Below are 288,358 nucleotides of genomic sequence, written 5' to 3'. Positions count from 1 at the left end.
AGTGACACCACACAGCACATTTTCCTTCCTGTACTTAATCATGAGCTTTTGTAGGAAAAGTTGGTTCTCTCTGCTGGATGGCAGTTTGGGACTCTCACGCCTCAGGGGCTGGTTTTCTGGAGTTTGATCCACTCCCATGACATATCTGTCCCACCCAATCAGAACATCCTAATGGTTCCCACATCTTGCCAGAGGCATTTGGGTTGGTAATCTTGCTATAAACCTAGAATCGCCCCCCCCCCCACTCCCAGTCTAGAATTCCCCAGAAGGAACCACCCTCTACAACTGCAGAAATGTGCCCAGATTCTTCTTTCGTTTCAGCCCCCATACACATCTCTACCCTCTGAGATAATTGATGAGGAAGTCAGCACCTCAGAGAGGTGAGGTCACTTGGTGAGGTCACACAGCCTTGAAAGGGTCAGATCCTGGACTCAAACCCCAATTGGCCTAACTCCAAACCCCAGGCTCTTGTCACCTCTCCACATGGCTCCCCTGGGCATCCAGGCCCAGGCGTGAACAATCCTCTTCCAGCGGGGAGGAAGCTGGACTTTTTCCAAAGGAAACGCTGGGAAACAGAAAACCCCAAACAGCAAACAGGGCAGGTTGGTTTCCCAGGCCCCAGCGGCCTAACCTTGGGTAGTGCAAGGCTGATGAGGCTGGTTTGGTCTGGACTGGCCCAGTCTCCCTAGATGCTGTGTGTCACCAGTGGCATTGTGCCACTCACTGAGCATGCCAGTACCTCATTCTTGAAAGTCAGCTACTCATTCCCACCTCACAGATGAGAAAACTGAGGCACAGAGAGTCCATCTTGCCTCAACCCAGCAGTTTCTCCGAGCCTGAACTGGGTTGCAGCGTCACCAAGGACTGCCCTGTTCATCCCTGCCTAATCTTACCTTGAACAAGTCTTGTCTTTGACTCTCTTATCTGATCCACTCTTGGTGTTCTGTGATGCTTGAAGTGTGGCCCTAAGATTCTGGAGTCTGGGTGGGGGGTAGAGGGGGACTGAGCAGCAAAAGAGAGTCCTTGGTTGTTCTCCTGGCCTCGCATTTAGAAAACAAGAGTGATTTCACAACTTCACACTACTGCTGGGAGTTTAACAAGGTCTCTGGTCATTTTGTATGTATGTATGTGGGCACATGCACATGGGAATGTGTATCCGTGTGTGTGTGTGTGTGTGTGTGTGTGTGTGTGTGTGTGTGTGTGTAGTGTCTTAATCACTCTCTCCTGAGGCTGGATCTCACGCTAAACCTGGAGCTGGAGATTCTGGTTCAGCTTGCTAGCCGTTTGCCACAGGGACTCCCTGATTCTGTCTCCAGAGTGCTGGGATTATAGCCACTTGTCTGGTTTTTGTTTTTTGTTTTTGTTTGTTTGTTTTTTATAGGGGCTCTGAGGACCTAAACTACGGAACCTTCTCCCCAGCCTCTCTGTGGTCTTTAGAATCTGTAGCAATTCAGAATATCAGTTTCTCCCATTAGAGGAGCCAGGGGAATGTGCAAAGGCCCTGAAGGAGGAAGGCGCTGGAGCAATGGGACAGACGCCTCTGTGGCTGATCACAGCAAGGCTCTGGGCTACTTCTGGGGAGAAGCAGACTACGGCCCTCTGGGTCATGGTGAGGAGCGTGGACTTGCACTTGAGAAATAGGAAGCAAGGAAAGGTTCCACCAGCCATGCCACGGTCAAGTGTGTTGCTTAGGACAATCCCTCTGGCTTCAGTGAGGGGCAAGCCCATAGGCCAGAGGCCAAGTGACCAGGCATTGGGTTTCAATATCCCCTTTGTATGCAATGAGGCTGGGCAGTTTGCAGAACAGGCCTTATCCTCCAATTTCCCATAGAGGTTATGTTTCCAGAGTCAGGGTTTCATGTTACACAGAGCTGTTCTTTCTGGAATGTGGCCCCCAAGCAACCCCTGCCGGACCCTCCACAGAAGGAGGGGCTCTGTGAGTACAAGATACAGAAGGTGCAGCAGCGTCTGGTGCTGGTCTTGCTTCTAAGCACTGCGGGTGGCTCGCTCAATGGTCCCAGGGAAGCTCCTGGCATCAGTGACCTCACGGAAGTCTAAAGTGACCCTGTGAGCTAGCTGTCACATTTGCCTGGAGAACCCACCAGGAAGGTGAGGCTCACAGGGTGAAGCGCCTTGCCCAGGGTCACTGCCTCCACACTGACATCTCTGGGTACCAAGCAGCATTCTCTGTGTGCGTGTGTGTATGCGTGTGTGTGTGTGTGTGTGTGTGTGTGCGCGCGCACGCCTGGTATGTCTTTGAGCTTGCCGAGATCTAGAAAGCCCTGTAACTATTCCACAGTGTGGGGAAAAGCCACAGAATTGCATCTGTGCATCCTAGCCCCACCTCTGCGCCAGCCCACACGGTATGCCCGGCAGAGTTCTCCTCCCTGGGAAGGGCTTGGCAACTCAGGCTTTTCTAAGCCCAGGACAAGCCTCCAAGTCCAGACACCTTTCGATGGCCTCTCACTGGCCTGGTCTCTGCCTCCCGCCCCTCTGCTCTCAGCTTGGCTCACCGTGCCAAGACTCTTGGCTTTATTTCAACTCCTCAGACTTGGCCAGGCTGCTCTGACAGCCTGCATAACTGGATTCCATCCCATTTTTAACTCACTCCTATGCGTCTTCTGGATGTCCCTGTAAATGTCACCTCCTCCCGGAAGCCTTCCTTCACATTCTGACAGGTCAGACTACCTTGGCTGTGGTTCTCACTGTTCTCTCTCCTTCATTGTGTAAGTACGCCTCCCTCACCCCCTCTCTGTTCCTTTATAGCTTCCAGAGAAACCCAGAAAGGACAGGGAAGGGCTGATGGGGAGCGGATGGGCACTATAAATTTTGGTCATTTGATAGACACACACTCCCTGTGTTGCCCTGTCTCAGCCTCACCCCTAGTCCACAGATGAGGAAACCAAGGTCCAGGCATGAAAGGACACATGCCCACACCCCACAGACAGTAGCTACGAGACCTGAGATTTGAACCTGTGTTTCTCAGAGCCTGAGATCATACTTCCGCATCACGCCGAGGACATCTTTTAAACCAGATTCTGTGGGCTTCCCAGCACTGCACCTGCCCCAGAGGAAGCCTTCCGGTAGGTGGGCTCACTGCCACTGCCTGGTGCCTGCCATTGTTGGCTACTAGACTGGGTTTCCTCTGCCTGGTAGCTGGCTGGCAGTCTCCCCCAGAAGGAAGACTGGCATGGGGATGGGTACCAGGTGTCTGGGGCCACCTAGAGATACTCTGAAAGCAGAGGCATTCGGTAAAGAATTCCCCCCAGCAACTTCATCCTGGACCATGACAGAGCGAGGGTAAAACCGGAGATACTCAGTAGGACTCTGCTTTTGTTTTGAGAAAGTAATGTCAAAACTTTTATTGATTGATAGATAGATTTTTCCCTGAATTTTATTTATTTATTTTATTTTACATGCATTGATGTTTTGCCTGCATGCATGTCTGTGTGAGGGTGCTTGGAGTTAGTTATAGATAGTTGTTAGCTGCCATGTGGGTGTTAACCCAGTCGGTGCCTTAATCGCTGAGCCCATCCCCCCTCGTTTTTTGAGACAGGGTTTCTCTATGTAGCCCTGGCTGTCCTGGAACTCACTTTATAGATCATGTTAGCCTCAAACTCAGCTATCTACCTGCCTCTGCCTCCCAAGTGTTGGGATTAAAGGTGTACATCACCAAGCCTGGCTCCCAAACCTTTTATTTTTGGTAAACTTTTTGTTTATTTGTTCATAGACAGAGTCTGGTTTATAGCCCTGGATGGCCTGGTAGTCATTATGTAGGCTAGACTGGCCTTAAACTTTCAGCAATCCTCCTGCCTCAGTCTCTCAAGTGCTGGGAATAAAGGCATATATTGCCACAGTCAGCAACTTCTTTTGTATTATGAAAAATTTCAAATGTATAGAAAAGTAGAATAACATTCCCATTACCCAGGTTCAGTTCCTATAACACACATGCAATCCTGTTTCATTTTTACCCCACCCCAATTTCTTCATCCCAGCTTGTTTTCCTTTGCATGTCTGCATATGCATGATACATACATATGGGTATTCATGTGGAGGTCAGAGGAAGCCTTATGGAGTCAGCTCTCCCCTTTTATCTTTATGTGGGCTTCACAGACCAAACCAGGCTTGTATGGAAAGTGCCTCTCCTGCTGAGACATCTCACTGGCCCATTCAAAACCAAAATATCTCTATTTTATTATTCCTTTGGATTATTTCAAAGCAGATTCTAAACTCTGTATTGTATCACACATCACTATTGGAGCACGTGAAAAAATATTTTTGAGACTGGGTTTTCTATGTATCCCAGGCTAGCCTTGAGCTCACCATAAAGCCAAGGCTGGTCTCAAACTTACGGCAATCCTCTTGTGTCAACCTCGTAAGGGCTAGAATTGCAAGGGGGGAGGTGGGGATACCAGCATACTCAACTTGGTATATATTTCTAAAAGAAAGAGAATCATTTTATCTTTTTCTTTTATTTATTTTTGAAATTTATGCTGATGTGTGTTTTGTCTCTGTGTGGGCTAAGTGCATCATGTGTGTACAGTACCCACAAAGGCCAGAAGAGGGCGTCAGATTCCCCTGGAACTTCAGTAACAAATAGCTGTGAACTGCTATGTGGGGGCTGGGCATTGAACCCATGTCCTCGGCAACTGCAGCAAGTACTCTTAACTCTGAGCCATCTCAACAGCCCAAGAAAGGGGATCTTTAAAAAAATTATATTTATTGATTTCTTTGTGCGTGTGGGGGGTGTGGGGGTGGTGAAGGGCGCCTATTTACCATGGGCCACGCATAGGGGTAGAGGACAACTTGTGGTATTGCTTCTCTCCACCACGTGGGGCCTAGGGATTGAAGTCTCTTTAAAATTGTGCTCATACCATTCACTGTACCAGTGAGTTTTCTGCTGTGGTTGTGGTGTCCAAATGCCAGACAAAGGCAACGTAAGAAAAGAAAGTTAATTTCGTTCACAGTTTAAGGGTGCCGTTCATCGTGGTGGGCGAAGAAGCATGGTGGCAGCAGATTGAGGTAGCTGGAGCTCAGGAAGTGGAGAGAGATGGGGCTGGTGTTCAGCGGGCTTTCTCCTCCCCTCCCTTTTTATCAAGTCTGGGACCTCAGCCCCTGGGATGGTGACACGCATCTTCAGGGTGGGTCCTCTCTCTTCAGCCAGTCCTCTGGGAATGCGCTGTCACAGGCACCCCCAGAGCTCAGATATTTGTTAAGCCAATCAACTTGACAACTGAAATTAATGATCACAGTCTGGAGGATTTATCACCCAAACTTACCCAGTGATTGTTTCAGCCCCGGGACATCTCAGACTTGCCCTTCTTATAGGAAGACCCAGAAGCCATTTCCCCAGTTTCTGAAGCTGTGTCAGGCTCCTTTCTCAACCTGTCCGGCTCCCCAGCCCTTACCATTGTCCTTCAGCCTTAGTTCAGGTCTGGAGCCCACTGCCTGTATTCCTGTGGGACCCTTAAACATGTTCCTCTGTCCTTTGTAATTCCTATAATTAGATCTGGAGACTCGCTCAGATTCAGGTTCAATTTTTGGCAGCCTGCCTCAAAGGAAGTGTGGTGTCCTCCTGCCAGGAGTCTGCGGCATCTCTCTCTCTCTCTCCCCCCGCCCCGTGTGTGTGTGTGTGTGTGTGTGTGTGTGTGTGTGTGTGTGTGTGTGTGTGTGAAGTTAGCTATCATTGGTGTTCACCACCTAGATGCGTCTCTGTAACATGACTTGCAGAAGGATGCTTTTCTGTGGCCAGTTTTCTTCTTTGTCTGTTAGCTGGGATCTATGAGGACGGCAGTGTCTCTTTAGCTGCACCGAGCACCATATGATCCCCTTCAGAGTGTGCGAGAGACAGTGAGGACTTACTTGCCTCTTGACTGTTATTTTTTAACACTAGGAATAGAACTCAGAACTTCACTCATGTTGGGCAAGTACTTTACTCCTAAACCACACTCTTAGCTCCTGTCCTTTTTTATTTTTATCTTTTTGCCTTTTAAATTTTATTTTGAAATAGTCATGGAAAACTGCCTAGGCTGACTGGGACTCATTACAGTCCTCCTGACTTATCCTCCCCAAAGAGGGCAATACAGGTGTGGCCACTGTGCCTGACAGCTCTAGCCCTTTACTAGTTCTCGAATCATTCCTCCCTCCCTTCCCTCTCCTTCTCTCTCTTCCTCCCTCCCTTCCCTCCCTCCCTCATTTCCCTCTCCTTTCCTGTCTTCCTCCCTCCCTCTCTCTCCTTCCCTCTCTCCCTCTTTCCCTCCCTTCCTTTCTTCCTTCCTTTCCTTCTTTTTTTTCTTTCCCAGGATGTCACTTAACCCAGCTGACCTGGAATATTTTAGGTATTCAGTTCAAGAATGACCTTGAACTTCAAGAATGACCTTGAACTTCCTATTCTCCTGCTTGCCGGTGTGACCTCTGTGCCTGGTTTATGCCATTCTGAGGCTCGAATCCAGGGCTTTGTTCTTGCTAAGAAAGCACTCAGTAACTGAGTTGCATGCCCAGACCATTTTTTTTAAATATTTATTTTTTATGTACGTTGGAGTTTTGCCATGAGTGTTGGGTCTCCTGGAAGTAGAATTACAGACAGTTGTGAGCTGCCATGTGGTTGCTGGGAATTGAACCCGGGTCCTCTGGAAGAGCAGTCAGTGCTCTTAACCACTGAGCCATCTCCCCAGCCCCGCCCAGACCATTTTTACATTTGTTTTCAGTACTGGGGGATAGAAACCAGGACCTCGGGTGTGCTACGCAGGTGTTCTACTGCTGAGCTACACACCCAGACTGGCGTTACCTTAAAATTATTTTTACCCTCGTTTGTTTGTTTATTTATTTATTTATTTTGTATACCTGTATGTGAGCATATGATACATACATGCCACAGTACACAGGTGGGCTATGGGAATTGAGCTTGTATTGTCAAGCTTGGAGGCAAGCCCTTACCTGCTGAGCCATCTCATTGGCCCAGAGTTTATTTCTCTACTATCCTCGTGACTATAGGGATTTAATGTACTGCAACCCCCGGAATTCCGATTCATGCCCCATTCTTTCCTTTGGTCAGAGGGGCCCTCTTTGGTTGACCCCTGAAGCCTGTGACCCCAGGAGGCTCTGGAGGCCCCTTTGCATTCTGGAAGATCAGGGTGCTCCAGATGGACCTTGAAAACGCGCTGCTACACATCAGAAATCATTATTAAGGAGCCCCCATTTCTTTGCAGGAATCATGCTTAGAGATCACAGTCTAGATTTAAGTAATATGCATTGCTATTGGACTGGTCATTGTCTCTGGGCATTTCCAGTGGATGAACTAGGAAACACGCCCCCCCCCCCCCCACACATGTGGAGTGGGCATGGCTGGCAGATCTTGGAATTAACCCACATGTTCTCTAGGAGAATGGGTTAGCAGACTGGTATGACCATTCAGTGGACATTACTTAGGTGCTTACCCATAAGTGCATATTGCTATATGACGGAAGCCCGTCTTTCTGATTCTAATTACATGGCATTGTGGAAAAGATGAAGCTATGGAGACCGTAGAAAGATGGGTGATTGACAGGTGTGGGAGGAGAGAAAGCGTATTTCACCTCTCTAGTGGAGCACAGGGGTTTTAGTTCAGTGAAATGACTCTGCTTGGCTCTCTGGTAATCAGAGTGATCTCCGCCTACAGTGTACTTCCCAGTTTCAGTTATCCATGGTCAACAGTGGTCCAAACATAGCAAATGGAAAATTCCCTGTGGTGCTTCACCGCAAACAGCAGGATAAAATCTCCAATGGCTCCACCTTGCCCCTCCTGGGGTATGGATCAGCCCTTGGTCCAGTGTGTCCATGCTGTGACCCACCTGGTGGTCACTTGGTTACCATCTTGGTCATTATAGGAACTTTTGGAGTATTGCAAGTGCTTTCATTTTTTGACTTGTCTATTTTTGTTTGTTTATTTGTTTGTTTGAGACAAGGTTCCTCTGTAGCTTTTAGAACCTGTGCTGTAACTTGCTCTGTAGACCAGGCCGGCCTTGAACTCACAGAGATCCACCTGTCTCTGTCTCCCGAGTGCTGGGATTAAAGGTGTGCGCCACCACCGCCTGGCTGTCTATTTTTATTTTTAAAGTGCTGTTTATCTGCTTACTTATTAGATGACTTACTGGTAGGGAGTGGGTAGCATATGCGTATGTGATGTGTGTGGGTGTGCTCATGGGTGAGTGTGTCTCGAGACCAGAGGCTGACGTCATCTGTCTTCCTCTGTACTCTCTACTTTATTATTGGTGGCTTGATTGATTGATTTACTATGTGCATGTGTGTGTTGGATGGAGTGTGTGCCCCATGGTATGTGGAGATCAGAGACCAACTTTGTGGAGCCAGTCTCCTCCTATCTTATATGGGTTCCCAGGACACACTGCAGGTTCTCTTGCTTGTGTGTGGCGATAGCTTTGGCTTGCTGAACCACCTCATCGGTCAGTCCTTCTGCCTTAGTTTTGAGCCAAGTTTTTTACTGGGACCTGGGGCTCACCAGTTATGCAAGGTGAACCCCAGGGGTCTACCAGTTTCTATTTCCCCAGTGCTGGGATTAAAAGGCAATCATGCCTCACCGTCTCCCTACCCTCATCCCATGTGGGTTCTGTGTATCAAATTCATGCCTTCACTGATAGAGCTATTTCATTAGCCCCATTTCATTTATTATTTTGAGACAGGGCCTCACACTATGTGGTCCAGGATGACCTTGAGCCTTCTGCCTTTACTTCCCAACTGTAGAAATTGCAGGTATGTATAACCACGCCCTTTTTTTTTCTTTTTTCAGTGTTAGGGATCAATCCCGGGGCTTTATGCATGCTAGGTAAGCCTGATACCAATTGAGCTATGCCCCCAGGCCATAACTTTTCTATTTGTTATTGATTATTTTAACCTCTTTCTGTGTCTGCTAGTAGATAGCTGTGGACTCATGTCACACATCCGCCACAGGGTGCCCACTGGGAAGAAGGAGCCGATAGAGACGCTCTTTAGCTGGGATGCACTGATGTTAGCTTAGAAATCACAGCAAAGGTCGCCGATCAGCGCAGGGTGGTCAGAAACTCTGCGTGGCGCTGATCAGCGCAGGGTGGACAGAAACTTTGCGCATGTGCTCAAGGTTTATATCAAACACTGCTGAAAATAAAGTTGTTCTTTGTTTGTTTGTTTGCTTCTTTTGTTTTTTCAAGACAGAGTTTCTCTGTATAGCGGCCCTTGGCTGTCCTGGAACTAGCTCTGTAGACCAGGTTGGCCTCGAACTCACAGAGATCCTCCTGCCTCTGCCTCCCGAGTGCTGGGATTAAAGACATGTGCCACTGCCTGGCAGTTTTTTGTTGTTTTTTAAAAAATATTTATTTATTTATTATGTATACAATGTTCTGCCTGCATGTGTCCCTGCAGGCCAAAGTTGGCACCAGATTCTATTACATGTGGTTATGAGCCACAATGTGGTTGCTGGGAATTGAACTCAGGACCTCTGGAAGAACAATCAATGCTCTTAACCACTGAGCCATCTCTACAGCCCCCAGTTTTGTTTTTTTTTAAAACTGAGTTGATGTTAATATTTCAAACTTAAGTTCTGGACTATAGTGGGTTGTTTAGTTTTGCTTTAAGTTAGAGTTTCATGTAGCACAGGTGCCTCCAACCATATATAGCTGAGAATAACCCTGAATTTCCGATCCTCCTGCCTCCACCCCCAGAATTCTGGATTACAGGCAAGCATTACCACTCTGGGTTTTTGTGGTGCTGGTGCTGGGTGGGACCCAGGCCTTGGTGCGCGGTGGCAGAACACTCTCAGCTGAGCCACATTCTAACCCCATATCATTTTTTTTTCCAGACAGGATTTACTGTGTAGCCCAGGCTAGTCTAAAATTCACAGCAATCCTTCTGCCTCAGCCTCAGAAGTGCTAGGGTTACAGATGTGAGCCGCCACACCCTACCACCATGAATTTAAGTCACACCAATAAGATTAGACATTTTTCAGGAATGTTTATGTGTTTGTTTTTCTTTGCCTTCTGGGGACATCGTAGTGATGTGTAGTTAAGATTCTCACACTTTGACTATGGAACTACGTCACCAACTTGACATAAGCTGGCTCCTTCTTCTTCTTTTGTTTCCCTTTTGATATTTTGAAATTCTTTTCAAATATTTAATATTTAGTAACTCTGTGGTACAGAAAATGTGTGCTTGATTTTCCAGTCAAGTCAGGCTTTGTCCGTCCTCACAGCCCTCCTGTCTGCCTCCAGCCATCTCTGGCCATTGCTGACATTCCAGTCCACTCCCCGGACGTTCTAAGAATGGCGCTCGGCGTGCTCACCGAGCCCTCCATGCTCACTGAGCCCTCCACCACCCCATGCAAGGGACCCATCTCTGTCCCGGACAGGACAGGATGCTGGCCTCTGTCCCGGCACTTGGTCCTTAGTGTGTCACCTGAGTGCCTAACCTTTTTCCTGATCCCTCCTCGGGCTCTCAGGTACAGAGAAGGCAGGAGCATGGTCCTGTCCATGCAGGTTTAATGTTAAGTGGGGCCAGTCATGCTGCACTTGTACCTGACTGTAATGTCGGACTGTCTGTCTGTCTGTCCACGGCACCCCGAACGGTGTTCAGTGCAGCAGACATCAGTGTAAGTTTGTTGAATGAAGGAGAAAAGGAAAACAAAACTTGTGGTCATTACAGACAGCCTCAGCCTCTTGGACTGAGAAACTCTGGTACAAAATTGAAAAAAAAATCTTTAAATTATAAATATAACGCACTTCAGTAAAGACTCCTTGGAAAGTGCAGTAAATGAGATAATAAAATTAACCACGATGTCAGTTTACATCTGTAGTTGGCCCCCTATAAAGATAGCCTTTTATAAATCGTTAGAATCTTTACGTGCGCACATCTATGTACATATATTTATGCATGTATACACAGTTCTGTTTGCATTTTAGAAAACTGCCGCTCACAGCCCACCAGGACGTTTTTCCTCCCTGAACATCCCTTTACGCCTCACCATCTACTTAGGGCTTGGATTTATTTTCATAGTGATGACATCCTTTACCACATAAAATAATTATCAAGGGGAGTCGAAGGGTGCAGTTATAGGAAGACGACTATCTAGCAGCTTGGGAGGCCGCACACACTTTCCCAGCTGATTGCGTAACCTTTCCCATGATTGCCAGGGAAATGCAGCAAGGACGGTATCCAAAGGCACCTGCCTGCCTTGGTCTCTTTTGCCTTGGGTGTTCTGTCCCAGCACATTGACTGTCTGCAGTTCTGGGCCCTGCAGGCTGTAGAGAGTAGGACTGTAGAGAGTGTGACAGCCACCTATCTTTGGGCTGGAAGTACCGGTCAGAGAATATTTGGCATGGTATGACCCCGCCACAGCTTAGACAACTTCATCTATCACTTTAAAAGTTTTTTAAATTGTGCACACCTTTAATTCCAGCCCCCAGGAGTCTCTGGAGAGACAGGTAGATCTCTGAGAGCAGGAGAATTTCTAAAATCAAGGCCAGCCTGGTCTACAGAGTGAATTCTAGGACAGCCAGAGCTACACAGAAAAACCTTGTCTTGAAAAAAATCAAAACCAAAATAATTTTTTTCCTATAGGGTTTGATGTAACCTAGACTGACCTCAAATTCTCTATGTAGTTTAGAATGGCTTGGGATTCCTGATCCTCCTGCCTCCAGCACCCAAGTTCTGGGACTATGGGCAAGCATAGCTATGCCTGCTTTATGTGGTGGTAAGATGGAACCCAGGGTCCTAAACTAGCACCCTTGGGATCAAATCATACCCCCAGTCTACCACAGTTCGTTAACAGGAATTCATGATTATATTATGCCGTTCCATACCCACCACCCCAACTTTGTCTTTCTTTAGAATGATTTCATCCTCTGACGCCCTCAATAGACCACGTGATCCAGGTTTAAGCCAATCAAAATGAATCCATCACTGTGGCATGGAGCGTAACCCGGATGGTCAGTGGCCCGAGCTGAGCTTACAGGGTGATGCTCCAGGTCTTTGTTTGAAGTGCCTCTTTGCTATGACTTGGCAATTTTGGGTGCAGTTGCTTCAGGGCCACCTGGCTCCCAAGAGGGATTGGTTGCCTGAGAATGAAGCCGCCCCCAGGAGGCGAGGCCAGGAGAAACCTCCGGCAGATAGTAGTCCCGAGCCCCAGAGGACCTGTGAGTAGGATGCTCTTGGGGTTATCTTTTTCTTTGCTTAACCTGGATTCGGTTGAGTATTCAGTCTGGTTGGACTCTGACCATCATGAGAAAGGAGACTGCATAGGGACGGCTCAGGAGGATGGCACTTGTCACACAAGCCTAGCCACCAAGGTTGACCCTGGCACCCACAGCAAGGTGGGTGTGGAGAAGTGAGTTTACAGTCATTCTCTGGTCCCCCACTCATGTTTTGGTGAGCAGCATTTTACCTACTGAGTATCTTCTCAGTTCCAAGCTGTGGAATTTGAATCATTTCAGAGTTCAGTTTTAGATTAGATATCTCCAACCCCCAGTACATGTATCTGTGAACTGCTGTAGACTGCACCAGGGCAACACAGAACTTTTGGTGTGATGTTTGACACCCAGCAAATGCTCAATAAATGGAAGTTATTTATATTTTTATGAGTTTAAATAAAGATTAGATAGATTGGAAAATGGGCACTTTAAAATCTCATCTTTTAAGCCTAGGCTAATGTTTTGAAATATTTACCTTTCAGACATTTTCAGATGCACATAAATTTGTTCGTGTGTGTGTGCGTGTGTGCCAAAATGAAATCATAGTGCCACAAATCAAACAAGTTGGGCTACTGAGATGGCTTAGCAGCTAAAGGAGCTCGCTGTCGTGGTCAGGGACCTGAGTTCAATTTCGGGAACTCACATGGCAGAAGGAAAGAAGTGACTCTTGTAAGCCACCCTCTGACCTCTACACATATGCAGAAATATGCATGTGTGTGTCCCCCAAATAAATAACCTTAAAAAGCAAAAATCAAGCATGCTTTGAAGATATGTGCAGTCCTTCAAAGTAGCCATGAGGCAAGTCTCTTGCTGGATATTTAGACACACTTGTACAAATTGTACAAATAGCATTCTGTATCAGGTAGCCATTGGCTGATCTGCACTGTTAAAAAGAAGAGTTGTGTGTCGCCCAGGGTGATTCTAGCTTCTGATTTTCCCGCCTCCACTTCCCCAGTGTGAACACTTCAAGTTCATTGAGAAATTTGGTCTCAAAAAATAAAATAGAGAGATATGCAGGACTATACCCAGTGTTGACCTCTGCCTTCCAAATATGCACACACATGCACATGGACTTGTATGCACACGTGTACATATGAACAGGCATACACATCCACTAAACACACACACATGACTAAAAAATGGAAAAAGTATTGGTAGGATGGATCAGTGGGTTAAAAGATTGCTGCTAAGCCAGAGAGTCGGTGTTCAAGCCCTGGGATCCACATGGAAGGAGAGAAAAGACTCCCATAAGTTGTCCCCTGACTCCACATATACAATGAGATACACGAATGTGGGAACAAGAATCATGGAGCCAGCCTCTCTCCCCGAGCATGGAGACACGGGAAGCCAAAAAGCAGACTTTTCAGTATTCAATTCACGGTAGTTTTTTTTTGTTGTTGTTATTATTTTTTTATGTTTTATTTATTTATTTGCAGGGGGCCAGTGTGGTCAATAGGCTACAACACTGGCTCTGAGGTTCTGTGGGGACTGTCTCCCACCCCAGGTGAGTCTTGGTGGCTGTTTTGTTTTGAAAGAAAAAAGAAAGTACAGATCCGGCAAATAGCTCAGTGTTTAAAGGTACTTGCTGCCAAGTCTGATGATCTGAGTTCGATGCTTGGGACCTACATAGTGGAAAAAGACCTGAGCCCTGCAAGTTATCTTCTGGCCTCTGTACACATGCCAAGGCATGTCTGCTCACACACACATGCAAATAAGTGAATACATGTTTTTAAAGGTACAGTTGCATTTAGTTGTAGATGACTGGTCCAGCTGATTGGAAAATCCAATGCAACCCACAAGGAAACTTACAAGAGGTGAGGAGCCAGGCCTAGCATGGCCACTGGTGAGCTCAGTGCTTGGGAAATGCTGCAGGGGGGGGGGGAATCAGAAGTTCAAGGTCATCTTCTGCTAAGCCAGCACGGGCTAAACAAGACACTGTCTCAATCCAACCAAGCAAGCAAACTAACTACTAACTTTAGTAAGATTGTAAAAGGTAAGGGCGAAATAAGAAAACCAGTTGCATTCCCAGTTCCTTCCACCTGAACAGCGTGAGCGGAATCCTTTGAAAGGGGTGCTGGGCTCTCAGTCACATTTGCCCTTGGACACTCCTCCGTCTCATTCTGCCATTGCATTTTTGGGACACAGTTCACCACCAAGGCCCCTGGGGTGGGAAAAGAGATGCAGGCTGGGGTCCGGCTGCTGCTCTACCGGGTCCTGTTCCTGCTCGGCCTGTGGGCTTCCTTCACTCTGCACACTAGGTTTGGTTGTGGGGGCCCCTCCCAGGATTATTAGCACCGTAGGGAGGGCTGGGCTCTTTCTCTTCCTCCTCAGCAGACCTTTGCCCACTGTCACTCAGCAGCCCCTCTGCCCTCCATCCCTGGCTTGGTGTGGCTCATGGTTACTCCTGGGGAAGATTCTTGGGGTCACCACCCTTCCCACAATCCCTACTCCCACCACCTCCCTGGCTCCCAGGCTGCGGCAAGAGTGTTGGCTCACCTCTCCCTGCCTCGCTCCCCACCCCGTCATTCTAATGAACCCAAAGAGCAACTGGCTAGAGACACTGTGTTTACTTGGGGTGTCACTGCCCTATCCCGCGGTCCATGCCATGAGGGAGGCAGGACAGGGCTCAGGGGAGCCCACACACTCCCAAGAGTTCTTAGTTATGATAGACTCAAAATTTGAATTTATCCCTCTTAGGCACCGAGTCGTGTGAGTTTTGGTGTGTCCTTCGGGGATGTCCCATTTTCCATCAGCTTGGAGAGCTCGAAGCCAGTGGGTGAAGTGGGTGAGGGAAGAGACAAGTGTAACACCTGTGACGGTCCCACCGGTAGCCACGATGGGAGCCTTCCCAAACCCTGCACTAGAGCCAGCTGTTCCCTGCAGGCTGTTTACCTGTCTGGGTGCTGAGATGGGACTGGAGGGAGAGAGGCAGGGAGGGAGGGAGGGTGGGAAGGGAGGCCGGGAGGCAGGCTTGGGTTTGACTGACAGCTGAGCTCACTGTTTTGGGCCTGCCCCCCACCCCACCCCCATCCCAGCTGGCCGCAGAAGCGAATGGGGGGGGGGGGAGTCAAGCTCACAGGGAAACGTTTGTTCTTGTCTCGAACAGACATGGGCTGGGGACCGAGCTTCCCTTTGGCTGCCGCGGAGACTGGGGCCACTTGAGTTCATGTTTATTTTCACAGCGTGGATTCCATGGAGATTATCACGCCAGACAGGGAAACCCTGGGAAGAGGGCTCCGGCCTCCATGGAGTACCTACTACGTGCGAAGATAAAGACAGACGTGAGTCAGTGGGATTCCCAACACACACATGAGGATCAGACTCCTCTGACCGAGGGTTCAGAGAGGGCAAACCTCTCACCTGTGGTCACACAGCAGGCGAGCAGAGAGCTGGAGGTGGGGGGGGGGGTCACCACACTCAGGCTCTTTCTATTGTGTCTGAACGAAGCCTTGTCCAGAAAGCAGTTCTAAGCCAACATGAGATCTCGGCCAAGCAATGGCTCCCTGACCTTCAGTTTCTCTCTCCGCCTCATCCAAGGGTCGGGACATTTGAGGAAGAGCTTGGTGTGTGGTAAGAGCACAGTGCGGATCTTATTGTTGTGGCCGTTTTCCTGTCTCATCTGGTCCTAGACCTTTGGGTGAGCCATGGGCCCAGGGTGTCTTCCTGAGTAGAAGCCTGGAACCATGCTGTATGGAAGAAGGGCTGAGTGTGGCAAGAAGCCTCATGTTCACTGTCCCCCAAAGAATGGGCTAAGAGTCCTACAGCCCTGGGACAGGAGACCTGAGTCTGACCCCGTCACCCTGGCCCTTCCCCCAAATCCATGCTGTATGTAACTTATTGCTTTTCTGATTCCCTTTTCCCATCAGTTGATGTCAGTGCCGAAATCCACCTTGAAGCTGGCTGGACCCTCTCACCCAGCTTGAATGGACAGCAGCCCTCACCATCCTCCTGCTTAGACTGAATATCCAAAGCCAGAGGACTCAAGGAAGCAGCCGGATCTAAACCAAACATGGAACCAATCAGATCCTTAACCTGACACTACAAACTTCCCACAGACTTCAGAGAAATACCTCCAGAAGGGCCCGACCTTTCGATTCTCCCCAAGGCTACCTCCTCCTCCAGCCCAGACTTTCTAAAACACAGCCCTGACCTTGCCACTTCCGGGCCTCAAGCCCCTTCAACTTGCTCCGTGTTATTTATTATTCTTATCCGTGACTATCTGTCGAGGTCCCCTGCTTGCCAGGTCCTGTGTCAAGTGTCTTTTCAGGCATTTGTTCCCATGGGGCAGGGACAGTTGCCACCCTCATGTTGTGCGGGGGACCAGGAGGTCCTCTGCAGCTCCATACGACGGGAGCATGGGGTTTCACAAAGCTAGTTCTGGTCAGAATCCAAAGTCCATGGCCCCCCTCCCATGTGCCTGCTGGCCTACCAGAGGCCTCAGTCCGTCTTTGGGTGACCCTTATAGGTCATCACTATGTCTTATCTTCCTCTAGACAACTGTCAGCTCCTGTATGTTGCGTTTGTAACTCACAGTAGCTCAAGCCTCTGTTTTGAAATCCCAGTCCTTCTGGCCCCTCCAAACCACCATCTCCAGTGCTGTTTGCATTTCTCGCCACACTGTTCAGAGCCAGGTGGTCGAGTGCTATGCCGTTTATCTCTTCAGCTTCCATCTGTCTCCTGATGAGCGCTGGCTGCAGTCAATGGGGCCACACATGTCTGCTGCGCTGACCTGTTTATGTCTTTGCTTTCCATCCTTGTCAATTCACCTTCTGTGTGACTAGCTGTCTGAATCCCCCCACCTGTTCTAAGACAGCCCAGGGCTGACCCACTGCCCACTCCAGGGACCACAGCCAAGCCTACCTCCTAGCCTAGCTTCTCCTCTGACTCAGCACCCCAGAGGCCCCATGGAACTCCTCCTTAGCCTTTTCTGGTGTGTTGCTATCATGCCAGGTGGGAAGGGGTACTGCTGCCAGCCCCAGTGAGCCGTGCAGAGGATCATCCTGTGCGGTTCCTCCTCACTCTGTACCCACTCCTCTGCCAACTTGGCACCGGGCCTGTTCTTCCTACCTTTCTTGGTGTCTTCTCTGCCCAGCATTCCCGGGGCCACCGCACTCATCACAGTCTCCTTCATTTTGTTTTATTACGCGTTTGATGTTTAGACAGAGTCTCACTGTGTAGCCCCGGCTGGCCTGGAGCTCGCTCTGTAGACCAGGCTGGCCTCAATCTCTTAAGATATCCACCTGCCTCTGTCTCCCAAGTGCTGGGATTAAAGGCATGCACCACCAAACTCACCTATAACCATCGACAGATTCTCATGTATTCCAAGCTTGAACTTCTGATCTCCTCAATGCTGGGGTTAAAGCTGTGCTCCACCACACCCTGGTGCCGCGGATGGACCCCAGGGTTTCCTGATGCTAGGCCAGTGCTCCAGAACTTGAGCTGCGTCACCAGCCCTCCGGTCTCCTTCGCCTGTCCCTCAGTAGCTTCATCACTAGCAACTCCAAACCCTGTTCTCCAGTACACAGAGATGTTTCTCAGGGCTTGTTCCTGGCCAGTGGTTCAGCCCCACATCCTCCCCCCAGGACTCAGGTCAGTTACTTATCCTCTCCTGAGGATCTGCTGACACTGAGAATCAAAACTGCCTGGACTAAGCACCGTTGCCCCATGTGCATGGATTTACACGAGCCTTGCTCTGAATCCAGATGAGCCACTTCTCTGATGCCAAAGTCGGTTCCCTTCCATCCCCTGGAAATCCTGTATGTTCCTTCTTCCGTGTGTCTGTATTTATGGGACAGTCATGTGGGGCAACCAAAATGAAGTCATGTCTTTCTCTCCCCTTCCCTGCGCTTACTGAGAACTTTCTAGAAGCAGAGCTTTGCAAGAATGTGATTCTGGATCTTCGTTAAACCCTTGCTGTGCCTTCAGTTCGGTTCTGGGAGTTCAAGCCACCCTCAGCTACATACTGAACTCTGGGCTAACCTGGAGCCTGGGGATCCGAGAGTTAGAAACTATTCAGTGGACACACTGAGTCAAACATGAGGACTCTTGAGATGCATACTCCACCACCCTCCATCCCAGAATGTTCCAGCTTCCTGGAGGTCAGGTTTAAAATCCCATCCCTTCCTTATTCTAGGCTGTGTGACCTCAGACAGGACCCTCCACCTCCTGGAGCCTCCTTGGCTTCACCATATCGTTGTTTCAGGACTGCTTGGATTCCATGAAGCAGTTGGGCGAGTACTGGGTGCTTACGGGTATTCAGTCGGTCACATAGCCACAGCAGGACCCAGCCCCCACTCCTCCCCACTGTGGAGCCCTGACTGGGCAGAGTGCTGATTGCCTGTACTCACTGCCTGGTACCTACATTGTCCATGCTACCTCCTCCTATAATTTACCAAGAGAGAAGAGGTTCAGAGAGGTCAGGCTGTCTGCCTAAGTTCGCACAGTGAGCTTGGATCTGAAGTCAGTCCAAGATCTTCAACACAGGGCCTGTCTGCGTGTCCTTCCCAGGTTCATCTATGGGTTCTTAGAGAGCCAAACAGCAGGCAGCCCCAGGCCAGGAAGGATTCCCTGCCTTCCCTCTGCCCTCTGCAAGGTCTGTTTAAACTAGCTGAGCAGGGTGAGGTGGGGAGGCCACAGAGAAGGTACGGAGATGTTTGTTTTCCTTGGGGGTTTATATCAACATTGGTCTTGACATTTCGCCTGTTATTATGTGTGGTTCTCTTTAGAGGGTGAAATAATATTTTCTTTTGCTTGAGAAAAGGACAAAGTTCAGACAGCTCTTGGCCCCGAATGGATTTCCCTTCTCTGCTTTTGCATGGGCCAGAGCTACAGACTTCCTCCAAGGACTGTGCTGTGGACACCAACCCGGGGCTGCAGGGACCCAGCTTGGGTGGCAGGTTCAGCCTGGTGTCGCCTCATTCTTGACTGGAGCAGTGCTACTGGTGGGTCTCAATGCCTCCCACCCCAGGCTTCTCTGGGAGTGCAAGCAAGTGCAAGCTTGCCATGTTCTGCCTGCTCCAGGTACTGTGGAGTCCACAGTGACTTCTTAGTTTGGGGAGTGGAATGTTTCTGGTCCCTGTGCTGTGCACACGCTGGAGGTGGGTTTTTGGGACATGCTATGATGATGCATGCCTGTACTACAGGTGGATTCTGGAATTAATTTGCCTGGTAACAGACAGTTCTCTGTGGTCTGTGGGTGAGAACTGAGCTTCAGACACCGGTTCCCACCATGTGTCCCCGCCGGGTACCCCCTCACACAGTGCTAAGGATACAGAACAGGAGGGCTGGGGATCTGAACTCAGGTCATCATGGTTGCACAGCAGGCTCTTTGTTGACAGAGCTGCCCCCTTCCTGGTCTCCCTTAATTCATTAATCCCTTTCTAGCTAAGGTATTGTTGATAGGTAAGGCTTACTCCCCCCACCCCGCCACCATTTTGTTAGCTGTTTGCTGCTTACTCTGTAGGTCCACCTCCTCTCTCTCTCCATCCTCCCGCTTTGTGAACACAGGGTCTTCTTCTGCATCACAGACCATATAACCCAGTTAGTCCCTAAATCAGACTCAAGGGAATCCTGTTTCTGCCTCCCAAGTGCTGAGATTGCAGGTGTGAGACACACCAGGCTTAGTGTTCTTTATTGCTAACTTTCTCTTTATGGTTTGTGCTGTACTGATGTGGGATTCCCCTCTGTATGCTGTGAATATTGTTGGTTAACAAAGGAACTGCTTTGGGCCTATAGCAGAGCTATAGGGGAACAGCTAAACTGAATGCTGGGAGCAAGGAGGCGGAGTCAGAGACAAGCCATGTAACCCCGCCAGAGACAGATGCCATTTGAAATCTTGCCGGTAAGCCACAACCATGTGGCAATACACAGATTACTAAAAAAAGGGTTAAATTAAGATGTAAGAGTTAGCCAACAAGAAGTTAGAGCTAATGGGCCAAGCAGTGTTTTAAATAATATAGTATCTGTGTGATTATTTTGGTTCTGGGCGACTGGGACGAATAAGCAGCCTCCTTACTACACTGTACTGTTCTGACCTCAGGGAAGCTTAGACAGAACATCAGATAGGTAGAGTAGAGCATTTTATACCTTTATTTCATACCCAAACTTAGCACTTTTGTATTCCCCAACAGTTTCTAATTTTGGTACCATGGTTTACATCTTTTTTATATTAAGGTATTTAACAGCTTATTTTATTTGTTTTAAAAAGATTTGTTTATTTTTTTAAAAAAACTTATTTAAAATTTATTTTAAAAAATTTTAAATTTTTAAAAAATTGTGTGTATATGTTTCTGTGTGTGGGTATGTGCACATGAGTGCAAGTGCCCTCAGTGGCCAGAAGAGGGCGTCAGATTCCCTGGAGCTGGAGTTGGCTGTCAGTTGTCTGACCTTGGTGTGGGAACTGAGCTAGAAACCTCTGCAGGAGCAGCAAGTGCTGCTAATTTCTGAGCCATTTCTCCAGTCTAGTTTTTTTTTTTTAAACTGTTTTGACTTTGACTTTCATACTAAGGATATCTGATTTACCTAGTACCCTAGCAGTGTTGGAATATTCTAAGTTTAATTCTATATTTACCTTTTCCTGTTGTGCTGGGTAGTTTGATGTCAGCTTGACCCAGGCTAGAGTCATCTGAGAGGAGGGGACTTCATTTGACAAAATGCTTCTGTAAGATCTGGCTGTACTCCCTTGGAATATCTGTATGATGATTTCTCAGAAAATTAGGAAATAATCTTCAAGACCCAGCAATACCACTTTTGGGTATAGATCCAAAGGATGCTCAATCATGCCACAAGGACATGTGCTCAACTGTGTTCATAGCAGCATTGTTTGTCATAGCCAGAACCTGGAAACAACCTAAATGCCCCTCAACTGAAGAACGGATAAGGAAAATGTGGTACATTTACACAATGGAGTACTACACAGCAGAAAAAAATAAAAATGTCTTGAATTTTGCAGGCAAATAGATGGAGCTAGAAAACATCATATTGAGTGAGGTAACCCAGACCCAGAAAGACAATTATCATATATACTCCCTCATAAGTGGTTTTTAAACATACAGTAAAGAAAACCAGCCTACAAATCACAACTGCAGAGAACCTAGACAACAATGAGAACCCTAAGAGAGACATACATATATCTAATCTGCATGGGAAGTAGAAAAAGACAAGATTTCCTGAGTAAATCAGGAGAATGGGGACCATGAGAGAAGGTTGAAGTGGAGGGATAAGTAGGGAGGGGAGCAGAGAAAAATGTACAGCTCAATAAAATCAATAAAAATAAATAAATATATATATAAAGAAAAGAAACAAGAAAAAAAGATCTGGCTGTAGGCAAGCCTTTCTTAATTAGTGATTGATGGGGGAGGACCCAGCCCACTGTGGGTGAGGCCACCCCTGGGCTGGTGGTCCTGGGTTCTATAAGAAAGCAGACTGAAAAAAACATGGGGAGCAAGCCAGTAAGTAGTTCCCCTCCATGGCTTGTGCATCAGCTCCTGCCTCCAGGTTCCTGCTCTGTTTGAGTTTCTGTCCTGTCTTCCTTCAGTGATGAACAGTGATGGGGAAATGTAAGTCAAACAAACCCTTTCTTTTTTTATATATTTATTTGTTTATTATGTTTGCAATATTCTGTCTGTGTGTATGCCTGCAGGCCAGAAGAGGGACCAGACCCCATTACAGATGGTTGTGAGCTACCATGTGATTGCTGGGAATTGAACTCAGGACCTTTGGAAGAGCAGGCAATGCTCTTAACCTCTGAGCCATCTCTCCAGCTCCCAAACAAACACTTTCCTCCCCAAATTACTTTTGGTCATTGTGTTTCATCACAACAATGATGAAAACTCTAACTAAGACACCAGTAAATCTTACATGTTCATGTGGGTTTTTTGTTTGTTTGTTTGTTTGTTTTGTTCTAACATTCCTGGCTGTCCTGGAACTTTCTTGGTAGACCACACTGGCCTTGAACTCACAGAGATCTGCCTGCCTTTGCCTCCCAAGCACTGGGATTAAAGGTGTGCATCAATATCTCCTGGCACGTTCATGTGTTTTACATTAATAATTCCCAAATGTTACACCATGTCCATTGTGTACCATGAGGAAAGAGAGAGAGAATACCCATGGGCTTGTGAAACAATTATATTAGTTACTGTTTTCTTTGCTGCCACAAAAATAACCAACAAAAAACAACTTATCTTCTTGGAACTTGGGCTACAGGCTTTTTAGGGAAGCCTAGCTTCTTGTGTGAGTGCTGGGATCTGAACTCTGGTCCTTTTGATTGTGCAGCAAGCTCTCTTCACTCACTGAGCCATCTTGTCAGCCCTTTTAGTATGTATGTATGTGTGTTATACCACACACGTTTGTTACAACGCTGTCCATGGAGTAGAGAGCCCACCATCTCCATGAGACCAGCTGTGCCCCAACTGGGCTTGTTGACTGTTGACATTCACTCCTAGAAGGAGGGGTGGGAAGGTCACGGGGCCCTCACCTGAGGATCCAGTCACTCCAGCATCTCATCCACTTGTATACAATCCTGCCAATTGCACATGACCTTGGGCTCTCAGGGAGGAAGAAGAACATATAGGTTAGGGGAGACTAGGGGTTGGGCTCTGTTTGTATATCTGTGGGGAAGCCATCATCCATGCTGGGTGGAGTCTTTCCAGGGAAGCTGATTTGGTTTCCCCCATATTCCTATAAACAGCTTGTCACCCATCCTCTGTAAGTAAGCCCCCAATAAATTCATTGACTACTCAGGTTCGGGGTTTTAGTAGAGTCAAACTTTAGTTTGTCTCTGAGACCTTAGAGGGACAAACATTGTCTAGTACCTCCCTCTGAGGAGAAAATTATTAGAATGTGTGGAAGTCATAGGATGACTTTCAAGAGTCGGGTCTCTCCTGTTAGATGAACTCAGGTTGTCAGCCTTGGTGGCAGGCAGTTTTGCCTTCTAAGCCATCTTACCATCTTCCTCCTTTTTTCCTTTTTTTTTTTTTTTTAAAAAAAAGCAAACTATGTAGCCCAGGCTGGCCTGGAACTCATTGTCCTTCATGATCCTCCCACTCCAACCTCCCAAGTGCTAGGATTACAGATTTGCACCCCACGATGAGTTATGGTCTCTCGTGAGGGCTTTGGGTTGGGTTCAATCTTTTTGGGGCCTTTTGAGTTTCACAACTCACAATGCCCACATCTCTCCTTGGCTTGGGAAGTTTTCAGTCATTGTTTTACTAAAGAAGCTTTCTCATTCGACCTTCAGCTTGTCTCTTGGAATTTACAATGTGAAAGCTTGGTCACTTAGTGACACCTGCCTGTCCTGTTGGCTGTTTCTGCCTGTCTATCTATCTATCTATCTATCTATCTATCTATCTATCATCTATCTACCCATCATCTATCTATTTATCTATATGTCTGTCTGTCTCTCTGTCTATTTTTTGACGAGGTCATTTTAAAAGACCTGCCTTCCGATTCAGAGGCTCTCTTTTGCTTGTTCTAGTCTGCTGTTAGAGTACTCGATGGCATTTTTAGGTTGATCACTAAATTCTTTAGCTCTAAGATTTGTGTTTGCTTCTTTTGGGGGAGAGGGAGAGGAAGGGTCTCACACAGCTCAGGTTACCCTCAAACTCACTATATAGATGAGGCTGGCCATGAACGTCTGAGCCTTCTGCTTGCTTTTTCCATGCACTGAGCAGCAGATTCACTGTTCAGCCCAGCTTCATTTGGGTCTTTTGTATGGTATGCATTTGTTTGCTTCCTATTCTAATCCTGAATTAATTCCTCTGATTTGGTCGAACTTTGTGTTTTCGCCTGTTTTTCAGAGTTCCCTTAGAATTGTTACTTTGAACGTCTTTTGTGACAATTTGTAGGTTTTCTTTTTGGGTCAGTTCCTAAAGAGTCCCCGGGATAGAGGGCTGCCTCAGAGGTTAAGAGCACTTTTTGCTCTTGCCGAGGACCCACGTTCAATTCCCAGTAAAGGTGACTCACAACCATCTGTAACTCCAGTTGCAGGGGATCCCTGGGTACCAGGTATGTATGTGGTGTGCATACATACACATAGGCAAAATACTCATACATATAAAAAAATAATAAAAAAAATTTAGAAGTTACTGTGTACTGACTGGTTTTGTGTGTCGCCTTGACACAAGCTAGGGTCATCAGAGGAAGGAGCCTCGGTTGAGGCAGTGCCTCCATGAGACCCAGCTGTTGCTGCAGAGCTTTGCATTGCTATGGATCTTGGTCTTTTGATATAAATTTAAGGTGGTAGCCTCTTCCAGACTTCACACTATGGCTGGCCCTGGAAAGCAGGGTGCAGCTCCAGTTTGAATGTGAAAGAAGGGTCCAGGCATCATGCAGGGGTGACAGTGGGAGATGGCAGCATCTCAGAGTCTACAAAAGCAAGAGCAGAGGCAACGACTTTGGAGTGACAGACCACAGCTGTCGCCTGAGGCCTGGGCTGTATGTACAGTGATGGCCCCCCTTTCCAGCAGCTCAGACTGCAGGGGCCCTCACCCAGTGCTAGGGGAGCTGGAACATTGCATGGAGATGTGGCCTGGCCCATAGGACAGAGCATCCCAGCTCAGTCAACACTGGGTTTGGGAGCTATGTCAGCTCAGCCCTGGGATACACTGATCCATCAGTCAAGGCAGAGCCTCTGGGAGGTGATGGTGGGTCCCAGGGAAGCACAGTTACTCTGGGTCATGGCTCTGCCAAATGTTGTTCCAGAAGGAAGGACATCACTTCATCTGAGACACAGGGACAGAGGCTGCTCTGGGTGATCAAGGCTCCACCTTGCCTGGAAGCAGTGTGAAGATTCAGCTTAGTCACAGACGAGCAGGCCCGGAAGGAACGGGAGCAAATGACTCGTCAAGGCACTGTCGTGGCTAATCTTGATTGTCAGCCTGATTCAGTCTGGAGTCATTTACAAGACAAGTCTCTGGTGTGCCAGTTAGAGTGTTTCCAGGAAGGATTAATCTCGGAGAGAAGACCCTCACCAGGAGTGGGTGGCACCTTTGTACTAGGCCTAGATATCAGGGGATCTGAGGGAGAGGCAGTTTGCTTGCCTACCTTTGCTTCTTGCTGGTAAGAACATCTACTCTACTGTTCCTTTGCTGCCACTGCCATCCTTCACCCCCACTGGAACCCAGCTTCATCAAGCTTTCAAGGTGTGTTAAAGACTATAGCTCAGCAGGAACCCTCCAGGTTCAGCCTCAGATCAAGGTTGCTGAGGTACCCATCCTTGTAGACGGCCATTGTTGAACTTCCTAACCCATGTGTATAAGGTAGTGTAATAAATTCTCTTTTGTAATATATGTGTGTGTGTATATCAAAATATGTTAATAATAAAATATTAATAATATATTGTAATATATATTTATTGCATTGGCTCTTTTAGAGAACCCTGACTAATATGGGATTCCTCTTCCTAGGAGGCAGGGTGTAACCTCAGTGTGTGGTACCCATGGAGGCTGCATTTCAGTTTGGCCATTAGTGTAGGGTGCTTGCATAGCTGGACTCGGGAATGGCAGGCCACAGGGCAGGGTGGTTCAGCAGTAGTTGAGCCTCAGGGTCAGAGCAACGATGTCCTCACTTGTCCTTGGAGCAGGGCACGGGACAGCAGTGGCTCCATCTTCAAGATGTTGTTCCTTAGTGCAGTAACAACATGGCCAGCAGAGGTGAGCCTAGCTCCGTGGACTTGGGACCAGAGGTGAGCTTAGCTCTGTGGACTCGGGACAGACAGCCTCCTTCCCACCATCTTCATCAGTTTTCTATTGCTCTGAAGAGACACCATGACCATGGCAGCTCTTTTAAAAGAGAGCATTTAATTGGGTCTTACTTACAGTTCCAGAGGTCTAGTTCACTATCTCTGCAGGGATCATTCTAGCATGCAGGCAGACGTGGTGCTGGAGAAGTAGCTGAGAGTTCTACATCTGGATCTGCAAACAGCAGGAAGAGAGAGACTTAACGAGGCCACGCCTTCTAATCCTTTTAAATAGTGCCATTCCCTGGTGACCAGGCACTCAGATCTGTGAGCCTGTGGGGACCACTCTTACTCAGACCAGTACAGGCAGAGAGAACTGCAGGTGCCCAGCATGATGGCCGGTCCACTGCTCTCTCCTTAGGCAGAACCCTTCCCGGTTCCCAGCTGGTCCCTGCTTCTCCTCTGCGACTTCAGCGTCCCCTTCAGTTGTTTACTGACATGGCTGTTGTGTTTGTCTTGTAGGAAGGAATGAACGCTTGGGGCTGGCACTAGTCACTTTTCTGTTGCTTGATGGAACACCGCGGCCAAGGCAACTGAGAGAAGAGTGGATTTGGGCTTCTGGTGCCAGAGGGATGAGGGTCCGTCACAGGGTGGCCACAAGCGGCGGGCGTGGTGGCAGGAAGCTGAGAAGTCACATCTCTGTCCACAAGCGGAAAGCAGAGAGAGCAAACCGGAGGTGGTATCTCCTTTCCAGCTGGGCCAACAGAAAATGCCACCAGGTGTTGTCAGATGTGTGTTAGGGGTGGCACATGGCTGCAGCAGCTCCAGACACTGCTCCAGGCCTGCTCCTCTGTGGTCTGCGCGGGAGGACCAGCGTGTGCCTCCTTGGGCTTATGATGAAGGTTAGAGCTGGAGGGGGAACAAGTGATGGTGGTGATAACAACATTTGGGTCAGCGTCCAAAAGTGGCCTCTATGTGATTTCTTTTTTATTTATTTATTTATTTATTTATTTATTTATTTATTTATTATGTATACAATATTCTGTCTGTGTGTATGCCTGCAGGCCAGAAGAGGGCACCAGACCCCATTACAGATGGCTGTGAGCCACCATGTGGTTGCTGGGAATTGAACTCAGAACCTTTGGAAGAGCAGGCAATGCTCTTAACCTCTGAGCCATCTCTCCAGCCCCCTCTATGTGATTTCCATCCCAGGTGTCTCCAGTGTGTGCAGGTGGGTGAGGGGGGCAGGGCACGGCTGTTCAGCACCTGTGTTTTCACTCTGCAAAAGAAAGCTTTGTCATGGGCTCGCTCACCTGTTCTATGTGGCTGTGGATTCTTCTGGTCGGGGACAAGGGCAAGTCAAGCCTGAGAGTGGAGAAAGGTCCATCCCCAAAACTGCCAGAATGCCCATCTATATCACCTCGAAGGGCAAAGTGGGTTGGAGGGGGATCAAGAGGTGACAGACTAGCTTGGCAAAAGTTGGTGTCTTCTTTCCCAAATAAAGGCCCAGTACTGACTAGATAGCTTGTTCTCAGTAGAGCTGACCTCTGCGGATAAATAGAGTTTGGGGTTCTCGGTCTACTATTCTGGGAGGAGCAGGCCAGCTGGGTCAGACCCTACACCAAAGTTCTTTATTAAGAATAATACTATTTATTAGACACCTAATAACTATCCAGTCTTCACTGCTTCTCCCTTTCCCTCTCATCCCTCCCTTTCCTCCTCCCTCCCCTCTCTTTCCTTCTTCCTTCTTCCCCTCCCTCTTCCTCTCCTTTCCATTCCTCCTCCCCCTTCTCCTCTTTCTCCCTCCCTCTTTCTGACTGTCTGTCTCAGACAGGAGCTCACTACGTAGCCTTGGCTAGCCTTGCATTTTTATCGCTAGGCCCACACTTTGATGGGGGAGCTATTTACCGAGCCCTGAGCATTTACCTGCCTGGTTCCAGTGTAGTAGGTATGGGAGAGGGGGAGATGTGAGGAGGAAGCAGGATAGTGGTATGTGACAGAACAGATTAATAGAAATGGGTTAAGTTCCAAGAGCTAGTTTAAAACAAGCCTAAGCTAAGGCCAAGCTTTCGTGTCTCTATTTGTGAGTAGATGGCCCAAAGAAAAACCTGACTATATTCTGAAGCGTAAAAGATGCATGTGGTGGGGGTGGTGGTGGTGCTGAGCCAGGTGCTGAGATGGGGGAGCCTGGGACTGCAGGGGTGTCAGGGCCACAGAAAACAGTGCACAGGGCTATCTTAGCCTGGACTTCCTAGAAAGCTGGGTCCTAACTGAAGGTAGTTTCTTATCTTGAGACTCTGAGAGGAGCGGACTGAGGTGGGACAGCCAGGATGAGGGTGTGTCACTGAGCTGGACTGGCATCTGGGGCTGGTCACTTGTCCTGTGAGTCCCACAGGACAGGGCTGCTATGTTGAAGCCCTCCTGGAGGAGACACGTGCCCCACGGTGTTGGTTCCCACTGCCTGGAGGCTGCTTTTCCAGAGTGTCCTAGTCAGAGTTTCTATTGCTCTGAGGAAACGCCAGGGCCAAAGCAACTGGAGGGAGGAAAGGGTTCACTCAGCTTAAGCCTCCATGTCACTGTTCATCCCTGAAGGAAGTCAGGACAGGAACTCAGGCAGGACTGGAACCTGGGGCAGGAGCTGATGAAGAGGCCATGGAGAAATGCTGCTTACTGGCTTGTTCATATGACTTTCTCAGCCTGCTTTCCTTTTTCTTTTAAACATAACTTTTTATTGATTCTTTGGTAATTTCACACCATGCACCCCAATTCTACTCATCTTCCTATCCCTGCATATCTGCCCCTCACCCTTGTAGCATTCCCCTGCCCCAAAGGAGAACTTAAAAAGGAATCACAAAAAATTAAAAAATAAGAATATTAATTAAAAACAAACAAACAAACAAAGCCCACTTGGCTCCTCCATCTCCCCGCCTCCCCATCACCCCTCCATTGGTCTCAGTGCCCTGTGTGCCATGCCGTGTACTCTTGTGTCTAAACAACTTTTCTTGCAAATGTTCATTGTGTGGTGTTGTTATTGCTCTGGCTCATGGCGTCTGGCTCTGGCATACCGTCAGTGCCGGAGCCTCACCAAATCTGCTCTCAGGTATCCTGCTGTTGCCCAGAGTCAAGGAGATCCTGCTTGTGGCTATGGTTCCACAGGACTTGGAACCCTATGGATGCTCCAGCAGATCACAGAAGGGGTAGATGCAGGGGAGGGGTAGATGAGGGGGAGGAGGAGGTGTGGGGGAGGGGTAGACGAGGGGGTGGAGTGCCAGCTCAAAGCTCTGGATGTGTCTGGGTGGTGGCTGGTCAGTCTGGGCTGCTGGAACCAGTCCCCTCAGATGAAGGTTGGAGACAACTCTCCCATACCTGTGGTGAGGAGTGGGGACAGCTTTCCCAAGTACAAGGGCCAGCTCTCCTACGAGGGGTGGGGCCTTGGGAAGTGGGGTCAGCTCTCTGGTGAGAGGGGTGGCTCTCCCCGGGACAGCGAGGGGAGGGACCAGTTCATCAGGGCCCTTTCTATTTCAACACACGGTTCAACACATAGTTTGCATGGGCCCCTGTGGTAACAAAACAGTGGACATCAACACAGACCCCAGCTGCATCAGGATGGCCAACAGCAGCACTTTGGGCCCAGTTGTCACCATGGCCGCAGATGACCCTTTCAGGTCAGAAGGGGTCTAGCAGTAGTGAGGTCCTTGGACTACAACATGGCCCCTGGTGGTGACCCAGACCCCAGGCATGGCCTTAGATGATAACAGGAACCATAGACATCAACACAGACCCTGGCTGCTGTAGGCCCCAGACCCAGACATCTTCCCCCACCCCAGCCACAGCTGAGGCCCAGAGGACAACCTGTCCCCAGGGGGCAGCACAGGTCATTCAGATTCATCTGGCCCCAGCAGTAGCACATTCCTCAGACTTCAACATGGCCAGAGGTGGCAGCCCAAAACCTGGGCATCCTTGTGGCCTTTGGTGGCGACATGGGCTATGGACATCAACATAGACCCTACCAGCAGAGGGACCAAGGACCCAGACATGATCCTTTGGCAGCACCCCAGCCCAGATGTCACCATGGCTCTGAGTGACAGCAGAGGCCACTCAGATGGGCCTCACCCTAGCTTCATGGTGGCTCTCGGATATCAACATGGCCCAAGGTGGCAGCCCAGACCCGGGGCATTTGTATAGCCCTCAGTGGCCGTACACACTGTGAATATCAACATGAACCATGGCTGCAGTAAGGCCATGGACACAGACATGGTCCTAGACAGTAGCTTGGGTCCAGATGCCTCCGTGGCCCCCGGTGGTACACAGGCCACTCAGATAGGGGTGGCCCCTGTGGTGGCATGGCCCTCGGGCACTAACATGGCACATGTGGCTGCCCAGACCCTGAGTATCCTCAAGGCCTTTGGTGATGACGGGAGCCACAGACATCAACACAGACCACGGCTGAGGCAGGGTCACAGACCCAGGCATGGCCTTTGGCAGCAGCTCAGGCCTGGATGTCACCATGACCCTCAGTGGCATGCAGGCCTCCCACATCAACCCATTCTTTGCTGCTTTCGCCTCTTCAGATCTGCCTCTCACCACAAGGTGTGCACCATTCTGCCCCCTCCTGCTCTCCCATACCCACCACATATTAACTCACCATACCAGTACCTAGCTGCCCAGTGAGTGTCCTTCATCCACAGGGTCCTAATGGCACCTGGCAGGCCTGTGGTTTCTCCTCCCCATGTCCCTAGGCAGGCATGTGATGTCCTTCATCCGCTGGGCTCTGACCTCATCCTGCTTTCTTACAGAACCCAGGACCACCAACCCAGGGGTGGCCTCACCAACAATGGGCTTGGCCCTCCTCCATCAATCACTAATTAAGAAAATGTCCTACAGTCAGACCTTATGGAGGCATCGTCTCAATCAGGCTCCCTCCTTTCGGATAATTCTAGCTTGTGTCAGGTTGACATGTAAGTAACCAGCACACAGAACATGTAGGATACTCACAGTGTGTACATGTGGCTACTCACAGTGGATTTCCACTGGGCATAGGCACAGGTCCTACGACCCCTGCTGGAACTCTCTGGAGCTGACAGAATCAGGCAACACCTCTGAGAGGGGCTGAACTGGACTGAAGATTCACCAGCTTCTGAGAAGTGTTAAAGTGTCCTATCCAGCATCCCAGGAGGCCACCTGTGGACTGGGACCTATGCCCAGAGCGAATGAGTCTGAGTCCTGTGACTCTTCTGAGGCACATGAAGACTTCTGGGGAGAATGTGCTCTGTGGCTTCTATCATGAGGTGAGTCTAGCTGGTCCCCAAAGCCCACACACAACTGTGTTTTAAAGAGTAGTTGGGAAGGTCCTTGGGGAATCAGATAAAGACCCTGGTGCATCCATTCGGATCCCTAATGGTTTAATGCTAATCATGGGCAGGTATTAGCAAGCAATGTCAGCCAATGGGAACAGAGATGGAAAGTCATTTAAAGCTTTCTATGAGCTGCAGAGAAGACTTGGTGGTTAAGACAGCTCGCTGCTGCTCAGGAGTTCCCGACCACCACACGGCAGCTCACAACCATCTGCAACTCCAGTTCCAGAAGGATCTTACACCCTCTTCTGGCCTCCATGGGCACAACATGGCGCACAGACAAATGCAAGCCAAACACCCATATACATAAAAAAAAACCCCAGTAAATTCTAAAACAAAATTCTAAAGCTGTGTTAAAAAAAAAGAAAAGGTGAGAAGCTGGAAAGTTGTCTTGGTGGTTAAGATCTCTGTCACTCTTCCAGAGGATCCAGGTTCAGTTACCCACATGGCGGCTCATGACTGCCTGCTTCTCCAGTTCTAGGAGATCCAACACCCTCTTCTGGCCTCCTTGGGCACCATGCCCACACACGGTCACAGACATACATGCAGACAACACACACACACACACACACACACACACACACACACACAAACTTAATTTAAAAAGAAACAGGTGACATTAATTTTAATAACTCGGGAGGCAGAGGCAGGCAGATCTCTGTGAGTTCGAGACCAGCCTGGTCTACAAAAGCTAGTTCCAGAACAGGCTCCAAAGCTACAGAGAAATCCTGTCTCAAAAAAACAAATAAACAAAACTATATTTTTTAACTCAATGTATCTAGAAATCATCTCCATACACAGTTGATATAAAATGTCTATTTTACATCCTTTCGTCTAGACTGTGTATTTGAGGCCTGGCCACCTTTCACCAGCAGCGCCTGTCAGGGCGCCTTGAATTTTGTGTCACTAATGTGACTTGTGACTGTTTGGTTGGACAATACAGTACAGCTCTGGGGCCAAAGGTATAATTTTTGTCATGTATTTTAATTATGTGTTTCTCCTCCCACCTCAACTCTCTCTTTTTCCTTCTAAGACATGGTCTCATATAGTTCATGCTGGCTTCAAACTCTGTGTAGCTTAATACTGCCTCTGCCTTCCGAGTTCTGGAAGTACACCACCATGCCTGCCTTATGCACTGCTGTAAATGAAGCCCAGAGTCTCGTGCGAACTGGTAAGTGCCCTCCCAACTGAGCCAGCTCACCAGCCGTCAATGACATGCTTGTATTGTGACAACGTAGGAGAATCTGAGTGGACAATGAGCCCAGCAAGCCATTGCCCAGAATTCTGCTGTTATTAACAGTTGAGGCAACTTTTGTTTTGTTTTGGTTTTGGTTTTTTATGCTAAGCCTTTTAATTTTAGGTAACAGTAGCAATAAACAATATAGAGAGATGTCACTGTTACCATCTTCCCTCCAATGATAACATTGTATAAAACTGTGAGGAAAACAGAATGACCCCAACCCTCAGGGTCCTTTCAAACCCTCTGCTTTAGCTGTGCACCTGTGTGGATGCACACAAGTGTGCATGGGTTTAGTTCCATACCCTGTAGGGATGGACTCACATATATGATAATGGGATCAGGAAGCAGAATTGATCTAAGAGTAGTCTTAGGGGAACAAGATCTTAAGGATAAATTGTCTGAGTTGGTTCTGAAGTTCCTGAAATTTGCTCTTTGGTCTGATGAGATTTTAAAATTTTTTATTTTATGTGCATTGGTGTTTTGTCTGAATGTATGTCTGTGTGAGGGTGTCAGATCTTAGAGTTACAGACAGTTGTTAACCACCATATGGGTGCTGGAAATTGAACCCAAGTCCTCTGGAAGAACAGTTAGTGCTCTTAACTGCTGAGTCATCTCTCCACCCCCCCCCCTTTTTTTTTAAACTGATTTGTAGTCAGAGACTGCTCTTTCATTTCGTGGATGCCCAGAACCAAATAATCACACAGAAACTGTATTATTTACAACACTATTTGGCCATTGACTTAGGCATATTTCTAGCTAGCTCTCACATCTTGAATTAACCCATTTCTATTAATATGTGCACCACCACAAGGCTATTGCCTATTGGTAAGGTTCTGGCATGTCCTTCTCTTTCGGCAGCCACATTGTATGTCTTTGACTCCATCTACTCTCTCTCTATATATATATCTGTTCAGATTTCCCACCTGGCTTTACTCTGCTAAGTCATTGCCTGAAACAGTTATTTCATTAACCAATGGTAATAAAACACTCATAGCATACAGAGGGGAATCCCACATCATCTCCCCTTTTCTGTCTAAATAAAAAGGAAGGCTTTAACTTTAACATAGTAAATTACTTATAAAAAAAAACAGGTATCAAGCAAGAATTACAGTTACAATATTTAGTCTATTTATATCTGGAAAGTTTCATATCTAATTTATCTTTAATCATAACTAATAAAAACTATAATTATAACTATCTAGACTTAACTCCATCAAAGACCCCAGAAAAATATAATATTACCTAATAAATAGGAAGTGCATCATACACAACTTTTAAAACTCTAGAATTGACAGAGACATCTCGCTGCCTGGACAGTTGGGGCATCCCTCTTCAGACCCATAGTATCCAGCAGACTTTTCCATAGAGCAGGAAATTTGAAACACTCTTTTACCTATATTGGCAAAGCTCATCAGTTGCTTTCTTCTGTGTCCTGCAGAATGTCTGGCAGTTTCTTTCATGAAGCAGGACCATGAAGGACTACCTCACCTTCTGTAGGCAAATTCAGCAGTCATTTCTGTGGGTCCTACGTGTCCAGATCATACAGCATACCATCAAGCAGTCCAGGAAAGAGCAGTTTCTTGTCCAATGGCTAGCAAACTCCGTAAGAAGACTCTTTGATGCCCATCTTCTTCTTGAAGTAATTGGTGCTGTCAGGAGCAGACATGTCTCGCTGTTGAGAAAAGTCTAAGTTCTTAAAACATTTTAAATACCATATTCTATAGGTCTTTAAAATGTTGAAAATTATCTAACTGAAATATATCTCTGTATATATAGAAAACCTAACTAACATGACAATAAATTTGGCTATTATAAATGACTATCTATTAATCTGAAATTTTAAATTGTGCATTATATTTTTAAACAAGCTGCATAAACAATACCTTAAATAAGAGTAGAAATACACATATAACAAAACTGACCTTAAATTTGTAACAATAAACCAAAATCCATACTAGTGTATTCATTTCTTTATCATATCCCTTTATTTTTTTTCCAGAAATTGACTATGACCATTAAACATTTATAACCAACCCCTTCTAAATGAAAATGAGCATTCATAAACAGTCATTTAGGGAATTTGGGTGTTGTTCTCTTCAAAATGCTTCCTGCTGTTTGTTGGGTGAAGTATTTTCAGGGTTCATGGAGACCTTTTGGGAGGGTCTTGGTCCATCAAACCACATTAGCCTGAAAGGAATCCACAGGTTCTCCTCTTCTGTGGAAAAAAAAGCAGAACCTCTCTTCCAAAGCAACATATCTTATCCTTAGATTCAATACATTTATGTTGGTTTAACTTAGCAGCCCCCAGAATTTTGTCTCTCTGCAGTTAAAAAAATTAAAAGAAAATACAACAATATACATAATCCAGACTCTCTCTCTATTTTCCATCTTTACATGGCTTATTCTTTTTAACTTTATGACTTTTTATATTATTTTATTATCTTAACTCCTTTAATCTATGACTGTCTGTATTCTTGCCTATACTCTTTTTCCTCTCTCTTCCAAGTCTACATATATTTTTCAGATACTCTGTGACCTGTTTAGAGGTTTATTTTTGTCTGAATCTGTCTTTATTGCATATCTGTAATCATTTTCTGACCAGAAATACTCTTTTTTTTTAAAAAAAAAATGCTAATCAGGAGTGGCTAGGATCAACTCTGTGGCCCTGCCTGTTGACTCCACCCCATCCAACATGGGTGAAGTATATTCACTGCCTCTGCTAGTCACACCCACCACCCCAGGTCCAGAGACCAGCAGTTCTATGTCACCATAAGGCCACTAGTAGCACACTGCTCACAAACCCCATTTAAGCGTGCAACCTCTCAGAAGGGTCAGAGCTTGTGCTGCCAGCACAAACCAGGAAGCTGTCCAGTTTTGTTGCTAATTCTGAGTCAAGAAGCCTTCTCTTAAAGGAATCGTGCCTCTGCTTGCCTCTAGCAAACAGAGTCCACCCAAGAAAATGCTGCTACCATGATGCTGTGCTTAACTCTGTTCTTTTGTATCTAGAATTCCTTTCCAAGCTCTCTCAGGTTTTATGTGGATGTAGTTGGCCCCTGTTGGCCCCATTTTGTAATTGGAGATGGCTCTTTCATTTTCTGGCTGCCCAGACCCAAATAATCACACAGAAACTGTATTAATTACAACACTATTTGGTCAATGACTTAGACATATTTCTCTTACATCTTGAATTAACCCATTTCTATTAATATGTGTATCATCACAAGGCTATTGCCTACTGGTAAGGGTCCAGTGTGTCCTTCTCCTTCGGCAACTACATGGGGTGTCTTTGACTCCATCTTCTCTCTTTATTTATCTCTGTTCAGAGTTCCTACCTGGCTTTCCTCTGCTAAGTCATTGCCTGAAACAGTTTCTTTATTAACCAATGATAATAAAACACTCACAGCGTCCAGAGGGGAATCCCACATCCCTGGTTAGATTTTAAAACTATTTATTTATTCATTTATTTATTGAAGTATGTACGTGTGTGTGTGTATGTATGTATGTATGTATGTATGTATGGCACAGCATGTGTGTGGAGATCAGAAGACAGCCTGCCAGAGTCCTCTCTATCCTTCCATTATTTGGGATCTGGGGATCAGATCCCACAAGCACCTTTGCCCACTGAGTCATTTGTCAGTCCTGTTCTGGAGTCTTTATACCTGCAGGCCTTGACGTCTTCATCCCAGCAGAAGGATGATGCCCCTAGTGGGTCCAGCAAGGGTACCATTGAACTGAAAGTCACAATGCCCACCTAGCCACGTTGGACTCCTCTTGCCTTTGAATCAGCAGCCAAAGAAGGGAGTTGCAGCATTTACTGGGATGTTAGATCCTGATATCAGAGGAGAACAGGACCTCCACTTCCCAAGGGAGGTGAGGGGAGTAAGACTGGAGGCACATTAGAACAGCTCTTCACAGTATGGATTCCGTGGTTTAGGTTGGAGAAACCACAGTAACGAAAGCCAAGTGGGGCTTATGGTCCGGCCCTGTTCCAGGCTATTGCTGCAGCAAAGAACCTGATCCTGGCAACTTCATAAAGAAAAGGGGTTATGTAGTTCCAGCCTGAGAGGCTGAAAGTCCAAGGCTGGTCGTATTAACCTCTGAGGAGGGTCCCTTGCTGCATCGTAGTATGGTGGCTCATGGTGACAGACAACAGAGGACGGGAGGAAACAAGGTCCTCCCTCCGGTGCCCTTCAATTCCTTCCTGTTGAAGTGCAAGGGGTCAGGCTATAATGGGTCTACCTGTAGCCAATCCAGCCAGGTGGGCTTCTGACTTGCTTTCTCCTGCATAGGGACACCTCTCAGAGTCAGGCAAGACCACTCGGTGAGGCAGGGGCATGGATGAGGAGACACAGGGCTTAGTAACAGGCATGTGCACTGGACAGTCAGGGACATGGTGGAATGCGACTAAAGGCCAAGGCTGGGCAGTGGCTAGTGACCGCAGGACAGGCCCGGAGATAGAATGAGACAATGTTGGGGAGCGAACAGGAAAGGCCCTGGGGAAGCCTGACCTGGAGCTGTCCCTGGTCCCTCCTGGGGTCTCTCTGCCCCCAGCCCCAGCAGCAGGCTGCTCCTTGCGGCTCAGGCACTGCTTGGGCCTTTGAAATCTTATCTCCCACCATGTTCTCTGCTTCCTGCCTGTCCAGACCTCATCTGTCTCCCGGCTCCTCACCCCACCTGTCGCTCATCTGAAGCTCCTCCCCCGCTGTCTGTTGCTCACTGCCAGCCTGGCTCCTGTCTTTCCCTGTTCCTCCAGAGAGAGTTCAGGGTGGAACAGTTTAGGGCCCTGCCTGCATGCTCTGCATCCCATACCCCCAACCTGCTGCCCCGGTCTTCCCTCCTAGCTTTTTAGACTGCAGCCGAAGGGATGCCCTGTGCCAGCCCCTACGTCCCGGAGGGCTGGATTCCCCTTGTCCTTCCTCCAGGCAGCCTTCCTGACTCTCCCAAGAAAAGCTGTCTCCCTGTCATCCTGGCTTCTATCCCTTGACTTTGCCGGGTCATACCAGGCTCCTAGCTGCGTGGGATTAACATAACAGGTCTCTAGTTAGGTTGCAAGCCCCGGCAGCAGAGGATCAACCAACCTGGTTCTACTCAAGTGGGGAAACTGAGACCCTACAGAGAGAACCAGGCTCTGTGGGCAGGCGCCCCATCTCTGTGTGGAGCTCTTGGCAGGTCCTTGACAGTCTTCTTAGTTCAGGACTCGGCAGTGTGGCTTCTTAAGCAAGGAGTGGAAGACCGCCCCGATCCTGCATCTCCACAGGTCAGCTCCTCTGGGCCCTCACCTCTTACCTCACAGGTCAGATGGGAATGGGCTCATCTTCCCAGGGGTCAAGATAAACTAGGAGTGGGTCAGCTTCGAGACTGAGAATAGTTCAGCTAGGAAGCCCAGAGTCCTGGGCCCTGTCTTTACCCTCCCCAGGGGTCCAGCTGCCCCCACAGTTTTCCCTACTGGGGAATCAAACTCCCATTCAAATTGAGCTGACTTCAAACCATCTCTTCCATTTAGCAGTTGGGTGCCCCTCAGTGGTACTGACTCTGTGTCCACCTGGAAGCCCTTAACAGTAAAGAGGTTCTACCCAATTTATTACATATTTAGTATAATTATTTTTTTATTCTGTTAGTGTATATGTGTCTGGTTGTGCTTGTGCATGTGCGTGTATGCATCTGTGCATGCATGCATGCATGTGTGCACACACGCCCGTGTTTGTGTGTGCTCGTGGTGGCCAGAGGACAGCCTTGGGTGTTGCTACTTGGTAACACCATGCATCTTATTTTCGAGACAGGGTCTCTCATTGGCCCGGAGTCTTCCATTAGGCAAGGATATCAGCCAGTGAGCCCTGGGAAACTGGTTATTTGTGCCTCCGCAGCCCTGAGAGTACAAGTACCCGCCACCATACATACCCATGTCATTTGTGTTATGTGAATCAAGCTCAGGTCCCTGTGTTTACACACTTGCCACTCCCCTGCTGTGGGGGCTGCACATTCAGTCCCTCCCCAGGTGTGAAGTCTGTCTACTGTCCAGGTGAGCCATGCAGATCATGGCAGCAGCATGCAGACAGGCCTGGGTGGGGAGACCAGCCTGTCACTTGAGGGCTGTAGAGTCTTGGGTGTGATCTGTCTCAGGGACTTCCCACTGGTGGGAAGCCTGGACAAGGCTTGGTCCCTCTCTTTCAGCCTTCGCTCAGATAGCTATGGAAAATGGGGGAAAGGGGCCTGACTCACTGAGTCACAGTGAGAAGTCAGTGTGTCATGTGTGCCTCGCTGACCAGTAAGGGCTGACAGCGGAAGCTCCAGGCTGGCCTTTGTTACAGTCCTGTCTGCCCCAAAGTCCAAGGTTTCAACTTCATGGCTGCTGTGGACTGTCTCCTGAGGCCCCCATGTTAAAAAGCTTGCTCCCCAGGGTGCTGCTATGGGAGGCAGTAGGACCTTTCGGGGGTTGAGACCAGCAGAAGGCCTCCCTGCCACTGGGGCTGTGCCCACAGATGGGATTGTGGGAACAAGTGATGTGGGATTTTCCTCTGTTTGCTGTGATTACCACTGATAAATAAAGAAACTGCTTTGGGCCTACAGAGGGACCTGCAGAGCTGTAGGGGAACAGAGCTAGGTGGGGAAAACTAAGCTGAATGCTGGGAGAAAGGAGGCAGAGTCAGAGAGAAGCCATGGAGCCCCACCAGAGACAGATGCCAGAACTTTATCCGGTAAGCCACAGCCTTGTGGCGATATACAGATTACTAGAAATGGGTTAAATTAATATGTAAGAGTTAGCCAATAAGAAGCTAGAGCTAATGGGCCAAGCAGTGATTTAAATAATATAGTTTCTGTGTGTTTATTTTGGGGCTGAGTGACCAGGAATCAATAAGCAGCCTTCTTACTACCAACAAGCCTCTTCTTTATAAGCTGACTTGTCTCAGGCAGAGTAGGAAGGGTCATCTGGGAAAACCGCGGCCCCCGCTTCCCCAGCCATGGATCCTCAGGTCACAAAAATCAACCAGAGGTGCTGAGGGGAATCCAGAGCTCCCGACCCCCTCACACATAGAGCAAATCCATGGGATCTGAGTGTTCAGGGCCTTTAACCCCGGTTGAATTTATCTCTTCATCTGCACCTGAAAGACACAGTTGAATGAGGGAGGATCCCCGGGGGCTGGGTAGGTTTCCGTTTGCTTGATTGTTGTCCTTTGAGTGGCAACACAGTCACTAGCTCAATGGTGCACTGCACAGGCTTGCTGGGTGGACAGTGAGACCTAGACGTAAGCCAACTATGTCTTGAACCTTTTATGACTCCCACTGTCCAGACGGACCAGTCAGGTACCTTAGCTGGGCCAGTTCTGCAGCCCACACACCTGCCTTCCATGGTGAGGGGGCCTGGGCATGTGCGTCTCTTCTGAGCCTCTGCTTCTTTCCTGGAGAATGGAGAGAATGTCTTCTTCCAGGCTCGCCTGGAGCTAAGGGAATCCCCCACTGCTGTGGGGCTGTGGGTACTGTTAGCTCCTCCCCCTGTTGTTACGATACAACCCCTGCCAAAAGCAACTTAAGGGAGAAAGGGTTTATTTTGGCTCACAGTGTGAGGTTACGGGTCCGACAGGTCAGCCGCCGTCACAGTGGCAGGGTCTTGGGACAGCTAGCCACATTGTGCCCACAGCCAAGGAACAGAGCATTGAATGCCACCTTTTTATACAGACCAGGATGCCACCCACAATGGGCATAGCTTCCTACAGCAGTTACTCTCGTCAGGGTGACTTCCTCCGGCTGCCAGGTGATTCTGGATTTCATCAAGTCGACAATGGAGGACAACTGAGATTAACCTTCACATGGGCAAAGGTCCAGGCAACCTGGGATGAGCAGAAAGTCAGATTCGGTATGAGTGAGTGGATTCGGCATAAAAGCCAGGCTCAGCATGAGGGATCAGCATCAGAGCCGGATTCAGTATGTGGGAGCCAGGCTCAGCATGAGGAAGGATCGGTATGAGAGAGCTGAGCTCACCATAAAAGTAGGGTTCATCAAGAGAGTTGGGCTCAGTATGAGGGAGCAAGACTCAGCACCAGGGAGCAGGGCTCAGTAGACACGCTGGCCTATGATGGGAACCCTGGGTCTGCTCACCACCAGGGAAGTCCTTGACGCTATTCTCGCCACCACATGGTGAAGCCTGGAGGGTGGATGGAGGTGACGTGGGGTGAGAAAGTAGACAGGCATGCTGTGGGCCTGGGGGAGGTTGGACCCATTGCCCTCTGCTGCCCAGCTCTGCCACTGCTGGAGTGTGTCCTTGGATAAGTAAGGACTTACTTACTTCTGGGGTCTCAGTTTCCCTGAGCATAGGAAAGTGGGGAGCAAGCCTAGCAGGGTGCCAACTCTAGGGGTTCAGTGGATGACCCCTCGGCAGTGCTTACCAGTTTCTAGAGCAAGCATTAGTGAGCCATCCCCAGCTTGGGATGATGGGTCAGAGACCCTCCCCATCTAGGACCCAGCACATCCTCATAACTGCACTAGTTTGAGAAGCAGCTCTTACCGTCCCCATTTTCCAGATGAGGAAATTGAGGTTCAGGTAAAGGAAGGAAGTTCCCCAACGTTGTCACGAGGAGTTAGGGTGGGGTTTGTAAGGTAGGCTAAGGGGACCACATATTTGTCCCTCCCCCAGGGAGCTTTTCAGCTGGTACCCCTGGTCCTGCTTCCAGACCGCTTTGTCTTTTCCCCTCTGGCTCAGTTCCCTGCCCTCTGGTCCCCGCTTGCTGTATTTATTTGCTACTCACTTACTCATTCATTCATTCATTTATATTTTGTAAATATTGACATTTTGCACGTGCCTGCCTAGTGCCCACAAAGGACAACAAAAGACGGCCCTCTGGCACCGTAGCTGCAGACAAGTGTGAGCCTCCATGTGGGTTCTGAGGACTGAACCCAGGTCCTCTGCAAGAGCAGTCAGCGCCCTTAACCGCAGAACCACCTCTCCAGCCCGCCTCACGGAATTCTTCATTGTACTTACCATTGGCGATGATCAGTTTAGCTTTCCTGTTTCTCACTCACGTTTCCCCACATGAACAACAGCTTTAAGAGAGAGAGATGTTTGTTTTCTGCATTCACTGGGGAGTCCTCAATGCTAGGACCAGGATTTTAGAAAGTCCTCGTGCCGTGAATCCATCATTTTCCAATTATCAGGAAAAAAAAGTATTTGCTGTTGTCTCAACTCCAGCTGTGATGCAGTGCTCCGTTCCAGCCAGAAGATGGCAGCAGAGAACAAGGCACCTGCCGGGTGGAGCTCAGGTGAAGACCCAGGTTTGACTCTCCAGGTTGATCAGAGGGCCACTGTGTGTGTGTGTGTGTGTGTGTGTGTGTGTGTGTGTGTGGTGTGTCTGTGTGTGTGTGGTGTGTCTGTGTATGTCTCTCTGTGTGTCTGTCTGTCTATCTTTCCTCTTAAGCCCCCCAAAGCCTGTCTGAATTGGCCACTGTCCTTGAGTAGGCTCAGAGACACTGCTGGGTTGAGATGGCACGGAGATCTGCCCTGTGTTTGGCCTCCTTATGAGAGGTTTTGAGGGTCTGAGGCATGCTTTGGACCCTCAGAGGTGGTCCGGAGAGGAAGTGGGCGCTTGTTAGAGGTGTGCATATAGCACCCTGAGAGGGTGCGGGGCCATCGTGATGCCCAGAGTCAGCGAGGTGCGGGGTTCTCTGCGAAAGCTACTGAGAATTGAGCCAGGCCTGCTGCCACCTTAGTATTCAAAAAGCTGAGGCAGGAAGGTTTGTGAAAGGTTGAGGCCAACCTGGGCTATATAGTCAGCTCCAGGCCAGCCTGGGCGACAGAGTGAGCGCTTGTGTTAAAAACAAAACAAAACAAACAAAAAAAAAAGCCAAAACAAAATTTTTAAAAAAGAGCTGTAAGATGGTACCAGCAGAGCCAGCAGGGCAGTGAGCTCTTCTGAGCTCCAGGCTCGATGCAGGTTAGGAACAGGAGGCTCATTTGCGCTGAGGAACCCATGTTGGGGCTGTCCCAAGTTCTGCACAGTGCGAAGGGCTGAAGGCATGGGTTTAGACAGTATGTGGAACCAAGCCTGAGAGATGGCCTGGAGGTCGCGCTTGGTGTGAACCAAGAAGGCCAACTCTGCTGGAGTCCCGGAAGAGGCCTCAGCCCCTCTCTCTTCCTCAGATGGCTCCTTGCCTGCGCCTTTCATCCCTGCTGATTTATCTCCGCATGCAGGACCGCGCAGCCTTGAAGGCAGAGGTGCTTCTGACAGGCTGTGAACCTCTCCCTGGCAGACCCTCCAGCTGCTCACCAAGGGGCCAGGCTGACCCGCACTTCCTCTCTGCCCAGTGAGGATTAGGGAACCATAAAGCAAGGACTCCTAAAACCCTGGCCGGAGAGCCCACAGATGGACCTTAGGTGCTGAGGCCATGAAGGATGGGGACCTCTGGGGCTTGAGACCTGGAGGGGACTCTTTCCTTAGAATCCCATTTTTGGCTCCTGCTTTATGGAGGAGGGGGGCTTCCTGGTTCAGCTTGGAGCCAAAGATGGTCAGGGTCACCCCCAAAATAAGGAACCCCAGATGAAGCCAGGGCTTAAAGTGCTCACTTGTGTGGCCAGGGAGCAAGGGAGCCAAGGTTAGACTGAGAATAAAGACAGCCCTGAGCGTCTTAATTATGGTAGGAGGAGTCTTGCACCCCCATGGGCTCAACACAGAGGACACAAGCTGGCCGTATTACTCTCAGATAAAGAACCCAGGAGTGGGCGTGGAGGTGGGGTGGGGGAGGGAGCTGCTTACCAGCTAGGAAGTGATGACATCTGGTAAATGGATAATAAAGAGAAAATTTTTACATTTTACCATTTGAAAACTGTCGATTTCTCAAGTGTTCCCTTTCTCCCTTTGAGACAGGTTCTCAGATACACTGATATGTTGATAAACTTGATGTACAGCTGAGGACAGCCTGTAGTTGTGATCCTCCTGCCTGCAGCCTCTGCTGATGGGATTACAGGGGTGCAGCACCACCCGGGTTTATATGATGTTGGGGATCAAAGTCAGAGCTTTGTGCACCCTAGCAAGCACTCTACCCACCGAGATACCTCCCCAGCCCTCCTTTAAGTGTTAGATTTATTTGAATACAGATTCTTATTATGTTATCCAGGCATCCGGCATTAAACCCCTGGGCTCAAGCAAGCCTCCTACTTCAGCCTCCCAAGTATGTGTATAGAGTTCGGGAGTTCAGGGGACTTTACCCACGTCAGTTTCCCCAGCTCTGTGTGAAAGGAGGGGTTCACTCAATTGAATGAATGTATCAACTGAATGAATGTATCAACTGAATGAATGTATCAACTGAATAAATGTATCAACTGAATGAATGTATCATCATTCAAATGGATGAACCAGTGGAAACACAGGGAAATTAAACAAGAGAAATGAACCCCAGAAAAGATAGTAGTGCGGGCTAGGGAGGTGGTTCAGTGGTTAAGAGCCCTTCCTGCTTTTGCAGAGGATTTGCTTTCTGGTTCTCAGCACCCTTGCAGCTCACAGTCCCCCTAAGTCCTGGAGATTCAGTGTCCTCTTCTGGCCTCTGAAACTGCACTCCTGTGTGCAACTCCTCAGCCCCCTCCCACACAGACACACACACACACACACACACACACACACACTCATGTGCACACACATTTTTAAGAGAAAATAATACTCAAATACATGTTACTTCATGTTCTAAAAAATTAATTAGAATTAATCAATGTGTTTGTGTATATATGTGCATGTCAAACATGATATCTTTTTGTTTGTTTATTTGTTTTTTAGAGATAGCCTGTGTAGCCTGGCTGTCCTGTAGAACTCACTCTGTAGACCAGGCTGGCCTCGAACTCACAGAGATCCACCTACCTCCCAAAACAGTCCTGTTCAATAAAAGAACTTCTGGAGACATCACAATCCCTGACTGCAAACTCTACTACAGAGCTACAGTACTGAAAACAGCCTGGTATTGGCATAAGAACAGACAGGAGGACCAATGGAACTGAATTAAAGACCCGGAGATCAATCCACACATCTTTGAATACCTGATCTTTGATAAAGAAGCAAAAAATACCAAATGAAAAAAGAAAGCATATTTAACAAGTGGTGCTGGCATAACTGGATATCATCATGTAGAAAAATGAAAATAGACCCATATCTATCACCATGCACAAAACTCAAGTCCAGATGGATCAAAGACCTCAACATAAAGTCAGCCACACTGAACATTATAGAAGTGGGAAATACACTTGAACATATTAGCACTGGAGACCACTTCCTAAATATAACCCCAGTAGCACAGACACTGAGAGAAACAATTAATAAATGGGACCTCCTGAAACTGAAAAGCTTCTGTAAAGCAAAGGGCACGGTCAACAAAACAAAACGACAGCCTACAGAATGGGAAAAGATCTTCACTAACCCCACATCAGACAGAGGTCTGATCTCCAAAATATACAAAGAACTCAAGAAATTGGTCACAAAAAGAACACATAATCTAATAAAAAAAAATGGAGTACAGACCTAAACAGAGAACTCCCAACATAGGAATCTAAAATGACTGAAAGACACTTAAAGAAATGTTCAACATCCTTAGTCATCAGAGAAATGCAAATCAAAACAACTCTGAGATTCCATCTTACACCTGTAAGAATGGCCAAGATCAAAAACACTGATGACAACTTATGCTGGGGAGGTTGTGGGGAAAAGTGAACACTTCTGCATTGCTGGTGGGAATGCAAGCTGGTACAACCCGTTTGGATGTCAGTGTGGTGATTTCTCAGAAAATTAGGAAACAACCTTCCTCAAGACTCTGTACTATCACTTTTGGGTATATATCCAAAGGATGCTTAACCGTGCCACAAACACATGCGCTCAACTATGTTCATAGCAGCATTGTTTGTCATAGCCAGAACCTGGAAACAACCTAAATGCCCCTCAACTGAAGAATGGATAAGGAAAATGTGGTACATTTGCACAATGGAGTACTACCCAGCAGAAAAAAATAATGACAGCTTGAATTTTTCAGGAAAATGGATGGAACTAAAAATCATTATTTTGAGTGAGGTAACCCAGACATAGAGAGACAATTATCACATGTACTCACTCATAGGTAGTTTTTAAACATAAAGCAAAGAAAATCAGCCTACAAACCACAATCCCAGAGAACTTAGACAACAATGAGGATGTTAAGAGAGACTTACATAGATCTAATCTACACGAGAATAAAGTAGTAAAAGACAAGATCTCCTGAGTAAATTAGGAGCATGGGGACCTTGCGGGAGGATTGAAAGGGGAAAGGGAAAGGCAGGGAGAGGAGCAGAGAAAAATGTAGAGCTCAATAAAAATCAATTTTAAAAAGGTAGGGAAAAAAAGAACTCACTCTGTAGACCAGGCTGGCCTCAAACTCACAGAGATTCACCTGCCTCAGCCTCTCAAGTGCTGGGATTAAAGGTGTGTCACCATCGCCTGGCCAAAAATGGTATCTTAAGGAGAGAACGAGAGATTTTGGGGTGTACAGTGGAGAGGAATGGGAGCTTCTGGGGTATCTAGGTGTGGGGGTGTCAAAGAGGAACACACAGAAACTGTGGGGACAGTACCTCAGTGGCCCCACGTAGAGCACGGGGATAACAAGGCCCAGGTACTTCAATGGCAGTGCTGGAGAAGTACAGTCACCAAACAGTAGTGACACATCCTATGATCCCAGCTCTTGAAAAGGAGATGGAGGCTGGTCAGAAGTTCAAGGTCATGTAACCACCGGGGCTACAGGAGACCCTGTCCCTGGAAAAGTGGTGTCGGTTACTGAAACTCGTACCACACCGTGGGTGTCTTATTTGATGCCTCTACATCCCCAAGTGAGGCACATTGTCTTTATTCTCCAGGTAGAGAAACTGAGGTGATGATCCTTTCAAATCCCAGTTTGCCACAGTCAAATTGTATAGTCCTTGGCAAGTCATTTCTGAGCCTCAGTTTCCCCATCTAGAAGGCAGGGATGGCAGAGTCCTTCCTTCACACATAGTGGAGCACTTATTTTTCAGATAGGCTGGCATCTGAATCCTGTTCTAGGGTCACATGCCACACAAATGGCCAGCCACCATCCTGCCTAGGCTGCCTCTGGCTTCCGGAGTAGGAGAGTGCTTCTGATTCAGCAAAGGTGCTGGGTGGCAGAAGCCTGGCACACAGTAGGTCTGGAAATGAGGGTGCCTTGCTTGGAGTCTTGACTTGGTGAGAAGTATGGCCAGGGCCAGGGCAGGATGCTGGAGGAAGGGCTCAGGGCACAGGCGCCCAACGAGACCAGTGGTTTCCTAGCAGCTAACTCTGTGCTCAGGAGCTGTGTGACCAGATTTAATTAACACATGTCCCTGCTGCAGGCTGGCTGCGACCAGGGCATGGACCTGCAATTAAAACTTAGCTTTATAAAGTCAGCACACAGGCTTGGGTGCAGGAGCCGCTGGCTTTCTTGAGAAGAGCATGCCCTCAGTGCCCATGTTATTTATTGAGTTAATTTTGTCTTCTGCAAAGTGAAACCAATCTGGGACCATGAGTCCTAACCCTGGCTCGGAGAGGGCCATGTGCTGTCTCCTTTGGGAGAGGAGAGAGGTCCCTGTGCCTGCTCCTTCCTCAGAGGACCTCAGTGAGGCTCTCATGGCCTTAGTGAAAAGGCCACACCTCTGGGGTCTTTAATCATGCCATCTAGATATAACTGCTCCCGACTGAGTAAGGCCCCAAAGAGACACCAAGGGAAGGACTCACACCCAGCATCTACTTAGAGTGCAGTGGCTTTTGTGACCCCTAGTGAGACAGCTGGGCAGAGCCTGGGGCAGCCAGGACAGCTGGGGAGCCCAGGCAGGCACTCAGAGTAGCGTCTGCAGGAATTAGTGTAGAGGCTTGACAGAAAGATTCAGGTTCGAGTCTTGACTCTGCTACTTAGTGGTCATGTGGGTGTCTTCTCATCTGCAGAGAGGGACAATGGTACAGCCCCCCTTATCTGGTGCCTTGAGAGAGCTAAAAGGTGTGGCCTCCTGACCGGTGACTCTGAAGGCTGAAAGTAGGGTCTTGGGGGAGAAGGGCTTTGCGCCCATCTCTGGGCAGAGTTTCCCAGGAGGCCATCAAGTCCACACTCTGCTGTCGGGGAAACCACCGCCTGCACATTTACCCCCAGGTGCCTACTGCTATCTGGCAAAGGCGGAGGCGGGGTGGGGGGGGTGCGGGCGGTGTATAGGCAACAGCCTCATGGCCAGATAGTGGTCCGATAGCAGGGCCTTCGGGACAAAGCTATCGGGGCGACGACAGGATACCGAATGGGCTTCTCGGAGCGGGTTCAGAATTGCATTCGGCTTGGATTTAATTAAAAAGACTCAAATCTTTCTGATAATCCTCCCCGCAACGGCTGAAGCGGGGCCTGCAAGCAGGCTCCCTGGCAACGGCGCATCCTGCCGATAAAGAACTTTCCGGGGAGGAGATTGCGAGCCCCCTCGACTGCCGCCGCCCGTTATCAGCCTGCCCATCGCTGTACAAGGCCAGGGTAGCAGCTGTGGCCCCCACCTCTACTGTGATCTTGGAGCCCTTTGTGCCCACGCTCCTACAATGCCCCACTGGGGATCCCTTTGTTTATGGCTGAATCCTCTGCCTGGCATTCACACTCTGTCCCTGCGACTCTGGGCTCTTGCCTCCTCCTGATGGGGCTATAGGCAACTGAAGACCCCATGTCTCTGTGTCCTGGAATAATAGCTCACCCGCCCGGCTCCAGGTCTATGTGCGCTGGAGGAGAACGAGGTCAGGCACCGTCTCTGATAGCACTGCCTCTCCCCACCTTCTGCCTGCTGGCCTCTGTCCTTAGTTCCAGGCTCAGGAGTCCCAGACCCAACTCTGATTTGCAGGTGAGTGTCCTCTTTGGAGACAGAGCCCGGCAGGGAGTGGGGCTCAGGGATAGCTGATGATGGAATGAATGAGGCTGGGCCTCCCACTGTCTCAGGACTCCTGAGTCAGTTCCGTGTTCATTCTCTCAAGAAGTGACTTGCTTCCAGGCCAAAGGCCTCCACATCTCCATCACCGTGTGTGTCTCTACTGACCCTTGGGGTGACTACAGAGACTCAGACTGTGTCTAGAAGATGTCACCAGGGGCACACTTGCCATGCCTGCTGGCAGGCAGGGATCCTGCTGGCTGGGCACCGGTTCTAAAGTCAGACTGCCAGGATTTGATTCCGATCATCGTGGCCCCTGAGTTCTACGATCAGAGACGTCTCTGTGCTTTCTCATCTCAAGAGTGGGGTCACTAGGCTTTCCATGGGACCCGCTTCCAGGCTGGCAGGGAATGCAGCAAGCAGAGCCTGTGGGTGACAGCTGGTGGCCCATGCTTAGTCCTTGTGAAAAAACAAAGGGCATGGAGGCCGAGCTGTGTCTGAAGCCAGGCTGGTACCCTACACCAGCATCTGCCTCCTATTGATACCTGCTGCTAGTGATGCCATCTCTGCCCATCGCCATGGTCCGTGTTACCCACCTCGCCTCCCAGAGGTGAAGCCCTGGCACTGAGGATAGGCAGCAGAATTCTGTCTCAGAGACTGCACCCCCTGTGTTAGTTCCTCCTTGGCATCCACACAGTGCTCTGAGAGTCCTTCCTGTCTCCAGGGTCCAGTGCCAGGGACAGCTCCATCCCACACTGTTCTGGAACATGGTGGGTTTCAGAGACAGCACCTACCACTGGTTCTATGAGGAAGACATGATGCCTGGAGGTGTGGGAGGGAGAAGAGGACGGGGTAAGTGGGGCAGAGCCGGGCACTCCCGCACTCTGAGCCAGGACGGGGATAAAAATGAAGAAGCGTCATTGAATCCATTTGACAACTCGGTGACAAGCCTGACTATCATGCCTACCTAACAGAAGAGACCGGAGTCCAGAGAGCTCGGGACTTTTCTTGAGGCTACACAGCTCACAAGCCAGTCCTCAGTAAGGGCCTTGGGCAGACGACTGCATCCAAAGCAGAATCAAAAGCATCCTCCTCCCAAAAGACCCCAGGCCCTCTGCATCATCTGAGCTGACACTTAAATCATTTGTCCTTGTGTGCAGCTGGGATGAGCACGCAGTGAATCAGATGGCAAGTCTCCCCCAGGGAAACGGGGCCAATGCATTCGCACACCTGTGAAGGGAGCCTTCGACACTTCCCTGGACTGTGTCCCTGTCCAGGCCAGGCCCGGTGCCATCAGAGGGACAGACAGAGGAGCCTTGAGGCTCCAGAGTCAGAGCAGTGACATGATTTACCTCGTACCCAGTATCCGTCCCTGAGTCCCTCCATTCAGAGGGAAAGTCTAGGTAATGATAAAGGGAGAGAGGGTGGAGGGTGATGCCATATGTTTGTGGGTGGAGGACATGCAAGCAGACATGTCCAGCATAGCCAGCGGGTCCCGCGGGACCCTCTGTTACTCCTTCCCAGCATCAGGTCATCAGGGCTTGGCTGTCACCTGCTGGGAGCCTGAGGCAGTGAGGAGTGTGCTGGAGGCTGCCCAGGGTTGGGGGAGGTTGTGTGCGCCTACTGCCATGGGAAATCACCATTTTAAAGCATTCACATAGAACAGATGCTCCGAACCTGTAGATCACGACCTCTTTTGACAAACCTCTATCTCCAAAACTATTTACATTATGATTCATAACAGTAGCAAAATTACATTATGAAGTCGCAATGCAATAATTTTTTGTTGGGGGTTACCACAACATGAAGATCTGTATTAAAGGGTCATAGCATTAGGAAGGATGAGAACCACTGATCTAGAACATCCTGTCTCTAGGAAGCACATACAGTCACCAACAGGGGAGTTGAGACAGAAGGGGTGATGGGAGGGGAGGCCAAGGCAGATAGGAGCTGGTGTGGAGACCCTAGGACTACGTGCAGGTCAGCTGTCTCCAGACTCACTTGATAGAGGGGGCTCAGACAGGAGTTATGGGGGGAACATCTCAGACCAGAACTGTGTGTGAAGGTGGCAGGGTGGGGTCAGTTCCAGGGACTGAGAGATGTTTGGTGGGGTGGAGGTGGGGGTGGGGGCAGGCCTTGCGTTCCAGGCCACAGTTCCCTAGGCTAATCTCCAGAGAGCCTGGCAGGGGACCCACAATGAGGGTTTCTAATGTGCTTCTGGGGACCGTGACACCTGCACAGGATGAAAGCACAATAGTGGGGAAGGATGCTGGGTAAGGAGAGCCAGTGGGAGACTGCATCCTGCAGGCTGCACCATGGGACATCTGCCCTTGACCAAGAGGCATTCAGCTCCAAGGTATCACCTGGAGTCAGTTTCCTGGCCCATTCGTCAGACCATTATCTGTGCGTTTTTAGGGAAATGAAATACACAAAACACCTACTAGGGCAGGGGCTCTCGACCTTCCTAATGCTGCGACCCAACAATACTCATGTTGTAGTGACCCCCAACCATAAAATCATTTTTGTTGTTACTTCATAACTGTAATTTTGCTACTGTTATGAATCATAATATAAATATATGTGTTTTCTGATGGTCTTATGTGACCTCTGTGAAGAAGCCAGTGGACCCCAGGGGGGTCCCAACCCACAAGTTGATCACTGCTCTAGAGAAATCTTAAAGGAAGAAGGGTAATAAAATAAATATAAGAAAACAAAAACATGAAACCCCATCACCCACTAGCATATTACCACATGAGTGTTTACCCTCTAAGAATATGCATTATCTATGCAATGAATATTCATGAGTATTCAACTTTGTGTGTGAGGGTGAGAAGACGTGTTGGGTCAGCCGGCACAGACAACACACACAGAGATACTGGTGCTCACACACACGTACTCATATGCACACACACAGACAACACACACAGAGATGCAGGTGCTCACTCACATGAGCTCATATGCACACACAAAACACAAGCAGAGATGTAGGTGCTTACACACATGTGCTCATATGCATACACACAGGCAACACACACAGAGATGCCGGTGTTCACACACATGTGCTCATATGCGCGCACACACAGACAACACACGGAGATGCAGGTGCTCACACACATGTGCTCATATGCACACACATAGACAACACACATATGTCCTTGTGGCACGATTGAACATCCTTTGGATATATACCCAAAAGTGGTATTGCTGGGTCCTGAGGGAGATTGTTTCCTAATTTTCTGAGAAACCACCACACTGATTTCCAAAGTACCTGTACCACTTTGCATTCCCACCAGCAATGCAGAAGTGTTCCCCTTACCCCACAACCTCTCCAGCATAAGTTGTCATCAGTGATTTTGATCTTGGTCATTCTGACAGGTGTAAGATGGAATCCCAGAGTTGTTTTGATTTGCATTTCTCTGATGTCTAAGGATGTTGAGCATTTTCTTAGGTTTTGTCAGCTGACCACCCAACGTTGGATGCCATTTGTCGGGGGCACTATATTTCTAAATTCCCATGCCTCTACCCTGGCAAGAGGTTTTTTGTTGAGGCTGGTCCCCCGACACTTAGGTGTCTTTCAGTCATTTGAGATTCACCTGTTGCAAGTTCTCTGTTTAGGTCTACACCCCAATTTTTATTGGATTATTTGTTCTTTTGATGTCAAGTTTCTTAAGTTCTTTGTATATTTTGGAAACCAGTCCTCTGTCCAATGTGGGGTTGGTGAAAACCTTTTCCCATTCTGTAGGCTGCCATTTTGTCTTGTTGATCATGTCCTTTGCTTTACAGAAGCTTCTCAGTTTCAGGAGGTCCCATTTATTTAAAGAAAACGTGGTACATTTACACAATGGAGTACTACTCAGAGGCAAAAAACAATGACATCTTGAAATTTGCAGGCAATGGATGGATCTAGAAAAAAAAAAACACATTGAAAGAGGCAACACAAACCAGAAAGACAAATATTATATGTACTCACTCATAAGTGACTTTAGACATAAAGCAAAGAAAAACCATCCTAATTCACACTCGGAGAACCTAGACAACAAAGAGGATCCTAAGAAAGACACACATGGATCTACATAGGAAGGAGGAAAAGACAAAATCTCCTGGTAAATTGGGAGCATGGGTATCACAGGAGGGGGTAGAAGGGGAGAGGGGAGGAAGGAAGAGAAGAAGGGAGAGAGGAGGAAGGGAGAGGAGAGGAAGGGAGAGGGCAGAAGGGGAGAGGGGAGGGAGGGGAGAGGAGGAAGGGGAAATGTATAGCTCAATAAAAACAATAAAAATGAAAAAGAAAAAAAGAGTATGTAAGTATCTATCAATATTTTCTCCTGTAATTAAAACAATTTCCTTCTGAAGCCTTAAATCTTTAATCAATCTGGAGTTTATCTTCCCATCAAAGCAGAGATCTAATGCTATCTGCCCCTCTGTCCTCCTTTCCATTTTTCCTATTTTTTTTTAAGTACTGGGGATGGAACCCAGGGTGCCATCACTGACCTATGCCTCCAGTCCTCCCTTTCCTTTTGTACTGAGGCAGTCTCACGAAATTGCTTGAGTTGGCCTTCAACCTATGATTCTCCTGCCTCAGCTTCTCGAGTAGCCAGAATTACACCTGTGCCAGCACAAACAGCTTCATTTTTTTAAAAAAATTGATTTTGATTTATGTGTATGTGTGTCTGTGCTGGGATGGCTATTCTTGGTTGTCAACTTGACTATATATGGAATTAACTAAAACCCAAGTTGCTAGGTATACCTGTGAGGGATTTTTCTTGATTGACTTGTCTGAAGTGGATAGACCCACCCTAAATTCTGCATATGTGTGTGTGTGTGTGTGCGCATGTGTGTGTGTGTGTGTACACGTATGTGAATGGATGAGCCATGGCACCTGGGTAGGTCAGAGGACAATTTGGCAGAAATCCATTCTCCCCTTCTAGTTCACAGGTCCCAGGGATACACTTGGTGGCACCTGCCTGCACACACTGAGAGCCATTTTGCTGGCCTATCGTGGATTGCACATATAGTATTCTTGACTCTCTCTGATAACATCAGGTTTTGTGTGTTTTCATCAGCATTTACCAATAAAATTTATTTGTAGGGTTTATGTTGGGCTTTGGGATTCAGTGTGTGTGTGTGTGTGTGTGGCCAGAGGCAAGTATTAGGTGCCTTACTCTCTCATTCATCACCTTAGTTCCTTGAGACAAGGTCTGTCATTGAACCTGGAGCTAGGCAGCAGAAGCCCGAAAGATCACCCTGTCTCCATCTGCCACAGTGCCAGGGTTAGAGATGTGCAGGCCATGCCCCGCTGTTTACACGAGGACTGGGGAGTCTAACTCAGGTCCTGTGCCTGCACCACGGCTGTTCCTACCCAGTGAACTGTCTCCCCAGGCCCCGATTTGTACTGATCTAAAAGCACAAGTGAAATGCCTCCATCTTCCCAGTTCCTTGGGAAAATATATTCTCTGCTCTTTTTACAACTCAGACGGCCATCAGGGCCTGGGACCATTTTAGGGTCATCACTTTGGAGCTGAACTCTGGCTGAATTCAGTTGCTATTCACTGTCCACAGATGACAAAGTTCCTGCAGAGCCAGCCCACAGCTCTTCCTATCCTCCTCTGCCCTCCTCCACCCCCGCCACACCTGGCTTCTCAAATTCCTAGACCCTAGTCTGGTGCCTACAGATCTAGAGGTCACAACGTCATGGTCATTGCCTAACTTAGTAGTAGCCTCTGTGCCAGTGATCTCCGCAACGCCTGGAAAGACTCAAGCCACGTGCAATTCTGGGCAGCGAGAGAAGCTGCCCACTCACAGAAGGACATGAGGGAGGCAGGAGCTAGGCTGGTGGGGGCAGATGGGGGCTGCTGTACTGGGCAGAGCCAGGGATGGAACAGGGGTGCCAAAGCCCTTCTTTAGAGTTGAGAATGACCAGCAAAAGGTCGGAACTCTGCATGGGGATGGGCACATTGCCATCTAAAGGAGGGTGGACCAGAGGTAGAGGGAGGGTGCTAATGGCAAGGACTCAGGTGCAGAAAGGCTGAAGCTGGGACTGCAGGGACAAGGAGGAAGACTGAGGTCCAGCCCTGGCCATGGGGATGGAGAAGCTGCACTCCCTAGCCTGGGCGCCTGCTGTGGAACATTCTCTTCGTACACTATGAATATGTATTATTCTCAATGTTAATTAAAGGCTGAATGGCTGATGGCTAGGCAGGATTTCCAGGGCAGAGCGAATGCTGGGGAGAAGAAAGGTGGAATCAGACGAGTCACCAGCCCGACGCAGAGGAGGACATGTACAAAATGAGGTAACAAGCCATGAGCCATGTGGCAGCGCGAATAGAAATGGGTTAATTTAAGCTAGAAGGCAGCTAAAGACAAGCCTACGCGATCGGCCTCACATTTATAATTAATATGCAGCCTCTTTGTGGTTATTTGGAAGCAACTGCTGGGATACAGAGGAACTCTGATTACAGGTGACTTTGAGGGGGTGGTTCTCCCTGGGACATGCCAGGCCCTGGGAACCTAGGAGAAATCCGGGAAGCTGGGTAAGGCCTGGTACCAGAAAGTAGTCTTGGGGTAGGAGCATAGGAACTGAGTTGTGATCATCTCCACCAGAGCAACCCATAACTAATGGGGTTGGAGAGATGGGTCAGTGGTTAAAACACTGCCTTCTCTTCCAGAGGACCGGGGTTCAGTTCCCAGCACCCACATGGCAGCTCACTGCTGTCTGTAACTCTAGTCCCAGAAGATCTGGTGCCCTCTTCTGGCCCTGTGGGTCAGACACCCCTACAGCACACAGATATTCAGGTAGGTAAAACACCCATACACCTAAAAATGATGAAAGAAACGATATTTTATCACATCTATCTATCTATCTATCTACCTACCTACCTATCCATCTATTTATTTGTGTGTGCATATTGCAACATCCATATGGCAGTTAGGGGACAGCTTTTAAGAATCAGTTTTCTCCTGTCATGAGGGTCCTGGAGGTGGCACTCAGGTTGCTCATTTGGCAGCAAGCTCCTTTACTAGCACAATAACAAAATTCCTTTTTTTTTTTTTTTAAATCAAGTGCCCAGTGCCTGACAGACGTTGTGCACAGAGCTCTGATTTTCCTATTGCTGCATCTCTAGATCTCACCATTGCTTTCCAAACAGAACGGCCTTGATGGGTGGAGTGCGGTTTCCATGGTGTAGACACTCCTGAGGAGGGGAGCTGATGTCCAGCTGCAAGCAGGACCTGACTGAACAGGGAAGGGGTCCGTGAAGGGTGGAGTCTAGCTGGAGCTCTTTTCCTCCATTTCTTTGAGGGAATTTTTCATTTCCTCTTTAAAGGCCTCAAACACTCTCCTAAAGTTATTTTTTAAGGTCATTTTCTCCTGCTCGATCTGTATTGGGGTGTTCAAGTCTTGCTGTTGTAGAGCCGTTATTTTTCGATGGTGCCGTGTTGCTCTTTGTGGTGTTAGTGTGTGTGTTCTTTCCTTGTCTGCCCATCTTTTCCTCTGATTGGTGTAACTGGGGCCGTGTCTCTGGTGATCACTCTGTCAGGTGCCAGTGGACCCAAGGCTCACATGGTTGTTCCTCGTGGTGGAGCCAGGGCCATGGTTCCAGGCACCCCAGAAGTTGCTTGATGCTCCCCAGAGGTCACTCTGCAATCCCAAAGGTTGTTGTTCCCACAGAGGTGGCTGGCTGGGGCTGAAACTACCCTCTTAAGCTATTATCTAGCCTTTACCTTTGCACTGTGGCACAGATACAAACAGACAGACACACACACACACTGAACAATTATCGTAATTATCATAATGACAATAGCAATTTCTCATCTTATCATTTTATAGAAACTGAACAACCATCTTGATTTCAGTAAATGTGTGAATTTGAGCAGTGCTTTTACAAGAATTTCATCCCGTGGTTTTGAAAACTCTTGGTGGGAAGAACTGCCTTTAAAACTGGCGAGATAACTTTTGTACTGGATGCTGACATGGAGTCTATGATCAGATTCAGAGGCCCCTAAGCAATGCAGAAGGAGGCATCGTGTTCCATTCTCTCATCCACCAGTAGCAGGAAAATTCCAAAGCACAGGGATGGTTATGTCTCTGAGTCCTCAGACCAAAGGGGCTTCAGCTCTTGAGATCACTGTGTAGTCAAAGAGATTGTGGGACATTGGTCTTTTCTTCTTTCTTTCTTTTTTAAAAGGTTCTTTATTTATTTTAGGGTACCTCTATGTCTGATTTCTGACCTCTCTCTCTCTTTCTCTCTCTCTCTCTCTCTCTCTCTCTCTCTCTCTCTCTCTCTCTCTCTCTCTCTCCCCTCTGTAGCTTTTGGAGCCTGTCCTGGAACTAATTCTATAGACCAGACTGGCCTTGAACTTACAGAGATTCACTTGTCTCTGCCTCGAGTGCTGGGATTAAAGGCGTGTGCCACCACCGCCTGGCCTCCCGACTGGTCTTAAACTCACAGAGATCCTCCTGTCTCTGCCTGCCAAGTGCTGGGACTAAGGTGTATGACAGCACACCTGGCTCCTTTTCTTTTAAAATATTTCACTTATTGTGTGTGTATGCGTGCATGTATGCACGTGGTGTGCATCCATGTGCGTGAGCATGCAGGTGACTGTGGTGGCCAGAGGAGGGCTTTGGATCTCCTGAGCTGGAGTTACAGGCAGTTGTGACCCACCTGGCATGCTGGGAACTGAACTCTGGACCTGCAAGAGCACCCAGAGTCCTCAAGGCCGAGCCGTCTCTCCAGTCCCTCTGTCTCATCTTTGCTTTCTTTGCTGTGCAAGAGGCAGCCTTGCTGAGCTTCTGCAGAGGCACGTCTTGCACACTTTGCACACCTGTCACAGGCCTAAAGCAATGGGGCCCAGAGATGGTGGACCAAACTCCCCAAGTCAAAGTCAATTAAACTCTCGATGAGTCCATTACCTAAGGACAGAGTTCCCCACTACATGTCACCCCAGCGCTCACACCGTAACCAGAGGCAACACTGCAAGGGTTAGGAGGCAGCAAAGCAACAAGCTGGGAGGTCTGAATATCACTTACTTAATTGCAAGTTTAGATCATTTGTGTATGTGTGTATATGGGTGAGTGTGCACACTTACGGTCATAGGTGTGGAAGTCAAAGGACAACCTCTGAGGGTGTCTCAGGCACTATTCACCTTCTTAAAATTTATTTATTTTTATTTTATGTGTGTTAGTATTTCATTTGCATGTATGCATAAGCAACATGTGTGTACAGTGCCTAAGGAAGCCACAAGAGGGCATTATATCCGCTGGGACTGGAGTTACAGATGGTTGTGAGCTGCCCTGGGGTACTGGGAACGGAATCCAGGCCCCCTAGAAACAGGAAGAGCTTTTGACTGCTCAGACATCTCTCCAGCCTCTATCTTTTTGGTTTCTGAGTCAGGGTCTCTCACTGGTCCACAACTCACTAATTTGGCTGGCCAGCGAGAGAATCTCCTGTCTCCACAATTACAAGAGTACATCATCACACTTGCCTTATTACACACGACTTCTGAGGACTGAGTTCCAGTCCTCAGACTAGCAGGGTGGGTACTTACAGACCCAGCCTTCTCCCACTGCCAAGTTTGTATAATTAAAACATCTAAGCATACTCTCAGTTCACACTATTTCCTAGCCATCTAACAAGACCTCACAAATTGGCATGAACCGCTTCCACCACGTAGAACATCCCCAGCTGGAGATGCTGCTATTGGGGAGACAAAGCAAGTCACCCAGACAGTAGATGGTACAGTTGGGTATCTTTCAACAAGCAAGGTCCTGTCTCTGAGCCTCAGTTTTCTCATCTGTGAAATGGAGATAAGAAAATGTACCTCCCAGGGTGTTGTAGGAGACTGAGCTATTTCCAGAACAATCAGCAAACAGGAAATGTTTGATAAGTAGGGACCAGACCACTGTTGATATTGTTGTCTATTTTTATAATTTATTTATTTGGTATGTGCATGTACATGCATACATGCGCATGCATGCTAGTGTGTGTGCATGCAGCTTTCAGCAGTCAGTCCTCTCCTTCCACCATAATTCTTGGGGATGGGACTCATGTCTTCACGCATGCCTCACCAACTGCCTTACTCCACAAAGGCTCTCCTTACCAATTAAACCATCTTGCCGGCCCTCACTATTTTAATAATAGCAAACGTGGATCATGCCCCTAAGATATCTGCCTTTAATCCCAGCACTTAAGAGGCAGAGGCAGGTGAATCTTGGTGAGAGGCTAGCCTGGTCTACATAGTGAGTTCCAGGGCTACACAGAGGGACCCTGTCTTAAAAGAAAACATTCACATTCATGCTCCAGAGAAAGGAGATGAATGACAATACACACACACACACACACACACACACACACACATGTATGTATATATATACACACACACATATGTATGTATATATATACACAAACATATATACACACATACACACATATAGTCATAGGATATTCGTGCTCCAGAGAAGGGAGGTGGACGGCAGCATACACACACACACACACAACACACACACACACACACACACACATATAGTCATAGGACTCTTTTTAAAGTCAAGATTTCATGTACCCCAGGCTAGCCTCAAGCTCAGTATATAGCCAAGGATGACCTTGAGGTTTGATCTCTCTGGTTTTTCCTCCTCTTTATGGGAAATGCAGGCATGCACTACCATATCTGGTTAGACAGTCCTGGTGACTGATCCGAGGCCCTTGTGCATGCTAGGCAAGCGCTCCACCACCTGAGCCACAGTCTTAGGCCTTCCTAGGATTCTGACTGAGGAGAAAATCCAGGTTTCCTGGGCGAGGCTGCATTAACCTGGGCCCAGCTGTAGGGAGACGAGCCCTTAGTGTGAGCTGGCACTCCTGGGTGAAAGGGAGCCATGGCAGGCTGCTCAGCAAGGGGCTATGCAGCCCGATTGGCCTTTTGGAGGCTCCCTGTGACGGCAGTGAGGAGCAAGGCCAGGAGGGAGCAGGATGGCGGCCGCAATCAGAGGTGCCCTTGACCCCTCCTCCTCTGCAGCGGGAGTCCCTCCCCCTCAGCCCTTACTCTAGCCCAGGCCACTAATCCTGGTGACACTGGGTCCGAAGACTGGGGTGGGGCAAGCTGGGCAGCTGGCCTCAATTAGCTCGGGAGGCGGGTCTGGACATTGTCATTAGGAAAGGACCAGAGCCCAGCCATAAACTCTAATGAATGCATTAATGGAAGGCTTGTGCGCCTCAAAGGGGGGAAAAAGCAGGTCTAAATAAAGTCATTAACACGGCCCACCTGTGCTCGGCCCTCGGCCGCTGTTGTTCAAATAGCCCATTAGTTTCCCCGAGCAGCCTGGCTTGGAAGGCAGCCCTGCCTCTCTGAAGCGGCCGTTTAACTGCGTTCATATAATTCAATTAGATTCCTCAGCCCCGTCTCGAGGCATGGCCGGGGCTTTCATCTCAGTAATGACCTGCAGGCCAGAGTGGGGAGCACGGGGTTAAGAAAGGCTTGGACCCTGCCTGTGGTTCCAGTCACCAGCGCCAGAGGACCCTCAAATGAGTTTCCCGGGGTAGCACCCTCCAGTTGTCAGCCGTCAGGCTTGGGATTTGCACTCAGATTTGTGCATGTTACCCACCTGGTGTCCACCCCTACACCTCTGGTTCCCTCCCAATCTCCCTTGTCTGAGAGTCTAGCCCATCTCTCCTCCCTCCACGCAGTCAACCCTATTAATAAAAGAGTTAAGAAAATTCATTAGGAGTGAGCCTTTTATAGATTCCGCTAACGCTGTCTTCCTACTTCTGTCACTGAGAAAGGGATAAAACCCCCTTTATCACCCCACAACTTGTTAATGCCCCACCCCGGGAGCACTTCATCTGTAATAAACATCTTCGCAAAATATGCGTCTCCAGGGAGGAGCCGCTAATTTCCTCGAGGCCTCACACATGTGAGGGTTTTTATTGCCTGCAGGTGCTCCTGCGGTATTGCGGGAGCCTCTAATAAACCGCCAGTAATCTGCAGGTAACCATGGCAGACCAATGGGGCTGTGCACCTGTCTGCCAAGGCCCGCACTGCCTGCCTCTCCCTCCTGAGGCCCAGCCCAAGTCTGGTCCTCTCCCACGAATCCAATCTGCCCCCAACCTGCCCCTGGAGACATCAGACAGGTAAGTTCTGCTGCTTCTAACCTCCTTGGTCCACTTACAGAGCCTTGGGAGGGGCCAGGGCTCTGCTGTTATCGGAAAATTCTGCCCCTGAAATCTGCGCACTTTAGCAGGGATTCCCCACACACAATGCCATGGACGCCCTTTTCTTTGTCATCTTCTTTCCCTGACCCCGTTTGCCTGTTTGTGGCCAGTCCCTCTTATTGTGGGAGCTAAGGAACTGTGATTAAGGACACACTTAGCTTCCCATTTTCTTAGTGATCACTATGGAGGGGAGAGAGCACACTTCTCTCTCAAGTGGGGTTCCTGCAAAGTGTGGCTTGCGTATCTTAAGGGCAATTTCTCGAATGTTACCAGTATTACTAGAAACCTACTTTGTAGCTCCGTCAGTAGGAAAAACCCGATCACTAAAGGACTAAGTAGAAGTTCGCATTCAGTCAGTGCCTCTTTGCTCTTGCGTTCATCCCACTTTCCCATCTCTGAACAGATTGTGAGGTCCGTGCTGGGGTTCTGGTTGGGGTAGCAGGGCTGTTGCGGATGCACTGTGGGCTCTCCTCTGCCAGCAGATGTGAGCTGGGGACCAGTCCCAGAGTCCCGGGGCTTCACAGAGAGAGACAGAGGGCTGACTGTCCAGGTCGTGAGCTGTCCAGGTCACTAGATGACCTGCGCAGCCTTTTCTAGGACAAGGTAGCTCTAAGCACAGGGACTCAGGATGCTTTGGCCGCTCTTAGTCAAAGGCAGCGTGTGCTGTTTCTGGATTGAGTTCCTTGGTGTTTGCTGGGCACCTCCGTAGGGGTGGGGCTCAGAGGCCATGTGAGATCTGGATGGTGGCTGCATCCACAGGGCTTGCCAGGGGAGGCTTGGGGCCTGTACCTGGGAAACCACACAGCCGAGGACAGCGGAGAGATCCATGGATTTAGCCCCTTACTGTGACTAGAGACTCGTTAAGAAAGAGGTGCTTAATAAGGTTCTTCTAGGCTTTGTTTGCAGTCAGGGACTCTGGAAAGTTCCAGCAGGCACAGAATCCAGTCAAGCCTGGCAGGTGTACTCACTGTTGGCTTTGGGATGGAAATATCGGCATGGAATGTGGTCACTAGGGTCAGTCCCCACTCCGCCCAGCACACCTCTTTGAAGGTGAGGAGGGAAGGGTGGCCTGGAGCACAGGCTAAGGGCTCCACCTGAGCCACCTCTGGGCTCCTCTGGCCAACAATCTCAGCAGGTCACAGAGACGCTCACCTTGGCCGTGGGGGAGCCTGGCCCTCCATCTGCCCCCTTTCCTGAGGCATGGTTGCCCTCTCCCCCCCTCCCTGGTCAGCAGGGGAGAAAGGTCACTCACCCCTGCCCCACTCCTGCCGGCCAGCCTGGCCTGGCGCAGCCAAGACATAGGAGGGCCAGGCACCCCTGGAGTGGCTTCAGAGGCACACTGGCCATGATGAAAGCCTGGGAGCCTGGGGCCCAGCCCAAAGGTTAGAGGAAACAGGATTATTCTGCCCAGGGAGCGGAAGGCCCAGGGGGCAGGGGCCCTAGCTAATGGAGCGCACCAGATGCTGGCCAGCTGTTCTCTTTCTCCCTGGAGGCCAAGCAGGACGAAAGGGGTTGTCCTACAGCAGGATGGAGTTAGGGAGGATAGGAGAAGGAACTGGGTGAGTGAACGGATGGAGCTGAGGGTATAAGAGGTGAATGCCAGCTCCTGGCTGAGTCCTGGGCACTGAGAAAGGCTTAGGCCCAGAACCCTAACCCTGGTCAATGTGCCCTCTACAGATGACAAGGGGAGGACACTTAGATGACCCTGGAGAGCCTACACCCTCTTTTTCTAGCAATGTGATATAAATCAGACTGTCCCCATGTCCCTGCCATGGAGACCAAGATGGCCCCCTGGCTGCCCAAGATCTCGCTCTTCCCACAGTGCCCTCTGCAATCTCTTTCCTAGGTTCAGTGTAGTAAGAGAGATGTTTGAGAGACCTCAAGTTTCGAGGTGCTGAACCTGCTACTCACAGGACCACTAAGTCAAAGCCTTTGGCATGTAGCTCCTCTGGAAGGTCCCAGTGCCCACGTGCCCCGCCACACCTCCCCCCAGAGGCCATCCAGGCCGTCAGTGATAGGACAGCCTCCAAGGCCTGGTTCTTCACCCGGGAATCCATAGGTACCTTAAGAAGCTTATAGGTTCCAGGGTTTGCTGGTAGGATACAGGGTTGTTTAGTGGGCAACCCAAGCCAGCACTGCCTCCTTAGAGCCTTTGTCCCTTGACACGGAAGCCCTGGAAGATCGGCTGAACCAGATACAGAAACCTGCCCTGGCCGGCTCCCTCCCTCCATCCTTACCTACTCTGACTGTCAAGAAAGGACACCAGGGCAAAGGAGTCCCTGTCTAATCAGATCATTGGCCGCCACGGATCATCTGCCTGAACAGAGCGCTGTTTCCTGGCTGGCCCCAATTCTGTCTCTAGATGATAGATAGATAGGTAGATAGATAGATAGATAGACAGACAAACAGACAGATAGATAAAAATATATAAAAAATATTATAAAAAATAGATAAAAATAGAGCTGTTCTCACTCAGCCTTAATCAGCCCATTTAGAACCCAGGGGTCAGGCCACAGGAAGAAACAGAGGGCCACCCCTCCATGACAGCGGCCCACAGACACGTGGGGAGTGGCTTTCGGGGCTAGTCTGTGTAGAACTTTTCTTCTGGGCTCTTTGGGGCATACTTAGATGCAGGGAAAAAAATCATTCCTATTTGAAATGCATATGATGTGGGATATCCTAATTTTTACTTGCTAAATTTGTCAGCCCTATACAGGGTTTCTTCCCTGGTGGATGGTTCCATCCCCTCACAAGGGATACCTTTCTGGCCTCTTCTGTGGTGACAGAAACTGCAGCCAGATAGAGGTGCCTGCTCTCAGCCTACAATGGCATCAGAAGATTGAAACTGCCCCTTTCCTGTTGCAAAGAGCAGAAAAATGCTATATATATATTTGGGGCACTCCCTCTCCAGGGAATGAGTAAGGAAACAAGGTGCTTTTGAATTTGTTCTTGGTGGACCTCAGTGCAGTGGTGTGTGTGTGTGTGTGTGTGTGTGTGTGTGTGTGTGCGCGTGCGTGCGCGCGCATGTGTACACGTGTGTGTCTGTGATTTCGGTAACATTGCAATTTAAAAAATAAACAACAGCAAAAAACAAAACAAAACAAAAAACAGAGCCCAGGGCATAAAAGTGCATTTCCCCACTAAACGTCCAGGCTCTTAGTGCCTTGATTTACTGCTTGCTGGGACATAGGTGGATTTTTCAGTGTTAAAAAATGGAAAGAAAGAAAAATTCAAAAGTATTAGTTGAACAGTCTGCCGAATGGCCCTGGGCACACATAGTTCCTCGCAGCAATGTGATTTCCTTTTTTAAATTGTTGAGGATTTTTTTTAAAAGATTATTTCCAAAAAAGGCTGTTCTGTTTGCTCAAGAAGGCTTTTCCTTTCTCTCTTTGGACCTCTCTCTTTCTTTTAAGCAAAGACAAAGATGTTGAAGACAGATTATTTGAACTAAGCAAACAGGAAGAAAGCTAACCATTTTATAAGATGGACAAATAGCAGTTGGGCTATTCAGCTGGAAGTGGGCACAGCACACAGCAGCAGCAGCAAAAGGCTTCCTACCAGGTTCTTAAGAATATTTTAATGTTGGAGCTTCACTTTGATGCACCACCAGCCATACATGTAGATGCCGTGACTGACATTTCCAGCCCAGGTCTGGGCTACTTTCTCACAAATTCTTTCTAAAGATTTGATGGCTTAAAACAACAAACAAACAAACAAACAAAAAACCCCTTTTGGTCCTAGGAGAAATATTGCAGTGTGGGAAGCTGGTATAGCCGGGTATTTCCTCTTTAGCATGGTCTCCAAGAGCAGCCAAACTCGAATCTTAAGATATTAAGTTTTGTAAAACCCTAGCTGCGGCTCACACCGACAGCACTCACTCCTCCACCCATGCAGCAGTGGATGGAGGCAAAGCGTGTGCTGCCGAGCACAGACTTGACTCACTCAGGTCCTGTGGCAGGCCTGGACCCCCTTTCTCATCCTTGCTCACTGCTCCGAGCTCAGATCTCTGATGGCAACCTTGGTAGGGCCGGGAGCCGGGAAGACCGCTTGAGGGTGTGTACAGCCCAGTACCTACAGTGTCACCAAAGAGTTAACTAGGATGTCCCAGTGCGCAAATGTGGGATAATTGGGAAACAAATTCTACAAACATCTTGAAAGAGGTAGAAGACCTTTGATCTCACCATAGAGAGGCAGACATCACCTTGAAGCCAGGCTTTTGAGGCAGGCACACATCCCATACCAGGCTCGAGGATGGCATCTTTCTGAGAAATCAGCGACACCTAATCCCACAGTCCCTTAATTATCCTAACTGGTTTCGCATGGCCCGAGGCATTTTCCCCCAAGATTAGAGCTGGAGGAGAACTGACACAATAATTAAATATGCAATTTGCCAAGCGTGGGCAATATGGCTTTGAAATCACCTTTGCAGGAAGCTTTACTGCTTGTTCACTGACATGTATATTGCAGGCTTCAGACTTTTATCTAAGCTGTTTTGATTGCCTTAATGGATTAATACGAAGCACCATCAGCGAGGGGACAAAGACTCGGGGGCTGTTTCTAATTTCAAAAATATTGCGCCTGCTTCCTCTGGTGTTAGGGCAAAAACAAGTTGTGTGGGACTTAAAGCAACAGGCGGGTCCCGCAAATAATGGCCCGCCGTAAGAATGTGCGCCTCCCGTGTGGTGTTCCGGGAAGCTTCCACCACGCCAGGGCAGGGATGTAGGCAGGCCTGGGTTGCGGGCTTGTGGCACTTGGCTCCATTTGGGTGGCATTCTTGAAATGAGCCCATTGTCTGTGGGGAGCGGGATGCCTTTCACATCAGGGCTTGGCAGCATCCAGGAATGTGGAGGACGGTTACTGTCCTTGCTTCTAACTCCCGGACATTCCTCAGGGGTGGGCCAGGGGAGCCTACTCAGTCCGTGCTGCTGGCATCTGTGGGAGGCTTCTGGAAACCCGAGCCCAGAGCAACTAGTTTGTATCATGTGCTCAGATGTGCCGGGGAATCTGAGTTCAGGACAGAAAGTCCGCGCTGGGGAGGGAGATTGCGCACTGCTGGTCTTCTCTCCAGGCTGGGTGCTGAAGTGTCCTGGAGTCTCCCGCCAGAAGGGACCTGCTAGGAGAGGAGGCAGCACCTCCAGAAGGTTCTCCTTGTGGGCAGAAGGCTTACGGGCTTGCGGGAGATTGGGGTCGGGTTAAAGGACTGGCTGATGAGGGAGAAGCTGGGAAAAGAATCATCAAGAAACATAAACATCAAAGAGCTGTAGCTGCCCCCACCTGTGGTCCTAGCACTCTGGAAGACCATCTTGAGTTTGAGGCTAGTCTGGTCTACATAGTGAGTTCCAAGCCAGCCTGGACGACCGTGGGAGAGCCTGTCCCAAAAAATACAAAGCACAAAAGAGAGGAGAGAGAGCCTCATATAGATAGATGTGATCACAAGCTCCTGCCTCATGCAAGCAGAGACAGTGGGCTCTTCACCTTTGAAGGAGAGACAAGGCCTAATTGTCCCCGGGATGTGCACAGCAGCTTGGCTTTTTCATCCTTTCCGAATGCCCTAATGAGGCTGTGGCCTCTCGCGGTGGGAACTTCACTCCCTGAAACCGGCTTTGATAAAGTGGACAGACCGTCTGGGACGAGTTACCGGGTCCCACTCCTTTCCCTTTTGAACCTTGTGGTGATTTTGTTCTTTCATGGCCAGCAGAGTGGGGAAAAAGCGTCTGGCTTCTGGCCTCAGTTGGCAGAGGCCATCCTACCTCCCAGGACACCCCAGTGTTGGGGGATAAGGAGAACATGGTCATTAGCGGTGGGTGAAAAGGGGACTTGGGGTAACTGCATATTCCAATGTCTTTGTCGATCAAGCAGGGGCTGCCGACACTGGTGTAGGCAGCTTAAGAAATCACAGCAGCCCTCGGGCCGGCTGGGGTGCAATCACAGGCCTGAGCCACCACAGTACTGATGCACCAACTACCGTCTGTGGGTCTCTATGTATCAGGCTTGAAGTCAGCGACCTGACAAGGACCATCGATTTCGGCTGCCAAGCAATCATGCCCTTTGGTAGAGGAGAAACAGATTTAGGGAATTAGATGGACTATTGGGTAGAGGAAGGAGGTGATGGCCCCTCAGTTAGAGCCCCAAGTGGTTTTCAGACCCCTGAACACCCCCAGTTTTGTGACTGTGCATTGCTCTTGCCTGTATTTGTTTCTTATTAACATCAAGACCATGTCTGTGCCTGTCCTCGCCTCTCCCTACCTTATGATAGAATACAGCATCCAGACCCCTCTGAGCCCTCACTGGCCCGTGAGGCTCTGGAAGAGGTGACTGCTGAGCCAGCCACACATGGACAGGCAGAAGGCAAGGGAAGGAAGGGCCTGCTGCATGCTGCAGCTGTCCCCTGGAGGAATGGCAGCCCAGTGGGCCTTGGCTTTGATCTCTGGTGATTAAAACCAACTCCCTCTGGGTGGGCGGCTCCTCCTTTGAGGATACCCTCCTTCCTGATCAGCAGACATCCAACAGATTGTGGCTGGTATATCCAGTCTGGCCTTGATTCCAAGAGAGCTGTGAATTGCCCAGCACTGGTCATAGCAGCCCTGACTGCAGCACAGGAGGCTGTATCTCCTCTGCTGACCGCCCTGGACAGCAGCCGGTCCTATAGCCCTTTCCAGCGGGGTTCCACATCCTTTTCATGGGCAATGCAGAGCCTGCCTGTATAGCATTGCTGCTGCCCAAGAAGGCAGGTGGCAGGGTGTCTGGTCCCCTGCCCCTGCTGGCCACTCACCCCTTCTCTCTACGACCACTGCTCTGTGAGGAATAACCTTGACTTTCTTGTTACTTGTGAGAAGCAGGACGCTGGATGAGAGCTGTAACTGCTCTCTGGAGCATCGCTCTTGTCCAGAGCCGGTGGGCGTCAGGGGATGGGGTAGGTGTAGTTCCTGCATCAGGGTCTCCTCTGAGCAGCAGCTTGGGGTACACTAGAGTGGGGTCACACCGTGCAGAGGGAGCCAAGGGCCTTCTGGCTTGGTGTCTGGTAGCTGCCCCTACTGATCCCGGGGCCGAAGGTTGTGAAGATCTCACACTGGGTGTTTCATGCTTCCATCTTGGTGGGCCCACAGCAGCTCACAGGCCGACCTCGGGATATCTCCGTGAGGAGCAGGAAACCTGGGCACACCTATGAGCACCACTAGGTTTCTCTATGGGTAGAGACTACAGAGAGAGATGTGAAAAGGGGAGGGGCCCGGTGAGAGGGAAGAAACCCCCCTTACATTTTTTCTTTATTTCTGAGGACTTCCTATATGTACACAATGCAATATGGTTCTTCCTTCACCCCCATTCCTGCCTTTCTCATTTCGTTCATATTGCTCCCCAACATGCCTTCCTCCTAACTTCATCTTTAAAAAGAGTCCACTAGATTTTTAATACGAAAGTATCCAAATATGGAAAAGGGAAGCTTAAAGAGCATGACGGACCTCGCTTCCCTCGCCAGCCATCCTGCTCTCTGCTGTTAGTCTCTCGTAAAAAACCTAAGTTCCAAAACATAAATACTTGTTACAACTCACCTGAAAGAAAGACCATGTTCATGTAACTTTTATTTATTTTTAAGGACTAAATTCATTTGTTTATTTAGTGTAAGTGTCTGTGCATGCACACATGTGTGGAGGTCAGAGGATCGCTCACAGAGATTGGCTCCTCCCTTCCATCATGTGGCTTCCAGAGATGGAGCATAGGTCACCTTTACCTGCTGAACCATTATATTATTATTATTATTATTATTATATTATATTGTCATGTTATTTTATTATAAGATTTTATTATTGCACATAGCTTATAAAATAAGCTCATCATAGGGGCATGCATAATATATGTGTGTATAAACATCTGTACATAATACATACATGAATCGTGATCCCAGGCATGAGATAAGGGCCTTCGTGTGCATCTTTGGTGGACAAGGGGGTGACTGTACCATGAGTACTCACACATGATACATACATGAATCGGGATCTCAGGCATGAGATGAGGGAGGGTCTTCATGTGTATCTTTGGTGGATAAGGGGCGACTGTATCACGCGTACTCATATGTTGTAGGGAGTCATCCTCCAAGCCTGCTAGGCACCATCTTCATCAGAACTGCAGTGACCACCTAAAATGACCTAAAAGATTGGGCCTCTTTACTGCTGATGCCCCGCGCAGCAGGATGTGTGGGAAGGGCCATGGCATGCTTATCTCAGCAGCTCCCTTCTGCACACCACAGCTACGTGTGTAATTCAGTTCTCACTGCACATATGCTTGCAGGGCCGTTAGAGCGTGCATGTGTGAAGGGTTATCTGAAGGGGACGGGGATCTTTGCAGCCCTGGGGAAGTTACCACCTGTGCTGGAGTAAGACTTTTGGTGGGAGTGGCATGCATGCTCTGTGACCAAGCTCAAGACTCCCACTGGTACCCGGTAGGCCTTTGGTAGAATAACAGTTTCATTTGTCTTTGGCTGTTCTGCAAGGAGGGGCAGATGTATACCTACATATTCATAGAGAAAGAGTCCCAGTAATGCATGCTCTCCCTGCCCGCCATACACGTAAAGCCTTGGCTGCCCCTGCTGTGTATACACATATCTACATTGTTTAGAAGTAAGCTGCAGACGCCATCCTTAAAGGCTTCAGTGTACTTTTCTGTGGGTAAGGGTATTCTCTTAACCGCAAACATTTGAAGAAAATGAACAGCAATCAGAGAGGAAGGGACCTTGGGTTGCTGAGACATCAGTACAGTATCGCAGTTTGATACCCTAGGCTTTACAGAGTACTATTCCGTGGAAGCGTCCCTTTGGTTTCGGTCCCCTACTGGGTAGCAGGGGGAAGATAAACAGATGCTTGGGTTATAGAAGTCCGAGCTGGAGAGGCTCCCAAGAGCCGAGGCTGGCTGGCACGCTTCAGACGCTCAGCTGTGCTCCTCAACTGTGAAGAGAAAGGGAAATTCTCCCCTACAGAGCCCGGCCTCCGGATTGTTGTTTTACCTCTGCCCTGTGAGAGGAGAGGGGCTGGTGGGAGAGCGGAGCCTTGCAGGGCCTGGAACTGGGTTTGATTTCCTGTGAGACTTAGGCTGACTGGGGTCCTAGCTCTCCTGGGACCGCGAAAGCTGAGTTTAGACAATGGAGCAATGACCCCTTCTTTGACCCCTGAGGTGAGAACCTGAAGACGGGACACATAGAACAAGGCCAGGGTTCAAGTATCCAAATGCCCCCTCTCTCATTTCTCAGTGTGGAGATAGGTCCTTGGAGCCTTCCAGCTATGATAGCCAAGAGTCTGCAGAATCTCCCACAGCCCCTTCCTACCTGGGCCAATGTGGCAGGGTTGTTCACCTGGCCCTCCATGGGCACCCCCGGCAAGGTGTCAGCATATGGAGACCTACAGGTATGTCTTCATTGGTGTGTGACTGTGCTTCTTACAGTTCTATTATTGCACATACAGGAACGGCCTATACGTATCCTCATTTGTTCCCATGTGTAAGAAAATGGAGTTTGAGAGTGTTGTATCGTAGTGTGTATCTATTTATGTGACTATTTGGGGTTCGTGTCTGAGTGGATCTTCATAGAAGAACACAGACCTGTATTCCTGTGTGCTACAGGACCCGAGTCAATGGGAAATATTTTGTCCTTTAAAAGGGAGGGATTAGAAAGTTGTATGTAGGGGTGCACGCCTGCAATCTCAGCACCTGGGAGTTAGAACCAGGAGGAGAAGAAGTTGAAGTTCATCCTGTGCTACACAGGCAGTTTGAAGCTAGCCTGGGATATATGAGACCTTGGTTTTTGCTTTTAGAAAGGAAAAAAAAAAGCAAAAAAGAAATTTTGACTGAGGTTGTGGCATAGGTGGGCCTAGGAAACTTTATGCTAAGTGAAAGATATCAGTCACGAATGGAGGTGTGGCAGCTGAAGCCAGCCCTGGGAGGAGGGAGGGTTTGCTTTCTTAAGATGAGCTCTGAAGTTGGATGCCGGCAAAGGCTGCGCGGCCCTGGGTGTGCATCCGGTGTTATGAATTGCAGTTAAAGACTTGGAGGGAAATTTTGTTACATGCATTGAAGCACAAAAAAAAAAAAAAAAAACCAAACCAAAACAAAACAGGTGAGGCTTCGGTGTTGTGGCCACTGCTCTTCCAGGCTTCCGAGTTCAGAAGGCCCATGGTACCATCTCCCGCCCCCACCCCCACAGGTGACAGGATGGCTCCCCTATTGTTCTCCAGGAAGGCCGGAACACTATCAATCACTGCGACACTGCCCTGGAATCAGAGGCAAGCTTTGAGGGGTCTGTGGGTACCAGGCCTGAGACCCATCACTTTTGCCTTTGGAAGCTCGTCCCTCCAGCCAGCAGCATCACAGGCATTTTGTCAAAGGCAAGAACCTTGATGAAACCTGAATTCTGGCGTGTTTGCACGTTCCAGTTTGTCAGAATGCAGGGCCATAAATGTTAAACATGTTGTTTATTATTGTGAGCAGCGGATTTCTTTATGATGACAGTCTTATTTAAAAGTTCATCACAGAGTGGCTGCAGGGCCGTGTGTGTGTGTGTGTGTGTTGGGGGTTTTAGAAGAATTCTAGAAGGGGAGCAATGTGTTAAATAACCATGGGGGGAAACAGCTTTGATTTAAAAACTAAAAAGGAAGTGGGCTGCTGAGGCCCAGCCCCTCTTTCGTCAGGGGTCTGTGTGCTGCCCTTCTGGGGTTCCTGGCCATGGAACTTCAACTGGTGGTTACTAGAGCCAGAGGAAGTCACATATCACTAGCCACAGGCTGATGCCTCGGTGACATATGCTCTCACCACCTGCTCCTTGTTTGGGTGACCACTGTCCACTGGCATCTTTCCCTTTGCGACTCCCCAACGAGGGTCGGGCTCAGTCTGGCTTTCAGTGTGCTGAGGTCCGTGGGACCTGCCAGAGGGGCTTCCTGCCAGCCCGTTCTGGGCTGAGCTCGGTGGGACTAGGAAAGCATCTCTGTCGCAATACTCCTGTCTGGGGCTGCCGCCTCCACTTTCCCGCCTCCTCCACTTCTGCATGTAATGTGTCCTTTCCCCGCACCAACCTCAGGCACCACTTTTCTTCTGTGTGCAAGAGGAACTAAGGAGGACGGCCAGGAGTTCTTTTGGGTCCTTTTGCCCCACACAGTCCAGAATCACATCTAGCCAACTGTGCAGGACCCCTGTGCCCCTGAGCCGCCACTCTGCTGCAGAAAATGCTTTCAAGAAAGACAAGGCGGTGAGGGGGGTGGGGGGGGGCGACATCGGATAGAGAGAGCCTGGTGTCCCAGCCCCCGCCTGGCTCCTGTCACTTCTGTCCTGAAGTTCCCCCAGCCCCTGCCCCCACCACAGCCCAAGCTCCACAGCTGAGCTTCTGTAAAGGATAAAGAAGTACGTTCTTCACTTTTTAAGTTGCACAAAAGCTGTATGCATAATTAATGTGCAATAAACGTGAGCGGCTGGAAATTAACTAAATGAAAAAATGAATATACTTAACTGTGAAAATGTAATTTTGCCTTCTCTCTGTGCCCTCTCTCTCTCTCTCTCTCTCTCTCTCTGTGCCTCCCCCCTCTCTGCCTTCCCCCCTCTGCCTTCCCCCCCCCGCCTTCCCCCCTCTCTGCCTTCTCTCTCTCTCTCTCTCTCTCTCTCTCTCCCTCTGCCTCCCCCCTCTCTGTCTTCCCCCCCCGCTGCCTCCCCCCCCCCCCGCCTTCCTCCCTCTCTGCCTTCTCTCTCTCTCTCTCTCTCTCTGCCTTTCCCCTCTCTGCCCTCCCTCTCTCTCTGCCTTCTCTCTCTCTCTCTCTCTCTCTCTCTCTCTCTCTCTCTCTCTCTCTCTCTTTCTCTCTCTCTCTGCCTTCCCTCTCTCTCTTTGCCTTCCTTCCCTCGCCCTCCTTTAACATGACACATCCCTCCTGGAGCCCACTCAGATCTTGCTGGGGACCATACTGTGAAAGCCTCGCCTGCCGACCTCTTGCCAGGGAGCCTTGGCCAAGATTAGTTTCAAGCTATAGCCTCAGTTAGTGACTTGTGGCCCAGGGTCCAAGGGCACCCATGAGCCAATGCTGGGGGAGGGACTTTCGGGGGTTTAGCCTGTCCCATAGCTGGGGTTCTTCTTGAGGGACCTCGATGTCTGATTGTTTAAGGCTTTGGTGTATACAATTTTGGAAAAATTGAACAATAAATCCATCATGGTATTTAAAATTCCTAAAATGAATTTGGTACTTAAAAGGCCAGAGGACTAAATAAATATGTTTACACTTGTTCAAACACAATGTATCATAAACAATAAATCTACCATGCCTTTATTTTTCTAATTTTTTAAAATAGAGGATAAGGCCTTTCTAGGTGGTGAGGTTGACACTGCAGCAGGCAGAGAAAGAACACGGCGACATGTTCTCATTACCAAGTGAACACGCCTAGTAACACATTTGACTTTAAGAGATAACCATGCACGTGAAAGAAAATTTGAAAAGATTTTTTTTTTTAAAAAAGAGAGGGAGTAAGACTCTACCAATAGTTATTTAAAAGTCTGATTTATTACACACATGTAACAATAAGTGAAAATATCAAATCCTTGAAATCCCTGTCGGTCCAGTCTCCCATTCATGCCGGCTTCTGCTGCCATTCGGCCCCAGTTGTATCTGCAGATAATTATCGAACCAGTAGTTCGGCTGCTTGGCAAGACCGGTGCTTTCTAAGTGTTCTGGTTCTGTCCCCCATCCACGCTCAGCTACCTTGTCTTTCTTAAGTCTTTGCAGGGGTGGACTCGGGTTACTCTGTTGTTAGATTCACAATAAGAAAAGGTGTATTCCATACAGCCTCATGCACTTGCTGCCAGCTCTGCCCAGGTAACTGGTCCTGCAGCTGCCTGATTGCTGGGGAACACAGCAAACTTTAAATAGCCAGGTCTGTGGCTGTGGACACCACTGGCTGGTCAGCCATGCCAGCACCACCAAAGGCAGCTGGCAAATTCGGCTGCCTCTGTGAACAGGTGGCTTGCAGGAAGCCGAGGGCAGGCAGTGGCAGGCAGGTTCGGCAGCCTTCAGAGAGCTGTGTGGTTCCTGCCCATGCTGCACGAGTACATGGCTGGATTCCACACACACACACACACACACCTCTGTACTAGACAGTTTCTGAAACCATGTCCCTGAGTCTGCTGGCATTGTTGAAGCAATGCAACACCATCCTCAGGTCCCCTTAACTGCAAACAGGGCTCATGGCTGTTCCCCGATAGATTTCTGTTCCATTTGTAATGCTCACAAGGATGTCTCATTTCCTGGGTGACAAGTATGGTCAACTGGGGACTAGCGAGCACTGACAGAAAGGCATTTGTTTGCACAGTAATCTGGGGGACCCCGAGCTACAGCTATGGTGACAGTTTTGAGGCTGAGACAGGAAAGCTGTAGCTAGGATGCAAGGTTTCAGACCATGGCCAAGGACACAGCCTTGACCTACACAAGAGTTAGCAGTGTTTCTAGTTTATTCTGCAGGTGGTGGAGGAAGTACTCACATCAGAACTTCTGAGAAGGGCATCAAAGGATGGAGCTGCTTCCGCGTCCATCACTGAAGATGGACCTAGGAAGAGGGGATCGGGTCGTTAATGGTAAATTACCGTTTTTGCTAGTAGACAGCGGCTGAATGTTGGTCACATATGAGCCTATTTCTAACACATCTATCGAGTGAAATGGCTCACAGTCTTAGCAGAGAGATGGAGATGCCACCCCAAGATGTGTTGTTAAATAAGAAGGCAAGCTACAGAGTTGTGTACCAAGTGTGCTCCAAAAGGCACACGCCTGTTTGCTGATCTCCACCTTCTAGATATGGAGGGGCAGGAGAAAGCACCCACGGCTTACCTGGAGGCTGGAAGAGGAGGCTGAGGGCAGGGTGACAACGGAGTGGACTCTGTGTGTGCACGTGATAGCTTTTGAGCTGTGTGCACGTGGTAGCAAACAGGTCAACATTTGAAACAAAGATCCAAATGTCCCCAAGCTCTTCTTTCGAGGTACTAAGGGCTGAGCACGCTCTGTGGGTGGACAATCCTGGGGTTCGGGGTCTTCACCTCTTGATTTCAGTTTCCTCATCCATCAAAAGGAGTCACACCGCAACAAACGCATTCACATCCTCACGACACACGCGTAGTCCAGGGACGTCACGAAGCGCTGCATGTTCTACAAACGACGCGTAAATCAACGTGCACATGTTAATCCGTATACTGACTGGTGTGTCACTTTGGTCTTTCTGGAAGAGACCTGAAAAACAGCTGCGCGTGTTCCAAGTCCAAAGCCGAGGTGTCCATCTGGGGGACCGTTTCACTGTGTGGTCCATGCTGGGTTTGTGGAGTGGGGCTGACATTTTTTTTCTGAACTGGTAAATGTTCTTCCATGTCTCTGTATACACAGGCAGATGACCTAACAGAATTAAGCTTATTGGTTCAATTCCTCTGGGCCCTCTTGGCAAGGGGAGAGCAGCTGGGTGAATATTTTAATTAAGCTCTGACACCCAGAAGTCAAAGTCTTGGGTGGTTCCATTGGGCAATGGCTCACAGTTTAGGGTTTTAATCAAGTGTGCCTTCAGAGTTCAAAATTCTTCCTGGACAGAAATATGTCATTAGGCATCCAAGATTTCCATTGGAGAAAGGAAAAAACAAAACAAAACAAACTAAAAAACTAAAAAAAAAATACAACTTGACTGTATTTTCTCTAGAGAATGACACCATGATTCGATTAGCCCTTTTCCTTGACATTTTGCCCACTTTATTAACTTCTGCTCTGCGTTTAGGCAAGCAACTACTGTTTTACTTCCCTGAAGAAGCCCATAATATTATAATTCAAGTGTCAGGACAGATTAGGTTAAACGAACTGTGTAATTCCCAAAGGAAAACAAACTTCAAAACGGACGCGGTTAGCCTTGTAACATACCATGGATTGCATTAGCGTCCAGCCGGCGAGCCCGTCACCTAATGTGCTAAAGTTGGCTCTGATGTCCCCTTCGCTCTGCAAGGTGAGAAATTACTTAGCTAACAAAATATTCCACCCCCCCACTCCTCTTTGCATTCTTTCTTTATGAGATCCCGAATTGTGACATTCACACTGAAAAAAAATCTCTGCGCTTATTTGTGAAAAATGTATATTAAAACCAAAACCCATCACATGGAGAGAAATCCCAGATGGTTTTATTCACAAGCAGTAGAATTAATGGCCTCTCCTCTCTTTATAAATATTAGAAGCAGATGAGTTCATTAGGATTGTGCCGTAATAAAGAAAACCTGCTTATTCTGACAAGACAGCCACTTATCTAATCTATCTACCAAGTAACAAAGCTCCTTCCGGCCTGTAAAACACAGCCCGAGTCAGCGGCGTTACCTGGGCTGTTCTGAAATTAATGAAAACCATGCCAATTCACAATCTGCAAAAGAGGGAAATTCGTGGGGTGGTGGCAGAGGGAAAATCGTGGGGTGGTGGTGGTGGTGGAGGGGAGATGGAATTCAAGGGATTTTTTTTTTTTTGAAAATGTGAGGGATTTTGAAAAGCAAGGGTTTTGAGAAGCTTACTTTGTGGGGGTTTGAAATTTTTACATCTTTCAACAAAGAGGCCAGAGAAGTGAAAACACGTGAAGACTTTCTGAAAAGCACGATTCAGCAGAAGTTGGGTGAAGCCGCCGAGGGTCCTTTATCTGGGGCAATCTGTGCATGTCATGGGGCGGGAAGGCCCGGAGCTCAGCCCCACTGGCCCACCCGAGCCCGAGGCCTCGGCTCCAGCTTCAAAGTGCAGTTAGTGGAGCGTCTTGGGAGGGAATCGGACACCTCACTCTGGGGACCTTTATCCCCAAGCACTGTTGCCTGATGTGGTCATCTCGTTAGTCATGGGAAACCCGGGGAATTTCGGTTTGTGTCTCCTTCCACACTTATTAAGCAAGAAGTGGGAGGCTGACGTGAAAAACCAAAAGATGTTTGCTGTCCCCTGGGCTGCAGCACTTGGGACCACAGCCTATCCGTCACTGCAAAGGCCTTGTGGAGAAATGGAAAGAGTCAGTCCTGCCCAGAGCGGGAGAAAGTGAGCACGCAGGGGCTCCTTGTCTGCCCTATCTTGGCTGAGCTCCCATGGAAGGGTGTGGGCTCACATAGTCTGAGAAGGGAATGCCTTTGGGGGAGCCAAGCCGCAGCTTAGGAAGAGCAGCATGTCACCAGGTTCTGCTGTCCCATTATGCAGACCTTTCCCTCACTTTCCCCAGTCAGGGACCAACAAGGAGCTGCCATACAGAGCTCAGGCACCTGCCCAGGCCTGTCTCTGCTGTGGAAGAGGGCCAAGACAGAAGCCCTTGCCTCGCCTCTCCTGTCCTCTCCTGTCCTCTCCTCTCTCCTCCCCTTCCCTCTTCTCCCCTCCCCACCTCTCCCCTCCTCTCCTCTCCAGGGTTTCCTGGAGCAAGTGCTCCTCCACTGAGCTGTGCCCAGCACAGCCCAGAAACCCTGCTTCTAAGCATCCTTTAGGCCACCCAGTCCCAGTACCTCGATGGCGTTCCAGAGCCTCCTGCTTTCTTTGGCCATCTTGTCTTGTGTTCTCTTCTTCCCAGTGTGGGCGGTGGCACTCCCACAGGCCCAGGTGGAATTCTGTTGCGAGCTCATCAGAGTGCCCCCCATGCCCCAGTCACACAGCATCAAACTTCTGGGCAGAATTTTTGAGGAAGCAACAAGTTTGAGCCAAGACCCCATGATTGAAATTCTCCAATAAATCCCTCCCAGCTGAGCCCTTAGGGTCTGCAGCTAGCCTCAGCAAGCAGGGGTGGTGGGAGGGCTTTTTTTCCCCTTTCTTTTTTCTTTTCTTTTCTTTCTTTTTTTTTCAAACTTCAAACAGGACCTGGGGTGGGGGCTGTGCTGAGAGAGGAGGCCACCGACCGACCGAGGGATCAGAATTAATGAAAGAGACTGTGCCTTCCACCTATAAACTTGGCCCTCTGTACATTAAAGCCCACGCTTGCTTTCTTGCAGGGCCACCGCTCACGGGGAGCCTGGAAGGGTGAGGGTACTCCAGCACACTGAGGAGGGTTTGCAGCCCCTGGAAGGCTCCAGCCAGGGCATCTTGCCCTTCCCCTAGGAGCTAAGACTGTGTTTAATGGCTGTATTAACCACTGAGGATCGAGAATCTCACAGAACAGGCCTGGTCTCATCCTCCAGGATGCGTGGGCCACCACCTCCCCCGTTTGTTAGACAACAAAAGTGAGGTTCAGAGAGGCCAAGTGACCAACTCAAGAGCATAGTGTGGTACTGGGGAAGTCAGGACTAGAAGACCAATTTTTATGTCAAGGCTGGGTGAGGACCAGCAAGGGACAAGCTGCTCTCACCCCGGCCCTACCCCCTTGCACTGCCTGTGACATTCAATCGGGTGCTGGTGATGCCTGGCCCAGCAGTCCGGGCAGGGTCTCCTTAACCTCCCAACGACAAATGGTTCTCGTTTGAAACGGAGGTTATAAAAACACATGCCCAGAGACACTGTCAGGGAATGGAGGATTAATCTCACTTCAGTCAAAAGACCATTCCAAATATTTTTCTGGGGGTGGGAGGGGGTGGGGGTGGGAAGGCAGTCAGGTTCCTGGGGTGCTCCTCAGGCTGAGCTCCAGGAGGCATGCTGTGGTACAGACCACCGGGTCCAGAGGTTACTTGTATGTACCTGGCGAGGCTGGGCCCAGCCAAGCCCATGGCTTTGAGGCACGGGTCCCCACGGCTCACTGTGCAGGAGGCCTCCACGCTGGCTCTCACGCTCATACCATGTCCCACGGCTTGGCTGTGTTTCAGAGCCGTTTAAGTTGCCGGAGGGAAGGATTAGATGTCTGGGACATTTTCATTTTCTGGATGGTGTCAAAGGCTGAGTGTTTTTTCCTGGCCTCTGAAGCAGAGAGGGTCCTGAAGACCAGCCATGGGAGGGCACTACCCTGTGCCCTATACATAGATGCATGGGCCACACATCAAATCACCTAGAAGCACTGGCTTTTCAGCTCCCAGACTCAGGGAATCTAGGTCCTTATAAGACTTTGGGATTCTAGGCATAGTCTCTTGGGGTGCAGGCTCTTGGCTGTGGCCAGGCCTCTCTGTCTGAGGTTTTCTCACAGCCCTTTTATTGAGGGCATAGATGGCTACAGTGGTATGTTACAGGTTTATCCATAGCCTGGAAGATAAAACCCTGGAAAGGCTTTGGTTGAGCCCACTTTTCAGCAGGGCAAATCGAGGCTCAGGGATGTGCAGGTGGCTCGCCTAAGCCCCGGAAACTGGGAAACAGTGACACATTTCCTTAACCTTTTAAACATCTTAAAGTAGGGACTGTTAACTTGCTGTGCTACCGATGCAGAAGTTGAGGTTCAAGACTGTGACTTATCCAAGCCCCGCCCTGCTGGCAATAGTGGGACTCCCAAGCAGTGAGGACAGGGACCCCACTGTGGGTTGGCACCTTTCCAGACACACGTCAGCAGCATGCAGACAGTAGATTTGTCTTCCATCTGTTCAAGGGTCCCGTGTAGCTCTGCTTTCCCATGAGAGGGTCTCAGGGCCCTAGATCCATGGCAGCATGTGTGAGGTCAGAACCATCCCATGGGGCCCAGTGAGGACTGGAACCAGGCCACATGTGCTTAGTCCAGCAGTCCAGTGTGGCACAAGGCACAAGCCAGCTGTCCAGGGCCAGGCTAGGGCCAGGGGCACAGTGGGTCCCCATTCAGGCTACCCCGCATCCTGCAGGAAAGGTGCTAGATCGGCCCTCACTTTATAGAAAAGGGCCAGAGACACACCCCATAGCCACTCATGGGACCAGGTAGCTGTGAAGTGCCTGTTCTCTGGGGACCTGGCACTGCAGAGACCCACCATGAAGCCCCCGTTAGGCAGTGGAGCCCTGTGTTGAGATCTTGCAGCTTATGGTAAGTCTTTTGGATTTTGGTTTAGCTTGAAAGTAGATTTCAGACAGGATCTGGGACTGTCTGGCAGACGGGGTGGTAAACAAGAGGAAGGTGCCTGTGTGTTTTACAGGTGTGGGGGGGGAGTCACAGACCGTATACCCTCAGACCCCTTCCTGCCCACAGTGGAGGGGTCTTTAGGGACCACCTCAGTGGTTGGTGTCTTTTTCTGGGCACCCCCATTCCAGCACTGTGCTCACTGTCCAAGAAGACGGTGGGATCTGACCTCACATCCTCCATCAGAAAGTCCTAGAGTGGGTGATGGCTGCTTACCCGGAACTCCTGGATCATATGAGGGGGAGGTGGTAGGCCTGAACTGCCTGACTTCAGAAGCCATCCTGTCCCCAGAGCCTCTACAACAAAACATTTCCCTTCAGATGACACCTTCTGGGCTATGTTCAGGCACTGGAGCTAGGGGTGTGTGGGATACTATTCTTTGTTTGACGGAACCTTCCGGGCATCACCTGGGCCTCAGTTGCCTCATTTGCTAAGTCTAGGAGTCCCTGGCAGCAAGGCTATGCTGATAACACCCACTAGAACACTGACATCGCTCAGCATCTCCTCACCCCTGACATTTGCTCACCCCGGGACTGCTGCCATCTTGGGACAGCCCCCAAGCTCAGGGCACACCTCCATCCTCCAGGGAGCTTCCCCACCCATCTCCCACCTGTCTCAGAAGAAACAAATTGTCAGGATAACATTCATTTTAAATCTGGAGCATGGGGATCACAGATGCCTGGCATAGAAGACTCTAAGCACAAAGGAAAAGATGGATCGATGACTCAGATTTATTAGTATATGCTCACAGGAAGAACTTCCAGGGAGGAAAGTGAGTCACAGGATGGGACTGGTGTCAGCACACAAATACAACAAAGGGAAGTCCCTCTGGATGTGTAAATGATACAAGCCAGGTGTGGCGGCATTTACTTTGGGCCTCAGCTACTTGGGTGGCTGAGGCAGGAGGATCACTTGAGCTGAGAAGTTTTAGGCCAACATGGGCAACACAGAGGGACCCTGTGCCCTAAAGAAGCAGAGTAAAGAAGAGAGGGACAAGTTCCGCACCCCCTCCCCCACAAAAGAGGGAAAGACTAATGACCTATAAACATATGGACATGAGTTCAGTTCCATTTGTCAACAGAGAAACACACATCTCAACCACAGCGAGCTGCAGCTTCACACTGGCTGAGCCTGAAAGGCTTAGGACTTAGTTAAGGAAATAGGGCCACGGGGACGTCCCTGCCCCTCCACTCTCACTCACGGAGCCTCTACTTCAAGGTCACACTGCTTTAAACCCTGAAGCACATTTTAGGACAGTTTCAACTATGGAAGAAGCACAATTTCCAGAGTCCTCGTGGAGCCTTTGCTTCTTACTACTGTCCCCCAGGAGTGCGGTGATAGTCTGTAGCTCTAAGAGTGGGTTTCATTATTGTCAGTTAGGTGTGAGTCTGCATCTGCGCAAGGCTCACGGAGGCCAACGGCATCGAGACCCCGAAGCTGCCTGCAGTGGGTGCTGGAAACTAAACCCAGGTCCTCTGAAAGAGTAGCGAGCACTCTCCATCCATGAGCATCCCTTGTCCTCAACACAGCGCTGTCATTAGCTGTGCCTGGAAGAATGAATCCCTTTTTGAAATGTTTATGGCTGGGGGTACAGCTCAGAAAAAGTGCACATACCTGGGTGACACATATCTACACACCAAAAGAGTTTACCCTTGGGTGAGTGAGCTGACTGGGTGGGTGAAGATGTGTGCTGTCAAGCTGATGGCTTGCTTCTGATTGGTCCCCAGGCCCCACATGGAGGAAACACAGAACCCACTGCTGGAAGCTGTCCTTTGACCCCTACATGCACACCCTTGTACTAATGTGTTTCCACATACATGCAAATAAACATAAAAACATTTTTGGAAAAGCTTAATGTAGACTTTTATTCTTCATTAAGCACTTAAGCATTTTAGAATAACTGTCAAATGCTAGCAGGATTCTTGCATGAATTTTTTCCTTTTAGAAATTTTATGATTTTTAAAGTTGTATAATTTTCTGCTACCTTGAACATATTAGTTGGAAAAGGCAGCATTTTCATATTAATTCAATAAACAAATAATTATCAAGGACCTATTTTATGCTGAACATGGCCCTGGTCATTGGGCTCTAAGCTAAGACTAATTCATAATTCTTGCTTTTATGATGTATAAAATGGTTTTAGATGGCTTTATAATGTTAAGGTAACAGAATATTTTCAGGGATTGAGAGATGGTTTTGCAGTTAAGAGCACTAACTGCTTTTCCAAAGGATCTGGGTCCAATTCCCAGCACCCACATGACAGCTCAGAACCACCTATAACTTTAGTTCTAGGGGATCCAATGCCCTCTTCTGGCCTCCATGGGTACCAGGCATGCAAGTAGTGCACAAACATACATGCAAGCAAAACACCCATCCATATACATCATCATCATCATCATCATCATCATCATCATCATCATCATAATAAATAGGACCTTTCTGCTGATTTCAATGTCCTTTGCTTTCATATGTTCAGAAGTCTGCACAGACAACTTTCACCTTGTTAATTCTTCCACATATGTATGCTTATTTGAAAGACTTTTTATTTATTTTTTGGTTGGTCACCATTTATACAGAGAGGAGCACAGTTCATTTCTGATCATCATTTTATATCTGACACCCTTGCCACCTCTTTCTTTACTCTAACCATTTGTTGGTTCCTTTGATTTTTCTATGCAGATGATTATATACCAGGCCAAGAGTGGCAGCTTTGCCTCCCCCTTTCCCATCTGTGCCTGCCTCTCCTTTGTCTTGTCTTACAGCATTGGTTTACATCTCCAGTGCACAGCGAGGGAATGGTGGTAGCTGGCCTCACCCTGACTTGCCCTTATCCCTAGGGTAAGGTTGGTACCCACAGAGGCTCCTAAGTTAAGGCATTTATTAAATGCAATTTCTGCAGTGGGTGAGAGGACTGTGGCTGTATATCCTTAGCTCATTAAGTAAATTGCCCAGGCCTCCTTCCCAGTACTGAACATTCTTGAATTTAAAACATTTATTTTTATGTATTTGAGTGTTTTGTCTGCATGCATGTGTACGCATATTTGTGCCTGGTACCTGCAGAGGTCAGAAAGCACTGGATTCTCTGGAACTGGAGTTACGGATGGTCGTGAGCCACCATATGGATGCTGGGAACTGAACCTAGGTCTTCTACAGGAGCAGCCAGTGCTCCTGACTGCTGAGCAGCTATCCAACTTCCATTGGAAATGGTATTTAAAATTCATTTTATGTGTACGATTATATTGCTTGCAAGTATGTGTGTGTACCACATATGTACCTGGTAACCTTGAGGGGTCACAAGAAGACATCAGATCCCATAGAAATAGACTCATGGGTGCTTGCGAATGACAGTGTGGGTGCTGAGAATAGACCTGGGTCTTCTGTAAAAGTAACAACTGTTCTGAACTGCTGCAGCACCTCTTCAGCTCCTCTTACATTCTTGAGATGATCTCTACTTGCCATAGTTAGTTTTGAGTATGCAGGAGAATTCAGCTGTATACAATATTTCATGGAAAATTTTGTACTCAGACTCCAGATCCAAACAGGCCTCTGATTTCTGTGTCGTTCCTTGTTTGGTTTAGAATCAATCTGAGATAAACCGAGCCGCCTCCTCCTTCCCCAGTGTTCTCAAGTCCGGCTGTGTCAGGAGAGCTGTTTCTCCAGCAGCCACTGCCACAGCCGCCTGAGCTCTCAACCACACGAGAAACAGTTCTTGGCTCATGTTTTCAGGGGTGTGCTGCTTTGAGTTTGCGCTAGACACCTCTACAGAAACACGAGGGAGGGCAGAGCCTCTCACCTCAAGAATGGGAGCACTTGGCAGTGACCCGAAGACCTCCTCCTACGCCTCATCTCGGAACAGACTGCCGCCTCCCAAGAATGTGACCCAGTGAGCAAGCCTGAAGGATGTGGGCATTTGGATGACACTCGGGACCTACACGGCAGCAGAAAGAGTGAGCTCAGCTTTCGGGACCTTGGTCTGTACTTTGAGGGTGTGGAAAGAGATCTTTAACAAGTGTTTATTTTTCTTATATTTATTTGAATTTCTTGTGTGTGTGTGTGTGTGTGTGTGTGTGTGTGAGAGAGAGAGAGAGAGAGAGAGAGAGAGAGAGAGAGAGAGAGAGAGAGAGAAAGAAAGAATATGTGTACATCTGGGCAGACGCCCTTAATGACCAGAAGCATGTGTCAAATCCCCTGGAAATGGAGTTACACGTAGTTGTGAGCTGACATGGCTATTGAGGACCAAACTCAGGTTTTCTGCAAGAGATTAGGTGCTCTTAACCTCTAAGTCATCTCTCCAGCCTCATGTTTATTTTTCCTTTATTATTTTTAATATTACTTGTGGTACTGGAGTTTTATTATTATTATTATTACTATTACTGTTGTACTGGAGGTTGGACCCATGGCCTCACCCATACTAGGCAAGCACTCTCACTGACTTACATCCTCAGCTCCAGTGCTTTAAAGATTTTTTTTTGTGTGTGTATGTGTATACATGAGTGTGTGTCTGTGTGTGTGTGTACGCACGCGTGTGCGTGTGTGCATGTGTCTGCGTGGAGGTATGTGTGCACATGGGTGTGCCCATACAGGAACCTGAAGAGGCTTAGCTCCCTTGGAGCTGGAGCTACGGCATTAGCTCCCTTGGAGCTGGAGCTACAGGTGACTGTGAGATACTTACGCAGGTGCCTCCTCCTGTTCATTTTTTTGAGACAAGGTCTCACCAAATACCCCAAGCAGTCTAGAAATTACTATAGCTCAGGTTGGTTTCAAACTCTTGAATCTCCTGCCTTGGTCCTCTTGCTTGGATCTTGTTATGAGAGGAGACGTCTGGGGCAGAGGAAATCTGTTCGCCTCACAAGAACCAAAAAATCGGAAGAGATGGCAGGGGGGTGGGGGGTGGGGGAGTAGGGGAGAATGGGAGGCTCAGTTTCCTCAGGGGCACATCCCTGATGACCTTGCTTCCTCTGACTTCCTGAAGGTCCTACATAGGCTGTCAACCAAGGCTTCCGAGGGCTTGGAAGATCCAAACCACAACGCTGGGGAAGGGCTGCAAGCCTGGCTTTAGACATTCATCTGAACTGCAGATGAGCTTACCTGGAGGGGGGCACTCTGGGAGGACTCCTGGGACTCTGCCCCCCTCTGCAGAGGTTCTTTTTGATCTCCTGGGGTGGGTCTGGTGCAGGAGTTTGAGGGGCTCTCAAGACTCCCAAAGGTGGCTAGGGTTGAATGTCTCATGACCCCGCCTATGGACAAGGAGAGTGGGAGATGGGCACACGTCTTAGGCCGTTTAACTTGTGCAGATTCTCAGTCAGGAGGTCCAGAACTTCAGAACCCTCTAGGTCTCTGGCCCAGTCCTACCATTCCCAAGGGCTGCTGTCTGGCCACAGCTCCTGAGCCTGACGTGTGGGAGCGGGGAAGTGGGAGCATCAGGTCCAGCCTGGGAAGGTTGCTGGTTGATGCCCTTCTTCCACAGCTCTATGTTTTCCCACACTCTGCAAGACTAAGAGTTTCCACCCAGAGCTAAGCAGGAAATAACAGAGCCAGACACCGAGTCCCTAGGAGGCTTAGGTTAGGTTCTGTGGTACATTAGCCTTCTGTTGTCTTTTTCCCTAGAACCTGCTTCCAGGAGTGTCTGCAGCCAAGGCCAGTCACCACTACCACCACCAAAGCCTGCCAAGCCTGGCAAGCCTGGAGCCAAGCCTATGCCAGGGCAAACCTGTCAAGGTCCATCTCTGGTTTCTTTGGGACACATGGCACTGCTGGAGTCCATCTCTTCCTGACTTCTCACATCTCTTTACCGGTACTATTGGCCCCGTCCACTCCGGTAGCAGGGGAGGAAGTGATCAACTGGGCATGGCCCCCTCCTCGTGGGACACACCGCTGAATGAGAGCATCCAGTGGTTGCAGTTCAGTGATATGTGGGTACTTATGGTAGGCTCAGGTGGCTGGGGACGGAGAATCAATACCTTTGCTGTAGATGGGGCAAGGATGAAGTGCATTCATGGTAGAATGCATTCTTGGTAGAAGGAACAGACTAGGCAAAGACAAGGAGGCATCTCAGACAGGTGGGGAGTTGCAGGTCACTTAGCATGGCTATCAGCAGAAGCAAGTTGGATCTGGGACTCTGGAGGACGCTGGCTTCCTTCTTAGGGTATAGTGAGAGTGGAGGGTCCTGCTGGGGTGGCTGCACTCCAGGGAGGGGTTAGGCCGCCAGTGCTGAGGCCAGAGAAGGAGCAAATTGGCTTTAGATAAGGATTGCCCCCCAGCTGACCTTCCGGGCCCTGGGACTCTGGATTTGGGATGAGATTGGGGCTTCAGCCGTTTCTGAGCTGAGACTGTAAGGGAGGCCATGGCAGTTTTCGGTTGCTACGCTAACACATTGGAGAAGCTCTGCTTTAATGCACAGCGGTCTGTCGACCCTCAGAGGTTTCAGGTTATGGTCTTCGGCTCTGTTGCTTTGGGCTGAAGGGACTGAGGAGCCAGGAAGCAGGGAGGAGATGGGGAAGAGGGGGACAGGACACATACCAAGGGGCCCCACGGGTGGAGTCCCGTCAATTGGGTGTCACTCCCTTCCGACTGCCTCTAATGGCCCACCAGATTATAAGCACACAGGCAGCCACTGCTACTGTCAAAGCCTGATGACCTAAGCCCTTCTGAGAAGCCTGTTAATCAGCAACTATGACTTTATCACTTGGCCTTTGGAAGACATTTGAAATCCAAATTATAACCATGCTTATCTGCTTGTGGGTGTCATGTACACTATTGTGGGGGGGGGCTTCCAGGTACCTTGGTGGTGACTGATGAGGCCCATCAGTGGTGGCTTGGGCTCCCACAGTAAGCTCTTGGCTTGGGCACCTCACCAACTTTGATCTAGGTTGGAGGGCATGGGTAAACATGGGCATACAGGCCCTGGGCACCGGGGCTCATTCTGTCTTTCCCAAGTAGTGCAGAGGACTCCTATTTGTATTTACTTCCCAGGCATTTCAGATATAGGGCACAGGAAGGGCTTTGTGCTCTGCAGCTAACCGGCTAACTGTCCAGACCCGAGCCTCCATGTCACTCAGCCTCTGCCACGTGCTCGACACGCTTGCCCTCGCTCCACCATCTTCCCGAGGGAGCTCCCGAGGGAGGGAAACCTGCCTCTGCCAGATGAGTGCTGTTGGGACCAGATGAAGGAAGCCACAGAGTCAGAACCAGAACTCAGACCTGGTTCCCCTCAAAGATGTGGGGGATGGACTCAAGACAGGAGGCTGGGTTTGGGGAGTGGAGCGTACAGGTATAGAGGTACCCCTAAGTCTTGGAGAGCCCAGGAGTCAGGCTGTGGGGCAGATCCTAGAGAAGCAGAAGTCACAGCCAGGAGATGGGGCGGCAGAGCACTGCTAATGACCTCACAAGGAACCTCAAATGTGTGTGCGACCCTCAGCTGTCTCTGCAGGTGGCATCCTGCGCAGGTGAGCAGTTAGGACAGGCCCAAATCAAGGAAGATGTATTCCAACACTCTGATAGCCAGACCAGCCCTGAGGCCCAGAGAGAAGATGCAGTGGCAGATCAAAGAGCCCTCTGCAGTCTTCTGGGGCCTTGTGTCCACAGTAACAGATTTCTCTCAGAAGCTTCCCACGGTCAAGGATGTCTGCGGTCCTGAAACCCTCAAGTCACCTTCAGCTCTTTTTAGAAATCTGAAAAGCGAAGGGAGTGACCACCTGGCCCTCGGGAGCCTAGAAATCAGGAGGGATAGCGTGCAGCTGGGCAGAGGCCTCCCCTGAGGGACACTGACCTCTGCTGGCTTTAAAAATAACAGCAAACTGGGGAAAAGAGGTTAAAACAAACATTTATTTAACAAATTATATTAAGAATACAATCACACAGTGAAACCTCCCTTTGCCAAGCAGTCACCTTGAATAAATACACAGGAAGGCAGCTATGCCTAGGTCCTTGTCCCAGCGCCACACAGTGGCCCAGCAGCTAACGTGTATTTGAAGGGCAACAGAGCCTGGACTTGTGCTGATGCTGCAGCTGCTCTGCTGGGCCGCCCTGATGTGCTGCATCCCCTGAGAGGGAGCCGGGCGCAGGAATGAGGGCCCAGGTTCTTCATCAGGCTCCGGGGTCAGGAGGATGCAAACGAACTTCGTGAGCCCAGCACTTCACGGCCTGGCCTTTCCAATGAATGCAGCAGGAGAGATGCTCACGGTCACAGGAGGCACAGGGCAGGCTCCCAGCCTGACCCATGCCCAGAACCCAGTACCATGGTGAGGTGACTTCCTAGCAATCACAAGTCCATCACAGGGATGGGCACCAAGGCCAGGTGGTTGTCCCCAAGGCCTTCTGCCTCAGGCTTTTCAAGTGACGGGGTAAAGAGCACCCAATGCTGGGCTTGTTTGGGGGAATGGCAGGAAATGTGCTTAAGATTGCCAAGGCAGTGCCCAGGGCAGGGAGGGGTGTGCTCAGTATCCCGGGCCCCATATGTGTGTCCTTCTGACATGGGCTTCGGCTCCTTCCTGCAGATTGACCACAGCTGCAGGTGGCCACCCAGGAAGAACACTCACGGCTCTGACCTATCATTTTCTAGAGGTGAGTAGGGCTGGCATGTATTCTTTATGATAAATTTGTAAGTGAGCCTGGAGTCACCCTGCCCCGCTTACACCCGTGTGCCATTTTTCCAAGGCCCTTAGGAGGAGCCAACTTTTCAGTGTGGGGTGATGGGGGTGAGGTGCTGTGCTCTGGTTAGCCTTTTTGAGAGAGATGTGTGCTTGGCAGGAACAGCAGCAGTTGTGGACATGCTGGTGGGGGAGGAGGAGACCCAAGGGAGCGGCTGCCGTTCTTCGCGTCTCCCAGCAAGTCTGTGTGCTCATCTCGCAGTGGCCAGGGGTGCTGCAGCCAAGTGTTCCACACCACACACAAAAGGCCGCTCAGCTCTGCTGGGAGCCACAGCCCCACCTCCCAGGTCTGGGATGTGCCAGGTCCACACAAGGTGGACACAGGCACGCATACCCCACTACTACCACTGCCAAAGACAAGAAACCAGGGCTTGGTGCAACCTAAAACCTACCACAGACACCAAGTTGTTCTCAAGACTTCAGAAGCTAGAAGCCATGGACGCTACAACATTCACAGAAAGGCTATTCTGACACTAAGTCTGCAGTGTCCCGAGATTGCGCAAGCTCGACCATGTGCTGGCCCTCTTCCCAGTGGCTGAGTCCCGTGCATGAGTGGGCTGCAGAGCCCTGCCCTTTCTGCAGGGACCTCTTCACTCGGCCTTTCTGATCCCTGACAAAGGGTCTACTGTCTTCACCTTTGACCTTCCAGGCTGTCAGTGTGGCAGGAAGCCACATTCTCCATTACGGAAAGTGGGGAGGGTCACCTGACATCACCTGATGGGGACCATGTCACAGCTGCGGAAGGGAAGAGGTGGTAAGACAATGTGCACAAGCTTAAAGAAGTGGCCAGCAGACCCTCGGGCTTTGTCCTGCAGCCTTCCAAGGTAACTCAGACCATGAGTGGCTGCCCCATTTCTGTTGGCCCTCAGGCCACACAAGACATTTGGTGTTACACCAGCAGCAGTAGACACAGGTCCTCAGGGTCCCCAGCTTGTGTAGTCAGCTGGGGGACAGTTCATCAGCTCTGTTGAGCACCAGTGTGGCACTAGGTCTGACTCCATGTGCCTCTGGGGCACAGGCAGATGAGTTAACCACCCCTTCATGGCCTGTGCTGCCTGGAGGCTGAGGGGCCCAGAGGCAGGGGGATGATGGGTACACACATGGAAATGAAGTACCATCAAGTGGAGAAGGCTGAGGAGGGAGGGAGGGCCACAGGCCCTGAGGAGCTGGAGCTGAGGGGCTGATGGAGGCTGGTGAGGTATTTTCGGCCCTGCCCTGGCTCACGCCATCTTGTTGGCTGGTTCTTGCTCCTGATCCTCTTGCACCTTGGCCACTCAGCTGCCTGCGACTGTCTCTGGAGCTGTAACTGGAGAGCTAAGTGTGGAGTTGCCTATGGCTACTGGCCACTGTGCATACCTTCATATCCACAGACACTGTGGGGACCAATGCCAGACAAACCCCAATAGCCAATTATGGCAAAGCAGCGCATCATGGTGAGAGTTGAGAGCTGGGGCAGCAGTGACCACTGTTTCATGGCAACGAATGTAGAGTTGAACTTGGCACCTCAGATGGACACCTGTGAATTGCTCTAGCCCAAATTCAGATGTCTGGAACAGACGGTCTTTTCAAAATAGCAGATCCCTGGAAGGAGATGCCTTCTAGACTGTGAGTGGGCTGGCTGAGAGGAGGAGGTGCCCTTGTACTGTGTCCTTGCAGGGCTGGGTACCATGCCTCTCAGAGCATGCTCTGTGTCAGTCACCACCAGGTCAGGGCACCAGGCAGAGGCATATGGAGCTGTTGCTGGCAGGTGAATGCTCTACAGATGAGCCCTTTGTGAGGGTTGGAGCTTGTGGCCAGGCACAGCACCCTAGCAGCCAAGTATCCATCCAGGTAGGCACCCAGTCACCTCCACAGACAGCGGGGTCCCATCTGTGCTCTCTGGAATCCAGTGTGTGCATTGGGGAAAGAGTCCACAGGTGTCTGGAGTGAAGCAGGGTCCTATTTTCTCAATGCCATCATGAAGTACAGGGCCTACTTGAGCCTGCTGACCACATAGCCTGGCTCAGAGATGATGGGTGCATCTCACATGATCCTGTGTGAAGCAGTCAACCCTGGAGCCTTCCAGGAGGGAGACAGTGGCTCTGTGGGATTCTTGTAGTGGGTGATGGTCAGTTGAAAGGAGTCAGTGGGCATCACTGGGCCGCTGGAGCATGCGCCTGGGCCCTCAAGGGTGACTCCAGGTAGGGAAGAATTTTCCTTTCTTTGTGGGGTTAGTGGTTATCACACAGGTGTGCTAGGAGCCTCTGGTCACTAACAGCACATACATTAGTCACAATTATGAACAACGTTCCCAAGGGAGGCAGGGGAGTCTCGTCAGGCAAGCTGATGACCATATATGACCATGCAGCTGCCCAGAGTCTCTTGGTCAGTGGGGAGGGCAAGCAGAATGGGCAGGTGGGGGAGGCAGTAACTCTCACCCCAGCCACCCCATCAGTAGTCTGGGCACCGGGTAGGAGACGTCTTCTCCCCCAGGAGGCTGTGGGCTCCTCAGGACTGGGGAATCTGCTGGCACCGGGTCGGGCTGGGCGGGAGCCGTGCTGCTGCGCTCTGCTCTGTGCGGAAGCTGTACTCATACTGCAGGAGGAAGGAACGAGAGGCACAGTCAGGCCAGAGGGGGATATGTCACCATGCATGAGTGTGTGTGCATGCGTGTGCATGTGTGTGCCAGGCTCAGGAGGGGCCGTGGGTAGGAGCCTTCACAGTCTCTGCCTCTGCGGGGTGAGACTTTGGCACTGGCAGTGTGCACATCTGGTGCCACTGGCAAGCTCCCATGAGCACCTTGTGCTGAAAGGCTGAAAGGCAAGTACCTCCCTGCTCATACCTCAAGGAGGGGCCACTGCAGGCTGTGGGGACAGACCTGTGAGTGGACTCCATGACTGACCAGAGGCCTTCCTCGGCCCCCAGGTCCTGGGACTCCTCGCCACCAGGCATACTGTGCATTGCCCAGGACAGCACCTTTGTTGCTGGCAGCTGCTGGGGGGTGGGGTATGCCCATCCCTGGTAGCAAGCAGTTTCCACCAAATATCTGGTGGCTATGAAGAGCACATTAGAGCAGCCCACAGCATTCCCCTTCCCAACTTTCCTACCCTCTAATGACCCTCGAAGGCATACCATCCCATCAGGCTAACCCATCCTGGCAGGCTTTAGGCAATGGTCGGCACAACACTGCCACCTGGTGGCTGCTCATATGTGTGCATGTCATTGAACAGCAACATGTTAGAGCCTGTTGGCTTTGTCAGCACCTACAGGTCTTATTCTGCTGGGGATTGGGGGAGTGGTGGTGGGTGGGAGACGGAACATTTTGGGGGTGGGGGTCAGGACTGCAAAGGCATAGGCCCTATGAAATCCTTTGTGCCTATGGCTCAAGGGTGGTGGCAGAGGGGTCCAGGAACTTTCCACACAGCCCAGGACTCAAGCAGGGGCACTTCTTGGGACCTGGGCCTTTCACAGGGGTGAGTAAGACATGGTAGGCAGAGGTGCAGAGGGGCTTAATGGTACAGGCTTGAGGGTGGAGGGCCCAGGTGCCACTCCCAACTGTACAAAGGCCGGGGGCAGCAGGATACCAGAGGAAGTGCAGGTTGGGGAGTGAACAGGAATTTGGGTTCACTGGTGGTGGCTGGGAGAGGGTCCCTAGGAGTGTCCAGGGGAAGAGGCAGTCTGTATGTGTGGGGGTGGGGTATGGAGGGACGGGGTTGAGAGACAGCTGGGGCCACAGTGACAAGAGCATACATCCAGAAAACAAGAAGGCAGGCCTGCACCCTTAGGGTGGGGACCGGCAGCCCTTGGGGCAACACCCTGGTGTGAACCACAGAGCCTCACCTGGGAGCCCGTCAGTCCCGGGCTTGACTGGTGGTGGGGTTTGAGCGGATCTGAAATGTGTATTTTCAAGTGACGTTCTAGGAGGCTGGAATGTTGGGTCAGTTCTGAGAGCCAGCCCGACCAACCTTGTGACTAACACGATCTGGGAGTGACGTGGGGATAGTAGGAGTGGGAGAGGCAAGAGGCTAAAACATGGTGTTTGAGTTGGGCCCAGGGACAAGGAGGGTAGGGTACCCGCTTTGGCACCCTGAACTGTCTCTGCTGTGCTCAGCTCCCAGGGCAGCAGGAAGCCATCGGCAAGAGCGTCCTTCATTTGATACTGTCTGTCTGGTCCTCAGCGCCTGGTCTGAGAATGGGGCTGGGCACTTGCATGTGGATGGAGCTACAGTTTTCTGGGCAGTGGGTGGGGGAGCAACTGGCTGACCAGGTAGTGGGGACTCAGTAGGTGAGGTCATGTGGTCCAGGCCTGTGGTGGCTGGGAATAAAAGGAGATCTCTGGAGGGGGCAAGAACCTGCCTTCCAGTTCACCATCTGGATTCCCGTTTCTCTTGCACCCTGGCTTGGAGTGTAGGGTGGGGGCATTGCCAGTACACACTTGCCCTGTCCTGCCCAGGCACATGGAGAGCCTGGGGGCCGACACAACACACAGATCCCTTGGTCCCCTGCCCTCTCCCTGGAGGTTTTCCTAAGGTTATCCTGACTGGAAGAGTCACTACCCCCACTCGTTTTCCCTAATTCCCCAAATGAAATTTCAACATATGTCCCCCGACATAATCCCCCTTAGGCTGCGGATAACCTTCCCACAGACGATGTCCTCCGCCTGGGATTCCTCGTCCCCAAAATGTTTGCCCAAGAGACTAGGGCGGCTTCTGGAAGCCCTTTTACTCCCTTGGGCAAACAGACAGTACCTTTGAAGGCGGATTTGAGCCCGGATCTGTTTACTCAAGACATTAGTCTCCTGCATAAGGAAAACCTGCACTTGAGTACAAACAGCAAATCCTTTTTGAATTAAAAAAATTTTTCAATTAAAAAGCATTTGGTGTGCAGAGTCCAGCTCAGCTGAGCTGTGCAGGGCAGTGCACCCTCTGGTGGGCGCAGCCTGTCATGGCAACTGTTCCACTGGCCTGGCCTAGAAAAGAGATGTCACTGTCAGGGGCTCTGTAGGGGACTTTCCCCAGGCCCCCAGCACCTTTAACAGATAGTCCGAGGCCTCTCATGCAGACTTGGGTCACAGTTTCCACAAGCCCTGCCTCACCATGAGACCAGTGTTCGGCTAGTAGGAGGCACAGCATCACCAAGGCTGACCATTGCAGCCTCAAGGAAAAGGGCTGACTAGATGTCTCCTGTCACTCACAGGGGAGCAGTGGGAACACTGGGGTGATCTGTGCAAACACACCCAGCAGTGCCTGTGCCCAAGAGGCAGAGATGGGGACAGCAGTGGCATTTATCAAAGTCCCTGGCCTGTTTTAATGGTTGGTAAGGGAGGCACGGCCTGAAACAGAAGTGCTACCTACCCAGGGAGGGTTGGTGAGCACAAGCCATACCGCCCCTGGCCCTCTTGGCCCTCCTCCCCTGAGCCAGTACCAGTCCTATCCACCAGAGGGCTCTAGACAAGGAAAGTAGGAAGGTCTCTATCCAGCACCACACTCACCTAGGGTTGGGTTTGACTTCCTGAGACCCCAGAGTGAGCCAGAGTGGTACTGACCCAGGTCCAGAGGGGCACTGGGAGCGAATACTGAGCTGGCCAGGTGTCCGTGCCCACCCCTTGATGGGCTGCAGTTGGGATGTGGGGCCAGAACAAAGGCAGGTTATACTGCAACAGGTCACAGAAGGTTCTGCAAGGGTATGGACAAGGGCAAGTTTGGGGGGGTCCAGGTAAGGCCCCTAATGTAGGGAACTAAAGACTAGGACTCAAGCATAGGGGTGCTTCAGGGATGGAGAACAGTGGAGGGGGGCCTGGGCTGTCGCAGATGACCTAGCACCAGGGCAGAAGGAGCAGACGAGGCTAGACCAGGCAGTCCAGGATAGCTCTGAATGCAGCCTAAAACAAAATAAGCAATTTACTTAAAACATCATGAGATAGTTTTTAAGTTTGTTTTTGTTTTCAAAGTCAGGGTTTCTTTGTGTAGTTCTGGCTGGCCTGGAATTCTCTAAAGTACTGCGATTAATGGCATGCACCTGCATACCTAGCTCAAGTTTTTGTAAAATTTTTGGAACTCAATCATACTGTTCTTGAGGATGAGCTTTGTGAATGACTGTATGGTTCAGAAAAGCTGAAAGGCTAGACACAGTAGCCCACATGCCTGCTCTCCAGGCCTCCCTTGGGCCACACCACCATCCCCCACCTTTCAGGCACTGCCGTAGACTGGGCTCAAACCTGTCTTCCATTTGTAAGAGAGTTCTTAGGCTGCAGCCCTTCCTCCCCACAACTCAGCCTCCAGAGAACCCTCTCTATTCTGGAAGGTCCTCTACTACTCAGGGGCTCTATTCTCTCCAAACTGTGTCTTGGCTCTTGGGTTCAACCCTGGGGAAGGACTGGGGAGGACCTGCTGTGTGTGGGGGGCCTGGCCTGCTGTGGGGCGTGCCTGCTGCTTTCCTGGGATGAGCTGAGACTTTGCATCTGCCCTCTGAGAAGGACCCCACTTAACAGCCAGGGCTGGGAACTCCGAGATACATCCAGTCCTTCAGGCAACTGAAGGGCAAGGCTGAGGGATGAAGTAGGAAGGACCTCTGTGATTCATGATCTTGTCAACTTTTCCGACAGCCATCTGTTCTCTGCTTGGGTAATGGCTCCTTAGACACGGGCAGACAGGGCGAAAGCAAGGTCCGGCAAGAGGGTCCCAAGCAAACTGGGGGAGGGTGCTCCTTGTGGGGCAGGGTGACTGGTGACATGACAGCCGGCACACCGGTCCTGTACCCCTCTCCACATGGACACACACCACCTGACTCTCACAGAGCGACCACCAGCCTTCATGTTTCTCCTGGAGAGGCATACACTTCCCAGCTAGGCAGAGGATGGAGGCCGCCACAGCAATAGCACTGTCAGCAGGGACACGTCATGAGGGGGTGAAAAGTCCGTGCTCATGACTATTAAAATCTGAGAGTGAAAGACGGGCAGAGAAGTCACACAGTTGAGAAAATGGGAGCAAGCTTTCTCTACAGACACAAAACACAGCCTTACCTTGCTGTGGTCTCCCAGGGCAGTGTGTGTGTGTGTGCGCGCGCTCCAGTATGTATAAAGGCCTTTGGCACTGAATGGAAACCACAGCTGTGCTATAGACAGCTCTAGGCTGCCCAGCATTGAGATGGCATTTCAGAATTCACTTGGACATCTGCAAAAATAGCTGTTTGTAATGCCCCTCTTCTCTAGGTCACAGCGGGGAGGCAGACTGTGCGCATGTCCTGGGGCCCCGTCCACTCCAGTTTGACTGTAATGCTCACTTCTTGTCACCGGTGCCTGGCAGCTTCTCCTAGCTCAGTCTGGGGATTGCTTTATTTTAACATTTTAGATAAAAGTCCCATAAACCCTCCCTAAATGACTGGCAAAACCAAGCATTCACCTGACTCTGGTTTTGTACAGGTTGTACGGCTGACGATAGTCACCCTGACAGATATGCTGCTCTGGTTTTGTACAGGTTGTACGGCTGACGATAGTCACCCTGACAGATAATGCTGCTCTGAAGCCATCTCTGCTGCAACCATAATTCAGCGGCTCTCTGTCTGCATGCTGGGTGCCTCAGGCCTCTATGGCAGCCACTCTCAGGAATGCTGCCTTCGAGAAAACCAGAAGATTGAGCAGTAGTTCCCAACTTGGGGGACACAGCCCCTTTGACAAAATTCTATAGCTAAAAATATTTACAACTCATAACAGTAGCAAGTCACAGTCACAAAGAGCAGTGAAATAATCTTATGGCTGGGGTTACCACAGCGTGAGGAGCTGTATTAAAAGATCACACCACTGGGAAGACTGAGAACCACTGAACAGAGGCTCAGCCATTACTTACTTCTCTTCCAGGGGAGCTGAGTTTGGTTCCAGCACCCACTCTGGGGAGCTCACAGCTGTGTGGGATCTGATTCCTTCTTCTGGCCCGTGAGTGTAACTCTATATACGGCATCCACATACGCAGATACACGTGAAGCAAAACACAAAACCCAAAGACAGCGAGGAGGCGGGGCCCGGGGCTCTGTTAACACAGTCTACCACGTTAATATGCAGAAAGGAAAACAGCCATCTCCATAGATGACCAAAAGCTGCTGCTGAGAAGCTGCCACCCGTCCCGATGACAACCTATAGGAGAGAGACACATGGCCAACTCTTTAGCAGAAGAAAGGATGAAAACCCAGGAGAACATGTGGATGCTGAGAGTAGAAACTGCCACTAAAGCGGCTCAGGGACCGAGAAGCTCCTGCTGAGGAGACAAGTCCACCAGGAAGGGGGATGGCTGCTACGTAAGAGACCGGGACAGTGTCTGGCTGCTTGTCTGTGGCCAGGGTGACAAGGAGAGCAGCATTACTGCTGTTTCAAGTCAGCAGCAGTGGGCTCTGGAGTTACTGCTGAGGCTGGGAACGTTCTCTATCCATGTGACTGATGAGAAGGAACAAGCAAGGATCCTGATGACAGGAGCCACAAAGACACACAACACCCAGGCATGTCTTAAAAGGAAACAGGAGGGGGCCGGGGATGTGGCTCAGTTGGCACAGCGCTGGCCCAGCACACATAAAGGCTGGGGCTTCATCTCCAGCACTGTAAAAACCTGGCATGGTGGTGCATGCTTGTAATCTCAGCACTGGGAAGTAAAGACAGGAGGACCACAAGTTGAAGGTCATGCTCAGCTACACACAGAATTCAAGGTCAGCCTTGGTTGCTTGAGACCCCATCTCAAAAGAACAACAAAAAGAAACACATGAGAACTCTTCAAAGAAAACACTTTGGTTTCCCATTGGCCAATATGCAAAGACCTGGGTAAGCCAGCACACTGGTCCCCAGGTGGACATGCCATGTCAAATGTCAACCATGAGTTCAGTGCAGTTCCAACAAAACCAGGATGGGGTCAGTGAGACAGCTCAGCAGGTAAAGGTGGTGGCTGCTGTCAAGACCCGAGCTCCACCTCTGGAACCTACATGGTGGTACAGAAGAAACAGTCCCACAAGCCCTCTGACTTCCATATGCATGCACCCACAATAAACCAAATGTACCCAAACAAACAAAGGGGGCTGGAGTGGTGGCATAAGTCTGTAATTCCGGTTCTTGTGAGGCCAAGGCAGGTGATTCCCGAGCCAAGCTCATCCTGGGGTGTACATGGAGACCAGTAGACCCTTTCTCAGGATAAGGCCGTTTACTCACTGTCCCTCCTAGAAAGGCTGTGGGTCAGATGGAATGATTGCACCTCTAATTAGGAAAATCAACAGGATCACAGAGGGCCCCAAACTAACCCTTCGGTGAGAGCAATCACAAAGCAAGGGTCAGAACAGCGGCCACAGGAAGAGCCTTATGGTGCACACAGGAAGGTTAGAATTAAAGTGCAGAAGAAAACGACCTGGAGACTGCCTAAAACATTAGGAATAAGCCAGCTCTAGAGATTCTTTATAAGACATGCCAAACAGAATAAATAGTTGATTTTTAGTATTTTAAAATATAAAAAAGAAAATATTGTTGGTGCAGGAGAATTGTCTGTATTCTGTCAATCATGTTTTAAATAAACGCTGATTGGCCAGGCAGGAAGTATAGGTAGGTCAACCAGACAGGAAGTAGAGGCGGGACGATGAGAACAGGAGTATTCTGGGAAGCAGGAAGCTCCCTCTGCAGTTCTGCCCAGATCATGGAAGAAGCAACATGTGACCTGCCCCACTGTGAAAGGTACCAAGCCATATGGCTAACATAGATAAGTTGATGTAAGCTACAAGAGCTAATATGAAGACTGGGCTAATGGGCCAATCAGTTTATAATCTTATGGAGTCCTCTGTGTGATTTTCTTTGGGGCTTGCCAGCTGTGGGGTACTAGATGGGACAGAAACCCCAACAAGAAGACCCCCTCATGTTATATATTGTGGTTTTTATTGTAAGAATGATGCAAAAACAAAACCCAAAGCATCTCCCCAGGCCTAAGGTAGCCATCTTTAAAGCAAAGAGGGCTCTTAAAAATGAGAGGGGCCAACCTGGTCTACAAGAGCTAGTTCCAGGACAGGCTCAAAAGCTACAGAGAAACCCTGTCTCAAAAAACCAAAAAGAGAGGGGGGGGCAGGTGGTGGTGACGCACACCTTTAATCCTAGCTCTCAGGAGGCAGAGGCAGGCAGATCTCTGTGAGTTCAAGGCCTCCCTGGTTTACAGAGCAAGTTCTAGGACAGCCACATACAAGGCTACACAGAAAAATGCTGTCTCAAAAAAAAAAAAAAGAGAAAAAGTGGGGGGGGGAGAGTCTGACTGAGGGGGGGGAGCCCAACTGAGGGGGGAGGAACCCAACTGAGGGGGGAGGAGCCCAACTGCGAGGGGAGGAGCCCAACTGAGGGGGAAGGGGTCCAACACCCATATCAGGGAGGTTTCTCTTTGTAGCAGATGGCAATGACTGCCATGCAGTCAACATGCAGAGAGTAAGAGACTGTGGAGCCTGGCTCTAAAAGGGACATTTGTCTCACATCCTTCCTCCAAGGCTCTGGGTCTTCAGGAAGAGGGGACTGAAAGATTTATAAGAACCAGCAGTAGGGGCTGGAGAGATGCCCAGCAGGGAAAGTGCATTCTGCTCTCCTCTCACAGAGAACCTGAGTTCTGTTCCCAGCACTTAAGTTGGGAAGTTCACAGTGCCTGTAACTCCAGCTCCAGGGCAGGGGGATCTGATGCCTCCAGCTCTCCTAGGAGCACTAATGTGCACATACCCATATCTGTGCCACTGGTGTGCAATTAAAATAAATAAGCCAGGCGGTGGTGCACACCTTTAATCCCAGCACTCGGGAGGCAGAAGCAGGTGGATCTTTGAGTTCAAGACCAGCATGGTCTACAGAATGAACTCCAGGACTGCAAGGGCTACAGAGAAACATTGTCTCAAAAGAAACTAATGATAGACAGACGGACAGACAGATAGATTGGGCCAAAGATGCTTGATGTTTGATAATAGCAATCAAGAACAGTGTTTCCCACACCACAGGACAGATGCACATACGAACACACAGTAGCTGTGACAGTATGTTAAGAACAGCACATGCTGAGGCCACACAGAGCCCTGTATGGGGGGGTGGATATGAAATTCCACCTCTAGCTGAGAACCCTACTGACATTTGACAGCTGCTGGGAGAGGGAGAGTTTTAACAATGTGACCCCTCACAGGATCACCACATACCAGGGCAGACCCCACTCCCATCCAAGATTAGCTGGGCAGCACAGACAGTACTCAGTGGAAAAGAAAATTAGAGAAATCTCAAAGTTGAGTGAGAAGGGTTGGGGTGGGGTAGAAATGGGAGGAGTTGGGGGGTGAACATATTTAAAATACATTGTATGAAATTTTCCAAGAATTAATAAGGGTTGGGAAGATGGCCTAGAGTAGCAATTCTCAACCTGTGGGTCACAGGTAGTGATATCAGATATTTACATTATGATTCATAACAGTAGCAAAATTAAAGTTATAAAGTATCAATGAAAAGAATTTTATGGTTAGGGGTTACCACACATGTATTAAGGAGTCGCAGCATTAGGAAGGGTGAGAACTGCTGGCTTAGAGGGTGAAGTGCTTGCTGTGTGAGTATGAGAACCTGTCTTTGGAGCTCCAGAACTCACAGTCAGGTTTAACAGCTTCATCCTGTAATCCCCAAGCTGGGAGAGAGCAACAAGAGGGTCCCTGGGGCTCACAAGTCAGCCAAGTTAGAGAGAAACAGCCCCAGGTTCAGGGAGAGACCTTGTCTCAGAACTTTAGGGAAAGACCTGATACTAAGCTCTGGACTCTGCACACAAGCCTGCATGGGCGAGTGGACCACATACACATGCTTCCCAGTGTACCACACACACATGCTCCCCAGTGTACCGCACACACATGCTCCCCAGTGTACCCACACACACACGCTCCTCAGCATACCCAAACACACATGCTTCCCAGTGTACTCACACACACATGCTCCCCAGTGTACTGCACACACATGCTCCCCAGTGTACCCACACACACATGCTCCCCAGCATACCCAAACACACATGCTTCCCAGTGTACCCACACACACATGCTCCCCAGTGTACTGCACACACATGCTCCCCAGTGTACCCACACACACACATGCTCCCCAGCATACCCAAACACACATGCTTCCCAGTGTACCCACACACACATGCTCCCCAGTGTACCGCACACACATGCTCCCCAGTGTACCCACACACACATGCTCCCCAGCATACCCAAACACACATGCTTCCCAGTGTACCCACACACACATGCTCCCCAGTGTACCCACACACACACATGCCCCCCAGTGTACCCCCACACACACATGCTCCCTGAAGAGGGGAATAAACATTAAGTAAGCTGGAGGGAACCCACCATGCCAAGAGCACCAACAGGAGAGATTCCCAAGAGAAATGCAAATGGTGGACAGCCAATGACCACAGACCCACGTGGTACATGGAGGCCTGCAGCTCTGCGGTAGGTGACAGTGCCAGATACTAAAAGCACAGTGTTGCTGGGCTGGGGTTGGGATGTGGTGAAAGCCAGCCTTGTGCTCCTTTGGTGGCTTAAGTGGATTCACCTCCATCTAGAAAGCAAAGAACTAGCATTTCCCCTTCTAAAGAAGGCCCCGCCCAGGGAAACTACACACAGAGAATCAAGTTACATACACTGATAGCCACAGGGATGACTCCGACATCAGGCAGCATGCGACCGGCTAAGTATAGCAGAGCATAATCACTGAAGGGTACGGCATGGGGGTGAGGGTGTACCCCACAAAGTCACAGACAACAACCCCCCAGTGCCACGCAAGAGGAGCCTCTAGGCTGTTGGTCAGAGGGGACCAGAGCCGACCTGGAAGCCTCCTCAGGAGCAGCCTCAAGCAGAAAAAGGTGCTGCGAGGCTACCAAGGGAGAAGAACAACTAAAAGTCCTACTCAGCTGTAAGGTGATGAGCCACGAGGACCAGCATGATGAACCGGAGGGCAATAGTGGCACCTGCATTTTGGAGGTAACCACAGCCTCCTACTTGGACATAAGGTTTAGTCAGCACGAAAAATTCATGCCTGATAATGCAAACCCAGGCAACTGCCTGCAGCTGGTGACCATGGAGCCTAGAGATCCTACTACTGCTGCTTTCTTAAACCAGTGTAATTCCCAACAGCATTCCAAATACTCCCCTCAGAAGCACAGGGAAGTGCAGCTTTCACTCCATCCGAGAAGCTTCTTTTGCAGAAGCCAAGATCATTGTAGAAACCACAACTGCACAAATGCAAAGACCATCTGACTGTGAGGTGCACATTCTCAGTGATAAATACACACAAGCTCTACCCCTAGGCTCAAGGAACACTGCAGACGGTGGTGGCGGGAGGGATGGAGGAGACAGTACAAGGGCCAGAGAGCCAGGATGCCAGCCACAAGACAGTCTCTAGGGAGGTTGTTCAAATAAGACCTAAATAGTGACACAATTAGCTGATGCCCCAACATGGACAGGGAAAAATGTCACATGGCCCCAACACTAGAGGAAGAGCTAGACAATAAATGGCTGCTGAGAGGGAGAACCAGCCTTCTTGAGAGATGAGTCCCTCTGCTAGGTTATCTGATCTCACGTGGTCAGCCCTAAACACAAAATGTACTAGCAACACTAAATGGATGCAGCGGGTTGTGTGTGTGTGTGTGTGTGTGTGTGTGTGTGTGTGTGTGAGAGAACAATAACTGAAGAGGTCATGAAGTTGAAAGGAAGTGGGAGAAAGACAAGAGAAGCTGGAGGGAAGAATGAAGTGATACAAATACAGTATTCATGTATAAAATTCTCAAAAAAGTGTTTTTTAAAAAGGCAGAGAATGTGGCCACTCGAAGGAATGAGCTGCAAACTGCATTCTGGCCCAAGCTGTGGCTTCTGTAATCATCTCCATCTGCCGCGGAAGAAGCTGCTCTGATGGAGAGCCCCACTTAACTGTGAGCACAGGGGGATGCATTTAGAATGAGTGGGAGTAGGAGTAGGTTACAGAACTGTGATTGCAGGTGAGTTAGTCTAATGTGTGTGTGTGTGTGTGTACGCGCGTGTGCGTGCGTGTGTCCAGGGTGGGCAGCAGGAATTATTCACTCTTTACTCCATCTTTTTCTAAGTACATTTTTCTGCATGTACAATAGTTGTCTACAGGGAAAACACAAAATATTGAAAAGGTTGATGCCTGGGCCAGAAGAGACGGCTCCGCTGGGAAAGTGCCAGTTACGCAAACACGAGGGACTGAGTTCAGACCACAAGCATCCATGTAAAAGCCAGTATAACCCCTGGTGAAGGATGGAGACAGACAGATACCTGGGGCTCTCTGGCCAAGCTAACTTAACTGAATCAATGAGTACAGGTTTAGTGCAAGATGCTGCCTTAAAGCTGGGGTAGATGATCAAGGAATATACCCATGTTGACCCCTGGTTTCTGCATGCATACACACACATGCACATGTGTGCACACAATCTATTCCAACTGACAAGCTGCTCCAAATGATATCATACCAGCAAGGTTAATGCTGGTCTGTGGCCTGAATTGTGGTTTTAGAGTTGTGGTCAGCAGAATGTGTCAGGGTGAACCAAACTCCTCCCATATTTCGGAAGACATTTTGTGCCTTCAGAGAAGCACTTAGTCCACCCATTAGGTTCTTTAATTTTTTAAAAAAAATTTTCGTCACAACTGGCAATTATCACATGCATGCTGACAGCTCGGTGTGGGGCACACTATAAACTGGTGCAGTCAGCTGAGTGGCACACCCCCACCTCACCAGCGTACCATCTTTTGGGGTTTCTTTGTTTTGAGCTGGAATGGTCTCAAGTCACTGTGAGCTCTGTAAAAATTTGGGTCTTTGAAGACTATACAGGAGGAAATAGGAGTCCACTGGCTAATTACACTTAATGCATGAAGTGGGCAGATTTATTTTCCCAAATACTCCATCTTTCTGGTTGAAAACAAAGGATGAAAGGATGCTGGGTTGAGAACCTTGCATCTCACCTAGCAGAGAGGTGGCCATGAGATTTGTTGCAATTCAAGACCTGACCACTAGATGGTGGAAAGGGACCACAAATTTCTGCCGCTGCAGCTCAGCCCTTCAAATCAGTTCACACTCATAAGCACGAGGAAAGCTTTCCAACCGCAGAAAAGGAACAAATACACTGGATATGAACACTTTGTGGCGATAAAATTGGGACTCTGCCATTTCATTATGGGTGCAAAACCCTGCCTGGTTTTCCTCCGGCAGATGTAGCTCTCCAGCCCACCCTAACCTCGTTCATTCGAAGAGGCCCCAGAAAAGTGGACATCCAGAAGTTGAACTTAAAAATTCTTTAAACCTCATGCTGCCAAATGTGTTTCCATTAATTTCACCTTTGAGTCGTGACGTAAATGCTAGTGGAATCAGCCCCAAGCTAAATAAGCAATAAGCCCCATTTTTCAACACGCAAACACATAAAGATGTCAGCTCAAACTGTTTACTAATTAACACTTAAAAAGACACAAATTAGATATGCGTGGCTAAGAGCAATTATAATCAAGACGAATTCCTCTAGTCATTTGGGAACTGGAAAAAAAGGCCTAATTGCTGGAACCAATGTTTTAGAAACTGAAATCACGCCAGTTAGCAAATATGTTCATTTAAAGAGTATCTCACGTGACTACACTCCTGAGGCCCGACTACAAACCCGAGAACAAGGATAATATTTAGGGATAAAATTAAAATTTTAAGCTCTCTTAGATTTATAACTTCTTCATTAAATATGTCTGCAAACAGCAGCCCATAAAAACCTGTAGCAATTAAGTGGTTAAATGAACTGCCTCCCTTGTCAATTTTAAGGGGGTGATTAATATCAGATGGTCCCTCTGCTAAGGAGACTCCCCCTCTTTGAGCTTTCAGGTCCTCTGACAATGGAGGCTGGCTGTTCCACCAGCATGAGAGGTAAGCTAATGAGAGAATCCCTAGCTCGGTCCCATGTGCCCCACCAAGGGTTTTGGGTGAGCAGGCTCACGCGGAGCTTGGAGAGACCGGCTTCCCAGTTGCCTATGCACTTTCATACGGAGATCCATTACTTCTGATTTAAAAGGTTTGTGCAGGATGTGCTCTCAAGGCGCTGTCTCTTGGCCCGGGAGACCTGCGATGGAGAGGGGAGTGAGGTTGATCCGGTTGGGGTGGAGGCAAACAGAGGATGCAGGGCGCCAGGGCGGGAATGGTTTCAGAGGAGGTGGCTGGAGAGAGTGTGGGCACGCCCACCCTGACTGCGACAGGAAATCCATCAGATGGAGAAATGGGGCAACTGCTTACAAGGGAAATAAAGAGCCACGGAGACGGGGAATATTTATATGCCCATCTACTCACTCAGAGGGAAGACGCTCCATCATGGACCACTGTGGAATTGCATTTCCTCGCTCCTAACAGAGCAGCTTTTCCTGGGGGGGGGGCGGACAGTGGCTTTGTGGGGACAGTAGCCGCACACCATCCTCCCACAGAGGCAAAAAAACAAGACGGAAGACATGCTGGGACAGGCCAGAAAACCTTGTTGTGACTCCTTGGTCACCTCCCATGGGAAAAGGAGACAGCAAAATTCACTCTTTTGCCTTGACCTAATTGACAGGAACCCTGCCGAGGCCTCTGTGAGGAGCGGTAGACAGGAGTGCGTGCCAAGTCTCTGAGAGCTGCGAGAGTGCTGGCCTTCCAGGATGAGTTACTGTATTAATCACGGCTTCATTCATTCTCCACCACCCACATCTCCGTGTACGCCTGAATGGTGAGGTTTTTGTCTTTTCGAGACTCCTCCCCCTGCTGCAATGCTGCTTGATGGCATGGATTTCGACTCTGACTTTTAAATACCACCTTTCTTGGGTGTCTTCCTGAAATTTAAGGGCTGTGTGTGCCAGGAGGCTCTGGGAACTTGACAGTGGAGGCGCCGGAAGGTCTCTGCCAGCTGTGAGGTGCCCGGCAGTGACACTCCACTGTGAGGCTGCAGTGGCAAAGGGATCTGTCTGAGGTCTGAGCATGGAGGTGCACTATCCTATCAGCTCTGGAGGCAGAAGCAAGCAGATCTCTGTGAGTTCAAGACCAGCAAGAGTTACATACTGAGACTGCCCCCTCCACCGTCTCAAACAAACAAATAACCAAAAACAAAACAAAACAAAACAAAACCCAACTATGGGTAGATTTGGCATCTAACACAGGTAGACTTGGACCTACATTCTGCCCACGATACCATATCTCCTCTGCCAACACATGACATTCCACCACAGACACGCACGCTGCTCACCTGTGTCCGACCTGTAAAAATATCCTGTCACTTTCACCATCAACGCACAACACCTGACCAGACACAGAGATTCCCTAGTGTCCTGTGCATCATACCATGTCACCTCCACCATCAGCACATCCACAGGGACCCTGCGGACACCTGGACTCTGAGTGCTGACGGTCTCGCCATGCGGCTAGTCAGGCATGCTGCTGTGTTCCCGGTGTTCCAGGATGAGCCTGTACTCTCTTGAGCTCGTGCTCCGCCTAGACACCACCAGGTGCCTGTCTCTTTCCAGCTGTGCACCACTCACTGTCAGTCCAGGCTGTGGCAGGACCAGGGCAGGTCCCCTTGGCTGGCAGCAGGTACGGGTTTTTGTGCTGGCATTTACCCGAGGTTCTCTTGCTTCACTCCTCATTGTTCTGAGGCTGGCGGGTCCGGCAGCTCTAGGGCTGCTTAAGAAGGTGAGTGGCAGACAGTGCTGGGCAGGGTGGCAGGAGGGTTTGCTCAGGAAGTGGTTTGAGTGACAATGGCCACCACAGACTCATCTATTTGAATATTTGGTGGGACAGTTAGGGAAGGATTTGGAGGTGTGGCCTTGTTGGAGGAGATGTGTCACTGGGGTTCAAAAGCCCGTGCCAGGCCTAGTTTTGCTCATTCTGCCATGACCTTGTGAATCAGATGTGAGTTCTCAGCTTCTGCACTAGTGCTGTGCCTGCCTGCCTGCCTCCCTGCCTGCCTGCCTGCCTGCCACTGTGCTGCCTGCCTGCCTGCCTGCCTGCCTGCCACTGTGTTCCCTGCCCGCCAGAAACTGAAAGCTGCCCTCAGAAACTGAAAGCAAGCACCGAATCTCATGCACTCTTCTGTAAGCTTCCTTGGTCATGGTGTCTCTTCACAGTGACTAAGATTCTCAGCCCGATGTTGGCTGGACAGACTGACCAGCTGCCTTCAGGAATGGACACTATTTCTTCAAGCTGTGCCCCCCCCCAGGAGAGGGGACAGGGATATACTTATTAAGCCACACTTGGTCCTCTTGTCTTCACTGGAGCCACTGCTGACCGCCTAGTCACTGCCAGGGGCTCAGTCCAGGTTTCTCTTGCAGGGTGGCTAGACACGGAGGCAGAGCTTCTCAGACACTTTGCTCTACTGTGTGTGTGGCGGGGAGCTAGGGGCAAGATCCTAGATGTTCAGGTCTTTAGCCTGTGCTCCAAAGTCAAAGATGCTCATCCGGGCCAGCGAGATGGCTCACTGGGGAAAGAGGCTGCCAAGCCCGATAACACGAGTTCTACCTGTGGAGCTCACGTGACGGAGGAGAGCACAGTTAAGCAAGCTGTCTTCTGACCCCACACTGTGCATCGCTGCCATGAAATAAATAAATGACAAAAACTTTAAAGGTGATCGCCTGCCTTCAGCACCCTATGTTTTGTTTACGTAGAGGTGGGGTTCAACAAGGTATAACACAGAACTGGCAGCCAGTGAACACACCTACAGACCCTGGGCTCCTGCACCGGGGGCAGCCGGGCCAGCGGGGAACCAAGGGTCCTGACCCAGACAACACAATGCCAGCTCCTGGGGACACCACGCCTGTTCTAAGGGACTCCCAACACTGGATGAGGCCACGATGGAGGTCTGTGTGACAGAAGCCACACTGCAATCAGGGTTAGAAGAGGCAACACCAAGCCTCTCCCAGGAAACCCACCGAGTGTTGCAGAGGACGCTCTGTCCTTCAGAATGTGGGTGGCGACGCCCTAAACACGCGGATGGCAAGTCCTCAGTGACAGACGCTGTGCCACTCCACTCGTGGTGACCCTCACTATGCTTCCACACCCCACTCCCACTCGTGGTGACCGTCACTATGCTTCCACACCCCACTCCCACTCGTGGTGACCCTCACTACGCTTCCACACCCCACTCCCACTCGTGGTGACCCTCACTACGCTTCCACACCCCACGTCCACTTGCTGTTCTCCCACCTTTCTGCAACTTCCCTAAGGCAACTTTAACATATTCAGCCACAACTACAAGCCTGTCTTCTTACCGAGACTCACAGTGAGAAACAAAACAAGATGGTATCCCTCAGCTGCTAACCAGGACAGGCAGACTGCCTCCTGCCCCTGCCCCATGGAAAGGGAGGACGTAGTGATGGGCAGTGGTGATGGCGATGCTACCAGCTCTGCAGGTTCCAAACCCAACAGCCTCAGCAAAGCCCCCAAACCCCAGTCTCAGCAGAGCCCCCAAACCCCAGTCTCAACAGACCCTCCCACCCCACAGTCTCAGCAGAGTCCCCCAAACCCCACAGCCTCAGCAGAGCCCCCCAAACCCCACAGTCTCAGCAGAGCTCCCAAACTCTGCAGTTTCAGCAGAGCCCCCAAGCCCAACAGTCTCAGCAGAGCCCCCAAAACCCCACAGTCTCAGCAGAGTCCCCCAAACCCAACAGTTTCAGCAGAGCCCCATTAAGCACGGCTGGTATTTCCTTTACTGCCCCACCTGACAGAAGAGGAAACAGACTCAGAGAAGTTGATGAGAAGAGATGGGATCAGGCCCACAAGCTCCTTCCAGAGCTGTCCTCACTATCCAGTGCTGTGTCTTGAGGGAAGCCACACCCCAACTCAGTACTGAGGTGAAGGACATACATCATAAGAACATGTCTGCCCAGGTGTCCAGCCCTTAGAAGAGGGAGAACCCAGACATTTGGTGTGGATATCACATGCCCTAGCCTGACAACTGGGTCTTAGGACCCAGACAAGCCCCTACTGTCCCCACCAGCTCAGACAGGCCCCTTCAAGGGACTTCCAGCCACAGGACAAAACTAGGCTTCAATCTTGCCTCATACAAAGGAGGAAGGAGGTCACTTGGTCACTCAGGGTGACAACAAGATAGCCCCAAATACAAGGACTGTGCCCATGTGAGTGCTTAGGAAAAAGACGCTACTGGCAAGGCCCACTGGCAAGGGCAGGGTGGTCAGGAGGGGAGGAAGTTTGGATGCCCCTTTCTGTAGCACCCAACCCCAGCACTGGGTACCTGTCTGCACCCGAGTTTTCCACCTGTGCACACAGCACTGGCTGATACTCTGAGGCTGGTTCTCCTGTTACCCCTGCACAGGCGGAAAGAAGCCCTGCCAGTCAGGCAGCCAGGATGCTCCAAATCTGTCTATGTGACCTTGGTCTATCTTGTTCTCCAGTGCAGCTCTCAAAGCCTCCCCTGGGTACCACAGACTCCATCCCATGGGGAGGTCTGCCTTATGCTGGAGCTCCGGCAAAGGCTGTTCACAGCGGATGTGAAATTCTATCTACACCTAGATTTCTAGCATTGTGGCCAGCCATTCCTCCTGTTGCCAGCCAGCAAGCAAACAAAACTATAGGTGACAATCATGTTTTTATGATTTACTGAGAATCAAAGACAAAGGGGGAGTTTTTTGTCTTGTTTTTGCTTTGACGGGTTTAGGAATTTGTTGTACTGCATTGATTCAATTTTCCTTGATTCCAGCCATCTTTCAATAATGCAGCCTGCTTCTGCTGGCTGGGTACATACAAGAAAACCCCAAGGAACCAAGGATATTGAAATGGTTCAGGCACTTCCATCTGTGAGACAAATGCTCCTCTCTGAGGAGCTCTGGTGGCAGCACGTGACCGCGGCATAGCGGATGTGCACACTGATGCTGGCCACCTAACGGGCAACCCCAGCAGGCCTGGCCTTTTGTGGAACCCTACAGTTTTGGGTCTGTCTCCTTGGAACTTTCCTTTGGACCCTGTTCCTGGTGTTTTTCTTATGATGCTCAGGTGCCATCAAAGCAGCCGGGAAGGGGGGACCTGGCTAAGTATGAGGGGCCTAGGACATTCCTCTGGATCAAGAGTTGGTCCAATCTGAGATGGTCCTGGTGAAAAATGACGAGAGACAGGACAAGACACTGGTCATGGTCTATGGCAAGTGATGGGTGCGCTCAAAATGACTGACTTTTTCCTCAGGAGGGCTCTTGCACCCACCTTTTCTGGAACCCAGCCCTGATGGAGGAACAGGGACGCTAGAGTCAGCAGTGTCGCAAGCCCAGCATACTTACCTCCTTTTCAATTTCTGCCAGGGACTTGATGGTGATTCCCAAGAGATCAAATGGCTGCATCTGAAAATACAGACGAAGTCACCCTTTTGATGGCTGGAGAAAGCCCATCGCTCTTATGACAACTGTGATGGTCAAGCCACCCTAGATTTTCAGACCCACCACAGGAGTAGACATTGTGACACTCAGCCCTTACAGGTCCAGTGGTGAGCCGAGCCTTCCGAACCACAAGACAACTTGGTCACATATCCACAGCACTGGGGGTGGGGGTAGGAGCCATGGCCTCCCAGAAGGTGTGCCTATGGTCAATTAGCTTATCTTTTTTCCTGACACCAAAGGAGAAAGTGAGCTTTTGTGATGGGATTCGAGGCTGGAAGTGTCTGAAGCAGTTACCAGAGGCCACACTGCCTGGTGTCTCTACAGAGCGGTGGGAGTTCCAAGGGTCTGCAGTATCTAGGGAAGGACCAGGTCTTTGATAGAGACGGAAGAAGGAAATGGGTACCGTCAGCTAATGCTTTGCTGATCGGGGTGGTGAAAGTGAGAGGCCGCACTTTAACAGGGCTCTGCAATTCCGTGGACAGTGGAACATTTCTCGGCAAAAACACAGACTAGGAAAGTCAGTGCAGGTGAGCGGCTGGACTGTGAGCTTCTCCCGTGAGGGCAGTTGCTAGTGCAGAATACAGGTACCTCTTGCAGCCTCGCCCGCAGGTAGAACCTGAGATCCACACAGAAGCCAGGACTTGTCAGTTTAGACTCAGAGTCCTGCAGTGGGCTGGGGGTTAGCACCTGCACTGGGCTACCTGGATGTCAAGCATGGTGAGAGCCAGTGGTTGGCTCCTGAGTCTAAGGCTCTGGATCCCAACTGGCTGCCTTGTGGTGCAGGAAGAATTAATCTTCTCTATTTGTTTATTCAGCAGATTTTTAGAGTGTGAGTGTGGACACACACATGTGGAGGTCAGAGGACAACTCTGAGGAGTGGGTTCTCTTTCCACCTTGCTGCGGTAGGGTCTCTTGTTTCTGCTGTCCTCTGTACTCCAGGCCAGCTGGCTCATGACTGCCATCTCTTAGGGGTGCTAGGATTACACATGCACGTCACCGTATCTGGCTTTTTTAATGTGGGTTCTTGGGATTGAACTCCAGTGATTGGACTTTTGCCGCAAGCCCTTTTACCTGCTGAGGCATCTGGATGCCACCCCCACTACTTACTTTGAAGGCCACATTTAAAAGCCTGTTAAAAGTGGCATGGGTGGGCCCTTCTGGTCCGGCTGCAGGGGGATTAAACAGAGAAGTACTTGGAAGGGCTTAACACCGGGCTTGGCCTGCATCTGTGGCCCTGAGCACTTGCTGAATTGGCAGTAGCACATTGTGAGGGCAAACTTGGGATAGGGCCACCAAATTAGACCCCGAGCTCCTGGGGTTGCTCTTCCAGTAGCCACAAAACAGTTTGGCTCTGCTGAGGATGCCAGCCTTCATGTTGTGAGGACGGGGCCGCCTGCCCGCCTGGCCCAGGAGCCAGCAGAGGTCCAGCTGTTGCATCATTAGGCCCTAACTAGTCCACTAAACTTTCCCGACTGGAGCTGGTGAGCAGGGCAGAGCTGCCTCTCCCAGGGAGCATGCGGGAGAGGTGCCAGTGTCTCCATGGCAACGCAGCCAAGTGGAGTCTGCGGAAGTTCCTCAGGCTCCCCATGTCACGTCAGGAGCATTTTTCACGATTAAGCTGCTTACCAGAGGGCTCAGAGGAGGCCTATTATATTTCATAAAAATGGAAACGACAGAGCAGGTCGGATCGCCAGGCGGGTGGTTTTAAACTGGGTCCAAGAAAAACACTTGAGGGGTCTTTTGCTGGGCCAAACTAGGGCCTTGGTGCTTAGTGATGCCTCAAAGCAATCTTCTACAGGAAGAATAAAAGCCAGAAACAAGTTTACTGACCCAGCGTGGCCCAGGCTTGTACAGCTGAGTGAGGGCAGAGGCTGTCCTGAGGATCAGGCACTATCGGAGGGGTGTCTCCAGGAGGGAACGGAGCCCGGTACAGGGTCCTGGCTGTGGCCTCTCCTGGTCTAGATACTGGCCTCTGCTCTTGGTTGGCTTGCCTAGTTCCTCTCCCACTCAAGAGGGCTCAGGGCTCAACCTAAACAGAGACCAGAGCCAGAGGCACTTGACTCTCGGCACCATGGCAGAGCATGCAGGACACACAGAACGCAGCAATGACAGTGGGGAACTAGGCCAGCTCCATCACCGTGAAGTGAAAAACCAAGGCCATGTGTGGAGGAGCAGCACTAGGAAGGAAGAGGCGGGTGGGTCTGAGTTTGACGACAGCCTGATCGATGAAGCGAGTTTCAGGCTAGCCAGTGCTATATGTCTCAAAAACAAAACAAAACAAAACAAAAACAAAATCAAAAACAAAAACAAACAAACAAAAAACACGTTAAGGCTGGTTGTGGTAGTGCATGTTTTAATCTTAGCACTCAGGAGGCAGAAGCAGGTGGCTCTCTGTAAGTGCAAGGCCAGCTGGTGTATAGAGCTAGTTCTGAGACAGTCGGGACCGCACAGCGACAGCCAGTCTCAAACAAACAGCTAGACGAGGAAGCCAAACTTGGGAAACCCTGCGACCTGTGAGACAAGGCTCAAATGCAAAAGCGTGGCCGTACACACTCTGCTTAGTGTCTCTAGAATCCTGGACTCTAGCTGCTCTTTTCTTCCACTTCTCAGGCATCTGCTAGGTGCAGGCCCCGGCTGAAGGGCCCAAGACGAGCAGAACGTACCCCAGCTCTCACAAGTTGTGCCTTCTGGTTTTAGGGTTCAGCACACAGGCAGAGACGCTTCCCCAGGCCCAGGGTCCCAGGGTGCTAAGAGCAGCTTGTGACTAGACATCGAGGGACTTCAGGTTAAGGTAGGGGAGGGGAGGCGAGCATGCATAAAACTTACACTTTCTGGAATGCAGGAAAACTTCTCTGAAATCATAAATGGCACACCATCCATTGCTGCAAGAGAGGAAAGGAGAGGAACGCATTGAAGACACCACTGCTGTCCAGGAACCTAAGATGTCAGTACAGGGAGGACCAATCACTCCCTGGCTGGAGGCAGATGCTGCCCAGCTCTAGTGAGTGAAGCTGCAGAGTGGGACACTACCCTCCATGCCCAGGGATGCAGATGCCTTGAGAGGCCCCCTGAGTGTAGCCGATGCAGAGAGAAGTAGCACAGGGCCGGTATGGAAGCTCTCTCCTCACCCAGGGCTCTGGCCTATGTCATAAGTAGTTGGGGCTTGACAGCAGGAAGAAAGTGATGTATGGCTGCGAGGGGACAGAGATGCATTCTGGGAGGAAGCTGGCAGTAGCATGTCCACTGTACATTCTGTAGGCTGACCCGTCTCTCTTTGGTGGTGTTGGGTATTCATCAGAGTTTCCGTGGAAAGACAAGTAGTTTGGTGGTCAGGATTGTGCTTGAGCCCTGGGCTGGACTTGCTGTGAAGTCACATGAAAAAGAAGCTTGGCTAATGGCTGTGAGGTGTGCTATGTGTCTACAGTGAAGCAGGCCAGGAACTTGCTCAGGGCCTGGCAGAGCAGAGTGGGTGCAGTGTATGTGGGGAAGAGAGAACACATGGTTACTGATTCCTTGTCACGGCTTCAGGGCTGAGTCAAGACTTGCCCTGAGTGTTTAATTCCAGCTGGACATGTGGGAAGGGTGTGGAATGAGCAGCCTGTGAATGAGGAATTCAGGGACCTGGAAACTCAGTTCCTTTCTGTACCATAGCCTCTGCAATCGACTTGTGTCTAGGTCTCCACCCCTAAACTGGTGGCAGTCTTGCCACAGAGGAGCGTGTGATGCAGGGCCCTCACAGTGTGACCCATGCACAGAGAGCTGGGCTGCTGACTGAGACGGTGCCCTGCAGAATCAGGACAGAGCTGAGGCAAAGTTCAGCCTACACATCTGGCCTTTAGCGTAGGAACCTGCAGCCTGCAGTGAGAGGGTGGTTTGTGGTAGATCACGGATTCAGCATGGACACTGGGCCTCCCCTCTGCCCATTTCCTAAAATGAAGACTTCCTTGGCATTCAAACGCTGGGACCACCTTCCAGGGCTGGGGCAGGAGAGGAAAGGAAAACGCAGGAGGGAAGGAACGGAATCCGTTCCGGCGTCTGGTCTGCAGGATGTGCCACACAGTGAGCAGTCAGCTGTGGCCGTAATACTGCAGGGAGGGAGGGAATGAAGAGCAGGGCTGGCCTGTACTGGGAGCCCCCTTCTGCAGGGGCCATCTCCCACTGCAGATGGGCCCTACAACCCGGGAGAGAAGGGCTGAATGCTGGCATGGTGCATGTGACTAGCAGAGCAAGGAGGGACAAAGTCCCAAGTGGTTCACACACCCACTGCAAATGCCCCACTACCACCTGTGAGCATGTCACAGCAGACAGTGCTGCGAAGGGAGGATCCTTGGAAAGCCACAAGCTTCTCAGGGGTGGAGGCAAGTCCCATCAACACCCTGAAAGGCCACAATGGCTCCTGCCACTCACCACCCAATGTGAGCTTTAAGTTCCTGTTCACCCCACACACGCTCTTGTGTGCTCTGCCCTCGAATGCTTGCTGGTTTCAGGGCCCTCAGATCACTTCTGATGCTTTTGAGATGACAAAACAGAGGCTCAGAGGTGGAGCCGACACCAAGGTCACACAGGCTGGAGGCAGGAACCTGGAAGCCCTGGCTTACGATGCTTGGACACAGGTAACTATCGTATTTTACTTCTCACAGAAAAGGGTGCATTGCATGTGCACAGCACTGCTCCCGCCACCGTGCAGGGGCTAATAAGGTTCCTCACCCACTTCTACAGTGACGTCCTCACCTGGAGTCTATTAGACAGCAGCGGGAAGAAGAACGTTTCACACTGTGAGAAGTATGAGGCTGCACGATGATGTGGCCACCAGGATGGTGGTGGCAGATACACCCCTGCCTATACTGGCAACAGAGATGGAAGCCCCTTGTACTCAGTCCTGACTGCAAGGAGCCATTTGGTAAAGAGACTGAGGTGACATTTGGTAAAGGGGACTCACAACAGGAGGCTGGGCAGTCAGACACTCTTCTCATAGAGAACAGATCTTAGCCCATCTGGTAGAACCAGTAGGGCAGAGCTCAAGATGAACCGCCCAGATAGGGCTCGCAGCACACAGGACACACCTAAGCAGACATGACCTCCAGGTCATACTTAACGGACAAAATTGCATTTAAAGAATCTAGTGTATGTGGTGGCAAGGCACTGGAGAGATGGCTCAGTACTTAGAATCTTGCAGAGGACACTGGGTTCTATTCCCAGCATCCACATGGCAGCTCACAGCCATCTGTGACTCCAGCTCCAGAGGGATCTTACACCCTCTTCTGGCCTCCATGAGCACTGGATGTGGTGCAGACAGGCATGCAGGCGTGCACATTTATACACAGTATGGCTGTTGAGACGGCTCAGTGGGTGAAGGTGCTTGATGCACGAGACTGAGTTTGAGCCCTGGGATCACACAAAGGTAGAAGGAGGGAATCGGCACCACGAAATTGTCATCTGGCTTCCACGAATGGCACTCACATCCCCCTTCTACATGACACAGCCTAGGTACTGAGAGGCAGGTTAACCACCTGCTCTGAAGGGGGTCAGGACAGGACATCACTAGCTAGCTAAGAAGAAACACGGGATGTTTTTTAAGTGAAATATGGCTGATAGGGACCTAGTAGGAATGCTTGTTAATGGCTAATAGTGGAATCTGATGAAGGGTGCAGAATGCTGACATTTGGGCTACATCAGAGCATGGATTTTACCAGGCTCAATCTAACACCTTATAGTTTAGGTGTAATTATGCAGGACAAAGGGAAGACATGCACAGTAACAACAGTAACAAATGGCTCCGTGTTGGTAGGACACATCAATGTGAGTTGCTCACTGAACGTGGAAGGTGCCCTTCTCAAGTTCATAGTGCCACAGCATGGCCACAGGATCCAGGCACCACTTGGTCTGCTCTGAGCTTGCATGATATTCTCACATGATTGTCCTGAGAGCCTTGAAGAGAGTGAGGACATTGTGGGACTCTTAGCTAACTCCATACGGAAATGGAGAGGCAGACTCTGGCCCGCTACCCCAGGGAGGTGGGACTCTGCCTAGCAACCCACACTGCATTTGACACATGGGAGCAGGCAGAGTGGGGATGGATAAGAGAAGGCTTGAGGAGGGCACAAGCCCCTGTCTGCTAGGAAGCCACAGCCACAGGGAGAAGGGCTGGCTGGACCAATTACAGTTGGGGGCCTCACTTTCCTCTTGGAAGACACACTGCACAGATACTTGTGGGAGTTGGGTAGGGTCTGTGCGCTGCAGAGTTTAGCACTAGGATCCTGGGAAGCCCCTTCTGATTCAACAGCATCCATTCCTAGGAGCCTTACCTGGACAGCCTTCCATATTTGAAAATACTCAGAGGTTTGGCAAACATAATCCTTAGAATGATGGCACGCATTTTTCATGTGATCCCCAAGACTGGCCATAAATCATCTCTGTCCCCCTCTCCCAGGGAGCCCTGTCCCCCTCCTTCCTCTCTCCTTCCCCAGCCAGGGCTGGTGTGTTCTCACCCTGACTGTTCAAGAGTGGAAGCACATCCTAGCTGCCAGCGTCTCACTGACTCACTCAGGGCCACACATCGCTGGGGGACATGGTTCACAGGGTCTCCGTGCCCTGCCAACCAGCAAGGACTAGGGCAGGGCTTCTTCCTGATCCCCTGACCTGTGTGCATGGTCATGTCACAGAATCAGGGATGACACCAGAGCAGGTCCTGGTCCTCTGTCCAGCTGGGTTCCCAGGGTGACATTACAAAGGCTCCTCCAAGCCTGGGAGGTAACGCGAGAGCAAAGGTAAAAGGCCTGTGGTCCTCCCAAGGTCTCTTCCGCAAAGTCAAGGAAGGACCCTTGTTACTTTCCTCGTACAAGGGGGTGAACCTTCAGCCTTCCCACTTGCAGCCTCTTCCGTAAGTCATGCGCCCAGGAGTTCCAGGGCTGGGACAGGCTCCCGGCATGGCCTGTGGTGGAAAGATGGCTATGTCCATACAGGGACACCACACCTTTGAGCCTGTCTTGTAAAATGGGCCTCACGCTCCTTGCCAACAGACGCATCTGACACGAGTAGTCAGGGGTCTGATGTGGGCAGAGTGTCCTGGACTGTGGCTCCGATATCTGACTGGAAGCGGTGTCCCTTTAGTGTCAGGCCACTGCTTTCTTCTTTTTACTTAAAAAACCCTGTGGCAGTTTTAACAAATGCTGCTCCATGGATCGGAGCAACAAGGAGCAGATGAAAGTGAGGATGTACCGCGGCTCCGTAGCGCAATTAGCATTCTCCTAAACAAACGAGCTTCAACAGAGCTGTAATTAAGCAGGCCTGTAATTAAGTATATGCCCTTTATCATAACGATCATGCTTAAAAATGGCACGAAGCACGGAACTGTGTTATTAATGCTGTAATCCCAGACTGAAGCACGAGTACATAGAAATCTGCATGTCAGGCCTGTCACTGCGCGTGTTTGTAAAATACATTAAAGAAAGGAGCCCCAAACAATGAGCTCGTTCAACTGTTCTTTTTACAACCAGGCAGCACAAGTCAAGAGGACTGTGAATGCTTACAGATGCCGAGGTTTAAACAAATAAAGCTGTAATCTGCTGCGTGCCCCACCCCCGCTGGAAGGAGGCAGCCAAGCTGGTGGCCCAGAGTCTAGAGCTGTGTTTTCTCCTCTTCAGCTGACCCAGACCCTGCCTCGCTGTTCTCAGGGAAGCTGTCCAATTTGCATGCTGCATCTGGTTGGGCATCAGATTGAATTTCTGCTCCCACAGATTACGCTATGAACCTGTAAGAAAGTCTGCCTGGCAAACGGCCCCCACCACAGTTCCCACCTCCTCCTTTCATTTTACAAAGGAATCCCTAGAGCTAGCTTTTGATCCCCATCTTGACACATGCCTCAGGCTTCTTCAGACTCAACACAAACCACCCACTGACCAGCTCCTGAGGGTTCCAGACCCTGGGCCCTCCACCATTTCCCAGAGCAGTCAACCCCATCCCTCCTGACATCTCCACAAGCAGCAGGGACAAGGACACTTAGATTCAACTCAACATGCTTGATAAAGAGTCATAAAATAGGGTAGTGAAAATGCAGACTTCAAAACAGGGCCCCACTTTCAGCCCCTCTGTTATATCTACAGTCACCACACAGGGTTAGGGAGCCCAGGTAACGGTGCCTGGGTGTCCTTGAGGCTTACTGGCAGGTAGTAGTTTTTGAAATGATATTAAATGCAGTTGGAACGGTGGGAGGCCTTTACTCTCCTGACCTGTTGGAGCTCTGAGCAGTAAGCAGTTGGTACCCTGTTCCTTCCTCTCCTTTTCCTGCGGCATTCCCAAAGTCCTTTGCAATTGGGATGGGAAAAGTGCCAACAGCTCAAGACCTCAGGGCCATTTCTCAAAACTCATTTGCAAACCAAAACACGGGGGCGTCCTGCTTTCTGGGTGACTCACTTTGGAGATATCTTTGGAAGATATTTGTAGACGCCTCCGGAGCTGTCTGCTCGGTGACATTCCAATATAGTTTACACAAGGCCAACAACTTCCTTCTAGGTCCCCAAAGTAATTTGTTTTGCCATGTTATTCATAAGCCAAGAGGAGCAATTTATCAGTCACAGCCAGAGATTCCGGAGTCCCACGCTCAAGAGGAAGAAGAAGTGTGGGCACCGGTGTCAATCAAACATGCAACGGTGCCATCTTGTTAGCCATGGGGTTCTGGGTAAGTCACTTAAGTCTGAGTCAGAGTTTCATCTGCCAGGGTAAATGCCCCTCATCGGCAATACTGGGGTGGGGACGAGACAGCAAACATGAAGGAGCTGAGCACAGCAGTCCTACGGTCACTTGATGTATGATTCCCAGAGCATCGGCCAGAGGACAAGTCACTATCTGAGCCTTTCTTTCAACTGTAAAAGAAAATGACAATATCTGGGCCATTCCTGTTGCAATGAGATAAAAACACAAAGCCCATGTACAAAGAAGCTTCTCGGTTGGCTAGGGATGATGACATTATTGCTGCACAGAGGAAAAGGCCCTTCACGAACTCCATGCATCCATATTAAACCATCTTACCCATGAGTCCCAGAGGCAGAGATGCAATGTTTGTACTGCACCATGGTATGATGCACGGGGTACCCAACAGTGCCCTCCCTGGCATGTTCTCTCGGCAGCTACAAGTGAAGCTTGATCCAGAAAGGAGGTCCCGGTACGGTCTGGTACCACATAGGTAAGGAGGGAGACGTGAGGTGACTGAAGAAAGCCAAGGCTGCATCTTAGCCAGGTCTCCCAGCGGCCAGAACGCCATTGTGGTTAAATGTCCTTGCAGCTGCTGCTAGGCTCATGCTACACCCTCCATACAGACTAATGAACGGTCTGCAGCCTCACAAGACCTGGCACTATTAAAATACTGTGTGCATTGTGGTTTTGATCTGAAGCCTAGTCCCATGGGAAGAAATACCATGAAAGGAAAATATGGTCCATCATGAGTTGGGAGGAAAAAATGGTCACCTTACCCCATCAATATGTCACCTCATAAATATTCCTAAAACTTTAAAATCCACATTACAGAATGCACTAGGCTGCACCCACCTTGGGGGTAGCCCGCGCCATTTCTCTTTGCTGGCTTTGCTCTGCTAAATGAACTTCTGCTGAAAAATCTGCATCTTGACTGAATTCTTTCATTCAAAAAAACAAGAACCAAGGACCCCAACCCCATAATAAGTCCAGTTATTTGATGTACCCCAGAAAGGAGTCTTCAAGGGCTGGGAGCACAGCTCAGTGATGGAGGCCTTGTTTAAAGCATGTGCAAGGCCCTGGGTTCCACCCCCAGCACCACAGGTAGAAAAAAATCAGAAAACTGAAGTGAAGAAGTTGGAGACTAATAAACTACAGGTGTCTCGCACTAACGGCCACTCCCCAGGGTCTGCTGGGCACAGACAACCCAGATCTCACAATCATATCCAGACCCCATCTGTACACAAAATGTCCAACACTGCCACTTCAACTGATGGGTGACTTCTCTCCACACCCCTAGTACCAGGAGAGGAGTGAGGCCTTAGCCCCTCCTCTGGTGCAAACACCTTGTTAGGTGAGGGAGGTCCCTGGAGAGCTCTAGAACAGGAAGGGCAGGAGGACACGTCCTCCACCCAGGAGAGACCAGAAATCCAGCTAGGACATCTGTGGTCCTCTGAGGAAAGTCTTTTAACTTGATAACTCTGGAATGGCTTTGCTCCAAGACCATGTGCACTTGGCTTAAGGTGAAGACAGTTGTCTCAGGATCACATCCATGGGATTAACAGGAGGCCTCTGTGGTCAGGAGGCTTGTGAGTCTGTGCTCACACCTGCCATTCCAAGGCGGAAACTCCGAAGCCTGTTGAGGAGCAGAAGAGGAAGCACTGTGGGTGTGGCTGTGCAGAACGTCAGGCAGGATCTGGGCTGGAGGAAGGCCTGTTCCTGAGGACTCACTGCATCCTCGGGGAGACAAGTGTGGCACAGAATGAGGGCCATTCCCATACAGCCACTTCACCATTACTGGAAGCAAGCTTGGTGGCCTGCTGGCTGAGCATCACACAGTCACCTTCATGTGGGTAAACACCCTGGAAGGGAGATGCACCTTCCCACAGGGTCTCTTTTCACCTTAACACCAACACGAACAATTCTGAATTGTATTTTTTTTTCTTTTCTTCGAGACAGGGTTTCTCTGTGTTGCCCTGGCTGTCCTGGAACTCACTCTATATACCAGGCTGGCCTCAAACTCAAGAGACCTGCCCGCCTCTGCCTCCTGAGTGCTGGAATTAAAGGTGTATGTAACCACCACCAGACTAAATTGTATTATTTGAATGTCTCAATATACGAATCTGTTTTCCAAGGAATCCATCCCCAAAGGCCAGCTAAGTTAAGACACCCAGAACCCCAGGCCAGGGGTCTATGTGGGCCTTTGGTGTAAGCAGAGACTGCAGTTTGCTTTCTGGCTGCCAAGACTCAAACAATCACCCAGAAACTATGTTAGTTACAACACTGTTTGGACAATGGCTCAGGTTTCTTATTAACTAACTCTTACATCTTAAACTGACCTATTTCTATTAATCTGTGGATTGCCACTAGATTGCGGTTTACTGGTAAGGTTCTGGCATTTTTCTCCTTTGGCAGTTACATGGTGTCTCCCTGACTCTGCCTACTCTCTCTATATCTCTGTCTTCAGATTTCCTGCCTGGCTTTACTCTGCTAAGCCATCGGCCAAAACAGGTTTATCAACCAATAAAAACAACACATATACATAAGGACATCCCACATCACTTGGGCCCCTAGCTGTGTTCTGTGCATCTATGCATATCTGCATGTGTAAAGAAATACATTTTGTGTGTGTGCATGCTTGTGTGCATGTGCTTTAACAAAGCCAGTATCACAGTTTAACTGTTCTGTACTTTTTCACTCAGCCATGGAATTTTACACATCAGGTGATGCTCTAACTTGGGCTTTTAACAATTGCACAAGAGTACGGTGCAGAGACCATGGCTGGTGCCTGGGCTGTCATCCCAAATGGCTTCTAGGTGAGTCATACAAAGGCCTGTGGACTGGAAAGACTAGGGAGAGCTAACTTCAGGATGGCACCTTTGAAGATGGGGCCGTTCCCAGCCACCCAGTCTAGCTAGGGTGACCAGATCAGAAGAACCACCTTGGGGGATCATGCTGTGGTGTGGGAAGTCCTTTTATATATGTGTTGTTTTTATTGGGTAAAGAATAAAACTGCTTTTACCTATGGCATGGCAGAATAGAGTAGGGCAGAAATTCAAGCAGAGATAGAGGAGAAAAGCAAGTGGAGTCAGAGAGATGCCATGTAGCTGCTGAACGAGACAGATGCTGGACAGAACCTTAACAGTAAACCATGAGCCTAATGGTGTGCACAGAATAATAGAAATGGGCTAATTTAAGATGTAAGAGTTAGTTAATAAAAAGCCCAAGCTAATAGGTCAAGCAGTGTTGCAATTAATATAATTTCTGCATGATGATTTGGGGTCTGGGCAACTGGGAAACGAACAAGCAGTCTCACCTATAAGTTGATACCCAACCTTGGGCTAACTACATCCACATAAAACCTGAGAGAGCTTCAAAGGAAATTCTAGACACACAAAAAAGCAGACTTTAGCACAGCTTCTTGGTAGCCACATTTTTTTTTTTCAGATGGGTTCTGTTTGCTGGCAGTTAACAGGGGTACCACAGCTCCTTTAAGAGAGGTCTTCCTGATTCAGCATAAGAAATGGTGGCTTCCTAATTCATGCTGGAAGCAGGAACTCTGGCTCTTTCAGGAGGCCGAGAACTTGAGTGGGGTTTATGGGCAGCGTGCTGCAAGTTACTTGGTAGCAGTACAGGCCAACTGCTTACCAGAATTGAGGTGGTGAGTACAGCTCCCTACCTGCAGTCCCAGAGCTGGCCGTGAATTACCTCCACCACATTAAAAGGCCGAGAGAGGCAGAGTCAGTATTCAGGGCCCCACTGACTACACTGCTTACCATTTTAAAATGCTTCTAATACAAGACTCAGACTTCTTAGGACAGAATAACTATTAAAATATTTACCATATGTATCTTGCTTGATATTGTTTATGCTGGTTGTAATTCTAATTTTTATACTTGATATTTGTTTTTATTGTATATAGTTTTGTATTAGGCTTAGAACTTTCTTATTTAGACAAAAGGGGGAGGTGCTGTGGGAACTCCTTCAGTCAATAGCCTTTAAGATACCAGCCCACTTGGGTGTGGTCTCTTGTACTATAAATATAGGCATAAAGCTTGGGCACCCTCCCCCCCCCCCCCTCTCTCTCTCTCTCTGTCTCTTTCTCTCTCTGTCTCAGCTGCTGAATTTTGTTCCTGTTCCCTGCTCATGCAGAGGAACTCTATGAGTTCACCCCTAAATAAAGAACCCTTTTATTACACTCATTTCTGAGCTAGTATGGGACTACATATAGCGTCTGTCATAAACATAGCTAGTTTTCTTCTTGTCAACTTGACACAAGTTAGAGTCACATGGGAAAAAGAACCTCCATTAGAACAATGCTTCTATCACATGGCCTGTAGGCAAGTCTAGGAAGTCTATGAAGTCTTTTTTAATTAAAAAATAATTTCCACATAATATATTTTGATCACATTTTTTATCCCTATGGAGTACTTTCTTAATTAATGACGAGGGAGGACCAGATCACTGTGGACAGTGCTACCTCTGGGTACATCGACTTGGATTGTATAAGGAAGCAGGCTGAGCAAGCCGTGGGTAGCAAACCAGTAAGCAGCAGCTCTCCATGACCTCCACTTCAGTTCCTGCCTCTGGGTTACTGCCTGACTTTTGACCATGGACTGTAATATAGAAAGATAAGATTCCCCAAGTTGTTTTGGCCATGGGGTTTTATTATTACAATAGAAACCCTAAGAGAGACATATTGGTACCAGGTTTGTGGGGTCTTATGACAGACATGGCCATGCTTGGGAGGACTGAGGAGTCACTTGAACTTTGGGCTGGAAAAGGCATTGATTGTTCAGAGCTTACTGAACTGTTGTGGGAACTTAGAACACAATGCTGAGAGCAGCACAGATGGTAGAGACCCAGCTTGTGCAGTTTCTGAGGGAAGTCAAGACTCTATCCTGTGCTATCCTGGAACAAGCCTATGCAGTTCTGGTCAGTTGGAGCTGAAGAATCAGCTGTGATTAGCAAGACACTAGAACCATTAAAGTAGAGCCTTTGCTCTGCTGGACAATTAATACTGGTCATCTTGGGCTGAAGAATAAGCTGTGATTAAGAAAATACCAGCATCACTGAGACAAAATCTTCTGGGGAGTGGTTTCTCAGCACACAGACCTTATGGTCTAGAGGGGGCCAAGGCTGCACCTCTGCCAGCAGCAGAGTTTGGTACAAGGAAGCAAGAGTAAGAGTCTTGTAAGTGTTCCAGGTGCTACTGGCATGGTGTTCCGAAGGCATGAAAAGGCCATGGAGAGCAGCTGAGGCTTGGCATCATGAGAGCCTAGGCACAGCCTCAGTTGCGACGGAGGCCAACTAACCCCAGTGCTGAGTTGTGACAGCCCATGGATGCCCCAGTGTCCACCCTAAGGAAGAAGACAGAACTACTCTGGTGCTGTCCCTGTGGGTATGTACAACATACACCTATGCCAACGGAAGCTGAACACAAGTTCAGTCTGGGGGCAGAGTCCAGCCTAAGACCTCCAGGCACAAGGCACTGAAGTGCAAGACAGGACTCTTTTCCGATTCTACTCGTCAACTGAGGAAAGATGATGTTGCGTCAATCAAACCTGATTTCCTGTCAAGTCAGCAACACACACACAAGGCTATTATGTCTACCCCAGGGCTGATATCCAATTTTTAATAGTAACTATCTCAAACACTACATTTCTTAATTATAAAGTACATATCTCTGAGGCATCACAGAAAGTACCCTAAAGTAGATGCAAAGAAAGTTAATACTGGGATCCTTTCTTTTTCCCTAGTGACCCCGCATCAGCCAGAGGAAGCCCTGTGGCTAGGACAGAGGCATCTGAGAGTGGATCGGGTTGACAGGCTGTAAAAATGCCACATGGACCGAATCCAGCACACGTCCCTCTGCAGAGCACTTTTGACATGGACGCCACCATAAAGTGTGATCTGCTTTCCCTCTCCTCCATCAGGGCTTCACAGTGTGACTTGCTTTGGCTAATGGTGTCACAATGGCTATGTGATACCAGTTTGTACACCTGGGAGTGTGGCCCACTGCTGTGTCCCAGCTGGGCTGCCTGTGTGGAGTGAAGGCCAATGGTCCTGGTTCTGCTCTTTCCACACCAATGGAGTTGTCCCCTGCCATATGTGTGGACGGCTCCATTCATGACCATCTAGTCTTAACCACCTGTTGGCCCACAGAACCCTGAGTGACTATAACTGTTGGCTATCTCAAGTCCTAAGTATTAGGGGAGGTAATGAGGCAAAGAAATTGACAGGGGCTGCATCTCTGAGGACAAAATTCACATAGATTTTCAGATGCTTTGGTATCCTTATATCGCTCACCAGGCCTCTGTACATGGGTCTGTTTATTCCGGGTGAGATGCAAGGATTCAGGAGAACGTGTGATGTGAACATCTGAAGTGCTGGCTGTGACTCTCATCTCTACAGAAGGGTGAAGCTCAGGGAGGCTTCTGGACTGGCTGCTTGGAGGAACCGTCTCAATGCCCCTCTTACCCCAGCTCCACCAATGTGGCTCCATGACAGCTGTCTCACAAGCTCCTAGACAGTGCCTGGCACATGGCAGGCACCTGCTGTTGAGTAGGCAACAGCGAACAGTGGCCTGACCACTGCGGTGGGGCTCGTGTCCCAGTGTGTGAGTGGCAGAGCTGACTGGCTGACTGGATCACTAACTGGCCCCTAGCTGCTCATGTAGTGAGTTTTACATGAGCTCCCCCAGCCTGGGATCAGATGAGAGGGTGTCTCTGGCACCAGCATTTTCACAGTTCCTGTGTAACTGTAGTGCAGCAGGGCTTGAGAAGGTGTGAGCGCCACCCAGAATGCCGCAGTTTGTGACAGCAAGTGATGCCATGAAGAGCAAACACATATGGGTGCCAGTCTCTCAGCTCCCACTCATAGGCTTCTCAAAACTGGACGGCAAGTGACGGAAACGGAAGGTCTCAGACTTGGTGCCCTTCTCTTATCTTCTGCAATTAAAGGGCAGAGAGGGACCTGTGGTAAAAGACATACTCATCTATATCAACACAGCCCTGGGCATTTGGGGGAGCATCCTGCCTATCCTCGGGGGTATAGGACTTGCTAGGATCACAGTGCTGCTGAGCGGCCTCAGTCCACTGGACCACGGTGCTGCTGAGTGGCCTTATAGTCTACCGCTTGGATGATAGAAGGGTTAGGAGCATTTTCCCAGATGACATCAAAAGACTCACGGAGAGCTAAGAGCTGAAAATGTCTGAGAAGGGTTAGGAGGGCCATGGCAGCATACCATGGGCTCTCTCCGGGAGACATCCTTCATGGCCACCAGAATCTCAAGTGCAGGCCTCACTGTTCTATTCCTTTACCTGAAGACTTCAGCTCTTTCCTAAAGCTCACAGAACCTTGGCATATGGATCTATCCGACTTGTATACTCTGGGTTCCCCCACCCCCTAGTACCCAGGCACCCCAACCTGCTCAGCATTCCTTACTGTTGAGTTTCCTAAGTGCTGTGTGCTCTCTCACCTGTTTGTGCACCCCTGAAACCAACAGAACAACGCCTGTCTGGGCCACCTCCTGCCTTGCACACACCAGACTCAACAGTCCCCACTCTACACACCGCATCCTGACTGCAGTCCTTTGAGTTGCGGGAGGACTGCGGGGTGGGGCATGCAAAGGAAGCCACAGTACAGAAATCAGGTCTATGACCAAGGGACACTCGTATCCCTTTATCTGTGCATCTGTGATGTACGCCTGTGTGTGAAGAGGCCAAATGTCAGCCCTCAAGTGCTAGCTGCCTGGTTTTTGACAGTGTCTTTCATTGGTTGGCTGGGCACACCCCACGCACCCCCCGTCTCCATCTCCCCAACTCTAGGGTTACATGCTCACACCACCACGTTTGGCTCTTACACTTACATGGTTTCTGGGCTTGAACTCGGGTCCTCATTCTTGTAGGATAAGCACTTTACTGATAGAGCCATCTCCCCAATCCAAGCGAATGCCCTTTACTTTGCTTACATGACTGATTCCTATCTTCTCAAGTATTTCAGCAATAACAACAAGACTGTGAACAGCACACACTAGAAAGGTATAGTGTCCCAAATTTTATTTAAAATTGAAGAGACTACTCACAGATCACAGATCAAAACACAACATCCCTCCATAAAACAAAACAAAACAGATCAAAAAACTACCCTGCCAAGCCAAACCCAGACCCCTAAGGTGACAATTCTACCACCAAGATCATCTTCCTCTCTGACAGTGGAGTCAAGTCCTGTTCTTTCTGTCCCCTGCTGACCACCCGCAGGACGAGGGTGTGGAAGGATGAAGACCTGAACATTACCATGGCCGGGACCTCATGCCAGAGAAGGGGCACTCATCCACACAGAAGCCTGTGTCCTGATAGTACAGTGCACCACGGCACTTCCCACACAGCGTCTGAGCAGGTAAGCGCTCTAGGTTTTGGTGACAGGGGATGAAAGGGTAGCTTGGGACTGAACCAACAACTAAAGCAGCATCCACTGTGATCTGCAAATGTCATGGGGTGTGCTGCGTCTGTCAAGTCTCTGTCAGGTACAAAGCCTGGAGCTACCCAAGTTTAACATTAACCGTTAGAGGGCATATGGGAACCACGCACATACACGTACCACACACACACATATACATGTACACATACGCCACACACATACATGTACATGCACACATACACCACACACGTACATACATGTACACATATACCACACACACACACGTACATGCACACATATACCACATACACATGTACCTGCACGCATACATCCCCCCACCCCCTCTAAATATTGGCAGCCAGTTCACTTTGTAGATCTTCCAGAGAAAATAAGTGTGAGGCCACCTTCTGTTTCTGACTGTACCTGTCACACATATTCCCTGTCATCTGACAGCAATTCCAAGGCATCACGATCATCTCCTCAGACACCACCCCCATCCCGGGCAAACAATCCCACCAGCCACTCCAGGCAGTGGCCCGACCTCAGCCTCGAGGTTTAACAACAGCGCCATGGAATGACTCTAATTTCCACAACTGATGAACTTTCCCAGGCTACACGAGTTGAAATAATGAGCACAGAGATGACAAAGAATTTTCACCCAAGGTTCTTTGAACTCTCCAGGATAATAAGCACTTGTTCCTTTCTACAATGGGCATATAAAAGAGAAATCTAAATAATAATTGCTGTAATTATCTTGCAAAATATGCAGAGATTAATGGTGATTATGAAAATCTGTCTAATTGTTCTCTGAAGTCATCGCTGATCAAGTGGTATCTTGAAACGGCCGCTGCCAAGGAACTTTTGACACTGCACCGCAGGTGGGCAAGGGAATGTCGCTGTGCCTTTCTCCCCGCAGAATCTCACCCTCCGCTTACCACACGGCTTCATCACTCCCAACCCCCAGCGCACATTTTAACTCTTCTGAAGAGGCTTCCAGGACACCCTTAACGGGCTGCTTGGTGTCACTGTGGTTCAAAGCCCCAAGTTCAACTTGTTATTTATTCAAATAATTAATTACTCTTGTATCCATCGAGCAGTTTGTCATGACACATTAATGACTTGATGGACTTCCATGAACTGGTGAACACAGAACAGCAGAGCATTTTTATCGTCATTTAATTTTAAAACGATCCTGTGTGAAATTATCTCGTTGTGAGTGATGGGCGCATAAAGAACCGACTCAGCAAAGCCCCTTTTGGATCATTGCTTTATTAATGGGTAACGTCAGGGGGATGAAAAATGCTAGCATTGTCATATTCTGCTGCTGGGTGGAGACGAATGGCGGGAGAGGGGCGAGGGCTCTGCGTGCTCACTGCCACGAGTGGGCCTCCCCTGCTCACGACGCAGCCACGGCACCCACTTATCCACCTGGCTGTTCACAAGCCCAGGCACCCGGTTTTGGAGTTTATGGCTATCGACATTTGTGTGTGTGGTCTTTTTTCTTAAACTTGGGTTTTCCATGAGTGATATAAAAGCATTCCACTTTATTGCTTTGAACATTAAACGTTATTAATCCAATAGAAGAACGTTAAAGATATTGCTGTCACCTTTAAATATGAAATAATATTAGGAGCTTAAAAATGCTGGGTTAGGAGAAAAGATGTTCTTGGTTGCTTTCAAGTTTTCAGATGCCCATGCTGGGCTGCTGGTAAAACCCCATCTATACAGCTCCCGCACAGCGTCTGTTTAAGAGAGATGCCTGCTCAGCTCAGCTCCTTCTCTCTCATATCCTGAAAACCCTTCTTACTTGTTTTAATTGCAAACTTGGGAGCCTTTACAATGCCTTCCCTTAGTGCCACCCAAAGCCAGCAGACATGGCTGGCGATCTCTGCAGAGCCAGCACTAGCTGGTGGAATTACCAAGCTGCAGGCTGCATGCTGGGATCACGGCAAGGGAATGGGGAGTCAGGTGCCTTCCTAGCCTTCTAGATGAAGGGGGACACCAGGTCTGTTTTATAAGTTTCCTATTTCTGCTTTCGCTTAGCCAGGAATAGCTTCACCACTTGCTTGGATGTCCTTCCTCCTATCCATCACACTAGTTGCCAGAGCTTAGACTCCCAAGAGGATGGCAGCAGAGATGGAGCTGACTGTCTCTGTGCTTCCTGTACACTAGCTGCTGTTTGCCGAGAGTCCTGTGAGGCATGCATTAAGATACGGTTCTGCTGTGCTCGGTAAAGAGCACAGAGGTAATGTGTGGAGGCTTGGGCATTAGATGGCAAATGCAGACTGGCTGGGACAGTGTTTGGGCAGAGGGAACACAACAACACACATGGGCACTGGCAGAGACTGGGCTGTCAGAACCTGAGGGCACAGGCCAAGGCGGGTGTGTAAGGTGGAGCCAGAGGCTGGGTGGGCCTCTGGAATACCTTAATCCTCCCAGAGATGTCTAATAAGGAGGTAGCAAAACTGCCTCATATGGTAGGTGCATCCCAGTGGAGACTCACTCATCTGTGGGTGAATAGAACAGAGTCACAGCTGGTAGAAAAAAGGAGTACTTAGTCCAAAGTCCAAGGCATGTGCCCCATTTGCAGAAGGCACAGCCTCTCAGCAAGGCCAGCCCACGCAGCAGCCAGTCTGGAATACGCTGGGCCTGCCACAGATACCTTGGGAGAGCAGCTTCACTTTTCCATGGTGGTAGGGAGCTAGTGACTTCAGCCCTCAGAAAAAGTGACATCCCTTTGTCAGAGGCAGCAGCCCAGACAAGAGCACTCAGGGCTGGGGACAGGTGAAATTGGCCAGTCTTGGTCCTTCGAAGATGGAGTCTTTATAGCGAGCCCCAAATCCATGCATGGTTTCTTCTGAAGTGTGTCAGAAGGTGCAGCCCCTTGGATGCTCCTTAAACATACAATTCCCAGTCCTGGACCTTAGACTTCACTAGAAGCCTCCATCTGTGCCTGTGCCAGGGTTCTCAGGGGTAGGTCCTTGAACCTACCCTCTGCACACACAGGCATTGGTCAGGCTGGGCCACAGCTGGTGCCTGAAGACACTGTGGTCTCTGTGCCAGGCACACAGCCCTTAGTGAAAAGCCAGGTTCAGCCAGGCTCTGGACATCCCTAACAAATACAAGCCAAGAGATCTTAGAGACCTTAGAGATCCTGGCTCCTGAGTACAGCCAATAGATGACCTTGGGGTTCCAGAACTCTCAGGGACTGCTCCTCTGAAACTTGCAGTATGAGAAGACTCCAGAAAGAACCCAGGCTCACACTTGCACACTGTGTTTTTAGTTCCAGGGGTTTCTACGGCTTATTACTCTCCACAGTGGGGAAAAACACTAATAAGTACGGACACCTCATGAATGACTCTCCTGGAATCCAGACGGGGTTTTTGTTTTTTTCCTCCTTCTCTGCACAATTCCAACTGAGCTCTTCATAGTCTGGAGCTGAGGAACGTGATGCTTCCAACTGGGACTGGAGCCTTTGGTTTCCTCTCTCTGCTTCTGTGGGAAATCACTTACAGCCACTTGAAAACCTGCCCTGATGTTTTTAAAGAGGCTCTTTGGTCAGAACAAAGTGAAAAAACACATCTCTGCACAGCCTCCCAGCTTAGAAGGTTCCATAGAGGCGACTCCCCACTGCGAGGTTTCCAAAGCCCACAGGAGCCAAGAAGGATCAGCCCTGTTAACAGGAAAGTAAGGCCTGATGGGAGACAGGCAAGACCCTGTGGGAAAACACAGAAACCCCAGTGGGAGATGGGACTGTGATCCAAAACACTTAAAGCCTCAGGGGAGGCAGAACATGATGTCAATCAAGTAGGAGGAACCCCGCAGGGACCAGAACTGAAGAAGAGTCAGAGGTGATGGGGATTTCCCAGACACCATACACTTGGCACCTCTGGAGACGCTAGGGATTCAGCTGCAGGAGTCTGCTGGTTCTCGCCATTTCCCTGGGCTCCTGTGAGGCTGACCCTCCCTGTCCCAGTTTTACCATAAGGACAGTTGCCACAGAGAAGCTTACAGACTTGCTCCGTGCACCCAGTGGGTAGTAGGAGAGCCAGGTGCAGAATGGGGCTCTCCTGACGGCTACATAACCATTTATTGGGCCAGCAGAAAAACTGTCTCAGCTCAGACTTGGCAGGGACTCCAGAGCACAAAGTCAAGGCTCTGACTTGGAAGGGGACAACAGCCATTCACTTTCTGCTCCATCTTTCTTGTGAACTGTCCCCAACTGTCTCCTGACAGGCACTCCCGGAAAGCAGCAGTTTTTGCTTGTCCTGTGAGCCCTGGTGGAGTGGGGGCCAGCTTGGGTCTGCACCTCTCAGTCTGATTCCATAAAGGGTATTGGACAAGCACCAAACTGGTTTCATTTGTGTCTAAAGTGAAGAAAATACAGGTGGTCATTAAGTATTCTGCCTGTAAAACCCCAAATGGCCAGGCGACGGTGCTGCTCCACCCGCACACCTTTTCTCTTAGGAGAGAGATGCTGGGACAAGATGCTTCCACAGTGGTTTGAGGTCTCAGCTGTATGAACATGACACAATGTAGGAAAGACCAAAGGACAGGGTGCTCTGTCCTTACGTCTAACACGTGACTGTTAGGATCTGAGATTGTAACATTCACGGTAGAACATCCTGCCAATGGCAATCCAGAAGGTGGAGACGCAAACTAACTGGTCACCCGGCAAAGGTGCCCTGGGTTTCTGCAGGCAGGATGCTCTTGTGGGGTGTTCACCAACCAGTGACTGAGCCCTTCCGATCCTTCATCCCAGAACCCACACAAAAGCCAGCTATCCTGGTGTACTCGGTGTCTGGAAAATAACAAAGAGATCCTGTCCCAAAATAAGGTGGAAGGTAAGGTCCCATACTTGAGGTTGCCCTCTGACTCCACACATGCATGCACACACCTGCATTCACACATGACTGTTTGCACACCCACATATGTATACACATGCCCCCCCATGCACGTGCGCGCGCACACACACACACACACACAATCTGATACTGTCAGAGGGCTGACAGCTAATGCTACTAATGAACTTCTGTGAGGGACAGGAGCTTGTGGTGAGGACGCCACAGAGAGCACAGCATTCTCAGAGGGCACAGGAAAAGGAGGTACAAGGAGCTCCAAGTAGACAGTGGCTTTAGAATGTGAAAGTCTTGAGGGCTACGGGCAGAGTCTGCCACGGGTGAAGCAGTTTCTGTCCTTAGAAGTGACTGCTGTGGCTGGAGAGAAGCTGCTGGACCCGTGTCGCGGCAGAGGCACTCAGCCGTGCTTCCAAGTTCGAGATGGCTACAGCTTGGTTCAGCAGCAGTCCTGTCTACCCGGCCAGGCCTACATTTTGAACACCCCAGACAGGAAGCAGGAGGGGGCTAAGTTAGTAAAAATTCCAGCCAAGTATACTGTCAGCTTGTTAAAAAAATTCAATTCATTTTTATATATAGAGATCTCACAGTTAAAATTATTAACAATGATGTCACCTCTCAAGGAATTCATTTTAGTGAAAATTTATTTAAATAACTTGATAAATGACGTCATCTTTTACTTACTGAATCATTCATTTTCAAAGTTCACCAACATCTGTCTTGTTTCTGCATTGCTGAGTTTTGTGAGAGACACCTGTACTAAAGAGTTGTTTTGTTTTTTAAATTTTTATTTATTTTGATTTCATATGCATTGGTGTGTTTTCCTGCATGTATGTCTGTGTGAGGCATCCCCTGGGACTGGAGTTATGGACAGTTGTGAGCTGCCATGTGGGTGCTGGGAACTGAACCCAAGTCTTCCAGAAAAGCAGCCAGTGCTATCCGCTGAGGTATCTCCCCAGCCCCAAGACTTTTTTTTTTTTTTTTTTTAATGTGGAGATCTGGGGACATTTTAAGAAGTATCCTATGAACATTTGCTATTTGAGATCACCTATTATTGTACTTTGTCTTCAATTACAAGCAGTATTTGGGGCTCAGGACATCACATGGGGTTAAGGCCCACGTCCCATCACAAGGATGAGTCCTTACCCTTTTTTGAGACAAGGTTGAACTCTGTAGTACAGGTTGGCTTTAAATTTGAGGCAATTCTCCTGCCTCAGCTTCTTAAGTGTTGGGTTCATAGGTGTGGTCCATTATGCATGGCTTTGTCTTCACTCTTTAAAAAAATTATGGGGCTGGAGAGATGGCTCAGAGGGTAAGAGAACTGACTGCTGTTCCAGAGGTCCTGAGTTCAATTCCCAGCAACCACATGATGGCTCACACCCATCTGTAATGAGATCTGGTGCCCAGAATACTATATATATTATAGTATATAAATTATGTATATATAATTTTATATATAAAATAATTTAAAATAAATTTAAAAAAATTAAAAAATATGTAAAAACTTATGTGTATGTGGTGTGTGTATGCAAGTGCCTGAAGAGGCCAGAAGGGGGCACTGGATTCCCCACAGCTGAAGAGAGAGATGGGGGATTCTGAGTCTCCTGACAAGGGTATTGGTAACTGAACTCCAGTCCTCTGCAAGATCAGCAAGCATTCTTAACTGTTCCCTGTCCTCACTCTTAACTGACATGGCCTTTGGTGAAGACTAGGAACCTCCTTTTGTTTTCTGGGCCACTGCGGCACCCACTCTGAGAAGGCCTCACTGGGACGGCCGAAGGGAGGTGAAGAGTGCCAAGACAGAAATGAATTCCCAGGAAAAAGGCTCCAGCCTCATTCATCTCTAGCTGAGCAAAAATGACCACCTGAAGGCAAGAGGTGACAAGGACCCACCACAGGGTAAGTGCCTGGCACAGCCTCTGAGCACTGGGCTGGAGGCAGCCTCCAGGCAGACTTGGCCTCAGATGTGTGGAAAGCCTTTGGAATCTCACTGGAAAATGCTTTATTTCCAGCGTGATGTTTGAAGAGTGAAAATGGAACCAGAAAGGCTGCTTCTCAGTCTGGAAAGCTGGGCTAAAGCTACTGGAGAGACCAAGGAAGCACTGTGGGGTAAGGGGCCGCCCATCCCTGTCCTTGCTAGGTTCCCAATTGCTCTGTGGACCCCTTCCTTTCCCTGTATATCAGGGCCAGAGTGTCCTTCCTGGACCGGGAAGGAAAGTTGGCTGGTGTGGGACAATCACACGGTGGGGTGCATGGGCATGTAGCATGTGCACTGTGTATGTGTGCATGTGAAGGGAGTAGTTCTGAGATGAGCCTGGCAGTGAGCAGAGGTCACATGTGTGGTCAACACCCATTCCTCAGAGCCCCTGACAGGGGCTGGACTACAGAAACAGACTCATCAAGAACATAGACAGGATACCATCTGTGAAATTTCTAATTTCAGAAGTTAAAATGAAACTCCAAACTTTAGCCAGGCCTGGGAAGCAGAGGCAGAGCATCTCTGTGAGTTCGAGGGCAGCCTGGTCTACACAGTGAGTTCCAGGTCAGCCTGGTCTACACAGTGAGTTCCAGGCCAGCCTGGTCTACACAATGAGTTCGAGACCCTATCTCAAAAGCAAGTAAACAAAATCCCCCAAACTAAAGCAAACTCAAACTGCAGACTTGAGAACAGAAGCAGGACAGTGATGACGGCATCTCTAAGCGCCTGTGCAGGCCCTGGCTCACTGCCGCCCTCTGAAGCCTCTCTGGCCACATCAATCCTTCCTGCAGGATTGGCCCAGGTCTGTGAGGAGACACTGCAGCAGGCCCAGGTGCTCACAGAGAGACAGCACCTACCTAAGGGTGACACGGCAGAGACAGCAGGGAGGGAGCTCTCCCTGTGACCGTCACAGCCAGCAGTACTTCAGTGCGTCACCTAACGCTGGCAGCAAGCGCAGATGGTGTGGGTGACATCTTTATCCTACCTGAAAGGGATGACCAGAAGCTTCCGACAGTGGCTTGTCTTGGGTGGAGCTCAGCCCCCACTGTTCTAGGGCAGCACTCTAAGGCTCTGAGCAGGTCCCTTGTCCCTGTGAAGGGTTTTGTTGCAGGATGGCTGGTAAGAAAGCCTTGAAGCTGCCAAGCCTTTCATAGGGTTTTCATGTCTTGCAGCAGTTAGCAATTAGCCTTAAACTCTCTTCCTGAGACTGCATTACTTCAGCCCTAACTCCCCCAAACTCTCAGGACGCCCCACCCCATCTGTCGGTGAGATCAAAGGCAGCCGTTCTAAGCTGCAAGGACACTTGGCTTAACTGAGAGCAGAAGCTGGGCACCTGCCTTGCCCTTTCCATGTCTGGGTACTGGACAACTCACCAATCTCCAGGCCCTACAACGCAGGCTCTGCTACCCAAGAGCACAGTGCTTTGACTAGGACCAGAGATCTGCTTGCAGGCCAAGGCGGGCTGCTGTCACCCAGCTGTGCACCTGGAGCCAAGCACTGGCAGCCCTAGCTCAAGCTGAAGCAGGGACAGGGTCCCCAGAGCAGTGCTGTGTTTCTTTGCTTTTTATGTCCCAGAATACAGCAGTAACCTGTGGATAGCAGAGTCTCTGGTTTAATAAAGTCTCTATCAAAACATAGCAACTACACTGGGTCCACTAGTCAATGGGAAAATTATGTGTGCCTACACACATATGTGCCTGCCTGCATGTATGTATATGCCTACATGCACATGCATATAAACATACGTGTGCAGCCTGTAGCCTCAGGTGTGTGCATTTCATCATTCTGACGTTTCCCCTTCTCTTGTCTGTAGGAGAGGGCAGGTGCTCTATCACTGTCCCTTCAGACTTGCCTAGGGGTTCCCACTCTGACCCTTGTCTCCCCTGGGCCCTAGGCTACGCTAGTGGGTTTACCATACTGTACTGCTGGTTCATACCTGGTAGAGAGGCCAAAACAGTGTGGTGTTCAGAACAGTGAGGTCACTGTGTCTGAGGTGTTCTCGATTCCCCACCCACATGGAATTTATACAGGATCTGGCAAACAGTATGGCACAGCCCCATGGTCACCCTAACCGGCTCTTCACAGTCTGCCTGGCTGTCCAGAATTTACCTGTGATGTAGGTTGTGAGCTCTGAGCACCTTTAGGCCAATTAGGAGAGAGCAAGTGCTTTGCAGAGAATGTGTATCCTGGCTCTAGGCCTGCGGTTCTCTTGTATTTGGGAGGTAGGGGAGGCTGGTATCCAGTTCCCTGCCCTAGCAGGGTGAAACGTTCACACCATAGCTCCTGGATCTTTCTCTTGATGGCAACCTGACCTTGTCCCGGGGGACAGCCATTGGCCACATTACTCCGTCCACACTCCTTCAGGAAGAATGGCTGTAGCCTGGCTCTCCACTCCTTGGATAAGTAGGTGTCTCTAGACAAGAAAACACAGCTGCACTGGGAGAGGGTCTGATTCCCATCAAGGACAGTTGGTACCAATCCCCACCCCAGCAGAGTCCCATCTCAGGGGAATGAGAAAGGGTTTCACCATAGGGCTTGCTACCCCAAACAGGGGCATACAGGACAGAGACTGTTTTCTCTGGAGTTGGACAGCACGGAAGGTCTTCACCTGAGGATCTGGAGGACATGACTGAAATTCAAAGGTTGTTCAGCCGACCTCTTTGACTCTGGGCCTGAAGGAGGGGCAAGTGCTCTCTGAGTCACCACACCACGCCGGGCAATGGGGTCTGTGTAGTTATAGAAACTGGGCTAGCATGGAAGGCTCTGACCACATGGAAACTAGCCAAACTATGAGCCTTAGCCTACCCACTGCAGATTGGGATTGATGATGCTCCTCGTCTGCAGGATGGGGGTAACAGGTTTGGAGGAATAAGGGAGTCCACCCATGAAAGTAACTTCATTCTGTAAACAAGAACAAGTCTCTTGCTTTTCTACAGAAAGGCTAACCAGGATGACAAAAGCCAGATTCATGACCAATAGTACAGAGATGCTGGGTGCTTATTGGGCCTAGGCGAGCCCTATCCAGGTTCAGAAACACACAGAGGCCAGTGGCAGGAGGTGGAGCAGGTGACTCCATTAGCCCAGATTGCAGGCTACCCTTTAGAGACTCGGCAAGGAGGTGCTGTGGCCTTACTGCCATGCTAATGACAGGAAGTCAGGTGGCCATGCCTGCTGATGAACCCAGAGGAAGCACTAAGGGATAAGGACTAGGGTGCTCTGCAGATATCTGGGCTGTGGTCTCTGGCCGGCGAGACTGCTCTATGGCTTGGCTGGAGCAGTGCAGAGCATACCCAATCCCGGAGCTCACGCATCTATGGGGGCTGGCCCACGTGACTCTGTGCTAGGTTCAGGGGTGCCTCAGTCATTGTGGTGTGAATAGAAGTCTGTGTATCATCAGGCAATGAGGGGCTTCCAAGACTGAAGTCCTGGGAGCCTGAAGCGGCTGGTGAGTCACAAGAACCTCAGGGGCAGAGCTGTCTAGCAATGCAGCAACCGAAAGGCAGAGCCCTCAGGGTTAGACACGTAGCATCACTCTGTCCTACTGCGGCTTGGGAAGGAGGGGCAGCTGTGGCAGCCTTCTGAGGTCTTCCTGCCCTGGGTAGTCAAGGGGATGCACATTTGGAGCATGGCCTGAGGATACCAGTTCCCTGGGGGACTGGACTACCCAGGGAGAATGGGAGCCTACCTAGGCTAGAGGCCTCCAGAATGAGGGCAAGGACTGGAAGGGTCCCCGGGACCAAGGGACAACCAGAGGGAAGGCTTGGAGTAGAGGGAGAGGATCAGGGCTCACAACAGCCTGGTCCTTTACAAAGTCTCCCAAACCAAGACTGTCACAGAACCCAAGGCCACTAATGCCACCCGGACCCAAGGGATACTTCTATCTGGACAGAGGAAAGCTGCAGAGGGTCCGCCACAGGCACAAACTTCATAGCCTAGATCACCCTGCCCAGTGTTGACCTTAGAGTAATAAACAGAGGCATAGTGTTATAATCCTGTCATTCTCAGTACCTGAGGACAGCCTGGGCTATACAGTCATGGTGTTATAATCCTGTCATTCTCAGTACCTGAGGACAGCCTGGGCTATACAGTCAGACTCCATTTTCCACTCCATTCCTCCCAAAAGAATTCTACAAAACATACATGAGAAAAGGAAAAAATAGCCTAAAAATACAATAATTGTGAAAGAAATTGAAATTAATGTCCCTCCCCCCAAAATACTCCAGCTGGGCCCCACATGCTTCCAGGACCAGTTAATGCTTAGAGGGAAATTTTCCTCATTCCCAACCCCCGAGGAATAGATATTACAATATTTTAGAAATATGCCCATATTTGAAAGAAACAGTCCTGACCCTTCAGTCAATCAGAAATGGTATTTTGATAAGCATCAAGCCCAAATCATTTCCACAAATGCTAGGGTCACAGCGCAGACAACAGCAGCCCAGAGTCGTGTGCTCTTGGAGAACGGCGTGCCGCGCTAAGGCAGGGTCTTCTTCAGAACACAGCAGCAGCTCTCCCAGTGCAGAGCCATCAGGACACAGCGACGCGCCCCATGAGCGAAATGAGAAGAAAACCCGACACTGCTTCAATATGAAATTCAAATTAGTGCCTGAATTTAAGGGAAGAATCCTGAGCAAGGGAAGGCCAGCTCTCCCTTGTCACAGCTCTGCACTGGCCTGCACAGGACGTTCTAGAAATGACCTCCTGAAGCCAAGAGTCACAGAGAGGGAGCACGCTGTTACCACTGCCATTTGCTGCTCTGGAAGCTCTGCCCAAGAGTGTGAAGCAAGAAAGAGTGTCAAGTTGTCAGAGACAAAACCATCTGTGTCTACAGAGGACGCTGTAACCTACCAGGAAACAGAAACAGACCAACAACAAGCAGAGAGGTGGCCAGTTACAAAGTAAGTATTGAGACTCAATACTGTATATACATGTACATGTATGCATTGAGTGTGCAGTGTATGTGTGCATGCACATGTAAGCATTGAGTGTGTAGTGTATGAGTGCATGCACAGATATGTATGTGTATGTAGTATGCATGTGTGCATTGTGCATGTATGTGTGTGGACTGTGGAGTATGAATGGTATGTGTGAAGTATGTATTATAGGTGTACATGAACAGGTGTGTAGTGCATGTATGCACATGTATATAGTGTGCCTGTACTGTGTAGTATGAGCTGTGTGTACTATGTATGTGTAGAATGTGGTGTGTGTGTGTGTGTGTGTTTGTAGTGTATGTCTGGGTGTATGAAATCACCAGTTAAAACCTAACAGGCAGGGGCTGGAGAAATGGCTCAGCGGTTAAGAGTACTGACTGCTCTTCCAGAGGACCCGGGTTCAATTCTCAGCACCCACATGGCAGTTCACAACTGTCTGAAAATCTGGTTCCAGGGGACCTGACACCTTCACACCAATGCACATAAAATAAAAGATAAATAAATCATTAAAAATAAAAAAAAACTAACAGGCAAAGCAACACGCAAAAAGTCAAGACCTAGAAAGGGACCTTTGACACATGGAGATGCAGTCTTCTGGAAGGAAGGAACACACACTTTAAAGGCGATCATCTTGGCAGAATTAATTTGTAAATTCAATGGTTTTCAAACAAATCCACAGAGTATTTTCCTTAGAACTTTAAGTAACTTTGAATTTCAACTGGATTTAAAAAAAAAATGAGCTAGAACTACTAAGACCATCTTGAAAAACAGCAAGACAGGAAATCCAAGATGCATACTGGTTAGGAGCACTTTGCAACTTATGCAGAGTCCCGCTCCAGGGGAGATTTAGCACCATCTTCTGACTGCCATGGGTACTGCAGTCATTTACACATACCCACACACAGATGCATAGACAGCTTTTTTTTTAAAAAAAAATCTTTAAAACAAAGGCACACATTTGTAATAAATAAAGGTGTAGCTGCCATTAGGCAGTGTATCCAAGCCAACACGTCAGGAAGGAACCATAGAACAAACTGTGCAGTACGTGATGGCCATTTAGGACTGCCTTTAAGATGCATTGCTTAAAAAAGACACAGTGTCATAGAGACACTGGTGAGCAATGCATTCTTATCCCCGTCATACAACAAAAATTCATAGGTGAATTTTAGATTTAAATGTGAAAAAAATAGTATTAGGATTACAAAAGATAGAGAAGGCTCTCCTACACATAGTAACAAAGACACAAACCAGAAAAGAAAACCTAAACCAAGGCAAAGCATGCACATCAGAAAAGCCATCATGGCTACGGTTCACAAGGCACTCCCTGCTCGCCAGACCACAAGGACGGCAGCTGGGACCTCTGCCCAAGTCAGGAAAGTGCAGTCACACACTAACAGGAAGCCACACTCCCCCTTGCAGACAGACAAGCCTTGGAGACATTAGCAGCCAGTTGTGAGGCCCGGAGGCAGGACCAAAATGGACCTCTTTTCCTGAATGTGCCAGCAGTGTAAACTTATTCACCCAGTGTGCTGGGCAGTTGACCACTAGACACTACAATGGTTGGACCCATTTCACCTACATATTCACCTCCAGGAACAGCCAACTACAGGTGCCAGCTCCCCATGGACTTTACAAACTCAGGTGTGAGCTCTGGCTGTCCACAAAGGCGAAGGGTTCGGGAAGTCATCACAGCACCTTAGAAGTCACAGTGATTCCGAGTGCGACTGTGATTTAACACGGGAACTTTATGCGGTTCTGAGTGCAACTGTGATTTAACACAGGACCTTTATGCGGTTCCGAGTGAGACTGTGATTTAACACAGGATCTTTATGCGGTTCCAAGTGCGACTGTGATTTAACTTGGGACCTTTATGCCTGTTTACATTTCTCCTGCCCGCAAATGGTGCTGTGCCCCTCTGTGAAAGCCGAGTGCATGAGATTTGAGAATGTGTAACTTCTTATAATATGGTAGCCAGCAATCAAACAGATGATTAGCTACATGTATTTTATGCATTCATGACATATTTGACTTTTTCTTAACTTTTTATAGTTCTAAGGGTTGCAAGTTTCACATGCAGGGGTTTTTCAAGTCTTTATGAATCTCAAAGAAAAAAAAATCTGCATATGGGTGCCTGGTAAAGCTTGAAGGCCAAGCCAGTGCTGCTCACAGATCCCTCTCAGAGGCAGGTGAAGACGATCCCAGGACAAGGAGTGAAATGCATGAAGTCATCATAGATACTTAGCCACAGCAAGGGTCAAACTGTCCACACATACAACATACGAGGCTCCACGATGTCAGGCTGGGCAGCACACGAGGTGGATACGGCAGAGGCAGACACAGGTCACCAGGATTGTCCATGGGGGAGGGGAGCAGCCAGAGTGAATATGAGAGGACTTTTGGGGGTGAGAGATATAGTCTATATCTTGCTTCTTGAGGAAGGTTGCCATATAACTCGGCATTCTTCAAAACCCACTGAGCTGTACCCATAAAATAGATTGTACTGTATGTAAAATTGTACTAAAGTAAAATTTAAAAGTATCCAGAACAGACAATTACCTTTGCATATAAATGCCACCCCCCAATAAAAAGTCAAGAAAGGACAGTCTCTAAAACATTGTTTTTCTGAGCAAAGAGATTCTGAGTGGCATTTATTTTCTTCCCACACTTTCATGTATTTTCTTTTCAACTTTTGTTTTTAGTGTGAGCATGGGACTTTTATAATTCAAAAAGCAAGTGGTTTTCATCTGGTTTTGATCTAACAAAGAGAAAAAAAAAAGAACAAAAATGCATCAATGAACCATGTGTCTGGCAAAGAGCCTTGTATCGCTTCTTTTGTTTTCTTTTTTTTTAAATGCTCATTTTTTGTTATTTTTAAGTGTATGTATTTGTGTGTGAGTATGTAGGCACCGGTACCCAGGGAGGCCAGAGGGTCTCGCTGTTGTTGAAGTTGCAGGCAGCTGGAAACTAGACCATGCGGTACTGGGAGTGGACCGAGGGCCTCTGCTGGAGCGGTGTGCACTCTCAACAGCGGAGTTTCCCTCCAGGCCCCATTGCACTAGCCTCCTACACGGAAGCATTGGCCAAGCTCATGTCCAGTGACGACCTCAGCCCCACCAGTGCTGGGGGCCCGTTATGGGACACCTGAGGTCCAGCTCCTATGAAGTGTCTGCTCTCAAAAGGGGCTCTGAGAAGTGAGGCCGAGGGGCAGCTTCCAGGAGGTGATCTGGTCCAAAGCTTCATTTGCAGGTAGGAAAACAAACCCTGGAGAAACAAGGCCACCTTGTAAAGTTAGGAAGGAAAGCAAACCTGAGGGACTCAAATTTGGTTGACCTGTAACGGTAGCCACCTGCCCAGATGCTTGGACAGCAGTCTCAGGTGTTGAGGGTGTGTCCCTAGGTGGTGCTGCTGTTAGGTGGACCTGTCTGGAAGAAGTCTCATCACTCACTGGAGGTGTGCCTTGGAATCCTTTCTCTGCTCCCTGCCCTCCCCATCTTCCTCCCCACTTCCTGGCCACCATGATGGGAAAGCTCCTGCTGTCTCATCCCACACCACAGTGATGGAGCCAGCTACCGAACCCAGGAGCTCCTTCTAACTTTATAACTGTTTCTCTCAGGCATTTGCCACAGGGATGGAGAGCTGGACCATGCTCCTGACACGCTACAGATCAAAGCTGACAGCAGGCAGGGCTGCTGCCATATCTCACAATCGGATTCATGGTTTTCCCCAGTTCAGCGCCTTTCTCTGTATTCAGAATGCCTACCGCTGATGGGTGGCCCTGAAGAGTCTGACTGTTCTCAGTCAATGTCATGGCAGGATGGAGCTTTCTGCCCCACTGCCCCCAGCTGAGCTGAGTCCCTTGCCATGTCTCACAAGGGGATGCAGGAGTAAAAATGGCTACAGTAGGGACTGCGCTCTCAGTTTGGACCCAGAATGAAAGGATACATGGAACAGGATCCCAGCCAACTCACAACCAACTAGTGAGTAATCTGACGGACACATAAAGTGGGGTTCGGTAAAGCTAGGGTACTTTTTGTTACTGCAGTATATTTCAACAAAGACTGATGGATACACACATTTTAATATTCTGAATGATGGCACTCAATGTATGCTATTATGGATGAAATAGATTTTTTTTTGTTTTTTTGAGATAGGGTTTCTCTGTAGCTTTGGAGCCTGTCCTGAACTAGCTCTTGTAGACCAGGCTGGCCTCGAACTCAGAGATCTGCCTGCCTCTGCCTCCCAAGTGCTGGGATTAAAGGTGTGTGCCACCACGGCAGGGCTGAAATAAATGGTTTTAAAGGTTACTGTATCTGCTCTAAAATCACATCCCCACAGTACACACCTTTGAGAAACACTCTCTGAGAGGGGAGGGAGGGGAGAGGCAGGGAGAACAGACAAAAGAATCAGCTCTGAGAGGAGCTCTCTGAGGAGCCTCTAGAGCCATGAAGACAAACTCCAGACAGACTGAATCACACTCTAGAACAGAGCGCTGTCACCAGTTTACAGCTGGCTGCGCTCTGAGTGCGTGCATCACTGTTTAAAAAGTGTATTGGGGTGGGCAGGATAAATCTGTGGTTAAGGGACTTGCCTCCAAGCCTAAAGGCCTGAGTTCAATCTCCAGAACAGACATGGGAGAACTGATTCCCACCAGTTGTTCTCTGCCCTCCACGGGAGCTCCTGGTATGTGCATACTCGCACATTCGCGCGCGCGCACACACACACACTTAAACAAGTTTTATTTTATATGTGTGTGTATGTATACCAGTTGGGAAAGATCCCAAATTCAGAACTGCTAATGTGTAAATTATTTCTAAGAATCAAGGGACAGTGACAGACTCGGAGAAATCAAAGTCAAAAGGCCAGTTCCCTGAGCAGGTGGCATCATTAGGAAACCACTCAGCCATTAACTTTTGTTAGAGCAAAATCCGCCGGACTGCCTTGCTGACCCCACCTCTAATCTAGACATTTGACACAATGGGTTCCATTCGGTGACCTAGAACTTTCAGTCTGGATGCATCATGCTCTAATCATTAATGGTCCACTTGTTTGGCTCAGGTAAATGACATTTGCATATGCAAATTATTTCTAAATATTCTGTACTATTAATGCTAGCACTAATTACATAATAATAGTTACCAATTTCCACACAGATCAAACTTACAGTTTTGCAGCTATTAGGGAAATTGTGCTTTGTAATTAAGATAATCCTCATTTCCAGATGCTAATTAACTATATAATAATTAGTCTCACTCACTAATGCAAATGAAGGATTTTCATCTTTATTGATAAAGGAGTTACTTCTTATCGGTTAAGGAGCGGTCTCCCAAGAAATCTTGCCAAGAAATGCTTTTCCCTCTAAAGGTTAAAAGGTAAACCCATTTTTATCAGCCTCATTTGCAAATGCAAATGAGGCCTGATTAATCAAGTGGAAGATAAATGCGCTGGTCTTCGGTCAGGACAGCACGTTGAGCTTACAGGTTCCCTCTACAAACACTGGTAAACAGAAGTGTTGCCGGCCATGAGACCTCGCTGGTATTCCCCCCTTTGTTCCTCCTTCAGGCAGGAAGGACCGAGACACAGTGGGGACTTAGTTCTGGCCACAGTGGGAACAGGGGAGGAGAGAATTTTGTGAGTAAATACACAGGCAGAAAGGAAACCACGTTTGCCTGGATTATTAAGTTTTCGGAGCTGCAACAGCACACAAACTGGCACCTCCCATCGTGACTAATGAGAGCTGCCTGGGCGAGAACAGAAGGGCTGACAGCCAGCGAGCCTCGTTGGCAGGCCCCAGCCAAGGCCTCGCCGCATTCATCATCCGCTAAACCAATCCACCAACTCCGCACCACCATTTGTCATTAATTATGCTAATCAGCACGCCATTACTCTCTGATGACACTGTGGCTGTTATTAGCTAGTTATGGCTTTTCAGAAGTAGGATTGTGCATGCACGGGCTGTGCCTGCATTAGCCTACAGGGAAGAGATGTCCAATTACGGAAAGAAGAAATTTGCTATTATCTTTTTATAACAAACCAATTTAGTAATTATAAAAGTCTCTGAATCACACATTCATTCTTTTTCTTCCCTTTCACTTAAAAAAATAATTGAAATCCCCCAAAATGTGCTTTTCAATAATTCTCTAAAGAAGGGGCAAAACAGAAACATTAAAAGTGGGGTTTGGGAATCAGCCTGCTCTGCTTCGGGGATACAGGGTAACCTCCCGTCAGGCCTTTGAATTAGCAGATTACTCCACTGTGTATATTTTAGTCATGCTGAACTCCTGAAGATGGAAGCACACCCACCTGACCTTTTACAGCACGCTCACTGTGGAGCGAGGCGTGGCAGTTCCATAAGAATGTCAGGCTCTGCCTGCCTCACCTGGCAGATGCTCCCACAAGGATGGTGACAGCCTCCTTTAACTCCTCATTCTACCTATGACGCTGGTGGCCTCTCAAATGACCTTGGAGATGAAAGGTTTGGTAAAGTTAGCACCTGCGTTTTCTGCACAAGGTTTGAGGGAACAAGGAGACTGACCCTGGGCATCACTGTGGACAGCAATCATGGCAAGGCAAGGGAAGGCCCTTTTCCAAAATGCCAGGCCTTGGCAAGAGTCAGTGGGGCTAAGCTGTGGGCACTTGTCCAAAGCATGTATCAATCTCAAGTCTCTGAACTTGGGCTGGAGTCTTTACCACTAGTTTGAGAAGCTTCAGCTGGATTAAGAGCTCATTAATATCATCAGAGTAAATGGGCCTATTAAAACATCTTTAAGCAGTATCTGAACATAAATCTCCCTAAACTATATTTAATGACTGTACTTAAGATACATTATATGCAAGTCTTAATGAGACATTAGATAGCATTTTGAAGATTAAAATTAGAGAATCCATATAAAGCCTGTCCACTTAATGTAGCCGTAAGCTATCCCGATGAACACATTACTACCAAATTATACTGCATTAGAACAAATATTTTTAATCATGTCTGATTTATGCATTCCCTTTTTGCATAACTTTCATTTAAAAAATCCATTTGTAGTTTACAAAAGAGTGTATGTGAAAGATCCTAAGTTTCTGGAAGTACCGTGGAAGGAAGACAGAAACAGAATCTCAGGACTGCAGAACGCAACTGCCCAGGGTTCTGAATTCTATTTCCTCCTGTGTGGTTTCACGGGTTGTAGGCACATAGATTTTACTTTAAATTTCCTTCAGACTAGAATGAAAACAGGATTCCGCCAAACATACTCAGCACACTGGACATGTGTCTCAGATGCACCCAGGCACCAGCGCTTTTCCCCGCATGCTGCTCTCTGCCCGTGCCCAGCACTTCACCCCGGCAGATCCAGATGGGCACACTCTGTTGTGGGGTCACAACCTTCTGTTTGCCTCTGGTTCACCAGAGGTAGAGGTGTCTGTCCTGTTACCATGCCAGGGTCCCGTGCGAAGACCACTTGGTGTGGCTACTTGGAAGAGGGATGTTAAAAGAGAAGAGTTTGGTTTCCCCCGGGGATGAGGGGTTTAGATTCCTTAAACAGCTAAATCCTCTCCAGGTCCGCTCAAACCAGAGCATGTTCTCCAGGACTGCAGAGCTGGGGTGCTGGCCACGCAGGGGACTGGGAGTCACTACGAAAGGGTGCCACAGGGTCTCTTTTGAAAACAAGTCAAACTTCAGATTATCTGTACTGTATTTAAAATACTAAGCAGCTTAGTGAGATTTCTTCTTTTTCAAAGTTCTGGGGATGGAGCCCAGGACCTCAGGAATGGTAGGCAGGTGCTCTGCCACTGAGCCACACCCAAACCCAGTCCCAACCAGAGGGGGAATTTTAATGCAAGAGAAAGCCAGCTTCACCCACCCATGTGACCCTTGAATCAAGGCAGTGACTTTAGGGTGGAGACCCTCCTTGGCTGAGTCTGTGAGGGGCCTCAGATCCTGCTGGCAGCAAACCCGAAGATGGAGATGCTTCAGGACCTGGCCAGGACTGACTGTCATGAATATCACTGGGAGCAAGGATGACTCAGACTCAGACCTGATACCAGCTCAGACGCCTGGCAAGAAACTGACACCTTGGAAGATGTGAGAACTAAATCGTTCCTGATGCTTCTTTCTTCTTCCTGATGCCCTGCACCAAAGTGTGATCACCTTTTATGCAAGCTATTCAATTATGGAAGGCTTCTGGGATTATGCAAATCGAGATGAGTCAACCCGTGACATTTCTCTTAATAGAATGAGATTATGCAGGCTCCCCCCACCCTCAAAAGAAGAAAGTAACACAATTCAAATACAGCAGTCATTAAAAGAAGACTCCTCCCCTGCATGTGAACTGGGAAGCAGCAAGCCTGTTTCCACCCACTCTCTCCAGATAGCCTCTCCCAAAAAGGAACTATTCCATAACACAATTTTGCGTTTTTAATGGCACAAACGAGGACATTCTTCATAAATAACAGCCACGCTCCGTGTACAGGAGCTCCTTTTTATTAGGGACACAGTGATGAACAATGAGCAATGTGTTCTATTATTCTTTGTCAAATCACAAAACGCTACATTAGAATAACTGTGCTGGTCAATGTAATATAGTAGATTAAATTCAACTTCTGTGGAAAAACCACTGTAAAACAGCATGATAAGAAGGCTATAAAAAATTTAATTTTACTCTAAACTCCATCACAAAAAAAACGGTGTGAAAAGTAATTTTGCATAATCAGTACACGCCATCTGGAACAATTAACCGATTTCTATAGAAGTATGAGGATCAGTCATATCTGCTTATTAAAGATCAGAAATTATACAAGTAATAAATCCTTGAAAAAACTAAGCGTACTCCCGCCTGTCAACGCTATTCTAACTTCAAATACTGAAGAACGCCTGATAAGGCTGAAAAGAAGAGATTAATATATGCAAATTACATCCAGCATTTAAAATCCCCACAACTGTCTCTGGTTTTCTGTCCCTTATTGCTGCCTTTATGTTTTATTCATATACCAACTCACCTGTCACTTCATAAGCTATAATATTATGGGGGTATTATTAAACAGCATAAAGCCATGCTTTAATTGGAAAGCTTCATTGCATTTTCCAATTATTTGGAGTAAATTAAAAGCAGATGCACATAGTTTAATAAAGAGTCTAATATCAGTTCCGGGAAATCAAAATTCATTGTCATTACTATGCCGTGATAGTTTTGCAAACTGTACTCAATTTCAGAGGTTTTCAAAAGAAAATCTGTCTATGCAATCTGTTAATTGTCATTCGGTTAATAACTGTTTAAATATCCAAACTACACAGCAGCTTCCTATTAAAAAAATTAACTATAGGCTTCTTGCAAGCAAACAAACAGAGGCGCTCCTGGGCTGGGCTGGACTCTGCAGCCATGGAGGCACCTTTAAACAATGGGTGGGCTGGGTTGAGACACCGCACCCCACAGCAGCTGGGAGCCGAGGACAAAGAACAGCAGCCTGTACTTCTCTCAGCGCAGGGCTCTCTGTGGAAAAGGGCAGACGCTGTTCTAAACTGTGCTTTCAGAGATCTGCACTGCTCAGCAAAAAATTAGCCTCCAAAGTTTTAATTGGTACACCCAAAATAAATCCTTTTAATGAGTGAATTAACTGATTCAGGGCACAGATATGGGGAAAATCGAAGAAAGCGAATGTCGTGAGTAATTTGTCCTTAGAAACACGGGCTGCACAGAGCCGTGTCGGACTAGCTCCCCACCCCAGGGCACCAGCCAACCACAGTGCCTATGAGTGGACAGGATGGCCAGGTGAAGGGCTGTGACCAGCACTGCTGTGAGTGGCTCTCAGGGCCACTCTTAAAGGTTAGTCCTGGTGAGGAATCCAGCAGTAGACGGAGCCCAAAGCTACACGCTGCAAACACACAAATACTTGTAGCGAACGCGTTTACAAATGGAGAGTCAGAGGTGCACACCAACTGGTGCGCGTAACCTTTTCATTTTTGTACTAAGTGACAGACTTTCTCAAATCCGAGGTGTGTAAACTGTAATAGGACCAGCAGTAATTGACTTTTAAACTCCACCCACAGCCAGGGCTACAATTAAGAACTGCTGTTCAGCAAAGTTCATAACGTGCAGGCTCTTTCCCCCAATCCAATTAAAACCAAAGTCTTCTGAGAAGGTAAGAGCATAGGATTTACATTGAACCTCTTGTTTCAAAGGGCAGAGTGGCCAACATCCAATCTGGCAAGACCAGTCCCCTCCAGGCCAGAAAGAACACAAGCGCTTTCTGCCCAATAACCGAAAACTGTGTTCGGAGATGAAGATAAAAGCAATTCTTGTGCAGTGATCCAAAAAATAGCATCTCTTTCCCCCCCAAAATTACTTGTTTTAATAAAGTAGACACACTGTGCCAACTCAACCATTTAATTATCTGCAAAAATGATGAATCAAAACAATAGTTTGCAACAATAAATGACTAACCTCTGATTAAAATGTCTGTCCTCATTAAATCAAAATAAAAGGTACAATATCTTTTTTTTTTTTTTAAAGTAGCCTGAAGAAATGAACCACCTCAGCCTCCCAGCCTTATCTTTAACAGTGACCATGATCCTCTGCCTGGACAGCAGAGGAAGCTGTTGCATCTTCTCTCAAACTAAAACGACACAGGGAGGGATGGCTTGTATTGGTGTTGAGCCCTTAAGAGGGCTGTAACACGACCAGAGTGGTTCCAGTGGCAAGGACAGGGGCCTTTTATAATTATTGATATTATTTTTCTAAAGGGTCTAGGGAGGGGTGTAGCTGGGCAGGAAGGAATCTGAAGAAACCTCACTTAAAGGTTGGGCACACATGATTATCTATCTTACCGAAGCTATCTTAGATAAGCTGAGCAAGACCAGAGGAAGGAACCCAAGGCCGCAAACCTTAAAATCTTAAATAATCTTTACCCAGTAAACTGGAGTCTCAGGCAATCAGTGAGAGGCAGGAGGCGCTCTGCCCTGCAGCACACCAAAAGGCCCCCTACCTCACAGCTGTCTTAGCAGCCTGGGGAGGCTGCACAGCAGGCCAGGTGAAAGCAGAAGTCTGGGCCAGGTTAAAGGCACATATGACAATTATCATTTCTGGAGTGCCCTTTGTGGATGTTATTTCTAATCTGATAAAACCAGAAGAGAAAAATGTGATTCAAACTTATAAAAGAGAAAAGGGAAACATGGTTACATAACCTGTCTGTGTTCACACATCTGGACAGGACAGCATCAAGACAGGAACAGTAAGACCAGTTCCTCTCTGGAGTAAGATCACAAATACTGAGTACTTCCTGTATGTCTGGTCTGGGGCTGGGTGCTTGGCATGCTGGGAAATGAGATGTCTTTGATTTGCTCTCCTAGATGAACCCTGAATTTGGCTGTGAAAACAATTACTGTGTGTATGCATGTGTGCAGAGGACAGAGGTCAGCCTCGGGCGTGTCATTACTCAAGAAGGCCGTTTGCCTCAGTTTTTCTGAGACCGAGTCTCTTGCTGGCCTGGAGCCCTTGGCTAGGCTGCTGGCCAGTGCGCTCCAGAGAGTTCTGTCTCCTCTCTCTAGCATTTAATGGCTGCTGGAGATTGGTCTCAGGTCCTCACACAAATGCTCTCCTGACTGAACCATCTTTCCAGCCCTGAATGACAACTGAACAAGATACTAGCTAAAGGTTGGGCTCCTTCTTTAGACCTGGGTAATCAAGCATAAGGTCAAAATTTTGCAAGAACCAAAAGCAACCAAGAAGATCACTAGCCTAAGATGTCTGCCATGAGCCTTCAAAGGTGATATCAGCAAGAGTTGGGGACCAGCTGACTCTCAAGACAAAGGACCTTCTCTAAGGACAGAGTTCTGCTGGCATTGGATGTATTTCAAACAAACACACAAGGGAATGAACATAAAAGCCCAGAGTGTTTATTGCCTCTAGGTAGTGAGCAATTAATGATGCCTACGGGTGTCACCAGAAGCGATGTGCAGGGCCAACAAGGCAAGCTTTACTCTCTCATTCAAGATTATGGATGTTGCCTCGCCAGTGGATCAAGAGATTGCTCATGCTATAAAGCATGCCGGGCGTGAGAAAGCGCTCGCCGACAAAGGATCTCACCTTGGAGCTAGTTCAGCATCATTCACCATCTCTGAGACAATGCTAAGACAAATCTGAGTGTGACGAGCCTCATTCTCTGTGACATGTGATAAATAATTCCATCCCAGTACCAGGCTGGAGGATGGAAGGTGCTTTATTTGTTTGTTTGCTTGCTTTAAATAAATAACAAAGGGGCTTAGGATCATCATTGACCATAACCAAGAGGAAGAAAGGAACACAGTGGGCATGCAGCGCAGCACTGAAGGAAAGATGAGATGACGTGGGGGCTGGGGTAGACTCAGGTGCTCTGGCAGCAGCTCCACTGTTCTTAAGTGGGCTGGGGTCTCCTCTGTGCAGCTGTCAGAAGTTAGATGCATTTGTCTCCAGAGAAGGAAGGACCCTGGTGTGAGACACTAGGTTGCTTCTGAGCTTATTACCCACACCTGTGCAGCTGGTCTGCCGATGCCTGCGCCATTGCCTGGTAAATCTTAAGATGCCAGTCTGAGCCTCAAATCCTACGAGGCCAGGCAGTTGGAGAAAGAGGGGCATGTGAGGTGGAGGGGAAGTGGGCTGGTGAATCATGGGCCATAGGCTGGGGACCCAGAGGTGGCTGGAGCATAGCAACCGCAGCTGTGCACTTTTCCTGACTCTGGCGTCAGTGAAGGATGGCCCTCTGAAGGCCTGGTCTAGAGATTGAAGGAGAGGCAGGTGACAGGGAACCTACTGGGGGACAGAAGTAGGAACTCAGGGAACAGTAAAGCTCCCAATAGGGAGAGGAATTCAATTGAGGGTTCAATCCCAGCATGTGGCATGTGGGCCTGGGACCACTCACCATCAATTAACGGTTCACAGACCCACAAGGGGACACTGCTACTCCAAGATTTCTAGACAAAGACTTACACAGTAGTCAGTATGGCTCCACCCACTGAGAAGGAGTTGTTGAAAGTGCCTCCTATAGCTCTTACCTGTCTGGGAAAGGGCCTAAGGATGGCTGGCAGGGGCTCAGAGTGCTGTGGTAGCAGCAACACGCCTGTGGAGTCTGAGCCCTCACCAAAACCCACTCACAGACCCCTTCGCAGATAGGAAGCAAAAACAGAGAAGCACTCACCCCATGTCCAAGGTCACTTCCAACCAAGAGGCCCCAAGCTCCCCAATCATGGCTCTGCCCAGCCAGAGTCCATCATTCCTGAACCCCTCGGGACTTAGAGATCCTTATCAGCCACATGTTCAAGGTCTCTCTCCAGTGAGGTCCCAGAGGATGGGACTACTTGTGACTTCAAACAGCACTGAGGCCCAAACTGACATGCACATCAGTCATTCTGGGCTTGTATACTTCCAGTTTTCGGTCTGACAGAGGGAAAGAAACACACAGCAACTTGAACTGAACAAGAGTCATGGCCTCAGGGCCTGATGTCCAAACCTGGATTCAGATCTCAGGCTTGGGTGCAACTCCAGGCAGGTCCATCTCGCCAAACTTCCTTTACCACCTAGAAAGGGTTGTCTTGGGAAGGATATTTTAAATTACTGACAAAATGCACACAAAAAATGCCCACAGGGGAGTCCTGCATATACCAAGTACTGGGGAGGGGTAGATATTATTAAATTCATTATTTCAATGAACTCAGCCCATTTTAATAAAGTAAAACTAACTTCAGCTCCCTAAATGCATTTAAATGAAAGAAGTTCTCTTAGCCACACCCTCTCCCCTTAGTTGATGGCTTATTATGGAGAGACACTGGTGGAGAACAAAGGCAAACGCACACAGCCCGTCCTAGATCAGCGTCCAGAGCTAGGATTGAGTGCACGTCCTTGGCTATTAGTATTTCTGGGGCCAGGTCTGAAATGGTGTCCTCTGCCAGACAGAGAAGGTAAACGCCGGGAGGAAGGAGTTCCCAGACTTTCTGTCAGGGCAGTGTCTGGGCAGAGTGCCCGTGATGTCTAAGGCCTGTGGGTGCATAGCAGCAGGCAGAGTCTTGCACCACCTTGAGCTGCACGTATCCATGGTACCTGTGGCCCTGACAGGGGTGACCACACCTGTCTCAGACAACTGCAGCTGTTTTTGCCAAACTGACCTGGGAGATGGGCTTCCATCCAGTCCTGGTGTTCCTCAGATCCCTGGAGGCTTGAAGCTGCTCTGCAAGCTCCTGCCAAGGTCCACCCAAAGCCCTTGTCTGCCTCACCTTGTCTGCAGATTTAAGGCACTGCTGCCCATGCTCCACCAGGCTTTCAAATCAAACACAGACTGAGGGCGCAGTGGGAGGCGGCCACCTTCTTAAGCGCTCTAAAGTACCCGCCACTTCATAATCTTTTTATTTTCCACAGTGACGAAACTCGAGTGTGTCTCGGTGCTCCCCCACCTGCAGAGTGCACACAGAGGCCTTGGCAGCCATCAGCTCCCATCAGGCATTTTTCCTGCAGACACCAAAGGCACATACAGGAAGATTTTATAGACGCTGGCAGGCTCTGCCTGCCTGGCACTTCCCTCCTTCCTGCTCCTGAGCCGTCATCCTGTCGCCTCCTCAGAAGGGCCTGTGGGCTGTCTGCCACGGAAAACAGGCCACTTCTAAGTGATGATGCGTGTCGGCATCCTGGCTTCCAGAGGTGCTGGCTGAACTGTGGCGGACAGCCTTTACTGCCCGTTTCTCTGGACTGGGGTCGGGGAGGACATATTTTCTCTAACATTCAGAAGAGACCATATCCATCAGAATTCTGTAAGGGAGAACCAGGCTATAGCTACAGTGAAGACCATGCTGGGCACGGGCCAGTATATCCCGAGCCATAACTCCCCACAAATCTTTGGGCTCTTCCACAGATCACGCCCTGCAGAGAAAGTGTCCCGCAGAGAGCACCCACATTCTTACACAGATTCCTGCCTTTCAAATTGTTTTTACCAAGCTCTGAATCCTCCCAGCACTGGGGGATGGGGCTGGACAATTCTTGTATTTTCCAGGTCTGAGAGTAACTATAGCATTGTGTCACCTGCCTGAGTTAGCATAATTCAAGACTCCAGGGGACGCTATTCAAGTATGTTATTCAGTGTACAACCTGGGAGGCTGCTCCCAGCAGTGCTCTCTCTCCCTCTCTGAAAGCTGGGAAGCATGTATCAAGATTCAGAACATGTGTCCTGTCAGTGACATGACAGCTTCTGTCAACAGGTCTCCTGTTGATCACAGGAGCACAGGGCCTGCTATGGCCCTGGGAGTCTGATAACCAAGGGAGGGTGAGCAGCCTTGCTCCTTTTGTGGACTTTGTTTACCTATATCGTCCTGGCTTACAAAGGGAAGAAGGCTACCCCCAGGCTTTTGAACAGGACTCTTGTCTGCTGAAGATGCTCAGCATAGGCCATGTGGGGTGAGCCAGGAGGATGGCAGCAGATTGGAGGAGACCCTAAAGGCTTTGAGAGAAGCTTGACAATAGGTCTTTGAAGATAGTTCTGGAAAGACACGGAAAGGTGAGGCGTTTGAACTGCTGTTGTGCCTGGTGCAAAAGCAGAGACAAAGGCAAAGACTGAGAGAGGCCGGGCTGGCCGGACACAGCTGTGTGCTATGTGTCAGGTGGGGTCTGGAGGAAGCAGTCACTAATGGCTTGGGGACTTGGGGAGACACGCAGATTTGACCTGAGAAGAATGAAGGACCCAAGCTGTGCTGGGAAAAAGCATTTCCCACCTGGGCAGTGGGAAGTGAGGGTTAGAAAAGGCTTGGTCAAGCAGGAGAGCTGGAAGGCACTCAGCATGTCCAGACTCCTGCTTGGGCTGGACCACGAGCCTCACGAAGTGGGGAATGCAGAAAAAGAGAAGGGCCCATACCGACACTCAGCATTGCAGTCACGGGGCACTGGGCAGCCATGGGCAGGGGGTCAGGCTCAGTCCCTCTGTGGAGTTCTGTAGACACACTAGCAGCCGTAAAGTTCCAGAAGGCTTGAGCTCCGAGTGCCCTGTGAATGTGCCTGTGCGGAGTGTTCATTAACTCCTGTGACATGGCGACCATGGTGAATGTACAAAAACACATCCAATTAGCCAGGCCTCTGTGAGTATTTGCACTCTTAAATCTTCCCGCATTTCGAAAGGGTTAAAGCTTATTATTAGCATATAATTTACAGTCCTTTCTCCCAGGGAAGGAATAATGCACAGTAAATGCCACATTCATTTTAATAATACATGTTACAGTCTGTGCCCACATCTGCACAAAGGTAAAGGAGACAGATTTTTTTGACATGTCCCACTCTGCCATCTAAACACAGGCTTTTTGTTTCTTAAGTGACGGAAGGTTTAATCAAGAAAGCAGGCAATTCATCAATCGAAACGAGGCAGTGTGCGTGCGCCTGACAGCACACACATGGTTGTGTACAGAGCGAGCCTGGCCACCTGTCAACCACCCCTTTACATCAGGATGTACAAATACGCTGGCGGATCAATTCCCCGTCCGCTCCTGTTCAGCTCTCCTTTTCCTTATTATATTTTTCTTTAGACTCAATGTCATTGTCAGTCAGGGCTGGGGCAGATGGGTAGACAAGGTGAGCCATGGCCAGCACAAGTGGTGACAAAATTCCTCTTACCTCTGCCACCGCTCACCTCCCTCTTGACCTGAGCACTGCTGTCAGTCACACTTTTCACTGCAGTCAGGAACTTTCCCTACACACTGCACTCTGTGGCTGTGTCGGGTTGCTACTCCCTGCTGGGGCCTTCGCTGTATACCCAGGCATTCACCTAACACCTTTCTAACTCATCCCAGGTGTTCCTGAGCACCCCAGTAGAGGATAAAGGGAAACAGAACTCACTCAGGCCAGGAGAGCATGTCCACCAAAGACAAAGGCCATAGGGACACTGGGAACAGAGGCAGCATCCCTCATGCACTCCCACAGAGACACAAGGTTCTTTCCTTGGTGGTAACCATTAGTGACCAACTCAACCCATGCACGAGCTAAAAGGAGACCTACAGCATATGCACAAGGGGAACCAGGTGCAAATCCTGTTACCTAAGACCTTAACCCTGAGCACCACAGCCAGAAGCATGCCACACAGTAGATCAGGGCTTCCCTGCTGTCTGAGCCTCAGATCTCTCATTCCAACCCTGCAAAGCTTCACTGAGGCATGAGACTTACTTTCAATGTTTTGTTTGGGCAGTACAGTCCCACTCTACAGTTCAGGATAACCCAGAGCTCACCACAACCCTCACACGTGGCTTCTTGCAAGGAGTTAGGGTTACAGGTAGGAGCAATCACACCCAGTTTTATTTTTCACCCTCCTTCCCCCACACACAGGGTTGGGGGGAAGGAGACTAATCACTAGAAAAAGAAAGGACCGGTGTTTGGGATGAAGTGTTCTGCTTGTGTGGCTGGTGAGGTTTTAAACAAGCAGCCTCTAAGAAACACAGACTCTTTGCCATAAAGCACCCTCCCTGCAAGACACACAGTCTTTTCACCACAAGATGAAGAGCTACTGGCAGAAATTTTATCTCATTGGATGAAATGTATAAATCACGAGTTTCATAATACTGATAATTAAATGTCCATCTTCCAATTTAAATGAGAACTGGATTAAAACTGCATGGAGAAAGGCTGATCCTCAGAAATCATTAATTATTTTTAATTGCTTCGTGCCTTTGCAGCCCACGACAGAGTTCCACAGCTCATCCATAGATCTGTATTTCAGATAAAATTGTTCCCCACTTCTACTGGGAGAAGATGATGGACTTTGACCCAAGCACCTTCAGCCCTCCTTGGTATCAAGCACTTTGAAAGAAAGTCGGTTTTTAAGAGAGTAGCCATGGAGGCTAGGAAGATGGTTTTTCTAGTAATTAAAGAGAAGACTTGGGTGGCTGGAGGTAACCTAATGTTGGGGAGTGGGGAGTTGAAGCCATCATGCTCCGGCAGTGAGCCAGGGCAGATCTGGGTGTGGCTTTCACTTCTGCGTGAGGTCAGCGATGCTGTCCGTGGGGCTACCTGCCTGGGTCCCCACCTCTGCTCAGCACTGGTCCTGGTGTTTCTGTCCTGTGGCGCCTCCTCAGGGTCTGTGTGTGGGAAAGCTTGGGTTTCCTAGCTTGCTAGCTTTCATTCATATTTGCCTTAATTTTACTACCTTAAACTCCCACGTTAGTTTTTCTTGGAAAAAAATAGTTTTCTGGGGTTTAAAAGGCAATTGGAAGGAGGAAAAGAAAGGGGGAAACAATGTAATTATATTTTAATTTCAAAAAAATATTTTAAATGGGCAATTTTGCAAAGCTTGTAACTGCAGTCAGCAAAGGCCCAAGCAACCCAGCTTCCGCTGCTTTGGGGGCATGTTCGTTAAGCACATCTGCCATGGAACTGAAGAAGCACCCTGGGATAGGACAGTGACATGGAGGCCCTTTGGCTAAGTCCCTCCTCACAGGAGCCCTCTGGCACAGATGTGCCTCTCCTGGTGGAAGCCTGGCGTAGTACTCCACAGCTGTGGGCAGAAGACTGGGAAGCAGCATCCTGTGCCCTAATATGCATCTCACAAAGGTCTCAGTAGTGTGGGTCATTTCAGTTGAGAAGGGACACTTTTCCCCAGGGTTGCAAGGACTGTTCTCATCAAACACCATTATGGGCACAGAAAGTTGGGGTGTGCTATAAAATTCACCCCAGTGTAAATATTTCTAGTTCTCTCACTCACGCACACAGTTGCCTGAGGGACCTGCTACTCTGAACATGTGTCTGTGGTATTCTCACCCACTGGGGTATCTCCCAGACAGAGCAGAACCTGAAGAGACAAGGTGGCTGGACAGGATGAGCACGTGCACAGCCACTCTGTCACTCTGTGCTGCTCTCAGGGGCGCACACCTGGAGCTGTCCCCAGTGGCAGTGCTCGAGGAGGAAGGGTTACTCTCTGTGCTCAGGAAAAGGATACTGTGCTTTTCATCTTACCCACCAGAGACTCAAGGGAAATCCAGAATCCACTGCCAGACAGCCAGACAGCTGCATCGACGCTCCCATTCTATTTCCCACACACTGTCATTTTCTCACATCCAATGAAGGGGTTAACCTCTCCCACTCTCACAACTGAGTTTAGGTTTCAGTTCTCTGAGAAGGGCAAAACAGGTGTCTCTCCCAACAAAGGGCCATTTATTCACAGTGCCCTTGCATTCAGAGAGGAGGCCCGAGCCAGCCTCACAGTGTCTCAAGGACAAATCCAGCAGCCCCTTCTGAGTCACTTGTGTAAGTATGTCCAAAGATGATATAACTAAACCTCGGCCAATTAAAAATATACTAGTATAACTGCTGCGTGCTTAACCAGTCATATTCAAGGCAACCTAACTGTCTCTGGAACTCCCTGGAGCTGGGCTTAAAAGGAGCCTGCACGTTCCTCTCAGGGTTGTCGCCATTTCAACAGGCGAACGACCCTGCACGCACGCTGTAATATTAATAAACATTCTTTGCTTTACATGTTATTTGAGTCTGGGGTTTCCTCTGGATCTTACACAATGTTAATTTTATTGTATGTATTTGGGGATCTACCTAAGAGCTTTCACCAGCTGGGCACTGAAAATCCCAACACACTTCCCCCAACCTACAGTTTTCTAAAAGTCTCATCAGAAACGCCTTCCAATGAAAGTATATGCCCTAAACCCTTTGTATGACTGCAGAGGGTCTGAGTTTTATCCATGGATCATACAGAGTCCAAAAATAATCTTATTTATCAAAAAGGGAGGGAGTGGTTTCTGAAGAACCCTTTGAGGTTAACCCAACAGCCACTGAAACTGTACACAGCTGCTGCTGAGTTGAGGCCCCGTCTTTGAGACGCCCACCCCACACTCTTGGTGTGTGTAATGCTTCCCAGAGGCGCCTCTCTAGTCTAATAAACTACCACCCTGCTTCATGCTGGCTCATTTTGAAATTTCTTTTGGTATCAAATCCAACTGTGTCCTGTTTTACTTGAGTCTGGGTTCCTAAAAGAACCCAGGCATGTCAGGCGACAGAGTGTAGCTGTGCCTCTGTTCTTGCTACTGCTGACAGGAACCAACTACAAAAACAGAACTTTTAGTTAATAGGTGATGCTGAGCTGAAGAGCTGGCTCAGTGGGTGTGAGTCCTGGCTGCTCTTTCAGAGAACCTGAGTTCAATTCCTAGCACCCACACTGGGACTAGTAACCATCTGCAACTCTAGTTCCAGTGGACCTGGTGCCCTCTTTTGGCCTCCGTGAGCATTAGGCAGCACACAGTGCATATACATACGTGAAGACAAAACACTCATTGACATAAAATAAAAAGAATAACAATTTTAAAAAGTAACTTAAAAAATAAGATATGCTCAAAAAGAAAACTATTGGTCAGGGACAGTCGACAGGGTTGGCTTGGAAAGATTCAGTCAGATCCACCTGGGGTACGGAGGCCAAGAGGAGCCTTCAAGGGGCTCAGATCTCGAAGGCCCATGCAGACAATAGTTATATGTCTATGGAACTCACTCTGGAAAGGATTTCAGGAGACAGACACAGGCAATTGCTTGCCCACAGTAAGAAGAGCATGACTTAAGCATGTTGGTGTGAATCTTTCTCCAACTTATATTTCAAAAATGAGATCTCACTGAACATTCAGCTATCTTACTTTTTTGGCAACATTCTGTGTACTTTATTTGTGGCTAGTTAAAAAGCCAGGCCGCCAGACAGACAGTCTGTAGGACACCCTTGCCCTGGACATGGAAGAGATGCCCCCAACCTTCTCTGCCCACTTCACAGGAGCACCTTAACAGGGACAGTCCTCACCCTAGTGGGTGCTCTCTCTTCTTTTCATAAGTTGGATTGCAACTCTAAGAATTTTCTAGAAGACAGTCCCAAGAGGAAGGATGTTCCCAAGAGGAAGGATGAGGCTCAAAGGACCACTTCACAGCTTTCTTTTTTTGGGGAGGGGGGAAGCTTCAATACGGCAGCACAAGGGATATAGGTATTTTAGAATTCTAGCACTGAGACAACGCATTTCTCAGTCTTTTTCACCAGCAAGAAACAATCTTCTGGACTAAGCAGATCAAGACTAAACTGATGAGTGCTGAGAACCAGAAACCACTGGATGTCTATGAAAGGGAAGGAAGGCCTCATAGGCAGGGAACAAACTGGCTGGAGTCGGTGGGCTGAGGCCCTGGAAACATTCTGCTGGCAGATCATGTGACTACAGACAGAAGGGTTCTCACACTGTGTTTCTCAACAAAACAGATGCTGGCTCAGTACCTCCCGTCCTGCCTGGGAGCAGCCTGGATAGTCCCTGTCGCTGCTGCTACAGAAGCTCTGAGCTAAGGCTCTCTATGTAGGCATCTGAGCGAAGGAGACTTTCCTGGCTCAGGGAACAGGGATCTGCACCACTAGGTATCAGTGAACAAACACTGGAGAGTCAATTCCCCGCACTATCCAACAGGGCTGCTTTTACGCTTCTAGTTCCATTGTTTTGATATCTCCTTATCTCAGGACAGGGCCATACATCAGAAAAATGGTTATCAATAGCTCCAAGACCATAGAGAGCATGTCGGAAGTCTGCATCCAAGGCTGAGCCCTGGAAGAGTGAAGTGACCTGCGCTGATGGCTGGGAGGCAAGCGGGATGATTCACGGTATGATCTGCAGAACCCCTACTGTAGCCAGGTCCACACCAGGCTAGGCTGGCTGGGGCACATGTCACCGTGACTGTTTCTGGATTAACCTCTGGAAACTCTATGCCAAACTGAGCTGTGTGCGACTTGGTACCAGATAGTGTTTATGTTGGGGGTACAGGATAGTTTTATGTTGGGGGTGACAGGGTGGTCAAACAGGTAGTCAGTATGGGAGGATGGAAGGGAGTGGATGACTTCCCCAGACCAGTTACCATGGTGAGCCTGCGGGACTCACAGAGTCTCCAGGGCCTACAGGGCACTTCTAGTGGCACTGTGAGAGCCTGCTTCTGGCAGAGTGATTTGGTGCCTACAGCTGCTAGGGAGACTTGAGCTGTCTGTGGCCTTGGCTAAAGCCTCAACTACCTCTGAAGATAAAATCCCACTGATTGTTATTTGCCTAATGGGACAGGAAGTTTCTGAGCAGCATCCCATGTGTCCCGAGGCTGTTCCTTGCTATTGCTAAACCAGCAGCTGAAATGAACCCAGTCAGCACCTCATCAAAGCTGCATTGAGGAAGCAGCAGTCCAGAGGCAGAGTAACATTCCTACCAGACCAGAGCATGTGCCCTGTGGGCCATTTGCTGAGGGAGCATCAACAGCTGGGAAAGCCATCAGAGAACACAGGAATGGCGGGTGCGCCCAGTGCAAACCCTAAGATCTGCACGCTGCTGAAGAAGAGTCAGTGCATGAGGGCGCTGTCCCTGCACAGTCTAAGGGAGTGGACCTGGGTGTCACAGTCCTGTTACGAACCACTCTGCCGCCAAGCATGTGGGAAATAGTCAGCTTTTCTACCAAACAGGCCATCTCTCCACACTTGTTAAGTTCCCCAATGACGCTGCTGAAATAGCCATGGCGCAGAAGCGATGCTCCCCAGAGACACTTTTCTCAGACACACACTCACCCTCCCACCCTGGCTTCTGGAATGCAGCCAGAGCCTAGACTTGGGGCTCCCCCTCCCAGCAGGAGTGTTGCCTAGAAATGAAACAACCTGCCTTTGCTTTCACTTCCAAACCTATCAAAGAGTGATCATAACGACAAAAACGAGTGCTGACAAGAATTACGCCACTGTTGGAGTTCATCTGTTCAGTAACCCGAAGTTGCAGTTTTTAGAAAAAAAAGAGAGGGAGAAGGAAAGAGAGAGGGAGATTACTTTTTAAATAACCGATTCATTATGGGACATGAATGAATGTCATGTTCCCGTGTTCAAAATGTCACTCAGCATTAAGGATGTGTGCTAGTAAGTGGCAACGATTTACCACATTCACCTGACAGACAAATACCCGTCTGGGGCCCCAGCGATGGGAGGCATCTGTGGGTTTCCTGGGCTCTTAGCAAGTCACCTGTATGGCCTTGCACCTCATGAATCTCGGTTCTGCAGTGAGGCCGCCCCACTTCCCCCCTCCAGTGAAGGTGACAGGAAAGCTGGGGCTGGTGAAGTTCCTGCCACAGTAACACTATCCATTTCCAGGTCTAGTTCAGAAACCACAGACTCTGGGCGAGTGAGGGGGAGAGGCTGTGCCCCTCTGGATGCTTGCTAGCTGTGAGAACATGAAGCGAGGACAGGCAGGAACATGGCAGCTCAACACTGCTGTGTGTCTGGGGGCCCTGCTTGGGCTGGCAGGTAAGGGATATGCTGAGTACCCCTCAACCTTCCCTTAGCCCGAGAAACCCACACATTGTCCATCACTAGCTTCCAGACGTGCATTCGGCCTTTCTCTAAGTTCCAGCACAGAAGAAAGAGAAGGCCAGGGAAAGGGCAGGCCTGGTGTGCAGAGGGGAGGTGAGAAGTGGAGCATGGAGAAGGTGGCCGCATGCACAGTTCTGCACTGGCCTGTCACAGTGGCCCGCATACCTGAGATGGCGTACAGATTGGAGAGCTGGTACTCATAGTCGGTACTGGTGTTGTTTCTGCCTCGGAAGGTAGCTGGTAGTGTTAGTGAGATGTGCCTGAGAGAGACAGGGGAGAAAGGAGGTTACGAGGAGACTCAGAAAGCACACAATGTCATCCATAGGTGAGCAGCAGCGTGCAGTGGCCAGGGCAGGTCCTTCTGGAGACCTCCATCTTCTCCCTCAGCCTCGGCCCTCTCAAGGCACCAGCAGTCTTTAAGGTATTCCACAGAGACTGCCAGTGTGGCCCAGGCCTCAGTGTGGCATACAATGGATCAGCATGACCAAAACTCCCAGGCTCAGACAGTGGCTTCCACACCCACCACAGTCGGTGTGGATTTTACTATCTGGTCAACTGAAGAGACTAGCAACCTCTGGCAGTGTACATGGTGCCCTGGTTTGAGCCACTGTGTGCCACCCGGGGCAGAGGACCCAGTAGGTGCTCAGGAAAGCACCTTCCCTAAGTCCACAAAGCTGGTTATGAGCCTGTGTGCAGAGAGTAGAAGCGAGCCTATGTCAAGAGCAAGTACCCCTCTCAACATGCTCATGGTTGCCTTCAGCCAATACTGTCAAGGAGAACTACTGCGGTGCAGTACAGGGCCCAGCAGGCGTGAGGAACACAGCACCACTAACTTCCTGGAGGGGTGGATGCTAGGGGCTGCCTAGGGATTGTTCCGTCACCTAAGCTTGGGCTATACCCAGGTATTGCTGGCAGAACGACAACGTCAGAATTCTTGCTCTCCCTGTGAGGCCTCACCCACCTGCTGGAACATTCTCGGGACTGAGGTGTGCTCGACGGCAGGGCCAGACCTCAACTTTGCACCATTTTCTAGGACACTTTCTGTCACAGAGTAATTAAATTATTGAATACTCGTCGATCCAATCAAGTGTTGAACTTAATCCTCTAGGACCTTCTGTGGCACCAACTGCTGCTGGCTCAGACATTGCACTTCTCTGCATGGTGTTTCCCAAATGAACTTGTATGTCCCATGCTTCTCTGCCATGGAGTGAAGCGCGTGAAGGAAAAAGGCAGCAGCCGCAGCAGTCGCAGCAGCCAGGAGCTCACAAGAGGAGAAAGGAAGGTTTCTGTTTATATACATGGGGTGACATGGGGGTCTGGGAACGTGGAATTAAGAGATCTCAGAGACAGGCCTAAGTATTGAGGAAGGAGCTGCTGAGCAGACAAGCGTTGAACAGAAAACAAGTTTCTACATATTTTGTGCCCACTCTTCTCAGGACGGAAGCAGGGACTCGGGGTTGAGGAGAGATCCTCAGTGCTCAGGTGAGAGGAGCAAGGTCTGGCGCTCCAGTTCCGGTTCCTGGAGTCAGACACAGAGTGCCAGCCTTACATCCAACGTTTATCTCCAAAGATAATGAGTTATTGAGGAGAAACAGGCCCCGCCACAGCAAAACCAGTAAGAAATTTGGGAATGAGAGACAGAAGATCCTCACATCTTCTGGAGGGAACGACAACTATTATTTAAAGCTACACTGCCTTCGAACTTGGACCATCAGGACAGAAAGGTCACTCAGGCAGCATGGCAGTGTCCTGGCCATGTTTCTGAAGTTAAACTCAAGATTCCCGGCACACAGTAGCACAGCAACCCCAACGAGCTACAGAACACTGTACATAGATGGACAGCAGAGTTTATGGGATGTGGGATTCTATCCCAGTGCCAGAACCTTGGAGGGCGTGGCCTCTGAAGGATGTCATCTCCAGGCAGACACGGGCTGCAAGCAGAGTAGCTGTCGCTCACACATAGTATGAGCGAACCCTTTAACTTAGTGCAAGGTTTAACCTTATCAACGTGATAGGATTTAGAATCTCCATGGAAACAAGTCTCTCAGCACGCCAGAAAGCAAGTTTCCAGATTACTTTAGGGTGGGAAGGCCTACCCCAAGTATGCACGGCACTGCGCCACAAGTTGGGGTCCCTGACTGAACAAGGAGAAGACAAGCCGAGAGGTAGTGCTCATCTGTGCTTTCTGACTGTGGACACAGTGGCCAGCCGCCTCGGCCGCCCCACGCCTTCACCACCACCACAGACACTATGGACATAGTGGCCAGCCGCCTCGGCCGCCCCACGCCTTCACCACCACCACAGACACTGTGGATACAGTGGCCAGCCGCCTCGGCCGCCCCACGCCTTCACCACCACCACAGACACTGTGGACACAGCGGCCAGCCGCCTCGGCCGCCCCACGCCTTCACCACCACCACAGATACTGTGGACACAGTGGCCAGCCCACCTCAGCTGCCCCACGCCTTCACCACTACGACAGGCTGTACCCTCAGGTGGTGAGCCCAAATAAACCCTTCCTTCCTAAGTTGCCACCATCCTAAAGACCTGACTCCTGAGGCTTCACTGGGACTTTCCTCTGCTTTGCACTGCATCTGGCTGGCTGTGAGGTCCTGCCAGCTCAGCCTGGCCTCCCACACTCCCATTCACCAATCCCAGCTTCAGCTTTTTGTGTCCTATCCCTTTGGCTTTCAGACCTGCTCAGGCCTTTGCACTTGCTATTTCTGTCTGCCAGGAATACTCTTCTGCAGCTTCCCAGATGCTGGCTTCTTGGGCCAGGCTGCCTCATAGATACCTGCCTTGGCCACCCTTGGAGAGATGCCCCCTCCTATGAGTTCTTTTCTAATGATGTCCCTGCCTTGCTTACTGCACAGTCCTCCCTCTGTGGGACAGTATTTGATCTCCATCACTTTTCTCCCCTCGGTACTCCCAGTGCTGAGAACAGAGCCCTGTACAGTCACACTTGCACACTTCAGGGGAGATCCTGTAAAATTATCTCAGACTTCCTGAAGGAGCAAATTTGATCTTGACTTGTAATTAGGGATAATTTTGGGAATCTTCCAGCAAGGCTTTCCAACTTGCTTCCTTCTCAGCCTCAGTCTAGGCTGGTTAATGGTTTGGAAAATGCAGCTCCCTCTGACTCAAGGATAACTTTACACAAACAGTAAATACTTTCTTTGAGGCATTGCTTATAAAGCCAATGATATCAAACAAATGGGGGACAGATGAAGTTATGGTACAAGTATGTGCTGAAATAGTTCAAGGTCTTTGTGCAAATCTCAGGAGATTGCTAGATGGACCAATCTGGCACCCATGAAAGAGGGGACAATCTAGTTTCTAATTTGAAACTGGAACCTGCCAGTCCCAGGCACTCCCAAATCGAGATGAAATCATAGCAGCGCTTCGCAGCAGAGAAGGCAGGGGCAGGACTGCACAGGGGCCAGTCTGTTTGCTCAGCCCTCTGCAGCTGGGCCAAGAGCTACACAGCTTCAAATGCCACCAAGATATTCCAGGAGGTGACCGTGGCTAGTGCCCACTTTGCAACAGAAACAGCAGGATTACAGGAGTGGGCTCCAAAGGTGCCCCGTCTATGGGCAGACACAGTGGCTGTGGAGATGCCCCTGAATGACCAGGAAACCTAGAAAGCAGGCTGCCCTCTCCTTGGGATTCTCAGGGATCATCTGTGATCAACAACTGTTACTTGATTCAGATAACAATTTTTCCAACATCTGGCTGATGGAAGGCATCAGGGCAGCCTCTGCCCGGCTTTCCTCTCTCAGGACCTGCCCTGGGAAGACAGGTCATACCTGCAGGGCTGGGGCTGGGTGCTGCTTCTGAAGCCATCACATCAGTGCAGAGGGGCTGGCGTTTCTGAAACAGATGAGCATCATGCTGCTGCCAACAACAACTCCAGCTAAAGAGATGCTAAAGGAAATTTCACTCTTGCCCTGAGTCAATGTGAGGCACCTTATTCAATTAACATGGCCACTGAGCCTCAGACAGTCCTGAACGAAAGTCCTTTAGTTACAGATGACATTTTATTATATGACAGTAGTTGCCAGCACAATTTATTTCCTTTGAGTTTGCCTTTTCCTTGCTAATTTAAATCTATATTTTCTAGTGTTGATTCCAGGTCTGTGTGAATTTTTTAAAAGCAATCATCAACCTTGTGGACCCAGTGATCAAAAGGAATGGAGAATGCGCAACCGGGCAGCAGCAGACCCCGCTGTCTCTTCAAACTGCTGAGGACTGCACTAGGAGGCAGTGGCTAACTTGCAGTTGGAGACGGTTACTGGTTTCATGTTGTGCCCCCATACATACACGTATAGCCGTTTGTTCTGCCACCTTTTGAAGCTGCAGACTCCTGTATGTGCTCCAGGGACCTAGGGGTTCCTGAGATTTTGGGTGGGGTACAAGGTCACAACTTTCTACAATATTGAGCTATTTGGAAAATAAAATGACTTTCCTTAACAGGGACGTTAAAAAAGCATAAACAAAGCCATGTGTGGTAGCTTATACCTATAATCCTAGCATATAAGTGGCTGAGGCAGAAGGATCACTATGAGCTCCAGGCCAGCCTGGGTTATATAATCAATCCTAGGCCAGTCTCATAAACAAAACAAAACAAGAAAATAACATCCAAACCAGCAAAAACTATAAAAATTCAATAAACGAACTTTGAAATGATGAAGCTAAAAAATGAACAGAGGGCTGGGCAGCTTGCTCAACAGTTAGAAGCACAGTTTGTTCTTGCAAAACACCCACATCAGATGGCTTATAACCGTCAATAACTCCAGTTTCAAGGGCCCACACCCTCTTCTGGATTTCATAGGCACCTGCACTTACATGTACATACTACACACACAAATACTCATACATATAATCACAAAATAATAAAAACAAATCTTTTTAAAATGACAACAAATGCTAGGCCTGGAGAAAAGAAGCACAAATATGACTTCCACCTTGGGGCATATTCAGAACCCTTACTGAAGGGGGCTCCCACACGGGGAGCAGGGCTTCCACCTTGGGGCATATTCAGAACCCTTACTGAAGGGGGCTCCCACACGGGGAGTGGGGCTCCCTCCCAGACCCCAGATTAAGCACACCTGATAACAATGTTGTAAGCTCACCATAGAAAGTTACATAGACATAAGACAGTGGTTAGGGGGTCAGTGGTTAGGGGGTTAGGAGATGGCTGGGGAGGACCTTATGTAGAGTGGAACCTCAGCTGCCAGGAACCAGGTCAGCCCCAGGTTCAGACAGCGAACTGGGGCTGCTTTGAGGACCTCCTAACATTGTCGGGGCAGAACAAGAAGGGACATATGAACTGGATGTGTTCTGTAACACAGTTGTTAGGAAGCTCCAAACTGCATGTCACAACCAGCCCTGAGGGACAACCAACTTTTGTGCAGAGGTTCAGTGTCAACAGGCCTGAAGGATGTCCAGCTCTTGTACACGCATGTGGTGTCAACAATAACCCGAGGGGAGAGTGGACTCTACCCACGCCACTCATCTCCTGCTTGTCGTTGCTAGTGTTTTTAATGAAACAAGGGCAAAGCCAGGGGAAGCCTCTCGAAGCTGTGGCAGGACTCTAAGAGGTGGCACAGGGGCCAGCCCCGAGCACAGCACTAGTGTGAAAGGGCTGTCTCACCATCATACATCATGCGTCTGTGGAACTGTGGGACACGACCATGGGCAGTGCACAAAGGAGAGTTGAAGACAGTGTAAGAATCATGCAAAAGCAATAGTAATTGAGTTAAAGTGGTGGTGGGGGCTGGCAAATGGCTAAATGAAATTCCCTTTTATTCACGCAAAACACCACTGGGAAGAAGTCGGCTGTGAGGCACCGCTTCAGCACCAGGTGTGAGGACGTGCTTAATGAATGCCACTTAATGAAGAAAAAGGCTCTGATAAAACACCTGGTGTGAGCCGGGTGTGGGAGTCACAGGGATGGGACCTTCACTGCACCTGCTGGCATTTTAATCAGCACCTTTTGGAGCATCCGCACTACAAGCTGGTCAACAGTGTCAGAAAGAGGTCCCTGGCCAGTGCCCACACTCGCTGACAGTCTGGGGACCCTTGCTTCTTAAGGACCATATGCTCAGGGGCTGGTACACCCTGAAGGTAATTAAAATGGATCGTTTTCAGCTGGAAGGACCTGGCCAGCATGCAGACCTCTTAGCCTGGCTCCTGCTTCCAGGTCCTCTGAGCACCACATCAGATTGAGCTCTGAAGGGTTCCAGTAAAGCTTCTTGGACTCAGTTCCTGGGAAACAGGAAGGCAGCACTTCAACAGCTACGTGTCCGGCCCGCCACGTTCTCAGTTGTGCTTTTTCTTCTCTTGCCGTTTCTGAAGGCCATGTCCAGGAAAAGTCACTGCTGTCACTTCTATAGTCTGATGGGGCACGTTTCCACACCAGTGAAGGAAAGTGAGTGCTGTAAGCTTAACTCAAAAGCGCTCCACGCCCAGACAGAAACTGAATCCTAACCGTCCTAGTGAGCAGGGCCCCATCCAGGGAGAGGGTGGTGTTATCAGTGTGCACCAGACTGCTCTCACTAACAAGGGGCCACAACTGGTTATTTTTGTATTTATGTGTGTGGTATGGTGTGCATGTGGAGGTCAGAGGTCAACCTATGAGAGTCAATTCTCTTCTAACAAACGTGGTGGCAAGTGCCCTTACTCACTGGGCCATCTCCCCATGCCTGTCCATTCGTCTTTAACTGGGCTCCTGCTATAAGCGAAGCACTGCACTAGCTGCTACGATGGTTTAAGAAGCCAGAGCAAAGCATATTCTCCCAGTAGGAATCTACTGACCACAAACTGAAACAAATACACAAAGCTACTGCAAAGCGAAAAGCTCTAAAATTCTAAGGCTAAAGGAGTATAAGGTTGCAGGTTTTGGTTTTAAAATGATGAGGGATAGGAGCAACGGCAAACATCTGTTGAGAGTCTCTTGCATGGCCTTAGCCAGGAAGGGGAGAAAAAGCTCAAGATACAAAATAGCTATTCATGTGTCAAAATAACAACTCAAAAGATGTCACATGGCGAGATACAGGCAATGCAGGGTCTGAGAGGGAGAAGTGGGAGACAGGTGCGACTCAGATAAGGGAGAAAGGATTCTGGAGAAGGAGAATGCTAGGAGCTTTGTCCCAGCAAGCACCCGAGACCATGACAATTACCACTGTTCTACATACCTCGCAACCATCTCAACAACCCAGTAGGGTATACAGTATTCTACAACGGGGACAAAGTGGCTCACAGAGGTTAAGGAACTTGCCCAAAGTCATAGAAAGTCAAAGAAAATGGCCGAGCTCTCATGGAAACCATGCTCCTTCCACTGCAGCCCGCTACCTTCCTAGGAACGGCAAAGCTCAAATGCAGATCCATTCACTTCCATCCAAGCCGCCCATCTGCCTGGATCAATGCGACTCCAACTACCAACCTGACTATACAGTGAGCTTCCCTCAGGGGCCATTCCCTCCGGCCCCCACAAAAGCATAATGCATTGGATAAGCCAAAAAACAAAAACAAAAGCTGTCATAGGAAGACTAAGGAAATCATAGCTCCCCGAGTTCCTACTGTGCAGCTTTTAAGTGTGTGCAGCTCGACAGCATATGGCAAATCAATTACTGGTTTAAATCTTAAAACAAAAACATGGCAAATGCAGCACAGAAATAATCAGGTACAATGGTTCGGCTCAGATTCCAGCGGCCACTGGAGTTTTGAATACAATTAATCATCGTTCCAGGCAATGGGAAGCCATATTGACACTTATTCCTAATTTGAATATTTAATTAGGGTGAAGTTCTTCATCAAATTATCGCAGAACTGGGAGAAAGCCTGGAAGACTTACACAATTACTACTTTAACCCCTTCCCAGCTGCTCCCTGCCCAAGAGTACCCTGGCTCTGTAGGAGGAGGATGCCTGCTCTGCCCCGCCCCGGTTCCCAGACTGGGGAGTTAAGACTGCGACAGAAGGAAGCCAAGTAAGATCCCAAGGTGTGAAGCAGGACTGTGCTGACCCACTTCCACGGCAAGCCCGGAAGAGCAGGACACTACAAGCTGTGAGTTGGTGAAGCACCAGTTGCGAGGCCTACCTACACTCCCCACTGAATTCTCACGAGACCTGCAAGGAGAAACAGAGGCTCGGAGTAGTGCTGAGACTTGCCCAAAGAAAGGGTTAAGAAGTCAAGTTACTTGTTACTCAGCAGTTCTGACAGCAGCTTCCCCCAGCGCTGGTCCGATCCATCAGTTAACCAATACGGACTCTCTCAGCCCACTTCTGAAACCTCCTGACCTCTCTGACGTGTATTCATCATATAACCCACATCCAGGTTTATGGTGTATTGTATGACAGGGGTTAACATTCATTAGTAATTAAGATAGGAAGGAGAGAGCTTGCATTTGCCTTGGCCAAGTTCCCACAGAAGGCAGGTTTATGACAAACTGCTGTCATTAGAACTGTTCAGCCTTGCGAGTTGAAGGGTAGTCAGTAAATTCTGACACTGTGGGAAGACACAAGCCTGCTCACCTGTGTCTCTGGATAGCATGCTCACGTCACCCACCACTCCTGGCTTTTCATGTAGGTTCTGGGTACTGAGCTCAGGTCTTCACGTCTGCCTGGCAAGCACTTCATGAACTGAACTGGATGTTCGGACCCCACGAGAAGACGAGGGAAGGCATTTCATTATCTACCACCGCAGTGATTACACAACCTGGAGTCAGGAGTCTCTCCTCCAAGCCGCCTCTACTCACAGCCCCCACTCAGGCTAAAAGGCTCTTCTGAGCTCCATGCAAAGGAGGGCCACAGTAGCAAACACCTCTTAACTGATTCAAACGGGCTCCATCCCCTGCTTTCGGAGGCCTCCTAGCTCCCTCTGCAGTGGCACTTCAGCAGGACAGGGGAAGAGCCGCTCCATACAGTCCAACACCACAGCAGCCGTCTCACCAGAGGCACCCACCATCAGATCTCCTGAGTCCAGTCACACAGGAGCCCTCTGCATCCATCAGGCCTGCTCGGAGCAAGCTCCTGAGAGGAGCAAATGGCGCCAGGAACTCTGAAACTTTCCTTTGTATATTACATTAATCCATATAAGAAAATCTCTCTTTTAATGAGGAGTGATGTAGTCACAAACTCTCCAGAGCCATAATTAGAGCAAACTAATTGAAGTTGTGTTTTGACACACTTTCCAAATTCACGGGTGCCGGATGACATATTCACAACACTGCTGCCGCACAACCATGGCGACGGCAAAATCATTAGGCTAATAACACTTATTTGCATTCTTATCATGCCGGCAGCTCTCCCTTAAATACTGTTTCTACTACTGCTCCTTTACTGTAACTTTCCACTAGACGGTATTAACAGTAATTATTAGTGCTTTAGTGGAATTTTAATGTTAAGAATAACAACGTGCATTAGCATACACTGAATAGCAATGCTGTCTCTTAACCACCACCCATCTACAGGTTTGGGGATGCTCCCCTGGCCCCTGGCCCCAGGGTGACCAGGTGCCATCTTTGAAGCATTTATAACAACTGTGCAGGGTCTACACCCAGTGAGAGTTGAAGTCTGGGTTCCTCATTTACTGTTTCAAATGTTTGATGAGAAAATCTTTCTTCTCTTTCTCCTCTCTCTTGTAAGGACAATAAAATGAAATAGTTAAATAGGAATTTTTTCCAATCAGTTAAAAAAATTCTCAATTTATAATCCTGTCTTTGCCAATAATACTAATGAGTTCCAGGACGCCAGGCTTTGGTCAGTCTCTGTCGCCACCCACCCTCATGTGATTAAAGGCAGGCAGGGGACAACTCACTTGTGGGTAGGGCTGGGGGTGGGGAGGGCTGGATCTACCAACATGGAAACACTGTTTGCTACAAGCAAGACCAATTGTTTTTGGATGTTTAACTCAGACAAACAGACAGACACACACACACAGACACACGCACGTACATGCACACTCACACTGAAGACTCGACAGTTCTAAATAATGGTTATTAATGACACGCTCTTTGAAAGTGACAAATTACTTCTGAAATTTAGGATCTAAGAGGTACAAAGAGCGATCACGTTCCACGAAACATGACAGAAAATGACAGTGTGCACACAGCACTCCCACTGACTTGGGAGGGGGCAGGGTCCCCTACTTGGGGCACTGGGCTTTTGTACAGGGGTGGTGGCCAGACTGCCCCAGCTCTTCATGTGCTGACAGAAGGCACATCCTGGCGGAGGTGCACACCCTAGTGGCGTGTTCATCTTTAGAGGAAAACTTGAGGTGCTTGCTGTATTGGGGGAGACCTGGGAGCCACTGAAATCCCAGACTTCTTAAGTCTCCTGGGATTAGAACATCGTGGCTTTGCTCACCACCATGAACATGCATGGTAGAGCTCCCAGCTGGCCAGTGGACTGCAGGGCACTGTCAACCCCACTGCAAAGAGTCAAACAGGCACAGAAAATCGTTCCTTAGAGAGTGGCCAAAGACTACCAATTCCCTCAAAGCCAGGAGTTTTCTGTTGCCAGCTTACAATCCTCGTACCAATCTGCTGCTTTCCAAGTCATGATTACTTCCAAAAAATAAAAAAGGGGAGCAAACTCTCAGAGCGGCCGCAGCTCTCCAATTCACTGCATTTACTCATTACACTTAAGTTTTATTACACTTGAACCGTGCAATGTCAAACACCTACCTCTCATATGAAAGAAATGAAGAAAATGCCAAGCCTGGGCCTGGGGCAGCACCCTTCCTTCCCAGATGATCAAGTCTAATCCTATAAACTGAAATATTTAAAGAGTCTCTAAACCTCGCTGACCCAACTTCTAAAGACCAGGAACACATGGGCACAGTCGACTTTTCATCTCCTTCCAGCTGACATGGCCGCCTTGCTGAATTTCAGGAGCAGGCGGCCAAGCCTATAATGAGCTGCATGCATGAGAGCCCAGAGTAGGCGAACGGCCAGGCGGCGCTCAAAGCCCCAGACCCTGACCAGAACCCCAGGCAACAGTTTCCTCCTCCAGCCCACTCTATCTTAAGAGCTGTGGAAAATGTCTTGGTTAGCAAAATAAAGCTCTGGCGAAGGAGGAGGTGGGATGTGAGCCATGGGATGGACAGCTGTGTTTGGTCTGATGCCAGATCATACCTGCTGGCTATAGAAAACACCGAGGCAAAGGGCTAAAAAACCAGGAGGCCTGAGGCTCCTGGCAGGCAAGCAGGGTGTGCCTGTGACCCTGAGCTCCAGTGCTGGCTTCTCCTAAGCCTCATTCTTTGCAGGTCAGTCTACCCTCTAAAAAGAGGGACTGGATTGTTTACCTAAGGAAAGATGCACACACATGCACAACTACAGACATGATGCCCACTACAGGATGCTCAGAAACTTGTAGCTGAAATGATAACAACTGTTGTATTCTAATAATCACTATTAATATCATTCAACTAGAAAGAAAGCATATGTTGTTCATGAAGAATATTTGAATTGAATTTTACCCAACCCATGGGCAAAAATCCAACTCACATAAACTCAGAAGATTTTCTGAAAGTTACTGAAGGCAAAGGATTTTATTAAATATCCAAATTAATAATTGAAACCCTGTCTTGAAAGAGAGCAGTCTAGCGGGGAGGGAGCTGCTGGCAAATGCTCATTTGTACTGTTTCAGATTTCCACTAGAGACACAGGTGAAATATTCCACAGAGCCACCCACACACCGAATGTCAGCTTCCACTCTGATAAAAGGTAAAACATCCTCCTCTAAGTGGCCTGGTTCACAAAACCAACCCCAAAGTGAACTGACAAATCTGACCTGACACACGAAGAACTGTTTTCCTAATTCTGAAAAAGGTCTTTCTCCAAAGCTGGGAGCTGACTGCACTGGAGAGCGGGTCTCAGAGAGGACGTGGCCCATGACCTCACTTTCCAGGGCAGCCTCCATGCAGAAGCCACACAACTGCCACTGTGAGAAATAATACCGCACTATGTCATACAGGCTACAGAGCTCTAGCACATTTGCAAGCGGCAGACACCTGGTTAAAACCTGGTGTGAGGGACTGACAGCCCTGGCTCAGAGGTAGGAGCCATATTGACTAATAGTCAATTCTTCATTAAACAGAAGCCTTGACTTCCCAAGACGCCATATTAAAAATTAATATCTAAAAGTGTATTGCACAGCCTAAAGTCATCATTCATACTGAACAATACCAAACTGAATCCTAATGAAATTTCTCCTTCAGAATTACCCTGATACCAGTGCTAAGCTGGGTTTGGCTTCAGAAGAGGCCAAAGGCTTTGGTCACTAGCACCTTACTGGGAGGAGGCTTTCACAATACTCTCAGGGATCCAGAACCAACCATACTGCCCGAAACCCTGCCGAAGCAAGGTGGTGGAGCCGTGCGAGGAGTGATGACACGGGACCTCTGGGTGCGGGCTGTACGGTCTCTGGCCAGCAACTACAGCTCAAGGGCACTGCACTGGACCCCTTTAATGTAAGTTCAGACTACTGACATCATGTTCAGTCAGAGGGGCTGGGGAGGTGACGTCTAACCCTTATAATCCTTGGGAAGTCCCTATTGCTCACTTCCCACTCTAGCTGCCTGTCTAAAACAGCTGGGTATCAGAGGGCTGTCTCTCAATCAGGAATAGTCCCAGTTCTCAATGAAAGCTCAATACACTCAAAAACTAGGAACCATGTAATCACAGGCTGTGGGCACATGGGGAGCTTGCAAGCTGAAGGGAGCAGCCTATGGGCTGAGATCTGGGCTCTGACACACCAGCTATGGGACACTAGGAAAGTACCCTAACTTCTTTGATCTCCATTTTCTCCACTTAAAATGGGGCTGACAGTAGTGTCTGGACCATGGGGCTATTATTAGGACATTTGTCCATTGTTTATAAAGTCCCTGAGGCAGGACTGGGCGGCCCAGCACTGCCGTATGGGTCTCTGCTATCTGGATGACTGGAAGGGAAGGTGGAAGGACACACTGACTCCCAGCTCTACACCAGCTCATATTATACAGTCAATACAGACTTTCAGAAAATATTTCCCACACGCTGAGCACCTGGGCCTCAGAGGTCTTAACCAATATGAAGCCACATTTCATCCCAACCACTCCCTGTGTCAACAGAAATAGCACGGCTGAAAGGTTTCAACTCACAGTGTCATCAAACCATCATCATCGCTGCTTCTGGGTGACCAGTCTCTTCTGGGGCGACATGGGCCAGGAGGGTGTCCAGCCTAACTCTTAAGGAGGGAAGAAGCTAGCTAGCACAGGGGGGCACTTTCCTAGTGGCTGCCAGAATGAGCCATGGCTGCTCCCCAACAGCCTCAGCCCTACCTCCAGAGCAAATGTCTGTGCACCTTGGGGGAAAAGAAAAGAGTCCACACCGTGGTCTGTACCTTAAAAACCATCTCATTAGACAAAACCTGGGTGGGTTTCATGTGAAAGAAGGAAAACCTAACTTTAGTAGCGTTGAACCCCAAGCTCTCTTGACAGGACCAGCATGGAGTGCCCACCCACCTCCGAGTCCCTGTGGCTCACTGAGGAAGAACAACTCAGATCATGCCATAGCATGTCCACTAGCAGGGAGGAACAATTCCTTGGAGCCATTTCTCAGTCTTGTCTACTAACCTGACCAGGAGGCAGGGTACCATGGCCCTTCTGGAAACGAAGCACAGCATCTCACTCCATCGCTCAGGGCAGAGATATCCTCTGCCCACCCCCACCCCGCCCCCGAGACTTCCTGGTACTCTCACGGGCTCAGGCCTGCAGTACCCATCTTCTACCATGCACAACAAGAAGCACGTGCAACCATGAGAAGAAAAGACACCGCCCTGCCTCCCTGGCCTGAGCCGTGTGGGCCTCTCACTCTAGTCCTGCCTCAAAAGGGGGAAGCGGCAGTTACATCTGCGGTGCAAAGATAGTCTGTAATTGAAAACTGACAGGAGGCAGTCACAAGACCTGAGGCTGCTGGGACAGACGTGAAGATTCCATCCAGCAACTGAGGCTTCAGCTCCAGAGGACTGACTTTGCTAGTGGACCAGAACATTTCATGAGGCAGCAGAACTGGGCCCTGGGTCCAGCAGGGAGGCAGGATCGGGCAGGCTCATGGGCTGCGACAATAGATATGACAGCAGTGATGAGGTGGCAGGATTTCCTGTCTCCTGCAGGAAGGGCCATTAACCTTTCAGATGACAGCCCCGGACCCGAATGATGGAACCAGGTTTGAGGCCCGCAGGATCTATGCTCTCAAAACCTGACACCGACATGCAAAAGTTGTGACTGAATCCTGGTGTCCCTGAGAGGAAGACTAAATGCATGTGACAGATTTTCTGCCATCAAAATGCCCCATTTCCCAGAGTATCTGTCACAGAACGAAAATACCCATGCAAAGAGTTAAGTACAATTATGTCTGTCACTGAGAAACATACTCTGGAAACTGACTAACAACTTTCTGGGAGTTGACAAATCACCGGGAGAGCCTCAAACACCTCTAAGCAGCAAGCACCAGGCCACAGGGAGGCAAGCTCGGCTGACTGACACCTGGGAATGGCTCCTAGCAGCTGCACCTTGAGGGGACAATGCTGTGATCCACTGCAGGAAAAGGTGTGTATGGGGGGTGCACTGTGGCTTTTGGTGGGGCAGTAGGAGGGTGTCCAAGAAGGACAGGGAGGCCTGATAGGGTTTCTCCTCAGGACCACGGTGTACAAACAAAGACTCATACTACAGGCCTGTGTGTAGGGCAGAGCTCAGCCTCTGTGGGCATGTCTTCCAATCTCCAGCACCCCCCATTCAAGGTCTACACTGAAATGAACTGTGTTAGCATGTCCAGCACACTGGGGTCCTAGCCACTTATTTCAGATGGATGCCGGAGGGGTCACACTGTAACTGTTTGCTTAGACACACCAACGCTGGGTTGAGACATACTGCCAAGGATAGGCCGCAGTGGCAGCTCTCCTCCCACTGGGGCCTCTGTCCCTGCCATCAGCACTTGAGTGGAAGGGCAGTGCCTGTGGAATCTGGAGCAGGTCTCAGTGGCCAACACCTACTCTGAGCCATCCCAACATGCCCCTAACAAAGGCTACCCCTCCCGGGCCCTCTCCCCGGGCTAGGTGTCTGTTGAACCTGGATTTCTAAGGGAGGAGTACTACGGTTGGTTTTACCAGCTTGACACAATCTAGAAAGGAAGTCTCAGCGAAGAATGGCCTGTGGGCGTGTGTATGAGGAATTATCTTGAGTATGTTACTGATATTTGAACACCCAGCCCAGTGTGGGTAGCAGCATTCCCTAGGCAAGGGACCCTGAACTGTACGACAGTGAAAAAAGCCAGCTGAGCACAAGCATGAGGCGTCCCTAGCTCTCTGTTCCTGGCTATGGCTGTGCTCACATGATCAACTCCCCTGAGCTCCTGGGCTCTGGCTTCCCACTATGACAGCAGCCTGGAAAAACAGCTAAAGAAATCCTTCCCCCCTGAGCTGCACTTGTCCGAGTGTATTCATCATAGCAAGTGGGAACTAAAGTAGGCAGGGAAGGAGGGAGATGAGCACTTCCGGACTAAGGCGTGGCTCCTCCAGGGGCACTGCAGGTCTGAGAGGCCCCTCCCTGCTGCTACTGTGGGCAGTGCACCCTGGATAACAATGTTGAGAGGAAAGGCTTGGCTCTCAGTGCCAAGTGTTCACAGCCAGCCAGCTCTGTTACTCTGGGGTGCAAGGAAGCATGTAACTGAGTTGAGCTTCTCACCTCAAGGTGTCCAGAAAGCAGAGAGGGAGGCAGGGCGTGTGGGGCGGTGACTCACTTCCTCCTATCAAGCCCCACCTTTCCAGTGTCTACCATTTCCCAATTATCTGTTCAAATGCAAATCTATCAGTAGATTAGTTACTTACACACACACACACACACACACACACACACACACACACACACAACCTCTGGGTCAGGTCTTCTGGCCTGTGCTGTGGACCATGTGACCTTTGGGAGGTCTTTCTTAGCACCCACTGCCTGTTCCCACGGGTGCAGCGACTGTGGAGTTATACAGGACCGACCCTATCTTTGGGCACACCTGCTCTCCTTAGCGCTGTGACGTCTGTGGGCTTGATAAACATGACTCTGACATCTTTATCAAGCTTCTGATTCAACTGCTCGGCAAACTGGGGTCAGTAGCCCACCGAGACCCAGGCAACACTGTTTCCACCACGGATCCCTGGCGCTTCTCAAATCTCAGTCAGGGCAGCCACAGAACTCACCTTCCGCATGAGTGAGGGGGTGGGTGCTTTGTCTGAAGGTGAGTTCACTATTGCCCCCAGGTGGCAGCCCTGAGCAGAACAGCAAGCACCCCTCCCTACAAGGTTGGCTCACTTAGCTAGGGCCGGTCCAGAAAAGTGGTGGGAAGCCAGGACAGACCCTCAGCCCTCAGCTCGCCCCGCCTACTGGATAATGTGCACGACACTGTTGGGGAGTAGATGGGAGGCTCACTGCCTGGAGGGAGATGCAAGGCTCCAGGTCCTGGACAAAGTGGCTTGCCCTAGAGACCTAAGTAGAAGTCTGCGGGTGAAGCCAGGGCTCCTGTACAGAGGGTGAATTCTGCCGAGCCATTTTATGCTGCTTTTGACACAATTTCTACTGCACTCAACGATCAATTAGTTGGACATCGGCAACCAGCATCCTAGCTACCCTGAGAGCTCCGTTCAGGAAGGCAGGGAGGAGGCTCCAGATCGAGTCTCATCAAGAACGCCCTGCAGCAGTGGGAAGGCTCAGGCTCAAAAGAGAAAGCAAGCCACGTGGCTCCGATGAGGAAGGTGACGGCCGTCACCTGTGAAAAGGTCAGCAAATGCCCCTTCTGTCTGAGGTAAAGCTGGAAATGACAGATCTCCGAGAAGCTGCTGGGAAGGCTTTGAACCCAGTGTTGGCAGAGCTCATGTTCTTGGCTTTTGAGATATCCAAAAGCTCAGGAGACAGGCTCAGGAGACCCACTCCATCTCCCTCTGGCTTGTGGCTCCCTCCCAGCACGCTTCCTGCCACCTTCTAGGTGGCCAGTAGAGGGCACCCCCCACCACACTCCTGGCAGCTATGCTTTGGTGCCTGGATCAGGTGTCCCCACACAAAGACCAGGGAAGTACCTGATATTTACGATTTACCGCTCCATGGGAAAATCATGAACGTGCTATATATGCGATGATGTCAGCTACATAACAGTACACAGGGGAAGGAGCTCAAAGGAAGTGTACCGAAAGGTTATGAGAATTTGCTCACTGAAAACAGGTTTTGTTTTTCCATTATTTTCTGTATTTTACCAATTTCCCACAAGCACTTATTGCTCTTGTGATTGAAAAACTCTGCAGTGCTCACGGATGGGGAGTCACCGGGAGGAGTAGCAACACGGGGTCCTCCCTGTTAGAGAAGCATGTGCCGTGACAGTGACCATGGGGGACTGCTCACACAGTGCGACTCGGGCACAGGCAGCCCAGAGGGGTGCAAGACACAAGGGAAGCACTGAGTGTGACCACAGGCTTGAGAAGAGGAAACAGGAAAGGAAGTGTGGGGTACTAGTCTGACTTAACTCTGGAGCCTGGAGCTGGACAGGGCAGACTGAAAGTCACAGGGGTGGGGGCAGGGGTGCAGCCTACGGGGGAGCTGAGTCTTCAGTTACCGTAAAGCTGTCACTCCTTAGAGAGAACCAGCATCCCGAGGAACAAAATAGCATGCCCAACCCTTCCTGTCTTCAATAGAAAATTGAAGTAACTAGCAATTCTTAAAAAAAAAACAAAAAAACAAAACAAACAAACAAACAAAAAAAACCAAAGATGCTGGATGGGGAAAGAATAAAATCCCCAAGTCAATTCATGAAAGATAAAACACCAAACCCAGATGACTTAAGAGGCTCACGCAGGCAGGCACACACACTGCCTGTAAATCAACACCCAGGCAGAGAGAAGAGCTGAGAGAAACACAGCAGCATTTGCATACAGGAGGAGATCCTCCTGAAGGCTGGCTGACTTAACTCAGCCAAATTAGAATACATTTTATATTGACTATTTTGACATTTGTTTTATTTGGCAAGTAAAACAGAACTGATCCAATTTCCTTGCAGCCATTGTAAACCATAAACTGTGCACCAAGGTCATAAAACATATAAGCCTCAGAAGCACTGTGTTGGGTTACGCCACCCTGCAACCCCACCAGCTCCCAGAGCTGCCTGCTGTGGCGTAGGTAACCTGGTTCTCTTGTGACAGGCAAGCTCAGGAAAGCCTTGTTTCTTCTGGGACAGTAGGGACCCTGTACAGTACGGTTTTTTTTTTTTTTTTTTTTTTTTGTCAACTCAACACAAGCTAGGATCATTAGGAAAGAAGGCACCTCCACTGAGAAAATGCCTCCATCAGATTGGCCTGTAGGCAAGTCTGTGTGGGCATTTTCTTGATTCATCAGTTTCTGCCCTGTCTTCCCTCAATGATGGACTGCGGCAGGAATGTATAAGCCAAGTAAGCAGTCTTCTCCAGGTTGCTTTTGGTCAGTGTTTTGTTTTACTTTTTCCCACAGTAATAGAAAACAAATTAGAACGGTTTCATTCCATGCAACAGGAATTAGCAACTGCCTGAGGCAATGCCCATTTCTGGGCCCTTCTACACCACATGTACCTTTAGGGACTGGCTCTATTTATTCAAGGCAACTGAGCCCCAAGGGCTTTTGTCCTCTGCAGTTAACCCAAACCTGAGCTGACCATGAGCACCAGAAACTAATCTAAGTTGACCTCACAAGCACAGGTGATGACCTGAAATGATACTGGCAGAATGAATTATTATGACAATGAATATACTCTCCCCAAAACTTGCCACTTTCTAAAGACTGGAAAGAACAAATGTCATGGGCAGCTGGCTAGTCCTGCTGGGTTTCCGATGAGTTGCGGGCAGACCTGAGAGAGAATTCTGCCCTCTGGAAACCAGGGCCCTGGTCCCTGGCTGGCACACAAACCAGTGTATCTCTAAGTGCATTTGAATGGCAAGACAATTTTTGTGTTTTTGTGTTATTTGATTTGGTTTTTGAGACAGGGTCTCAAAATGTAGCCTTGGCTGGTCTTGCTATGTAGACCAGGTCGGCCTTGAACTCATAATCAGTCTACCTCCCTGCTCTCTTCTTCCTAAAAGCTGGGAATAAGGGTGAAAGACACGAAACCTGGTTTGACCAATCAAGTTTGAGCCACACTTCCTGCTGTGTTGGTAACCTGTAGTGTGCCCACGATATAGAATATCGAGAGGCCTTTCCACATGTGGAACATTCAGGTTTCTGACTGGGGGTTCCTAAGGCCCAAGTCCATTCTTCTGCAAATCTTCATATACATTTCCCAAGACTTCAGCAAATGTTAAGCGGGTGTCTTCTAAAACTGCATGGCTTGGCAGGACCTAAGGCCACAGAAGTGCATGTGTGAGACCCTCAACAAAGCCTCACCTGGGAAGGTTTGGGGCTGGGGTGGAAGCGGCTGATGACTGTGAAGGCGTGGTGGGCTGAGATGAGTCGTGGTTTCTTGGCACTCTGCCCATGCGGTACCAGATACCCATGCTGTTCAGTTCCCTGCAGGAGAAAAGAAAAACCTTCAAGGTACTGCTGAGCTTGGAGCACTGACCTGAGCCACAGAGCCAACTACTACCTCATTAGGAGTGATCTCAAACCCCAAGGAGTCCACTCTCACCATGTAAGCCAGGCCCCATCATCTCCCTTCATGCCTTGGGTGCCACAGCCAGAGCCTAGCATGACTGCAGCTGAGCCGTCAGACAATCCTTTGTGATGTGGCCGTCTTCACCTGGTGCGGGAGAATTGTCTGTATTCTGTCAATCATGTATTTTAATAAAACGCTGATTGGCCAGGCAGGAAGTATAGGCAGGTCAACCAGACAGGAAGTAGAGGCGGGGCGATGAGAACAGGAGAAGGCTAAAAAGGAGGAAGTCCACTTCTCCATTCCTGCCCAGATCATCGAAGAAGCAACATGTGAGCTAACAGCTGAAAAAGGTATCAAGCCACATGGCTAACACAGATAATAATTATGGGTTACCGTAAGATGTAAGAATTAGTTAATAAGAAGACTGAGCTAATGGGCCAATCAGTTTATAACCTAATGTAGACTGTGTGTGATTTTCTTTGGGATTTGCCGGTTGTGGGGTATGGGACAGGACAGATACCCCAACAAGCAGGCCCCCTCATGTTACGTTCACCCACCTGAGCATCCGCCTTACTTGCTAGCATGTCTGCACTCTTTGTTTTCCCATTCCACTGGTCTCAAGCACTCTATGTGGTTAGGGTGAGGCAGTGGGGAAGGGCCTGGCAGACACAGACCTGATTTCTAAGCATGAGAAGGATTCTTCTTCAAATCCACACAACACTTCCAAATGTCAGAATTTGGCCCCTCATTGCAGGGGATCATTGTGTGTGGCCTCACTTTAAGGTCAGTTGGGAAGATGGCTTCAAATCCTCAACCCAGAGGCTCACAGCCCACAAACCAGTACAACCAAAAGTAGATGCACACATTCTGTGGTGTTGACAGCAACAGTGGCCGTGCCCCACGCTGCACACCTGTGAAGCGAATGAGGGGCAAGCTCACCCTTGGCAATGAGACAGAATGATTTCTGCCACCCAAACAGTGTCTGTGGGACTAAAAGCCAAGGGGCAGCATCTCTTCCAAAAATAAAAAACATTTATTCTGTGGGTCTTGGGTGTAGCCTGGGGGCTATTCTAAACCAGACCTTGCCTTATCCCAAGGGCGAGCCCAGCTGCAGTACCACCAAGTCCACCCACCCCCGCCCTGCTGCAGGCTGCCCCGCTGCAGGCTGCCCGAATCAGGAGAGGCTGTGTCTTTCCCAGTCTGAGCTTTCTGCCTCTCGGAGCACAGGTTCAGGCCCTTGTCATGCGGCACTCAGATTAAGTGACTTTGGTACTGAATCCTCAATTCACTTCCCTTCCCCTTCTTAAAATCACGCTATGTCTTCCAGGAGAGTATGTTATCGTTCAAGATGAAATAAAAATTGTACTTTTTTATATTGGCAATTTAAAAAATTATAGTAGGAAGAAAGATTCTAGTTTTGTGTATCAAGATAAATATTGATTTTTAAAAATCCATTCTTCAGAATTGTTTAAAACAGTTAAAATGGCATCTTTTAAAAATAGTATTGAGAGGGGGCTCAGTGGTTAAGAGTACTGGCTGTTCTCTCAAAGGACTTAGGTTCAATTCCCAGCACCCACATGGCAGCTCACAACTGTCTGTAACTCCAGTTTCAGAGAATTTGATATCTTCACACCAATGCACATAAAATAAAGTTAAATAAATTATTAAAAAATAGTGTTGTGATGAGAGATAGAAACAACAGATGCAGTACACTTTAACAGTGCAGTGGCTGGCTGTGTGTGCTGCGTGTGTAAATGGAGCGTGTGGGTGATGTGTACAGTACACTTTAACAGTGCAGTGGTTGGCTGTGTGTGCTGCGTGTGTAAATGGGAGTCTGTGGTGATGTGTGATTGTTCTACTAACTGCTTCCAAACCCTGTAACCTTCTTGCAGTTAGTTTAATTCAGGATACAAAGCAGAATTTGCAGGCATGGGAGTTTTTCTTTAATTTGTTCATTTTTGGTGCAGGGGATGGAGCTGAGTTTTGTATACCCTAAGCATGGGCTCGACCACTAATGCTCAGCCCAAACCCATCTTGAGAGTACATGAATCCACAGTGGAAGAGGCTGAAGCAACCTCAGCTACAAGAACCTAGTCTCAACCGCTTGAGTGCAATAAGCATCTATTTTCTTCAGTTCATCCGGCCCCGCCCCAGCCCCGCCTACCCGACCTTTTACCTCCCGCACTTTTTGACTGCTCTCCTACTTCACTGTTCTTCCTTAAGCTCTGCTGAAGCAGTCCTTCTAGCTCAGGCGGATCAATGAGGGAATGACCTTTCCCAGATGACAGTGCCTAGGTAGGGGTGCACCTGATGGTGGGCAGATGAATCAAGCCCAAGGACACTGAATTCTAGACTTGTAAAGGGAACCAAGGAAGGCGGGCTTGCTCATCTCTGGACCTGCTCCTGAAGGGCAGCTGGCCAAAGGACAGCAGTGCCATGTCTCCACAGAGGAACAGGTGTCAGATGGGATCCCACCAGAGGACTGAGAGGGCAGGAAACGAGGTGTTCTCATCCTCTGAGTTCCTACTTCTGCCTGCTGAAGCCTGGCTGCAATGCCAGCCAAAAAATGTTCCCTTTTGTTTGAGTCACTCTGGGTGGGACTTCCTGTCACTCAGGCGCATGGGGGCCCAAAGTGAAGTGTTGGGATTTGCCTGCACTTGGGAGTTTTACAGAGCAGCTTTGGAGCCAGGCCCTGCTCATTCTGAGGCTGCAGGTGACCAGGACCTGTGTGCCCACAGGGGGGCCTCTGTCCCCAGGACGTGCCACACTCACTCCCACTCTGCTCATTGCCTGCCTTCCCTCACAGCTGGTTCTCCTGTCTCCGAGATCTCTGCTGAGTAGCCTGCCTCCTGTTGTAACTGGCGCAGCCCCCGCTGTCTGAGATGACCTAGTCTATCTCCTTGCTCACTGCTCATCTCTCTCTTCAGAACGGCCTCTCCGTGAGGGCAGGACCTTTGCCACTCTCTCCCACACACAGGATCTGTCCCGTGGCACGAAAATGTTAGCCATAAAATGCCGCACGCTGATAGGCAGTGTGAGGAGGTGAGGCCCACAGCAGCACTGACGGCTCATACAGAGGGGCCGGAAAGGGGACTGTACAGGAAACAGGAGGCCCTAGGATGGAACCACACTGTTAGCTGAGGTAGACGGAGGTCAGAGTCAGTGAGGAGCACCAACGCTGAGAGCCATGGATTATGGCTGAGCTTTGTGAGCCACACAGACTTCTCAGTCTTGGTCCCAGGAGTGGCCCAGGCACTCTCAAGGGAGGGAGATCTGTGTGGAAATATTGTTGAGACTTACCCAATAAATGTGTACTGGGGAGGTGCCTGCTTGGTCCGGCCCATGATGCGAATGTCACAAATGGCAGCTTCAGTTGAATCCCGGGGAATAAACTTAATGCATAGCCTCTTCTTCCTGAAGGCCACCTCCTCTAAGGAAAGGACAACAGAAAGGTGTGAGTCCGATAGAGATGCCGCCTCCTCTCCGCTTTGGGCGGCAGAAGGGATGGGTCACCCCTGTCACCTGGAAGAAGGGCTAAGCTCCACCCCTGCCTTTCTTGAGGCTCCCAAGGACAGGCGATGACAACAGAGTATACCAGTCACCCTGCCCTGTGCGCTGGGCCTGACCCCAGACACGCTGGCCAGAAGGAGTACCCAGAGCTGCTGCCATGGTCCCACAGCCGCAGCCCATGGATGCCCCCCACAGCAAGGCTCCCCTTCTTTTCACTTTCTACTACAGAAATCTTCAAGTACATCCCAAGGGGTGCGAGCTGCAGGGGCTCCTGCTCAGCACACACCTCTAATTTTTCTGTCTGGATATATGGAACAAACCCCCAACACTACGTCATATTGCCCAGCCCCACCCAGGAAGGCATGGCTGTCATGTCCCTGCTATTTCTACCCAAAACAAAGAAACTCCTGAACTCACAGTCTGATGAGTTTCCTCATCATGGCACAATGCCCTGCCCTGCCTTGCTCCACATCAGAGACCGTGCTCTGCAGTGGGCTGGCAGGTCCCTTGGGTCTCTTGGGTCCTTGGATCCCTTTTACTCTGTTACCACCCCTCCCTGCTCCTTGGTGCTCTGTGACAGAGAGGCAGGGAAAAACAAAAAACAAAAAAACACTTGTTTTGCCTCCGTCCAGTAGCACATTAGAGCTGGCTGGCTTTGGTCTAAGTCAAACCTTTCTGGAACCACTGTGTTCCACAGCGCCGGCCTACAACCTGGATCACCACACTCCCGTGCATGGCCCTGGCTGTGGTTTTCAGGATGCTTGTAGCTAAGAGCCACACCTTGGTTCTAGGTTTCAAAACAGCAATTCTTCGGAGTCTGCCATTCCTTCTGCACTGATAGGCTCAAGTTCCATCTAAAACATAACTTCTCTTCCCAGCTACTTGTCATCTATGGCAGATTCTGAGCAGGAATGAATGCCAGTGCGGCTCTTTTCTGTCATTTGTCTACCTGCTCACAGTGGGCTGGGGCTCTAACAGTGGACGGCGCTGCCCACTGAGGCAGCAGTGTGGCTTATCTGCGGTTCTGAACTTTCCCCAACAGTCCATGAGTCTTCCAGTTGGATCTGTGGGTTTTTTTTTAATTTTTAAAGCATTTTTTAAAATTAAAATATAATTATATCATTTTCCCCTTTCCCTTTCCTCCCTCCAGTCCTCCCATACACATCCCCTCTCTCTCTTAAATTCATGACCCCTGACATTTTTCTTTAATTGTTGCTACATAAATTCCTAAATATATAGCTACAACCTGACAGTCTGTATGTTTTCTGTGTACGATTTCGGGGCCCACCATTTGGTATCAGGTAACCAGCTGGAGGTGCCCTCTCTGGGGAAGACTATTTTCTCCACTCCAGCACCCAGTTGCCTGTAGTGGGTTTTGTTTGTGACAGGGTCTCATTATGTACCCTAGTAGATCAGTCTCAAACTTGTAATCCTCCTGCCTCAGTCTCATGTCTGGTTTCATCAGTAGGATCTGGGTTGGAATCCCAGATTGCTGAACTGGTACCTCAGAAGTCACTTAAACCCTGAGCCTCAGTTCTGTCATCTGTAAAAGGGACCTGGTGGAAGCCCACTCAGGAGGCTTGTGGGTAGATGCCATGTGGAAACATAATTTCTTGGCCAGTTCTAGGCACATGATAAGTGCTCAATAAAGAACAGCTAGGAGGGATGGCAAGCCAGCCCAGTGTGCATTTAACATCTGGGCTTGGGATTAACCCTCAAGTTACACAATCTGTGACCATTTAGACATGGCCCTGTTGCAGGTAGGCAGGGGAACAGCGGTTCTGCAGGCCTGGTAGAATCAGCACTACTGTTTGGTCTTTGTTATGTTTTGGGGAAATGTGACTGTCTTTTTAACAAGCCAGGTTGAGTCAGGCAGTTGTGGCTGGTGGCACACACCTTTAATGCCAGCACTCAGTAGAAAGGGGCAGGCAGACCTCTGAGTTTGAGTCCAGTCTGATCTACAAAGAGAGTTCCAGGATAGTCAGGGATACACAGAGAAACCCTGTCTCGAAAAGCAAACAAACAAGCAAACTAAAGGTCAGGCTGAAATGCCCAAATCCTGTGAGTTCTTTCCCAGAAATAAAAGCGAAGGGCTACATCCTCAACCATGTATCTTAAAGCTGTAGAAATGTCTGTAACCCACAGAGCAAAAATTTTCAAAGCAGCGGCGGCATCCTGGAGGAAGGGGGTGCCACAGCAACCCTGCACCTAACACCATTAGCTACCCAAGTTAAAGCCCTGAAGGAGATGTACTACAGACCTTCCCTGAGATAAACGATACTCTGCTAGCCTTTGCCACAGCTTGGCTCCACGTCTCCATCTGCAGCCAGCTAAGTCAAGGACGGATCCACTCATTCATTACACATGCGTAAGCAGGCCTCATTTTAAGTAAACATATTATACATAGTCAATAGAAATGTGTTCAGTCATGCTAATGAACACAGGGAGAGTACACAGCACTTTACTAAGCAAACAGTCTTCCGGTGTTTAAGTGCTGTATGGACTGCAACAGGCTATATTTTAAATTAATTACAGGAGTCTCATCTTTTTGGTTGACTTCATGAAATCAAGACTTTAAGTACTCTCAGGAGATATTGGGCTGACCATGAGGTTCTTTGTTCCCAGGAAGTCTTTGAGAAATGGTCCCATGAACACAGGTGTGCTCAGACACCTGACGGAGAGCAATTGAAGCAAAAATGGGGGCCGAACTCCCAGTCAGAACCAATGGCCCCAGTCACAGCACAGGCCCGAAACAGGGCCTCCTCACTGCATAAGCTCAACAAACAGGAAATGCAGAATGGGAAATCCCCTGTCGGCTATGTCATAGCCATACAATTACATCAAATACATCAATTAGCTGTCAAAATGAACACCAAGAAAATGTTTAAGACTTTGAAAACCTTAGGAAGAAAACAGAGCAGGAATAAATACAAACCAACAAGGTCATTTTATTTTGTAAGCAGAGAATTTGCCTAAGAAGAGGCAAAGTTAGCAAACATTTACAAAAGCACCCAGGCTTGCTAATAAATAGCGAACTACAAATTAGATACAATTTAAATAGTGAACAAAGAGGAGGCTGCACTGGTAGGCCTGGGGAAACCAAGCCTTTGCAGCTGCCCACACTGAGATACCCTCATGGAGGTCATACAGTTGGCAAGTTCAACTAGAAAGAAACCTGTATGCTCCAACAATATTACAAGGCAGAGAATGCCCTCCTGGCCTGACAAATGGGTAAACTGAGCCAGGAGTCTAAGAGGACATGCTTGGGGTTCCACAAGCGCAAGTAGCAAGCTAGATCGAACATGAGGACACCTCAGAGACTGGAGTCCAGGGACTCAGAGGACTCAGAGGCGGGCAGGGACCTTCCTTCAGTTTCCTGATGGTCTCTGGATTCAGGTCCTCTTGTCTGTGCAGCAAGCACTTTATCCATTGGGTCATTTCCCAAGTTTGACATGACTATGTGTAGGAACTACCAGACACAGGTAGAGCTATGCAGGAAGCACCGGCTGGTGGGGGCAGGGAGGCGAGGGCTGGGAATCAATGTCTCCATGACATCGGTGCCTGCTTTGAGGACAGTTGCGGTGACAAAAAGACCATGATGGTGGGTACATGAGTGTGAATATTCCGAAGCACTGGATTGTGTTCTTTAAATGGGTGAATTACGTGGTATTTGAATTGTATCTTAAACTATTATAAAAAAAATTCCCTGATACTTAGAAAATCTGTATGCAAGATGCTTAGTACATGTGTGCACATGTGTTTGTTCAAGCAGCATGTGTGTATGTGCATCTGCATGTGTATGTATGTGTGTGCATGTATACCTGTGTGCATGTGTGTGCATGCATATATGTATTGTGTGCATATGTCAGCATGTATGTATCTGTGTATATTTATGCATGTGTATGTTTGCATGTGTATATGCACATGCATGCATATGTACGTGTGTACATCTGTGTTTGTATGTGGGTATGTTCTTGCACTTGGCTAAGATGCAGTCACTGCACCTTTCTTTTCTCATATGCAAAACAGGCCTAACATCCATCTCTACAGAGGTCTCGTAAAGATAAAATGACATCATGAGAGTGAAGCATTCATCATGGGGCCTTATATGAAACATAGCAAATACGTGTCCTAAATCATTATGTTGCTGTGATAAAAGGCCCTGACCAAAGGTAACCTGTGGAAGAGTAGGTTTATTTGGCTGACACTTCCAGGCTATCACTGAGGGGAAGCCAAGGCAGGAACTCAAGTCATGTCACAACCAGTCGAAAGCAGAGAGAAATAAGCTTCCTCCAAGTTTACAGTCAGCTGCCCCCTCTCCACCCTCACACAGCCCAGGGCCTCCTGCCCAGCGAAGGGTGCCACCTGCAGTGGGTTGGGTCAGTTAACAATCATGACAACCCACTGCAAGCATGCCTAGAGGTCACTCTGATCCAGGTTTCTCAGGTGATTCTAGGCTGTGTCAAAGTGGCAGTTAAAATCGACCGGCATCAGGACATTCGCTAGGACATCAGTGCACATACGTGAAAGCAGTCAGAGAGGGATCAACTGCTTTGCTGAAGTAAGTCCCATTGGGGTGGGGGGACATGGATGCTGTTCAGTTTGAAATGTGGACAAGAAAATGGCAAGCAAATAATGGTTCAGAAATGTTCACACCAAGGAAATATTGAAACACACACACATAATATAAACAAAAACAAAGAACATGGTACAGAATTCCATAAGAGAATTTCACAGGTAAAGGGATCTTTGTTCTCTTATTCACTGCCTCACTGCTGTGGAGTGGGCTCATAAGTAATTGTAAACAAAGCAAGTTCATATATACACCAAAGTAAAGTAGTCCCCTGACAGTATCTTCCAGCCCTGCTATTACAACCAGCACCCCAAGACCCCGGCCCTAGCATCCAGGACCCTGGCAATGCACAACAGGATCCTGAGGCAGCTTCTTCATTTCCCACAGTTCTCTGCTGCTCCACTCAGTGCAGTGTTGCTCAGTTCAGAGGTTGGTACATCTGGTCTAATTCAAATCTTGTTTTTATTTGTTTTAGGATTTTGTTGCTGTTTTGTAATAGACAGGGTTTCATGCAGCTCAGACCGGCCTCATGCTCTTGTTATCTAGTGAAGGATGACCTTGAATCTTGGATCTTCTTGTCCCCACCTCCCAAGTTTTGCGACTATGGCTTGAGCCAACACACCTGGCTCCAATTTGATCCTGCATGCTCTTACAGTCTTTCTGGTTCAGGCCTCTTGCTCACTCTGTGAGCCCTACACCAGGCACATAGCTGTTTCGTGCAGCCCCCGAGCATCCTTTGATCTCTGCCCTCCTTCCTTTTGCTCTGGGGTTTTGTGCCAAGCTTGGCTTCAGCAAAAGCTGGGGACAGGCCAAAGACCAACTATATCCCAAGCAGCAGGGGACGTCCTTCTAAGAAAAGTGCCTCTGCCCACTGGCAGGCAGGGTCCCACATACTCTCCAGACACACAGAGAACCAAGGTGGATGTCACAAGTGACAGGCTTTCTTCACCATCCACAGGAAACCCCCTCAGCTATTCCCAGAGAAAAACACACTTTTTGGGACCCTAGTCTATTTGGATGTACACCTTCCTAGGCCTGGATGGAGGGGGGAGGGCCTTGGACTTCACACAGGGCAGGGTACCCTGCCCTCTCTTAAGGAGGAAGGGGAAGTGAGGAGGGTGAGTAGGGGAATGGGAGGGGAATGGGAGGAGGGGAGGAAGTGTAAATTTTTGAATGGAAAAATAAAATAATAAATAAACAAACAAACAAACAAATAAATAAATACCACACAAGAAGTATTTAAGAGTCCACCTGGAAGAGAAGGAGACTGCCCCCAGGCCTGCATGTTAAGGGCTGACTCACGTGTGTCCACTGTCTCCTGGATAGGGATGAAGCCCACAGGCAATGTGTCCTTGACATCGATGAGCTTCATGTCCACCAGCACGTTCCCCAAGTGACTCTTAGGAAGAAAAGACACACAGACTATTAATTGGAACGCCTCAGTCTGCTTGCAGTCCTGGCTTCAGGATGTGTATTTAATACAGTGACTGCTGCAGCTTTACCATAGAAGGTTAATTAACAAAGATACCTAATGTTCCCCAGCATGTGACCCAGGGACTATAGTGTGCCTCAGGAAGGAGGTACCCTGAAGACAGAACCCAGCAGACGGCAGGTGGGCATGTGACCTGGACCCCACAACCTCTCAGGTCGGCGGGTTTTAGAGAGGAGGTTCTGGGATGCTTGCAGGAGAGCAGTTGTATCTAAACTGAACAGGGGCTGATCATACACCTAAGGGATTGTTGGTTGCAGACAGTTTTCAGTTACAAGATGCATTTTTAAAAAATGCAAAGAATCATAAACTAACAGAATAGCAGCCCCGCCACCTCCATATCCCACGCCTTCTGAAATGACTTGCTAGGGGGGCTCTTAAGAGTTCCTATTTAGTGGTGGCAGAGGGGTCCACAGTGCACAGTTTCCGTATAGACATCTTCTGAAGACGGTAGGTGGAGCACCATTCTATAATTGCAAGAGAGAATTCTCTGCAAACACGCCAGCACTTGCAGCCCCAATTCAAGCTAGAAACGGCTCTCAAGAAATCAACACTATGCAGGGCTGCTGCAGAGATTATATTCACGTCTTCAGCGTCATCACAGCCTCATCAGAGCCAGTTAAGGCAAGAAAAATGGGTTTCCAGCCCAAATCTCTCCTGGTAGGATTATGGCAACATGTTCTGTGTGCCCACTTTGCAGAAGCACTATCCTCCAAAGCCCCGTTTGAATGCATGCACGCTTTGCTTGTCTGCAGTCCTGGGAAAACATCTAAGGGGTCAGTCCAGGATCTGTCTTCACAGGAACCTCCCAGGCCAGTGTTCCCCTGTTGTTTAGAGAGGAGACTCAACTTCATCTCTGAGCTTGGAAACACAAACTCCACCTCCATCCTGAGAGCACAGCACCTCTGAAATACATGCAGGGAATATTTATCTTCTGAACTAAATCACACACTGTCTCCTTAAGCTCCGTTTAACTTCCTATCAGTTTATAATTGGGTTTGAATAAGAATGGCCCCCACAGATTCATAGATTTGAATGCTTACTTATCAGGGAGTGGAATTACTTGAAAAGGATTAGGAGGTGTGGCCTTGCTGGACAAAGTACATCACTGGGGATGGCCTTGAAGGTTTCAAAAGCTCATGCCAGGCCTAGAGTCTTTCTCAGCTAGTGGACCAGATGTAACTCTCAGCTATTGCTCCAGCACCATTCTTGCCTGTGTGCCGCCAGGCTCCCTGCTACGAAAACGGACTGTAGGCAAGCCCCCAGTTAAATGCTTTCTTTTATAAGAGTTGTCTTGATCATAGTGTCTCTTCACAGCAATGGAACAGTGACTAAGACAGACACTGTGAAGTATCCATCCACCTACCATCTTCGACGATGTCATTATGAAAACTGTGCACTGATGGCCCCATCTGCCGCCACTAAACAGGAAACAAAATGACCTCTGCTCCGGTCGCTCCACGAGCTGCCACAGTTCTTGGCGCACAGTAGGGACTCCGTAATTATCGGCTAAATGTTTGGTTGTTGTGAAATATTTGTTTAACCATGATGCAAAGATGTTGTTTCTTTAACTGTATAAAGATGTATTGCACTTGCTTAATTATGTAAAGATGTACTGCTGTGTTACCTTGCCTACCTAAGGCACCTGATTATAATAAAAATCTGAACAGCTAATAGCAAAGGAGAAGGTATAGGTGGGACTTCCAGGCAGAGAGTAGGAGGAGGAATTTAGGCTCAGAAAGAAAGAAAAAGAGATGCCACGGAGATGAGGGGCCAGTCACAAACAGACATGGAGGAAGCAGAGACGTAGGACACATGGAATGAAAGAAAGGTAAGAATCCCCTAGACAAAATGTAGATGAATAGAGGTCAAATTCAGTTAAAAGAGCTGGTGGGACAAGGCTAAGCTAAGGCTGAGCATTCATAACAATAAGTCTCTGTGTCTTTATTTGAGAGCTGGTTGGCAGCACAAAGAAAATTCCAATTCCATTTGGTGGCACACTTTTCAGCAGGGTGGATGCTGGTGGTCAAACACCAAATCAGACTTCCTTGGATGGCACATGGAAATGGTCACCCAAATTCTGACAGCTTAGTATTGGTTAATATGGAGCATAAGTAAAGCACAAGCGTCAGGCTGGAATCAGAAGTCAGAGTGGCTTGTGTAGTCTATGCCCAGCACTTCCCCTGCCCTTCTCTCAGGATCCCTGTTTGCCAACAGTTCCATGTTATCGCAGCTCAGGGGGCAAGGGCTCAGGAAGACTTACACACTGCGGTGCAGCATGTGGGGAGCAGGCACTCTCTAACGCGGAGGAGACTTCTGACTACACAGGAAGGCCGGGCTCGGCCTAGAACCCTGTGGAGCAGCCCCATCTGATCTACTGTGCCCCCCGGGGGCAGCTGCTCTTCAGCCATCACTGCTCTCTGCTGAGAAATTTACAGCTGGGCCTGCTCTGCTGCCCCACAGGAGGCTGGGCCTGCTCTGCTGCCCCACAGGAGGCTGGGCCTGCTCTGCTGCCCCACAGGAGGCTGGGCCTGCTCTGCTGCCCCACAGGAGGCTGGGCCTGCTCTGCTGCCCACAGGAGGCTGGGCCTGCTCTGCTGCCCACAGGAGGCTGGGCATTCGGCAGGACTGAGCCTGAATGTTTTCAGCTTGACAGGCTGGACTCTGAAGAAGTCAACAGCAAACCACTTAGCAACCTCGCTCTCCCCACTCTTGAGAAAATGCCCTAATCATAAAATTAGAGCATTGGTGGTGTGGCCAATAAAACAAGCATCCATGAATACAAAATGGGAGGCTGCCTTGTTGAAGCCTCCAGCAACCCGAATGTGGCCCTCTTCCATGGGGCTGCCACTCTGGGATTTTTCTTTCTTCCTTTTTTTTATACCATAGGCCTACAACACCATTAATTTTGCTGGTTCCTCTCCCCTCACCCACTTGTGCTCTCTTTCATTTCCTCCTCATAAATATGAAGAACGTATTCCCAATCCTTGTTGAGCAAATGATTCATACCAGAAGCCCAATATACACTGACTCAGGGTATTTATATTGTCTCTGGTAGCCAGTATTTGCTAGTATACTGTAATTATTTTTGACAACTTTGCATTTAAGGTAGCCACAGATAACCAACTTAATATTCAAATGTTCATAAATCCTTCTGTTTAACATCCTCCCTACCTAATCTATGTACATTATTATTACAGGTAATGCAGAAAGTACGGGGCATGAAAAGTGCAATTAATCTCACTCCTTCCCCAGGAAGCAATGTCACTCTAAAGCAAGGTTTCTATATTAATGGCCTGATTGGGGGAAAGGAATTTAGGATTCCAAGGAAGCTCCCCAAACTCCTATCCTTGGAGTCTCAAGTCACCCAATTAAGACTTGGCCTGTTCTGGAGATCCCATACCCTCCCGTATGGCACTCTGCCAAGCCTGTTTTCTGACTCTAGGCCAGGACAGACAGGCAGCCACCACTGGTTAGCATGTGCCTAGCTCCTGCCTCACTCAAGTCCTGGCCAAATGGGCACGGCCACTGACAAAAATTTGATCCCAGAGCAAATTCAATCCCCTGGTTTGATCACTTGGATGTTGTAAAGGAGACTCTCATTTCTTTTTTCTTGGTGCTGACGATGGAATTGTTAAGCACTGGACACATTCATTTCCTTTCCATAAAAAATGGTGCACCCAGGCTTCAGTACAGGGTGGGGGCTTCTCTGGCTGCTCTCCTGGCAGCCTCACACCCCTGTTACCCCCAGCACCCAGCACCCATGGACAGCAACTTGCTTTCTGGCAGTGCCAGGGACTGAACCCAGGGCCCCATGCATGCTAAGCAAGTGCTCTACCACCACCCCAAGCCCAAGAATTCTGTTCTCTATGATCCACTTCATACTAATTTTAGTGTGTTTTCTGAATCATAATAGACTTGTGACTGCCCCCACTCCCAGGACTTCAAAAGAATTCTTTTGCCTAGACGAACAAAACCACATGAATTTCAGAAAGAAATGTAGCAAGCTCCAGTGCAAGTGACCCAAGGGACTGCGGCTATCCTCTGAGCCCAGGGCTGGGGTGGAATGAGTAAGAATGTCCCACAGAGTTTTGGTAACGGTTTGTGGGGCTGTTAGAGGAGGTCTGGGAGGTGTGGCCTTGCTAGAGGAAGTGTGTCACTGGGGGCAGACTTTGAGAGTGGAAAAGCTCACACCACTTCCAGTTCTCACTCGGCTTCATGCCTGCAACTGAGGATGTGCGCTCTCAGGTTTCTGTTCTTAGCATCTTGCCTTCTACTTGCAGCCACGCCTCCCTGCCTTGATAGACTTTTATCCCTCTAAACCATAAGTCAAACCACACCCCTCTTTCTGTAAGTCGCCTTGGTCATGGTGTGCTATCACTGCAACAGGAAAGTCACTTAGACAAGGTGTTTGATCAAGTTTTCAGAACTTCCTTTGGAGAGTCTGGCAGCTGTGAATCCGTGGCGGTTCACAGGGAGCAGTGGTCCCCCAGCAGAACAGAGGCAATGGGAGCAAAAGGCAGAAATAGCCTTTAAAGGATATTTGGGTAGAATCCAGGGGCAAAGGGACTGAGGGGGACATAAGGGTGTAGGTGCGTGAGGGAGCAGGTGCATGAAGGAGCAGGTGAGTGAGGGAGCAGGTGTGTGAGGGAGCAGGTACGTGAGGGAGCAGGTGCGTGAAGGAGCAGGTGAGTGAGGGAGCAGGTGAGTGAGGGAGCAGGTGTGTGAGGGAGCAAGTGTGTGAGGGAGCAGGTGCGTGAGGGAGCAGGTGTGTGAAGGAGCAGGTGTGTGAAGGAGCAGGTGGGTGAGGGAGCAGATTAATGAGGGAGCAGGTGAGTGAGGGAGCAGGTGCATGAGGGAGCAGGTGACTGAGGGTGGGTGCATGAGGGAGCAGGTGAGTGAGGGAGCAGGTGAGTGAGGGTGGGTGCATAAGGGAGCAGGTAGTGAGGGAGCAGGTGCATGAGGGTGCAGGTGCATGAAGGTGCAGGTTGTGAGGGTGCAGGTGCGTGAGGGTACAGGTGGAAAAGATAGTCAATGGGTCTACTGATAGCCCAGCATTTGGTGTGCTGATGTCACCTCATCCCTGCTCTGTGGAGCTGCATCAGACTACAGTGAGTCCAAAGGATCTGTGCAAACACACCACAAACACTGTGCAGGTGCCTACTCTGGCTCAGCTGCCACCATCCTGGTACTGAAAATGCATTCAAAGTAAAAGGATTCTCCATTTCAGTCATAAATGCTATACTTTACAAGCAGCAAATGTATTGCTCTTGTAATTAGAGGGGAACTTAATGAGATTACTTCAGCCATCGTCCTGAACATGTTAGGAACAATATTCATAACAAAGAATTATCAATGAGCAACAAGTAGTGTCCTATCATATTAAGAGACTGTTAAAGGGACGAACCTGGAACTGGCAGTGAGATCCCAGGCTGGAGGGCTAGGAAGAGAAGGGCTCTGACAGAGAGAGGCTGTGACAGAGAGGGAGGCTGTGACAGAGGGAGAGAGAGAGAGAGGGAGAGAGAGGGAGACAGAGGCTGTGATGGATAGGGAGGCTGTGACAGATGGACAGAGAGAGAGGCTGTGACAGAGAGAGAGAGAGAGAGAGAGAGAGAGAGAAAGGCTGTGACGGACAGAGAGAGAGGTTGTGACAGAGAGAAAGAGGCTGTGGCAGAGAGAGAGGCTGTGACGACAGGGAGACTGTGACAGACACAGAGGCTACAGTGAATAAGAAGGCTTCTTCTACCTTTCCTTCTTCTGAACAGCATGTTTTATGTTGTGTTGAATTTTTTTAAAACTACAACCTATAATACCATTATAATTAAAATTATAAATTGGTAAAATTATTTCCAAAAATAAATATCTGAATTAGAGACAAATTATCTCTGCCCCCAGAGAGGGCAGTGATTTCACAGTGGGAATAAAATGGAAGATCGTCTGAAGAAGCGAGGCACAGTCACAGGTGGGCCTCACGCAAGGGGCGCACCAAACAATTGCCCTTTTTCCTAAAATGCCTCAGTGGGAAAGCTCTTGTAGCTATCTTTAAGGTTTCCTAGTTCATGATCTCAAATATCAAAAATTAGTATAAGAGAACTATACACAGGTGGATACCTCTCTGTAAAAAATAACGACATGACCCGTGTCATACAGAGGCTCTTTAGAACAAGGCCATGACGTGTTTGGGAACAGGTACGGGGCTGCTACCATTCCAACCGCCCTGAAGGCTCTTTCATCCACAGTGCCCAGTGAGTTGTCACTTGCAGGAACAGCAGGCAAATGAGAGAGCAGTGAAAGAATCCTGGTCTCCTTAGGAGAAACATCTTAATGGAATTCACTGTGCACTTGGGGAACGTGGTTAATAACGTTGTTAATAAATGAAACATGGTGCTGGCTGCCGATTCTACCCTGCTCACTGAAACCACAGATAAATTAACACAGCAATGAACATAAAGCACACACAAAAAGAGGAAGCCCCATCCAGGAATGCAAATATTCCTGCCCACTCAGCAAAGGGAGCCGCCACCAGACTCACATTTTCTTTGGAAAACGATCTTGTGAAACACAGGTATCTGGTAACCTTGGACTTGAATAAGCCGTCCTTCCAGAGGTCAGCATCCACGCCATCTGCTGTCTGTGCAACCTGCAGCACAGAGATGAGAAGAGGGTCACAGGTAAGATGAGAAGGGACTGGAGGCGGGTGCAGGCAGCTTCCTCTGTACCTGTTCCAATTAGCACCGGCCCCAACTCTCCTGGCATCTCATTAGTGCACTGCACTCAGCACAGGGAAGAACATTTCCAAAAGGGAAAAGGGAAGCCTGTGAAAAATACAACTTCTAAAAATACTGTCCCTGGGGAAGTCATTGATTAAAGACACCCTGACAGAAATGGCTCTAATGAGGGAAGAATAGCTTTTGTTGTAATGGACTGTGAAGGGGTTGGGCGGTCAGCACATTAGGCTGTTTGCTGCCACTTACTTGGGGGGGGGCACAGGGCACAGGAGAAAGCCCGATAGGGTTGAAATACACCTGCAAGGGACACCCTGTGGTGGGGATGGTGTGACTTCCTGCCCATGGGGCCAGAGGGAGCTTAGGTCAGCTTTGGTCAGCTTAGGTCTGTTAGGCTGCGGTGTAGGTCAGGAAACTGGCTCCACTCTGTATCTTCTTGGGACAAGCTCCTAAAGTGGAACTCAAGGTTGGAAACTACATCATGATAGGAAAATAAACTAGGCTCAGTCGATTCACTTCTAGTCCCACTAGGAAGCCTCTTCTCAGTTCCCCTTCAGGACACAATCCGGGGTAAATTGAGCCTTTACTTGTCTCACTGGGCATGACATCCAGTGGTGAGTCTGGACTCACAAAGAGTTGACAAGGGAGCTAGAGAGAGGAACCTGACTTCCAATCCTAAGAGAGTGGCCTGTGCCATCACAGAGCAGTGCCAGGAGACCCCAGAAGCAGCTTCACATTGCGGCACAGACCTGGAGGGGGCTTCAAGCAACCCGTTTTCTGACTGAGCCATTCCTGACTTTCTAAGGTGTGCACAGGGAAATGGTCCTTGGTCTGATTAGCCCCTGGCCATCCCAGTAGATGGCTGGAAGAGGTTCTGCTCCCATGAACCTGCAGGCACCAGAAATTATCAATAGTCTCTGACACACATGCAGGAGCTTGCCACTACATCACCAAGGCCACCCTAGCTGCCTCCTTGGAAGCCGCCCCAGAGAAGATGAAGGCTAGCCAACAAGAGAAAAGCACTTATTTCTCAAACTGAACAACTGTCAGTTAGCAAATCTGAGGGTAAAGAGAAGAAAGGCCATTATGCTGAGGTGGCAAATCTAACCTGAAACCTCATGAGGGAGGCTCCGGGAAAGCTAATGGTTAGGTAGTGGCCTCAGCAGCTGTCCCTCGAGGCAGGCACTCTCAACAAGCTACAGGTTAGCCCAAATTTATCCCCCAAGTCAAATCAACTAATAGTCTGTGGGTGCAGGGAGGAGGATCAGGACCTCTAGCAGGCAACAGGCAGCATGGAAGGAGGACCACAGCCCTACCACGGAACAGGCAGCGTGGAAGGAGGACCACAGCCCTACCACGGAACAGGCAGCGTGGAAGGAGGACCACAGCCCTACCACGGAACAGGCAGCGTGGAAGGAGGACCACAGCCCTACCACGGAACAGGCAGCGTGGAAGGAGGACCACAGCCCTACCACGGAACAGGCAGCGTGGAATTCAGAAACCCAGTGGCCTCAGTAAGCCCAGGTCCTATGTAGAGCAGACGTGCTGCCCTCTCCAGCGGCCACGGGGGATGTTACAGATGCAAGAGCACTCACTGCTGAGCACGGGCAAAGATAACTCAGTGCTTCCAGACTAAATTTGAGGGTGCTCAGGCTGATGTGGAAGTGGCTATTTAACACAATGTCACATCATCACTGATAAAGCCCTAACTCATCCCATGAGGGTTAACTGTGACCTCTGGTCCTGAGATTCCTTCACCATCTCTGGGACTCAACCCGCTCTTTTAAACACAGGTGATATATTATGTGGCTAACATTAACCCTCCCCTACCATCTACAAAACGACCTGACACAAAGAGGCTCAATGGAACTCACTAAAGGAATGGGTAAGCTAGGCAACTTTTCTCCCACAGTCAAGTGTTAGAAACCACGGCCCGTGCAGCTCTCTTAATATCGCTCCCAGGACTGAACCACCCCATCAAGCTAAGCAGGCGGTTTACCCATCCTCCACTCTACCAGGCACATGCTGCTAACACTGAGGCCACTGTACTGGGCACTGTTGTCTGTTCTCTGTCTCGACCCTAGCAAGGCTGCTGCTGATGTCAGTGCCCCCAGATCTGAAGTCCAGGCTTGGAGTCAGCAGGTACACTGAAGACATTGGCCCCTCCCATGGTACCCAGTGTTTGCATTGTCACAAGACGTAATTACTAAGTAGAAACTTGTAAGAAATTTTTGATACTACCTTAGATGGGGGAACTACCAGACCACTCTAATTTGAAAAAGTCAGAGACCTGGAGAAATGATTACGGTTATGGTAGCAGAGTCAGGGGCTCCTCTAGCAGCACGGAATTTCATGCCTTGCTAGATGGCATCACCGCACTTCCCAACCGGTGACTAGGCCTGGGTAGCACAGGCAGACGGTTCCAGACTTCTCTTTCACCAGTAACCACTTTCAGGTGCCCCAAGTTAGAGCTTCCAAACCCAGGGAAGTTCTGAGAGAGGGAGACAGGCACAGCAGGGTTATGCAGACCTCACAGGCCCAGTCTCCCTCTTCCATCTCTGCCTGACCTCATGGGTCACCTTTTGGCAGTCACAGGAGAAGAGTGCCCGCTAGAGAGCACCAAGCTGCCCTGTGAGCAGCATCCCAGCGACCTGCAGCTAGCAGATACACCTTGGTATGAAGGACCAGAGCCAAGTGGGTTGCTCTCCCCTGGCCAGAGACCAAGACAGGGCAGCAGTCTGCTGACAGTCTGTTGTTTGCCAGGCACTGGTCTAAGCAAGTCACCTGTCGCTTTCCCTGAAGGGTCCTGACAGCCTAATGACATGGGTTTCCCTTGTAGTACTTTGTGATCTAACAAATAAAGCTTGCCCGAAGATCAGACTGTGGAGCTAAGCCACTAGCTAGCCATAGAGCCAGGCACTGGTGGAATACACCTTCAATCCCAGCACTAGGAGGCAGAGACAGCCGGATCCCTGTGAGTTCAAGGCCAGCCTGGGCTACTCGAGATTGATACAATCTAAAAGAGAAACAGAGCTGGTTGGTGGTGGCTCACAGCTTTAATGCCAGTACTTAGGAGTCACACGTCTTTAATCCCAGCACTAGGAAGGTGGAGACGGGAAAGATATGGGTGGGCAGAAGGAAGAATATAAGGCAGGAGGAGACAGGAGCTGAGGCACTAAGCCCGAGGTTTTGTAGAGACTGCATTCAGTGTAAGAACTTGCAGAGACAGGACGCCCATTCAGTCTGAGGGTTCCGTAGCGGTAAGAACTAGTGGCTGCTGCTCTGCTTCTCTGATCTTTCAGCTTTTACCCCCTAACATCTGACTCCGGTTTTTATTATTAAGACCAATTAGAAATGGCTACATTCCACCCCACATGCCCATCCCTGTTTAGCCATGTGAGCATGAGTACCAAAGCAAACTTACTCCAAGTCATTCAGTGTGAGCAGCTTCAGGGCCAGACCCAGACACCCAGGGCTGCCACCCAGGAAAATGCCTTCAGGACATTTGACAAGCCACAGGCAGACTTACCTCGACTGCAGGACCAGGACTCAAGCAGACTGGGCGTGCCTGCCCATTAAAGACTGCCTAGCTATCACTCTGCCATGACGTGCTGAAGGCTACAGAATGGGGACATATGGAGGCATGGCAGCTCTGAGGGTTCTGCTTTGCTGGCAGAGGTGTGAAACTGCACTGGGGTTCAGTGTCTCCCCCAAAGCCCCGGCTGGAGTGTGCTTGCCATTCACTGTGTTGTGTGGAGGAAGAGATGGGGCCTAGAGTATGACTAGGCCACATGGGCTCTGCCTTGGAGAGGGTCCGTGCTGTTACACATGGATACTGTAGCAGTAAGATGCTCACCTCATACCCTTCCTCTGCACTTCCACCATGTGACATCTGTTATATTAAGCCACTGCAAGAAAACCTTCATGGGACATGGCCCCACCACCTTGGGTTTCCCAGCCCCAAGAACCCAGAGCCAAATAACTTCCACTGTTTATAAACATCCATTCTGTAGTATTCTGTTACAGAAGCTGAACACAGGCTGAGACAGGGTAACAAATTTTCACACCAAACCACCTCCTTGTTTTTATTTTTTACTTTTCAGACCTGAGTCTAAGCAAGATGCTGAATGATTTGAAAGGTCTCTGCATCCAGGTATGACTACTTAGGCTTTCGGCAATCCAGAGAGAGTTGCAAAACAAAGATTACCAGGCCAGGGAAACAAGGAAAGGAACAAGTTCACTGACATCAGGAAGATTCTGAGCTTCATCCCAGGGAGAGAAAGCATGCTGGTCCATCTGAGGCCTGGACGTCCTTCCCTCAGTTTCCCCATCTGAGGCCTGGACGCCCTTCCCTCAGTTTCCCCATCTGAGGCCTGGACGCCCTTCCCTCAGTTTCCCCATCTGAGGCCTGGGCACCCTTCCCTCAGTTTCTTTTCACCACGCATTATTTATTCCCCTTAAATCATCAATATAAGTAATTCCTATACCACAGCAGTGCACACAACAAAGCTATGAGGAGGTAAATCATTGTCTAGTTTACAGATAAGGAAACTGAGGCACAGCAAGTACTGGTTACATAGATAAAGTCCACAGGATGACGTAAGCCTACGGGCTTATGCCCAGGGTGTGTTATATAAAGGAAAATAGCTTATCAAGAAGCACATGAGAGAATATATGCAAAGAGCTCTTAGAAGGCAACAGAAGAGGGTAAACCCTCTGACAGGCCATACACAGCAGCCAGCAATGGCGCAGAACCACGCAAAATTTGAGCAACCGCTGGGCTTTGCTACTAATCTAAAAGGAGAGTTCACTGGGGCTTTGTCAAACTGATAATGACATTTAAAGCAGGGGCTGGTGTACTTAGTGCAAGGAAGCCCTGAGAACAGGCATAGCCATCACTGCCAGGTGACAAGAGGGGCAACCAGGGCCTGTGAGAGAGATGCCTTGGCAGGTAAAGACACTTTCTGTCAAACCTGATAGTCAGAGTTTGATCTCTAAGACCTACATGGTGTATGGAAAAAAACAGACTCCCACAAGTTTTCTCTGACCTCCACACACACAAAATAAAGAAAGAAAGGGAATGAGGGAAGGAAGGAAGAAAGGGATGGAGGGAGGAAGAAAGAGGATAGCCAGAGCTAGATGAGTTTGGAAGCCTGTGCCAAAGCCATGAGAAAACACACACACACACACACCCTTGTGCTAGGAGCTCTGCTTCCATGTAGACTCTGGGAACATGGTCAGCTGTTCATCGTCCCTTCACTGAGGATGCCTGGAATCTGAGGCCACACTGCTGAGGACAAAATGCTGAAGGAAGATGCTGGTCACATTCTTCACGGGGCAAGACACACGATAAAACATACGCGAACATGGGTTAAGTTTTTAAAAAGGCCGGCAGACAGCACCTTGGAGGAGACAGGGACGAGAGCTCAATGGCTGCAGCTCAACCTGGCTCCTGGGTGGGAAGAAAGTGACCCGGAGAACAGCAAGAAGTGGGGGAACCCAGGGAAGACGGGCGGGGAGGGATGATGACACAGAACACACAAACCTCGTCCTGGAACGGGGAGAGGGGACTACCTACCTGTGTCTTCACCAGGGCTCCGCCCAGAAAGACAGAGGAGAGAAAGATGTCCCTTAGGATTACATTACAACCTAGGAATGACGTCCCCGGAGCTCCGGTTTTATATTTTAACAGCCTTGTACAGAAAAGGATCAAGAAACAAAAATGCAAAGGATTCTTTTGCTCTCACAGTTGGGACTGGGGATATACAGAGATACACAGGACTGAGGGGTGGCTACCTGGAATGGATCAGTCAGGAGATGTCAACAGGGTAAGTATGAGGACTGGAGTTTGTAATGCCAACCCATGCAAAAGTCACACAGGAGGCTGGAGCAATGGCTCAGTGGTTAAGAGCACTGACTGCTCTTCCAGAGGTCCTGAGTTCAATTCCCAGCACCCACTTGGTGACTCACAACCATCTATAATTAGATCTGATGCCCTCTTCTGGCCTGCAGGCAGGACACTGTATACACAAATAAATACATCTTTTGAAAAAAAAAAAAAGTCACACGGATGTAGAATCCAGCTCAGTGCACGGGAGATGGAGATGGGGGAATCCCCCCAGCAAGCTGACTAGACACAGGCTGACATAGCAAGTTCCAGGATCAGTGAGAGACACTGAACAATACATAAGGTAGAAAGCAATCAAGATAGAAGAGTGTACTTGGGCACTGAATCTACTCACATGTGTGTATACACATGTACACTCACCCACAATGCTCCCACATACACAGACATGCAAACACACATGCATACCACACATAAATATATGTGAATAAATACATAATGGCAGTAGTGTTTTTAACCATTCCTCTGCTTTGCTAGCATGTGTCACATTTTCGAGGTGATCAATGAGCACTTCCATCTTTTATAACAGGAAAAATCACAATTGTAAACTTTACTTGAGGTGAGGACTTAAAAATCTGCTGAACTAAAACTTGAGAAAATCCTGTGAACAAACTGGTGCCCAGCTAAACATCCAAAGTACAGACAGCGCCAGCCTGAGGAGAAGCAACGTCTCCAGGGGTGCCCAGCTCACAGCCGCTGTTTCAGGAGGACCTGCCCACAGCTCAAAGCTGAGTTTGGCAGACACAGCAGTGGGGTAAGGGGGGGAAAGGGCAGGAAACTCTGCAGACATTCTGGGGACAACTTCTGGCTGACTCTGTCAAGTTCAAAGTTCTTCAGACATGGCAGCTTGCTCAGGTCAGACTGCAGAAGCCTCATATTCTCAATTAGACAAGACTGGGCCCCCAGGAGGCAGAACCAGATCCCGCAGGAGGTGCACTCACTGGGTGACGTTAAGGGCCAGGCTGCCCTGTCTGGGGTCATGAACCCTGGCTGCTTTTGCCTCCCTTCATAATTTTAGTTTCTGAGTGGCGAGCTTAGGTCGGCACAGCCTTCTGCTGGAATGTCTGATGTTTCTCGGGAATGCACAGCTCAGCCCTGGGGACAGAGCATTTATTTCTACCAGTCTCATGGTTGGTTTCTCTCACACAGGCATAGGACACCTCAGCCCTCCCCATCCCTGATGGCCTGCCTGCTCCCCTTTGCTCTTTCCTCAGACAAGTCTTCCCTACCTGGGCTCCTACCATCCCTAGCATAGCTTCACACTAGGATGGTCTTATTATCTGGACTTTGATTGAAGGACCCGCCACATTACAGCCTCCATGAAACCAACAGACAGAGCTTGGATTTTTGGAGTGATTTGGATCTGAATTCAAATCCTGACTCTGCTGCTCACACACATTATTCCCAAGTCACACTTTCTCATTCCACCTCATCAAAATGTGGAAACACTAATGGGCAGTCTCCACAGGTTATCTGTAAGGACCAACAAAACACAGAGAGCACTCACCATGGGGAGATTCTACTCCGGACCTTTGATAAAAGCTTTAGACAGACAGACAATAACAAGCATTATGAGGACATGGACAGCGTGGAACCATACTGGCACCGTACCTGGCATGGCCACTGTGGACAATGGTGGGGCGTCATCACAGGATTTAGCAGTTCCTCTCCTAGATACATACTCAAGAGAACCGAAAACACAAAATCATGTACATGAACTAAGTCACGGAATAACACAAACGTCCACTGACTAATGGACACTGAGCAGTTCTCCACTGTGGAATATTACTGGGTCACAAATGCCCACACACTGTGTGATCATAACTCTAACATATCCCAAAGGAAACAATCCTTAGGGAAAGGAAGGAAGGCCATGGTAGTCATTGGGGGCAGGGAAGGGGAGAGGCAGGGGAAGCAGAAACAACTATCTATGATTAGATATTGGTGACTGTTAGGTAAGTCACCCACTGAACAGCGCACCCCAAAGAATAAGCCACAGCACATGTATTGTGTCTCAGTAGAGAATGTAGCATGAGACAGAGCATGGCAGACACTCATCTCTGGCCCTCAACTCAAGGGTCCTATTTTATTTAGCAAGCACTTTCCCAAGCATCTAACCCAAAGTCTTATTAATATGCACTCAGATATTTGCCACTGGTTGAATGAATCATTAAGAAAATGGAACACGAACAATGCATGGCAGGGAAACATGGGCAGCTTTCCTCATTCAGTGCTCAGGTGTCAGCCAAAGCAGAGTCTCAGTCCCAACAGACACAGCGGAGGTGCAGCAGTGCGCCTGGCCTAATAAGGCTCCTCCTGGCGGGAACACAGAAGCCAGCTCCTGGGACTCAGGAGAGAGAGGCTGCCAGAGAGGGACCGCCTGGTCTAGAAGTGCCTGGCTTTTACCACACCTGGATGGCCAGGTCAGGGCTCTACCCTGGGCCTCCACAGAGCTGCATGGAACAGCCTGGTGGCCTAGAGAGTTCCTCATGGCTGATAGATATGCAAGGGGGGGGTCATTCTTCTTGGTCAAGGAGCATCTGGGGACTCTAAAGGTGGAGGTAAAGACCTCTCAACCAACAGCATGAAGCTACAAAGGCTGTCACAGAGCAAAAAGCTACATCAAGCAAAACTTGAAAACTTTTAGCAAAAAATAAGAGATCTTTGTTTTAATAAAAGGAATTATTAAAGAAATAGACATGTGTACAAGGGTCCCAATAAATTTTACTTCTCTAAAATTAAAAAAAAAGTGTGCTTATGTGTGTGAATGACAAGCCAGATGACAACCTCTTGTGCTACCCCTCCATTTTCACTTTTGAAACAGGATCTCTCATTGGCCTGGAACTACCCACGTAGGCTAACCTGGTTGGCCAGAGCTCAGGGATCTGCCTACCTCTGCCTCCCCAGCACCAGGCTTAAATGGGTCTAACCACCATAGCCAGCATTTTTTTTTTTAAGATGGCACTTGGAGATCAAACTCAAGTTCTCATGCTCACTGACTGTACTGTCTCCCAGCCCTACAACCAAACCTCAGACTACAGGAACACACATGCTCACTGACTGTACTGTCTCCAAGCCCTACAACCAAACCTCAGACTACAGGAACACACATGCTCACTAACTGTACTGTCTCCCAGCCCTACAACCAAACCTCAGATTACAGGAGCACACATGCTCACTGACTGTACCGTCTCCCAGCCCTACAACTGAACCCTCAGACTACAGGAGCACACATGCTCACTGACTGTACCGTCTCCTAGCCCTACAACCGAACCTTCAGATTACAGGAGCACACATGCTCACTGACTGTACCGTCTCCCAGCCCTACAACCGAACCCTCAGATTACAGGAGCACACATGCTCACTGACTGTACTGTCTCCCAGCCCTACAACCGAACCCTCAGACTACAGGAGCACACATGCAGGCAGTTTTCTGTCAACTTGACACAGGAAAGTCACTAGAAAAGAAGAGGTCTCAGTTGAGAAAACACCTAGATCAGATTGGGCAGTAGGGCATTTTCTTAATTAGTGATTGATGGAGGAGGATCCATCCCATTGTGTGTGGGGCTATCCCTGGGCTGGTGATTCTTGGTTCTGTAAAAAAGCAGGCTGACAAGATCAAAAACACTGATGACAACTTATGCTGGAGAGGTTGTGGAGAAAAGGGAACACTCCTGCATTGCTGGTGGGAGTGCAAGCTGGTACAACTCCTTTGGATATCAGTGTGGTGATTTCTCAGACAATTAGGAAACAACCTTCCTCAAGACCCGGTAATACCATTTTTGGGTATATATCCAAAGGATACTCAATCATGCCACAAAGGCATGTGCTCAACTATGTTCATAGCAGCTTTGTTTGTCATAGACAGAACTAGGAAACAACCTAAGTGCCCCTCGACTGAAGAATGGATAAAGAAAATGTGGTACATTTATGCAATGGAGTACACAGCAGAAAAAAAGTAATGGCATCTTGAAATTCACAGGCAAATGGATGGATCTAGAAAACATCATACTGAGTGAGGTAACCCAGACCCAGAAAGATAATTATCATATGTACTCACTCATAAGTGGTTTTTAAACATAAAGCAAAGAAAACCAGCCTACAAACCACAACTGCAGAGAATCAAGACAACAATGAGAACCCTAAAAGAGACATACATGGATCTAATCTACATAGGAAGTAGAAAAAGAAAGATCTCCTGAGTAAATTGGGGACATGGAGACTTTGGGAGAGGGCTGAAGGGGAGGGAAGAGGCAGGGAGGGGAGCAGAGCTCAATAAAAATCAAGAAAAAAAAGAAAAAGAAAAGCAGACTGAGTGAGACACATGGAACAGGCCAGTAGGCATGGTCCCTCCATGGCCTCTGCATCTGGTCCTGCTCCAGGTTCCTGCCCTACTTGAGTTCCTGTCCTGCCTTCTTTCAATGCTGGACTCTGATGTGGAAGTGTAGCCAAGTAAAGCCTCCAGAACTGTCAGAGACCCTGTCTCAAAAAACAAACAAGAGACAAAACAAAAATCAGGCAACAGACCTAGAAAAGAAAAGATTCATATACTAACCGACTGTGCACAAGGAATAGAGACACCCAGCTAAACTGTAACTTCAGACAACAAAATTTAACTTGTTGACTGAAAAGACACCTTGTGTAAGATATGGAAGTGGATGTGGGGAGAAGAGTCAGGGCCAGCGTTGGGTGGGATATGGTGATAGTGAGGGGCCCTGCAAGGACCCCAGGCTCTGTGAGTGTCAGCAGTTCCTGAGAGGGCACTAGCGGGCTGTCTGCTTTAGAGGCTAGAACTAAATAGAGAGAAATGAGGTTAAACCATCTATCACTGAACACCCCTTGGACGGCTAGTCTCTCAGGCAAGGGAAAACACAGTCAGCCACAAGGAGAAGGCAGCTGTCTGACACAGCTTTAGGTCTGTGTAGTTGGATTGGGACAGGAGACAGGAGCTGTAGGAGCTGAGTCGGAGCCTGAACTGCCCACTGCAAAGGGGAGACCAGGAGAGCAGAGCAGCAAATAGGGAGAAATGGGAGGTCTAAGATAGGACCACAGGAGAGGTGTGAAGACTTGAGCCAATACTGTAAAGATAGAGCAATGAGCTCTGACACAAGCTACAAAGTAATGCCCACAGTGAGGAGGTAGTGAGGGTTAAACAAAAACCCATGGCAGAAACCCCAGAATCCCTTTTCTCCCAGTGGGAGAACTATGGGTGCTCTTCTTACTTTCCGAGATCTTTTTAGTCTGGATTCCAGGTGAGCGCACTAGGGGAGAAGACAGATGTGAGCTGAGGTGGAGAGCAAGGACTAGACATCTGTGAGTGGGACTAGGATGGGGGTTGGGGCTGACACAGCCAGTGGATACCCCAGGGAAGGGACAGCAAGGACAGGCACAGAAGACACTAGTGGTATCCGCTTGTCCAAGGGGCAACAGCAAGATTTTGTGTCCAGGAGGTGGTAAAGGAGGTGGAGACTAGGGACTGGTGAGATAGCTCAACAGTCAGGAGCACTGGCTGCCCGTCCATAGATTTCGGGTTTGATTCCTAGCACCCACATGGTGATTCAGAACCATCTGCAATTCTAGTCCCAGAGGATCCAATGCCCTCTTCTGGCCTCTGTGGGTACCAGGCACACATGGGGCACACACAGACATAGATGTAGGCAAAACACCCATAATATGAAATATATTTTTAAAAATGCGACTGAGGAGTTGGCTCAGTGGTTAAGTATTGCTCTGGTTTTATCCTGGTACCCACATAATTAGCTCACAGCCATCTTCCACTCTAGTTCTAGGGGATCCAGTGCCCTCTTCTGACCTCCATGGGCACCAGGCATATACATGGTATACATAAATCCATGTAAACACTCAATATACATAAAATAAATAAATCTAAAAGAGTTTTTTAAAGTAATAATGCATTTATCTTTATTTTTAAAAAAGGAGGAGAGAGGGAAAGAGGAAAAGAGGGGGGAGAGAGAGAGAGAGAGAGACTGAGACTGGCAGGGAGACTCACCAGTGAAACTCGGGCAGGAAAGTACAAGTGAGACATACCTGGAGGAGTGACCTGGGACAGAAGAGGGAGGGAGGGAGGGAGGGACCAGATCCTTTGCCAGTTCTCCACTCTCAGACCCTTCTGGCTGGGAATGAAAGTTCACACAGGCAGAGACTAGGCCAACTCACTCCACAACTGATTTCTAGAGCCCAGCCTGGGACCTGCACAAGGTGGCCCTGAATACATCACTGTGAATTAGGCATGCAGCTTGGCAGAATCCCCCTTTGGACCCGGAGGGTGGCTGGTCAATGGAGTCTACATTCACAAGTCACGTGTGCCGCTCACTGTTGATCCTGAAAGCCTTTAGATATCTAGATGGCTTCCAGAGAAGAAGGAAGCTCTGCCATTAATCAAGCCAAACCAACCACCTCTAGGGAGATCTAGTCCTTGAACACTTCTGAATACAACCAAAACAGCTGTGAAAACCATGTGGCTAGGATGAGCAGGAGGCCACAACCCTGAGTGATTTTAGCATGGGCTTTGCATATCCCTCCTGAGGCGTGGAAAGAGTCTGGTGTGGGTGCTGACATAGCCCCTCCCTTACACCCCTGTGCTGCTGTCTCTGCCCAGCTCTCTAGTTAGACCACCTGGGGGGCGAAAGCCCATCAACTCTGGCCTTGGGCTTCTTGTGGGCTTGAAAAAAGAGGCCCTGAAGAGAGCCAACAACAAAAGGCAGCAAGAGGTAAGCAAAGGGAATTAAGAGAAACTGAACTCATGAGTCACAGGCAATGACAGCGAGCAAGAAAGCCAAGGAGATGAACTGGCGGCTGACTGAGTCACTCTTCTTATTTACTCTATTACTCGGCTCTCAAATCACATTGCCAGCTGTAATTGCATTTCAATTCATGTTTAACACACACATAACTTAGCTGGGTGCTGGCATCCAATATCCCAGACACAGAAAGGCAGAACGGAAAAGAGCCAGCTAATTCAGTGAGCGTTCTTCATGGGTCTGGTGGAGCCAGTGTGGACCCAGGCACTGTGCTGAGTGTGGGTGGTGCAGTGATGTGAATGACACAGTTCCCTAGTCTGCAGGGCCTGCTGCACGGAGACAGCACGGCTGCATGGGGAAAGGAGTGGTGTGTGTGCAAGGCCGTACAGGTACAAGGGGCAGAGCACAGTGGAGGAGTTCTGTGAAGTTTAAGCAGGTAGGAGTGAGGGCAACTCTTAGAGGCCAGTGAAGCCTATCCAGTTGGTAAACATCTACCCAGTGTTAGGTGCTGGAATTTCTCTAGAAAGCTAAACAATAAATTTGCCTTGAAGCAAAAACCAGATAGCCAGGACTCACTCTGGATGGGGTGGTTGCTGATTGGGGGCTATGGATGGGGGAGACTTGCAGTTGTGGGATGGCAGAGGTTGAGAGTGGAGCTGAGGGAAGCTAGAAAGATAGTCCTTATCACTGAGAAACAGAGAGCAGAGTGGTTGGGGACTTGCTAGGTCAACAGGCTGGGCCCCTGGCCTTTGCCTTGCCACAGTTTCAAAGTGTCATATAGACTTTGCAAACTCGTCATCCTAAATGATGACCTGAAGGGCAACAAGGCGGGGAATGAGAAACAATGGGGAAATAAAATGAAGTTCTTGGGCTATACATGAACATCAACTTAAAGTCAAAACAAAACAAAAACCTAGCTTTCTCCTAAGCAAAATGTAGCAAAAAATAACCAATGACCACCTGAATACACTGCAGGAATCCAGTTATGCAGAGGTGAGGCCATTGCCAGCACCAAGCCTGCTTTCTGAAACAACCTAATCCCTATGTGTTTGTCAAAGCTTTGGAAAAGTCTGGATGATGTGTGACACACCGAAGGAACTGTAGCAGTCAGGGCTCTTTGGGGACCAGAACTGATAGAATATATAGATATGTGTGTGTGTATGTAAATGTACACACACACACACACACACACACACACACACAAATGGCTTACAGGCTGTGGTCCAGCTAGTTCAACACTGGCTATCAACCAACAGTATATCTAAGGATCCAGTCCACAGGGCTGGATGTCTCAACTGGTCTTCAGCAGTGAGGGCAAGCAGGCAGAGGGAGAGTTCCCTTCTTCCATGTCCTTTCCATAGGCTGTCAGCAGAAGGTGTGGCACAGATTAAAGATGCACCATCCCACCTCAAAAGATTCAGATTAAAAGTGGGTCTTCCCACTTCAAATGACAGAATTAAGAAAAAACCCTCTCACAGGTGTACCCTGCTGCTTCGGTTTTGGTTAACTCCAGACGTAGTCAAGCTGACGATCAAGAATCGCCATCACAGGGATGTCACCTATAGGCAACCTAGGTTGTTTGTTTTCCGGAACGAATTCTCTAACAGCAATGCTGGCTTCTTCCCTGGAAGCAGGCAGGTACAATGGCAGCAGACCTGGGTGGGGTGGTGCACACCTGTAAGCCCAGCACCTGAAGAAGCAGGAGCAGCAGAACTCAAGGTCAACCTTGGACACCTCAGCTACAGGAGACCCTGCCTCAGAGAAACCGAGGGAGGGGCCTGGAGAGCTGGCTCACTGGTTAGAGCACTGAGGACCTGGGTTCAGATCCCCGCACCCACATGGTGGCTCACAACTGTCTGTAACTCCAGATCCAAGGGTCCTGACACCTTTTTCTGGCCTCTGCAAGCACTTCATGCATGTGGTGCACATATAATACATGCAGAAAAACATTTATGCATATACAAACACAGCAGGAGAGATTCTCAAACATTAATAGTTTCCATTTTGGCTCATTATGTCACACACAGCTGCACACAGAAGCGACATGTGACTTTCTCACACTATTCCCAAATATCCTGGTATTCTAATTTTCCTCTTCTTGGTCCATATTGTGCTTATTTTCCTTTTGCTATCAGATTTTCTAGTTTACTGTGCTTTCTACAAAGACTCGATTCTCAATTAACAAAAGTCTCTTTTTAAATCTGATTTTATCCTTGCTTCTTTCTATATTTTTTTTTGATACTTAAGTCATGAGACAATATGAAGTGGTCAGATATACATGTTGCTGGCCCCCCAGGGAATGGGAGAACTTAAAAAAACTATATACACAATGATCAGAAATATTCCAAACTTAAAGATGACTATAAACTCACAGATAAATAACTGACAGGCAGGCTAATCTTAGGAAAACCATCAAGATGTTATAGCCAATGGGAGGTGGTAAGACAACGAACAAACAAAACCTCAGAAGCAGCGTCACAGACAGAGGAGTCGATTCAAGAATGACAGCTGAGCTGGGCTATGGCGTTGCACCCCTTTAATCCCAGCACTTGGTAGGCAGAGGCAGGCGGATCTCTGAGCTTGGGGCCAGCCTGGTCCACAGAGAGAGTTCCAGGACAGCCATGGCTGCATCGAAACACCCTGTATCGAAAAATCCTAAAAAAAAAAAAAAAAAAAAAAAAAGACAGCTGATTCCATAAGAAACAACACAAGCTGAAATACAATGGAGCTACACCTCCAACACCGTGAACAAAATGCTAGTAAGGATTCTACAGCAAAAGAGAGCATCCTTCAAATGGTAGACATGAAAGACTTTATCCAGGCATGCGAAAGATGAGACATTACGTTGCCAGCAGACAGCACAGAAGTCCCCCATCCAGGCCATGTTCTTCAGGTTGAAGGAGAGTCACATGAGGTGAAAATCGGGAATACAGAGCAATAAACACAAGATATGGCACTATAAGGAACTCACTATTTAAGTCTTTTTATAAGACAATAAAAATTTAAATAAAAACTGATAACCATGCATTGTGGGGTTTATGGCATACATAGAGGAAAAACGTCCTGCAATCACGGCACCAATGCCTGGAGGAAACAAACCCTGCACTGTCTGAACGGTAGACTGCCACTAAGGAGGTGTGGTGTGAACCCTGAGTAATGAGGAAACAACAAGCAAAGCCCTGGCTGGAGAGACGGCTCAGCAGTAAGAGCACCGGCTGCTCCCAGGGGACCCAGGTTCAGTTCCCAGCACCACACTGAGGCTCACAACCATCTGCAACTCCAGTTTATAGGGAGCTGATGCACAATTCTGGTCTTCACAGACACCAGGCATATACAGACATGTAGGCAAGCACTCATACATATAAAATAAAAATAGACAAATCCTTTTATTAATCTATATAGTAAGATAACAGAGAAAATAAAATGGGATAAAATAATTTAAAAGCTGTGGGGACTGTGGGGGCTATGGCTCAGAGGTAGAAAATTTATCTGGAACAAGCTAAGCCTGAGTTTATTCCCAGCACTGAAAGAAAAAGAGAAAAAGAAAGACACTAGGAGAAAGGGGGAGGGAAACTGAACTGGTTTTTCTCTTCTGCTGCGGAAAACACCGTGACCAAAGTGACGGATGACAGGCCCAGTGACTCACAGTTCCAGAGGGTTAGTGTCACTGCGGGGAGGCTGGCAACAAGCAGCAGACGTGGCAGGAGCAGGCAGCTAAAGCATGAGAGAGAGAACCGGCTGCAAGGTGAGGGCTTGTGGCGTAATCGAGGGAAAATGCATCTCACAGCCGCAGTGACGCACTTCCTCCAGGAAGCCTGTACGACCGCCAAGTGGACCAAGTGTTCAAATACCTGAGCCTACGGGGACATTTCTCATTCAAACCACAGAAGCCAACAACAGCTGGGGGAGGGGAACAGCAGATAACAATGAGCAAATCAGATGGAGTTAAACCAAGCACATCAACAGCTACTTTCAGTGTAAATGATCTAAAGAAGAAACAGTCAAATTGGATAATATAACGCTCATAAGAATACCAGTTAAATATAGAGAACAGCATGGAAAGGAGGCTTCATACCAACCCTAGTCATAAGAGAGCCACTGATGCATGAAACACACCCCAAAGTGTTCTTCAGAACAAAAAACTTGACAAAGAGTCATTCAAATGCTAAGGGCTGACCGAGAAGAATGGTGTATCAGTTTTAATGTTTATGCACTCAACAACAGAACTCAAAATGCAGAAAGCAAGAACTACAAAGTACACAGACTAATCCACAATTATGGTCAGACAGATCCCAGTACTTGTCTCTTGACATCTAAAAAAACCAGACACACAGAAAATCAGTAGGAATACATAAGACAAAAATGATATCATCAACCCACTAAGCCTCACTAACGCCAGCAGAAAACTCAACTGTGATGACAGAATATATGTTCAGATATACTAGAGTATTTCCCAAGGAAGAACACAGCGCAGGATGCCAGATAACTGGGGAGAGAAAGGTCTTTCACAATGCCACTCGCAGTGGGGACTGAGGAACAGGTGAAAACAGAGACCTCAACTCAAGAACTGCCTCCACCAGTCTGGCCTCTTAGCATGTACATGGAGCTTTTTTAAACTGCTCATTGATGGAGTGAGGTCCAGCCTTCCTAACACCTAACCATGGGCAGTCTATCTCTGGACAGGTGGACCTGGGCTGTGTATGAAAGGTGACTGAGCAAAACAATCTTGGACAATAAAGGAACTTCTGGAGGCATCACAATCCCTGACTTCAAACTCTAGTACAAAGTCACAGTACTGAAAACAGCCTGGCATTGGCATAAAAACAGACCAATGGAACCAAATTGAAGATCCATATATTAATCCACACATCTGATTTTTGACAAAAAAGCAAAAAAAAAAATCAAATGGAAAAAAGAAAGCATATTTAACAAATGGTGCTGGCATAACTGAATATTAACATGTAGAAAAAAACAGATCCATATCTATCACCCTGCACAAAACTCAAGTCCAAATGGGTCAAAGACCTCAACATAAAGTCAGCCACACTGAACCTCACAGAAGAGAAAGTGGGAAGTACACTTGAATGCATTGGCACTGGAGACCACTTCCTAAATATAACTCCTGCAGCACAGACACTGAGAGAAACAATTAATAAATGGGTCCTCCTGAAACTGAAAAGCTTCTGTAAAGCAAAGAACACTGTCAACAAGACAAAACAGCAGCCTACAGAAGGGGAAAAAATCTTCACCAACCCCACATCAGACAGAGGACAGATTTCCAAAATATACAAAGAACTCAAGAAATTGATCATCATCCAATAAAAAAAAAATGGAGTACAGACTTAAACAGAGAACTCTCAACAAAGCAATCTAAAATGGCTGAAAGACACTTAAGGAAATGTTCAACATCCTTAGTCATCAGAGAAATGCAAATCAAAACACCTCTGAGATTCCATCTTACACCTGCAAGAATGGCCAAGATCAAAAACACTGATGACAACTTAGGCTGGAGAGGTTGTGGGGAAAAGGGAACACTTCTGCATTGCTGGTGGGAATGCAAGCTGGTACAGCCCCTTTGTATGTCAGTGTGATGATTTCTCAGAAAATTAGGAAACAACCTTCTTCAAGACCCAGTAATACCACTTTTGGGTATATATCCAAAGGATGCTCAATAGTACCACAAGGACATGTGCTCAACTATGTTCACAGCATCACTATTTGTCGTAGCCAGAACCTAAAAACAACCTAAATGCCCCTCGACTGAAGAATGGATAAAGAAAACGTGGTACATTTATACGATGGAGTACTACACAGCAGAAAAAAAGTAACAACATTTTGAAATTAGCAGGCAAATGGATGGAACTAGAAAGCATCATATTGAGTGAGGTAACCCAGACACAGAAGGACAATTATCACATGTACTCACTCATAAGTGGTTTTTAAACATAAAGCAAAGAAAACCAGCTTGCAAACTACAATTTCAGAGAACCTAGACAACAAAGAGGATCATAAGAGAGACATACATAGAGCTAATCTACATGGGAAGTAGAAAAAGACAAGATCTCCTGAGTAAATTGGGAGCAAGGGGACCATGGGAGAGAGCTGAAGGGGAGGAAAGAAGCAGGGAGGGTAGCAGAGAAAAATGTAGAGCTCAATAAAATCAATTAAAAAATTTTAAAAGAAGAAAGAAAGGTGGCTGAGCGAGTCGGGAAGCAGCAGGTCAGTGCGCGGCGCCCCTCCATGGTCTCTGCTCCCTTAGCACCCCCAATGATGGACGTCACCAGTAAATACACATTCTCCTCCTAGAAGCTTTTGGTCAAAGTGTTTACCACTGCAACACAAAGTAACTAGGACACTTGGTTAATATGTGACCTGTGCTATGGGGCATATGTGACTTAGGCTTCATGACAGGAGACACAGGCACTGGATAGGGGCATGGTCAGTGCTGAGATGGGAGACCACAGACATGCGGGCCTGGAGAGAGACCGGGAGTCGAGTTTAGGTTTGTCTTCCCTGCCTCGCTGTACCCTTATCTGGCTCTGACTGCCTTGGTTGCCTTGATTACCTGGAAGGCCTGGGGCTCTGCACACAGACTACAGGACAGAACAAACAGAGCCTGCAGCCTGTGTACAGCCTGAGATTTGCAGATGGTTTTATAATCATGGGCCACAGAGAACACACACAACTCATAAATGTTAAAAGTATCAGCTATCAGGTTTACAAGAGAAGGTGGCCAGCACTTACTCTGTGTTCTCTGGCCACATAGAACAAGCAAGCTGTCAATAGTGTACACATCTAAAAACTCCCCAAATGTGAAAACAAAATAACACACGATGAATTAAAACATTAATCAAGGGAAAAATAAAATGGTATTAGTTTGGTGAGTAGATTAAAATTCTCTATGACACGATCCCACGTGGGGAAGGAGCGTGACCAGTGCTGAGAGCGGGAGGAAATTCTGACCAGAAAGCTTGTGTGTGCTGGGGGGAGGGGCAGTGCCAGGTCAGTGGACAGAACTCCCCCTTAGATATCAGGCTATTAAGTCTAAAAATGATAAGAAGAAAACAATAAAAAAGAAAAGAGAAAAAAGAAAAATGAAACTAAAAGCTGGGACTTTGAGAAAATAAAATTGACAAACTCTAGACATTCTGAGGAGGGGAGGGAACAAAAAGCAGAGATGACATCAATTACCATTAATGGGAATTAAAGAGAAAAAACAGATCTTATAAAAACTAAAAACAAAATAAGATAACATTATGAAGAATTTCATGCCTGGACACTAGAAAACCTGATTGATTGGAAAATGTCTCGTTAGACATAAATTACTGATAGTCATCAAGAACAGCTAACACATGGGCTATAGAGATGGCTCAGCAATTAACAGCACTGGTTGCTTTTGCAGAGGACCCAAATAGTTCCCAGAACTCACATTAGGAGGCTTACAATTGCTTATAACTCCAGTTCAGGAGGCGGGGCTTTGATGCCCTGCAGCCAGCTGCGTGTACATACACATTCAGGCCCACACACACTCTAAAAATTATGTATCTGATATATATAATAGATTCTTTCTTATATCTAACAACAACAAAAAAAACAGTGTCACAAACGACTTAATGTACCTGTGTATCTATGTACCAATCTATCTTGGAGGACTAGGGGTTGAACCCAGGGCTCTGTACGTGCTAGGCAAGAGTTATACCAATTAGATACACTCTTAACACATTACAAAACTTTCTCTATCTTAACCCAGAGAGTTTCCAATGGTAAATTCTACAATCATTTAAAGAAAAAAAATACCACATTTACATTCAACATTTCAGAAAACCATAGAGTGACACCCTTCAACAATACCAGAGTCAGAATGATTCTAAGAAGAGAAAGCCACACTGAAGGCTTTTCCTCTAAGGTTTGGAACAAGGCAAGGACATCCGAATTCATAACTGTTAGTCAGTAGCACACTGTACATGCTAGCCAGTGCAATAAGGCAAGAAAAAGAAACTGTAAAAGCATATGCAATAAGGAAGAAAAAAAGCTTTTCATTCATAGACATCATTGCTGTGTATGTAGGCATTTAAAGAATGATCCTAAAAGTCACAATTTAATGGGGATGCAGCTGGCCATCAAGCTACAGAAGCCAACTGTATTCCTATACATAAGTAGCATTTTACAAGCGTAGAGAAAGTATGAGATAACTAGGGATGACTTTGACAAAAGAGCTGCACAAATTGCACACTGCAAAAGGAAATGTAGCAGAAATTTACAAAGGTCTAAACACCACATTCACAGACCTAAAGACCCAGAATCATAAACATGTCCAACACCTGCAAACTGACCCATATATTTAAAAAGCTCAAACATAATCCCAGCAGAGTATTTGTGAACACTGAGGTAAGGATTCCTAACGTCTATTAAAATTGAATAGACCTAGGACACTAGGAAAGGTCCACTGAAGGGAGCGAGTTGAGGACTGCCCCCTTTCAACAATGACTATAAAGCCGAGGTCACCAAAGGCCTGATAGACAGACAGACGTCACGGCAGTACAATCAGTTTCTACCAAACAACTGATTTTAGATAACAGGGTTAAGATAATTCACAGAAGAAAGGGTAACCTTCAAACAATTGATTTTAGATAACAGGGTTAAGATAATTCACAGAAGAAAGGGTAACCTTCAAACAACTGATTTTAGATAACAGGGTTAAGATAATTCACAGAAGAAAGGGTAACCTTCAAAGATTATTACACAACAAACAATAGGCTAACAAGCGACCTTTGACTGTACAAAAAAATTAACTTGAAGGTCAGGTGGTGGTGGTACACACCTTTAATCCCAGCACTCAGGAGGCAGAGGCAGGTGGATCTCTGTGAGTTTGAGGCCAGCCTGGTCTACAAGAGTGACTTCCAGGACAAGCTTCAAAGCTACAGAGAAACCTTGTCTCAAAAAACAAAACAAAACAAAACAAAAACAAAAAAATTAATTCGAGTAAGTCACTGCCTTAAATATAAATGCTACAGCCATTCCAGTGCTTAATGTTAAGCACAGGAACTCTGAACAGCCCAGACTGGGGACAACTCAAACAGCCATCTCAGGTCAGCTGCACACAGACGTAATGCAGGACAACTCCTTAGACAAGCAGAACTGCTGGTATCCTCTACACTGGGCACGGGGCAGGCGGGGGAGTCTGGGAGGAAGAGAAGAGGGGAGTGAAGGTGGCTGCACAGACTGGTGCTCCCATTCACCAAACAGTACACTTCAGCTCCATCAGTGCTGAGAATGTCTTCCCTGGGGAGACGGAAACAGCATGCACTACACCTTGTAAGGCCCCGCAGCAAACCAAATCACAGCTCCACCCAAGGCCACCCTGGGAGCTGCTGAGTTTATTGGGCTAACTCCAGACCATGGGCAAATGGTTATTTACAAGCACATGGGATCCAGAGGCAGTCACCCAGGAAGGTCTTCAGCCTTTGCTCATTAGAAAACACGGTGCCCAGAAAGAAAGGCTATCCAATTTTCAGTGAAATTTCCTTCAGGGAAGAGAAGGAAATAAAGGTAGTACAGGTAGACTTTTCTTTTGGGGACACGAACTCACAAAGAATGACACAGAGACTTAATTTTAATTATGAAAGCTTGGCCAATAGCTTAGACTTGTTTCTAACTAGCTCTTATAAGTTAAATTCACCCATTTCTATTCATCTACGTGCTACCCCGTGGCTCCTTTACCTCATCTGTGTACTGTTCATCCTGCCTCCCTACTTCCTCTGGCTGGTGACTCTGCCTTCTTCTTTCCAGCATCCTCTCTACCCCCAAAATACTGCCCAGCTATTGGCTATTTAGTTTTTTATTAAACCAATCAGAGTGGTACTTCTACGGTGTACAATAAGTTATTATACAACAAGGCAGGCCCAGAAAGAAAAAAACAAGGTCAATGAAAATGAGAAAATATGAATTTCCCCCTCATGAATTTCCTTGATCACATGTGCTATTGTGGTAAACATGACGCTATGTGACATGGCGTGAAGTGCACATGCAGGAAACACTCAAGAAGACACTGTGTGGTTAATGAAGGTGTGTTGCTTTTGTTATTGCTGCATTTGTTTAACTCTGTGAAGCTGTGTTACTTTGCCTGTCTAAACACCTGATGATCTAATAAAGAGATGAACGGCCAATAGTGAGGCAGGAGCAAGGAGAGGCGGGGCTGGTGGGCAGAGAGGATACATAGAAGGAGAACCGAGGAAGAGGAGGAGCAAGAGAACAAGGAGAGGAGGACATCAGCATCTGGTCACCCAGCTACCCAGCAGCCACAGTGTAAGGGTGAAAGTAAGATTACAGAAGTAAGGAAAGGTAAAAGCCCAGAGGCAAAGGTAGATGGGTTAATTTAAGAAAAGTTGGCAAGAAACAAGCCAAGCTAAGGCCGGGCATTCAGAACTAAGAATAAGCCTCGGTATGTGATGTTTCTGGAAGCTGGGTGGTAGGTTTCCAAAGAGCCAAAGAAAATTAAAACATCACAACAACAAGAGAAGACGTTTATAAATTACCAATACAGAAAAAGTCACTACAACTTCTGTAAACATCAAAAGAATGCGGGGGAAAAAATTGCCTGGTGGCGGTGGCCTTTAATTCCAGCACTGGGGAGGCAGAGGGTGGTGGATCTCTGGGAGTTTGAGGCCAGCCTGATATATGGAGCTAGTTCCATGACAGTTAGGGCTGTTACACAGAGAAACCATGTCTCAAAAAAACAAAACCAAAAGAATGAGGGATTAATATAAACATTCTATGCACATCTGATAACTTAGATGAAACAAACCAATTCCTTGAAGAACGCAAGCTGCCACAATTCACTAAAAGCATATGAACAGTCCTTTAATTATCAAGAAAACTGAATTTGAAATTTTCAAACTTTCAAAAGAGTTAAATCTCCAGATTCAGGAAGCTTACTGGAAAATTTTATCTTCTATTTACTGAGTAATTAACACCAATTACACAGTCTCTTCTAGAATGTAGAATAAGGGGGACACTTTCCAATCATTCCATGAGTCTAGAATTAGTAAACCAGACAAAAATAGTATAAAATCAAGGAAACAGCAAATGATATTCTTCATGAACATAGCTACAAAAATTCTTTAAAAATTAGCAAAGATAATTCACCAATAAACAAGTATATATCATGACTGAATGGGACTTATTTTAGGGGTAAAGGCCGCTCAATATTCGATGTTAACAGGATAAAGAAAAAAATCACATGGTCACACCAACTGTGGCAGAAAAGGTGTCTAAGAATCCATCTATCAGTCACAATATTCTCAGAAAAAGCACGAGCAGAAACTTCCTAATTTGGTAATGATATCTACAATAGGATCCATAGTCAACATACTTGATAGTGAATATTTTCCCCTATGATCAACAGAGCAAGGGTAGCTAAGTTTGCCACCCTGCTTCCGATCAGGCAAATCCAGAAAACGAAAGGCCTACAAACAGTTACAATACTTCTATGGAATCACAGCCAATATATCAAAATTAAAGGCACAGTTCAATCTAAAACCATTCAAAGTAAAAACCAGAATACTTTGGGGCTGGTAAGATGGCTCAGTTAGGAAAGGCACTGCCAAGCCTGATGGCTGGAGCTCGTCCCTCAGGGACCACATGACAGAAGGAGAGAACACACTCCTGCAAGTTCCCGCTGACTTCCACACAAGCACCACAGCCAACTCCCATACGCACAATAAACAAAAAATTTTAAAATAATTTAATAGTTAAAAAGTACTGGCACTTAGATCTACCGAAACATGGGTATACTTGCATGTTTAAAAAGCATGAAATGTGAAAGAAATTAAAGAACCAAATACTATACTATGGTTGAGGAATTAGAAAGCTCAATATAAACGATAAAGATGTCCAAATTCTACACAGATTTAACATCAGTGTCCTTCAAAATCACATGGAAATTTTTGTTGATATAGACAACACTATTCTAAAAGTTACAGGGCATACAACTCTAACAATCTTGCAAAAACCACTACCAATGAAACAAACAAATTAATTAAACGCACCTGGGAGGTTGAAGCAGGAGGACGGCCACAAGACTGGCAGCAGATAGGGCTACATAGTGGGTCCCAGGCCAGCCAGAACGACAGAGCAAAACCCTGTCTCAATCAAAAGGAAGAGCAGAGAGGAGGAGGGAGAGCTCGTTCTGCTGAGTCCAGGACAACCACTGCACACTGAGCAATGCTCTCACGTCATGCAGGCACAGAAGCTGATGCTCCCATACAGGCCTGCGCATGAGCACCGCACTTGCTATAGCTCCAGATTTAGCAGATGAAAAAAAAGCACGGCACATCCACACCCCGGGTTACTTATCAAAGGAACCACTGACACATGAGACTGTTCTCAGGAAGACTCACCTGAGAACAATGAGGCTGAGTTTGGATAAATAAAAGACCATCTCCAAAGATGGCACACTGTAGCCTGGATAATAAAAACCCAGAGAAAGATATTGGGGTTCAAGATGAAGATCAGAAAAGTAAAGCAGCCAACCACTACAGAGCTCTTACCTCTGCCATGGCTCAAAGCGGAGCTCTGGGAATGTCCACTGAGTTCCTGTCTCTTCCCCTTTATATTCCTTTCTCCACCCAACCATATTGCTCTTGTCTCCACCTTCCTAGTGCTGGGATTCAAGGCTGGGATCCCAAGTTGGAATCACCTTTGTGTGAGCTCTGCTTCTCTTTTAGGCAGATTCAGTCTTCTACAGGCCAGAGATCCATCTGCCTCTCTCCCAAATCCTGGGATTAAAGGTGTGTGCCACCACTGCCTAGCCTGTATGGCTGACTAGTATGGCTGCTTTGTCCTCTGATCTCCAGACAAGCTTTTTTAAAAAACAAACAATATACCACTATAGCATACTGTAATAATCTCTATTATCTATTCACATAATGCTTGTCCTAGTTGGGTTTCTCTTGTAATAAACACCATGAGCAAAAGCAATCCAGGGAGGAAAGAGTTTATTTTGGTTTGCAAATTATACATAAGTCCATCACTGAGAGAAGTCAAGACAGGAGCTCAAGGCAGGAGCCTGGAGCAGAAACCCCAGAGGGGTGATGCTTACTGGTCTGCTCGGTCTCTTTTCTTAGAAAACCTTGAACCACGAAGCCAGGAGTGACACTGCCCACAATGGGCTGGGCCCTCCCACAACAATTATTAGTCAAGAAAATGCCCCACAGATTTGTCCACAAGCTGATCTGTTGGAGACAATTCCTCAGTTGAGATTCCCTCCTCCCAAACCACATGAGCTTCAGAAATGACAAAATTATAGTTGGGAGGCAAGAGGAGCGGTTGCTGGGGCTCTGGGGAGGCAGTGGGTGTGATGGCCACAGAGGAGCCGGCAGCAGGAACAGCACTATGGCCTTTCCCTATAGGGAAAGTTATAACTTAAAACGCAAACAAAACCCAAAGTCAGAAGAGACTTCCCTTCCAGCACACTCCTGACAAAGGAGTATTCCCATCCTCCTTGCCCTTGTGAGTATCTGTTGCTGCGATAAAACACCAATGAAAAGCAATTTGGGGAAGAAAGGGTTTATTTCATTTTACACTTCTAGGTACGTCTTCATCATCTAGGGACGCCAAGGCAGGAACCTGGAGGCAGGAACTGAAGCAGGGACCAAGGAGGAAGGCAGCTTACTGGCTTGCTCCCCATTGCTTGTTTTCTAATAGAACCCAGGACCACCTCCCCAGGGGTAGCATGTCCCACAGTGGGCTTAGCCCTCTCACATCAATCATTAATCAAGAAAATGCCCCATGGGGGACTTGATAGATGTGGCTCAGTGATTAAGAGCACTGGGGCTGCTCTTCTAGAACACTCCAGATTCAATTACCAGCACTCACATGGTGGTTCAGAACCATCTGGAACTCCAGCTCTAGGGGATTCAACACCATCCTCTGGCCTCCTGGTACACAGACATGCATGTAGGCAAAATGCCCATACACATAAGCTAAATAAACATAGAGAGAGAGAGAGAGAGAGAGAGAGAGAGAGAGAGAGAGAGAGAGAGAGAGAGAGAATACGCCTCCACAGGACAGAAAGAATGCTTAGTAGCTAAGAGCACTTTGCAATAAGGACCCAGGCTCACCGCCCAGCACTCACAACCCCTGTAACTCAGGATGTTCTGTCCCTACCAACAGTACAGAAATTCATTCAGTCTTTTCTACATACATAGGAACAAAAATAATAAATAAACCCTTAAAAACAAAAAAGAAGTCCACAGATATGCCCACAGGCCAGTCTGATGGAGGCAATTCCTCAATTGAGGGTCCCTCTTCCCAGATGACTCTGGTTTATGTCAAAATGACAAAAACTAGCCAGAACATACCTCACATTGATCATTGATCGAGAAAATGCTCACTACCCACGGCACCAGATACCTGCCAGCCTGCCACCACAGCTGGGGCACAAAACCCACAAAACACACATCATTTGATTAGACTCAGGGTCCTGGTTCTGAAACACGCTGGCGTTTCCAAACACACCATGGGCAGAAGTACACACCACACCTGTGCCACCTCGTCATGTCACTTGATCCCTGACAAAGGCTGAGGGTGGTCGCATTTGTTCTTAAAGTGCATATAAATCCAAAACTTAAATTTCAAATTTAAAATAGAAAAATTAATTTCCCTGTCAAGCCAAATAATTGAGGTTTGATTTTTCCAAGTCTGAGCAAAAGTAAACCAGATATTTCTGTGAGCAGAAGGAGGTATCAAGACACTGTCCATCCCCCTCACACACACACAACTGTCTGAGTGAGCCTTTGGTCAACCCTGGAATTGCACACAAGATGGGGGGTGATAGGGGTAGGAGAGGCCACACGAGAAGACGGCTCCTCCCCCACAGCCACAGGAAGCCACAGTTTCTGACAGACTTCCTGAGGCAGCCTTGCTGGCCTCTTGCACAATGATGGCCACTGTACTCCCAACACCCGGTGTGTCCTCCTCTCAGGAGCAGATCAGTCCCCAGACAGTTCACAGGACTGGCCCAGATTCAAGCCACAGGAAACCTCTTTCCACATTTTCAATAAAACTTGGTTTAAAGTATTTTCTACCAAAACAAAATGGGGACACCTGGTGCCTTCATCAAAACAAGCTCAGCTCTGAAAAGAAACCAGCCTGTGACAGAGGCTGCGGGGAGCCCTCATTTCTTTGCTCAGGAGCAGACCCTTGTCAGCAGAGCAACACTGAGGGGGACAGGGGTAAGCTGTCCCTTCCCGCCCACCTGCTACAAGTGTGGCCAGGAGGAGGAGCACCTGTGGATTGAAGGTCTCCTGCCCTCACAGGGCCTCCTCCCACAACCTGGCCTTTCTAGAGATTTGAGTGGCAGCTCCAGTCAGTCCAGGGGGACAAGTGTGGCTCACATGTTCCATTTGGTATCTACCATAGGCTTCAGGCAAGCGCTCGCTACCCTCCTTTGGAGGGTTTTGAGTCCTTGAGCATTCTGGAAACACACAAGCCTTCTTGACCCTGCTTCAGCACAGAACAGAGAGTTTTGTGTTTTGTAGGTTCTTCCTTCCTTCCTTCCTTCCTTCCTTCCTTCCTTCCTTCCTTTTCTTTTCTTTTTATTTTTCTGCTTTGGTGAGTGACAATTGGCCTCTATTTGCAAGTTTCCAATTTTAAGCCCAGTGTCGCCACAGCACCCTACATCCAATGCTCCAAACACTGGCAGCTTGGGTGATTCTGAAGACGCCTGGGATATATTGGGCATCTATAAATTATGCAGGACCAGCAGTTTTGAAGAAATGTTTTGTTGCCTAATTAGTTTCAACATTACTGAAAGGAAGGGAGATGAGAAGGGAAAGGAAGGAAGGGGGTGGGTGGGCAACTCACACACTGCACGAAGGCCACCATCAAGGCCAGCTTCCCAGCAAACAGCAGCAGGAAGAAATGAGAGCCAAACATCGGAAACGGCCCCCAACCATTCTCTGACAGTTGGACGTCACCAGACAGGCCCTGACCACTTGCACCCTCTCTCCCCTGGAATCTCTCCCATTTGTGCCCAGGCCAGCTTGACACCTGCCGGCCTTTCTGACGGGAAGAGTTGCTCCTGGTGTCACATCAGGCCTCACTCCCACCTCCCCCACTCTTCCTCAGAGGCACCCACACTGAGTCTTCTCCCCCCACTTCCCTCTCACTCTGAACCCCAGTCTTGCTTCTGAGCCTTTTCTACACTTTCTTGAGACCCATCCCCATCTCTGAGGGCAGGTTCCATCAGTCTGTCACTCCGAGACCTGGGCATGTGACAGAAGCGGAGGGCTGTTGGTAGAAGACTGCAGAAACGGGGACAATGAATTGAGACAGTGAATAAAAGATCTCCAGTTCCCTTCCCATCCAGAGAAAAAGGAAGTCATTAAATTACATTTCTATAAATGAACTGTTGGCATTTTTAGCCTCAAGCAACAGCAGTACCTAGAAAGCCTTCCTATGGCAGCCTGCAGCCCGAGGCCAGCAGCACATCTGGTGACTAACAGCAGGAAGCTGGTCAGAGTCTCACTGTATGAGGGAAGGAGGGGGTTAATCTTCCAGCGGCCGCAGGCTTACGCCTCCTCTGGTCACTTCTTGGAGTCTTCCCAAAACATTCCTGCACTTCTGTTGACTTAATATGGAACTCCAGATGAAAAGAACGGGAAGTGCCTCTTCTCACCCTGCCCTCTCCACCTTTCCCCCTTGAACTCAGGGCTCTTGGGAATGAGATGTTTATCTCATAAGAGGCCAAAGGCAAGAGAAGAGAGGAATATGCCCCTCTCCCCGAAAGAGCTCTTAGAGGAGCCTAGGGTCATGTGCAGCCAGTGTAATTACAGGCGTGCTAGCTCCAGCCTCTTGCCCTACTCACCTTCCACTAAAACACATGGTACGACATGATGGTGAAATGTGCTTATTAATTTCACTCATTTGACACCATGCTCTCCTGCCCTGAGCTAGATGTTAGAAGAAAATGACAGGGATAGATTGTGCCCCTGTCAGCCTTCAGGAGACTTCCAGAAAGCCAAACTACCAAAGGTCATCTGGTGCCCACTAGCCAAGTGGTCTGAGTGACCCCAAAGGGGCAGCCAGAATGCTACAGACACTGATAGGCAGAGAAGAGCAGTAAGATGTGAGACCCATGCCCCGGGGCTTGAGCCTCCTGCAGTCCACGTAGTGGGGGCCTGGACGGTCCACCAGCAGACCAGGAGCCCCCAGCCCTGCCTGATGCACCATGTGCATCTCAGACCCAATTCATCAAAACACACTTCGGCTTCTCCAATCAGGGACATTTTGATTAGCTTCCCCAAGAGTTCCAAGGGACAAAGCCATACCTAATGATTCTGCTTTATGGAAAGACAGACATTCTAACTGGGCTTTGAAGACAGAGGACAGGCCAGATATAAATCTTTGTCAAAAAAGCCCCTGCTCTTTTCCCAAGCTTCTCAACACTCACTCGGGAAGGGGAGTTTTTGCTTTCTTGGATTTTCTTTGTTGTTGTTTTTTACGGGCTCCTCTTTTTGCAGCAAGGACCTGATGTAGACTGACCAAAGAGGTTCTCAGTCGGGACTGATTTTGCTCACCCACCCTTCCCCGGGGAATCTCTAGAAACATCTGGGATGTTCTTCACCTCAACTAAGTAGAGTCAAGGGTATTGCACATAGACTCTGAGGCACAGGACAGCCCCATGACAAAGAGTTACCTGATTATTGCCCCAACAATGGGGAGCCTTGCACAGGCTCCGGCTATGGCCGAGGACAACACACTCAGAACATTCACACTGCTGGGAAAATACAAGACAATCCCCAAGGTCTTCCCTAAATCCTTTGCATGAAGCATCAAAACTAGAAGTGACTTCAGAAATCAAAGGGTCTAATTAAAGGGTGAAAAACAACCAAAAGCCAGTTATGGCCAAGGTCAGGAAATCATCCCCGCACCCCATGACCCCCAAAGCAAGACACTCGTGGCTGCCTCCCCTGGCTGTGACTCTAGTTCTGAGAGACAAGCACATTTTCCTCCCAGGGACAAGTTCTTGGACAGAGAGCAGAACTGACAAGCTGGCACTGAGTCTTACCACATCATAGCCTGTCGGGGCTCGGTTCCGGGAAGCCACCACCCCGACTCCCGTGATGGGGTCCATCGGTGTCTCTGGTAAGGCTTCTGAGAGCTCTTTGACTTCAGGCATGGTGGCTTGGTCCTAGTTTGGAAAAGGAAACGGAGAGTACAAAATTCAAACTCGGCATTTCATGTGAACAGGGCAGCCTCGTAGACAGAATTCTGCAGCAGCCAGTGCCTACATTCCTCACCAGGGCCTTATCTGATCCTGAACTCAGATTAAGAATTCACTCACCACACCTCAAGCTGTTAGTGTGGAATGCTGAGGGCTCCTGTCTGCTCCCAGGAGGTAATTTCAATTCAAACCCCAAAGTACATTACCTATAGTCCAGGCCAGTCTTGAACTCCTGTCTCCTCCCAAGTGCTCATATTACAGGTATGCACATATAGTTTTATCAGGTACTTGGAATGGAACCCAGGGCTTTAGGTAGGCCAGATAAGCATGTTACCCACTGAGCTACCTGCCCAACCCCACATTATTCTTAATTCTACTCCCAACTGTCTCATTTCTGAACAGGGACGAGCCACCCCTAGCAAAGTCTCGTGTGCCCCCATATGGGGCTAGGCTTCCAAACGTACAGCCTATCCAATAACTAGACATTTAGTAGACAACTTAACGAGCTCCAAAACCACAGAAGGCATTTGGGGCTCTGGACTCCATATTTACAAGTTAGTGTCTAAACAAGAAGTTAAACCTTGGGAGGCCCCTGCTTTCCCTCAACTGTAAAATGAGGTCTTGATCTACTCCCCAGCTATTGAAAAAACTAAGAGAAAGGATATAAAAGAAGGACCCGGAGAGCTCCACGACACACAGTAGGTGCCCAGAAGGATATAAAAGAAGGGCCCGGAGAGCTCCACGACACACAGTAGGTGCCCAGAAGGATATAAAAGAAGGGCCCGGAGAGCTCCACGACACACAGTAGGTGCCCAGAAGGATATAAAAGAAGGGCCCGGAGAGCTCCGTGACACACAGTAGGTGCCCAGAAGGATATAAAAGAAGGGCCCGGAGAGCTCCATGACACACAGTAGGTGCCCAGAAGGATATAAAAGAAGGGCCCGGAGAGCTCCATGACACACAGTAGGTGCCCAGAAGAAAAGCATGTGGACTGGAAGGCTTAAAAACACATGGGACCTTTGGGCCAGAACTAAGAGGCACCATGTACTAGAGGTGTGGCCCATTTCTTTGTCTAGTTCAGCCGCCCCTGGGTCAGGAGTGATCCTAATTCTCACTGGTCACTTGGATGAAAAGAAGGGATGTGGAATTACTACTCTGCTGCTCGCTGCTTCTGCGCAGGACCAGCGGAGGAGGCTGGCTCAGCATGGAGAGCAGTGAGCCTGGCCGCTCAGTGTCCCTGCCCCGGAAACCAAATATAAAGAGCAACACCTGATGCAGAGGACTTTTACTGGGCGGGAGGTAGGGAAAGAACAAATAAATCCCACCTCACTCTGTAGCAATTAAGTCCCACGGGCTGCAGGCTGGGTACAGTTTCAAAAGCAAACCAAACATCCTGCCTAAGGAGGCAGCAGGAGGCAGGTTCTTATCAAAAGGCACTGGCCACCCCAAGTGAGCCTGCCTCACAGGAACCACCAAAATACTACGCAGCTCACCCATTTAGTCAGCAGAACCCACAAAACACCCCAGAAACAGACTTGTTTCTCGAGAGGGTTTGGCAGTGCCTGGCACCCCTACCCTCTTAGCCAAGTTACAGAGTTATATACTTTATTGGCTTATAGCAAAAATAAGCTTCCAACAGCCGAGGGCAGACGGTGGAGACTATACCACACCACTATATTCTTCCCTAGCTCCAATTTTCATTTTCTACCAAGTTTATCTCTAACAGCACGGGGCTTAGTGCTCTTACACCCAGTAGGTATTAAGCAAATATTTACCAAGTGATTCCACATGTGTGACCCCAATATGGGTTTAGGGTTAAATACCTGCACCTGCCCAATCCAGAGCAAATCACTAAACAAAATGCCTCTGCCCCTGAAAAATCCTGTATTATGGGGAACATAAAAACCACAAGGCTGCAGTTTGCAAAATATTGGTACCTGCTGTCGGTTACCAAAAATGCTTTGCAATTAGCAACTCATTAGCAGAATGTACGAATCCTGCCAGTGTTAAATATCATGCTGTGAATTTAATAAAAAACATGTGAAACAAAAAAATTTAAATACTACTGCCTTTACTATAAAAGAGAAAGAGGGACAGAGAATGAAACGAGAAAAAGAAATGAAAAGAAGGAGAATGATGGAAAAGGGGAGGGAGACAGAGAGATTACGGGGGCACACACAAGGACTATCTCATTTGTTGGGAGATGCATGGTCTGGGATGGCAATGCCCTCCACAAGGCACGATGACAGGGGTTCTCTTATTTGACGCACACTGCCAATTGCAGGCGGACGAGTGTACTTGCAAGGGGAAGATACTGCTCCCACAATGCAACCAGGGAGGCACCCAGCAGCAGTTTCCAAAATGGCTGCAGACAGCCTCCAACTAAAGCGGACAAAGAGCTGGGCCTCAAAGCGCAGGAGCCCAGCCTGCGCAGCCCACAGCAGGTCTGGCCCGGCCGGCAGACATCTCCATGCACTCCCCGCCCCTGCCTCTCTCCCCTGGTTGCCGAGCTGCTGTGCCCTGGGGATCAGGGCAGTCTCTGTGCCTCAGAGACAAATGGCTGTTCCAGGGGCTGTTCCACTTGGCGGTGGGGCATGGCCACCACCAGCCAAGGAGCCTCTTAATGAGAAACGCCCAAGATATCCATGGCAGAGGCCATCGCTCAGAGTGGCTTGCCCTGAATTACATATTTCTGACTGCAAATTACTTTTAACAGCATCTCTGCCGTCACTTCGATTGACCTCCTGACAAAAGGCCATTTATCAACTTGCACTCCGGGTTTCCTCAGGCTGCTTGGAGTCTCCAGGCAGAAGGGAAGGCGCAGGAGCAGAACAGCACCCTGCCACCAGGGTCGCGGGCCAGGCCTCTGACAGGAAGAAGAGGGGCCACGAATGTGAGACCAATAGCAGGCTGGAGGGAGAGCAAGGGAGCATGTGTTTAAGAACAGCACCGACCTGCCAGGCAGGAAGTGACAGGGTAAATACAAAAGGCCTCCCTGCAGCAACTCTTGCCCCCCCCTTAGTGGCTCCTCACTCATGTGAACAAATCCCTGTTAAGTTTGTACAGAACTCTGCAAGTTGGCTGAAACTCACCTCAGAGCAGGAGGGCCCACCAAGCTAGCCTTATTCTGTATAAGGGAAAACTGAGGCTTGTTCCCATAGCCCGGCAACCGGCAGCCAGCAGGGCATCCTCCTCAGTCTAGCCTGTGCTGTTTCACTGCACAGAGACCAACATCCTGCCCAAAAGGGAAAGCAGTTTCAACACTAATTATATTTTAAAATGCCAAAGCGCTTCTTTCTCTGGCCGTAGCTCAATAAGTCAAGCAAGGGGGAAGAAAGTACAGAAAGATAAAAGTAACATGGGATTAATTTTCCTCACACCTCAGTTTCGAGATTCAACATTCCCCTCATAAATAATTTACAACAATAAAAATGAGCTAAGGCCATGTTTGTGTAGGACAGAGGTAAATTCAGGCCTAATGAGGGAGATCTGAGCTCGGCACGGGAGGGAATGGGTTGATCTATGGCCTAGTGCGGGCAGGATCCACAGCACACAGGGGCTCCATTACCAAGCACAGCCGCACGGCTAACCTGGAGGAAGGGAGCCAGAGGCAAGCCTGTGCCGTCCAGCGACAGCCGCAGAAAGGTGTCCACAGGGAAAGCCAGAGTGGCCCCCCTATTTGGGTGGCTAGATGGCAGATACTGAGCCAATCTGAAACCTAGTTCTCAACACAGGCCAGGTAAGGTAGTTCAGTGTTGGCAAGTCTGCTCTTGGCTATGGTGATGGTGACCTTGAGTTCTTCTCCAAATGGAACCTTCCAGACCATCAGAGATCGTCCCCAATGACGTCTCCTGAGTGGGGGCACACGGCGTCTGCAGGGTCATTCCCAGGCCGAGGGCTGCAGAGCCCTGCTCCAGGCATCTGTCCTTGTGTTTCCCTGAGAGATCTCTCCGAGACAAGAGAGCAAGGCAAGAGTGTGTGGACGCACAGCACAAGGTGAGTTGGGTCTGGTCTTTCAAGCTAGGGGGGGGTCTTCCCCCCTCCATGCCATGCTAGATGTGTTTACAAAGGAAGATGGCCAGGAGGAGGTTTGGTCCCTCACAGGGTGGCACCTCAACAACACTGTCATCCCAGGCTCACAGGAAATGAGCTTTAACTATGGTGCCCCTTCACAGTGTAGTGTGTAGACGCCACACTGCTCCCTTGTAGCTGATCAAAGAATTACCACAACCATGCACATAATCCCTAAAAGTCAGCAGTTCTGGGTTTAACTGATGCTGCTCATTGTTTCAGAATCAAAGGCTGCCTCCAGCCCCAGTGAAGCGCCTGCAGCACGCTGAAAACTCAGGGGAACTTTGATATCATCTCTGTTTAATTTCCACAACCTTAGTGAGCCTGGGGTTTATCTCGTTTTATCAACTCCAGTACTGAAATCAAAACCCAGCTAACAACACACAGCCCCTCCACAGAGGCCTTCCAGCAGTGGGGAGTGGGCCGGGGAGTTTAAAGTGTTTTCCAGGGCAAGGACTGCAGGGGGCAGGAGCTGCTGCCTTCAAAGGAGGCCTGGCCTCTCTGCCATCCTGGCCTCCCCACAGAGAGCATGGGCAAGGATGCTCAGAAGCAGCGCCAGCACTGCCTGCCAGGGCTAAAAGCATGATCACATATCTTCTGGAAAGAGTAATTTCAAAGTACTGGGGGGTGGGGGGAGCAGGTTAAACTGGCTGACTAATTGAAATGGCAAAAATCAGTGGGTTAATTAAGTCCCTACAGAAGGATGAACTGTGTTCAGCTTGCTTGGAGTCCAAGCTCAAGGGCATCAAAAACACAAACTGTCTACCTGTATCCTGCTGCACAAGGGCAAACTCTTTCTCCAGTGAAGCTGCTACTACAACCAGGTGTCCTCAGACAGGGAGGACTCTGCAACTCTTTCCTAGTGGTAGGGTCGTCTCTGGGATCTCCCAAGCATTAGCACCTTTCTACAAGGAGGAGAAAAAGGGCACAATCTATCCTAAGGAAGGTAGACTATGGCTGGACCTCCCCATCACACACCACACCATCAGAACAGAAGTACAAAACCTGCCCCACATGGAGGCTTCAAGCTGAGAACAGGCACCATGCAGCACCCAGGACAGAGTGGGGCCAGCAATCAGGCTCCCTGAGAGGGCTAGTGCACACTGAGAGGCATCTGCTGGGGAGCCCCACAGAGAACCTGCTCTACCTGACCCTTGGTCTATGCACAGCTAAGTTGGTGACCATAAGAAGTCAAATCCCTGGGCCACTGCCGTTGGACAGTCGAGGCAGCAGGCCGCTGACTATGGGGAGGGCTGTTCTGATACCAGAAATGATTAAAAATATTTTCCTAAGCTCTCCTGGGACATAGAATTTTCCAGCTAGGGAACAAACAATGGTGAGCCCTTCCTTTTCCCCCAGGAAAGCTGAGTTTTTCCTAACAGAAGATTCTGGTACACAAATGCATCAATCCAATCAGACCGTTCTCAGATTTATATTAGTCATTTGAAGACCACACGTAGTTCTCATAAAGCACACGAATGACGGATGGAGCTTCCCAGCACTACCCAGACAAAGCCGCTAAAGGAACATGCTCTACACAGCCCCAGAAGCAGGTTGTGTACATGTCCTGAAACCCAGCTCTACACAATCCCTGGAACCCAGCTCCACACAGCCCTGGAACCCAGCTCTACACAATCCCTGGAACCCAGCTCTACACAGCCCTGGAACTCAGCTCTACACAGCCCTGGAACCCAGCTCCACACAGCCCTGGAACCCAGCTCCACACAGCCCTGGAACCCAGCTCCACACAGCCCTGGAACCCAGCTCCACACAATCCCTGGAACCCAGCTCTACACAGCCCTGGAACCCAGCTCTACACAGCCCTGGAACCCAGCTCCACACAGCCCTGGAACTCAGCTCTACACAGCCCTGGAACACAGCTCTACACAGCCCTGGAACACAGCTCTACACAATCCCTGGAACCCAGCTCTACACAGCCCTGGAACCCAGCTCTCTACAGCCCTGGAACCCAGCTCGATACAGCCCTGGAACACAGCTCTACACAATCCCTGGAACCCAGCTCCACACAGCCCTGGAACCCAGCTCTACACAGCCCTGGAACCCAGCTCCACACAATCCCTGGAACCCAGCTCCACACAATCCCTGGAACCCAGCTCTACACAGCCCTGGAACCCAGCTCTACACAGCCCTGGAACCCAGCTGGAAGGCAGAGTCCACTAGGACACAGGTGAGTCTCATTCTGCCTGGTTTATGATCACAGGAAATCAGGGCTGACCATGTCCATTACCATCGAGTCTAGACTGGTGGTGCCATATTGGAGATCCCAATAGAAGGAAAATGCCCAGCAAACACAATCATCCTAGGAGGTCCCAAGACCAAGGATCCTTTTATGTTTAGTGCCATAGTATAAATGAGTCATACTGTTGTCCTGATGGCCAGCGTAAGTGGAGGAGAAGTGCCATGTTACCTTACAGCCCATATCCTTTTTGGCCTTCCCATCTTGAGTGTTTCTCTAATACATTCATCAATCTAATCAGTCCATCTGACAGTTGACAGCTTCCACAAGAGCCTTCCAGTTCTCTCCTAAGACTCAGGGGTGTATCTGGTAACCTACTAGCCGACTTCACCTGCATATCCCATTGACACGCCCAACCTGGCTCACTTCACACAATCTCCCGCCTCCCTCCCTAACAGGGCAGACATCTGTGGAGAGCTAGGAGGAAGAATATTCTCCTACATCTGGCAGCAGGGGTCTTCTGACTTTCTGACAGCAGCTGGGATGCAGGAGTGCCTCCTGGGTAGCTGCTAATACCGACAGCCCTGAGCCCTGTACTAGAAGCAGACTCCAGAGGCCTGCCAGGGACTTGGGCAAGGAGCCTAAGAAGCTGCATTCTCACAGGATCCCAGCTGATCAAACAGCTGGTCACCACTTGCAGTTCAAGAACCCCACTGCAGGTCCTTATTACATGTTTGATAAGAAAATGATGAATGAATAAGATCGAACGAACTTGAAGGTGACCTTCCTTTGAGAACAATCTCAGAATGGGTTCCCTAGCCTCTCCCTCCCCATCACAGGTCAGCCAAGAGTACTCAGCTTCTCGCTGACCCTACCCTGCCTTCTCCAGCTACCCATCCAGACAAGTGCCAGCACCCAGAGAGCTAATGTCATCCTTAGCAGGTGGTTTTATCATACACATATGCTCCTGTGAAGAGTGTGAACAAAGATGTGTTCACAAAATATAAAACAAAACAAAAGAAACAAAACAAAACGAAAAGAAAACAACATCGCTGTCCAGTCCACGGGATAAGGTGCGGCGCCAAGGCCAAGGCAAGCCGCAAGCTTGAAGCAAGGTATGCCAGGGCTCAGCTATGTTTCTCCCACCTACATGAGTTCCTTCAAATCTCCCAGCCCCCCTTATGTTATCAGTCAGAGTAGGATGGCCAGCAGAGCATAGTAATGGAGAAGGCACAGCTTTCAAGTCAGACCAGAGTGCCAGCCAACGCTCCACACTCACAGCTGTGGGGCTCTGCACAAATCACTCAACCCAGGCCTGAGTTTTCACCACATGAAGGCGGAGTAGCAGATACATTTTCTCTATGTAATTATTGTGTGAATAAAAAATCTAGAATTGCATCAGAGGACACAATCAACAGAGTAAAAAGGCAACTCAAAGACTGGGGGAAGATATTTGCCAACCGGATCTGCTCACAGATATGTGATGAGGGGTCCCATTCAGATCTATGAAGAACGACAGCTAAACAAAAGCCAATGTACACGTTTGTTAGTGGGAAAGCGAGAACAAGCATTTCTCCAAGGGTGAGCAACGCGTGGACTGTGTGCAGCACAGGAAAAGATGTTCAACTAGGAAGTCCCTTGGAAATGCAAGTTAAAACTCAAACCACAGTGAAAACTGTCTTATACTCAGGAGGCAGAGGCAGGTGAGTTTGAGGCCAGCCTGGTCTTCAGAGCTAGTTCCAGAACACAAAGAAACTCTGTCTTGAAAAAACAAAAACCAAAAAACAAACATATAAACAAACAAAAAAAATGTTTCCGTATGATCCATTTCTAGCTATATACCCCAAGGAATTGAAACCAGAGTCAGAACAGCCTTATTCAATGGCCAAAACATGATGAATGGGCAAATGAAATATAATCAATATGTTCAAGCAACATTCATTCAACCCTCGAAAGGAGGGAAAGTCTGACCCACACTGTAATGTGACAAACTGTGAGGATATTGTACTAAGTAAAATAAGGCAGCCAGAAAAAGTTATACACCGTAGCATTCCAGTCCATAAGGCTCTCAGCACGGTCTTTCTCAGGGAGACAGAAAGTGGAATGAAGGCTGCCAGGAGCCGTAAAAAAGGGACAATGGGGAGTTGTTTAATGATTTCAATTTTGCAAGCCAAAAAAAAAAAAAAAAGTCTAGCAATTAGGGCTGGAGAAATGATTCAGCTTTGAAAATACAGGATGACCCGAGTTCAGCCCCCAGACTCAAGTCAAAAAGTCAGATGGAGGTGGGTGGGTGGTGCTGGACAGATGGCTCAGCTGTAAAGATCTGGGTTCAATTCCCAGAATCCACATGTTGGCTTACAGCCATCTGCAACCCCAGTTTCAGGCGATCTGATACCCTCTTCCATCCTCTACGGGCACCAGGCCTGCACACAGTGTGCCGACATACATACAAAGCAAAATAAATACACGTAAAATAAATTTTTAAATAATAAATATACAAATAAAAAGCCAGAAATGGTAACCCATGCTTGTAATCCCAGTGCTGAGAAAACAGAGAAAGGAAGCTTTCTGGACAGCTTAGGCCAGCCTAGCCGATTATCATGAACCCAGACCAATGAGAGACCCTGCCTCAAAAAAACAATGTGGAAGGTTCTGAGGAATAGCACCCGAGGATGACCTCTGACCTACACACACACACACACACACACACACACACACACACAAATGTACACAAACACACACAGAGAAAAGTTCCACAGATCAGTTGCACAAGTATGTCCTGGTTACTGCCACCGATCTATACACTTCCCCCTGGCTAAGTTGGTAAAGTTGATGCTGTCCCTACTTAACAATTTTCTAAGTGTCTAGAACTGTGGGTCTCAGATCTCAGCAGGCATAGAACACTCCAAACGAGCTTACTAAGTATGCAGGTTCTGGGGTTCCTTTCCTGGACATTCTGCCTCAGTGAAGTCTGGGAATGAAGCCCTGGAGTCTGCATTTCCATAAACTTCACTGGCTGGTTTGGCTCATTAAGAACTTAGGTGTGGGACTGGAGAGATGGCTCAGGGGTTAAGACAGTGTACTGCTCTTGCAGAGGACCCACACTTGGTTCCCAGCACCTGTGTTGGGTGGCTCACAACCCCCTCGAGCTCCAGCTCCAGGGGCTCCAACACCCTCTTCTGGCCTCCATAAGTACCTGCACGCATGTATACGTGCCCACACACACACACACACACACACACACACACACACCCATACAGATAATTTAAAATAAAAATAAATCTTAAACTCTCGTATGGGCCAGAACGATGGTTCAGCAGGTCAAGGATCTTGTCACTAAGCCTGCTGACCTGAGATTGATCCCTGGGGCCCACATGGTGGAAGGAGTGAACCAACTCCTACAGCTGTCCTCTGACCTCCACACACGCTACCCTCGCCTGCTATCAGGCACAAAGCTCATCTTTAAAAAGATCATGTACTTCTCTCCTCTACGGGCCACAGGGCACTCTTTTGAACATTCTGTCAGTATCTAGTGTTTTAATTTTTTTAAGAGTGGATATGGCATATGCACTCGTGCCTCTATCTATAGATAAAAAGATACAGGAACACATTATTTTTACTAAGTAAGCTAGAAGGCAACTAGTGGGTCCTCCTTCCCCAGAGAAGCTGAGATACTGAGCTCCTGTGTGTGGCCCTGGGATCTGGGCCCATGGGGCTCTCATATTTCTGCCAGGACAAGCTTAGCATCTTGCCAGGAGTGTGTCAACAAAACCAAACACTGCCCAGAGGATGTCCCGGACAAGGGAGGTGATGTCACACACCCTGCTGGTTGGTGGCTCTCCTGCCAGGCAGCTGGAGTGAGGGACTGACTTAGACCCCTGCTCTGCAGACAGCACTGGGAAACCACAGTTCCCTGGGGCAGCACAGTAAGGTGAAGGCTGAGGTGAGCCCCAGGGACAGAAAGCCCAGTGGCCCCGCTCCACCAACTGCCAAAGAAGGCTCTGCTCACCATCCACAGCCAGTAACCATGTCCTTAGCCAACCACACCCAGCCATGCAGTCATTCACCACCTTCCTCGTCTCAACAGCACTTGACACTTTCTGTCCTCAACTCCAGCACCATCATTGCGTGGCTGTGCGGTGGGGCTACTGCTCTTTGGACATGAAGCACGGAGCACTTCTAGCTGGCCGTATCAGAGGGACCCACACCGCGTGGCTTCTGATGTCCTCGGGCAGCTCTGCCATGACGGGGACAGAAACTCAATGTTGGGACTCTCCCTTACTCCTCAAGCGTTGAGAGGGCATTCAGCTATTGCGTTCACATGGCCACGTGGTCTTGTAACACGTACAAAGTCAAGATATCCCTGAATTCTTTTTCTGGTGGGGCCTGACCCCAGCAGCAAATCATGCGAGCATCTGCTGAGTGCTGGACCGCACTTCATTTTCATGAGGCTCTCCACCTCTTGAAAGGTCAAGTGCCTTCCTGATTGATGATCCTTATGGGGTAAGTATTATTTGTAAGCCACTTTTACAATTAAGAAAATGGGGATTCCAGAAAGAAATAGTGCTTTACTAGGGTCACCTACGGTCTACCGAGTGGGACAAAACTCAACCCGAGCCCTCAGATTCCAGCCGAATCACTATACCATAGCTTCCTATTGCCCTGAGAAGGTCGTTCTTATGCCTGCAAACAGGCACTCGAAAATAAACTAAGTAAGCAAGCTTGATGACCAAATGTCTAACAGTAACTGCTAACTGGGCTGGGGGGGGGGATGGAGCGCAGGGGCAGAGCTCACCAATTTGCACAGGTTTGATCCTGAGCCCCTGGAAGATTATTCACTGTTTTTACTGGTAATTCACCACACCAAGGCGGGCTCTATGTTAGCTTCTCATGCAAGGCTTCATTTCTGCCCCACCAGAACCCTATGATAGACTCATTAGCTTCAGTCTACATACCAGGAAACGGCAGCACATTAAAAAAAAATAGCCAGGCACAAGCATCCTAAAGGTCTCATCCTAAAGCCCTTGGTTTAACCTTAGTGAATATTCTTGAAGTGGTCAAGGTCCACCAATACAGGCACAGCAAAGGTCGCTAGCCTCTATCAGGGACACAGTACCAGGGAAAGGAGGGACGAAGAGAAGGGGACAAGGTGATGCTATTACACTCAATCGACCTCCATGGGTCTTGGTGACCCAGCTCCTGCAGACGCCCTGATTCTCAGGAACTCACTTAAACGTTGAGTGTGGCACAATTCCTCAAAGCACCCCCAAGTGATTTCCCAGCTGGCAAGGAAGGTGCCACCATCTCTGGTAACTAACCTCCGCCTACTCGGAGTTTGTCATTTACTATAGGATTCTCCCGGGCTTATCTTCTAACTTTTCTAAGGCAGCTGATAAGATTTGGCAGTCCTGGTAGAAGGAGATAGGATCCAGCCAGCTGTCGGGAAACATTCTCTCCAAGAAGGCACCTCTAGAGACAAAGGCCCTGAAAGAGGAGCCCTGCCTTCTGTCTGCCAATGTGGCTGAAATCCAGGCTCTCTGGGTCTCACGTGGGGGCAGGGAGAAGGGGCAAGGGCCATTTGCCTTGGGCCTGCCTGTCGTTTTCCCCCTTATCTTGCTGAACAGGTCCTGGGGGTCAGGGGACAGAAGAGAGATAGGCTGATAACTCAGGGACAGCTGTGTGCTGAAGACAAAGGAAACAAAGATGCTCCTGGATCTACCTCATTCACAGTTCCTGTCTCTGAGGATGTGGTCCCTGGTGCTGTGCCAAGCAGCCCCTTTAGGCCTCACTTGCCCTGGCTGGAGCCATTGCAAGAGGAGGTTCATCAACATGCCCACCGTGCTTCCTGAATGGCTGGTCACCTTGCAGACAGGTGCCCTACAGTTTGGGTACCCCCAGGTAATGATGCCTGAGGGTCAGGTGCGTGCTCAACCGCACCCACGTGACAGCAGAGAGCCGGACCCCAGGCCAAGCGAGTCCAGGGAACTGTCCCCAGCATGTGCCCCCATGAAGCTTGTCGCCCCTCACCTGGCTTCACCCTCGGAGTGGGGCTGCCACTCGAGTCCCCAGCTCGCTCCAGCCTCAAGGCCGAGCCGGAGCCCCGGGAGCCTGCAGCACCACCGCGCCGGGCGGAGGCCGCCCTCCCGGGCCTGTACCCACGCGGGGCCGGGCGCGCAGCCCGCAGGCCTGGGCCCGGCCGGCTCCTCCCGCGCCCTCCCGCCCCCGCCCGTCTCCTCCCGCGCGGGCCTCACTTAACTGTTCCCCGCTGGGGCGGCGGCGGCTGCGGCGGCGGCGGGTCCCGGCTCCGTCTCACGCAGAAGCAGCTTCTCATCGCCCGGGCGGCGCGGGAGGAGCCGGGCCCGGGGCCCAGGCGGCTGCAGCCGGCGCCGCAGCTCGAGCGCAGCCTCCCCGGGAGCGGCGGCGGCGAGGGGCGGGGCGCGGCCTGGCGGCGGCGGCGGCAACGGCGGCGGCAGCGGCGGCGAGGGCCGGGGCCGGGGCGGGAGGGGCGCGCTGCCTGCGGCGGAGCCGGGAGCGCACCGCCCTGTGGCCCCCGGCGCCCTCGGTCCCCGCCCCCAGTCGGCCTCCGCTCGGCTCCGCTAGGCCTCGCAGTCCCCTTCGCCCACCGCTCAGCTGGGCCGGCCGTAGGTCCCTGGAAGACGCTCTGACACCAGGCCTGCAGGCCCGCAGTGGCCCTTTCAGGGACACCCTCCCACCTGGCCCTTGTAGGCTTGACTGCACCCCAAGGCAATCCCCTCTGCTCTTCCCACTGCCCGGCCGACCTAACGTGGCGCAGCCGGGGCCTCAGACTGACCCCAAGCTCAGAGCAGGTCTCAGCTCGCCCCTCTTGCTGGGCGAATGATTTACCCACAGAGGCCTGGGGGCAAGCCTTGAGGAGGCATCTAGAGTAGGATGCCTGCCCCTGCAGTGCCCGAGGAACCTTACAAGAAGTCACAATGAAACGGAGCAGGGCCCTCAGGCTGGACAGAGGGGCGGCAACAGCCTTTGACCCCTGAACCACCTCCCCCTACACAGCCAGGCCTGCAGGCCCTGAAGGGGATGTGTGCTAAACTGGACATTTAAAATCATACACAGTAGCCGGCTTGATTTGCTCATGCACCAAGGCTCATAGTTACACATCCCAGGCTTTTCCAAAATAGCCAGATCTGAAGCTAGTGTGCCAAGCAGAAGTATCTGTGGAGCCTAAGATCCAGTGAGGATAATATCCAAATCTGTGCATGCATTCCAGGCGTCTGTGCCACTCAGAAACACCATAGGTCCACATGGATGGATAGCAAGTCCAATCACGCCATGAGGAAACAGACAATCTATATTATTAAGCTGCTACAAAGCCCGGTGTGGTGGCGATCACTTTTAATTCCAGCACTCTCGAGGCAGAGGCAGGCAGATCTCTGAGTTAAGGCCAGACCTAGTCTACATAGTGAGTTCCAGGTCAGCCAGGGCTTCGTAGGGAGACCCTGTCTCCAAAAATAAAAACGAAACAAAACTGCTACAAGGAAAAAGAAAAAACATAATGTGTCTCCAGGTTCATCATAGCCCTGATACCAAGATCCAACAGAGACTATGCCGAAGAACACAAGTGAGAATGCTGTCCCTAGAGAGCGCAATGGATGCTCTTTGATAAAAGGTGTCTGCTATCTAACAAAGTCCTGCGTGCCACCCATCTGGCCACTTTCGGGAGACTTACCAGTGTTAAAATACAGAAGCCACTGTAATGCCTAGCAGTAAAACAAAAACCAGGCTCGCTTGTGTAGTCAGCCATTGCCCAGGATCAGCTGGGCCACGATCACTCATTTCAAAGCTCACCAGTTAACCTCCCACTGTATGAATCACGGCCATAGACAGACACACTTAAGAATATGGCTGTCACCCTTCTAAATAAAAGTGTAGTTTTTGATCCAGCTTATTGTAAAACTAGCCCAGACTCTCTATGATCTCCATGGTATTTTGTTCAGTAAAAAGCAGGTTCTGAGGGTAAGGAGTCAGTAAAGTATTTGCCATGCAAGCGTGAGAACCTGAATTCAACTGGGCATGATGGTTTGTACTTGTAATCCCAACACTGGGGGAGCAGGTAGGCAGGTCTTTGGAGTTCACTAGCCATGGATCTAAGCCTTGTAAGAGAGCCTCGGTTCCCACTCAGAGACTGTCTCAAAACATAGAGAGGACACCTCATGAAGTCAACACCCAATGTGCACTTCTGGCCTCCACACATATCTGCACATACATATATACCCACACACATAGGAACACAGACACACCCATGCATGACACACATACACACACAGCAGGTTATAAAATATAATGTACTTTGTATATAAATGTCAATTTTGCATGCACTTATATTTATAAATATTCTGCTATGCATAAAGATATTTAGGCCAAACACTGATTTTTAACTTTGGCTGTCTCTTAGAGATTGTTTACACACAAAGCATCATTTCTTTTATTTGTTTGTTTATTTATTTGTTTATTTATTTATTAAGCATACAATATACTGCTGGCAAGGAAGGCACCAGGTCTCATTACAGATGGTTGTGAGCCACCATGTGGTTGCTGGGAATTGAACTCGGGACCTCTGGAAGAGCAGCCAGTGCTCTTAACCTCTGAGCCATTTGTCTAGCCCCCAAAGCATCATTTCTATGTTAAGGTATTCATCTCACTTAGGAACACGATGCATGTGTTTCACTGGACACCAGTCCTCTTCCTTCAGTGTCCTTATGTGGGAACAGTCATTAAGAGCACACATCCCAGGGCTGGAGAGCTGGGCACTTGCTGCTCTCAGAGAAGACCTAGGTTCAGGTCCAGCATCCACACTAGACGGCACACAATTACCTGAAATTCCAGTTCCAGGGTATCTGAAGCTCTCTTCTGGCCTCTTCAAGCACCTGCATTCACATGGTACACACACTCAGGCCCATACACATAAAAACAAGCAAAGAGTGCATGTCCTTCCACTGGGTATTAGCATCCTCATGTTGGTCCTCCCATCAGGCACTAGCAACTTCGGGTTGGTCCTTCCACTGGGCACTAGCATCTTGGAGTTTGTCCTTCCATTGGGCATTAGCATCCTCAGGTTTGTCCTTCCACTGGGCACTAGCATCCTCGGGTTGGTCCTTCCATCGGGCATGAGCATCCTTGAGTTGGTCCTTCAATTGGGAACTGGCATCCTCGAGTTGGTTCTTGCATTGTACACTAGCCTCCTCAGGTTGGGTCTTTTTCCTTGTGGACACAGACTTGCTCCCCTGCTTCAGATGTCATGGTCTCCTTTCCCAAGGCAGGAAATGGGAAGCAAAATGTTTCTAGAAACTCTCTCTCAATAAATCTGCTTAAGATTGCATTGGCCAGAAATAGCCACATGACCACGCCCCATTGCAAGGGAAGCTGGGAAATTTGCTTCCACAGTTGTGGTCACTTAGAACTACCAAGATGGCCAGGCCATTTAAAAAAAAAATAACTATTCTATTACCAGAGAAGAAAGCAACTAAGGCTTTTTAAAAGATTGTGATAGTAAGTATATCCTTATAGGGCTGGAATGATGATTCATACAAATTGTCCTCTGACTTACACACACACACACACACACACACACACACACACACACACACACACCTCACATACACTAACAATGAATAATATATTTAATCCTGGGGAAAATTTCTGATTAGTTTATCTATTCTGAAGACCACCCTAACCTAATCAAGCCAACTATGTCAGCAAAGAACCCAGTTACTTCTACTGCAAGAGATGTTGTTAGTACCGTGGGTGGTCCCAGGAGAGCTCAGCAATATTTTGGTTTAGTGTGTGTTACAATTATATCTACTTGTTTCCTTCCTACACCCTTCCCCAGATGGCCCTCAAGCTCAGGAGGTACACCACATTGTCTCTCTCCTATCCAGCCTCACATTTACTGTCTGATTCTGAGGCTCAACCTTTCAAAATCTCCCCCACATTCCTACCCATGTCAGGAAATTAGCTTACCCTTTCCCTCCATCTTTCTCCCTTTCCTAGTTTCTCTTCCTTCCTCCCTCCCTCATCTTCTGTCCCTCCACCCTTCCCTCTCTTTCATCTCTCTGTGCCTGTGTTCATGTGTGAGTGGGCAGATGCTACTCTAACAATGTGTCCCTCCAATGATCTTTAAACTCTATGGCCAACAAGGCAAGTTGCCAGTCTCCCAATGCAAGACTTTAAACATTCAACTCTCTTTGAAGAAGCTGGTCCTAGCAACTCAAAAGCATAGTGTCTTTCAGACTATTTATCTGCATGGATTCTTGTAAAACTCTTAACATCTCGGGAGATTTTATTTGTATAAAGCAGTTTTAGGTTTATAGCAAAGTTGAACACAAAGCACAGTGTCCCCTCATATACCCTTTACCTTCATTACACACGCAACTACCCACCCACATTGACATATCATTGTCACCCCAAGTCCAGAGCGTACATCAGAGCTCATTCTCAGAGTGTGTGTCCTTTGCCTTTAGGTATACATAATGACATGAGTCTAGCACCATACTGTATATTTCTGGCCCCAAATACCACCACACACCTGTTCAGCCTTCCTTCCCATACTGCTGGCTATAAAAAAAGTCATCTCCAAATTTCCACCTTTCCCAGAATATCACATAGTTGAAGTCTAGACTCACACCCCTCACTTCCAGACATAGAGGGTAATCTGTATCTTTTCTTTCTTCCCTTTAAAAATAAACAAGATAAAGAGAAGAATAAAAATAGTCTTTATTTTTCTCATATAGAATTAACAGCTGCTATTATGTTTTCCTAATGACTTTTTTGTTGTTCCAAGGTTTAACTTATAATAGGACACTCATTGAAGGTGGAGAAGAAATGCAATCTACTGTTTCATTTCTGTTACTCTGATAAAGTAGTCTGATGAAACCAGAGGAGAAAGGGTTTGTTTTGGCTCACAGTTCCAGGTTCCAGGGAAGTCACAATGGCAGGAATCGGAAGTGTCTAGTCACATCATTTTCACAATCAAGGGCAGAAAGAAATGAATGCATGCACCACTTGCTTGTTCGTAACTCACTTCTCCATTCTTAGATAGTTCAGGATACCTAGGGAATGGTGCTGCCCACAGTGGGATGGGTCTTCTCACATTGATTTACTCACAGCCACAGCCACTGGCCAATTTAATCACTCTCTTCTCAGGTCATCGTAGATGGTGTCAAGTTGACAAAGTGGACCATCACAGAGGGAAAATGCTCATTGCGAGGCTCTGAGTTATAATTAAAGAGGAGCAGAAAGGTCTGGGGTGCTGTTGCCGGGTGAGTTGACTGCAGATAGCCATGATGCAGAATGCTAGAGGGAAAGATTTTGAAAGGTTTGCTTTTTCTTTGCCACAAAGCAATGATAAACATTTGATAGTGTTTTTATTTTTTATCACTGAATGATATTCCACTGTCTGGATATACCGAGGATATTTATTCACCAGGCCTATACCTTCTGATGGGTATCTGATTGCTCTCCAGCTTAGCCAGTGTTCACCTGCCACTCTGCTTTCTACCGTGTGTCCTAATGGCAAGAGGCCCTCTGCAGAGCCGTGCTGTTGGACTTCTCAAGACCTAGAACCATGAACCTAGATCAACTCCATTCCTTTTGATTATCCCACCTCAGGCATTTTGTTACAAGAAACGGACCAATATGAGTTCCCTAAGGAGAAAGTCCCTCACGTAGGCACAAAGTTATTAAACATAAGAGGCCCACCTGACTTCCGACAGGACACCATATGAGTAAAAAGATGCCCCAGTAAAAGAAGACAAACTGACTTTCAATGTAACTCCCACCGTGCATGTGTTAAGGAGGACCTGTTGAATGAAATGTAGCAATTTTCCTGGCAGCTGCTGAATGTGGGGGACTGCACAGAGCTCTACGGTGTGCCAGAGCACAGATTCGGTTTTTATAGCATAAAGGATACTCAAGCAGAACTCTATGGAGCCAGCCAGTCTAAATTCCTGTGTATCCCTAGCTAGGACACCTAAGCGTATCTGTGTCTGTGGGCCATGCATGTGGATGACATATAAGAATGAATCAGCCCGTTTTCTGTGAAAAGAATATTCTCTACAGTATCATTGTTCCTTCCAGCTCACAAATACTAAGATGCCTCTTCGCTAATGACTGCATATCTGCTTTAGACACAGTGGGTTCATTTGGTTTCTTTGCAAACAACTCATGGTTGATTTCTAAATTATCTTTAGAATTTACCAGCCCATGAAATCCCAAAGTCTGGGAATCAGGGCCTGCTGTGGGAACTCCTTCTGCTCCTTCAGTCAATAGCCTTTAAGATACCAGTCCTCTTGTGGTCTGTCTCCAACCAGGACACAAGGAAAAAGACTGTCAAATCTGGCCAAGACAGGGTAAGATGGTACTGAAAAATTTCCTGCCTCTGAAAATGGTCTATCAGCTATGCTAGGCCTTAGCCAAAGTTGGTTGTTGTTCAATGTTGCAAATGAGACTTTGGGTGACTGCTCAGGTATCTAATTGTCTCCGTCATATATTGCTCGCTTTGGAAGCTGCTTGATTGTATTTCCTGCCTGCTCAAGTAATATTATCTCCCTTCTCAGGCCTTCAATAGGGTTGAAGATTAGATAGTCATAGTTACTGTTCTCTTATGATCTAGCCAAGCCATTTCCTATACAAACTTAGACTTCTTAGGATAGAATGTTTATTAAAACATTTAGCATACTTTCCTGGCTTAATATTATTTATGCTGGCTATAATTCTAATCTGATACTTATTATTTCTTTCTAGTGTAAATAGTTTTGTATTGGGTTTGGAACTCTCTTATTTAAACAAAACGGGGAGGTGCTGTGGGAAGCACATTCTGCTCCTTCAGCCAATAGCATTTAAGATACCAGCCCATTTTGGTGTGGTCTCTTATACTATAAATGCAGCTGTAAAACATGTGCTCTCTCTCTTGCTCCCAGCTTTCTCACTTTCTGCTGCTAGACTCTGTTCTTGTTCAGGCAGAGGACTGTTATCTAGGACAGTGATCTGTAAGTTTCCCCTAAATAAATAACCCTTTATTATTCATAATTCTGAACTGGTGTGGAATTATTTTGTGACTTCCGCCTTCAAGGGCCTCCCTCATTAAGAGTTCATGGTTTCAATCTTTTAACTCTAGCTTTGAAGTGAGCATTCATTTAGGCTACATGCTGTTGTGGAATATTTAAGTATGCAAAGGTGTGTTACATTTGTTTCTGCTGTGGAATGTTACTTTTGCTTATGCTGCATTTGTTTAATTATGTAAAGATGTTGCATTTTGTTTCGCCTTGCCTGCCTAAGGCACCTGATTGCTCTACTAAAGAGCTGAACAGTCAATAGTTTGGCAGAAAAAGGATAGGCAGGGCTGGTGGGCAGAGGAAATAAATAGAAGGAAAAGTCTAGGCTCAAAAAGAAGAGAAGGAAAACGAAGAAGAGAGGAAGAAGAAGGAGAAAGAGAGGAAAACTCCTGGGGCCAGTCAGGCTCAGGCAGCAGTCCGCAAGCAGATACAGAGTAGGACATACAGGAAGAAAGGAAGAAAGGCCCAATGCAAGACATAGAGAAACAGATTAAAATAAGAGCTAAGCTAAGGCCGACTCTCCGTGTCATGATTTGGGAGCTGGTTGGGAGCCCAAAAAAAGAAAGCCTGCTACAATATGCTGGATAGTTTTATGTCAACACAGGCTAGAGAAAATGCCTCCTGTGGGAAAGCCTGTGGTGTGTTTTCTTGTTGGTGGATGTTGGTGGGCCCAGTTCACTGTGGGTGGTGCCACCCCTGGCGGGTGGTCCTGGCTGCTATAAGCAGGCTGAGCAAGCCTTTAGCAGCAAGTCAGTAAGCAGTGTTCCTCCCTGCATCAGATCCTGCCTCTAGCTTCCTGCCTTGAGTTCTTTCCTTGACGTCCCTTCAAGATTGACTGTGATCAGGACATGTAACGTAAACACTTTCCTCTTCAATTTGTTTTTGCTCGTGAAGTTTTATCATAGCAAAAAACCCTAAGATAGAATACAAACTGCAGTATTTGATTTTGTTGTTGTTCAGGATATAAAATTGACCCATCATGTAAAGCTACAAATAACACTATTGTCCCGGTTATCATTAATTGTCAAGGAATCACAGCCTAGAGATACTCAAGATGGCATCTCAATTGAGAGATTGCCCATATCAGATTGACCTGTGGGTCTGTCTAGGGAGGATTATCTTGACCATGAATTGATACCAGCAATCTCAGTCCATTGTGAGTAGCCCCATTCCTTGGGTTGGTGGTGCTGGGCTGTACAAGCAGTCAGAAACTCCACGATGGAGCATGACCTGGAAGAGTATGCTGAAATAAACCCTTTCTTCCTCTAAGTTGGTTCTGGCCAGAGTGTGTTATCCCCACTACAAAGAAAGCTGGAAAGATATCCTTCAGAACCCAGTCACAGCTGGGACTCCCACTGCTCACGATTCGGTTTTCACACAGTGAGCGGGGTGGCAACTGAAACATAAATTAGCTTCTACTTCTGTCTGTAGTAGATACACTCCGTGCTTCCCAGTGTCGTTTCTGTGTTGCTTTGTGATTCCTAAATACCTTTGTATAGAGGTAGGCCTTCTGAACACTCTAGCCATGGAATATGAGCATGCTAGCAATATAGGAGATAGATAGATAGATAGATAGATAGATAGATAGATAGATAGATAGATATTCATCTTAACTTCAACACCACCACCCTAGAGCTGCCTATGATGGGGGCATCACCTAGGCAGAAAGGCTGCTCTTGTCCTTCAGTCTCATAACGTTATTAATTTCATCTTGATGCTTATGGCTGCTTGTCACCACCGTGTGTTTTCCTATTTGATGACTTGTTTTCAGCATTCACTGTCTTGTCTCTCCTGTGTGCCTACCACAGAGCCTGGGACACAGCAGAGTGAACAAATGAAGGAACAAATGATGTCCCAGGTGTTAGCTGTGTCTAGTGAGCTGCAGGGCCGTGTCCCTGACGTAGCACTATATGACAAGCCTTACCCAAACAGTGGCCTACAGTAACAATAATCGCTTTCTTTATTCACAAATCTGTTGGGTCACCAGGCTCTGCCAGCACTCTCAGTTGGGGCCTCTCACGGTTTGTGTTCAGATGGCGATGTGGGCCCAGGGCATTCTGAAGACCTCCTTGCTTAAATGTCTAACTCTGAGGCTGATAAGAGTCACTGGTAGGTGCAGTGCTAATGCTGTGACCTAGCTGTATGACCTTCAGGCAGGTTACTTAATGTTCCTTTATTATAAAATTGGGATTGATGTAACAGTAGCAATCATTTACTAGACATTGTTCTTATTTTCTTCTCTGTTTCTATGGGAACACACACTGACCAGTAGCATCTTAGGGGAGGAAAAGACTTGCTTTAGCTTACACTTTCAGGACAAAACCCATCATTGGGGGAGGGCAGGGCAGGAACTCAAGGCAGGAAGCTGGAGGTGGGATACTGAGGCAGAAATGGTGAAGGAACACTGCTTGCTAGCTTGGTCACAGACCCATGCTTAACTAGCTTTCTAATATAACCCTGAACCACCTGCCTAGGGACCCTGCCACCCACAGTGTGCAGGGTCATCCTGTATCAATTACTGATCAAGACGATCACTCACAGACACCCCCACAGGCCAGGGTGATCTAGCCAATCCATCATTCGGGGTTTCCTGTCAATGCTTCAGGGTGTGTCAAGTTGACAACATTGACTAACACAGTTATCATCCGTATTTCAGACACAAGAAAAGTAGCCCAGACTTAGAAATGACCAAGAATGGTGGCTCTACCTATCAGGACTTTGCTGAACTCCAAAGGGGTGAAAAAACAGCTATCGTCTAGGTCTGGGAATGCGGAAACAGAGTCCAGCGCTGTGCTGAGAAGCATCTTCATCTGGGCCAGAGCAGAAACCTTGGACCTGGAAGCCAGTGCCAACTGCACTATAGTCACAAACTAGGTCCGGAAATACCAGTTCTGTGCAGTGTGACCTCCCAAAGATGCCAATCACACTGGAAACCAGTTACCAAGAGAAAGCCCAACAGTCACAACCAATATGACCTCTTATACCCCAAGTCTGGAGGAACAGTGCATTTGAGCTTGTTTGGTAAGATGAAGATAGTCATAACATCACAAACCAAGAACAGGAAAGGAGGAAAAGGAGCGGGTTGGTGTGTGCTGGGGCTGGGATGTACACACACACGGGCACACACACACACACACACACACACACACACACACCAAACTAGAACTAAACAGGCCAGGGCTGAACCTTGGTGTCTATGTGGTTTTTCTGAGGGTGGGAGAAGGTGAACCAGCAGACGACAGAGTCCCTTCTCTCAGGGCCAAGAGTGACCAGTGCCGCTGCCTTTTGTCTATCACTGGTTTTCAAAAAGAACAGAGCAACAACACCATCAGCTTCCTATATCTCAGGCCCGATGCAGATGGCGGAGAAAGTCTGGGTTAGCTACAACCTTGTTTTCACCAGGACTCGGACACGGGCCCTATTCCAAAGCACAGGCAATGTTTCATCAATTCATTCATTCATCCCCCCCTTTCCCAACCAAGCAACACCCCCGGACTCCTGGAGCCATCCGTGAGAACTCAGATTGCAACATCCTCCGTCTTGGGTATCAGTTTCCTCTAGGAGTCAACGGGAATAAAAACTGCCCCTTTCAGACCTGTGGCTTGGTGTAGAGCATTGCATATGAAGCACTGACCACAGTCCCAGAGGGCCCAGGACTGAGGGTTCCGCCTACCCACAGCCATAGGCATCAGGGAGCAGGACCTGAGTGGAGAGCCCAGCCTGGCTCTGATGGTGCCTAGACAAAGGGGCTTCTTTATGACTGCAGAGCCTCTCCTGGACCTGCTGCTCCTCAGCACCCCCCCCCCCAGCACATTCCACCCAGGCCCACTGCTTTGCGTCTATGCCTGTTTTGTGACCGTTTTCAAGATCCAACAAGCCCCTGCATTCGCCCTGGAGGCAGCCCAGTCTCAGCTGCTGTCCCAGTGTGAGAGACCCAGCCGGATCCGCCCACTGTCCTCTGCTAACACAGATCCTTTGTTTTCTTCCAACTCTCAAATCCACAGAACCCTTTCTACTCCCCTCACAAGCTGCCTTGCAGCCTGGTAGCCGCAGATGCTCAGGGAAATTGCCACAGACATGCAGTTGTGGGTGCCCACATTTGCTGACACCCAGAAGATTCTGTTCTCTCTAGCCCCAGACTCCAGACCTCTGACATCATCTGACTCACAGACATACCCATCACAGTCAGGCTGATGCACAATGTTGACCAGGTCTCTTGGCTAAAAGCAGCACCAGACTCCAGAGCCCCAACAATGAATGTTCACAAAGATGGAGTCCTAGCAGGTCTGATGCTCAGATGGACACACATGCACCTGAAACAGAAGCACAGATGTCCTTTCTAGGGTCACTGAGACCCATGGGGCTGCCCTATATCCACAGACATTGTCATGAGCTGACATGTGATCTCAGAATGTGACAGTATATGGAGACAGGACCCTTAAAGGGTCATTAATGTTAAATGAGGTCACGAGGGTAGACCCAACTCTGGTGGGACTGGTGTCCTCACAAGAGACTAGGATACTTATGCACAATGTCAACCTAGTGATGTCATGGGGGGAAAGATGGCCAAAGAGAGAGGCCTTGGGACAAACCAACATTGCAGACACTTTGGCTTGGGACTAGCCTTTAGAAGCGTGAGCAACAAGTCTCTGTTGTTTAAGTCACCTGTCTATTGAACTTTTTAGGGTAGCATGAGCATGAAAGCTTAGACAAAGAGACCAAGAGTTCCCTGTAGCCTCCCCAGTGCAACGCCAGACCCATTTCCACTTCCTTACAAGGAGCCAGGAAGCAGATTGTCAACCACGTGTGTGGGGGGAGCCCGGGGCCTGATAGTGCACTGCGTTCCCCAGAGCACCTTCCTCAACACCAGAATGGAGTCTGACCTGTCTTTCCCCATCACTGAGATGCAAGGAGTTCTTGTTCTGCACAGCAGGACTGTGGGAGATGCTGTGAGGGTAGTGTCCACACATGCTGAGCCCCAACTGTTCATAGGAAGCCTCTGACCTCAACAACCCTTTGAGGGAGGTACTTCTAGAAAAAACAACCCCTAGTCCAGAGGTAGGAAAATGAGGCTCCCAGAGGTTGTATTAGCTTTCAGTTACAGTAACAAATACCCAGTGCGATCGACTGAAAAGGCCAGGCTTGATTTTGGCTCCTGACTTTAGAGGTTTCAGTCCTTGGTTAGTTGGTGCCATTGATTTTGGAACTGAGTTGAGGAATTGTGGAAGGAAGCTGCTCACTTCATGGGAGCCAGGAAGCGGGGTGGGGTTGGGGTACATGAGGTCCTAACACCCCTGCAAGGGCATGCTTCTGGTAAACTAACTTCTTCCCTGATAGACCCTAGTTCTTCGATATCCCATCGCCTCTGAGCGAGTACCATGGGTGGTTTTCAAGATGTCAACACATGGGCCTTTATCCAAACCTCAGCAGAGATCAAATAACTCTGATCAAATCAAATGACATCAGGACACATAGCAAAATCAGAGCTAGACTGGGGATCGACCCAAGGAGGCTTGGGTCAAGTCTGCCATGAGAGCTGGGGACAAGGTTGGGAGATAAAGGGTCTCAAATGCCTGGTGTCAGAGCAACTGAGCCACCAAGATGCCTTCCAGCCAAGTCCTTTGGACCTGAGAACCCAGATGACTGGGGATACAAGACCCAGGGCCCAGTGCTAAATAAAAACCTGAACCCCTTAGGAAGCTACAAAAAATTAAAATATTAAAAAGCAAAGCACCTACCTGCCTCTACTGTTCTTTCTTTTGGCTTCGCCTGATGGTTTTATCTGCTGTGTAATACTGCTGTAAGTAAAGAGTATAATATAATTTAAAATTATCACATGGATTTTAGTTTGCAGTTTGCAAAGTCCCCTTTAAATGCAAACAGGAGAGCGTTTAACTCCTGTGTAGAATTGCCTAGATTATTTGTAGCTCATATAGACAGATGTAGTTTGCTCTTTTTAGACACAGAATTACTGCCTCCAACTAGCTCAACTGATTGCATTTCATGTCATAATGCACACACATCTCCGAACACTATGTTAGCCCAGAGACAGGAAGGGAAGACTCAAAGGAACAAGAACTGTGGCTGCTTTGATTTCTTCCCTCTCACCCCTCCTTTTCTTTCTTCCTTGAGTGCTGGGGTTTGCCAGTACAGTATCATGCATGCCAGACATGCGTGTTCTAGCAGTTAGAATTACATTCCCAGCCCTCTGTTTACTTTTTACATTTATTTATTTGTGTGTGTCTGTAGAGGTTGGAGGACAACTCTCTTCCTCCGCGTGCAGTGGTTCGGGGCCTCTAGCAGATGCTGATAAGGCTCTGGTGCTCCTCTCCGGGGGAAGTCTGGGCGAAGACTCCGGTTGTCACAGATGCGGTGTAGGATGGTAGCAGGTATGTGGAGGCTGGAGGACAACTCTCTTGTGTGGATTCTCTCCTTCCACCATGTGGGTCCCATGGATCCAGCGTAGTTACCAGGTTTGGCAATCAGTGCCTTCACCACTGGGCAATCTCACTGGCCCTTAGTTTTGTTCCTTTCTTTCTTTGAAGCAAGGTCTCATAGAACCCGGGCTGGCTCTGCATTTCCTGAAAGCTGAGAATAACTTGACATCTGTTTCCCCTGCCTCTACCTCCCCACCCAGAGTGCTGGGATTACAGGCGTGCACCACCACATCTGGTTTATGCTGTGCTGGGGACTTAACCCAGGGCATTGTGCATGCTGGGCGAGCACTCTTCCAACGGAGCCACATGTCTGGTCCACTTCTTTTTTTTTCCTTTTTGTTTTGGGACAGGGGCTCACTAAGTTGTCCAGGCAGGCCTTGAACTTGTGAACCTCCTGTCTCGGCCTCCCAAGTAGCTGACAATGTGTGCCACTGGACCTGGCTTCCTTTCCTTCTGGCCAATATTTCCAGTGGAAGCTAACACCGGGAGGTGATACAAAGAAGAGAGGCCATGATGTGGGTACATAGTCATTTGTGTGCCTTAGAACCTCACTGTCTCTCCAGTGTGTAAGCAGGTTCTGATCTAGAGGTCAGTGTACTCCCTTGGGGTGACACCCATGTGTGGTCGAAGTGACTTGCTAATCCTAATGGCTTTCAGTCACTCTGGACTTGTTGCAATGAACTCTGCACTCAGTGGGGCTTCAGACGTGTTCCATGTGCATGGCGAGCTGGGGATAGTGCGTGTACACTTGGTCGCTAGCATTTCTGTTCACATGTGTGTGCCATTGACTCATCACACTTGACTGAGGTAAAATCGTGAAGTAAATCAAACCTTCAGTAGCAAAGCAGGATCTAAGGGCAGGGCCTTCCTGGGTATGGAGGTAAAGATATGGGGAGCTTGTCACCAAATCTTGTCCTGCTCTCTCTGGCCACATTCCTGCCCTCCCCTCCTCCGTGGCTCCCAGTTTATCCTTTCTTGGGTTACTTTACTATGGGACTCACAGCTATGTCTCATCTCGTTAAGCCTGTATGCCTCCCAGGCCTTTCCCTTGCCAGGGCTTCCCCAATCAGCCTGGTTCTTCTGTCCCGCACTAGAGAGGAACAGATATGCCAAATTCCATCCTTAGCCAACCCGAATTCAGGATTTAGGAGTAACAAGGACATACTTGCTGCCTATTTGGAGGGGAACTGAGTGCCCCTTGATCCTTCTATGCCAAAGAATTGCCTCAAAGATTCAGAGCCTTCAAGGACCACTCATGGTCCCCAAGTCTCACTGGAGTCCAGGTGTGTGACATGCCTCCTGCAGGGTGCTTCTAAATGAATGTCCCTGGACATCAAGCTCACCAGCCTTCCGCCCCCATGTTAGTGTTAGGAAACTCCCAAAGTTTTAGCATTTAAAATGCTTTAGCATAAATCTCTGTTTTAACCTCCCCACCACATCCTCCAGACTCCGCCTCCACACTGCTCACACCTGCTCCAGGACCTTCCTCCCACCTCTGACCCGCCACTGTCTTTTCTATCACAGGCTTTTTTTGTCCCATCCCTTGTCAACTCCCCCACCTCCACCCCACAAGGCATGGATTCTTCACAGAGTTGTTGCTGGAGTTCCCAGGGCACCTGGAGACATTTAAATTCCTTCCTGGGTGAACTTTCCTACTGGAGAAAATAATCCCCCGAAGACTAAAATCAGGGTGAGCATTTGTATGTGAGGAGAAGGATAGGCTGTCCCTCTGCTGTGTGGGGCCAAGATAATAGATGGAGACAGAATTTGGGGCTAGGCTCACTGGACAGTCACAATGAGGGGCCTTTCCTAGGCATATAATGTGAGGGCAGGCTGGAAGAAAAACTCAGTGCAGAGAAGAGGTGTGATTCGAACACAGCACTAGGCCCTCTATGAGGCTGCCATGGCCGGTCATAGATAAGAGCAGCAAGTCACTCTCTTCTTCATGACTACTGCCCCAGACTACATTTCCCAGTCTCCCTTGCAGGAAAGAGAGCCAAATATCTAAGTCCCAGCCAATGAAATGTGAAGTAGAGTGACTTTCCAGTTGTTGGGGGTATCCTAAAATGGCAGAGCCACAACAGGGAAAGGGCCTGGACCCTGAGTGACTGAGAGGAACAGCCACTGCTCTTGGCCCCTGATTAACTTTCAAGGTGAGAGGTGGATTTTGTTGCAAGGCACAGAGACAGTAGTGGTGTTGGGTGCCACAGTTAGCTTGTCTCTACTAATCCATCATTCTACCAGCAGTGGTAGGGGTGGCTGTGACCTTGGCTCCGCATTGTCTTTCTGTTGGTCAGAGGGCATTCATTTATCAGCCTTCTAAACCAACTTTTTTTTTGTCTTTAAATAGTCTCTAATGCCCCCTTTAATAAAAATTTGGGAATATTAACAGTCAAGCTCTAATCCCTTCTGAGAGTCCTTCTCTCCCACTCCCACCACTGCAAAGCCCCCCACCCCGCCCATGGTCTCAAAGGTTGCTGCCGATAAAGGTCTCCAATTTAAAGCAGAGTCACTCTTGAAACAGCCAAACTTGGCAAACACAGCTGAAAGGGGCCACGACGGAAGGACTGTCACACAGAAGTCACAAGATGATAGCAATGACCACAAGAAACTTTCCAAACCTCAACTTACTAGACAAGTCACCACCGTAGGACCGCTGGGGGAGCACAGGGACAGCTGGTTATTTCTGCACCACCTAATACCCAAGCCAACACTGCAGCCCGCGGGCTTCCTCGGCAGCTGCTGTCGCTCAGTTATCAGTTTACCAGCTCCCAGCATCAGCATCAAAACAACTTACGTAACTTTCCTCCTTCCCAGTAAAACCCCAACATCTCTGACTTGTCTGTTTGCTTGCCTGCTTATTCTGAGACGGAGTCTCATGTAGCCTAGGCTGGCCTCCTGTAGTCCAAGCTGGCCTGGCCTGCCTTGACCTCCTGATCCCCCACCCCCTCAACCTCTATCTCCCAAGTGGTGAGATTATAGACCTGAGCCACCATGCCCTGCCTCTGTCCCACCCTGTCCCTTAGTTCTTTGGACGCATCAGCGTCTCTTCATGAGAAGTTACAGGCTTGCTTCATTCTTTGAAAGGGCTGCACAGGCCTGTAGCAGTTTATCTCATGAACCCCAACACTCTTCTTTCTCTTATTACTAATTATAAAAGAAAGCGTAAAGATATTTTATTTTTTTAACCACGTGTGTGTGTAAAGCGCGTGTGCGTGCGTGCGTGTGTGTGCGTGTGTGTGTGTGTGTGTGTGTGTGTGTGTAAAGTATGTGTGTGCGGGGGGAGTGCCCATAGAGGTCAGAGAGGGCACTGGATCCCCTGGAACTGGAGTTACAGGCAGTTGTGAGCCACTTGATGTGAGCGCAGGGAACCAACCAGCTCCTCTGGAATGGCAGCAAGATCACACGCCTCTGTGGTGCCAGGTTTCACTCTTGCGGACAATACCGAAGAGAACACCTTGTACAGCCCCCGGTGCAAATGCCTTCTCCAGGAGAAAGACTAGCAAGCAGATTTTCATTTATTTAGTGTTTACTTAATTTTTTGTCCTTCCAAGTTGTTGTACCAATTTGCATGTTAGAGTCCCACTTCCATGCACCCTCATTAACACTGAATGTCAAACCTTAATTTTTTAAAATCAATCTGATGAGGAAAATATGGTTCATGGCCGCTTAATGGCTTAGTCCCGTGATTGCTAGTGAAAATGAGCATTCTTCAAGTTTATTGACCATTTGAACTTCTTTTCTATAAATCGACTTTTTTTTTTTAATCATTTGCTGAGTGTTCTATTGGGCCATTTATCTTTTTCTTATTGATTTGTTAGAATTCTTTATATATTCTGGATGCTTATCCCTTATCTACGATATAAATTGCGGATATTTTCTCCCCGGAGAGAGCTGCTCCAGCTTGTTTATGGTGTCTGCTGCTGTTTTGAAGTTTTACATTTTAACGGAGCACATCCCTCAATCTCTTCTTTTGCACTGCTTGCCTCCGGTCGCGCTGTTCTCAGCTGTGACACTGTGGGTCAGAGTAACAGCAGCCAGGAACATAAGCCTGGGAGGCACCAGCGGCCTTGGCTGGTCATGGCCTAGGGTTCAGCTTCAGCTCTGGGGAAGTGAGGGTGGACGTGGGGGCGGTGCTAAGAGAGGAAAGGAAGGCATCTCTCTCCCAGTGGGGACGTGGGAGTTGTAGTTCAGTGCTGGCGAAACCAGGTACCAGGTACACCACAAACTCTGTCCCACTCCTTCAGGCCTCTCTTATCTCCAGCTGCCTCCTCGTAACTTCCGTCCCAGTTTCACTGAATTCTTTAAACTAGGATTTTTATTATATTACTTATTTACTTTTGTGTGTATATGTGTGAGCATAGACACACCATGGAGCGTGTGTGGAGGTCGGAGGACAACTGAAGGGCTCAGTTCTCTTCCTCTATCAAGTAAGTGCCTGGACTTGAACCCAGATCATCAGGCTTGGCAGCCAGTACCTTTACCTGCTGAGTCCCAGTCTCACTGAATACTTCCAAACCAAATGCTCCCGGCTTTTCTCCATTTAGTATGGTTCTCTGGCTTTCAAAAGAGGGGAAAGAAACAATTGTGGCATTATTCAGAGCCCGACTCTGTGCTCAGCTGTTTGCCCGCCCTTTCTCCAGCCAGGCTGAGCTGCGGGAACAAAGCACCAAAGTCCCAGGGTCTCACAAATGTCAATGTCTGCTTTCCTCTGTGCTGTGTGTTCAGAACTGGCTGTGATTGGCAGCTTAAGCTTTGTTTTTCTTCCAGGATCCATAGCAGAGCTATTCCCTCCCCCCCCCCCCCCCCGGTCTGGAACATGTTGTGTCAATCGGAAAGAGGACATGGAAAGCGCAGCCTGGCCCTGCCAGTCCCCACTTAGTGTGACATGCCACTTGCCTGACGTTCCATTGGCCCAAAGTGGGCTAAACACTGTCTTAACAGGACTGGGACTGATAGCATCACCTAGGGGATTCTGCTCATTGGGCCACTCCCACCTCCACGTGTAGAACATGCACATCTTCAGGCAGTTCGTGTCCCGCTCAACTGCTAGGTCAAGCACATGCTCCAAGTCCATCACTCTGTACGACGGACAGAGTGCCTTTCTCAGAGAAGAGAGAATTTGATTGTGCTCTGTCTCTGTCCGTCTGTCTGTCTGTCTCCCCCTTTTTCTCTCTGTGTGTGTATATAGCACACACATGTATACACATGCATGTGGAGGCCAGCGGCTAGCCTCACGTGGGGATCTTCTGGAGTGGTCCACTTTTTTGTTTGCTGAAGGAGATGTTTGAATCATTCCTGTCCAAGCTTGGGAAAGGGGCTAGAGACCATGTGCCCCCTAGAAGAACATTCCCCGTTTCCAAAACATCAGTCTCTGGGTTTTCTAGGTGACCATGAACGAAAGATTGCCACCTTTGGACCATGAGGAAGTTCTTTGAAGGGTTTATAGGGCAAAGTGAGCCTGTATTAACACAAGGAATGTGGCTAACCCCACAATGCCTATATCAGCGCCAGTCCATCATGGGTGGCAGTTCACGGAGGCCGCATCATGGAGTCTCCCTTCAGTTAACCTACTTCCACGTATCCTAGCACCAACTCAGATGGGGCAGGAAGGAGTCCGTGTCATTGTCTGAAACTGGTCTCTTGTTGGACTTGGGGTTCATTCAGTAGGCAAGGCTGACTAACCAGTGAGCTTTGGGAATCTGTCTCTACCTCAGTTCAAAGTTCTGCAGAGCAAAGTGATTGAGCCGCCACCCACAGCCTGGTACTGTGGTAAAATGAGACAGCATAATTACCCGGGAGAGACATGTGGAAGCTGCTGCCCAGTTCAGACACACTGCACATCCCAACAGCTCCCTCTCCTGGGCAAAGCAAGGTTCCCTGATTCAGTTCCCTTCAACCCCCCCACCCCTCCCAGAGGAGGGCCGAACCTAATATTTCCTATTACTTCCATTTTGTATAAGGCTAAACGACGTGAAAATTCATCTGGGGACCAAAAATAGTTGAATACTGGCAATTTCCTATTGGAGAATATGGCCATTTTGAAAACAGAGTGGATTTCTCAGCCTTTTTTCTATCTGTAAAAGACAGGAAGTCCCAGTCTGGAGACATGTCTCAGTCTTTAGATCATTTCTCGAGACCCTGGTTCTGTTCCCAGCACCCACAGGGAAGCTCACAACCACCTGTAGCTACAGCTCTAGGGGATGTCCTCTTCTGGTCTTCATGGGTACTGCATGTATGTGGTCCTCATGCATGAAGCCAAGTCCATGCAATGCTCATTCAGTAGAGAAGACAGAGGCCCAAGGGTCTTAAGTCTTGAGAAATTACAGTATCTGTTGTGTTGGGGGGGGGGGTCACTATGAACGACAAAACAGTCTCCCGCAGGATATCACTCAGCTCACACTTTTAATGGTGTCTCTTTCAAGGTTGAGGGAATCACACTCGCAGAGGCTGAGTATGCAATCCCCAAATCACACAGTCAGTATGTTTTCAAGAAGACAAATGTAACCACTTCTGCTTCCTCTTCTAACTGGGATGGGTGTGGGGGTTATCACAGGTTATGGTGTGCAGGCGTGGGGTTATCACAGGCTATGGTATGCAGTCGTGGGGTTATCACAGGTTATGGTGTGCAGGCGTGGGGTTATCACAGGTTATGGTGTGCAGGCGTGGGAGTTATCACAGGCTATGGTGTGCAGGCATGGGGTTATCACAGGCTATGGTGTGCAGGCGTGGGGGTTATCACAAGCTATGGTGTGCAGGCATGGGAGTTATCACAGGCTATGGTGTGCAGGCTTGGGGGTTAGCACAGGTTATGGTATGCAGGCATGGGGCTTATCACAGGCTATGGTGTGCAGGTGTGGGGTTATCACAGGCTGTGGGTGTGTAGGGGTGGATCTCTCTGACTCTTGGTGCACAGCACCTGAACCTCTTAACAAGTCTTCCCTTAGCTCCTCAGTCCTAGGAGAGGACCTCTGGCTGGCCTGTCAGGGGTCATAGGTTACTAGCCCCACTATGATTGGTTCCAGTGGGGTCATATATTCTCTCCTGGTCAAATGGCTCAGGCAGGGGTTACGCAATAACGAACTGTGGCTTCAGAGGCAGCAGAGCACCTGGGGAATCGCTTTCATTCCCCATAAATAACCTAGCGTGGAATTATTGAGTTCTAGCTCTCTGCAGGCATAATGTAGCATCAGGAGCTCTGTTACACACACTGAGTGCATTTGACCCTCAAAATCCTGTGACGTCATCGCTAGCCTCACTGAGAAGTAGAGGCTCAGAGACTAAAGGAGCAGCTCTGTCTCACACCTTAAGCCCCTGATTAGAGTTCTTGGGGTGCCTTCTCCCAAAAGCCTTCAGGGACTTCACTACTTCTCTTTGCGGGCCTCTCTAAGCTCTCCTCCTGCTCCTTGGCCACCTGCTCTTTCCGAGGCTCATGAGCCGTCCATCCCCATACAGACACGTGCTCACCTTAATTCTCTTGCTGCATAAGTCCTGAGTGCCAGGTTGTACACGCCGAGGCCCCACTTTCGTGCAACTTTATTGTCCAGCAGGGAAGACAGACATTAAACAGATAATGACACTAATAATTATTTCATTGCAATTGTTAGAAATGTTATGAAGAAGTCCAGAGGGGGCTCTGAGCATTTACGACCGTGAAGTGACTCAGGAGGGTTGGGACAATGCCACCACAAAAGCGGTGTTTAGGTCGGGTTCTGGAAGGGTAGAAACCGACGGGAGGAAGAACAGATGGCAGGGGTGGAAGACAGCTTAAAGCAGTAACAAGATTCCAAGGCTCAGAGAACTTGGTACAGTGAGCCTGGGCGGGGGAGGAAGGGCAAGGAGGGGTTCCACACATCTGGTTCTGTCTGCTAGGCCACTCTGCCAGCATCCACGCTTCCGGCCCAGGCTAAGTCTTGTGGAGGCTCGTCAGGGGCTGGAGCAAGGAGTTGTGGGCATTTGCCTTTGCAGAGCCAGCAGCTGCAAGCAGCTGCTATTCTCTGGCCATTCTCCGGCTCCTGGGTCAGGAGGAGGGAGGCAGCAGAGGACGCGCCTAGCACGATTTTTATATATGTGCGGCCATAATATTTAAGTGTCTTGGCTATAAGCCTGAGACTAGGTCCCCCGACAGCCAGGCCTTGCTCTGCGCGCTCTAACAGCTGTCTGTAAAACCCGTTTATGGAGCCGCCATAAATTTCCCAGATGCTGCAAACCACAGGGCTGGGGACAAAGAGTGTGGGGGTGGGGGAGAGAAAATGGTGGCCTCAGCATCTCTCCCAGCTTGTCCGCAGGGCCCCCTAGTCTGCCCCCTGCCCACCTGGGGCCATCTTACCCTAAATTCTTTTATTGAAGCTGATCTGAACACTGACCCCGTGGGGCCTGGCTGGGCAATCCAGCTCAGCACGGATGCACACGCTCTCACGATTGCGGCAAAAGGTGCTGTAAATCAGAACTAAGTGTCATGATAGTGATTTGAACTGACACTGTTTTCACCTTGTCCATTTACTGGAAAATATATAACAGGAATAGATTGAGCCTGTCATATTGTACCTGAAAAATACAGCTGTTAGGGGAGGAGAGGCAGGTGGCACCAAGTCAGGGTCCCAGCGGGCAGTGGGGTGCTTAGCGATGTGTGTGGGGGACTTGTCAGCATGCCATTGTGTTGTTTGCCGTGGCTGCAGAGAGTCAGACCCTCTGCTAGGGCCCTCTCAAGGCAGAAACACCTGGCTAGCCTCCCTGGTAGCCATGTCCTACCTTCCCCTCTCTATTGCTGTGGGAGCCCCCCTCCCCAGGCCACAGCACAGTGTGTGTGTATTGTTTGGGATGGAATCCAGGGCCTTGAATATTAGTAGGCAAGTGTTCTACCAGTGAAGCACACCCTCAGTCTTAAAACAAATAATGGCAAGCCTTTTTATTCAGTATATACATACAGAAAAGCACATGGGTCATAAATACATTCCTTGGTTAATATTTCCATCCAGGTCCCCTCTGCCCCCCCTCAAAACCCTGCAGACAGAGAAGCCCTACCTCTATCCCCAGAAACTCCTAACTGCCCTCTCCCACAGGGAAGGGGACCCTACTCTGATGGCTGAAATTGGTTCCATTTTGTACATGGCATCTGAACAAGGTCATTTTGAAATTCCCACCTGTCGTTTGGGTCCCCAGAGTAAAAGAAGAGCCTTCTGTCTTTAACGTAGTTCACAGCAGGTGTGGGCTGCAGCTCAGCGGTAGAGAGCTTGTCTGGCCACAGCTGGGCTCTCTGCAACCTGGAGAAACAATGGTAATACTAAGAATAAAGAGGAGGGTCTGGGATGGTGGCTCAGTTGGTTAAAAAGCTTACCATGAGGAGAAATCGCCTGTATCCATGTGTGTGGGTGTAGCTGCACAGGGGGTGGGGGGGAGACTGTGCTGGGGCTCACTGGTAAGCCAGTTCAGCCAGTCTGAAAAGCTCCAGGTTCAGTGAGAGATGCTGTCTCAAAAACTGGGGTGTAGGGAAGCTGAAGAAGCATGTCACAGACATTCAGCCGCCATATACGCATACACCCACGTGCACACACGCTTGTACATACTCATGAATATATACACAAAGAGGGAGGGAGAGGGAGGGAGGGAAGAAGGATGAGTCAGAGGTGATAAAGAGCATACACAACAGACACGGTCTCTCTCTCCTCCTCCTCCTCCTCCTCTTCCTTCTCCTCCTCCAGAGGATTCCAGTATGACTCACTCCAGAGGAGATGGGCAGGAAGGATTTGGAGCAGGATATAGGATGGCAGGGTGGGACTAGAGTCAGAAAGGGCCAATCAAGGGGATCAGGGTACAGTTCAGGACTGTGGTTGGGAGAGGAGGGTGTGGACAGTTATGTAGGGGCTTGGACTCAGAGACAGGGCTGGGTTGAGTATGGTGATTTGAATACGCATGTACTGCATAGGCTCATCTCCCTCTCCCTCTCTCTCTCTCTCTCTCTCTCTCTCTCTCTCTCTCTCTCTCTCTCTCTCTCTATCATCTATATATAATAGCAGTTGGCCGGAGTGGTACTACTTAGCAGGGACTAGGAGGTGTGGCCTTGCTAGAATATGTGTGGCTGTTGGAGTAGGTGAGGCAGTGTGGGAGAAAGCATGTCACTGGGGATTATCTTTGACCTTTCAAATGCTCACACCATGCCCGGTCTCTCTCTTCTTGCTGCCTGTGGATCCAGATGCTGAACTCTCAGTTACCTTCTTCCAGTGCCCTGTCTGCGTGTGTGCCACCATGCTCGTAGTAAACTAAGCCTCTGAAATGTAAGCAAGCCCCAATTAAATACTCTACTTTATAAGGGTTGCTGGAGCCATGGTGTCTTTTCACAGCCATAGAACACAGTCTAAGAGAGTTGAGGCTCTAGAATAGAGGGGGAGCAGGGACAGGGTAATAATAAAGGACGGTCCAAGTGGAGCCCTGAGCTGGGGTGGCACAGAGTGGGAACCAGGAGGGAAGATGCAATGGATCCAAACCTTACAATACCAGAAGGTTGAGGGCCCAAAGCTCTGTCAGACATGAAAAAAGGATGAATTCTTTGGAGTCAGGGCAAGGCTACTTCCTTTCCCATGTGTTCTTCCTTGAAGCTCCCATGTGCACTGTTAGCAGAATATTATTTTAACTGAGCAAGAATGTGTCACATTTGCTTATGTTGCGGAATATTAATTACTTTAACTGTGTAAAGGTGTGTTACTTTTATTTACCCTGCGTTTGTCTAATGATGTAAGGATGTGTTTTAATTGTGTAGAGATGTCTTGCATCTGTTTCACCTTGTCTACCTGAGGCACCTGATTGGTCTAATAAAAAGCTGAATGGCCAATAGCTAGGCAGGAAAGGGATAGGTGGGGCTGCCAGGAAGAGAGAATAAATAGAAGGAGAAATCTAGGCTGGAGAGGGAAAAGAGGAAGAGAGAACAAGGGACACACTCTGGGCCAGAAGCCAGGCAACCATCAGCCAAACAGACATAGAGACAGCAAGAAAGTAAGAAAAGGTAAAAATACCCCAAGGCAAAAGGTAGATAAAGAGAAACAGGTAAATTTAAGTTAAAAGAACTAGCCAGAAGTGAGCCTAAACTAGGCTGAACATTTAAAACTAATAAGAAGTCTTTGTGTCATGATTTGGGAGCTGGTTGGTGGCCCAAAAGAAAAGGCCTGGTATAGTGGGTGACTCTGCCTGCCCAGATCCTCCCAGCTCCACAGACCACGTAGAAAACAGGTGGATGGCCACAGTGCCACCTGCAGGCCACCTTGCATCTCACCCTTGAGGCCCAGAGCCCCAGCGCTGGGTGTCCTTCCTCTGCCGGCCTGGAGGACTTCCCTGAAGTCATCCCGCTGGTTGGATATGAACCTCCTGCCATTGAGGGACACCTTCATGAGCATGTCCTCTCAGAAGCAGATGACCCACCCCTTCCTCCCTTCCTGCACGTGTTCTGTCTGCCCCTCCGACTCTGCCTTTGCTGCCAACCTGCTGCTTCCTGCTCAGAAGGGTAGTAGCCATCCTTTGCCTTGGTCTTGGCTTCCAATGCTTCAAACTTTAGCCCTTCCCACCGCTGTTTCCCAGCCCTGACTTTGTGGTTGGATTGGTCTCTCCCCACAAATCTGTTGGAGCCCACAAGACCATACAGTAAATGTACAGCTGACAGGTTCATAAAGGCAGATCCATAAGTATACACCTTATGGGGCACCCTGTTTCTAGAACTGTGGGAATACTTGTCTTTTGGAAAAGTCACTGTCATATCTATAGAAACCTTGTGAGGCCATGATTCTGCCTCCAGAATGGGATTCATTCCCAAAACACATAGCAGTAACTTCTCCTGCATGGGCAATGGAATGACCTTTCCATTCCCCACACATGAGGCCTTAGAGTGATACCTTTCACTCTTTGTTCTAACACTCAAATCTATATAGAGTCAATCCCACAAAATTATCTGCTCGCAGACCACATAGAAATTTCTATAGAAGACAGACACTGAGCAGGAAGGTAGCCTGCCCCACTTTTGCTAACAAGCAAATCCGGGTGTCCCTAAAGTTGATTATCGCAAATGAGATTGGCTGAGGAGAATGAGCGAATCCAGGATTCAGGGATGTTTAGTAACTTCATCTAATGGTTTGGGATGTCAGGTACTTCCCCTTGAATACTGGCTCTTCCTTGGGTGTTGTCACCTTCCTAGGGACTGTTTGTACCTGCCCTTTTTGTGATTTTGATATGCATATTATCATTGTCCTTGCCTATGGAATTTTCCAACTATGTCTGTAAAAACTAGAAACCTCGTGGAGATCACCCCTTATTCTTCTTCTCCGTGCCCCCTCACTTCAATTTTTTCCCTCGCCCAAAACATAAAGAACCCACAGAGATAACATGCTTGAGTTAATTTTTTACCATGAGATCCTCGCTTACCATAGACATCCAATTCTGAGTACTGAGGCTGGTACTCAAGGCCCCCAATACAAATCACTCTGCCAGTTCCTTGGGAAGATGGCCTCATTTCTGTGCAGACGTTCCGAGTGTCATTGCAGGTACCACACCTCTCTTGTGCAGCTCCAGTACCAACCCAGTGTCTGGCATGGAAGTGCCACTTTACAAACCCCAGTTGAGAGGCTGGATGACAAGAAGCTAAAGGGCCAGCTTAGAAGTGAGGAAATCTAAGGTAGAATCTTGCCTCACTGAGAACAGCATTGAACTGCTCTGGGCCTCACTTGTGGAGTGTGTGAAACGAGGCAGCCTCGCCTTCCTCCGTGGGGCTTCACGAGGACCAACACAACAATGACATCAATGCCAACCTCATGTAGGTGATACTGATTGCTATTTCTATGGCCTCCTACTGTTGAAAACACTGCCATTCAGTCCTTCCTACCACTGACTTCCAGCATCTTTGTTTCTCCTCCACAGAACCGTTGAGGTCCTAGGATGACCTGAGCAGCCGTTTTTCAGATCCTCCGGGTGTGTGTTCATGCCCTGCTTCACAGTCAAGGCAGAATGTTACCTGCCCCGCCCCTGCCCTTGGGTCTGTTGACTGTCTGTGGCATGGCTGAAAATGACCTGCTCCTTCTTCGTGGGGCTCTTATTTTACTGGGTACCAAACCCCCTTCCCTGTGCTAGTTTGCAGCTGGATTCAGCCTCAAAGGACCAGCATGCAGCAGGGCTACTGCCCAATGGCTGATGGGAGACTCGGTGGTCCTGATGAAGGGCCTTTATCGACCTCTCTCTGCAGAAGAGGCTGCATTGCTCACAGACCCGGGGACGGGAGCCCATCTGTCTGGGGCACAGAATGCCAGGAGGCTGGGATTTCTCATCCAAAGGCGACAAGGACTTCACATTGGGAGACATTAGTCTGATGAGTTCCCTGCAAGTGGAGGGACTGTCAGGCATTCATCACAGCCAGCGGGGAGACAGTGTCAGGCTCTTGGACCAATCCCCGAGGGGTCCATCCTTCCTGGGAACTTCAGAGCCTCTCCAGGACTGAAGACAAGGATGAAAATCATTCTTGGAGTTCAGGACCTCTCTGTCATCCCTGGAAGCCTTTCTGCCAGGGCGGGAGCTCTTCATGAGAACTTATGCAAGTGGCTCAGCACTCTGAGCCTCAGTTTGCCTATAAAATGGTACAGGAAAGAGACCTCCTTACTGGGGACTGCAGAGCCAAATAGAGATCCCATACCAGCTGCCCCTCCTCATGCCTAGCATACAGTAGATGCTCTATAAATGCTGGTCCTGGTTCTTGCCCCAACTTTGTCTTCCTCTACCAACTTGTCACCCTTTAGGTGGCCAAGCATGGCTCACCATTCAACCCCGGAGTGAATCAGGCTGCCACCATGCGTGCATGCGTGTACAAAAGAGTGGATGGAAGGAGTCCAGTTTCTCTCTGCATGTACATGTATGTACATGTGTGTGCACATGCCCCTGTTTGCAGGTGTGAACGTGAATGTGGAGACTTGAGAACAACCCTCTAATGTTCCCCAGGCACTGTCCACCTCTTTTTTTTTTTTTAAAGGCAGGGTCTCTCAGGAACCTGGGGCCTGACAAGTAGATTTTGCTGACTAACCATGAGCCCCGTCTCTCCCTCCCCAGCTCAAGGACCACCAGTGCCTACACTGTGTCTGACTTCTTAAAGTTGTGTTCTTGGGATTAACCTCATGCTTACAAGCCACCTCCCAGACCAGAACACTGGTCATATGCTCTTCTCTGGAGGAAATAATGGGACAGAAGGATTGTGTGGTCCTTGACGTGTAACAAAATGGTCTTCCCTTTTTGGTCTCAGTCCACTTCTGTCCTTCTGTACCGAAGTGCTAACAGATGTGCTGAAGGATGGCAAGAGACATGGCATCAAATTAGGGTGTCACCTCCCCCTTTAAGATCGTTTTATGACATCCTGGTATCCTTGGGGTAAAGTCTCTTTAGACTCTCCCAGCCCCCACCTTCCCCTCGCCTGCAGCCTGCTTAGCCTTCCTAAATCTCTCCATACCACAGTCTCTCATGGCACGATCTTCCCACCCCCATCCCACCCTCCATCATGCGTACCCTTGTCTTCCAGCTCTGGGCTTGAGCTCCTGAACAAACAGTTTTCTCTCTTGCGTCTAGGATTTTGATGATCCAGTGGGGACCCCGTGGACCTGCTCCTTCACTTCCTGAGCCAGCACAGAATGTCCCCCAAAGGGTCTGTTTGAACAGGATGGCTTTGATGGGAGAATCCCTTGGGGTACCCCACCTGTGTGGGGATGATGGAGAGGTCCAGTCCCATGAAGAACTCATGGGCTCATCCTGCAGTCCTGTGAAGGCCACAGGGAACTGGGGCAGCTGATACTATGCCAGCAGTCAGGCTCTGGGATTAGCTCCCTTTCAAGGGTCAGCTGTCTAGTATGACTTGGGGGCCTCGGGCACTAATGGAGCCAGTCTGGGAAGCTTTAGCCCCTTCTCTGGTAGCCACAGCCATTTTTCATGCCCCCCATCCCTTGCTGACCTAACTGAACCTGAGCAAAATGTGTCCCAGTTTCCCCACCTTGTTGACAGCCACTACCTTCCTTCTGTACCTACCTCATAGGGTCCTTCCCTGGCCCCAGCTGAGGAGACAGTGCAGAAGCCCTGGCACTTGCCTCAGTCTAGGCTGGGAGAGGGCACCGCTGTTGGCATTAGCCCATGGCCCAGAGTCAGGGTGATGGTAGAGGCAGGGGCTGCTGGAGCCAGGCAGCATGTTTTATGGCTCTGCCCAGACTGTTAATGGCCTCTGTGACATTGTTGCTCCAGCACCAGACGCAGAGTGGTCATCCATCAAGGGGCACCTCCCTAACGGCCCCCTCACCTCCTCTCACTCTTCTGCCCTGAGAGGGAATGATACCAGGAGACTTGCCATTCTCCTGGCCGGGGGCTAAAGAGTAGCCAGCATCGTCCATTCCAGCCAGGCTCAGCAAGAACATGGAGACTCTAGCCAGGAAATGGCCAGATGTGTAAGCGTGTACACACATGTGTAGGTGTTCATTCATGCCTGTGCACCTAAATGTCTATCTTTGGATATGTGTATTCATGAGATAAACAAAGCATGTTTGTATGTATCATGTGCAAACCTGTAAATATTAGTATGTGAATTCATTTACCTTCTGTGAGTGTTTAAATGTGCTATATGATTGTGTGTGTATAGACATGTCCGTGTGATTCTGTTTCCATAATGTGATCGTTAGTAAGCCTGCATGTGCGCCTAGCTGTGTGCCTGCCTGTAAGCATCTCTCTATGTGTGTCTGTGTCACTTATTTAACCAGTACTAACGGCACCTATCACAGCTGGCCTTGTCTTTGGTGCTAAACTCATGCTATTGAATACTCTCTGCTTATATTTCATCAGGAGAACAGACAGGAAAAAAATGGAAAACTAAGTTGGAGGCGGGGGAATGGAGTTCAATTGGTAAAGCACTTCCCATGAAAGGTTGAGGACATAAGCTTGGCCCCCAGAACCCACAATTAAAAAGTCGGGTGTGGCAGCAGATGTTTGTCGTCCCAGGGCTGGGGAGGTGGGTACACGTGGGTCCCTGGCACACAGTCCTAGCCTTCTGCCGCCAGCTTCAAGCAAGAGAGAGACTGTGTCTCAAAAAACAATGTGGATGCCATCTGAGAAATGACACACACATGCAGAACCATGTACACCTGCACATATATGCCCACTGTCATTTAAATGAACACATGCAACAAATTAAGCTGGGCCAAGGATGTCACCTGCCCTGGGTGAAAATGGGGATGGTATTTTAGCAGAGGGGTCAGAGGAGGCTTCTCAGGGCAGGTGACATCCAACAGAAGTACACACACACACACACATACACACACTCCTGGGGACTCAGGGTAGAGCTGGGGGAAGAACTCAGACTGAATAGAAATTGTGGGCAAAATGTGGTGAGAAGGGCAGGAGGCCAGGGTGGGAGGTAGACAGGACCAAATGGTAAAAGGCTTTGGACAGCTCTGTAGGGCACTTAGCTGGCACCGATTCTAGAAGCCAAGAGCTCTAAGTAAGAGAACGGCACACCCCATCAGAGCCACAGCTGTGTGCGAACAGACCAGGGACATGGAAGCCAGGCCTAGTAAGGACAGTGTGGGTGAGCAATGGTGCGGGGAGATCCAGGCAGCAACCATGCAGGGGTGACCAGAGGTCAGACATGTTACCTGGTTTCCACAGCTTATTTTAAAATGTATCTAATTTATGTGCGTGGCAGGCGTGTGTGTGGAAGTCAGAGGACAACTTTCAGAAACTGGTTCTCTCCTTCCACCATGCTGAGGCAGGGCATCTCCTGTTTCTGTGGGCACCTGTGTATTTCAGGCGTGCAGAGCTGGTAAACTCCTGCAGACCTGTCACTGCCTCCGGTCTCCCTGTAGGAGCACCGGAGTCACGATGTTCATCATAGCGTCTGGCTCTTATTTTTTACATGTGTTCTGGGGGACAGAAACCATATTATCACGATTACTCCTCAAACACTCTTATCCACTGAGCCATCTCCCCAACCCTGGCAGCTTTAATTTTTAAAAGAATATTTTATAGGAAATGTTTAAGTTAATATAATATTTTCAGCACTTGCTAAGATCTTCATTTGAGTCAACTGTTGACATCACAAGGTTTCATCATGGAGTATTCCAGACTCTTAGGAGCAAAAATGCTCTATAGTCACAGCACCATTGCCACACCCAGAAAGTGACTGTTGACTTGATAATGTCTACATTCCCCAGTATCCCAAGTCTGTCTCGCTGACATGTTCAAGGCTGTGGGGTACACACACACACACACACACACACACACACACTTACACACGCACGCACACATGCACTCACACTTACACGTGCGCGCACACTCACACACACACACAAAGTTGGGTCTAGAAAAGATGATGGGAATGGGATGTTCTTTTAATAGGCGTACTCTCAACTTCTCGAAAGGAAGAGAACAGAGAGGATGAATACACATATTGAAAGCGGAGTTATGATGTCTCAGCAGTCTTAGCTGATGCTAAAGGCCTGAAGGGCTCCCTGAGAGCTGCTGCCTTCAGTCTGTTTGGAATCCTGAAGAAGCCACATTAGCAGGACAGATGGACTTGCCAGCAAGAGTGAGGGCGGGCAGGCAAAGGCCAAGTTTTCTTGTTTATATCTTTGTATCTGGGCTGCCACCAGAAGGTGCTCCCAGATTTAAGGTGGCTCTTTCTGTTTCAAACAGTCTGGTGCAGAAAATCTCTCACCGGAGTACCCAGAAGCTTGGGGTTGAGTTGGTTCCAGATGCAGTGAAGCTGACAACCAAAATTAGCCATCACAAAAATGGAGGACATGCCGATTTGGCCTAATTCTTAACAGTTTGAACATTAGAAAGAATGGCCGTCATGGGCTATAGCATACAGAATTAAAAAGTAATCTATAAATCTTCATCGATATTCCCAGAGAGTACAGAGAAAAGTTCTTCACAGATAAATGGACAGTACTGATAGAAGAAATGATAAAATTATGAAAATTGCCATTTTGCAGTCATCAAAGCAGTGTTTGATTCAAGTAAGGCTCCCTCATGGATGCTAACCTCTTTGAGTGAAATCTTAAGGAACGCAATATGGCCACATAATTTTCAAATATACTCAGCAAATTATTTTCCTATTTCAAGAAGGGCTTCTTTCCCAGGGCAGAATTTGGCAGCTGCCTATTAGCTCAGTGATTGAGATGTCAGCGTTGCTGACAGTGGACTACAGCGCACAGTTTGGACACGGCCTCCACAGGGTTGCCCTTGAATTGAACCCGACATTGACAAGCTCAGAAGAGTATTGACTGGCTTCCACATTTGGGACTTGATAAATTTGATAAGAGGTGGTGGTGATTTTTGAGATGGGGAGATGAGGAAGAAAAGCAAGCCCCTCACGCAGGCAGGTTGTGTTCTAGGTACCATACAGGTAGCATTGTTGAAGAGGCAGCTTGCTTGGTGGACTTTGTAAGTGGTGGCCACAACTGTGGCTAGAGATGGAGAGGGGAGTTCAGGAGTCATCCATACCGCGTGACCAAGGTGTGTACTGTTATCCCAGCATGTTGGGGAGAGAGAGGTGGGGAGAGGGGGGAGGGAGGGAGAGAGGGAGGGGGAGAGAGAGAATGGCAATGTCCCAAGGCTCAGGCTGTGCTCAATGAGAGTAGGAGTCTGAGAAGAGGGAGGCACCAAAAGAAGACCCTGAGGTTAACCAAAGAAAGCACTCAGAGCAGTGGAGTGGCCAGCTAGGATGAAAACTGTGTAAGGTCAGACCTGATGAGATGGAGTGAGGCCAGCTTCCCCTTCCTCCAGGTATGGGAAGCTCCAGAAGCTGGGGTGTTGGCACATTGACAGCAGTGACCAGGAGAGGGAGAGGTGGTGGCTGGTGGTAACATCAAGGGAGAATTGCCAGAGCCATAGTCTCCAGCAGGTAACACAGATGCAAGCCAGGTTGCCAGGGGTAGGATGCAGGTGAGGTGGAACGCCTTCAGCCACCTACCTCAGCAGAAGGAAGTCCAAAGTGAGCAGATATGTCTGTGCGCGTGTGTGTCTGGAGTCCTCGGAGCAAAGGATGGGCTGTTCTGTGACTGTCTACGTTACAGAGTGGGTAGCATATACAGAGTAGATACGCGGGCAGGATAACATTGTTGGCATGAGATTCTATTTCACAGCCTACAATCAAAACATATGGTTTGCTTGTCTCTGGGATGGCCCCTTTATCAGTTTCATGATTTGAGCTGCAGTTGACTGTGAACTCCTGAAACAGTATAAAAGAAACCCACGGTCTAGGAGGCAGCGGCTGCATTGTGTGTGTGGGTTAAAATAAGACACCATGTTCTAATGGATGCCAGTGAGTTTTCACTCTGTCCTAAATACATTGGGTGACTTTGGGGATGGGTATTTTAGAAGGCTCACTGGGGAGAGTGAAGGTTGTCAGTTAGGATGCCAATTTGGGGGCCATCATACCTCTCCATCTTCAATAACGTGACTTCCAGCTCTCCGGGGCACTAGACAGCCAGAGGGTCGAGTTTATCTTCAGTTATTGCAAGTTGTCACACACACACACCACATACACACACACACACACACACACACACACACACACACACACCCCACAACTATCACCACCACTACCACCACAACACAGATTGGGTAACAATCCACAAAAACCATTTTCTCAAAGCTCTGGGTTGTGTGTGTGGGATAAGGTGTCAAGGTGCCACTGACTGTGTTTCTAAGGAAGGCGTCTCCCTGGGCCATTGGCTGTGTTTCTAGGTAGACAATTGCCTTCTGACTATGTCTTCAGGGCACATGGAGGACTCTAACTTCCTTTAGTTAGACCTGGTGTTGGAGAGATGCCTCAGGTTAGGAGCTTGGGTTACTCTTTCAGAGGATCCAGACTTGGTTCCCAGCACCCACATGGTGGCTCAAACATCTGTAACTCCAGTTCTAGATATTCCGACACCCTCTTCTGACTCCTCCCCCCTTGGTTCCCTGAGAGTCTAGTCTCATGGTAGAGGTATATACTGCCAGCTCTGAAAGCCATGTTTACTGCTCCAACTCTGGGAAGTTTCTAGGTCATGCTGCCGCCAAGAAGAATGCTGCTGACTGCTCATAGACACCATGTAAGTGTTTGGTAGTAGGACCTCTTAAAAGAGTTTTATGTGGAAATTTTGGCCACACATTAGAAAGCTATATGTAGACGGATATTTCTCTCCTACCTGCTAGTTCCCAAATGACCACTAAGAGGCTGAATATGAAATATAAATTCTCAACATATAGCTCAGACTTATTACTAACTAACTCTTATGGTGTGGGAAAATCCTTCTGTATATGTATTGCTTTTACTGGTTAATGAATAGAGAAGCTGCCTTGTTCTGTGAAAGGGCAGAGTAGAGGTAGGTGGGAGGGGGGACATACTAAACTGAATGCTTGGAGAAAGAAGGCAGAGTCGCAAGACACCATGTAGCCCTGCTGGAGACAGCCGCTGGACAGAACTTTACCCGGTAAGCCACAGCCATGTGGTGATACACAGATTAATGAAGATAGGTTAGTTTAGGATATAAGAGTTAGCCAGAAACACTTAAGTAACTGGCCAAGCAGTGATTTAAATCTGTGTTATTATTTTAGGTCTGAGCAGCCAGGAACAAACCAGCAGCCTCCAACAACACACTTACATTTAAATCAACCCGTTTCTATTAATCTATGTATTGCCATGAGCCTTGTGGCCTTACCTGTCCTTGGCATGTCTTGCTTCCTGGGACGTTGGCTCATGTCTCTCCTGACTCTGCCTTCCTCCTTCCCATGTTTCTTAGTTTGGTTTTCCTTCCTCACTTCCTGCCCAGCTACTGGCCTGTCACTTTTAACTTTATTTTATTTATTTATTTATTATTAGAAATTTCCACCTCCTCCCTGCCTCCCTTTTCCCTCCCCCTCCCCACTTCCCCCTCCCTCTCTAGTCCTAAGAGCAGTCAGGGTTCCCTGCCCCGTGGGCTGTCACTTTTTATTAACCAATGAGTGTAATACGTATCATAGTGTAGAAAAAGATTGTTCAACAGCACCCACCCATAAACATAAAATAAAAATAAATCTTTTTAGAAAGTAAAAATTTAAAAGACACTAATCAGGAAGCCCCGTCCTCATGAGCTCATCTACCTCTAAAGGCCACCTTCCAAGTACATTGGGAGTCGGGGCTTCAGCATACAAATAAAGGTCACAATTGTGCCTGTGACCATCTCTATGGTGTATGGGTGGGTTCCAAGCTCCTGGCTGTCTGGGTACCCTTACACCATACTGTTCTAGGCTGTGGAGTGGATGCCCACTCAACAGCTGGAGTGGAATCTCCTGTGTGGATCCTGCATGCTGGGAGACAATTCCTCGTGAACTGAGTGGAGGTCCCAGGTCCAGGGTCACCAGGCACCTGGGTCTGTGATTCACAGCAGGAAAGATGGGACAGAGGAGGGGATAGGTTGGACACGCCTCCACGGACACGAGCTTAATGTGCATGTCTTTCTTCTTTCATTTAGATTTCTTTTTTTTTTTAACTCTCTAGTAAGGTATGGCCACCATCAAAAGGTGCATTCTTACCATGTACAACTGGACTAGGTTGGGGTTGAGCATATGCCCGGGAAAGCATCACCAACCATCAAGCCACAGCCTATTTACCCTCAAAGCGCTGGGGATGTAGATCAGTGGTGCATCACTGACTGAGCGTGAGGCCTGAGTTTGAGCCCAGGATGTAAGAAAGCAAACCTGTCTCCTCTAAGCAAGCGAGAAGCATTTCTGGACCACAGGAAGATATTGCATGGGAGCTGTGGAGATGACTCAGTAGTGGCGAGCCCTCGCTGCTGTCCCAGAGGACCTGGGTGTTTTGTGTCTCGCAACACGGCAACGCACAACTACCTGTAACTCCAGTTCCAGGAAATCTGGGGCTTTCTTCCGGCTTCTGCAGGCACCAGGCACACATGTGGTACACATAGATATACACAGGCAAACACTCATAAATGTAAAATAAAAATAAACAAATCTAATGAAGATGTGTGTGTGCATTGTGGTGGTTTGAAAGAGAAATGTCCCCCATAGGCCCTAGAATTTGAATGTTTGGTTCCAGGTTGGGGGTGCTGTTTGGACTGGGGGTGTTGCAGGACCTCAAGGAGATGCAGCTTTGCTGGAGGAAGCACATCACCGGGGGCAGGCGTTGAGTTCTTGTAGCCCCACACCACTTCTTGTTCAAGCTTGGCTTCCTGTGTGTGGGTGCAGATATGACCTCTCAGTTTCCCACCTCAGCCACCTGCTGCCAGCCACGCCTCCCCTTCCATGAAGGAGTCTCCGTTAGGAGCTGCAATCCCAGACAAACTCTTCTTCTGCAAGTGACTCTGGTTATGGCATTTATCACAGCAACAAAAAATGACTCACACACACACACACACACACACACACACCTGTACTTACATTACATAATATATTACAGATGTGCATATTTACATATATACTATAGTTAACCTCAGAGTTCACTCATTAGAATAGACCCCTGAGTGACAGAAATAGGAGTGATACTATAATTTTTGCCTTTTACCTTCTGTACTTTTGTAGTTAATAATATTTTCTCATGATAAAAATAGTGTTTGTGGGGCTGGAGAGGTGGCTCAGTGCTGAAGGGCACTGGCTGCTCTTCTAGAGGACCTGGATTCAGTTCCTAGCACCCACGTGGCCGCCGTTCCTTAACTCCAGTTCCAGGGGATCTGAGGCCCTCGTAGGCCTACTTGGACAGCAGGTACACATGTGGTACACAAATATACATGCAAGAAAGACATTCATACACATAAGACAATAATTACAAATAGTGGTTGTTCTATTTATGTGATTTATTCTCAAAATCAATGTCAATAACCTGGCATGTGTCCTTCCCCACACTTCACACACCTGTGTATCACACACACACACACAACTTGCTGATGTTTCCTTCTTCACACTTCAAACACCTGTACATCACACACACACACACACATACACATACAACTTGCTGATGTTTCCTTCTCCACACTTCACACACCCATTCAACACACACACACACACACACACACACACACACACACACACACACGCACACGACTTGCTGGTGTTTCCTTCTCCACACTTCACAAACCTGTACATCACACGCACACATACATACACATGACTTGTTGGCATGTCTTTCTTCACACTTCACACACCCATTCAACACACACACACACACACACACGCACACACACACACACACACACACACACAGAGGGCTAGCTGATCATTATTGAACAAAATGAATCCTATTACATTCCTGGCAGACTTTTCTCAATTAGCAGTACATGGTGGAAACCTATCCAAGCAAACTTATTGCTTTATTCTTCTTTTAAGTCTTATTTTTTTTCTGTGATGTAAACCTGCCATGTTTTAAACATTCTCCTATAGATGAATTCTCTCTAGCTCTTCAGCCGCAGTAAAAACTACTACATTAAATATCTTGATCTATGCCCACGTCTGAGACCTTTTGTTTATTTCTTTGGGAGATTCTTATAAGCAGGGCTATTGTTTGAAGGAATATATATATATTTGTACATTTATACATCTATACATGTGTGTACACATGTGTATATGTATTTTTAAAATAGATTTTTTCCACATTACTTTCCAAAACCAGGCAGAATTAATTTTATTGTCATTAGTTATCCTTAAAAATCTACCTTTGCTTCTGTTCTCCAGGAGTAGGTGTGAACATCCTTGAACCCTTGCCAATAGTATGGGTGAGAAGCGCTACCACGCTGTTATTTTAATTTGCATTTCCCTGAGTGGAGAAGCCCCAGCCATATGTTTATTGGCCATTGGGGCTTACTCTTCTCCGAGCCTATTCATGTCCTGGGAACAGTTTTATGTCCCATGCTTTGTCTTTTTCTTAACGATTTGCAGGAGCTGGAAATTAACCCTTTGTCTGTCACAGGCACTGAGAACACATTTGCCTCGAATTTGATGCGTGCTTTTTAATGCCGCTTATGGAAATCTACAAGTGTTTAAATTTTATCTAGTGATGGGGCTAGTGAGATGACAAAGGAGTAGAGGAACTTGCTAACAAGTCTGATGGACTGAGTTTGGTCCCCAGGACCCACATGGTGGGAGCAGACGGCCAACTTTCAAAAGTTCGCTCACCTCCGTACATGCAAAGTGACACATATGAATGAATGAATGAGGGAATGAGTGAATGAATTTTAAAATTAAGTTTTATGTAGCACATTCCCTTCCAATAACAACACAGTGCCCGATCAAGGGCTGTTGTCTTAGGTCACGATGCTAGAACCCGAACAAAACCTTTGAAAGGCTCTATGGGCACCACCCAAAGTGGCAGTAATTAGAGACTAGCCCTGGTTAGAAGTGAAATTCACGGTGTGAGGCTCTCAATTGTACACGTTTGTGTTTTGGGCAGGCCTCATGTGGGTCTCACGAGCTAAAACATGGATGGAAATCAGTGTTGCGATTCCTACAGGTCAGAATGGGATCTTCCATAGAAGCTGGAAAGTCAAGGGTGTGGGAACCCCAGGAAGGGAGAACCATGCAATGGGATGCCAGAATCCATTTAGAAACTCCACCCTAGCCCCAGGCTGCTTCTGAACTATGAATTCACTTCAGAAAAGGCTAGAATCTTAATGAGGACAAAACTAGTTGAACAGAGAGTTTAGCTATTTGACTACCACAGTTGAAGTTCAGCCAAATAAAACAAAAAAATTAAGCAATATATTTTTAAATCTTGTATTTTTATACTAAAATAAAACATGTTTCAGAAGAACAGAAAAAAAAACACAGAGTTCCTAAAGCGAATTGCCAACAATGTCCTGGTGGTGTTCCAAAATTATTAGACATATGACGATATGAACCAATATAATCCATATTCAATAGGAAAGCTTATCAGTAGAGACCAACCTCAAGGTGACCTACAGCTTGGAATAAAGATAAACATATTTTAAGGTTGTTGTTATAGCTCTGCTCAAGGACATGAAGGGAAGTATTGAATGATTAAGAAGGAAATATAAACAAATACATGCAAATATCATAGTTGCCTTCGTTTGTCCACATGTTACATACCTCAGCTGGAAAACATTTGTCCACATGTTATATACCTCAGCTGGAAAAAGGAACCTCAACCGAAGAACCGCCCAGAATAGACTTTTCTATAGCCATGTCTGTGAAGTGCTTTATGAATTGTTAATTTGTTGTGGAATGTTACTTTAATAAAGGTGTGTTACTTTTGTTTATGCTGCATTTGTTTACCTAGGTGAATATGTGTTGCTGATTCACTTTGCCTGCCTAAGGCACCTGATTTGTCTAGGAAAGCATCGAATAACAGTAAAGCAGGGCAGTAGAGGGATAGGTGGGACTGGTCGGCAGAGAGAATAAATAGGAGAAATCTAGGTCCAAGAGAGAATGAGGGAGACGCCAGCCAGCTAGACATGGAGGAAGCAGAAAAGTAGGACACATGGAATGAAAGAAAGGTAAAAAGCCTCAAGACAAAACACAGGTGAAGAGAAACAGATAAATTAAATTATAAGAGCTAGTGGGACAAGCATAGGTTAAGGCCAAGCATTCATAGTAAGTTTCCATGTCGTGATTTGGGGGCTGGCGGTCCAAAAGCCCCATTATATTAATTAGTATAGGAAGACTCAGTCCACGGTGTGTGGTCCCATCTATAGGTAGGTGGGCTACATAAAAAGGGAAGCTGAGCAAGACAGAGGGAGCAAGCCAGTAAGTGGTGTTCCTTCATGGTCTCTTGTAGACAGAGACTGCACATTCATTCCCATCTGCTCAGATCCAAAATAATTAACATAAAAACTATATTATTTAAAACAGTTTGACCAATAGCTTAAGTATATTTCTAGCTAACTCTTATATCTTAAATTAACTCATTTCCATTATTTTGTATTTTACCATAAAGCTCATGGTTTGCCAATAAAGTTCCTGGGTGTCTGTCTCTTTCGGTGGCAGCTACATGGCATCTCCCTGACTCTGCCTACTCTCTCTCTACATATCTGTTTGGATTTCCTGCCTGGCTTTACTTTGCTAAGCCATTGACTGAAAGCAGCTTTATTCATTAACTAATAAAAGCAACACATATACAGAAGGACATCCCATACCATTTCCCCTTTTCTATCCAAATAAAAAGGAAGGTTTTAACTTTAGCATAGTAAAATTACTACAAAATTAAAACAAAACAGATATCAAGTAAGAATTACAGTTACAATATTTATACCAACTTTATCTTTTATCACAACAAAGGACGGCTATAACTATCTATGCTTCAACTCCATCAAAGACTCCAGAAGGATATAATATTACCTAAGTAAGCAGGAAGTGCATTGTAAACAACTTCCCAAACTCTAGAATTGACAGAGACATCTTGCTGCCTGGACAGTCATATATACATCTACATCTACATCTACATATACATGTGTGTGTATATACATAACTGTTGAATTACCTTAGCAGCCTGTACAATGAAATGCCCCTCTGTACTTAGCTCATTCACAGTCAAAAAAATCAAAGAAAACACAATAATATATACATAATCCAGATTCTCTGCGTATATTCCATCTTTACATGGTTTCCCCCCTTATTCCTTTAATCTATTACTGTCTGTACTCTGTCTCTTTAAAGACTTTGTTTTATTTTTTAAAACCATTTACTTCCTTTTATAACTGTCTGTATTCATTTTCCTCTCTCAAGCCTATGCATATTTATCCAACACTCTGACCCAATTAGAGGTCTTTTCCATCCATATTTGTCTTTACTGTGTGCATATCTGTAATTATTTTCTGACCAGGAGCACTTTTTTTAAATGTTAAGTGGGCATGGCTAGGACCAACTCTATGGCACTGCCTGATGGCTCTGCCCAGTTCAACATGGTGGAGGCATGTTCACTGTCTCTGAGAGCCATGCACATTGCCCCAGCTCCAGGGTCACAGTGAGTCTGTGTCACCATTCAGCAATGTGAGCATACTGCTCACATACCCCATTTAAGTGTTTGGCCTCCTGAAATGGCCAGAGCTGTTCATGCAACTAGAACAAATCAGGAAGCTGCCATTTCAAAACTGTGTAGTTTTTTTGATGCTACCGCTGAACCAGGAAGATCTCTCTTAAAGAGTCCATTCAAAAAAAAAATGTGGCTAAACTTTGTTTTTTTGTGTGTGTCTAGAATTACTTTCCAAGCTCTCTCAGGTTTTATGTGGATTTAGCTGGCACATGTTGGTGTACCCATCTGTAGGCGGAGGCTGATAAGCCATGGGCATAGTCTCAGCTACTTTCCTCCTGACGTTGAGTGGGCACATGAGCCCCTGGACCCAAAGTGGGTGGCGGACGTCAGCCCCAAATGTTTCAGACCATGTTGGGTGCCATTCTGTAGATGGAGACTGCTTGTTCATTTCTGGCTGCTCAGACTCAAAATATATTATTTAAGACACTGTTTGGTCAATAGTTTAAGCATATTTCTCTCTAGCTCTTATATTTTAAATTAACCCATTTCCATTATTTTATATTTTACCACAAGGCTTGTTTGTGGTTTACTGGCAAAGTTCCCAGGTGTCTGTCTCTTTTGGAGGTGGCTACATGGCGTCTCCCTGACTCTGCATACTCTCTCTCACCATCTCTGTTTGAATTTTCTACCTGGCTTTACTCTGTTAAGTCATTGTCTGAAAGCAGCTTTATTCATTAACAAATAAAAGCAACACATATACAGAAGGACCTCCCACACCAGTCTCTGCTTCAGTGCCTGTCTCCAATTCCCGCCTTGGGTCACTCCTGTTCAGGTTTAAATGTGTGCTATGAGGTAAGGACTCAATCCCATTTTCTTTTTATAAAAAAATTTTCATTTATTTATTATGTATACAATATTCTGTCTGTGTGTATGCTTTCAGACCAGCAGAGGGCACCAGACCTCATTACAGATGGTTGTGAGCCACCATGTGGTTGCTGGGATTTGAACTCAGAACCTTCGGAAGAGCAGGCAATGCTCTTAACCGCTGAGCCATCTCTCAAGCCCTCCGATCCCATTTTCATACAAAAAAAAAAATAGCTGCCTTTTCACTGTTTATCACATTTGGTTTTTGACAATTTCATACATGTGTATAATGTATTCTGATGGCGCTCTTCCCCACATCCTCTCATCCCTCTTCCATTCCCATCCCCACCACATTTCCCAGCTTCACGACTTTGATTTTGTTTTGTGACCCGCTCAGTTTAATCAGAGCCATTTCCATGAGCATTGGATGCGAGTTATCCATTAAACATGGTGGGGTCCTCAGTGGATAAGCAACTGAAAGCAATGACTCCCCCTCACCAGTCTTTCCCTAGTAAGCAGTTCAGCAGTGAGGGGGAGGGTGTCATGAGCTCCTCCTGCACCCCTGCTTGACTGCCAACTGGCAGGCCTTCAGGCACCCAGAGCTACTGCGTGTTCCCAGAGCTTGGCATTTCACAGTCATTCTTCCTGCCATCTGACTTCTATATTCTTTCCACCCTGTTTCCCGAAACGTTCCTTGAGTCTTGGAGGGGACGGTATAAACATCTTGCTGAGGGACAGGTACTCATCTTCCATTTATTCTCAGAGACAACTGCTTTTGGCTAGCGTAATTTGTTAATTAGCTTATTCTCTTATGAAGATAAAAAACTATCTGTGTATTGAACTATGATAAATGTCTGTGTGCATACACGTGTGTGTGTGTGTGTGTGTGTGTATTTCTGGTGGTCATTTAATTTTGTTTGGAAGTTTTCTAAAATCCAATAAACCTCTGCTAATACTGTATTGTGCTTTTGGGGCTTGAAAGTATATTGTAGAAGACAGAGAGGTGATTAAATGCACTCAGTGCTTTTGCAGAAGATGGGGGTTTAGTTCTCAGCACATGGCGACTCACAACTGCCTATAATTCCAGCTTCAGGTAACAGTCTCTGACCTCCGTGGGCACTGCACACACCTGGTGCACTCACATACAGGAAAAGCTCATACACCCAACATAAAAGTAAATAAATCTTAAAAAAAGAAATTCTACTTCTGCATTTAAAAAAGTGATCGTTTTAATATGTGTTAGGCAAAGTGAAACCGTTAAAAGCACCTCTCTGTATTCACATTCCTTTAAATGCATATTCTTGGTAATTCTTATACGTTTATTCACTTACAATAACTCCGTGATCACTTGATCTAATTAAAAATGTTGGGCATGCAAGTGATCCCAGGGCTTGAGAGGCTGTGGCTAGAAGCTTGCAAGTTAAGGCCAGCCTGAACTACACAAAGACCTGATGTGGGAAGTCTTTCTGTATATGTGCTGCTTTTATTGATTAGTGAATAAAGAAGCTCCTTGGCCTACGGCAAGGCAGAATACAGGTAGGTGGGAAAACTGAACTGAATGCTGGGAGAAAGAAGGCTGAGTCAGGAGAAGCCATGTAGCCACTGGAAGAGACAGACGCTGAAACTTTGCCCAGTAATCCACAACCTTGTGGTGATACGCAGATTAATAGAAACAGGTTAATTTAAGATATAAGAACTAGATAGTAATGTGCTTATGTGATTGGTCAAGCAGTGATTTAATTAATATAGTTTCTGAGTGATTATTTCGGGTCTGGGCAGCCGGGAAACGAACAAGCAGCCTCCACCTACTTAACAAATCCACTTTTTGTTTGTTCTAAGACAGGTTATCTCTATGTAGCCCTGGCTGTCCTGGAGCTTGTTATGTCCAACATGGTAGTCTTGATTTTGATGTGACTGATTCTATTTTATGAGTGCCAGGACTATAGGCACATGCCACCGCAGTCGGCCTCCGTCACCTGTTAAATGTGCCTCACACACCTCTCCTGCTCCCAGCAGCTATTGACTCTATTTTTATAATCTTGGAACACAAATTCTTCATTTAAATGTTTCGTTTTCTTTACTTAGCCTGGTGTGATCTGTTTTAGGCACATCGGCCTGGCCTCGGCTCCATGATGACTTTGTTCCTGTCTGTCTAATGCTTTGTTCTTTGGTTGTTCACTTGCTGATGAGCTGGGATGGATGTGGTGTGAGCTGGGAATCAAGAAATTCAAACTCTTGTTTCACATGGACATCTGGTTGACCCAGCACCAACTGCAGAGGACCTGATTTTGGTTCCCAGCACCATGTCAGGTGGCTCACAACCACATTTGACTCCAGCTCCAGGGGATCTGGTGTCCTTTATTGTCTCCACGGGTACCCCCTTTATACATGGCATACACACACACACACAGAGCCATAGCCAGCCAGCCAGCCAGTCACAGACACACATGCACACAGAGACAGATAGACACACAGACAAAGAGACAGACACACACAGGGATATATACACAAACACACACAAAGACACAGGCACATACACACACAGATATACATGTACACAGACATACATAGATGACAGACACACAGGCAGACACAAAGATAAAGACACACACAGAAACACATAGAGACCCTCAGACAGATAGACAGACACATGCACACAGACAGATAACACACACAGAGACAGATAGACACACAAACACACACACACACACACAGACCTTCAGACAGATAGACACACAGACACTGACACACAGTCACATAGAGATAGACAGATACACACGGACAGACATATGTGTACACACACAGACAGACACACATGTGCACACACACACACTTTTTTTCACTGGCTGTGCTGCTCTTGTTACAGGCGAGAACATGAACTGGGAAGGTAGAATGTTGCCTTACACGCACATAACCCTGGGTTCAATCCCCGGCACTAGAAAGTTAAAACAAAATGAAACTCCGTCCAAAGCATCAACACAACAGAGCTAGTGAGGCAGTTCCTGGGACGCTCAATCTTCACACCCACACACAAAGCCAGGCGCGGTGGTACACAATCTCACCTAGTTCTGCCCAGCACTGAGGAGGCAGAACCTTAGGACTCCCTGGCCAAGCAGCCTAGCCTAATCAGAGAGCTCTAGGTGCCCGAAAGAGACCCTCTCGAAACAGTGATGTGGCTAACTCCTGAGGAACACACCAGAGTTAAAGGCTGTCCCTGCCCCCGCCCCACCACACAGGTAAAGAAATCACACCCCGTGAGTGGGTCTGCTCCCAGACGTCCCCTGGCCCACTGCCTGGGTTGTCCTTGTGGCCAAACCGCTGCTCTCACTGCTGTAGCATTAGTACAACTCTTGCGGTTCAAGTTTTAGTCTTCTTCACATTCTTCTCCTCCATTCTCAGTCACTGGCCTCCTGCTAGACTTCTGTGTTTGGGGTGTGCTTTCCAACCCCAGGGCCTTCACAAGTGTCCCTCCACTGAGACTCCCTGACTTTCTCGCTTCTTATGCTTGATGGTTCACCTCCAAGGTCAATTCCTCAGAAAATTGACCCCGGACCTTCCTAGCTAATGGCTCCGGGGAAGCATGCCACACTAGCTCACCTTCCATTTGCAACATGGCTTACAATTGATTTTGCATTTAGCCCTGTGAGTATTTGATCACATCTCATCTCCTGGGCTCCACATGGGGGAGGGCCAGGGTGGTTTTCTTTATTGATGTAATCCCAGGGCTCAACACAACCAGACACACCATCCAAGTTTTTGCGTAAGTGAAGAAAAAGGTCCCTTGTTTATGGTCATCCACATATACCTGTCCATGTGTGCCCTTGCTTGCTTGAGTCCGGGCAGAACTTTCAGTGTGCTATTCTGGTGGGAACGGCAGCACACCGCCCTTGTGGCAGGAGCCCGGCAGAGACAGGCCTTGCTCTACCTCCCAACCCCCTGCGCCACGCATACCTGCTGCCCTTCCCTCTCTGAGTGCCGGGGAAGATGCAGGTCTCCAGCTGCCTCTGCTCTGCTGCCCTTGTGCAGTTGTCTGCCAGTTGTGCCCGCCGATTACTGTGAATGCCACCATCTGGTACGCCACGTGGACATCATAATCTTTTCTTAATTACATTAGCAGCGCAATCAGTTACTGCATTACAAGGCCGGCGATGAGCTTTTAAATCTTGGTGGAAATCATAAATAATTGCACTAAGTACCAGGCGCCAGATGTGTGTGCCAACTTTGGTTGCACTAGATAAATAGTAACCTTACCAGAGTGTTAGACAGCAGGCGGTCCGGCCGGCCACAGGGCCACACCACACCTGGGCCTCCACTGCAGCAGGGCGCCATCAGCCACTCACCCTAAGACATGCTGTGGAAGGAGGCAGAAGCCCTGGGAGGGTGTGGGTGCCAGCGAGAGAAGCTGATTCTTAGGGCCAGAGCCAGGCTGCGTGAGGATGCAATGTTGAGAAAGACAAAGAGAAAATTAAGAGGGTGGATTAGGAGGGAGGTAAAAGGAAGGGAAGGAGAGGGGAGGGAGGGAGGGAGGGAGGGAGGGAAGGAGAGAGAGAGAGAACGGGAGGAGAAGGAATGGCCACAAGCATCATGGAATGAAAGGCAGCTTAAGTGTGGCAGGGCCACGTAAACACAGCCTCAGAAATCCTAGGGGAGCAGGAGGCTGGGAGACACAGGGAGGTCTTGGTTCAGCTGGACTCCTGGCAGGCAGCTGGCAGGGACCCCAGCACCAGCTCAACTGCTGGGGCAAGAGCTGTGTGACCAGAGAATGGTGTGTGTGTGTGTGTGTGTGTGTGTGTGTGTGTGTGTGAAGCTGTGGCCATGCCCAATGGATTTCCGATAGAAGGGCTCTCTCCTTTTCTCTCCTTGAGTCTAAGACGGAGGGAGGTGTCATGGAAGGCCCAGAAGCGACAGTTTCCTTTTGCAAAGGTCATGGCAGAAGCTTCTAGTGATGGGAGGAAGCTCAGGGCTAGGGAAAGTCTTTTGGGGTGTGTGTGTGTGTGTGTATCTGAGACAATCTGATAGGTTAGTGATCCAGGTCAAGCACAGGCCAGAGGATAAAAATGGCATGTAGGGATGCATAGAGACAGAGAGAGATAGAAACAGGGAAAGAGAGAGACACAGAGAGTAGGGAAAGATGATGGATGGATGGATGGACAGACGGACGGACAGACGGATGTAGCTGATTGAAGGTGTGTCTTCTCACTTGTGACATGTCACCCCGATGGACTTTAACAGATCTTAAAGATGTATATGCCAGGAGAAGAGAACAGGAGGGGTGGCCCAGAGGACCAGGTGTGAACCCCGTGCTGGAAGCAGGTGCAGGATGGCACCTGGTTTTCAGGGCAGACAAAGCTGGGTCCTCAGCCTGTGCAGGAAAGTAGCCAGCCCCATACAGCTGGGGGAGGCCCAGGGAAGGGGCTGGGTGTGGTCACAGGGGTGGAGGGACTAATGGGGGAGACAGGGGACAGCTTTCTGCAACCAGGGGCCATTCACACTTTACCAAGACAGTGCCTCTGAGAGGTGGGCTGACAGAGCCTCTGGGCTTGGTATGTCAACTGAGGAAAAGGAGAGACCTGGATGACCCTGGGACATCTCGCTGTGAGAGGTACAGTACGAGAGGCCTGTCTTCCTCCTCGACACAGCTCAGAGAACACGGCTCATGGTACACACGGCTCATGACCCACACGGCTCCCAGCGCACATGGCTCCCAGCGCTGGCTACTAGACTGAGCGCAGTGCCCACATCCTTTCTTACTCCAAGACAGCATGTAGGGAACCATGTTCTGAAATAGCCACTTGCAGAGATGATTACAACACCCTCCGGTGACAGGACCCACTTGCTGATTCCTCTTGGGTGCACCCAGAGCGTCCTAGATCCACAGCATCAGGCCACACTCTTGAATGTGAGCGACAGCATGGCACTGTCAGGTGTTGTGAGAAGCTGTACGGTGAAAGGCAGAGATCCAGTGTTTAGGTAAATGCAAAAAGGCGGCAGGGAGGAGAAAGAGATGAGGCCAACATCAGCTCACACTATTGGCATCCTGTGAACGATGAGACAAGGCAAGGTGCTGTAGAATAAGGTGAAAACGACTCAGAAGGCAAGATCTAGAGAACACGGACAGGTTAAAAGGCAAAGAGGATCCGGAAGGGTTGAGTGTGGTGGCTCAGGGACACTGAGGCAGGAGGATT

At 48.7% G+C, this 288,358-nt stretch overlaps 1 protein-coding gene and 1 long non-coding RNA gene across 6 annotated transcripts; both read right to left on the bottom strand.

Annotated features, from left to right (window-relative positions):
- Positions 1-87,324: 87,324 nt before the first annotated feature.
- Mvb12b (multivesicular body subunit 12B) lies at positions 87,325-241,229 on the bottom strand. Of its 5 annotated transcripts, none has more exons than XM_085681329.2 (10): positions 241,082-241,228; positions 228,402-228,524; positions 197,473-197,580; positions 190,755-190,851; positions 184,670-184,799; positions 181,162-181,284; positions 161,903-161,997; positions 112,368-112,423; positions 109,446-109,505; positions 87,325-90,743 (listed from the first exon to the last, which is right to left on the bottom strand). In XM_085681329.2, exons 1-10 carry the CDS (start codon positions 241,154-241,156, stop codon positions 90,657-90,659), a joined length of 954 nt encoding a protein of 317 aa, XP_085537455.1. In that variant the 5' UTR covers positions 241,157-241,228; the 3' UTR covers positions 87,325-90,656. The 5 variants fall into 5 exon arrangements, with proteins under 5 accessions (XP_085537455.1, XP_087755834.1, XP_087755835.1 ...); XM_087899708.1 differs by lacking the exon at positions 87,325-90,743 and adding an exon at positions 96,045-96,276 and having other exon boundaries at positions 241,082-241,229; XM_087899709.1 differs by lacking the exons at positions 87,325-90,743; positions 241,082-241,228 and adding exons at positions 96,052-96,276; positions 240,853-240,965.
- Positions 241,230-245,557: 4,328 nt separating this feature from the next.
- LOC125398984 (uncharacterized) lies at positions 245,558-257,182 on the bottom strand. Its single transcript, XR_007231571.3, has 4 exons — positions 256,982-257,182; positions 253,652-253,711; positions 252,090-252,226; positions 245,558-246,153 (listed from the first exon to the last, which is right to left on the bottom strand). It is a non-coding gene; the product is annotated as an uncharacterized LOC125398984 (long non-coding RNA).
- Between the last annotated feature and the right edge of the window lie 31,176 nt (positions 257,183-288,358).

The sequence above is a fragment of the Myodes glareolus genome, chromosome 21, assembly GCF_982192425.1.
Source record: "Myodes glareolus chromosome 21, mMyoGla1.1, whole genome shotgun sequence".
Taxonomy (NCBI): Eukaryota; Metazoa; Chordata; class Mammalia; order Rodentia; family Cricetidae; genus Myodes; species Myodes glareolus.
The sequence above is the reverse complement of the archived record's forward strand: the minus strand, read 5'-3'. Positions and strand labels throughout refer to the sequence as shown.

Bases quoted from the DNA above. Each gene is read 5' to 3' on its own strand.
- Mvb12b (XM_087899708.1), bottom strand. From the start codon at position 241,156: ATGAGAAGCTGCTTCTGCGTGAGACGGAGCCGGGACCCGCCGCCGCCG. The intron at 228,525-241,081 runs GTTAAGTGAGGC...TTTCCAAACTAG, and splicing joins CGCCGCCCCAGCGGGGAACA to GACCAAGCCACCATGCCTGA. The intron at 184,800-190,754 runs GTGAGTCAGCCC...TCCTTTCCTTAG, and splicing joins CCAGGAGACAGTGGACACAC to AGGAGGTGGCCTTCAGGAAG.